The sequence below is a fragment of the Dermochelys coriacea genome, chromosome 1 (genome assembly GCF_009764565.3).
Source record: "Dermochelys coriacea isolate rDerCor1 chromosome 1, rDerCor1.pri.v4, whole genome shotgun sequence".
NCBI lineage: Eukaryota > Metazoa > Chordata > Testudines > Dermochelyidae > Dermochelys > Dermochelys coriacea.
In genome coordinates, this window is record NC_050068.2 from 144,914,236 (window position 1) to 145,202,593 (window position 288,358).

Below are 288,358 nucleotides of genomic sequence, written 5' to 3' on the forward strand. Positions count from 1 at the left end.
AATTTCACTGAGCTTGAGCTTATTGAAAATGATTTCTTCATTCTGCTTCTCTTCCCACACAATATCTCGTCCACCTACTCACTTGTCTATTTAAAGAGACACAGTGAGCTTACAATTTGCATTTCTCTCCAAAAAAATTTAACCTACTATTGTTATAAGTGAAACCTAAGATTACTATAACTGAAAATGAGATTAGGGTGTATATATACTCTTATATATACACACTTTTTGTTCAGGTTGTCTGCCTAGTACATTTGACAGCACTTTGTGAATAGTCAATTTCACTTTCTCCTGTACAGCCTGTTTCAAACCTGTTGTTTATATGTATTTTTGCACAGCAACAGAGAAGCAGAATATTTTAAAAATAAGAAAGTAATTATAGATCCACAGAAAGTGACAAGCAGACTTAGGGCAGGCATAATATCTGGAATTATTTCAAACATATTTTGATTTAGACTAAATTTTAAGATGTTAGTGTTTCTATACACAATGCAGGACCTTGTTTATGCTCAAAAAAGCCTAATCCTGTATTTTAATGATCACAGATGAATTCTATGGAGCTGGGGCAGCCAGAAATGAGAGTGGCAGAGTTCAGGGACCAGAACAAGGCTGAAGCCAGGATCTGGGAACAGATCCGGATCAAATACAGGAATGGAAGACAAGGCCAGAATTCAGTTGGCGAGGTATGTAACAGCAACAAGCCAAAATCCACCATATTGCACAAACATCGCTGTGTCTCTTTCTAGCTTAATTAGTGTACCTATCCCAATCAGGCACTATACAGCTCATCCATTCAGGCCCTTGTGGGAAGTACTTTGAGTAGAGTCTAAGGCCTTAGGGATCCCTATTCTCTAGTCACTAGTAGAGTTGTCAAGTGGTGTTGCAGCAGCAGCTGGTGGGCCTGGGCTCAGGAGCTGTGGATCTTCATAATACCTGAACCCCTCCCATAAATATATGCATTAATATTAGAGGTGAATACAATCTGGAATTTCCATCTTTCAAGATATTACATTCTTTTTTACCCAAAATTAGATAAGTTAACATTTTTCATGTAAAAAAATTCAAAAAAATATTCAATTTGGAAATGCTGAAATGTTTCATATTGACATTTTTGCTCAAAATGAAACACTTGGACATTCGTGAAACTGAAATGTTTAATTCTGTTTGTTGAATTGACCTGAAAGGCTCCCTTTCAAGTAAGATCAACATTAAACTGTATTTATCTTGCCTTATGGGAGTTGTTATTTGGACCTCCATTGGCCCCTATGGGCCCGGCTCCCTGGAGGACAATATTTCCTACAGTGCAATCTGCTCAGCTGACTGATCATTGTACTCCATGCAGCTCAGTCAGCTGAGTCTGCTGCACTGCATTGTGGAGATGCAGTCCTCCAGGGAATTCAGCCCACAGGAGACAATGGAGCCATAAAGCAATGTGTTCGGGAAGTATAGTTCAGGATTGTTGTTTAATTGATTCAGAACAAAAGTGTCATAAATATAAAGGGAAGGGTAAACCCCTTAAAAATCCTTCCTGGCCAGAGGAAAAACCTTTTCACCTGTAAAGAGTTAAGAAGCTAGGATAATCTCGCTGGCATCTGACCAAAATGACCAATGAGGAGACAAGATACTTTCAAAAGCTGGCAGGAGAAGGAAAAAGAGGGGAAGCATGTGGAGGAGGAGAAGGAAAAAGAGAGGAAGCATGCACTGGAGATGGAGAAGGCAAAGGTGCAGCAGAATATACCAACAAACACTAGCAATCCTTCTCCAGGTACCACTTCCCATCCCAGAAAGTTCCCCACCTACAAGGCAGGCAATGATACCGAGGCCTTCTTAGAAAACTTCAAAAGGGCCTGCCTTGGATACAGCATCTCTACAGACCAATACATGGTAGAGCTGAGGCTGCTGCTCAGTTGACCCTTAGCTGAGGTGGCGGCTGAAATGCCTAAGGAACACATGAACCAGTATGAACTATTTAAAACCAAGGCAAGAGTCAGAATGGGGCTAACACCCGAGCATTCCAGTTGGCGGTTCAGAGCCCTAAGGTGGAAACCAGATGTGTCATTTACGACATGCCTACCACATTGTGAAACATTGGGATGCCTGGATATCGGAAGCAAGTGTTAAATCTCCAGAAGATTTGCCCTTTCTAATGCAAATGGAGCAGTTCTTAGAGGGGGTTCCTGAGGAAATAGAAAGATACATTCTAGATGGGAAGCCCAAAACTGTAATCGAGGCGGGGGAGATTGGAGCCAAGTGGGTGGAGGTGGCAGAAAAGAAAAAAACTGGTTGCAGTTGGAGCGGATACCAGAAGGGACAACCTCAGACTACCCCTACTACCAGGGGGTAACCCAAGGCCCTAACTAACCCCCAAAGAACCCTCCAGACATCTTATTGTCCCGCCACAACGTTCTCCAGCAACCCACCTCACCCCAGTGACCCGTCAGCTAGACGATGTTTTAAATGTAATGAACTGGGGCATGTAAAGGCCAACTGTCCCAAGAACCCCAACAGATTACAGTTCATTGCACCGGAATCACACCAGAGGTCCTCAGGCCCAGATACCTCCCAGATACCCTTGCAGCAGAGAGAAACTGTTAGTGTGGGTGGGAAAAAGGTCACCACATGGAGGGACACCGGAGCACAAGTGTCAGCTATCCATGCTTCTTTAGTGGACCCCAATTTAATCAACCCAGAGATCCAAGTGATGATTCAACCCTTCAAGTCCAACTCTTTCAGTTTACAGCCAAGTTGCCTGTCCAGTACAAGGACTGGTCAGGAACATGGACTTTTGCAGTCTATGATGATTATCCCATCCACATGCTGTTGCGGGAAGACTTGGCCAAATGTGTGAAGTCAGCCAAGAGGGTGAGAATGGTCACCCGCAGCCAGGCTAAACAAACTGTCACTCCTAGCTCTGTTCTGGAAACTTCTACCAGAGGTCAGAGGTGATGGACCCGGACCCCAGGCCAATGTCTGCAACAGCAGTAGTGGATCCAGTCCAGAGACCCAGACAGAGCCAATCCCAAAACCAGAACCATCAGAACAGCTAGCACCAGACCCATTGCCAGCACTGAACCCAGTACTTGCAACCCCAACACCAGAGGGCGCAATGAACCTGAACCAGCAGCATCCGATAACCCTACACAAGAAGCTCAGCCAGAGCCTGAACCCCAACATAGTGCACGAGTGGAGAGCGGTTCACTGTCAACGGAAACAGCCCCATCCCCTACATTGCTTCCAGAGGGACCAAGTATAGGTCCAAAATCCAATGAGGAACTGATGTCTCCAGCATCAGGGGAACAGTTCCAGACCGAACAGGAAGCAGATGAAAGCATCCAGAAAGCTTGGACGGTGACATGGAGCAACCCACCACCTCTCAGCTCTTCTAATCAATCCAGGCTTGTTGTAGAAAGAGGACTTTTATACAAGGAAACTCTTTCTGGCGGACACCAGGAAAACTGGCATCCTCAGAGACAGTTGGTAGTTCCAGCTAAGTACCGGGCCAAGCTCTTGAACTTAGCTTACGATCGTCCTAGTGGCCGTGCTGGGGTGAACAAGACCAAAGACAGTTTGGGGAGGTCATTCCAGTGGGACGGAATGGGCAAGGATGTTTCTACCTATGTCCAGTCTTATGAGGTGTGCCAAAGAGTGGGAAAACCCCAAGACCAGGTCAAAGCCCATCTCCAGCCACTCCCCATCATTGAAGTTCCATTTCAGCGAGTAGCTGTGGATATTCTGGGTCCTTTTCTGAAAAAGACAGCCAGAGGAAAGCAGTACTTACTGACTTTCATGGATTTTGCCACCTATTGGCCGGAAGCAGTAGCTCTTAGCAACACCAGGGCTAAAAGTGTGTGCCCGGCACTAACAGACATTTTTGCCAGGGTAGGTTGGCCCTCCGACATCCTCACAGATACAGGAACTAATTTCCTGGCAGGAACTATGGAAAGCCTTTTTGAAGCTCATGGGGCAAATCATTTGGTTGCCATTCCTTACCACCATCAAACAAGAGCATGGTGGAGAAGTTTAATGGAACTTTGGGGGCCATGATACGTAAATTCATAAATGAGCACTCCAATGACTGGGACCTAGTGTTGCAGCAGTTGCTTTTTGCCTACAGAGCTGTACCACACCCAAGTTTAGGGTTTTCACCATTTGAACTTGTATATGGCCGCGAGGTTAAGGGGCCTTTACAGTTGGTGAAGCAGCAATGGGAGAGATTTACACCTTCTCCAGAAACTAACATTCTGGACTTTGTAACCAACCTACAAAACACCCTCCAAACCTCTCTAGCCCTTGCTAAAGAAAACCTATAGGATGCTCAAAAAGAGCAAAAAGCCTGGTATTATAAACATGCCAGAGAGCATTCCTTCAAAGTAGGAAACCAGATCATGGTCTTAAAGGTGCTCCAGGCCCATAAAATGCAAGTGTCATGGGAAGGGCCATTCACGGTCCAGGAGCACCTGGGAGCTGTTAATTATCTCATAGCATTCCCCACCTCAAACTGAAAGCCTAAGGTATACCATATTAATTCTCTAAAGCCCTTTTATTCCAGAGAATTAAAGGTTTGTCAGTTTACAGCCCAGGGAGGAGATGATGCTGAGTGGCCTGAAGATGGCTACTACAAAGGGAAAAGTGCTGGTGGCATGGAAGAGGTGAACCTTTCCATGACCCTTGGGCATATGCAACGACAGCAGATCAAAGACCTGTGCACTAGCTATGCGCTGACGTTCTCAGCCACCCCAGGACTGACTGAAAGGGCATACCACTCCATTGACACAGGTAATGCTCACCCAATTAAAGTCCAACCTTACTGTGTGTCTCCTCAAACTAAACCTGCTATAGAATGGGAGATCCAGGATATGATACAGATGGGGGTAATCCGCCCCTCTGGCAGTGTATGGGCATCTCCAGTGGTTCTAGTTCCAAAACCAGATGGGGAGATACGTTTTTGCATGGACTACCGTAAGCTAAATGCAGTAACTCACCCCAACAACTATCCAATGCCACGCACAGATGAACTATTAGAGAAACTGGGACGGGCCCAGTTCATCTCTACCTTGGACTTAACCAAGGGGTACTGGCAGGTACCGCTAGTTGAATCTGCTAAGGAAAGGTCAGCCTTCACCACACATGTCGGGTTGTATGAATTTAATATACTCCCTTTCGGGCTGTGGAATGCACCCGCCACCTTCCAAAGACTTGTAGATGGTCTCCTAGTGGGATTAGGAGAATATGCAATCGCCTACCTTGACGATGTGGCCATATTTTTGGATTCCTGGGTAGAACAGCTGGAACATCTACAAAAAGTCTTTGAGCACATAAGAGAGGCAGGACTAACTGTTAAGGCTAAGAAGTGTCAAATAGGCCTACACAGAGTGACTTACCTTGGACACCAGGTCGGTAAAGGAACTATCAACCCCCTACAGGCCAAAGTGGATGCTATCCAAAAGCCTGTCCCAAAGTCAAAGAAACAGGTTCAATCCTTCTTAGGTTTGGCCGGTTATTACAGACGATTTGTATCGCAATACAGCCAAATCGCCGCACCGCTGACAGACCTAACAAAAAAGAAATAGCCAAATGCCGTTCAGTGGACCAAAGAGGTCAGAAGGTCTTTAACCAGCTTAAAGCGACACTCATGTCTGACCCTGTACTAAGGGCCCCAGACTTTGACAAACCGTTCCTAATAACCACAGATGCGTCCGAGTGTGCTGTGGGAGCAGTTTTAATGCAGGAAGGACCGGATCAAGAATTCCATCTCTGTAGTGTTTCTCAGCAAGAAGCTATCTGAGAGGGAAAGCAACTGGTCAGTCAGTGAAAAAGAATGTTATGCCATTGTCTATGCTCTGGAAAAGCTATGCCCATATGTTTTCGGACGGCGTTTCCACCTGCAAACCGACCATGCTGCACTACAGTGGCTTCATACCACCATGGGAAATAACAAAAAACTTATTCAGTGGAGTTTAGCTCTCCAAGATTCTGATTTCGACATACAACACATCTCAGGAACTTCTAATAAAGTGGCTGATGCACTCTCCCATGAAAGTTTCCCAGAATCAACTGGTTAAAATTGTCTTTAAGATGTGGAAAATATTGTTACTCTTTATATACTTGGTAGTATATTTAGAGGTGCATGTGTCTTATTAACTCTGTTTTTTCCCTAGAGCTCCGGGAAGAAATCCCAGCCAGCATTTCACCATATTTGTGATTTGGGGGGCATGTCATAAATATAAAGAGAAGGGTAAACCCCTTTAAAATCTCTCCTGGCCAGAGGAAAAACCCTTTCACCTGAAAAGTGATAACAAGCTAGGATAACCTCGCTGCACCTGACCAAAGTGACCAATGAGGAGACAAGATGCTTTCAAATGGGGAGGGGGGGGATACAAAGGGTCTGTCTGTCTGTGTGATGCTTTTGCTGGGAACAGATCAGGAATGCAGCTTTATAACTCCTTAAGTTATTAAGTAATCTAGCTAGAAATGCACTAGATTTCCTTTTGTTTAATGGCTTGTAAAATAAGTTGTGCTGAATGGAATGTATATTCCTGTTTTTGTGTCTTTTTGTAACTTAAGGTTTTGCCTAGAGGGATTCCCTATGTTTTTTGAATCTGATTACCCTGTAAGGTATTTACCATCCTGATTTTACAGAGGTGATTCTTTTATCTTTTCTTTAATTAAAATTCTTCTTTGAAGAACCTGATTGATTTTTCATTGTTCTTAAGATCCAAGGGTATGGGTCTGTGTTCACCTGTACAAATTGGTGAGGATTTTTATCAAGCCTTCCCCAGGAAAGGGGGTGTAGGGTTTGGGGGGATATTTTGGGGGGAAGATGTGTCCAAATGGGCTCTTTCCTTGTTCTTTATTTAAAATATTTGGTGGTGGCAGCATAGGGTCCAAGGACAAGGCAAAGTTTGTACCTTTGGGGAAGCTGGTAAGAATAATCTTAGGGGGTCTTTCATGCAGGTCCCCACATCTGTACCCTAGAGTTCAGAGTGGGGAAAGAATCTTGACAGTGCTAAATAAAATTCAAATAAAGGGAATAAGGAAACAGTGCTTGCAGAAAGCCACAAATGAACATGTATTAGTCTCTATCATGTTCCATATGTCAGTGAAGTTACCAGCAGGAAGATTACATTTGCAGAAGATACAGAACCAGAGATGGTGGAATCAGTCATTTCAAAGTAAGAAGGCAACTCAATTCTGAATAACTTGAAGAGACTAATACTATCCCAAACATAAAATAAGTACAGACAGAAAATGAGCAATCTATTGGATCTTTTAACAGTCATTTGTATTGCTGAGAAACAACTGCACTTTTATTTATAAAAGGTTTATTTGATAAGAGTACTTCATTGAAACAAAAATCCCTTTACAAAAAATTAATCAGTTTCCACAAGTTCTATTACAACAGCTTCACACTGAGCCCCAGTAGACAAAATATACTGACAAAAAATCCAATAATAATACCAAACACCCCACCAAATTAAAAATAAAGGAAAGTTTCTGAGATCTATTTTATGATGGTGGTTAAAAAAAAGTTTCTGTAGCTTATCTTCATGAATGTATCACAAAAATGCAAAAAACATTTGTGTAAGATAGCCTTTGAAGCTTTTATTTTTTCATTATCTTTCTTCTGGAGAATTATATATGTGTCATCAGTCTCAGCAGCTGCTTTCAGAATGATAATGTGGGTATGATAGGTAGAGAGGCAGAGATGCTATTCTATGCAAGCCACTCTAAGCAAAATGTTATCATCATTATGATGGCCTTGAAGGATGTTCAGCAACAATCCCATAGCTTAATCGTCTGAAGTAAGGAGGGGAACTTTGGGGTAAAAGGCAGAACATTCATATTCCTTATATGGCTACAACTGGGATATTAGATAGCCAACATTTTGTGATTTTTGAGTTGTAACAGTAATAGGTATTACAATAGTGACTGGGTATCCAAAGCAAGGCATAGAATCACATTGTGCTACACACTGTGCAAAAAGACATTTCCTTGCTCCAGAGAGTTGATAATGTAGGGCCTCAATTCTACCAAAACTTACAAATGAGCTCTATTTTAAGTGTAGAAGTGGTTGTACCACTGAATCAGAATTGGGACCTAGGTTTGTGACAAGACGTAATAGACAAGCTGGGGGTGGGGGAATGGGGAGGTTTGAAAACAACGATAAAACATGAATGTTTTTACATAATAGTTAGTAGCCTAGGTTCATCACTTACTTAAACATTGTCAAATTAAAAATGTTGATTATATAGAAGAAACATACTGAATATGTATAACATAAATTAAAACAATGCATCATTTCTGTTAGCTGCGATTAGCAGGAACATTTGTTTGATTTTACTAAGAAATGTTTTTTTTTAAAACATGCTATTTTTACAGGGTTACTCAAACTGCATGCGCAAAGATTGGTCTAGTTTATCATTATTTTAACCTTAACATTTAAAATTGTTTTGTCCTTAAAATCCAAAGAAAACAAAAAGGTCTGTATGAAGTTCAGATGTTTGTGAAAATTTATCAGCATATAGGAATATGCCTGGGTTGCATGTTATTTTTTCTTGAGTGATGACACCTTGGAGGCTGATGTAAACCCTATGAAAGTTAATGGGAGTCTTTCTATTGGCTTCAATAGTTTGGATTAGAAAAAAATAAAATAAAATAATTTGCAATGACAAGGCTTTATTGGTAGCATATGGAATGGAGAAATGAAATTACATTCTCTCAGACCAGAAAGGCAGTATTATGATGACTTATAAGGAACTTTTATTGAGCCTACAGAAAGATGTTGTAAGAAATGCTCATCCTCACTTTCCAGGCAATACATAAGTACCAAACCCTATCCCAAAATATTATTATTAATTTTGAAGGAGCATAAGTTTAAAAAAAGATATGAGACTCTTTGGTATCATTGCAGCTTTACAGTGGGATGGAATTGCTGTCTACTGCATTCAATATAAAGGTATAGAACATATATACTGTCAGAAGCACCAGTCCTGTGAAAACATATGCCCATGTTCAGCTCTAAGTGCAGTTACATTGGATGGGACTTTCAAAGCACTTAGTCCAGTTTTCCTTCCACTGAAGTCAGTGACTTCAATTGACTTATCATTGACTTCAATTGAATAAAAAATCCTACCCATTGACTTCAGTGAACCTACTCCTGTAAGATAAAGATAGCCACATGTATAAGTATTTACAGGACAGCTGGGTATGAGAGAACACGGCATTTTCAAATCCAAATGAAAAAACAGTCACACAATCTGCCCACTACCATCATCATTTTTTGGACCTAGCATCTCTTCTAAAATCTAAACTTTGCTGTTTGGTCAAAGAGAAATAAAATTATTTTCTCTCCTTCCCCTATCCCAAGACCTATAACATTCTCAAAATACTTGCACAGAGCATATGATCAAACACAGTAGTATAAATTTTCACTTGAATTTGTGTAGAACTAGGCAGATATTCCATTAAAAATTGAAGGAGCCTTGTAAGAAATTCCCTTGAAAAATATCCTGAAGTTTTACCCCTGTTAGTATACTTTCTAAGAGTTACAATTGTTATAAAGTCCAAAACTCCTCTCAGTATGCCAAAAGGAGCCCGTTCCCACAATTTCAAGCTTTGGGGTTCAGAAGTGGGAAGGGTTGCCTCTGTGGCAATCTACAGCTCTTTCTTGTAGGTTTTCACCATTCTAACAATTTGCATTTGAAAGTGACAGAGATAAAATGAGAACATCCAATGGAACACTTACTGTATTAAACATTTCAATAACTGTAAGGCCAACAATCCCAGCCAAGTGTTCTTCTTATTAGATATGTCAAGTTTAATAAAGTTCACTTGTTTGCATTAGCCCTGTAGATGCCAATCAGGATGACACCATATTCAGTTGCTGTCACTGTCCTTTGTCACTGCAGGCTGAAGGTCTGGCAGAGTTGGATGGCATGGCGTGTTTAAATATTCCTTCCATCCAGCAATATGAGAAGGACAGCCAATACATTATCAGCAACACTGAAGACAAGTTTTCAATAAATAATTTACAATAATCAATGGAATAATTGTTTTGCAGAGTATGTTAAGAGGTATGTCATATTGCACAGTGCTCTCTGATAATGGATATTCTTTCAGCTCTCAAATGACTGCGCTGAAAGGATAACTCACCTATGATTCTGTTATGATTAGATTTTCAGTGAAACACCTGAGGGTGTTTAAGTACCATTCGGCTCTGAATGGGTTGTGAAATTTGGCAGTACAACTACCTAATAAGTTAATGAAAGGTCAAGAAATTTACTGTCTAATCTTATTTTTGCTTGTAGAAAAGGAATGAATCTGAATTTCCTTTAAAGAGATGCACTTGGGAAACTAGATGATGGCAAAACAAGTAGTGGCACTCTTTGCCTTTTGATACCCTGTAGAGATGCAGGCTGGGACTACCAAAAGAGCCTGAAGGAATTAGATGCCCAACTCCCATTAACATTCAAAGGTAGCTGGGGCTCTAATTGTCCTTTGATGCAGGATGCAATATTAAGAGGAAATTTTCAGAAGATCCAGAGGCAAATGTATATATATTCAGTAATTTCTCTCTCTCTTTCTCTCTCTCTTGCTCACTGTATCATGGCTGGGCACACCACACAGGGAGAAATAAATGACTGACAGCTCTCAATTTTAAGCTCTTGTGTTTGGCAGCATTGGTAATGTGACTGACTACAGATGTGCCAAATGTTAGCACTTACCCCATATTCCTTATGCACACAAAATTCAGTGTATCTTCAACCGGGCTGTGGGAAGTAGGACACTATAACCAACCTGTCCAATGTTAGATTTTACTTTATGTGCTTAAATGGATGATTTTTACAGCACCTTGTATTCTGTATGATGCAAATACTGTGCAATTGAACTAGGTTTTGTAGAAATAATCTTCCAAGGGGGAGACATGGTCATCTTTCTTCACACACAGTATTAATGATATTTTATCAACAGCATAGGGATCATTACAAAAGTTTAGGAATCTTTAGGCATGGTGAGGAAAATGACTAGCTTGAGGATATGTGCTGCACTTTTTCTTTAGCTCTGTAGAAGAGAACAAGGAAGGAAGATGGGAGAAGCTTAAAGAAGGTTTGCCATAGAGACAGTAGCCTATTATCAGTTGTAATACACAAAATAAAAAAAATGTTAATGGAAATTTTTGCTGAGCTTTCTTTTTTGTTTGGTTATTTAAAAGAAATGTATTCATAATACTCTATGCTAGCCTGAATTAATGGAGCTGTATGTTTAAAGGAGTCATATGTTAATACATGTCCACTCTTAGAAAGAAGGAAATTATAACTTTGTGTAACTGCAGCATAGGGGATGTTTAATGAGGAATGTAACGGGTACCTTGACAATCTTAATGAAATAACACCTGCTTGTACATTGAACCCACTTCAAAACACAGGAAAGCTTAAGTGCTTGTTAATGTGTTGTAAAGTAAATATGGCACACCAGTAGAGATCAAAACAACAGTAGACTATAATTAACTGGGTAATGAGAGAAATGGAAAATTATCTCAAGAGCCTGCCTTGAAGATGTATCTCTGACAGACTAGTGGGCTCAGGCTGTAATAGGGCTTAAACATGGTAGAAGATGGTGAGGCTGGGCTGTAGGACCAGTCTAGGTGGAGGGTGGTGACTGGCCCCAGCCCCCAACTGCACATTCATACTCGAGGTTGGGATGGTGGGAATAGGGAGGAAAAGGAAGTTACCTTGGACTATGGAGGAATAGAAGCAGGGGATGAGGAATGGGTTCAGATCAGGAAAAAGGGAGGAAATGATTAGATATATCAGGATTTGAAGAAGGAATGCATAGAAATAATTAAAAAAACAGGATAAAAGCCAGAATTTTATAGTTGTGAAATCAGTGACAAAAGATGTGAAAATACAAGATGTTAACCCCTGAAAATGGTGGAATGGATAAAGGTAAGTGTTGATGATGTACAAAGAGCTGAAACATGCCGAGTAGACATATATAGATAGAACATATACGTAAAGGAAGAAGTTGAAAAACTTCTTAAAACCGTAACCTTAGGGGGAATGAAAGTTACTTGTCAACTGCCCAAATTCCTGATCGAAGCAAGATGGCTTATGTATGTCATGCTACTCTGACTGTCTGAGGATGATATCAAAAAGAGAATAGGTGAAGATAAAGTATTATTTCTTAAGTGGCTACTTAATAGGAGAAAGGAAGAAAACTGGCCATGTTGGCAATATGCATAACACTTACAGGTAGGACAGTTCTGGATAGGCTCCAAATGCGGTATCAACTTGACTGAATTAAACCATTTATAAGGTGATATAATTGTTAAATGTCTAGATATGTGACAGCCATGTGTAAGGGAACAATGAGGTACAGTAAATGTGGAGAAAATCACTCAAATGTAAGAGGAATAGAACCTAACTGGAGGGAAAAGTGCCCTGCAGCATATGAAGGGTGTGCAATAGCAGAACTGCTGGAGAAAAAAAAAGATTATTCAAAAAATGATGATCTGTGGATGGTACCAAAAGGTATCTACTGCATAAAATAGGAAAAAGAAAAATGACACAAATAAAAGAAAAGATGTACATGGACAGCAGAACACATCTCTGGTCAGGCAGGAATATATGAGAGGAATAGGAGATGATATAGTGCCTAAAAATAAGTAAAATACGTTGATAGCATTTGTTATAGAAGCAATTAACTGCATCTTGCAGATAGGGGAAAATTGAAAATCAAAATCATAGCAAAAGCAGTAGAGAAAAAATCAAAAATCGTGACCCTCTTGACCGGCCATATTCATGTGATTTTCAATGAAGGCAATAGTACACTTTAAGTGACATGGTCTTAATAAACCTTAGCTGGAATGTGCATAGATTAGTAGGTTTCAGAGTAGCAGCCGTGTTAGTCTGTATTCACAAAAAAGAAAAGGAGTACTTGTGGCACCTTAGATTAGTAATTCATGGACAGGAATTAACAAATAAATAGGGAAAAAGCTTTATATAATGTGTGTGCAAGAAATCTGGCTAACAAGTAGACTTGTGTTCAATATACTGGGAAATTATACACTATCGAAGGATAAAGAGGGTACCAGAGGAGGGTACCTGTATATTTATAAAAAGAAAAGGAGTACTTGTGGCACCTTAGAGACTAACAAATTTATTTGAGCATAAGCTTTCGTGAGCTACAGCTCACTTCAGCTGTAGCTCATGAAAGCTTATTCTCAAATAAATTTGTTAGTCTCTAAGGTGCCACAAGTACTTCTTTTCTTTTTGCGAATACAGACTAACACGGCTGCTACTCTGAAACCTATATATTTATAAAAGAGGAATTTAGGAAATGTATATACAGAAACTAAAGTTTTGAACACAATGCTATTGAGATTCCCATTGAGAACAACAACAAAAAAAACCACTTAGGTCTGAATATATAATATTTACAGTCCATGTATAAATTAGTTATTTTAGAATTAGAAAAAATAGAAAAAAATCATAATTTGTGGAGACTTTAATAGCCATAATGAGCTATGAAGAAGTAAGAAAACATATTTAAATTATAAATACTTAGAATAATTTATCAATATGCATAACCTGATAATATTGTATAGAGGAGCAGCCAATAGATTTAATTCAGTGGATGGATCATTTTCAAGTTTGGATCTGGGAATTCCCACAAATAATAAAGGTTTAAAATGCAGCTGGGAAATTCATAATGAAGATGGAATAGAAGTGATTACGGACCTACATTTATTGAGTACCAATGCTGAGGAAATGTCTAGACACACAAAAAGTTCCTAGCTGGATTTTTCCAAAACCTGATTGGGGCCTGTGATGAATATTTTATACAGGAACAGAACAAGTGATAACCTTGAAGAATTCTACAACAATGTAATAAAAAGAATCATGGCAACAGCTGACCTCGCTGTCCATAAAATATCAAAATTGCCCCGATTTAGAAACCTAGTTCCCTGGTGGAACGGCGTATGCAAATTAGCAATGTAAGCAAGCACCAACACACAACAAATAGTAAAGATGTAATTAATTATAAGAGATGTAAGATGGTGGCACAAAGGAATATCAAAAAAAAGTTGGACAATTTTGTAGGAAATTGAATAAAAAAGAATCAAAGCTTTCAGAAATATATAAGCGAATTCAAAGAATGAATGGAATTCAGAGTAAATGTATATCTGGTCTTACTGTAAACAATGAAATTAAGGATTTCAATATAGGAAGTACAGGCATTTTAGCAAATGAATTCCAAAAGGTCTGTGGTGATATGAATCAAAACAATGAGTTTCATGAAGAAAAATGGAGGTTTGCTCAGGATAACAGAATTATTAAAAGGATAGCGAGAACGTGATGACCTGTTAAACAAAAAAGATGTTAGTATGCAGGAGCTTATTGCCGGAAAAATAAAGGTAAAGATAGTATAAGTAATTAAATGTTTCAACACTTCTCAGAAGGGAGTCTAAAGATGCTATTGTGGTTATATAATGATATACAGGAAAAGAACTGCTGCCAATAGAATAGAAACAAGCATTGGTGATACCAATTAGGAAACCAAGCAAATCATATACAAGGCCTGATGCTTACAGGCCTATTGCCCTCATATCATCAGTGGCGAAAATCATGAAAAAATTATAAATGTAAGACTAACTGAATATTGGGAGAAAAAATAATGTTATAACTGAGATACAAAGTGGTTTTAGCAAAGGAAAATGCACTGTTGACCAAATACTGAGACTAGAAACAGAGGTACAAAAAAGCATTAGGACTAAGAACTTTATGATAAGTCTTTCTGGACATTGAAAAATCATATGATGTTATGGAGGGAAGGCCTATATAAACTAGCCACAATTAGAATGAAGAGGAGAATGTTTTGGTGGATAAGGGACTTTAAGTGATAGAACTATACATGTCAAAGTGGGAACAGCTTTATCAAAAAGCTACAAATGGAACTCCATAAGGGAATATTATCAGTCCTATTTTGGTTTTCCATTACGATAAATAACCTCCCAAAAAGTGTGCAGACAGGAACAGGTATCTCCCTTTTTGCAGAGTACTATGATATATGAACTAAGCATAAAAGACTTATAGTAGCCAGGGAGAAAAAAACAAATGAGATATTTCAGAGAATTTCCAAGTAGGGAAATGATTGGGGATTTACATTCTCACTTGCAAAAACAAAGAAAAAGCTTTTAACCAAGCAGGAATTTAGTGAAGAATGGGACTTATTTCTGTATGGTGAAAAAATTTATAGTTGAAAAGTTTGTTCCTAGAAGTAATATTTGACAATAAATTAACTTAGAAAGATCATAGATAACATCATACAGAAGTATAAAAGTAGGATGAACTTACTTAAAAGTGTAGCTGGAAAAAATGGAGTACAGAAAAGAGGGCTCTGATGATGATGTATAGAGTATTGGAAAGACCAGTTTTTGACTATGGATGCCAAGCTTCTGGTTCAACCTCAGAAACAACTCTGAGGAACTTTGAACTACTCCATGCCCAAGCTCTGTGACTGGCATGTGGCACAATGATTACACCAGCATGTGTGGTGCAAATAGCCACTGGAGAAACCTCTATAAATATAAATCTAAGGAGCTAACTGCTACTACTAGATCTAACTTTTTGGGCAAAGGTAAAAGGGAATCATTAAAACAGAAGTAAACAGCTGATTTGAGGATTAATGGGAGCTTAGTAGACAAAGTGATATGGATTTCCACAGTCTTCCTCATAATATTGGGGTCAAAAATGGGTAAAGGAAATATATAAGAAAGAAAAATTGACAGAAGTAAAAAAAATATTCATAGAAGAATCAAATGAAAGCTGGCAGCTATCCCCCCATTTGTGGATTTGGAACTGTATACAAAATGAGGGAAGGAAAAATACATACATTATGACCAAAGACATTTCTGAATTTGTTTATGAAAAATGGAGCCAGCTTTGCCAACTCTGTGTAAATGGATCAAAAGATGACAGCACAGGTAGGGTGGAAACAGCCTAGTCTTGGAATCCAGATATCTAAAAGGTTATTGAATTATGTGACCCTTCTGACAGCTAAATTAATGGGAATAACGTTGGCACTAACCTGGGTAAGAGATATGCTACCGGCTGCCGCTGCAATTTTATCTGATTCCTTGTCAGGCACAAAGACAATCAGAAGAAGCAGAAAATGACATAAGTGAAATTATCTTCCTGATTACGGAAGTAATGCAAGCAGGTATCCGTGTAACAATAGCATAGATTCCAGGGCATATTGGAATACCCGGAAATAAAAAGGCTGACAAAGCAGCAAAACATGCACCAAAAAATGAGGTGGTGGATCTTATTATATCCTTAGGTAGACAAAACTTTAAAAGTTTGGTCGTGAAAGAGCTCATGAAGGAATGGTGAGAATTACGGACAAAGTAAACAAAAGGACAAAGATTCTATGCTCAAAAATCAAAGATAATACTATACTCCATAGTCATGATAGAAAAATGAAGGAGTCATTATTATCACTGTGCCTTATATAAGTTAAACTTTTAAAATCGACAAAGATGGGCTGTGTAATGTGTACAAAACCCAAGAAACTGTTGATCATTCCATGGCATTATGGGTACAGAAAGAGTTTCTTTACAAAGCATGGCACAAACCCCAAACTGGTTGTGAGTTCTATACTTAAATTTCACCAAGCAAGTATCAAGTGTGAACTCCTCGAGCACTGTAGCAGCCTTGACATGGAGTCACAGACAGTCTTCTTGGGTACTCTGATCTATCTTGCCACCTAGGCAAACTTGTCTTTGTTATAGATGGTCCCTTACACCAAAAATCACAACGATATTCAGGTTGCTCCCAGTCCCAAAGGACTAGTCATTTACCCCAGGTCAAGTGCACCAGAGATCTCTCACCAAAGAGAGCCAATCCTATAATAAAATAATTAAAGATTTATTAACTAGGAAAAAGAAATAAGAGTTATTTACATTTTTAGCAAAGGTAAACCTAAGCACAAATATGGTGGGTTCCAAAAGGTAAAAGGAGCTGCTGTAATAGGCAAGCTCAATAAGTCCTTTATGGCTAACCTAGGCCAAACAGCTAGGGATCCCTTGCTTATGCTTAGAAATCTTCACCTGGCAGAGTTCAAGCAGCATACAGATACAGTTTCTTCTCATCAGGGATTTTTATTCCTTTCTGACAGAGTTCAAGCTGATGGGACTAATCCACTTGCATGTCTCTTTGTCATGGGTGTGAGCAATCCAACTCTTTTGTACACTGATATTCCACAATGCCTTGTCTGGTGTCTATGGGCCTTCTTTTGTTGGAGAGGAGATGGCATTTCTTGTGGTAATTAGTATTTTAAACTCGGTGATGCTTCTCTCCTGACTGTGGGGTTTACAATTTTAGAGCAAAAACTATTTATAGTTACTTATAAAGTGAAAAACAGATATTATAAACAAAATTAATACATGCAGAAACTCACAAGCATTTAATAAGGTCTAAACATATTTTATACATCTAATAACTAAGGCATAGAAATTACATGACTTAGGGTACGTCTACACTATGAAATTTTATAGACTAATAGATTTAAAGGTCAGAAGGGCCCATCGTGATGATTTAGTCTGACCTCCTGCACATTTCAGGCCACAGCACCTCACTCACCCACTCCTGTAATAATAGACCCCTAACTTCTGGCTGAGTTACTGACATGCTCAAATCATGGTTTAAAGACTTTAATGTTATAAATTCATCATTTACAGTAGTTAAACCTGCAAGTGACCCATGCCCCATGCTGCAGAGGAAGACAAATAAAACAAACAACAACAATAACAAAGCCCAGGGTAATCAGCTAATCTGACCTGGGGGAAAATTCCTTTCCAACCCCAAATATGGTGAGCAGTTAGACCCTGGGCATATGGACAAGACCCAACAGGCAAATACGTGGGGAATAATTATCTGTAGTAACTCAGAGCCAACCCCATTTAGTGTCCCATCTCCAGCAGTTGGGGATTTTTGCTACTGGCAGTCTTTGATAGGCCACATGCCATTGTAGATGGTCTCATCATACCATCCCCTCCATAAACTTATCAAGCTCAGTATTCAAGCCAGTTAGGTTTTTTGCCCCTATTGCTCCTCTTGGAAGTCTGTTCCAGAACTTCATTCCTCTGATGGTCAGAAACCTGACCATCTAATTGCAATATCTCAGATTGTTGATGGCCAGTTTATAGCCATTTGTTCTTGTGTCCACAGTGATGCTTAACTTAAATAACTGCTTTCCCTCCCTGGTATTTATACCTCTTTGAATTCATCTTTCTTAAACATGCGAGACCAGAACTGCACACAGTATTCCAGATGAGGTCTCTCCAGTGCCTTGTATAATGGTACTAACACTTCCCTGTTTCTAGTGGAAATACCTACCCTGATGCATACTAGGACTGTGTTAACCTTTTTCATGGCCCCATCACATTGGTGGCTCATAGTCATCCTGTGATCAACCAATATACTCAGGTCTTTTTCCTCCTCTGTCACTTACAACTGATAAATCCCCATTTTATAGCAAAAATTCTTGTTGTCAGTCCCTAAATGCATGACCTTGCACTTTGGATTATTAAATTTCATCCCATTTCTATTACTCCAGTTTACAAGGTCAGTCAGATCTTTTTGTATGGCATTCTGGTCCTCCTCCGTATTGACCTCCCAACTTTGTGTCATCCACAATTTTTATTAACACACTCTCACTCTCAAGGTCAGTAATAAAAATGTTAAATAAGATTGGTCCCCAGACCAATCCCTGAGGAAGTCTACTAATAACCTCACTCAAGCCTGATAGTTCACCTTTCAGTATGACCCACTGTAGCCACCCCTTTAACCAGTTCCTTATGAACCTTTCAGTTATCAAATTAATCCCCATCTTCTCCAATTTAACTAATAATTTCCCATTTGGAACTATATCAGTTGCATTACTGAAATCCTTGTAGATTAGATCTACTGCATTTCTTTTGTCTAAAATGTCAGTTATCTTCTCAAAGAAGGAGATCCAGATTGGTTTTGCATGATCTACCATTTGTAAATCCATATTGTATTTTATCCCAATTTCTATTCACCTCTATGTCCTTAACTACTTTCTCTTTCACAATTTGTTCTAAGACTTTTCATACAATTGAGGTCAAACTAACAGACCTGTAGTTTACTGGATCACTTTTTTCTCCTTTCTTAAAAACAGGAAATGTAATAGCAATTCTCCATTCATAGGGTACGACCACCAAGTTTACAGATTCATTAAAAATCCTTGCCATTGAGCTTGCAATTTCATGTGTCAGTTCCTTTAATATTTTTGGATGGAGAGTATCTGGGTGCCAAATTTAGTCCCATTAAGCTGTTTGAGTTTGACTTCCACCTAGGATATGGTAATTTCTGCCTCCATATTCTTGTTACCCATAGACACCCTACCACTACCCCTAAGCTCTTCATTGCCTAAAGTAATAGCAGGAGTCAATGGCACTTCCAGTGGGACCAGAATTTAGAAATTTATGGTTTTGAATCATGTACTTAACCATGCCTAACTTTCATATATGTGGAAACCTCTTGTCTCTCCCAGGCTTTGCTTCTCCCATTCATATTTTCCTTCCATATTCCCACAGGCCTCTGCTCACTGGATAACTTGATTTTTGACTAGTGTTTACAAATGTTTGTATTGGTGCCCAATTTTCCTTGAGGTTTGGCACAAAATCCCTCCATTCTTTACCCCAAGCAAGTTCCTGAGGCTATGAAAGTGAGCATTTCTGATCAGTGATCATAAAGGGCAAGAATTGTATGTAGGTTCAAAGGATGCAGCAAGCTGAATTTGAACTTTGAATTTCAGATCTTCTATGACCTGCAGTGTTGGGTTTCAATAATATGGAAATCACTGAATAAACAGCAGAATTTCTGGCTCTTTCATTGAATTAGCAGTAAGTAAATGTCACTAGTTGCATTTTAAGTACACATTTTTTTCCCACACAGCTGTAGCTGTCAGTAGAGATTTGTTCCTCTGAGTCTCTTATGCCATTTACTCAATGTTCCTCAGTGCAATTGCACTATCCTTCAACAATTAGCATTCCTTTTTGCTGTGGTATTTGTAATTCATCAAAAGAAAAGTTTGTACTTATTAAAAATCCATTAGATTGATCAAGATATAAATTGGTTTAATTGACTCCTGTATGTTACACATATCTGAGTCATTGGCTCTTTTCTGAGATGGAAAAACTGTTGACAACGTTGTCACAGAGGTGATTATCCTATCTAAAGTGTACTTTTTTTAAAAATGCACATTTCAGAGTCTCATCACGTGAATGTAAAGTTGTATAATGAAGAAGAAATTATCACAGTTAATTATGGAAGGGTAAGAATGTTGAATTGCTGGAATTAGATAACTGAGAACTACTTAACTACTGTACATTTCATTTACAATGAACGACTACATAGAAGTGCATATTTAATGTAAACCATATAAACAATGTCTTTTGGAGTTACTAAGACTTACCACTTTTAGAGCTACATGAGAAAGGATCTACAACAATTCTTCATTCATTAGTTTGAAATGACTGTTTAATTGAGAGCAGAGTAAATATAGAAAATATTACTGGCTCAATTTACTTTTTTAAAATAATTTCTTTTTAGCTCTGTGTCTCTGAAAACAGTGAATATGGCAGTCCTTTGGGAAAAGGATGATTCCAATGAAAGCTCTATTAGATGACCATAAAGTGTGTTGCATGTTTAAATTCAACAATGATTAGAGTTTGTCAAATAACAGGCTCAAATGGAATGATTTAATCAAAGATTATCAGAGATTAGTACAGAAAATAATAGATATATTACCCCCTTTGGTGTAAGGTAAAGAGCTGGCCTCTGTGTCTCTGACCTCTCTAACTAGTGGAATGTTCACAGTTTTGTACTCCCCACCTAATTTCCAAAAGCTCTGTCTTTTTTATAAGGTCTGAGACAAAAAAAACCCCCTTTTTGAAGGGAAAAATACTTTCCCATGATTAATGTCACCATATGTTATGTTTTAACATTTTTGTTTTGCCTATCTATGTATGCAATGTTCTTTATGGTATCTTTAGGTATTACTAAAGGGAATTCTAATCCAATCATTATTACTGACAGCTGTGACAACCAGCAGTTGTTATCAAGTTAACATAAACATTTTCAAGAGATCCATATTTTATCTATTACAGACAAAATCTGCAACAACAAGTACCTCTTATCAGTTAAAAAGCATAATTAAATCTTAGGCAGCCTTTTCCACCTAGACTTGTTTATACCATGTTTCTGTAGTTCGAGAGGTCTTTCCCAGCCATAATAAAGTACAGCCTGAACACAGGTCACTCAGGTTAAAAATAAACACTCTGGCCTTAGAATTCAAACACATTCTTTATTAATACTGTAAAGATTTAGGAAGAATAGTTAATATGTGAATGAATTTTATATACAAAAAAGGAAAAGAGGACTAAAAGGGTTAATATTTACTAACAGATTGTGACACATAGCCAGAAAGGGTTAAGCAGCTCACAGGCAAAATGACCCAGAGACAAGTTTAAAGTTTAGAGACTTTAGAAAAGTATGTAGATGGTAATTAGGGCCATTCAATGTTAGGTAAGCTAGAACTTTGAAATGCAAACCTATATTGTTAGAGAATTAGAAGTGACACAAATTGTATGTGTTTACTTATAACTTGTTAGATGTTAGCCATGTAAACAGATAGTTCCTGTCTGTTACTATAGCTATTGATTCAGAGATCAAAAGGGAACATTAACATTTCGATGAATCTTGGGTGAAATAGTGTCATTGTCCATATGCCTCTAAAGTTTTTGGTAAACTGTATATGAACTGCTTAATAGATAAATTACATCATGTTAATACACATAGTTAATTACCAGTGATGTTTGGGTAACAGAAGTCTATTGTTTACCCAAGACTGTATGGTCAAGAGGTTGCTAGAAAACTATATAAAAGTCTCTTGGGACCTGAGTCTTTCATCTCAGATCAGCTTGATTCTTTATGCAGGGGAAGCTTGAATTTTAAGACTGAGATCTCCAGTCCCATCTGGATCACCCTGAATATGAACACTGGACTAAAATCTATGGACTAATTCTGAAAGAACTCTTTGCAACTACAAAGCTCACCATCGCTACTATAAAACTGATCTCAGAACTTCACTCATATCTGCATGTATACTGATCTTTTAACCAATACACTCTCTCTCTCTTTAATTTTTTAATAAATTTTAGTTTAGTTAATAACTGGCTGTAAGCATATATTTGGGTAAGATCTGAAATATTCATTAACTTTGGAGATAATGTGTCCGATCCTTTGGAATTGGTAGAACTTTTTTATATGATTAATAAGATTTTCAGTAATGCTCATCATATTTGACTTGGCTGCCTGGGTCAAAGCCCAAGGCTGGGTTGCTATAAGGGAACTGTGTTTTCACTTCTGTGCTACCAGTAAGGTATTGTAGAAGCTGTTTTGTGCTGGCTTGGTAAATCTAAGTATTGGAATATCCACCAGCTTTGGGGACTGTCAGCCCTATACTTTGCAGTTTGCCCTAATTGAGTAACTTCAGTGTGGTTCCCCCTGGAACCCTATTTACACAGATGCATATCCAAAACTGGATGAGAGGAAAGGACAGAGCTTAAGATGATGTCACAATTAGTTAGAAGTAAATGAAGGATAAGAAGAATCCAATACATTCCCTATTCAAGTTGATGTGCAGAGCCATCTTGAAATATACCAACCTAGATATACCCCTTTGGATGGAGTAGCCCCCAAAGGTAATCCATAGCATATGGGAGTAATACTAGAGGCAGTATTTTCTGGAGTGATATGGAAATTTTCATCATATGAAGTATCAGCAAGTATTTTTGGTGAAATATCCATAGGCAGAAGGATGGAGCAAATATTTCAACACTACCCCTCCTGTCAATTCTTTTTTAAAAAATGTAATAGGGTGGAGACAGTGTTTGGGTATTCAAATCAGGGTGATCTCATTTTAGTAAACCCACTAAACACCCAACAACTTTATATTTCAGGGGCAAATTCATCCCTGGGATAAGTCCATCTGAATCAATTGAGTAAGACCAGGGACTGATTTGGCCACACATCTGGGTTTGATGTGTGCTTGATGACTGGGTCTCTCCACATTATCAGCAGATTGTTATTACACATTATTTCACAATAAGTATAGGATCAGAAGGGACTAACACTATTTAGTAGTGACAGCACTGCAGTCAAGCAAAAGCTGTCTATACCAGACTTGTTTCAACAAGATAAATCAAAGGCAGAATCTGACTCAGATCAGTCACTTTCTAATTAGCCTCATATAAACTGCAAAGTTTGGCACTAGTATGTACTGTAATTATGTTCCATTTTATACTGCCTGCAAGGTCAGATTGACCGCTTCCCTTGGAGATGCTGCAGGCCATAGGCCAGCATGGGTTTCATACACCTGTCAAGGGGCAAATGTACATCTTTCAGAGAGTCTCTTATAATTTTCCTGTGAAGAAGAACACTTCCATGAGTCTCTCCGGCAGTGCTAACAGCATGTTTTGAGTTATCAAGGTTTCTGCTATTGACATACTGCTTTTGCTGCTGTAGGGTTCTTATTAGAGAAAAGAGAAGAGATAAAAATCCACTTGCATTCACTATATCATACCTGCTTGGTGCCAAGAGTCCATTTAACTGGACCATTCAGCCAAATATTAATTTGGAATGGACTGGCTAAAGAATATATGACATACATAAAATATAGCTATGTACTTAAGCTAGCATTGAACATAGTAACATTGGAATGTGCCCAAAGAGATCATTTAGGTCCATTCCTTCCTTTGAGTTGAGATTTCAGTTCAGATGCAGAATGAGTAAATCACTAGTTCTTCCTCTCATGGAAATCTTATGTTCTTTCTTGTTTTCCTTCATAGGAGGCATGTCAGGCTAAAAAAATACGATTTCCTCTTTGTGTATAAACAAAACATAACACTGACTTCTGCCAAGCCATGTGATCTGATGGAATGCAATTACATATATCATTAGCCTCTTTATTACTTTTGATGCCTTTTGGAAGAGAATTGTTAATCACATGCAGGTGGAGAGAGCCCTTGATGAAGACTAATTGTTATATAACATCACTTACAGACCACGGTAATAAGTTATTGAACACAGAGTATTTTATTTGCTGTAGCGAGTTTATCTCTGATGGCAAGTCACTATTCATCACTGACCTGCACCTCCAAAGATATCCCCTAATGGAGCAGGGACTAAAAGTCTGTCATAGTTCCTGGGTAAACTGCCTCTTCTAAGATCTTGTTCCAGTCCCCTAATTGCACCCCTTTTAAGTGGCAGGCCTGTGACTCCACTTCTTTAAATTGGGATCTCTCAATACAACCACTCTCTGACTGGGTCTCTTGGTTGCCAACCATGATATCTAATAGGGACAATGGGATTAGCAGCTGCAAGAGTTTCCATTCGGGAGCCTGTAGACAGCAGTAGTTTGCAATGACATAGATGTCACTTCTTGAAAACAAAGTGTGATTTATTTTGACAAATGGTGCACAGCAATCAGAGAAAAAGATTTAAAGCAGAGACCTATCTGCATACTGTCTTACCTATGCTTGGCATTCCCCTCAAGCCTAGGGTGACCATACGTCCTGTTTTGGCTGGAACAGTCCCTTTTTTAAGCCCTTTCCAGGCCATCCCAACTTTTTTTTTCCCAAAAGGAGGCATTTGTCCCAGTTGCTCTTGCTGACTTGATCAGATGGCAAAAGCAAGTGGGACAAATGCCCACTTTTGTCAAAAAAATGGGCTGCAGTGTAGAGGAATGCGCGGTGGGGGGGGGAAGAGAGATGCCAGCCCCCTGCAGGAGGGGAGGCAGAGCTGGGGAGAGGCAGTGTTCCAGCACGTAGGGAGTCCCTCACATGGTTCCAGCCCCTAAGATGACATGACTTTTGGGGTCCTTCACTCTGCTTTCTGCAGACCCCTGATTCACCATCAATGTGTGTCTGCAGTAGCTGACAACTTCACCCCCACTCCTCCCTTTCTGCAGGGTGGATGTTTTAACAGATCAGTATCTTTTAATCCCCAAGTCCTCGGCCTGGACAAAACAGCTATGTGACCAACTTTGGATCTGATGAGACACTGTTTCATGATTATGAAAACTTGCTGTTGTGACAGAATGTTTGCCAGGGTGCTCTTTGCATAGAGCACTGTTTTACCTTTCTTGCCTGTTTCCTCTGATAAGCCCTTTTGATTTAACTCCATAGCAAGTAACCCATTGTGAACAAACACACCGAGGCATGCATAATATTCATACAAAATAATAGATAACAGGTCTCTTCTGTATATGGCTCTGGAACTGAGACATTACTTTCAGTGTGGGGCACCACATAACTAGAATGAGACTGAGAAGTGAGTTCAGAGACGAGCAGTAAAGTGTGCTGGAGGTATTTTAAATGAGGGGAAAATAGCATTTAAATAAACATAGCTTGGTTTGGCAATGACCATGGAATTGTGAAAAAGACCAGCTGTATTGTAAGATGTTTGCCTAGTGAGAGAGTGGAATTACTGAATTAGGCACCAGTTTAGGAAAGCAATCCTATTCTGGACAGCACTCCCTCTTGCTTATCTTTAAGTTCATGCTTAAATCACATTGTCTTCATGCTTAAATTCTTTCTGGAATTAGGACCTAGAGAGTGGTTTTAATTTAACGGTGACTCTCTGGAGTGCTGATACGAGATTACTTTTTATTTTTGGCACCTGTCATAGAACATTGGTAAAGGTTCCAAAAGAAGCACTGTCATGAGGGTAGCTGATCAGTGTTCACCAACTCCAGTGATTACTGTTACAGTCACATAATGAAGAGTAATGGGGTGAAATGAAGAAGAAAAAATATCTCTGTTTCAAGACAGATATTCTGACAATGAGATGTTACGTTCTACAGTCTTATGCTATAGAACAGTCTAAGGAAGTGCTGCAAACCTGTCACCTTTAGAGGTGGAAAGGTAGTGTGTGAAACAATAATAAGTTTATATGGAGTTTCACTGGATGATCTAATAAGTCTCTTACACCACTGACTTTTATGTTTCTCTGGTAATAAAGAAATACTTGTGAATTGTTTCAAATTATTGAGAACATCATTAAGTTTCAAACCACAAATATAGTTTGGTCCAGTATATTTATATTACACTAAGATTGAGAATACAATATTTGTTGTTTGAAAAGTAATGGCTTTCTGAGTAATCTGAAATACTTTCAAAAAGTTTGTTTCAAAAATATGTCACATTAAAGGCAGAATGCACCATCTGGAATCCTTGCATTTAACTCTCATTTTTGGCAGCTCTTTGTGATTAGGACAGTTCAAGCTTTTCCTGACTTATTCCTTATCACACATGGGTGTATGCCTAGGTGTGGGGGAATTTGCAGATCCATACTATAATACTCTCACCCTTACTTTACTTGGTACTACTCAGTGTGAGTAAGCAGGTACTATGCAGTGTGAGTAAGCATAGCCCAATTGGGCCCATTATGAGTATATAGTTATCAACCAAGAGTTCTGGGGAGAGGTTTAAGCCAATGTTGTTCATCTAAACTGCCTCATTCTTACTTTCAAACACTGTGGATTCTAGGTTGTGTTCAGATTCTGCTGACTGCAATGGACAAGGCAGATTTTCAGTTATTGTTCCCTTAGTCTCTACCTCAATTCTACCCACAGAGCAGATTAGAGCAGCCTGGAGGGCTGCTCTAATTTGCAACAGCTGGCAACAATCCTTAAGGAAACAACTGGCAGCTGGAGATAACCAGAGCCTATTGGACTCTGGCTACTTTTCTTCCCTACTTATTTTGTAGTGGTGGTAGAAAGAGAGGCACAGGAGCTGACTCTGTTAGCTCGGTGCCTACTGGACACTTGCCAAGTTAGTGCTATCCTCAGCAAGAGATTTATGGAAAGTGTCCGTTCTCTTTTTACCACTCAGGTAACACAAATAGAACAGGACAGGACTGTTAATATAGCCCTGAACCCCCATTCCTCAAAAGGATACTGAACATCTGGGACTGACATTAGCGAAAACACTTTTTTCCCCCTCTGCTAAAAGTGCAGAAACCCAACAAATAATCTGATTTCTTTCCAAACTGGATTATCTTTTGGTAATATTTACTACAAACATTACACATTGCAAACATGCAAAATATCATGCAATACCTGTACTGGACTCTTCAATATGTTTAGTCTTCACAAGTGGCCACATTCCAAAGTGGTAGAAGTTGAATTGTTTTATAGCACATGGCAGCAGTGTCAATGAAGCAAAAGCCTTGTGACTTATTTGAATGTTGGCTATATCTTGCCAAACAAGTTAATATATTTTAGGGACAGAAGCAACCACTGTGACACAGGTCATAGAACCTCACCCAGTGATTTCTCCATCCAGTACATAACTTCCATTTGAGCTATAGCACATCTTTTAGAAAGACATTCAGTCTTGATTTAAAGAGTTCAACTGATGGAGAACCCACCACCCACTTAGGGAAGGTGCATTTGATACATTATCTAACCCTTAGCCCTGGTGCTGCATGTAAGATATATTGAATGGCTTTTCTACCATCAATATTCTATGTCACGGGAAATTTTCAAATAATTATTATTCTAAATCCAAGATTTATCCTATTTAAAAGAAATCAGGAAAAAAAAAGAATGTTTGGGAGGATCAAAATGATTCATAAATATTTCATGTATTTTCTGTTCAAGTAAATATGGGTTAGGAAAGTTTGAAAGTAAAGTGCTTTAGCCTCATCAAAATAATTAAACACATAACTTACAATTACATGCACAGGATCTGTAGTCATTTCCAATATAATATTTCATATGACTCCATGTGAGTCCACTGCACACTTTCCAAAATTAAAAAAAATAATTTAAAAACTTTGTAAATAACATCATTAAGTGTTTTCAGTTCTTAAAGTCTGCATATGTATGTAGTTCTCAGAGAGACTGGTACAGTATGTTTGGAATCTACAGTGAGTTCTCATGAATCCTGATCTTTCCCTGATGGGAGTCCTTCCATTGATTTCAATGGGCATTGGATTAGACCTTTAAGTACATTTACCTAAAAAAAAGAAAGGAAACACTGCATCATAAAACAATTCTACTGATAAATTTGCTAGATATGCCTGGTTTGGTAAATATGGGCAGAGACAGAATTCTTTTCCAGTTTAATAAAAATGCAAGAAATACTGAGTCCCAGATGGTGCAAGAAGGTTAGCCATATAACACGGTAATATCCTGTCAAACCAGAATAAAATACCTCCAAAAGATTATAACATGGAACAATGTTTCTCTAAACAAAAAAGCAATCAGTTCATTTTTCATAATGATTAATATCCTATTTCAGATGCCTGTGTGGTAATGATTTGTAAACATATTAAAATCTCCTAAATTGTTATAAAATATCTCTGTAACACTTTACTGTTCAGTAAAATATATAAAGTATGATTGATATTCTGAAGTATAAGTATAGGAATATGGGGCATACCTTTCCAAATGGTAAAAGGAATTTTTTAAGAACACCGTTGTATAATTTATCTTTATTATGGGTTTAGGATAGGTATGCAATGTGCTTCACTTCAAGACTATGTATCTTAGAAAAATATACTTCCATTTGGGCCTTATGCCTGGTCTACACTTGGGGAGGTGGGGAATCGATCTAAGTTACGCAACTTCAGCTCCATGAATAATGTAGCTGAAGTCGACGTACTTAGACCTACTCACCGCGATGTCTTCACTACAGTGAGTCGACTGCTGCTGATTCCCCATCGAATCTGCCTGCATCTCTGATGGTGGTGGAGTACAGAAGTCAACGGGAGAGCGCTCGGGGGTCGATTTATCACGTCTAGACTAGATGCGATAAATCGACCCCCGCTAGATTGATCCCTGCCCACTGTTCCGGCATGTAGTATAGATATACCCTTAGTGTTTTTACAGTATACACAACAGACACTATGTTCTGATAGTCTACTAGTTGTACTGTGCATGTGTATTGTACTGTGTACTTGTTTAGCTTGTTTTTGCCATGGAGGGAAAGTGGGGGTCATTTGCTCTTTTGTGTGCAGCCACCCATGAACATGCTAGCTATCGTTTTACGGGACTAATTAGCAATGAATGCTTTCCTAGACATTGTGTGATGGACCAAATTTAAAGCCCTGGACCAAGGGCAACATTTACTCCTAACATATGTCTCTAAGAAAGGTTTAAACCAACTACATTGTCATTAAATTAAAATGAAGAGGTAAATGCCAGGACTCTAATTGTATTTGCCTCAGAAAGAATGGAACAGTGTTTTCTACTGTGAATATTAATTGTCCTACTCTTGAAATTAATAATTTTTCACTCCTCCTTACCTTCCTACATATTCTCTCATAGCACTTTAAGTGGTGTGACTTTACCTGGTATCTATTGTTAACATACAATTCTGTTTGAATGAGCTTGGGAGGAGAATTTGGGGTCAGATTAGCATCACAAATTCAGAGAAGATGAAATGCTGTTGGTTTAGCAAAAGGTGTTGTTTGGCAAACAGCTTGCCCTTGAGATCTCCCTTTTAGCTATTCTACAATATGCATGCAGAAGGCAGGGATCTGTGAAGTATGTTGGCTTTATCCCCTGACCCATGCAGGGAGGGAAAAAAAGAGAAGGAAATGAAGCAGAAAGAAATTCTTGAGGTATTGCACTTTTTCAATTAAATATGGATTAAGGTGGCCTCATTTGGTTAAATCAACTGATTTTTAAATTTCCTGTGACTTTTCTTCTAGATAAGTGGTTTGTTCAAGTTTTTGCTTTGTGCAATTGCATTCAGGAGATTGCATAAGAGATGCCTTTAAAAGTTAACTCTTCAGGAGGCCAGTTTGCCAATAGTCATAGCAAAAAATTTCATGTGGAGAAATGTCGCCAGAACATTATGCTTCAATAATCCCCACAGTTCCTAATCAAACATTAACATTAAATGTAGATTTATATTGTTAAACCACTTTCCCTCAGTCTTTTGCATTTGGAAAGCACCATAATATTTAGGGGTCTGATATTATTTTCCATTTGAAGCCAATTTGGCTTGCATGGGAGCAGGATCAGTCCACTCAGGTCCAAAATGTCATTTACAATTGAAATAATCAGGGCCTAGTCTTGCACATCTTACTCACAGGAGCAGAAACAAAGAAGTCAATTGGGCTGTTAATGTGATTAGGTGCTGTGAGTTTAAGAAGATCTATTGTAGGTTTTTGATATTGACTAATCACCAAAGCCCCAGTAAAACACAACTCCTTTTAGAACTGAAACTAGTACTGTCTATTCCATGTAGGCTGCTGAATAACTGACAATACAAGCACTTTATATGTATGTAAAAAATATTTCCTGAGTCTTCTGGTTGGATCTAGAGACCTAAGCTTAGGTCCTTCCATTTACATGTTGCAGGTCTGCTCACTTGACCAAGCTCCAACTCTTTTGGAGTGCTTTTTACAGCTGCCTCTGAATAGCCATAGATGGACTCAGTGAATCCTTTATGAAAAGGCTGCAGGCTTTAACAGGGTTGAAATAAATATGGTTGCTCAAAAGAACCTATCAGATTGAATAATGATGTCCTTTTCATAGGTCTATTTTTAATGATTTATAGAATTATAGAGCAACAACAGTGATATAATTCTCTATTAAATTTAATAGGATAGTTCAAATATTTCCAGAAGATGGATCTTTTTTTTTACTAATTTTTATAGGACATTTCCAATAGGAGGGTAAGTGGCTCCTGATAATGCCACAATATCAGCTGGGAGAGGTCGAGAGTAGAGGCACATCAAAGCTGGATTTTGCCTCCATTCATGTGGCTATTTGATTCCCTGATATCTCTTGAGTTGGGGACACTCAAATTATTTTCATCTGAAGGGCAGTGAGAGACTTAGCTCCTTCTAATTGATTTATTCATGGAGGAGGCAATATTGCCCTTGAAATTCATATAATCAGAGATAAATATTTTCTTTCCCTTTACTTGTACTGGTAGCCTAGCCATTATTTGATATTACTCTGTGACATTTTCTTTCACATTTCTTTCAAATAGTGTTATACACAGCATTACTTGTACAGCCTTCTAAGCATCTCACAGACCATATCATACTATCCCTTGAGAAAAACAGTAGTGACTTGAAAGGCATGTGATCTTGACTAGGCACAGAAGAGTTTGTGGTAGTTTTTGATTATTTCCCACTATGCAAGCATTGCCTTATTACTTTAGTTTCTCCCTTCCCCCTTTCCCCAATCACCCATATGGCAGTGCTAGCAAAACACATGTAAAAGTTAGATAATATGGAAATACCCCTAAAAGATAATACTAGTAATTCGATTTCATATGCAAACTATTAAACTATTAAATGAAAGCACAGATACCGCTCTATTGTGAAATCTAAAATACTGTGTTTTCTCATTTTAATTATACTGTGATTCATGTAGTTTAAAGTCTTTCTTTTGTTGTCTTTTCTGTTCTGCACAAAGTGGAGAATTATTTCTTAATGTGATCTAATCAGTCACTAAGTGAAATTGATAGAATGGCCCTTTTTCTGACATAGCTGAGCTCTTGATTTGTCCTTGTTGGTTTGTTTCAGTTGGAGATTTGCTATCTTCATCTGGAAGCTTCAAGGAAGATAAGAAGCAACAATGATGGAGGACAAGTCAGTGATACAGAGCAATCTGGATTAATTAAAACATTGAATGTATTTAGTACACTGGGTAAATTTAATGTGTTTTAATACAGCCACATGCAAGATCTTACATTTAGGAGCAAAGAACAGGGACTATACTTTAGTCTATGGGACTGTATCTTGGAAAGTATTGACACTGAAAAGGACTTAGGGGGCATTGTAGACCACCAGATCCGCATGAATTCCCAGTGTGGGGCAAGGACTAACATGAGCCTTGGATAGATAGATAGGGATATTGAACAGGAATAGAGAGGGGGTTTTCCCTCTGTTCTAGAATAATGGTGAGACCAATACTGCTGATTTCTAGTATCCACGCTTTAAAGTTTTATTGAAAAAATGGTTCAGATATTAGCTATAATATTATTCAGGAACAAGGAAACAAGACTTAAAATCAGATACTTGAAGACCAGAAATCCATTCAGCTTCTTTAAGAGTAGCTAAAATATGACTTGACTGTGGTTTTTAAGTATCCACGTAGGGAGAAGATATCTGACACAAAAAATGCCTTTAATCTAGCAAGTAAAGACATAAGACACAGTTAATGACATTAGAAGATAAATATAACTTTTTAAAGAATGGGTGTTGTTTATAACTAGAAAAAAATATAAAGAGAGATGACAAAATCATCATTATATGCAGAATTTAGATTGACTGGATGTCCTTCTAAAATACATGTTCTTGTTCCACCACAAGTTATTGAGCTCAGTACTGTTCACTTATGTACAGGGAAAAATAGTTCCTTGCATTGAAGAAGTTTCTGAGTAAAATTGAAATGACCTGTGTTACACAGGAGATCAGGCTAGATGATCATAGTAATCTTTCATGATGTCACAGGACTCATTCCGGGGAGCCTCTTCCTGGCTGCTCTGGAGATTAGCTCCTTCCATGTACAGTGCCCCCATCTGTCACTTGTTCGCATGCTCCGTGCCCTGCCTTTCTCATAACTTGAGGTACTCTCTCTTTGTGGCTTGGTCCTCCAGCCAGATCACTATGTGTTTTCCCCCTTCTAGGGGTATCAAAGTCCCACAGGATAAACCATCCTAGGCAGTCTTCAAATCCACTTCTCCCTTTGTGCTACTTCCCCAGTGGCTGGTAGGGGAACACGGGTTGACTCTCTACCTTGGGTTGCAGCTCAGGGACTCTCTAATCAGCAGACAAGGTCTGCAATGTCCCAATTTGCTGCCATTTCATGCTTCTCTTCCTACGCTGCCTCTCTCAGGCTTTTGTTCCACCACCATCATTCTGGGAAAACCCTTCATTCAGGGCCTGGATCCCCTGGGTTTCTACTCATCCCTTGCGGTTTCCTCTTTTCCCTTTCTAATGCCCAGAGAGCGACTGCAGACTTCCTTGCTATAGCTACTTTCTGCTCCCAACTTCCTGCCTTTAAACTAGTCCCACTTATTCCTTCTCAGGTAGGCTTCATCATCAAGTAGGGGTTTCTTAGCTAACTTAACTCCCCTGTCATGTGGCCTATCAGGTTCATTGGCCCCTTCTCCACCTCATTAACCCAGTCTGGGCTTGTGCGGTGAACACCCCATCACATATGGTTTTAAAATTTATGAATCTCTGAAATGCTAAAATATTGAACACATTTCTTCTCTTCCGTTTTGTTACATGTACTGTTAGCGTTTGGGTTTTATTCTCTTATTTACCATTGTTAGACTTAAAAAAAAAGTTGTGCACTGATTTCTACTAGTAAAATATTTCCAGTATTGTCCAAAGCTGAGGAGTCTTCCATTAGTCCAAACAGAGTGAGATGCTTCTTCTAGCTACTCTAAAAGCAACCTGCATCTTTTCTGTCTTCCTGCTAGTGATTAACTGTTTTCCATGATAATGCTGTATTTATGCACAACGTGCTTTTGCATTCAGGTTGGGGATTTTCGGGGAGGGGGGCCACTTAAATGGCTAACTTTTTTGTACTACCATCAGCATCACTCCATTGAAATCAATGCTGCTTTACCGATTTACATCAAGTGTGGATTTGGCCTCTAATGTGTTTTTTAGTAGCAGTAGTACATGGAAGCTAATTAGATGTACAGACACTAAATAAGGGGAAAAAAGGTTAAAAATCCATATCTAGTAACTGTTTTGGAAAGAGATGTGTTAAATAAATTACATACGCCTGCCATTCATTTCCTTAGGACCAGCTTTTACATATTTAAAACTATTTTATACTATTTGTTTCATAACTCTCTCACCTGCTTTTTGCTCTAATCCTTTTGAAATATAGCTCTCAATGGCATGTGCTAGATTTCAGCACAGGCCTTTTCTAATTTCTCTCAATAAATTCAATGTTTCCTTACCTGAAGTCCAACTTAAAAATACATGATTTAGCATGATTGAATTTGTCCAGCCATAATTCTTTACATTTTGTAATCTGGTAGGGCAGTGGGTCCCAACCTTGTTCCACCGCTTGTGCAGGGAAAGCCCCTGGCGGGCCGCACCGGTTTGTTTACCTGCCATGTCCGCAGGTTCAGCCGATCACAGCTTCCAGTGCCGTGGTTCGCTGCTCCAGCCCAATGGGAGCTGCTGGAAGTTGCACGGACCAAGAGACGTACTGGCCACTGCTTCCAGCAGCTCCCATTGGCCTGGAGCAGCGAACCGTGGCAACTGGGAGCTGCGATTGACTGAACCTGCAGATGCGGCAGATAAACAAACCTGCCCAGCCCGCTAGGGGCTTTCCCTGCACAAGCAGCGGAACAAGTTTGCGAATCACTGTTTTAGAGAAAAGAAATATACAAGACAGAGAACATTCAAATGTGTTTTTGGATTAAGTTGTACGTATATTGCCCACCCTATCATAGTTTCAAAAAATTAAACACAGATTTATCTTTAATATATGTTTATTTTACTGGAAAGATTTTACTAATGATAATGAATCTTGTCAGTTGTTGCTGTTCGAATTACAGCTGCACTATTCTTGACACAATAGTAAAGCTTATGTCATTTTTACAATATTAAAAACTATTTAATGGGTTTATGTCTACATAACAAAATATTGCTGTGGACTAGACAGTGTCCATATTAAGACATCATCCATAATCCTCAAGTTAAGCATCAGTTATACTTTTGGGTTATTATTTTCTAGCACTTGAAATTGTGCTAGGAACATCCCAGAAGACAAAAACAGACATGGCCCCTACCGCAAAGAGTTTATAACCAAAGGCCCCAGTCCCTCAAAGAGCAGACCCTCTGTCCATGTGGAGCCCTACTAAAGTAACTGGGGCTCTGCAAAAATGCAGGGGTCTGCATGCACGGAGCTCATTGAAGGATTTCAGCCAGTTTAGATGAGACTCAATGAGGATTGTTGATGAAGAGTAGGAAATAGCGGGGAAGAAGACTGAGATGTATAGTGATAGTAGCACATAATTGTTAAGTTTTGGTATGTGCATCCCAGGGTGGTTCAATTACCCTTTTTTATTTCTAAAAAAAAAAAGGAGGATAAAGTATAAGGAAGGGAAATTGCATGTCTGGGAGTGCTCAAGGAAATCTGATTTAGCATGCATATTGAATATTTTAAATTCTGTGGTATCCAGGTCCTTATGTGGATGATGGGTTTTTTTCCTACAGAAAAAAATCAAAATGAGTATATATATTTTTTGACTCAGTTATTGTAGGTGTAAGGGAAGAAATGAGTTTTCTGGAGGGATTTAAATGAGGAGAGAGTTGATGTTTGGATATCCAGTGTAAAGAATATGTTCCATGAATTATGTAGGGAGTTAAAAAAGGGGAAAGATCTAGAAGAAAGAAAAATGGGTATTCAGGCTGGTCTGAGTTCACTAGCCCAGTACAGAGAGCAATGGACAATGCAACAATTTTTTTCTTTCCTAAAACAGAATAATAGTTCCTCATGTTCCCTATCTACTGTCTGACAATTTACATCAAGGCAGGAGTCAAGCAAAAGGGGCCAGCAGTTCAAGAGTCTTTTACAAAGGGAAACATTAAAACCTGCAGCAGTTGCATTCACCATGGTATTTGCAGTATTTCCCATTCTAAGTATAGGGAATAAAGAGTAAAAGGGAAGGACTGCAGTGCAGTGAAAATCCATTTTTAATGACATCCAACCACTCACTGTGTGAGGAGACCCAGTCTTCTTTCAGACATCAAAACCTAGTAAGTATGTAGCAGGACTTAGGAGTCAGCATCAAGAAACAGATGTGCTAATATCATTTGACATTAACTTGGCTTATTTTGTATGTATTATAAAATTATTTGCAGATTTTCCTTGGCTAATTATTCCTCTTCTTTAGATAGAAGAACATGATGTAATTGATAAGAAGAATCTGTGGCAGGTCCAGGATCTCTGCAGTGGGAAAGAAACTTCTCAGGAGACCCAGGTTAAGCAACAATCTCTTCAGTATTTCAGGTTTATTCATTTATAGGCCCTTTTCACACCCCCCAAAATTCCTGAACATATCAGTTGCTTGCTACATTGCCAGGCTGTGGCTTGTATTCCTAAATATGATGCGGGGGGGAGAGGTGTACACAACACAATATAAACAAGACAGCTCTTCTGTCTTCAGAACTCCCTGATTTGGTTTTAAGGCAGAAACCCACTTTTCCTCACTAAAAGTAGCCTGGCCTCTTTTTGAAATGTTCTGAGTCTATGTAAGTTCATGGACCCGATCACTTCCCACCTAGGAGTGACTCCTTAAGAAAAATCCTGCTGAAATTTAAATCAAAACCAACTATCATAGCCCCACAAAGCAAGGCATTCTCCTAGGGATTGTACAGGGGTATTATGATAGGGCCCCACCCAAAGTTTCTGGAAGACCTGCTCACCCTATCACAAATGAAATACACACATCCTGTTCAGTGAGTACATGTGACATGTTGCTATCTGATACTGAATTATAGAATACTGCAAGAGCAGTCGTTGCACAGTTTGGCTCAATGCACTCTAGTAATCATGGTTACTGTCCGTGTATCCCTAATAATCATATACAAAAGCCATGTGTAAAGTTCAATTCACATTCAATTATTTTTAGCCTAACACAAGTCAAGCAAAACACACCTCCATTGCTACCACAAATACTATTTGCCACTGCACAAAAGATACAAAAGTAGGCAGTGGTGATGGTTTTATCACAGCATGCAATCTATGCTTTTCTTGTATTGATGTCAATACCCAACCCTGGCTAAAGCTTAACAGGAACTTTTGCATAACATACAGCTTAAAGGAGCTGTCAAGGTTCCTTCCCCACTCTGATCTCTAGGTTACAGATGTGGGGACCTGCATGAAAAATCCCCTAAGTTTATTCTTACCAGGTTAGGTTAAAAGCTTCCCCAAGGTACAAACTTTGCCTTTTCCTTGAACAGTATGCTGCCACCACCAAGTGTTTTAAACAAAGAACAGGGAAAGAGACCACTTGGAGATGTCTTCCCCCAAAATATCCCCCCAAACCCTACACCCCCTTTCCTGGGGAAGGCTTGATAATAACTCTCACCAATTGGTACAGGTGAACACAGACCCAAACCCTTGGCACTTGAGAACAATGAAAAAGCAAATCAGGTTCTTCAAAGAAGAATTGTAACTAAAGAAAAGGTAAAAGAATCACCTCTGTAAACTCAGGATGGTAAATACCTTACAGGGTAATCAGATTCAAAACAGAGAATGCCTCTAGGCAAAACCTTAAGTTACAAAAAGACACAAAAACAGGAATACACATTCCCTCCAGCACAGCTTATTTTACAAGCCATTAAACAAAAGAAAATCTAACATTTTCTAGCTAGATTACTTACTAACTTTACAGGAGTTGTAAGGCTTGCATTCCTGATCTGTTCCTGGTAAAAGCATCACACAGACAGCCCAAACCCTTTGTTCCCCCCATTCCAGATTTGAAAGTATCTTGTCTCCTCATTGGCCATTTTGGGTCAGGCGCCAGTGGGTTTACCTTAGTTTCTTAACCCTTTACAAGTGAAAGGATTGTGCTTCTGGCCAGGAGGAATTTTATAGCACTGTATACAGAAAGGTGATTACCCTTCCCTTTATATTTACAACAGGAGCTTCAAAGGATCATAATTTGGTCCATTTTAGAATCAATATATATTTCATGGTGGGTGAAATTCATGGAGTTTTCAGGTCTTGAAAATGTCTAAAAAACACTGAGTTAAACAAATATTAAGACTGTGTTACCCAATTTTCTTGTAAAAAATTTTCTTACTAAACAAACAACCATTTGCTTTTCTATGACCGGAAGCCTCTGCTATGTAATAGAGATAGAAGGGTGCATGTTTAAATGGGTGCATGTATCCTATATATAATAAATCTGGGCAACTAAGGGTGTTCCCATCTGATGAAACTTTGAGATTTTTAATGTTTTCCTGTTCAGCATCAGGATGATACAGAGGCCTTTTGACACCATTTGTGCTAAAACAAGAGCGAAATAGAATAGAATAACCAATAACCAACCATTTAATGAACTTACCTGGGATGTGGGAGAGCCAGATTCAAGTCCATCCTCTGCCTCATTTGGAGCACAAACTTGAAACAGTCTCTCCCACATCCCTAGCCATCACATTAATTGGCTGTTCTGGGACTAGTCTCTCAGTCTCTCCCAATGAAGCTGTTCCACTTTGTGTGAGTCATTAAATTATGCTTTAGGCTAGACAGACTAACTTTATAATGGTGGTTAGGGAATTCACCTGGGAGATGAGAAACTCAGGTTCAAGTCTGCTCTGAATCATACAGAGCAGGGACTTGATCCTGGCTCTCTCACATCCCTGGGGAGACAACCACTATGCAATTAGCTCCTGGGGTCTCTCTCTAACCTGAAATTCCATCCTGGAACTGGGAAATATTCCCAACTAAAGTTTCATCAAAATTGACCTGTAGCAGACCACGGACTCACCAGCGCAGCGTCTCCTGCTGGTTGTCCAGGGAATTAGCTCAACTCCAGCTTTGGAGTGTCCTCTGCTGGCCAGTGTCTCGCCTGCCTCAGGCCTTGTGTCCCTCTTGGACCGTGGTGCCCCTTTACCTCAGGGTTCTGCCCTAGCAGTACCCCCATACTTTGGGCCTCCCCACCCAGGGAACCCCCAACACTCTATCCCCACCTTGCCTCAGTGGCTACTAGTCATCATCTAGCCCCCTTCCACTGGGGCAGACTGCAGTCTGTAATGGCTGCTCATCATTGGCAAGGGGGTTGGACTGGCTGCCTCTGCCTAACCCTGGGCTACACCTCTGCAGTCCCCTTTCCACTTTAGGTCTTAACCAGCTCCTCTTCCCAGCTCCTCTTGCCCTTTTCCTCTGCTCTGCTCTGCTCTGCTTCAGGTAACTTGTGCCCAGGCAGCTAGCCCTTCCCACTCCAGGGCTAGGGTGAGATTCTTCATGTCTCCTGGCCCCACAGCCCTTTTATCCAGGTCAGCTGTGGCCTGATTAAGCCAGCCACACCTGGGGCCAACTACTTCACCAGCCTCCCTTATCTGCTCTTTATCCCTTTTACCTTGGAGTGGGGCAGCTGCCCCACTACATGACCCTTTTCTGCAAAAAGTTTCAGTTTTGGCAAAAAGGAATTTTCCAATGGGAAAAGAAAATGTAACTGAAAAATTCCCAACCAGCTCTCTCTGTATACATAGAGGGCCAAAATGAACTCATATTTAAATTAGTGTATATATGTAGTAATTACTTTTATAACTACTAATATTGCCCTGCCATAACCAGTACAGATAGAGGATTATGTTCTCACCAATGTAGAAACATTCACAAAGTTGGACAGCACCATCAGCCGGGACGGTGGAACAAGCCAGGACGTCCAGAACAAAATCAATAAAGCCAGGAACACATTCAGGAGCTTAAATACAGTCTGGAAATCATCAAAATACAACACCAAAACCAAACTCAAGATTTATCAGAGCTGCGTGCTTTCAACACTACTTTATAGTGCAGAATGTTGGGGAATGAGAAAGAATGACATGTCATTACATTACATGTCATACATACAACCTGCCTCAGAAAAATTCTCCATATCTTTTGGCCCAGAACAATCTCAAACCAAGATCTGTTGACACAGTGCAGTCAAGAGGATCTGAGCACCATCATTGCCAGGAGGCGTTGGAGATGGATTGGTCATGTGCTTCAGATGGAAACTGATTTCATCACCAGAGTAGCAATAAGACGGACACCTGACGGCAAGCGAAAATGAGGCTCCCTGAAAACAACATGGTGAAGAGCTGTGGAAGCTGAGCTGAAAACACCTGGGACACAGCTGGAGAACCAATGTAAGTCTTGCCAGAAACAGACAGGAGTGGAGGAGCTTCATCACTGCCCTAAACACAGAAGCATAATAGGAACATGATGATGGTGATGAATTTTTTATAGGGACATGACTGAGCAGACGTTGGACCACTGTGGGTGGGTGGTGTTCCCTAAAGTAGTTTTTGTTCTGTTTTCCCTCCATCATTTTGTCTCCCATTTTCAAATGGAATCAAAACTAAGTGGATTAGATCCTCCACTCTGCTATTATGGGTTTATGTAAAATTCTATAGAAGACACTGACACAAAGCCCTACACTTATGAAAAGTGAAGTGGGATTTTTGTAGGTCCATACAGAACAGACAAGACTCCAGTTTTAATGATCTCATCCAAAAATATCCTTGCACAGTAAAATAAATGGAGCCAATGTATCTCTTAAAGGTATTGAATCAAGGATTCAATTCACACAGGATAGGAATCTCTGATCCCAAGAAAGCAAGGTATTTTACACCTGCCTACACCATCTCTCAGACTTCGGTCATGATGACCATTCTAATCAATTTACATGAACTTTCTTTTCAAGAGTGGTGTCATCGTGTTTTTTTGCCAGGAGGAAAATCTGCAATGTCAAAACATTTTCTTTTAATACTAAGAGCTGCCAAATGTCTAGTGAACTGAAAGTAGTGTATGTGGAAGCAATAACTGCTGAATCATCAGTGGCTCATGCTCAGATCTGTCCTTTCTGTCTTTTATTTACCTGAAAATCTCAGATTACAAGGGGAATTCTGTTTGCTTCCAATGAGGCTTGAATTAAATGGATCTGAAAGCCAGACATCTTTTTTTTGGAAAACAAAAGTAAATATGAAGTGGTAATTAGGTCCTACTGATAAACGTTATGGTAGGGAAACCTTAAGCTAAGTACATGCTTTCTTTACATAAGAGATTGAAGGTAGGTTCAAGTCAACAGAATAATTATAAATAGCTTGTTCTAAAAAAACAGAATTTAATTGTTCACCACAGGTAAATTTATTTCAGTAAAACCTAAAATAATGGCCTAATTACTGCTATCACCCCTTTGGTGTACCTTTTTTGATACTGAAACAGAATCCTCTCAGACAGTCAGAGAATACAGCAATGCTGTACAGATATTTAATGTACAACGATCCAGTTTTTCCTCACATTATGCATTTCTCTGCATTCTGACTGTGGAGCTCTGATTTGCATAGTCAATTGATAATGAAAATCTTTGTGTTATATTTGGTGGATAATCATTATTAAAGCATGGATTCTCAATCGGGGGTGGGGGAGGGAGGAGTAGCTTATGATGGCCAAACAAGTGTTAAGAAGTCATGATCCTATTCCTCCCTCTCCATATTGCTCAATGGAAGGAAGTTCATGACTTGATGGGAAATGAATCCTGGTGTGGAAAAGGTTGAGATTCACTGTAGTAGACAATGAGGGATTTAGGTATGGACTGTATGATTATTTTTCAATATATACATCTCCTTACATTGATGGGCTACAGTAAATCTGGTTACAGTGTTCTGGGGAGGAACACTTCCTGTTCAGTATGGAGCCACAGCTTCTTGGTATAGTGGAATGCCAGCAAAGGGCCAGGGTAGGAACTGGATATCCACTGTTGTCCTTTCCCTACTTCTTCCTACGTCACATACTAAAGTGTTGTAACAAGGTATACAATTATCAGTAAAAGAGGTAAGGAAGTATTTTAAAATATGAAATTTAGGGTGACTGTTTTCCTTTAATGAAGGTGGCTGTCTTTACATCTTCCTGATGTACAATATCGGCTACTGAGTTATCAAGCTGCTTTTCATTTATGTTGTTAGATTCCTATGTTTTGATTTTATATAATCTCTGGCAATTATCAGTATGTTCCAAGCAGAGCAGTCAACTACTTCAGAAGGAAAATAACATATACTTCTTTGTGGGGGAAAACACATTTCTTCAGAGGCATAGTTTAATCTAGTGATGTATGTTTCAAATTGATAGACATTGTTTTATTACAGTGTGTGCTCTGTCCCTCTGGGCATGTCTACACTAGCAGAGTTACAGTGCCAGGAGTTAAGGTGCCATTCAGAAAGCGCTGAAGGGAAACCATTTTGTGTCCACACTGTCATCTGCCTGCGCAATAGCAGCGGTATTCGGAGCGGTACACTCTGGGCAGTTATCCCACAGAGCACCTCTTTCTCTTCTGTCGCTAAGAGTTGTGGGAAGGCGGAGTGGGTCATGGGGCATCCAGGGTCCTTCCCAGTGCCCTGTGATGCATTGCTTCATATCCCAGCAATAAGAACATAAGAAGGCCATACTGGGTCAGACCAAAGGTCTATTCAGCCCAGTATCCTGTCTACTGACAGTGGCCAATGCCAGGTGCCCCAGGGGGAGTGAACCTAACAGGTAATGATCAATTGACCTCTCTCCTGCCATCCATCTCTACCCCTCTGACAAACAGAGACTAGGGACACCATTCCTTACCCATCCTGGCTAATAGCCGTTAATGAACTTAACCTCCATGAATTTATCCAGTTCTCTTTTATAGTCCTAGCCTTCACAACCTCCTCAGGCAAGGAGTTCCACAGGTTGACTGTGCACTGTGTGAAAAAGAACTTCCTTTTATTTGTTTTAAACATGCTGGTGGTCCCTAGTTCTTATATTTTGAGAACAAGTAAATAACTTTTCCTTATTCACTTTCTCCATACCACTCATGATTTTCCCTGTGCTTCCATCCACATTTGGTGCCAGCTTTCAAAGGTTTGTGTATTGTGCACCCTGCCTCTTCAGGTTGCAGGAATGGATCCTGAACTGATGACCAATATGCTGCTCATGCTGACAAACATGTCACATGTGGCAGTGGAGTTATTCCTTAAACTACAAAGGCAAGAGGACACAACACGAGCTATGACCCGAGATTGCTTGTGGCATTCAGTGAGGTGCTGACCACAGTAGGATACCGCTTTTGGCTTGGGAAACAAGCACTGAGTGGTGGGATCATGTTGTCATGCATGTCTGGGATGACAAACAGTGGCTGCAAAACTTTTGGATGAGGAAAGCCATATTCATGGGACTGCGTGCTGAGCTCGCCCCAGCCCTGCGGCACAAGGACATGAGAATGAGAGCTGACCGGTCGGAGAAGTGGGTGGTGATTGCACTGTGGAAGCTGGCTACTCCAGACTGCTACCAATCAATCGCTAACCAGTTTGAAGTGGGAAAGTCGACCGTTGGTCTCATGTTGATGGAAGTGTGCAGGGCCATTAACCGCGTCCTGCTCTGAAAGACCGTGACTCTGGGCAACGCGTGTGACATTGTGGATGGCTTTGCAGAAATGGGCTTCCCTAACTGCAGAGGGGTGACAGATGGCACACATATTCCAATTCTGGCACCAGCCCACCTAACCACTGAGTACATTAATCACAAGGGGTATTTCTCAATGGTTTTCCAGGTGCTTGTGGATCAACGTGGGTGTTTTACAGACATTAATGCAGGCTGGAAAGGTGCATGACGCACGCATCTTTTGGAACACTGGCCTGTTCAGGAAGCTGCAAGCAAGAACTTTCTTCCCGGACCAGAAGATCACAGTAGGGGAAGTCAAAATGCCTATTGTGATCCTTGGAGACCCCACCTACCCCTTAATGCCGTGGCTTATGAAGCCATACACGGGACAACTTCACAGCAGCAAGGAGCAGTTCAATAACAGGCTGAGCAAGTGCAGAATGAGTATTGAGTGTGCTTTAGCTATTTAAAAGCCCGCTGTGCTGCCTTTGTGGGAAGCTAGACCTGGCATATCACAATGTTCCTATGCTTATAGCCGCATGCTATACACTCCATAACATTTGTGAAGGGAAGGGTGAAAGCTTCACTCAGGGCTGGACCACTGAGGATCTGTGCCTGGAGGCTGAGTTTGAACAGCCAGAAACCAGGGCTATTATAGGGGCACAGTGTGGGACCATAAGGATGAGGATGCTTTGAAGTTGAAAGCCACTCATATTTATCCACATGCTCAGGAGTGCAGTGTTTGTAATGCTAAAAGGTGGTTGGTGCACATGATGCAATATGTGGATTTAACATAATTGTATGTTGCTTTGCAGGGTTCTTTTTGCTTTCAATTAATAGAATAAAGATTGCTTTCAAACCAACACAATTTTTTTACTAAAAGACAACAACCAGAGGAGAGTCAAAAAACTCCCAAACCACCAGAAGTGAGGGGGATGGGGGAAGGGAAGGTCCCAAGAGGAGGAGGAGTCTCAGGACAGCTAAAGATTCATGTATATCCAGGGATCATATCCAACCTTCTCCTTGGACTACAATGTAGTGGGTAGTGTACTTTAGCAGGGCCAAACTGCAGAGGGATGTGTGTTGAATATAGTGGGTAGTGGGAGTCCACAGTGATGGAGGGAGGAGTGGAATGCTACGGATAGAGACTAGAGTGAGGAGATTGATAAGAGTGTGTTGGCAGTGTCTGTGGGGCGCATGGGAAAGATTTTTGTGACAGCGGCTGCAAGGGAGGGTGGGCGCGTAGCTGCTCAGTTTGAAGAGCTAGTATCACCTGGAGCGTGTCTGCTTGGCGCTCCATAATCTTTAAGAGACACTCCATGGCTTCATTCTGGCATGCTGTGTTCTCCTTTCGGTCCTTCTTCTCACTGTCCTGCCACTCCTTCAATTCCTGTTTCTCGGCGGTGGAGTGCATCATAACATCATGCAGAAAGTCCTCCTTGTTCTTCTTGACCACTTTCTAAATCTGTGCAGCCGTTCAGCTGCCGATAAAAAAGAGGGAGGCTGGGCTTACAAGGTAATCTCTGTGAAGTGTAAACACAACATTTTACAGAATCAGTATTGTTTGCAACAGAGAGAACACTGATTCAATGACTTAAAACAGCCAGTACTCACAAACCTGTCACTAACTGGCTGACCCCAGGCAAGCACACATGAGCCACAAGACCCCCAAAATGGTAGCTGCAAGAGCAGGGGAAATCACTCTTCCTGGAGCCTGCTGTACAATGGGCATGTGGCTCTTGGGGAGAGCCATCACTGTAGGGGAGGCCTGATAATCATTGCTGTCCCCACACTTTCCACAGGATGTGATCATTATGGAAGATATCTTGCTGCTGAGGGTGAGCAGGGAATCAAGGGAGGGTCTTCTCCAAGACTGAAGCTTCCACCCTGGCTCCTATGCAGCTTGCCTGTGTGCAGCGATGGTCCCCCCCAACCCGTGATGGCACAGTGGCTCAGGAAAGTTACCATTAATGGGACAAGAAACAAAGCAGCTCGGCCGAAGAACCTGCGGCAGCAGATTGCCCAGTATCTCCACAAGAGTTTCCTGGAGATCTCTGAAAGAGATTCCAGTGAAATGAGGTAATTAATCAACAACCTGTTCCGCTGCTCAGACTAGGCATATGGTGGGAGACAAGCCTGCTTTCTGCAACCCTCCTGCCCACAACAACTTTCTTCAGCGATTCCCAAAATCAGATTTACTTACAAGGGGCCTTCTCTCCTATTTCTGCTTCGCCAAGCTCCGACAGATGTGACTGGCTAGCCTCCTCCGGGGTAGAAAAGAGCTCCTGGCTGCATACATCTTTGACCTCTGAGTCATTCCCTGACTCTGGTTCCCCCTTCCCCTCCACATCCTCATCCAAGATTTCCTCCTCCTGGCTTGGTCCACTCTCGACTGGCATGCGAGCCACCAAAGTATCCAGAGTGGTCTTTGCAGTGGAGGTGGGGTCACTGCTCTTTGTAGAACTGGCAGCTCATGGGTGCAGCAGCGCAGCCGCAGTTTACCTCCTGCGCCTTGTGCTAGGCATTCCGCAGCTCCTTCACTTTGACCCCTGCACTGCAGTGTGTCCCGGTCATGGCCACTTTCTGTCATGCATAGTGAAATCTGTCCGTAGGTATCATAATTCCTACTGCCTGAGCGCAGTTGGAACTGGACAGCGTCCTCTCCCTGAATGCTGATGAGGTCCAGCAGCTCAGCATTGCTCCAAGCCAGGGATCACCTCGTGCATGAAGCATGCATGACCACCTGGAAAGATGTGCTGAGACCACTGCATGCATCACCAAGCAAACAGGAAGGGGATGTTCAAAATTCAAAAGGAATTTACAGGGTGTGGATGATGGTTGATCACTTGAGGACAGGGCACTAGAGTTCAATGATGATCAGAGAGGTGAGAACAGCCACTGTGGGACACCTTGTCAAGGTTCCTTCCCCACTCTGAACTCTAGGGTACAGATGTGGGGACCTGCATGAAAAACCCCCTAAGCTTATTTTTACCAGCTTAGGTTAAAACTTCCCCAAGATACAAACCTTTTGCCCTTGGACTTTATTGATGCCACCACCAAGTGTCTAACAAATATATAACAGGGAAAGAGCCCACTTGGAAACGTCTTTCCCCCACAAATCCCCCCAAGCCCTACATCCACTTTTCTGGGGAAGGCTTGATAAAAATCCTCAGCAATTTTCATAGGTGAACACAGACCCAAACCCTTGGATTTTAAGAAAAATGAAAAAGCAATCAGGTTCTTCAAAGAAGAATTTTAATTGAAGAAAAAGTAAAAGAATCACCTCTGTAAAATCAGGATAGTAAATACCTTACAGGATAATCAGATTCAAAACATAGAGAATCCCTCTAGGCAAAACCTTAAGTTACAAAAAGATTCAAAAACAGGAATCTACATTCCATTCAGCACAGCTTATTTTCTCAGCCATTTAAACAAAACAGAATCTAACGCATATCTAGCTAGATTACTTACTAAGTTCTAAGACTCCATTCCTTTTCTATTCCCGGCAAAAGCATCACACAGATAAAGAGAAACTTTGTCCCCCCCCCCCTCCAGCTTTGAAAGTATCTTGTCTCCTCATTGGTCATTTTGGTCAGGTGCCAGTGAGGTTATCCTAACTTCTTAACCCTTTACAGGTGAAAGGGGTTTTCCTCTGGCCAGGAGGGATTTTAAAGGTGTTTACCCTTCCCTTTATATTTATGACACACCTCCTGGAGGTGACGCAGAAAGCTCTATGCCTCTTGTCGAGGTGTTTTTTTTAAAGCGCTCCAACTGCACAGTTTCTGCACCCTAAGTGACTTGGCAGTGGGTATACTTCAGGGGTTACAGAACAGAAAGCTGCTTTACTGCACAGAAACTTGCCAGTGTAGACAGGGCCTCTGTCTCATGTGTGTGTCCATGTGTGTGTTGTTATAAAACAAAAGCATTTTCAATATTTTTCCCCTTTGCAAAGCAAGAGCTGCCTATTTATAAAACATGAGCCATAGAGCTTAAATGCCTCACAGAAAATCATCACCTTGAGGAGAGCAAACTGTCCAACTATTACTTTGGCAAAATTAAATGTCGTGACTAATGCTGGCAATTATCCTCCTTTATTAATAACTATAAAGGGCCTATTTGTTTCCATGTTGGTGCTTACTAAATTGATCTCAGTTATAGTGAATGTCGAAGTGTGGATTTATTAGTGTCTCTTTCAATATTAAAGGAGTACGTGTGGCACCTTAGAGACTAACAAATTTATTAGAGCATAAGCTTTCGTGAGCTACAGCTCACTTCATCGGATGCATTTGGTGGAAAAAGCAGAGGAGAGATTTATATACACACACACACAGAGAACATGAAACAATGGGTTTATCATACACACTTTCATGTTTCATGTTCTCTGTGTGTGTGTGTATATAAATCTCTCCTCTGCTTTTTCCACCAAATGCATCCGATGAAGTGAGCTGTAGCTCACGAAAGCTTATGCTCTAATAAATTTGTTAGTCTCTAAGGTGCCACACGTACTCCTTTTCTTTTTGCGAATACAGACTAACACGGCTGCTACTCTGAAACCTCTTTCAATATTGGAGCATAAGAGACCAGGAACAGCAGGGCTAGTTCTGCCAGAGAAAAGTTAAATGGAGTCTTTACACAAGTGTACATTTATGATAGTAAATTGACATGAAGAAGGGGTTGCAGTTAGGACTATTCGGAGTGTGGTCACAGTGATAAAAGGGTCCCAGGCAAAACATCACTGGTACAAGGCCATCTCTTTAATGCCTGATTCAACTGAAACTACTTGAAGATTAAACTGAAGGACACCACACAAGAAACATCACAATGTAGCTGTTTAATGTTTTATAAACTGAGAGTTGCATAAATTGAATCAGAGCCATGTAAAAGGGACAGATCAACACTAACAGTGCAGATGCAGTCAAGCCTTTTATTTAGCTCTAACATTAGATGTTGTCAAGCAAATCTGCTCCTTTCATTTAAAATGCAAATTTCAACAGAAGGCACCATATTAATACTAAATTAATGAAGAAGATGTTAGTAAGTTTATTTCTTTATTTATTTGCTGGTGGCACAAGTACTTGTGTGATCTGCTAGAGCTAAGTACCAGGACAGTCACCTTTTCCTTTGAGAAGATTTAATTACCATAATTATCATTCATTTAGCACTGATTAACATGTCTCAAAAGGAATGTTTCAAGGTAACATGCTAAAGGTCCAGGCTGTATATGCAAATTAAACAGATGTGATTAGGTGTCTTGTGAAGTTTGCTGCTTATCACAATAATTAAGATGCCTTCCTGAAAGGCAAACTAAACCAACAATAGATTTGAGTCTGAACTGATAGAACAAGTTGTAAGTCTTCCTCCAATAAAAACTTGTACTATTAGCTCAAAGCATAAGAGAGTTAGCATGTAAGTCCAACTGCAACCATAGACTTTACTTTTAACACAATCATCCATACATTCCTATATCAGGCTGTCCATTTTTATTTGTAGTACAGTGGTGCCCAAAGCCCTAGCTGAGATGCAGGCCCCTTTGTACTAGGCACTGTGAAACACATAAAGATAAACAATCCCTCCCCAAAAGAAATAGATGAACAGCATTATCATCTCTATTTTACAGATGAGGAAATGAGGCACAGAGAGATTCAGAGACTTGCTGAAGATCACACACACACAAACACACACACGCACAGAGTTTATGATATAGTAAGCAATTGAACCCAGGTCTCCCAAGTCCCAGCCCCACGCTTTGGCCACAAGACCATCCTTCTACTCAAGTCCAATAAGAATGGTATTGCATTTAAAACAACTCTTATGCTACAAAATAGACATATTTCCAATACAAACAGGCTGGCATATCCATGCATGATGCACAGAATCTGCCTTCCCATTCTCACATGCAAATATTTTCCACAGAGGCAAAAAAGAGAAGGAACTCATAACAATCAAAATATATCTGTTGTAATCAGTATGCTAGAGTAGGCTACCTAATCACTTGGCAGTTGGGGCCATATTTTCAAAGATGCAGATGGACACCTAGTGAAATTTTCAAAATAGCCTAGGCACCTAACTCCCATTGATGGACATTTTTATATTGATATCAATGGGAATTAGGTACCTAACCTTATTGAAAATCCCACAAGGTGCCCATCTGCGTCTTTAAGTGCCTACATGCATTTGAAAATTTGGCTCCTGTGTCCTGCTCCCATTCAAGTTATTAACAAAAGTCCCATTGACAATAATGGTGCAGGATCAGACTCTTGCCAAAATGCATCTTGAAATAGTATCAGTTTTTATGTCTTAGTAGGAACTCAAGCCACCATGTCCTGATTTGCATAGGAACTGAGCACCAACAACTCCATCTGAAGTCAACAGAAGCAACAGATGCTCAGAAGCTCTGAATATTGTAATGGTTATATTGTACTGGCAGAAATAATTGTGCACCAAACACAGCCAAAACTCAAGTGAATCTCTTCCATCTTTGGAATTGTTAGGTCAATAGACAACTCAACATCATCTGGAATGGGATATCACTTTCCCACTGCTGGAATACTATCTATATTGGGGTGACACTAGACTGCACTCTATACTTCAAGGCACACATGGAGAAGACAAAAGGCAAAGTTAGCATCCAGAACACAACACTGAGGAAGCTTGCAAATTCAAAATAGGTAACTAACCCAGAAACACTAAGAGCTGCCACTTGAACTTTGCTATTCAACAGCCAAATATGCATGTCTGGTGTGGGAAAGATCATTTTGCTCAAGGAAGCTGGACCCTGTGCTAAGTTACTGCTGCTCCTACATCACAAAATGTCTAAAACCAACAAAAATGAACAACCTTCACATGTTTGCTGGAATTGCTCCACCAGATATTAGGAGACCATCCAAGGAGACCAGTCATAAGCAAAATGGAATGGTTATAACAGGTCAAAGATACCATACATCCACACCAAGCTGTTAGTCAACTGCAGATGAACCTTTTAAAAATTACCCATGTATACATGACTGGAAATGTGATGCACACAGCTCAAACTACTCAACAAGGATGTCAAAATGCACGTAGATGTCTGAATGCCTTCCTGCAGGCATGGAGAAGGATTGGTATACTTGGAGATATTTAAATTGCCTCCACACAAGACTTGGCATGTCAAAAGTCAATATGCAGAAGTGTGACTTTTCCAATGACCCAGACACATATGACTGTGGTGAAACAGAAATCCTGGTCTGCTGGTTTCTGGAGGAACTGTACACTGTGTAAGATTTCTCCACTGCTACAGATGAGGCCATATCATGCGCCCAACACTGGAAAAACCTATGATTGTGGTGAAAGGGCACCAGAAGAAGAAGAAGATCTGAAAATCACCTCCCAGATGGATTTCATTATTGAGGAGTGATAGAAGAATGTAGCTGGTGTTAAATGAGTAACAAAAGAGTTTGTGAATGAGTTATGAGTCAGTGAAAGTACATCTTTCTTCTGTTCCAAAGAGAAAAAGAGAGAGTTCTGAGCTCTTAAAAACTAAGCACAATTAGGGTGAAATCATGGTCCCAATGAAGTCAACAGGATTTTTGCCACTTGTAGATTCTAAGGCCAGAAGGGACCATTGTGATCATCTAGTCTGACCTTCTGCATAACACAGACCATAGAACCTTCCCACAATAATTCCTAGAGCATATCTTTTAGGCAAAAATATTAATGTAAATGTCATTGATGGAGAATCCACCATGACCCTTGGTTAATTGTTCCAATGGCTAATTATCCTCACTGTTAAAATTTACACCTTATTTCAAATTTGAATTTATCTAGCTTCAACTTCCAGCAATTGGATTGGGCTTTGCTTTTCTCTGCTTGTAGAGATTGTAGAGCCCACCATTAAATATTGGTTACCCATGTAGGTACTTATAGACTATAATACCTTTAATTTTCTCTTTGATAAACTAAATAGATTAAACTCCTTGAGTCTATCACAATAATGCATGTTTTCTAATCTTTTAATCATTCTCATGGCTCTTCTCTGAACCATCTCCAATTTGTCAACATGTTTCTTGAACTGTGGGTACCAGACCAGGACTCAGCATTCAAGCAGCAGTCATACTAATGTAACATGAAATTTTGCTTTTAGCTGCTCTGAAAAACCTTGCAGCACCTGGATGGAGATTGCAGAGAAAAACTGAAAATGGGGTTTAAACATCATAAAATTGACCTCTCCCAATTGGCATAATAATGGTGGTGACAGTATCATAATGCTTTGGCTTGCATAAAACAGTGGTTAGTTTTAGGATTAAGGCTTTAGATAAACAGGACTTAATGATAGTTTAGATTCAGAAATCCAAAATGGCAGTCACAGTGATTCTCTACGAAGGACAAAGGGTTAGATAGAGTTCAATTGGGAATGACTTAGTATGTCTCCCAAGACCTGGAGGGAAAGATCTATGGTAATGATGACCTCAAGGGGAAGATTTATGCAGGAAGGGGAGGATCTAGGCAGGATGAGAGTCTATGCTAATAACTGGAAGCTGATTGGCTGAGCCGGTCTAACTGAGTGGAGAAAACCTATGCTAATGAGCTGGTCTTGAAAGAGCAATCAGTATATAAGGCTGACAACCAGCAGGTTTAAGTGTGTGTGGATGTGTTTGATATCTGAGCTGCAGAAGATAAAGCTGAAGAAAAGCAGAAGATTCTGGAAGCAGCTGTCTGAGGAAAGGACACCAGAAGCTTCTGAGCTGCAAGGAGCTTCCAGAGACAGCAGCTTTTGGACACAGTGACAAAGGAAGCCTTTGAGAAAATGGACCAAGGTAGCTACCACAGCAGCCCCAGCAGCAGGATCTGAGGCAGCAATAGTGGTGAGCCCAACAATATCAGGACCAGCTTCTTTTTAGACTGAACAGAAGGACCAAAAAGATGGAATAGAGGGATTGCAGAAGGAGTGTAAGTTTGAATTTTTGTCTAATTTTAAGGAATGAATGGGTGTTTCTGTCAATGAAGTTGGACACCTGTGTGTGTGTGAGACCCACCACATACCTCCTGTGACTGTTTGGCCCATGCTCACAGGATGATAGTGTTAAGTAGACTGTTTTTCTTTTATTGTAATGCTCTTTTCTATGTATGTACAAAGGCTTGCTTTATTGCATTGTAACAAGCATAGAACTGCTTTATAATATCAAGTTAACATTGTGACAGCCATATGATCTGTATTTGTTTTACTAAGCTGCTTTAATGTCTGATCTCTAAGTGTAATGTAATTGTGCCTTACTACATATTATATACTGCAATGCTTTCTTGCTTTATTAAATGTATTGTCACTGCATATTTCCTTTAAATAAATAATAATTTGTTTTCAAAGAAATTACTGCTTGAATGTCAGTCCTATGAGTGGAGGGCTGTATCTGTGTCCTTCCCAGGGTTAGAAGGATTAGCTTGCTCTGGGGAGCCCCTTGTAGTTGGAGATAAACCCCTGGTAATACCCTGGCAATTCCTCTAGAGGGGGCCACCACCTTTCTCTCCATTTGGGCAGAGTAAATTGAGGATCAACTTATGGTTACAGGTAAGCCAATATTGGAGTGCCATAGGTCCAAACTGTGGGGTAATACCAGTGCCAATATAGAGGTCAAATAACTACTCTACTCCTACTTGAGACTCCCCTTTTTATGTATACCAGAATTGCATTAGCTCTTTGGCCACAGTATCACACTGGAAGCTCATGTTCAACTAATTATCTGCCATGAACCCCAAATCTTTTTCAGTCACTACTTCCCAAGATAGAGTTTCCCAAAGTGTAAATATGGCCTACATTCCATCTTGACTTTAGCAAAGCTTTTGATACCGTCTCACATGACCTTCTCAGAAACTAGGGAAATGCAACCTAGAAACCTAGATGGAGCTTCTCTAAGCTTGGTGCATAACTGGTTGGAAAATCATTCCCAGAGAGTACTTATCAGTGGTTCACAGTCATGCTGGAGGGGTATAACACTTGGGGTCCCGCAGGGATCAGTTCTGGGTCTGATTCTGTTCAATATATTCATCCATGATTTAGATAATGGGATAGAGAGTATATTTATAAAGTTTGAAGATGATACCAAGATGGGAGGGTTGCAAGTGCTTTGGAGGATAGGATTATAATTCAAAATGATCTGTACAAGCTGGAGAAATGGTCTGAAGTACATATTATGAAATTCAATAAGGACAAATGCAAAGTACTCCAAGTAGGAAGGAACAATCAGTTGCACACATACAAAATGGGAAATGACTGCGTAGGAAGGAGTACTGCAGAAAGGGATCTGGAGGTCATAGTGGATGAAAACTTAAATATGAGTCAACATCTCATTGCAAACACCATTGCAAAAAAGCAAACATAATTCTGGGATATATTAACAGGAGTGTTGTAAGCAAGACACGAGAAGTAATTCTTCCACTCTACTCCGCACTGATTAGGCCTCAACTGGAGTATTGAGACCAGTTCTAGGCGCCACGTTTCAGGAAAGATGTGGACAAATTGGAGAAAGTCCACAGAAGAGCAACAAAAATTATTAAAGGTTTAGAAAACATGACCTCTGAGGGAAGATTGAAAAAATTGGGTTTGGTTAGTCTGAAAAAGAGAAGACTGAGAGGGGACATGCTGACAGTTTTCAAGTACATAAAATGTTGTTACAAGGAAGAGAGAGAAGAATTGTTCTTCTTAACCTCTGAGAATAGGACAAGAAGCAATGGGCTTAAATTACAGCAAGGGAGGTTTAGACTGGACATCAGGAAAACTTCCTAACTGTCAGGGTGATTAAGCACGGGAATACATTGCCTAGGAAGGTTATGGAATATCCATCATTTGAGATTTTTAAGAATAGGTTAGACAAACACCTGCGAGGGATGATTTAAATAATACTTAATCCTGCCGTGAGTACAGGGTACTGCACTAGATGACCTCTCGAGGTCCCTTACAGTTCTATGATTCTTTGTTCCTAAGTGTATATATTTACATGTAGCCATATTAAAATGTATACTGTTTGCTTGTGACCAGTTTTCCAAACGATCCAGACCACGTTGTATCAGTGACCATTTCTCTTAGTTATTTACCACTCCCCACAATGTTTGTGTCATCTGCAAACTTTATCAGTTTTAGATTTTATGGTTTCTTCTAGATCATTGATAAAATGTTAAATAGTGTAGGGCCAAGAACCAGTCCTTGTGGGGCCACACTGGAATCAAACCACTTTGATGATTCCACATTTACAGTTACAGGTATAGACCTATTAGTTAGCCAGTATTTAATTTATTTAATATGTGCCATGTTCATTTTATATCATTCTAGTTTTTTAATCACAATGTCATATGATACTAAGTCAAACACCTTACAGATGTCTAAGTATATTATATCAACACCATTACCTTTGTCAACCAAACTTGTAAGCTCATAAAGATATCAAGTTAGTTTGACAGGATCTATTTTCTAAAAAAATTATTTGTATTAATTACATTACTGTCCTTAAGATCTTTATTAATCAAGTGCCTATCAGTCACTCCATTATCTTGCCCAGGAGCAATGTCTGACAATCAGGCTGATAGGTCTCTGATTACCCAGGTCATCTTGTTTATACTTTTTAAAAAACTGGCACAACATTAGCTTTCTTCCAGTAATTGGGAACTTCCCTTGTGCTCCAAATATTATTGAAAATCAACATTAACTGTCTAGCAAGCTCTTTTAAACTCCTGAATGCAAGTTATCTGGACCTGGTAATTAACAAAAAAATCTACTTTTAGTAGCTACTGTGTAATGGAAAGAGTGTTATCATTGACTTATGATGAGACTGTAGAATCTGTTTATTCCCCAAATAGAGAACAGAATCATCTGTTACACACTACTGCCTTTTCTGCACTATTATTGATAATTCTATCATTTGCATCTAGAAATGGACCTATACCATTGTGAAGTTTCTCTTTGTTCTTGATATATTTAAAAAGCTCATTCTTATTGTCCTTACTTCTTCTTGCCATAGCTTTCTCCTTGTGTCCCTTGGGTTCCTTATGTATTAATTATATTATTATTTTATTATGTACAGCTCCCTTTACTTCCCCTCTACACTGGGTTGGTTTTTTAAGCAGAACAGCCCTCATCTTTAACTGTGGGATTTTGGCTTTTTTAACATCTACTAAGTTATTCTTAAATAAACCTCAGTTATCACTCACAGTTTTCTGATTATTTTTTCCTCCCAGCTGATTTGGCTCTTAATTGTTTTTGGCTTTCTAAAATTAGCCCTGTAGACATATATATATATATATATATATATATATATATATATATATATTACTGGTGTGGACTTTATTCCACTTGAACATTATAAATGTGACCAAGTCACAATCAATTGTACCTAAGCTACCATTATTTTTTTACTTCTGTGATTAATTCCTGTTTATTCATTAGGCCAAAGTCTAATATTAAACTCCTCCATGTTGGCTGAAACTGTGACTTGCACTCTATATGATTTTATAAAAATATGCTAATGAGTGTGAATGTAATGTAACTGGAATGTGCTTCATGCAAAAGGTCTCTTGCAAGGTATCATTACAAAGCTTATAACCTACTCAGTGTGGTCATCCTAATTGTATGAATGCATCACTCTTGTATCTGAAACTAGAAATATGAAATATAACTCTGAGGGCCTATTGTAGTTATGCAAAGTGTGAGCCATTAATAGTGGTTTGGAATCTTAATGGCTCCCACTAACTAGGAGAGTTACCTGTAGATGGTTCTGTTTTACTTGTAAGTCTTCCTGTATACCTGTGGGCTGGCAAGTGGGTAATGAAGTCTTACAGTGACATGTGATCATGTCCCCTTAACTGGAAACCATCTTTAACCTGGTGCGTCTCCATTGAGAAGGACGGGTGGGAACCCAGAGGGACAAAGGATTCCCACCTTATGCAAAAGATATATAAGTGGGTGGAACAGAACAAAGAGCGTGACCATCATGAGAAATCCCCTAGTTACCACCTGAGCTGGAACAAAGGCTGTACCGGGGAATGGATTGTGCCCGGACTAGGAAGGCATCCAGTCTGTGAAAGAAACTTATTGAAACATCTCTGAAGGTGAGATTTTATCTGTATTCAGCTTTATTACAGTGCTAGTCTTAGACTTGTGTGTTTTATTTTATTTTGCTTGGTATTTCACTTTGTTCTGTCTGCCCTTACTTGGAACCACTTAAATCCTACTTTCTGTATTTAATAAAATCACTTTTTACTTATCAATTAACCCAGAGTATGTATTAATACCTGGGGGGGAGGGGGGCAAACAGCTGTGCATATCTCTTTATCAGTGTTATAGAGGGTGAACAATTTATGAGTTTACCCTGTATAAGTTTTATACAGGGTAAAACGGATTTATTTGGGGTTTGAACCTCATTGGGAGTTGAGCATCAGAGTGTTAAAGACAGGAACACTTCTTAAGTTGTTTTCAGTTATATCTGCAGCTTTCGGGGATGTGGTTCAGACGCTGGGTCTGTGTTGGAGCACCCTGGCAAAACAGGGTGCTGGAGTCCCAAGCTAGCAGGGAAAGCAGAGGCAGAAGTAGTCTTGGCACATCAGTTGGCAGCTCCAAGGGGTTTCTGTGATCCAACACTTTAGGTTTGGAAATTGTCATCTGTTAACTTTAGAAACTCCAAGGATGTTTTAATACTGGCAGCATGAGACCTCTACCATGTGCTACTCAAATTGAAGTCCCCCATGATCACACAGCATTTTTCCCTACACATTGTAGAAAGGTGCATCAGGAAGCAGACATCCTGTTCCGCAGTGTTATTTGGTAGTCTGTAGCAGACACCAATTAGTACCCCATCTTGTGCTTTACCTGCTGGGACATTGATCCATAAGCATTTATGATCATTTTCTTCCAAGTTGTCAGTGACATGGAAACAGGTAATGCCATTTTTTACATATCTTGCCACTACCCCTCTCCTTTTGCCCACTTGATCCTTCCTAAATAGGTTATAACCATTGATTTTAACATTCCAATTGTGTGAATCATTCCACCAGGTTTAAGTTATGGACACTATATTGAATTTATATTCATAAATGAGCAATTCCCATTCCTAATTGGTTTCAGTGGAATCAGGATCCCATTCCCAGTTTTTAAATAGCTGAGTGTCTTTAGCTTTTTTTATAACTGGGATATATTAATAAAAGTAGAATAATTTTCACTGAACATTGGTTTCTGTCTGTTCTAGATAGAAATTAGAGTGATGAAGTCAAGACAAATTTATGGTAGAAAAATAAACCAAAAATTGGTATACTTCTACAGACTTTGAAGTGTTTTGAATGTATTTTTAATATTTACAAAATCTCAACAATCAACACGAATTTATATTCTGATGCTGCAAAAATCTGAAATAAGTTACTCGTGTGCATTGTGGGATCAGAGTTTGCACAAGCAACTTAGGCTAGTTACAACTGTAAACAAAATGAAAAATATAAATTGATGTTTGCCACTACTATCAGTGATAAAATAATGAGCACTTCAATTACCTGCTATTATTAATCCCACAGGTTAGAGCAATGGAGTTGTTATCATGATGAATACACATTATCATCATCTCGAAAACTATTCAGATAATAGAAAGATTGACTTTAATCGAATCAGTGAACACATGGAAAAAATACAAACTGTTTCATAACATTCAGTTATTTGACTGCTTTGTTCCCAGATGGTGTTCAGACGCCTGGGTCCTATATCCTTTCCAAGATGTAAAATGAAAACAACAAACATCTAGAAAAATGTTGTTTTTATCTACAGAAAACTGGTGTCAGGAGTTTTAAATGAATAAAAATCTATTTTTCAAGCCACTAACCTTTCCTCTCACTATCCTACATTCTGAAATCACAAAAATATTACAGGTTTCAGAGTAGCAGCCGTGTTAGTCTGTATTCGCAAAAAGAAAAGGAGTATTTGTGGCACCTTAGAGACTAACAAATTTATTAGAGCATAAGCTTTCGTGAGCTACAGCTCACTTCATCGGATGCATTTGGTGGAAAAAACAGAGGGGAGATTTATATACACACACAGAGAACATGAAACAATGGGTTTATCAGACACACTGTAAGGAGAGTGATCACTTAAGATAAGCCATCACCAGCCTGGGGGGGCGGGGAGAAGGAGGAAAACCTTTCATGGTGACAAGCAAGGTAGGCTATTTCCAGCAGTTAACAAGAATATCTGAGGAACAGTGGGGGGTGGGGTGGGGGGGGAAAGAAATAACATGGGGAAATATTTTTACTTTGTGTAATGACTCATCCATTCCCAGTCTCTATTCAAGCCTAAATTAATTGTATCCAGTTTGCAAATTAATTCCAATTCAGCAGTCTCTCGTTGGAGTCTGTTTTTGAAGCTTTTTTGTTGAAGGATAGCCACTCTTAGGTCTGTAATCGAGTGACCAGAGAGATTGAAGTGTTCTCCAACTGGTTTAAATATTACATATTTTTCAGAGAAAGCTATTACACAATATTTTTTCAGTTTCTCCCAGTTTATGAGACTTAATGCTTGGCATCCTATCTTGGACACTGGTTATTGCAAATAAAGAGGAAAAATCCCATGACAGTTATTCATTAGTTCATACATGAGGAAACTGGGGACTGGGTGGCTTGGAGGACTCAGCAGAAAACAAAGCAGTTTATCTCTAGTTCACTGGTTTGAGTTTGTTCCAGGCCAAGAATATCATTGCTGCCTATGGGTGATTCAGTGACTAATATAAAACTCAGATGTTAGTCACCTTTATAACTGGAAGTGGACTATTACCCAGGGGAAAAAAATACAATAGATATGGATTGAAACACTTATGGTAATATTGTCAGTGACCAAAGGTTAAAGTTGACATGGAGAAGTATATCAATTTGGGGAAACTTGCACCATGAATGCCCTCTCGTACTTATTTTGTGAGGGGAAAATAAGGTTTTCAGTGCATAAAACTGGCACCTTTCATTACATTTGGTTTGCTTCTATGCACCAGGAACAGAATTAGCAGCAAACTGGATGTTAGAGAAGGAGCAGAAATACTGTGCGGGGAAAAAATTCACATCAAAAATTTTTGTTTGTGATACTGCAATGAAGCGGCTGCTTTGCATACAAGGGATATCCATCCCGTGGTCCTCATTTATAGTCCCTGAGGTTCTAAACCCTGGTCCTCAAGGAGAGAATCCATATAGGTTTATGAATTAAAAATATTTCCATGAGCCAAACTCAGAAGTATCTGAATCTGCATTCTTATTAGAGGGGATGCAGACAGTGGCACTACCCTCCCCGATTGTCTCCCACTGCTCCCTTTTATAGTCCAGTAACTGCTCTCATATGAGCTTGAAATGTTCTGAGCAGCTGGTCTCCCTTCTCTGCTGCAGCTACTAAGCAACTCCCCCATAGGTTGCCTGTTATACTGCAAGGGAAGGATAGTGCTGGCTGCCCCATGGCCTGCTTCCCTAACAGTCAGTGGAAGCCTCATGGACAGCAGGATATGAGCTATACAGACTCTTTCTGACCCCAGAGAGCATGCTTAGCCCATGGAGTTATCCTGAGACACCTAGATAGAGTGGAAAATAAAGGAAGCTGAGAACCAACAACCTGTTACATCTCCCTGATTCTCTGCCCCAATATGTATTACAGCAGCCTAGGTGCTGCTTTAACTTGTGCCAGCAGGCTGTAGTTTCCAAGAGACATTGTACCAGCTTTGACAGGCAGAGAATGATGTACACCTGCCATTTGCTTCCCCTGTCCTCAACATGCCCCTTCACAGCTGAGGATGCAGGGAGGTATGTATATGAAATAATATACAGTTATTCTGTACCCTTTGTGGTTTTCCACCATACCAGGAGAATTCACTGCAAAACTTGCGAGTGGTTTCTAATTCCTTTGTGTTTGCTGGGTGGTACAAATGGAATGGATATGGACAAAGAATTTGCCAGAGTCATGCCTTTTGGGCACCTTGAAATAATATGTATGGCCTTCAGGCTGGCATTTTTTTTTGTATGTACTACTGCACTGATGGATGGAGTCAAATCCATCAGAAGCTTTGTATCACTAACAAATACAGTTGTACACTGATGGATGGAATCAAATCTGTCAGAGGCTTTATACCTCTAACAACAAATAAAGATGCTCCTTTAATAAATGGAAAGATCATGTACGGGTGGACTAGAAGGAGCTGGATTTTATTCCCACTCAAGGTCCATAGTCAAGTTCTTTGATGACCCTAGATTTCTTACCAATTTTACTATTTGAGCTTAATAAATTACAAACACAGCACAAGGAAATAGGGCATTAGCAAGTTACAGAGCAAAAACACAGGGATATGTAGAAGTGGAATGTCAGGCTGCCCTTCATGAAGGAAATGTGCTAGTGAAGTCTGTTTCAGATGATATCGATAACTCATGCCATTGCTTTTCTAGTATACAGTTGCCATAAATTTATTCGGATTTTGAAGGGTGAAATTTTCAGTGCACTGTAGTAACTAACACTCCAAAATTATAAGTTGTTATTATTTATCAATTGCCAGGGCATCAGTGCTTTTTAGAAGAGAGAGAATGGAGGTATAGAGAATAAACTCATGGTCTAATGACTAGATATCTTCAATTGTCAGATGCAACTCACACTTGCTGCAGCCTCCTGCATGAGCATACCGCTGGTGCTCCTAAAGAGCCTTCCACTTTTTTACAGGTCTGTAGATACATTAATGAATTAAAAACCCATACTAAATTATTATCAAACATTATTATTATTTGATGTGCCAGATGTAGTAACAATATTGGGAAATTGATGGAATCTAATATTATCATTCAAATGTGTATAAAAGGAAAGTAAAACCATAAGAGGTACAGCTTTGGGAAAAATATTGAAAGACTTTAATGACTGGGTTTACCTCTCGGGCAATCCAGTTAGTAAAGAAAGAGTTGTATTCATATTGATTTCTTTTAGTTTCAGTGATAAAGTGAAGAAGTAAGGCTAACATTTGCAATCAAGCACTCGTATGCTATCAAGTTAGTGAAATACACCTGTGCAGAACAAGGAAGAAAATAAAAAAACCAAACCCAAACAGTGTGTTTATAAGGACACTTGACCATAAAGAGGAACAATCAGAAATGTAATAAATTGTTTGGTTAATAATCCACAGACTCAGCTCAGCCACACATACCACTGTCCCATTGTTGTTACTGAAACAAAGAGAACAGAAATGGAAGATTCATACAGCTGTTCTGGCCCACTGGAGAATAGTTCTTGAAATCATAGAACATTAGGGTTGGAAGAGACCTCAGGAGGTCATCTAGTCCAACCCCCTGCACAAAGCAGGACCAATCCCAACTAAATCATCCCAGCCAGGGCTTTGTCAAGCTGGGATTTAAAAACTTTTAAGGATGGAGATTTCACCACTTCCCTAGGTAACCCATTCCAGTGCTTCACGACCCTCCTAGTGAAATACTGTTTCCAATATCCAACCTAGACTTCCCCTACTGCAATTTGAGACCATTGTTCCTTGTTCTGTCATCTGCCACCACTGAGAACAACCTAGCTCCATCCCCTTTGGAACCCCACTTCAGGTAGCTGAAGGCTGTTATCAAATCCCCCCTCACTCTTCTCTTCTGCAGACTAAACAAGCCCAGTTCCCTCACCCTCTCCTCATAAGTCATGTGCCCCAGCCCCTTGATAATTTTCATTGCCCTCCACTGGATTCTCTCCAATTTGTCCACATCCTTTCTGGACACAACACTCCAATGCAATGACTTTGCATTATATAATGGACTGTTAAAAACAAGTTTAAAAGGCATAAAAGAATGTGAAGTGACTTTGTATGAACTATATGGACTTTAACCTGCACGTTTCAGCAACTAGCAGAGTGTTAATGAAGAATCGGTAACTTCAGCAAGTATATCTGCAAAATTACACCATAGAGGGGGCCCATGGAAAGTGATTTCAGAAGGTAAGTTGCTAACTGGAGCAAGCCAGCCAGTGTTCAATGTATGTCCCATGATAGTTGCAAAAGCAGCTATGGCCTAACTTTACACAAGTTGGTGTGACAAGATATGTTGCATAAAGAGACTGGAAAATTCCAGTCCTTGTTGCAAGAACTCAAAAGCTGATGTCTCATTCCCTGCTTGGATGGTGAACGAGGTCACCTCTCTTTATGGCTAGTCATTCTGAATCTTTGGAAGAAGTAGGGATCATCTTCTGATTCATCCAAGCCAGCACCTCCAAGAAAAGGAAAAAAGTTGGACAATCCAGTAGAAATAGGATAAAACAGCCTGTCCTATTCAGCACGTTACTTTCTGAAAGCTGAAGACACCTGGAAGGAAGAAGACTTAGGTCCTGAGCTGACCACCTGGGAATCCTCTTGGTGACATCAAGTACCTATCTCAGACAAGCACTTTTAACTGTCTCTTTCTATTGTCCATAAATCCAGGTGACTGACTAATGAACTATAGTTGTGTACACTGTGTCAACTCCTGCTCTGAACAATAACTGAGCTGAAAGCTGACAACTGAACAAAGATGTGGTGATAAATAACACACAATTTTTCTCTTAGGTGATGACCCAAATCCATCAGTTGACCACTTCCTAAAACAGAATACCTAATTAGTAAGGAAGTTTACGGGCTTCTATAAGGTTTTTTTTAAAGATACTCACAGAGTTACAATGTGTATCTTTGTTTTGTAACAGGTTTCAATCTAGATTGCTGTAAAGTAGGTTTAAAACTGAGTAAATTACTGTTGTTCACTAAGATTATAGAACACTGTACATGTGCCTATCATAGTTAGTGGTTTCATACTGCCTTTCAAGCTTTAGGAGTATACAGACAACTTAAGACAAAGTGTACATGCTTTTGGAACTGCACTGAGTCTGTACACACTGTCATAAATAGAAAAGGAGTAGTTGTGGCACCTTAGAGACTAACAAATTTATTTGAGCATAAGCTTTCGTGAGCTACAGCATCTGATGAAGTGAGCTGTAGCTCATGAAAGCTTATGCTCAAATAAATTTGTTAGTCTCTAAGGTGCCACAACTACTACTTTTCTTTTTGCGAATTTCAGACTAACATGGCTGCTACTCTGAAAACTGTCATAAATGTAGAAGTTTATGTTAGATTGTTAGGAGTGCCAGTCAGATCTTGAGGCTAATATCATTCATTAGGAAAAAAGGTAACAAGGGTTGACTATGACTACTATCAGTCCATTGGGAAAAAAATCTTGGTGAATTGGCATGTAACTAATTGACCAGATTGTCTTGTGATCTAGTTTTGGTTAGCAACACCACAGCTGATAGCCAGTTAGCACAAGTAAAGCCCTATTGTGAGAAATGTAATAAAAAATCTATACAAAGTCATGTTCCCAGATAGTTACTTAATATAAATGGTATTTTCTATTGTGGTTTTGTGATTTAATTCTGAAAACCTGAACGGCTATATAGAGCAATGTTCTGGTTTATGTTAGCCAAATCATAGTCCAATACTATTGTTGCCCTCTTATATTCTACACTTTTACTTGTTGTTGTTAAGGATATTTAATAAAACTCTATACATTCAATTATTGAGTCCTTTTCTTTAGTTAAGCAATCAACATTAATATAACCCTAAGAAAGATGGTACAGGTAATCAGTTAAGTAGTTGCCGAACTACGGTTTGTCCTGTACATTATCTTAACTACAACAGTATCCTTTCTGATGGATGGGGTGTCTCTGCCTTAAAAAAGTGTTCAAAATTCCCCCATCTCCCCTTATCATTTAGCTCCCTGTTTTGAACTATTTTTTAGAACAAACAATAAAATGTTGCTATATATTTCTTTTATAGGCATTCTATTATAGCACCTCACCAGTCAAAAGCTAAAAAACCAGAAGAGTTCCTCACATTTCCTTTACAGTTCCCTAACTTGTCCATTAGTGGCACATATTTTAAAACAATTCACACAATGAACATACATAGGTCATGAAATGTCCATGAAACTTTTTCAAATGTCCAATTGTAACATTCTTATGGGACCCTGCAGCATAGCATACATGTAGAGTTAAACAAGATATCACCTAGTATTAATGACCCAATTTGTCCTGGATCGTAAAAATAGTTTCATAGAGTTTTCTGTACTTACTTTTTTAGAATGCTGAATGCAGGATTTCCAATACTCAAGCATTAATAAAATTGTGGGCTGTAAGACTTTCATCTAATATCTATTGTTGGGTTTAGTGTGAGGTGCTGGGTGGTGTTGGTTGCCTAGGATATACAGGAAGTCATTAGTCCCTTCTGGCCTTAAACCTTATGACTCTAAAGATTTTTGCAATTTGCCACTTTCTTTCCTTACCCCTTCATTTGGAAGTCCGACAGAGTCATTCAAAACAGTTATGCTGTTATATAAAATATGAATATTAAAAATAATTAAAGGTACAAATAATATTAGGGGGGCTAAGTTAAACCCACCTAAAACCCAAGAAATTCTGGATGTTGGATGAAACTCAATTCTTAGCCATCCTTAGCTATCACAAGAAATATTGGGATATATTCTTCTTTTGTCTCCACTGCATCTATAATTACATCTTGTTCTTTAAATAGAGCACTTATCTAGTTCTTTACTCAGCGTTCACTGTTTGACAAGTTTTGGATGATTTAAAACTTACATATTAAATAACCCTACTGAGATAATGAGATGAATACCAATAATTAATTACTAGTAGTAAGCAGATAATTTTGATTTTTTATTCAAAGGTTTGAATATTAACAATCAGTTAACATGATTTATTGAAATATTATGCTTATACATTACACTGTCTTACACAATTAAATGCTTTAAGTATAGATAATTGTATGATCTTATGGGGAATAGACTACATATGAAGTGGGGACATTTATTTGGCTTTTGTTCCTCTTTGATCGTTTCTCTTTTTCTTTATTATGTTTTTATCATAGAAACATAGGGTCAGATTCTGAACCCTCTAGTCACATAGACAAGCAGTTAATCTTGTGTATTACCAGTGAAATCTAAAGCTAAATTAATAACTAAACTGCAGAGAAGTCAAAGAATTATGAGCCCCGAGATGTGGCCTTTATCAATTAACTTTTAGCATCATTGGGGTGGTCCCCATATTCTGCACCTATCTGGTGCTTTATTTCAGTGCATCAGGGAGTCTGGCCAGAGTTACAGAGTTGATCAATTTTTTTCCAGTATGATAACCATTCAAACAGATTTGATGAAATGGAAATATTTCATGGGAACATATTGATTTCATCAAAATTTTCACAAGAAATTATCAAAATGTTTCATTTCAACAAGATCAAAACATTTTGTTTCTACTTTATTGTTTTGACTTCTGTTATACTCATATAAAATAAACTATATAGTCAAAACAAAACATTTGATAAGATTGAAAATATATTTTGTTTCACAAAAAATTATAAGATTTTGAATTTTTGTCCTGATTTTAGATAAAACCAGACTTTGAAATCTTGGTGTGATGGGTTGGACCCGCCTTTCCGGGTGCCACCTAATGTACTTGGGTTCCACTGAGCTTGCCTGTTCCATCACTCTGGGCTCCCTCACCCTGTCCTGCTGCGTGCGCGCGCGCACGCACGCACGCACACACACACACACACACACGTAGGGACACATCTAGCTGCAGAATGACACTGATACTGAAATCAGTGCTACATGGGAAGGCTTTCAGTTAGGGAATACTCAGCACTTAAGTGCACACCTCCTTTGGCATGCAAACCCAAAATTGTATTGTCTTGCTCTGTACAGGGATCTATACAGCGTAAGCTCATGAAATTCGCTCCCTCCCTCAACGTGGAGGAAGATATGCACAGCTTTCTTGCCCCCCCATTATGAATTACACAAATTGGTTATAGAATACACAAAAAACATGTTTATTAACTACAAAAGGTAGATTTTAAGTGATTATAAGGGATAGCAAACAGATTACCGAGCATATAAAATAAAACACAAAACCTAAGCTTAATACACTAAATTAACTGGTTAATAGGAGCAAATTTTCACCCTAAATGTTGTTTTGTGCAGGTTGCAGAGTTTCTTGAAGGTAAACTGCACTGGTTGCAACTTAAATCTCCAGGTAGTCCTTTCACGGCTAGACCTTTCTCGCCAGGGCTCAGCCCTTCCCTCCTCCCCCCCCCACTTAGTTCTTTTGTCTCTTTGAGTGTTTTCAGCAGTCTTCCTTCTTGGATGGAGAGGCAGTGGAGAAGAACCCATATTAACTCACTCCTCAGCCTTAAATAGGAATTACATATGGTGGGTACCATTTGTTTCTCAGTTTGACCCCCACCCCCTCTTAATGGAAAAACACTAGAAGTTCCAAGATAGTGTCCAGTACCAGCTGACATGATCACCTGATCCTGCAGTGTCAAAGCAGCATCCCAGGAAACTTCTCAGAAAGAGGGAGATTAGCATCTGCAAAGGCATATGGTCCTTCCTAATGGCCCATCCAAGCTAACTGCATACTGTCTGGTGGGCAATAGGGATTCAAAAGGAAGCTAGATAGATTCATGGAAGATAGGTCCATCAATGGCTATTAGCCAGGATGGGCAGGAATGGTGCCCCTAGCCTCTGTTTGCCAGAAGCTGGGATTGGGTGACAGGGCATGGATCACTTGATGATAACCTGTCTGTACATTCCCTTTGGGGCACCTGCCATTGGCCATTATCAGAGGACAGGATACTGGGCGTGATGGACTTTTGGTCTGACCCAGTATGGCTGTTCTTATGGGAGTTTCCCATGTGTAAACACTTGTTACATAGTCACTATTCCTAACTTCAGATACATAAGTGCTACCTGCATACAAACAGGATAATCACATTCAGTAAATCATAACTTTCCAATGATACCTCACATGACCCATCTTTCATAAGACATATCTTAGTTATGGCATATGCATATCAAAAGCATATCTCTATGAAGGATATGGGCTGTAGGGTCACACTTGGAATTTCCAACAGCATAGAAATTCTGAATTTTGGCCAACTGTAGTTACAAATAACTTGGATGTCATTATTTTCTCACCATTTTTTCCCTAGGAATAGGAGATTGGAGAGAGGTTGATCGTCCAAACAGTCTACTGTACAGAGTGTTGCTTTTTGAGGACTGGGAGGACTATTACATTTTTCCTATATGTTGACAGTTTTGCTTGTCTGACAAAGCAATGATAATTCCAGTTAGCAATCAGTAACTTTCACCAGCAAAGAGTGATCAACAGTGTTGTCAACTTGTGATTTTTATCACTAGTCTTGTGATATTTAGTGGTTTTGTTAAAGGCTCAGCTGTTGGAACCAGATTGTTAACTGAGAATCTCAGGTTTTTTGGTAAAAAAAAAAAATAACGAGGAGTCTGGTGGGACCTTAAAGACAAATAGATTTATTTGGGCATTAGCTTTCATGTGTAAAAAACCCCACTTCTTCAGATGCATCTCTCTCACAGTGCCGACCTGAATGTCTCCTTGTAACTAAGAGGCCATTAATAAACCCAGGAGTGTACCAGTAGACACACCAGAGGTGAGACATATTGAGACTAAACACATAGGATGAAAAAGACATGATTTATTTCACTGTCCTGGAATAGCTGGCTAATCTACTCTTCTTTTATTTGTTATTCCCTCTATAACTTGTTTCATTCTGTTTCTTCTTACAAAAATTCTTGGCTTTTCATTCTTTTTCACTTAGAGTTTAAAATATCGGGTCCTCCCCCCCGTCCCCCGGAAACTACCTACTTCATAACTGTATCTATTAAGATTCCTCTTGGTTGCTATGTGAACATTGTCTGCTTCTATTTTTCTCTGCCTCTTTGTGCTATTTAACACTTTCATGCCTAAAAAGAGATTACTTTAAAATTTCCAATTAATACTTTGAGATTTGATCAGTGCTCAGCCCAAGATCTGGCCCAGTATTATTAGAATTCCTGTTTAATTGGGAACCCTGACATGAACGGTTGCAACGTTCACACTTAGGAAAAACCTTCTGTATTTATAATAGTTTATTAATACAGTTGCCAAAGTTACAAACACTCCAACCCTGCGAGTCAGGTAGAGATAATACAGAATGAGCTGAGCATCCATAAACTCACACCATCCCTTGCAGAACAACCTTAAGTGTTAGTTATCTCCCCCCTCCATCATCATCACAAGTGGTAGTCATCCTGGCATCTTCAAAGGCATGGTGGATAGGATACAGCTTTCATAGTGTATTGCACTGACACCACTATGGCTAATGCATGTTCAGTAGAGGTCAGCACCTTTTTATTTGTAGTTCCTCATACTACCAATGTTTGGGTGCCCTTCTCCCATAGATTATTAATGTTTTTACCTCAAGTTCATCATCATATATGTCTATTAGTTACCATGGCATTCTTGAGGTCAGACATTTGCTGATCTCCCTAACTTAAAATATCCCAAGCTGGTATAAACTAGCATCTTGCAGTTACCTGTCAGCAGGTTAGTCATTACAACATTCTATCTTATGATCTATGGTTACTCTTAGTTAGCTACTTATGCTAAGGCTTTTGGAGCCCTATGTCTTGATTAGTTTGGTTAAACTATTGTCTTACAAGCATTGAGGCCTGTAGGCTCATTGTATCACTGCCTTAACTTACACCTATGACTATACCTATGCACCGATACCTATAAGCTACACCTTTAACAGAGGAAGTTTCAAGAAAATATTTAGTAATTATTAAGAACACTTGGATTAGTTTAAATCTACATAGTTTAAAGTTTAACTTTCTTAATAATGTGTATTATCTTTCAATGTGAGAACTTATCTCCTATTAAATGAAGAGCAGGAACTACCTTGTGCAAGAGACATTTTTTCTCCTTTAGTTGCTGCATACAATATCAATCATACACAGCCACATTTTCAGACATGTTCACTAATCAGAGGTGCCTCATTTTTGGGTGCTCAGCTTCATTTGTTGCTTTTATCTGTGCATCAAATGACCAAAGGGCAGTTGCGATTCATTTATGAGGAAATACTTAAAAACAGCAAAGTATGTATATAACCTGCCAGTGATGACTAAGCAGTGGGATATGAAAACAATCTACAAATATCTGAAGATCATAAATGCAAATGATGGACAGGAATTATGTAATATATAATGCCTGATTTTCAATATGTGGTTATAATAGAGAGTGATGAAATTAAATTAAGAAAAGGATTAGATAGGGTAAAAGTCAGAGGGAGGAAAATAAACAAACCAATCTCACTATTCTTGACACTGTGATACATTAGGCTATTGAATAATCTTCTCTCGATGCAAGTCACAGTAACCCCCCTTCTGGAGATGTTTAGATTGGACAAAACAGTCAAACATATCATCCTAGAAACAATCCTGTACTGACATGGAGCTGGACTGTATTACCCAATATATCATTTACATTTCTATTCATAATGACAGGTTTCAGAGTAGCAGCTGTGTTAGTCTGTATTCGCAAAAAGAAAAGCAGTACTTGTGGCTCCTTAGAGACTAACAAATTTATTAGAGCATGCCACAAGTACTGCTTTTATTTCTATTCATGTAAGAGCCAGACAGATAATCTCTCATTTATTCATCTATATTTCTTTTTAAAAAAAAGGATATCTAGACGTTTAGGTTTTGATAATATACTAAACACTAAAAAGATACTTATACTTGAACTATAAGAACTAAAGACCCAATCCAAATTATGTTGCAATCCATGAAAGGACTTCCTTTGATTTCAATAGGAATTTGATCAGACCAAAGTGTTCTACATCTAAGGTCAAATAGTCTTCCCAATAACTTATTATCCAAAACTACTGTGGCTGTAATTTGTGGACTTGGAAGTTCTAAATTCAACAGTATTCATAATGCTTTACTTTTACTTTCAATATAATCTACAGATTGTTACACTGTAGAGCTGGGTGAGAAATGGTTTTTCCATGCCATGAGAATTTGAAATTTTGAATGTTCTTTTCCCATCCAAAATTGGATCAAAAATATGAAATGTTGAACCAAAGATCCAGAAAAAAAATCACTGTATGTCAATCTAAGTGTTTCATTTTGATTTTGACCTTTGCTAATTTTTTAAAATGTAAATTGAATTTAAATTTGAAATGGAAAGTCGTTTCAAACTGAACAGAATTTTTCATTTCACTGCAAAAATGTCCAAAATGGGACATTTTGATAATTTCTAAACTTTCTTTTTCATTTTTTTAAATGAGCAATTTACTGAAACTAATCCTTTCCCTCACCATGTTTCAGTTTTGACAAACTGGCATGAAAAAATTTAGTCAAAAAATTCCCCAACCAGCTTTATAAATAGCATATAAACAACATATCCTTGGCAACAGAACTTATGACAACTTCAGTGAACCTCTCACTGTTCAGATAAAGATGGATTGGATCCAGTTTGAACTGCTTACTTTGCCTTTGTCTCCAGAAGAATTTTTCCCTCTATTTTCTTGTCATAGATACTCCAGGTCCAGTACTACCAGTGGTAGCAATAACAGGATGGCTACAGTAAACAAGGCACTGTCATTTTAACTACTGTGCCTTCACTGATGCATTTTAAAACACATCATCTAGACATTGTCTGAGCAGGGTTAGACAACATGGCAGTTAAAATGCCTGTAGTCCCCAGGAGCATTCTATACGCTGAAGCTCCCATGGATGCTATCACCAATGGAGTTGAATCTTTCCATCAGCAAAGCCATGCAGCACTCTACATATTATCTTCACTTTATGAGAAGCAGTGATGGCTTCCACTAGGGAAACAGTGCATTATACTGTAGTGAGGGGATGGAAACGCTGATTTTATTGCTTTCATTTTCAGAAGAACATACAGTTAGAACTGGTTAAATGAAGTTCCATGCTCTTTTGAATTGAAAGATTTCATTCATACACACCAGATAATAAAATGCATATTGTATGATTGTTTACCACTTCATATTTTTAGGTACACAGACATATGGATTAACCAAGCACATAGTAAGTGAAATTAATCATAGTACTTTATATTATTTATGTCACTAAGTGTACTTACCCACTAACTTCATTGCTGTTACATTTACAAATCCAATAAATTACATTGGGTCCTGAAAAGCTACCTTGTAATTAATGTCAAACAATTACCATAATTAAAATCTATAAATCAAGAGGGGGAAAAATAATGAAGCAAAAATGGTTGGGACTAAATTAAATAGGTTACATAATAGAAATACTAAAAGCCTGCTGGGATTTGAAATCTACTTTTGCTGTATACATTTGGTCAGGAAAGTCTCAAAAATTTGCCATGCCAAACTTTCCTGTGGAATCACTTGAAATGAGGAATCAGCCTTAGCTAATTTAAAATGCTGTAATTCCAATGATTTGAAGATCTGATCCATAAGCTCTGATCATAAGATCTGATCCATAAGGCCATAATAAGTATGATATTGAAGGACATGTTATCAGACACTGGCTTCTAGTTCTGTAGACGTGGATTTGCACCTGTAATTATTTGCCTCAGAAATGTAGACACATTATATATATATATATATATATATATATATATATATATATATATATATATATATATATATATATATATATATATATATATATGTTAGGCAAGTGGGATGAGGGACATAAAAATCAAAATGACCTTAGTTGTGGACAGAAGCAATTAAAGGTGAAAAACTGCACCTACATTTATTTGCTCCCACCAGAAATAGAGATTTACTTAAAGCTGGGCTAAAACTGTGGCTCTTCAACTAGATTTTATTAGACACACCATTCAAAACAATCACATATGGTTCGATTGTAGCTTTATACTCAGGCCTTAGTAAGGGGGAGACAATAGCCAGAAGCAAACTCTGAGAATCACAACTCCTACCCTACTTCCCCTTGGTTTGGGAAGGGTCTAAGACATTTCATCCCTTTTCAGCATCAGCTCACTCTCCCCTTGCACCTGGCCTGTACTCTGACAGGTGAACAAGAAGAAACTAAGGCTCTTCCCTCTGCCTATCATAGATCTGATCAGACTCCCCCTACTGGCAGCCAAACTGATTGCTTTGGGGAGAGCCAACAGCTGGATCCTGGGAAGTCACAACTTCCAGAGTCTAAACAAAGTCTTGCCACTGTCCCTATTCTTGAACCTAGAGTCACACTCTAGAAGTGCAGATCCTCTGTCTAACACTCTACCCTGTCAACCATCTACCACTAACATTCCTCGGCCCGTGCTGCTTCCCACAGCCCCCATTGGCTGGAAGAGGCGAACTGCGGCCAGTGGGAGCTGTGATCGACCGAACCTGCAGACATGGCAGGTAAACAAATCGTCCCGGCCTGTCATGGGGCTTACCCTGGTGGGCCGCATGCCAAAGGTTACTGATCCCTGATCCAAACAATCATAGACCCATTAAAAAGAAAGAGGAGTACTTGTGGCATCTTAGAGACTAACAAATTTATTTGAGCATAAGCTTTTGTGGGCTAAAACCCACTTCATCGATGCATGCAGTGGAAAATACAGTAGGAAGATATAGATATATAGATATATATAGATACACACACACACAAAACATGGAAAAAATGGGTGTTGCCATACCCACTATAACAAGAGTGAACAGTTAAGGTGAGCTATTATCAGCAGGAGAAAAAAAAACTTTAGTAATGATAATCAGGATGGCTGATTTCCAACAGTTGACAAGAAGGCGTGAGTAACAGTAGGGGGGAAAATAAGCATGGAAAATAGTTTTACTTTGTGTAATGATACATTCACTCCCAGTCTTTATTCAAGCTTAATTTCATGGTGTCCTGTTTGCAAATTATTTCCAATTCAGCAATTTCTCGTTGGAGTCTGGTTTTAAGTTTTTTTTGTTGAAGAATTGCCACTTTTAGATCTGTAATCGAGTGACCAGGGAGATTGAAGTGTTCTCCAACTGATTTTTGAATGTTATAATTCTTGATGTCTAATTTGTGTCCATTTATTCTTTTATGCAGATACTGTCCAGTTTGGCCAATGTACATGGCAGAGGGGCGTTGCTGGCACATGATGGCATATATCAAATTGGTAGACTTGCAGGTGAATGAGCCTCTGATAGTGTGGCTGCTGTGATTAGGTTTTGTGATGGTGTCCCTTGAATAGACATGTGGACAGAGTTGGCAATGGGCATTGTTGCAAGCATAGGTTCCTGGTTAGTGTTTTTGTCATGTGGTGTGTGGCTGCTGGTGAGTATTTGCTTCAGGTTGTGGGGCTGTCTGTAAGCGAGGACTGGCCTGTCTCCCAAGATCTGTGAGAGTGAGGGATCATCCTTCAGGATAGGTTGTAGATCCTTGATGATGCACTGGAGAGGTTTTAGTTGGGAGCTGAAGGTGATGGCTAGTGGCATTCTGTTACTTTCTTTGTTGGGCCTGTCCTGTAGTAGGTGACTTCTGGGTACTCTTCTCACTCTGTCAGTCTGTTTCTTCACTTAAGCAGGTGGGTACTGTAGTTGTAAGAATAGTTGATAAAGATCTTGTAGGTGTTTGTCTCTGTCTGAGGGGTTGGAACAAATGCAGTTGTATCTTAGAGCTTGGCTGTAGACAATGGTTCGTGTGGTGTGGTCTGGATGAAAGCTGGAGGCATGTAAGTAAGTATAGTGGTCAGTAGGTTTCCAGTATAGGGTGGTGTTTATATGCTTATTAGCATCCTGATTATCACTACAATAGCTCACCTTAATTGATCACTCTTGTTATAGTGGGTATGGCAACACCCATATTTTCATGTTTGCTTTGTGTATATATCTTCCTATTGTATTTTCCGCTGCATGCATCCAATGAAGTGGGTTTTAGCCCATGAAACCTTATGCTCAGATAAATGTGTTAGTCTAAGGTGCCACAAGTACTCCTCATCCTTTTTGCCGATACAGACTAACATGGCTATCACTCTGAAACAGACCCATTAGTCTGCCTCAATAGCATGCAAGGCTTTAAATTATTTTTTTCTTCAGAATTTATTCTAAAGACATCTGGATAAATGAAAATAGGATACAATCGAAAGGTAGATCGTACTGCATTAACCCGATTTTATATTTTTGATAAGCTAATCAATTTCTTAGAAACCTTATCTGGACTTCAGTAAAATATTTGAAATGGTACCACATGGGAAATATTACTTACATTGGAGAAGATTGTGATTAGTACAAGAATTGAAAGGTTGGATAAGGAACTGGGTAAAGGGGAGGCAACAATGGGTTGTGCTGAAAGGACAACTATCTGGCTAATAAATAGTCCATGGTAACTTGGCCTTCCTTCTAATTGTAGTGGAGTTAATCAGAGACCCATATTTAAGTAGAATTATGCTAAAGAAACTTAGTTGTGACAAAGTTGAGAGGAGGATAAGAATATTATACTGGAAGAACAGGATGTTCCATGGGGACTGAAGCCACAGAAATAGGATTAAATGTAATAGTACAAAGTGCAAGGGACTAATAAGCATTTTTGCTATAAACTGAGGGCTTATCTGTTGGAAATGACAGAGGAGTAGAAAGAAATGAGTGAATTAGTCAGTAAATCACAGGTTCACGATGACTCACCAATGTAACATGGCCATAAAAAAAAAAACCAACTGTGTACCTAGGATGTATGAGGAGAGAGTTCCAGTAGAGATAGGGAATTATTAATGCTGCTGTACAAGGCATGGTAAGATCTCATCTGGAATACTGTGCACAATGCTGGTCACTCAGGTTCAGGAGGATGAATTCAAAATAAAAGAGGTGCAAACAAGGTTTGCTAGAATGATCAGCAGAATAGAGTTTATTTTACATTAGGAGAATAAAAGAACTTGGCTTATTTAACTTAGGAAAATGAAGGCTGAAAGTGCATATGATTGCTTTATAAATATCAGGGAGGGAGAAGAGCCATTTAAGCTAAAGTACAATGTTGGCACAAAAACAAATGGGTAAAAATAAAGTTAGGATGGAAACTAGAAGAAGGTTTCTAACCCTCAGAGGGGTGAGGATTCCAACAGGACTAGAGGGGACAAACAACCTACCTAGTTTTAAGATGAAGCTTGATAAATTCTGAATGTGATTATATAGTATGAGTGCTAACAGGGGATTAGATTTGATGACCTAAGAGACCCCTTCCACTCTAGGTAACACCAAAGAACGTCAATTCTTTTTCTTACCTTCTTAAAAACGGTGCTCTCTCTTTTTGTACTAATCAATGCATAACTGCTGAAGGTCACCGATGTCTTATGGTCAGTGTAAATGCACTGAGAATTAGAGTCTATTTAGAGCAATATAAATTAACTTCAATCAATTTTGTGATAAGTGAGAGCATCTTTCCAGAATGATTTGCAAATGAAATGAAAAAGTAGTTTCATATAAATGCAAGGTTCTGTATTTTTAAATATAAATACACACACACTATCTATCTATCGAGAGATTAATAAATACTGCTTTGAGATTGAGATGGTTGTTTTTATGGTAACCAGTTATTTGTGCTGCTTGCATCATCATATTTATTTTGGGAACTGGAATGCAGGAGAGGGGGTGGCAAAATGAACAGGTACTACAGTGAATTAATTCTAAAAACATGTTGGTATTAAAATGCTTGACCCTTTTAGATGAGGGCAAAACACCTTTATGTGATTTCAGGAGCCTGAGATTTGAAAGTACAGTTATGATCAGATAAGGAACTAAATAAAATTGGCACTCTTACTCATCTGTACTGCTTCTGTGTGTGTCATGAATCACCACTCTGTAATTCATTGTCAAATAAAAGTTTTACTCCTCTTAGATCTGAAGATCTGATGCAGCTAGGAGAGAAAGAGCTGGGTTCTTTTCTGGATCACATATGCCAGCAGACTGAGGAATGAAGCAGATAGCCAGTTGCAGCATGGCTGCTGGTCCTTCTTTGATACCATAAATCAAGGAGATGCAGTGCCAGCATGGAGGGTGTTAATCTGCACACCCACCAAGATTCATGAGATTGGGACTAACCCATATTTCCAGATCCCCATACACTCACTTGATTTAATGTCCCTCACCCTATCTAGTCCTGGAGACCAGGTGAAAAAGGTGCCCTCTTGGTGCTCCAAACTTTTGCATCAATTTGTTCCCAGTCCATGTGTTTTGGTCCCTATATTCTAATTGCTGAATTGACTATTAATGCCACTCAAACCAGAAAGATGCAACCTTGCCTTTCAGATCCCAGGCTAAGCATGCAAAGCTGGCATCCTTTCACTTGTAATATGAAAACATTTTATTTGGTGTCACTAAGAGACAAACATAAAACTCTACAATGCTATTTTAGAGATACTATTCAATGTACATTCACTCTTGAAAAAAAGATGGTTAACTGTTAGATAACTTTGTGATTAAATTGCAATTAAGCATATGTGGAGATACATATAGGTGGATAATTTAGAGATGGCAAGGGCTGGGAGAGAAAAAGTCATACTAAAGTAAAATAGCGTCTTGTCTATTAATGTTCTTTTGAAATATTCACTACTATCAATGGGTTGAGTGTTTGCTGATTTTATAGAAAACTACCAAAGTTCTCAGAACACCCATTTTTCATCTACTTTCTTATTTTTCCAGAAAGCTACCAGTATCTTAAAATATTCTAAAGATGATCCTCAGTTTAAACCCTCCATTTCCTCCCAAATAAGATAGCATATAAAAACTTATATTACTTTTTAGCATACAAACATTTTGCACATGCACACCTTCCCTATCCAAACTACAAGAAATGCATTTATGGTATCAATATTTTGAACAGGGAATAAAGTTTAATCAAAATTTACGTGTTTGCAATCTAAAGATTTCAAGAACCAGCATTTTAGCTATTAATATCTTTGTCAGGATTGCAAAAGTCCATTTTTCAGCATGCTCAAGAGTTATATCTAGGTGGGGTGAGTGTTGGAGAGGGTGTAGTTTGTGATCCCATTACTCAAACTGGTGAGCAGTTACTCATAAGTAGTTTTATTTAAGTCTGTGTGTAAAGTGTTTACAATCTAACCTTTTAAAAAAATTGGGGACTTGACATACTCCCAGATTGAGGGCTAGATAGTCTGTGGCTTTCTCAGATCCACTCAACATTCTGCCTTCTGAACAGACAAGCATTCTTCTACTGCAGCCAGGTGTGGTCAAAAAGTGTATCATTCCTGTCAGCTATTATACTTATTTCCCATCCACTGGAGCTGACATATCTCTGACTGCCTTGACCATATTGGGATTGATCTCCAGTCCCTCTGCCGTGAACAGATGTCCAGTGTATGTCACATCACTCTATTTGTCAATTTTTTTCTGGGTTGAGTTTAGTGTTCTTTTCCCTGCATGGCTATCGACAACCTTGTAGTTTTCTGCCATGTTACTGTTCTCCTTCTATATCAGAGCTTCCTTCACCTACAATGAAGAAATCTGCAATTATTTTCACCCCAGGAAGACCTTAAATATCATAGAATATCAGGGTTGGAAGGGACCTCACGAGGTCATCTAGTCCAACCTCCTGCTCAAAGCAGAATCAATCCCCAAATAAGCCATCCCAGCCAGGGCTTTGTCAAGCCTGACCTTGAAAACTTCTAAAGAAGGAGATTCCACCACCTCCCTAGGTAACCCATTCCAGTGCTTCACCACCCTCCTAGTGAAAATGTTTTTCCTAATATCCAACCTAAACCTCCCCCACTGCAACTTGAGATCATTACTCCTCACTCTGTCATCTGGTACCACTGAGAACAGTCTAGATCCATCATCTTTGGAACCCCCTTTCAGGTAGTTGAAAGCAGCTATCAAATCCCCCCTCGTTCTTCTCTTCTGCAGACTAAACAATCCCAGTTCTCAGCCTCTCCTCGTAAATAATGTGCTCCAGCCCCCTAATCATTTTTGTTGCCCTCCATTGGACTCTCTCCATTTTTTCCACATCCTTCTTGTAGCGTGGGGCCAAAAATTGGATACAGTACTCCAGGTGAGGCCTCACCAATGGCAAATGGAGGGGAATGATCACGTCCCTCGATCTGCTGGCAATGCCCCTACTTATATAACCCAAAATGCTATTAGCCTTCTTGGCAACAAGGGCACACTGTTGACTCATATCCAGCTTCTCATCCACTGTAACCCCTAGGTCCTTTTCTGTATAACTTCTGCCTAGCCATTCGGTCCCTAGTCTGTAGCAGTGCATGGGATTCTTCCGTCCTAAGCGCAGGAATCTGCACTTGTCCTTGTTGAACCTCATCAGATTTTTTTGGCCCAATCCTCTAATATTTCTAGGTCCCTCTGTATCCTATCCCTACCCTCCAGCATATCTATCACTCCTCCCAGTTTAGTGTCATCTGGAAACTTGCTGAGGGTGCAGTCCACGCCATCCTCCAGATCATTAATGAAGATATTGAACAAAACCAGCCTCAGGACCAACTCTAGGGGTACTTCGATTGATACCAGCTGCCAGCTAGATATGGAGCCATTGATCACAACCATACTTCTTTAACTTACTGGGAAGAATACTGTGGGAGACTGTATCAAATGCTTTGCTAAAGTCAAGGAATAACACATCCACTGCTTTCCCCTCATCCACAGAGCCGGTTTTCTCATCAAAGAAAGCAAGTAGGTCAGTCAGGCAGGACTTGCCCTTGGTGAATCCATGCTAACTGTTCCTGATCATTTCCCTCCCCTCTAAGTGCTTCAGAATTGATTCCTTGAGGACCTGCTCCATGATTTTTCCAGGGACTGAACTGACGCTGACTGGCCTGTAGTTCCCCGGATCCTCCTTCTTCCTTTTTTTAAAGATGGGCACTACATTAACCTTTTTCCAGTCTTCCTGGACCTCCCCGATCTCCATGAGTTTTCAGAGCTAATGGCCAATGGCTCTGCAATCACATCCGCCAACTCCTTTAGCACCCTCAGATGCAGCGCATCCGGCCACATGGACTTGTGCTCGTCCAGCTTTTCTAAATAGTCCTGAACCACTTTTCCCTATAGAGGACTGGTCACCTCTTCCCCATGGTCTGCTGCCCAGTGCAGCAGCCTGGGAGCTGACCTTGTTCATGAAGACGGAGGCAAAAGAAGGATTAAGTACATTAGCTTTTTCCACATCCACTGTCACTAGGTTGCCTCCCTCATTCAGTAAGGGGCCCGCACTTTCCTTGACTTTCTTCTTTTTGCTAGCATACTTGAAGAAACCCTTCTTGTTGCAGCTAACAAGTATGTTAAGAATAACTCCAAGTGTCATTTAGCCTTCCTGATTTCACTCCTGCATGCCTGAGCAATATTTTTAATACTCCTCCCTGGTCATTTGTCCAATCTTCCATTTCTTGTAAGCTACTTTGTGTTTAAGATCAGCAAGGATTTTCACTGTTAAGCCAAGCTGGTTGCCTGCCATATTTACTATTCTTTCTACACATCAGGATGGTTTGTTCCTGCAACCTCAATATGAATTCTTTAAAATACAGCCAGGTCTCCTGAACTCCTTTCTCCCTCATCTTATTCTCCCAGGGCATCCTGGCCATCAGTTCCCTGAGGGAGTCAAAGTCTGCTTTTCTTAAGTCCAGGGGCCATATTCATAGATAAAGGTCAGAAGGGACCATGATGATCTAGTCCGACCTCCTGCACAATGCAGGCCATAGAGTCTCACCCACCCACCCCTGCGAAAAACCACTCACCTATGTCTGAGCTATTGAAGTTCTCAAATCGTGGTTTAAAGACTTCAAGGAGCAGAGAATCCTCCAGCAAGTGACCTGTGCCCCATACTACAGAAGAAGGCAAAAAACCTCCAAAGCCTCTTCCAATCTGCCCTGGAAGAAAATTCCTTCCTGACCCCAAATATGGCAATCAGCTAAACCCTGAGCGTATGGGCAAGATTCACCAGCCAGATACTACAGAAAATTCTTTCCTGGGTAACTCAGATCTCACCCCATCTAACATCCCATCACAGGCCTTTGGGCCTATTTACCATAAATATTTAAAGATAAGTTGATTACCAAAATCATGTTATCCCATTATACCATCTCTTCCATAAACTTATCAAATTTAATCTTAAAGCCAGACAGGTCTTTTGCCCCCACTGCTTCCCTTGGAAGGCTATTCCAAAACTTCACTCCTCTGATGGTTAGAAACCTTCATCTAATTTTAAGTCTAAACTTCCCAAAGACCAATTTATATCCATTTGTTCTTGTGTCCACATTGGTACTGAGCTTAAATAATTCCTCTCCCTCTCTGGTATTTATCCCTCTGATATATTTATAGAGAGCAATCATATCTCCCCTCAACCTTCTTTTAGTTAGGCTAAACAAGCCAAGCTCCTTAAGTCTCCTTTCATAAGACAGGTTTTCCATTCCTCAGATCATCCTAGTATCCCTTCTCTGTACCTGTTCCAGTTTGAATTCATCCTTCTTAAATATGGGAGACCAGAAGTGCACACAGTATTCCATATGAGATCTCACCAATGCCTTGTATAATGGTACTAACATCTCCCTATCTCTACTGGAAATAACTCGCTTGATGCATCCCAAGACCGCATTAGCTTTTTTCACGGCCTATCACATTGGCAGCTAATAATCCTCCTATGAGGAACCGGTACTCCAAGGTCCTTCTCCTCCGTTATTTCTAATTGATGAGTCCTCTGCTTATAACTAAAATTCTTGTTATTAATCCCTAAATGCATAACCTTACACTTCTCGCTATTAAATTTCATCCTATAACTATTACTCCAGTTTACAAGGTCATCCAGATCCTCCTGTATGATATCCCGGTCTCTCTCTAAATTGGCAATACCTCCCAGCTTTGTATCATCCGCAAACTCTATTAGCACACTCCCACTTTTTGTGCCGAGGTCAGTTATAAAAAGATTAAAGAAGATTGGTCCCAAAACCGATCCCTGAGGAACTCCACTGGTAACCTCCTTCCAGCCTGACAGTTCACCTTTCAGGAGGACCTGCTGTAGTCTCCCCTTTAACCAATTCCTTATCCACCTTTCAATTTTCATATTGATCCCCATCTTTTCCAATTTAATTAATTCCCCATGTGGATATCAAACGTCTTACTGAAATCTAGGTGAATTAGATCCACTGCGTTTCCTTTGTCTAAAAAAATCTGTCACTTTATCAAAGGAGGAGATCAGGTTGGTTTGGCACAATCTACCTTTTTTAAAACCATGTTGTATTTTGTCCCATTTACCATTGACTTCAATGTCCTTAACTACTTTCTCCTTCAAAATTTTTTCCAAGATCTTGCATACTACTGATGTCAAACTAATAGGCCTAGTTACCAGTAGTTACCGAGATTCTGCTGCTCTCCTTTCTTCCTTGTGTCAGGATCCTGAATTCAACCATCTCATGGTCACTGCCTCCCAGGTTCCCATCCACCTTGGCTTCCTCTACTAATTCTTCCTGGTTTGTGAGCAGGTCAAGAAGAGCTCTGTCCCTAGTTGGTTCCTCCAGCATTTATACCAGGAAATTGTCCCCTACACTTTCCAAAAACTTCCTGGATTGTCTGTGCACTGCTGAATTGCTCTCCCAGCAGATATCAGGGTGATTGAAGTCTTCCAGGAGAACCAGGGCCTGCGACCTAGTAACTTCTGTTAGTTGCCAGAAGAAAGCCTCATCCATCTCATCCCCCTGGTCCGGTGGTCTATAGCAGACTCCCACCATGACATCACCCTTGTTGCTCACACTTCTAAACTTAATCCAGAGACTCTCAGGTTTTTCTGCAGTTTCATACCAGAGCTCTGAGCAGTCATACTGCTCTCTTACATACAATGCAACTCCCCCACCTATTCTGCCCAGCCTGTCCTTCCTGAACAGTTTATATTGTTCCATGACAGTACTCCAGTCATGTGAGTTATCCCACTAAGTCTCTTTTATTCCAATCACATCATAATTCCTTGACTGTGCCAGGACTTCCAGTTCTCCCTGCTTGTTTCCCAGGCTTCTTGCATTTGTGTATAGGCACTTGAGATAACTTGCTGATTTTCCCTCTCTCTCAGTATGAGGCAGGAGCCCTCCCCTCTTGCACTCTCCTGCTTGTGCTTCCTCCCGGTATCCCAATTCCCCACTTACCTCAGGTCTTTGGTCTCCTTCCCCTGGTGAACCTAGTTTAAAGCCCTCCTCACTAGGTTAGCCAACCTGCTTGTGAAGATGCTCTTCCCTCTCTTTGTTAGGTGGAGCCTGGCTCTGCCTAGCACTCCTTCTCGGAACACCATCCCCTGGTCAAAGAATTCAAAGGCTTCTTGTACTGCATCTATAAAATTTTGACACTGCATCCTAATCATAGCCATGGCTGTATTCCTGAAGAGGGGTCTGTGCTGTTTACCATCTTCCACCACAAGCTTCAGTTGGTACCATCTGTTATTTTTTTGAGTTAGTTACTACATGATTAGGTTGTGTCTTCTTTTTTGTAATGGGCATGTTCAAGTCCAATTCACCTTGAGGAATCATATTGCAGGAGGACTCACTATCCAGTTGAAATTTCACAGGGCAGTTCCCTATTGTCACTGTTGCATGCACAGAAGCTTGTATTGTGTCTTGTTGCTTTTCTGTCCCAACAACCTGAACCTGTTAAAGTCATTATGTCACTGCTATCTGATGTGCCATGCCCTTCTTGTACAAGTCTGACTAAATCTGTCAAAGACCTTGCTCTGCTCTTGCAAACACTGATAAAATGGTTCAACTTGCCACATTCTTTGCAATCCTGTTCTAGTGTGGGACCCTTCTCCTTTATCCCTTCATGCTGTCTTCCTCAGTAAAATGCATCTCACTATGGGTGTGGAATCCTGGCCACCTCCTCTTCTTTGCTGTTTCACTGTGTGTACTTCTGGGGATGTTGTGTGCCCTTGGGTTTTTAATCCTTTCATGCCTCATGTCTGAACATCTGCCAAATGTGAGATTGCTTTCCTGGAGCCACTCCTGTAGGCAGTGGAGGATTAGCCACTGGGCCTATGGGGTCCATGCAACAGTGGGGTCCTGGAGCCCCAGTCACTGGGCATGCATGGTAGGGGAAGCCTCCACATCTTGACCCTGTTCCCCAGCAAAAACTGGGGGTGGCACAGTTAACCCCCTATGCCCCTGACCCTGTCCACAACAGAAGCTAAAAGTGGCAGGGGAAGCCCCCCGTTCCTGACCCCACTCTCTGTAAGAAACGCCGTGCAGGGCAGGAGAAGCCGTAACACCCCGAGCCTGATTCCCTTGCAGAAGTGGTGGGCGGAGCCCCAGCACTGGGACCCCCACTGTGGACCTGGGACTGGAGGAGCTCTTGCTATCTCCTGTGGCCTCAGGGCTTGACCAGGCTGCAGCGGAGGGACAGAGCTTCTCCAGTGTAAGGGATGGGGAGGGTCCCTGCATTTGCTCTGGCTCAGGACCCCAGGAAACCTTAATCCACCTTTCCCTTTAGGTGGTAATCCCAAATGCCACAGACTATCCTGTCCTGAATCAGGGCATGTGTCAAGTCCCCAATATTACATGTAACAGTCATGGAGTATAAGGCTAACATGTAACATGGGGGTTTTAACCCCTCCCCTTTGGACTGATCTCTAGTGAGGAACCTGTGTTTCTCCATAGTTTAATTCTGCTTTTCATTCAGTAGGTCCCTAGGGATCCTAGGATTACTGTGAGGCTTGAGGCAGTGGTGAGCTTCAGAGCGATGTAGGCTTCTCTGCCTTGTTCCTCAATAAGATAAAATAATAATTGTATTTTTCTGCTTCTGTCATCCTCTTGAATGACCAGGTCTGTGCAAAGCTCAAACTCCTCTTTCCATTGTGTTGATTGCTAAGCTATATTTGTGTCTACAAAATCCAGTGCTCTGAAGGGTTTCAGACTGAATTCCATAACACACATTGTCAGCTTGCAGAGATCTCACAGCTTAGATGGTGCCACCATATTTCGTTCACAAAGCGTGAAGCTGAATGTAGGTTAAGTTGAACAAGTAGAACTTTATTAAACCACGTGCACTGCTCTGTCCTTTTGGCTGAGTTGCTTCCAGCGTACCACCACATGATTCCTGTTCCACTGGTGTCCCCTCCATAACAGTCTCTCCAGGGAACATGGGTCCAGTTCCACTGATCATCAATATCTGAGGGGAGGCATGTGGTGGTGGAATAAGAAGCAGATGGTTAAGGTGGCTGGATGGAATCTGGGACCTGTCAGAAGTGATGCTGGATGGATAGAAATGCCTGGAGATGACAGGTTGCTGGGGGAGATTATACTGTTGCCAGTATTAGAACCCCATTACCTTCTGTCCCTGCTCCTGCCTCCTTTTCTTTCCTGATCCTTGTGGTTGCTCATTCCCTGCTTATATCCAACAGAGAGCAGCCTCTTGGCAGCTTGTACAGCAGATGCCACTGCAGCCTCTGGCAGCAGTGAGACACAATTGCAGGCTATTCCTGCAGTCCCTTTGAATGAGTGAAAGGCAAGGTGTGTGTACGAATGTCATGAGGGAGGAGTAACCAGCATCAGATCTGCAGAACACTTACACACATGTAGTCAATGGGGCTACTCACATGCTTAAGTACTTCTCTGGATAAGCACAAGACAGTGTGTTCCAAGAGCTAGAGCAAGAATCTGGTCATCCGGGCTCTGGGTTTTGTTATTCCCAATTCTGCTTTTTTACTTATTGCAAGATATTCAGCATTTCACAGAATGTCAGTGCCTGACAAGACATCTACACAGTACAACAAAAAACCTGCAGCAGTGAGTCTCAGACACCAGGTCAACTGACTCGGGCTTGTGGGGCTCACCTGTAAGGCTAAAATTTGCAGCGTAGACATTCGTGTTTGGGCTGGAGTCCTCGCTCTGAGAGCTTTCCCCCTCGCTGGGTTTCAAAGACTGCTATTTTTAGTCTCCCAGCACCACCTTAAGTCAGTTGATCCAGGTTCTGAGACTCGCTGCCATAGGTCTTTGTTTGCTGTGTAACCATACCCAGTTTTCCCCATAGTAAACTGGGTAAAATGCAAGCTTGCCCACTGATATCCATTCAGAAAACTGCTAGAAAGATCATTTTATTTGCCCATCACTTTGACCATGTCATCCCATCTTTGCCCCCCTTCACTAGCATCCTCTTTATCATATCTCTTGATTTCACTTTCAAGATCCTTCACAACCTAACCCCATCCAACTGATCATCTCTTATTCTATATCCAAAAGCTGATTCCCACCTCCAAATAGACCATGTCAGCCTCTACCACCCTCTTGTTAATTATTTTTAAATAAAGCATGTTCATGCTTTCTCCCATGCTGCCCCTCACACTTCTCACTGATTATCCTCCTTAAGAGTCTATTTTGCTGTGAGGCCTACAAAAGTACTCAACAATGGGTAAGCTGAGACCATTGCCTATCATGCTGACCAATATGGTCTCATAGTTTTTGTATTCCCTGTTTCTCTATATCCAACTATTGCCTTTATCTTACACTTTGTCTTACACTTGCAAGCTCTTTGGGAGAGGGACTACTTTTTTGTTTGGTTTAGTGCCTAGTACGTAATTGTGCTAGTCCATCTCAGGGTTTCCCTAAGTATTATGGTAAGATAAATAATTATAAATATTAATAATGTAGTCTTAAAATTAACATGTCTTTGTTCCATTTTTTTCCTTTTTAAACTTTTGCAATGTGATAGAAAGATTTGTCACTGTACATCTACTAGAAGCCTGTTCTTACTACCTGAACTTTACTTCTCATTTCTGGAGTCGGATCTCTATCACACCCCCCCCTTCTACATTACATTCAGTGTGACTACTGGAGAAGCAAGGTATTACTTAATCACAGGTCCTGATCTAAAGTCTGAGTGGGCTATAGATAAGGCTCCTTGTGAGTAAGGGGGACAGAATCTTGCTATAAAAAGAAAATAAGACCCTGTATCATAGCGACAACTCACCGGCATGGTGCCTCCTTCTGTCATCTTCGGACATCATCATTTCAAAGCTCTTTCCAGCCTTTGGAGTGCCCTCTGCAGGCCAGTGTCTCACCTGCCACTGGCATCTGTGTCCCTCCCAGACCCCAATGTGCTTTACCTCAGGGTTCTGCCCCAGGAGGATCCCCACACTCAGGGTCTCCCCTCCCTGGGGAGCCCCCAATCCCCTAAACCCACTTTGCCTCAGTGGCTACTGTCAGTCATCATCTAACACCCTCTCACTGGGGCAGACTGCAGTCTGTAATGGCCACTCACCACTGGCAAGGGGGTAGGAGCAGCTGCCTCTGCCTGTCCCTGGGCTGCACCTCTGCAGCCCCCATACCATTCTGAGCCTTTACCAGGCTGGAGCTCCCTTTGCCCTTTCCCAGCACTGCTCTAGGTACCTTGCTCCCAATCAGCTAGCCCTTGCCACTCCAGGGCTAGAGTGAGACTCCTCCAGCTTCAGGCCCACAGCCCTCTTATAAGGGCCAGCTGTGGCCTGATTGAGGCGTGGCCCCAGCTGTGGCTGCTTCCCCTAATCAGCCTGGCTGTTCCCAGCCCCAGCCCTCTCCAAAGCTTCTTTAACCCCTTCAGGGCTGGAGCGGGGTGACCACCCCGCTACAGACCCATTATATCTCTTTTATATGGATTTTCTATTTAAATGCAGAAACAATGAAATATACACAAATCTATTTAAAATATTTTATTTTGGGATAGAATAATTATGATTCTTACAAATTATGGAGTACTATAGGACCACCAGCCCTCACAGGAAAAAGTGTAAGTTTGAAACACTGAATATTGGGGGTCAATTTTCAGACAGCCTTGAGTTGCAGTGACGAAATATATATACACATGGAAAAAAAGGAAATTGGTCAAAAAAACTTATTTACACATGAAAAATGGGCAATTTTTTGTTCAAGTGGACACTTCTTCACGCAAATTCTTGTTTGCAAAGCTCATCTTTTGCAGGCTCAGTTTAGGCATATATGTTAGATAGTTGGGCCTTACTGTATTAATGTACCAACCACAGAAATATAAGTCCTAAGTAAATGTTTAAAAGCAGCTCTCTGAATTTCTCATTTTTAGTTACATAGGGGCTTTAGCTCAAAGCAACTTAAACACATATATTTCCTTTTCAGTATCATGGAACCTCTGGGTTTTTCCACTACCTGAAATGAGTCTGTTTCTGAAATTATACCATGCAAATATCCTGGCTTTCAATTGCTTTGAAGAAATTGCTGATCAAATTATAAAAATAAGTAAATATCAATGTAAAGTAAGGGAGAAAAATGCAAAGTATTTGCAGGAGCAAACAGAGATGCATGCCCTCCTCTTCCCTCATTCATTCATCCTCTCCATTCATTTCAATGGATGAGTTTTGATATTACATTAGGGAAGTAAATTTCAAACTTGGTGCTAGGAGCCAAATCCATAGGTAGATTTGGGTGTAAACTGTACTTTTGATCAGTAAATGTGACTCTAAGTAGATCTAAGGAAGTCTAAATGGGTCAAACATATTGAGGAAGCTAGGGATAAAAAGTAAATTACAATAGCTTAGACACCCTGTAGACTTTTTTAAGATCCACCTCCAAATTTCACAGGAGGGGTTTGGTGCAAATGTAGAAAATGCTCACTCAGACTGGTTGTGGATATTCATGTATACTCATGTCTGAACATACTCACATTTTTTTCTGAATGAATTTGGCCAAACTTCAATTACATTTTACTTTCGCAGACTAATGAGTAGCACACCTACATATACCAAGGGAAATCAGCTACTTAGCACTATTGGAATTGATTTTTCATTTAAAAAACCCTACAAAAACATTATATATACTAAAAGCACATCAAGCAATTTGTTTCCTATCATTTGTTAATAATGAAAAATCTAGATAAGCCACTTAAAAATGTAAACTCAATTTTTACACCTCTTTTAAATTTGCAATGCAGCTTTTCTAGTGCTGACACCACTGTAGTTTAGTGTGGGGTTCATTGTGAAGCAACAACTTCATTCTGCTTTAAGGTTGACACATTTTTGTTTTGTTCATTTAAAACATACACTAGATGCACTTTGACTTGTAAAATAGTTTACATTTATTAAAATCTTTTGCACATTGTTCCCCCCCCACACACTAATGTGTTTCACCTTCCAATTTCACTGTCGAGTTCAACTTACTCCTTTGTTTACAATACATTGGATTTTCTTTAAATCTTTTCATCTCCTGCTCTACTGATGAAATCATATGTCTGCCTTTTCACCACTGACTAAGAAACAAGTCAATAGAAAGCTGTACATCTTTTGAAAAAGTTAATAATGAGAGCAAAATGATCTTGTAGTCTGAAGTTCGGCAGTATGGCAAATAAAAGGACTTCCAGCAGAGCTTTCCCATATTACCTCTTAAGAAAAAGTTTTTCTTCAGAGATTTAAATTGTTAGAAATTTTGTAATTACTGGTCTAATAGAGATATTGTAGAGTGGGATTCTCAATATATATATTTTATGTGAAAAGAACATGTTCATTTATTTCAGTTTGCATAGAACTTTATCACACAACAGAATTTGTTAGGCAAAGATTTTATAAACGATTTTTCATTGGATCAGCGCTTGAGAAAGGCAAAATGAGTTTTGTAGCTCAAGGGATTGATCTAACTCTGTTAAAGTCAATAGAAAGAGTCCAATTGAGATCAGAGGGAGCTGGATCAGACTCTAAAAACATTGCAATGCCTGGACAGTATTAGTGAATGCTTTCTGCACTACCCAACTACTATGCTTCAGCACTAACCTAAAAGGAAATGTCTTTCTTATGCAAAAAGAAAAGGAATACTTGTGGCATCTTATAGACTAACAAATTTATTTGAGCATAAGCTTTCGTGAGCTACAGCTCACTTCACTCTGAAATCTTCATATGCAGAGAGAAGTCCTGGCTCCACATCATATGAAATCCTTAACCTCTCTGTTCAGGCTTCCAATTAATGTCAATAGTGCGGTTATGTGATGTGAACAGTTGTTCTCTAGAAAGGGAATTGAGACCACAAGATTATTTTATACTGGTCTTGAGAGGATATTCCCATCTGTCACTACTGATCCGAGCTCTGGCTGAACCAGTGACACAGATTTCCATTACTAATCCTGACAGCTGGTCAAACAGTAGATGGTTATGTAAAACATATAATTTGAGGCACAAACAAAATGGCAAGATGAGCTGAGTAGCAACTTACTAACTATACTCATCTGCTGAGTCACTGAGCTCCTCCATTTATAGGAAGCTTAATGTTGTGTATATATATAAGTAAGCACTAGATACAACTTTTGTTTTCTGAAAAGTGACCAGTTTTCTTAGAAATTTTTCATCTGAGTACCTGAAATAGAGTACAACTGACCAAAATGTTGTACAACAAATTTGTTTTTTCCCGTATCAGAAAACTAATCCAGCACTGAACTCCTTGGGACTGTAACATGGTATGAAATTCTAAGCATACAATATATTGTGAAATTCTGTCATCAAATGCAAAACTAATCATCACTTAAATCCCATTAACAAACATATACAATGATGACACACAACTATCGAAAATTAGACCTGTCTAAACTTCTAAAGAATATAGCAGAAAGATTAGAGTCCAACAAAGGGCAATTAAAGAGACTAGACCAAGGACCTGTTAAGATTCAAAAAAGGATTAGACATTTATATAGATAATGATAACATCCCAGTTACAATAGATGAGATAAAATATTTATAAGGTCTATTAAACCTAATTCTTTAGGGCATAAGCCAACTATTAACTACCTGGGGTTTAGGAAGATATTTCCTCTGTGGGCAGTTGTTCCATAACCATGCACTATGGCCTTTCATATTTATGTATTTAGATTTATAAGACCATTAAAAATGTCTCTCTGCAGCAGGTCCAGGCCATTGTCTGAAACAGGATAACTGGCTAAATAGAGCACTCGCTGTGATTTGGCATAGAAATTCTTGTGTTCATTTTGTGTATAATTGTTCTTTCATCACTTTAGTATCATTCACCACCTCTTTCTGTTTTATTGCAGCTTTGCCAATGAATTAAGAAGGTAGGTCTTAATTCAATAATTATGAGTAGACACACTGTCCATATCGCTGTTTTGTGGAGCCACTCCTCCAATGATCCTTGCCTCCCTCTGCTCAGACACACTATTGAATGCTCAAGACTAGAAGTTTAATTCTGGGCCCTGTGCTCACACTGTGCTACTAAAAACTGGAAAATAAAATTTGTGTTTTTATGCAAGTTGTACTATAGAACATTTTCCTGAAGACCATTACATTTAGGGAAGAACAAATGAGATTTTTTGTGGGGTGGGACAACACATAACTTTTGCCACTTTTAGAACCAATTAATATCTGAATCTCTTGTAAGATTCTAAAATGGCAGCACAGTGTATTTGTAGAAGATTGTACCCACAAAAACAAACAAAACAAACAAAAAAACCCACTAAAAATACTCCTCAAAGCCAGAAGAAGGAGTAGGCCCATTGACAAACCCAGTCTTTGGTCGTTCCTTAAAGATTTTGTACAGCTAGTGACCCCCAGAAAAGATACCTGAGGGAAACAAACTTATTGAACAATGAAGTAAAAATACAAGAGGGGGCATATACTGTCTGGCTGCTCCCCTGAAGAAGAAATGGGATCCCAGAGGATTCTATTGATACTAAGTCCAGAAGGAACCATTGTGATATCCAGTCTGACCTCCTGCATAACACAGGCTATAGAACTTCCCTGAAATAATTCCTGTTTGAACTAGAGCATATATTTTAATAAAACATGTTCCTGTAGCCGCCCCCACCCCCCGCAAAAAAAGAACTGCCATGAGGTAGAACTATTGGGGAAGTTTGGGGGCAAAAAAAAGAAAGTCTTAGATCCTGCTATGTTGAATAGATTGTGTGGGAATTTAGGGGCGTCGACATGTGGCTGCAAGGGAAATTAAAATTTGGACAAGCGTTCAAAATTTAAATAGCTAATACAAACTAAGCTTTTCAAGTTTTAGGCCCTGATTATCATATATACTTAGATCCTTTTACTCTACTCTGAGCATAAATTAAATTTACATTAAATTAAATGAAGTTATATTTACTATTTTTAAAGTATTGTCTGAGCAACATAAAGAGGTGTTAGTGTTAATTAGAATCTTCCCTGCCTAATCAAAATTCCACAAGATTATATGACATATATGTAAAGGTGGACATTTTGTACTGATTTTAAAAGCTTGAAAATCTTTCTAGTTTTGACCAGTTCACTTCACTTAGACCTTGGTTTGGTATTATCCCTTCATACAACCAAACACACCTAAAGGCAAAATGTTCAAAACATTCTATGGAAATAAGCACTGAACCTCATTTTTTTCTCATGGTATTTCTGCACATAGTAAGTTGTTTTGTCTTAATATCTCTTTCTAATGGTGGCTGTTAGAAGTGAGAATTCTTTACAAACTCTTTCCTCATTAACGTTTTCTCCAGTGTTTGAAACAAAGATTATACAAAAAGAAAAGGAGTACTTGTGGCACCTTAGAGACTAACAAATTTATTAGAGCATAAGCTTTCGTGAGCTACAGCTCACTTCATCGGATGCATTTGGTGGAAAAAACAGAGGAGAGATTTATATACACACACACAGAGAACATGAAACAATGGGTTTATCATACACACTGTAAGGAGAGTGATCACTTAAGATAAGCCATCACCAGCAGCAGGGGGGGGAAAGGAGGAAAACCTTTCATGGTGACAAGCAAGGTAGGCTAATTCCAGCAGTTAACAAGAATATCAGAGGAACAGTGGGGGGTGGGGTGGTAGGGAGAAATACCATGGGGAAATAGTTTTACTTTGTGTAATGACTCATCCATTCCCAGTCTCTATTCAAGCCTAAGTTAATTGTATCCAGTTTGCAAATTAATTCCAATTCAGCAGTCTCTCGTTGGAGTCTGTTTTTGAAGCTTTTTTGTTGAAGTATAGCCACTCTTAGGTCTGTGATCGAGTGACCAGAGAGATTGAAGTGTTCTCCAACTGGTTTCTGAATGTTATAATTCTTGACGTCTGATTTGTGTCCATTCATTCTTTTACGTAGAGACTGTCCAGTTTGGCCAATGTACATGGCAGAGGGGCATTGCTGGCACATGATGGCATATATCACATTGGTAGATGCGCAGGTGAACGAGCCTCTGATAGTGTGGCTGATGTGATTAGGCCCTATGATGGTATCCCCTGAATAGATATGTGGACAGAGTTGGCAACGGGCTTTGTTGCAAGGATAGGTTCCTGGGTTAGTGGTTCTGTTGTGTGGTGTGTGGTTGCTGGTGAGTATTTGCTTCAGATTGGGGGGCTGTCTGTAAGCAAGGACTGGTCTGTCTCCCAAGATCTGAGAGAGTGATGGCTCGTCCTTCAGGATAGGTTGTAGATCCTTGATGATGCGTTGGAGAGGTTTTAGTTGGGGGCCGAAGGTGATGGCTAGTGGCGTTCTGTTGTTTTCTTTGTTGGGCCTGTCCTGTAGTAGGTGACTTCTGGGTACTCTTCTGACTCTTTCAATCTGTTTCTTCACTTCAGCAGGTGCGTATTGTAGTTATAGGAATGCATGATAGAGATCTTGTAGGTGTTTGTCTCTGTCTGAGGGGTTGGAGCAAATGCGGATATATATCGTAGCGCTTGGCTGTAGACAATGGATCGAGTGGTATGATCTGGATGAAAGCTAGAGGCATGTAGGTAGGAATAGCGGTCAGTAGGTTTCCGATATAGGGTGGTGTTTATGTGACCATCGCTTATTAGCACCGTAGTGTCCAGGAAGTGGATCTCTTGTGTGGACTGGTCCAGGCTGAGGTTGATGGTGGGATGGAAATTGTTGAAATCATGGTGGAATTCCTCAAGAGCTTCTTTTCCATGGGTCCAGATGATGAAGATGTCATCAATGTAGCGCAAGTAGAGTAGGGGCATTAGGGGACGAGAGCTGAGGAAGCGTTGTTCTAAGTCAGCCATAAAAATGTTGGCATACTGTGGGGCCATGCGGGTACCCATCGCAGTGCCGCTGATTTGAAGGTATACATTGTCACCAAATGTGAAATAGTTATGGGTCAGGACAAAGTCACAAAGTTCTGCCACCAGGTTAGCGGTGACAGTATCGGGGATACTGTTCCTGTCGGCTTGTAGTCCATCTTTGTGTGGAATGTTGGTGTAGAGGGCTTCTACATCCATAGTGGCTAGGATGGTGTTTTTAGGAAGATCACCAATGGACTGTAGTTTCCTCAGGAAATCGGTGGTGTCTCGAAGATAGCTGGGAGTGCTGGTAACGAAGGGCCTGAGGAGGGAGTCTATATAGCTAGACAATCCTGCTGTCAGGGTGCCAATGCCTGAGATGATGGGGCGTCCAGGATTTCCAGGTTTATGGATCTTGGGTAGCAGATAGAATACCCCAGGTCGGGGCTCCAGGGGTGTGTCTGTGCGGATTTGTTCTTGTGCTTTTTCAGGGAGTTTCTTGAGCAAATGCTGTAGTTTCTTTTGGTAACTCTCAGTGGGATCAGAGGGTAATGGCTTGTAGAAAGTGGTGTTGGAGAGCTGCCTAGTAGCCTCTTGTTCATACTCCGACCTATTCATGATGACGACAGCACCTCCTTTGTCAGCCTTTTTGATTATGATGTCAGAGTTGTTTCTGAGGCTGTGGATGGCACTGTGTTCTGCATGGCTGAGGTTATGGGGTAAGCGATGCTGCTTTTCCACAATTTCAGCTCGTGCACGTCGGCGGAAGCAGTCTATGTAGAAATCCAGGCTGCTGTTTCGACCTTCAGGAGGAGTCCACCCAGAATCCTTCTTTTTGTAGTGTTGGCAGGAAGGTCTCTGTGGCTTAATATGTTGGTCAGAGGTGTGTTGGAAATATTCCTTGAGTCTGAGACGTCGAAAATAGGATTCTAGGTCACCACAGAACTGTATCATGTTCGTGGGGGTGGAGGGGCAAAAGGAGAGGCCCCCAGATAGGACAGATTCTTCCGCTCACTAGCCATCACCTTCAGCCCCCAACTAAAACCTCTCCAACGCATCATCAAGGATCTACAACCTATCCTGAAGGACGAGCCATCGCTCTCTCAGATCTTGGGAGACAGACCAGTCCTTGCTTACAGACAGCCCCCCAATCTGAAGCAAATACTCACCAGCAACCACACACCACACAACAGAACCACTAACCCAGGAACCTATCCTTGCAACAAACCCCATTGCCAACTCTGTCCACATATCTATTCAGGGGATATGGTTTTGGTCTGTCTGTCTGGTCTGTGTACTTGCCAGGCACAGATCAAGGAAGCAAGCAATCCAACTCCATTAGAATTAGTAAGTACTAGCAAGGGAATGCGTTAGCTTATTTTTGTTTTGGCTTGTGATTTTCTCTGTGCTGAGAGGAAGGTGTATTCCTTTTTTATTCTTTTTGTAACTTTAAAGTTTGGCCCAGAGGGAAATCCTCTGTGTTTTTGAATCTGTTTGCCCTGTAAGATTATCTTCCATTCTAATTTCTCAGAGGTGCTTCTTTTACCTTTTTTCTTTCTAATAAAGTTCTGTTTCTTTTAGAATCTGATTGGGGTTATTTTTGTGTCCTAAAAAACCCCGAGGTTGGTCTGTGCTCATCTTGTTTATCCTCAAGCCTGCCCAGGAAAGGGGGTTCAGGGGCTTGGGGGGATATTAGTGAGGAGTAGGAACTCCAAGTGTCCTTTCCCTGAGTTTGTCTAAATCACTTGGTGTTTTAGACAACTAGGCAGTGTTACCTAATCCAAGGTACAAGGGAGAATTTGTGCCTTGGGGAGTTTTTAACCTAAGCTGGTAGAAATAAGCTTAGGTGGTCTTTCATGCGGGTCCCCACATCTGTACCCTAGAGTTCAGAGTAGGGAGGAAACCTTTGCAACACCAAACTCAGTACCATTCTGGCACTGTTTTAATTTTAAGAAAGTGAAATGGAAGAGCTTCACCAATGATCTTAATGCCGCTGTAAGAAAAATCAAAGTACAGCAGAAAATTACAATCAATTTGTCAATGCGGTGCACACTGTCTTAATGAAGTAGATTCCACAAGGCTGCAGAACAAACTATATGCCAGGACTAACACCAAGTTATCAGATCAATATGCAAAATACAAGCAGACCCATTTCTTGAGGATACCATCACAACTGGCGAAGAACTGGTCTCTGCACTAAAGAGAGAAAAAATAGAAATCATAGCAGAATCTCATGGAGAGCGTGAACATGACCTATAACAGCAAGAAAGTATGGATAATCATCCAGGAATATAGTAATGTCACAAGGAAGGCAGACCAAAACTACAATGTTACTGCAGACCAGGTCTCACACCAATTCCAAGAAAATGCCAGGAACAAACAACCCAAGACATGGATTAAGCAGCAAGAAGACCTGGATACTTATAATTTTAGTACACAAATGACCAAATTAACCTCTGGAATTAATTCCCTCAAGGATGGGGAAAAAACCACTGGTCTCTAGATGACATTTGCAGTGAACAAATCAAACGCTTCAGACCAGCAACAAAATACTAATTAATCAAGATGTTTAATGCATGCTCAGTCACATACAAATATCCAAGAGCTGGTGATGAGCACATGTTGTGTCATTCCTAAAGCCAGGGAAGGATGCAACAGATCTGAAGAACTTCAGGACTATATCACTACTATGTCACTTCTACAAACTGGATGAATATCTCACTTTAAACTGCCTATCACTGCAGTTTGAAAAGCACCTAATCCCAGAATAAGATGGATTTTGCCCAGGCAAGTCATGCACTAATCAAGTCCTAAACATCAGTCAATACATCAACATTGCTTTGAAAAGGGTATAGTAATGGCAACATTTGTGTTGACCTACCAGCAACAGATGACATAGTGAATCACCAAAGGATCCTCACTAAAATATAGAACATGACAAAAGATCACCACCTCATATGACCAATTTAATTTCTAATAGAGAATTGATGTTTCAACTCAGAGAGGTAGATTAACTACATTGATGGAAAAATCCTCCTAGTAGCATAGGAAGTGTCTACACTTAGGCGCAACAGCTGTAAATAGACATAACTTTATATTTTAAGTAAACTGATCTAGAATCCTTGAGATTGAATCAGGCAAACTATCCAGGTACAGACATGGAGCCACCATGAAAAATTAAAACCAAGATATAATGCCCAAAATAAGAGAAATCACACAATTAAATAGAAAAAGAAATTAAGAGATGTGTGAAGAATGTTGTAATATTGGTTAGACAATAGTATTTGCATACATATTCAAGCTGTAAGTCATTTACTATTTTGTATTTAAAATCACAAACAAAACAATACACACAATTTTACCGGGGGGGAGCGGGAGGGAGGGGAAGGAGCTTGATGCAAAAAAGAACAAATCACATATGACAGATGTTAGCCATGTTGCTTAATTCGCAACTGGAAGACGCTTAGATATCATGCTGATGAGGGTGTTATAAGAACTAAAATAAAATATGAAATATCCTGTAATAAAGTTTACTCCTGTAATCATTGGTGGGTAGGAGAGTAACATAATAAAGAACACACAATCCATATATGTAGAATATACCAAGGTCATAGAATCATACAATATTAGATTATCAGGGTTGGAAGGGACCTCAGGAGGTCTTCTAGTCCAACCCCCTGCTCAAAGCAGGACCAATCCCCAACTAAATCACCCAGCCAGGGCTGTCAAGCCTGATCTTAAAAACCTCGAAGGAAGGAGATTCCACCAACTCCCTAGGTAACGCATTCCAGTGCTTCATCACCCTCCTAGTGAAAAAGTTTTTCCTAATATCCAATCTAAACCTCCCCCAGTGCAATTTGAGACCATTACTCCTTGTTCTGTCATCTGGTACCACTGAGAACAGTCTAGATCCATCCTCTTTGGAACCCCCTTTCAGGTAGCTCTCAAATCCCTCCTCATTCTTCTTTTCTGCAGATTAAATAATCCCAGTTCTCAGCCTCTCCTCATAAATCATGTGCTCCAGCCCCCTAATCATTTTTGTTGCCCTCCGCTGGATGCTTTCCAATTTTTTCACATCCTTCTTTTAGTGTGGGGCCCAAAACTGGACACAGTTTTCCAGATGAGGCCTCCCCAATGTCGAATAGAGAGAAACAATCACATCCCTCAATCTGCTGGCAATACCCCTACTTATACTACCCAAGATGCCATTGGCCTTCTTGGCAACAAGGGCACACTGTTGACTCATATCTAGCTTCTCATCCACTGTAACCCCTAGGTCCTTTTCTGTATAACTTCTGCCTAGCCATTCGATCCCTAGTCTGTAGCAGTGCATGAGATTCTTCCGTCCTAAGTGCAGGACTCTGCACTTGTCCTTGCTCAATCTCATCAGATTTCTTTTGGCCCAAACCTCTAATTTGTCAAGGTTCCTCTGTATCCTATCCCTACCCTCCAGCATATCTACCTCTCCTCCCAGTTTAGTGTCATCTGCAAACATGCTGAGGGTGCAATCCACACCATCCTCCAGATCATTAATGAAGATATTGAACAAAACCGGCCCAGGACCGACCTTTGGGGAACTCCGATTGATATCGGCTGCCAGCTAGACATGGAGCCATTGATCACTACCCATTGAGCTCAACAATCTAGCCAGATTTCTATCCACCTTAAAGTCCATTCATCCAGCCCATACTACTTTAACTTGCTGGCAAGAATACTGTGGGAGACCGTGTCAAAAGCTTTGCTTAAAGTCAAGGAACAACATGTCCACTGCTTTCCCCTCATCCACAGAGCCAGTTATCTCGTCATAGAAGGCAATTAGGTTAGTCAGGCATGACTTGCCCTTGGTGAATCCATGCTGACTGTTCCTGATCACTTTCCTCTCCTCTAAGTGCTTCAGAATTGATTCCTTAAGGACCTGCTCCATGATTTTTCCAGGGACTGAGATGAGGCTGACTGACCTGTAGTTCTCCAGATCCTCTTTCTTCCCTTTTTAAAAGATGGGCATTACATTAGCCTTTTTCCAGTCATCTGGGACCTCCTCCAATTGCCATGAGTTTTCAAAGCTAATGCCAATGGCTCTGCAATCACATCCACCAACACCTTTAGCACTCTCGGGTGCAGCACATCCGGCCCCATGGACTTGTGCTCGTCCAGCTTTTCTAAATAGTCCCGAACCACTTCTTTCTCCACAGAGGGCTAGTCACCTCCTCCCCGTGCTCTGCTGGCCAGTGCAAAAGTCTGGTAGCTGGCCTTGTTCGTGAAGACAGAGGCAAAAAAAACATTGACTACATTAGCTTTTTCCATATCCACTGTCACTAGGTTGCCTCCGTCATTCAGTAAAGGGCCCACACTTTCCTTGACTTCCTTCTTCTTGCTAATATACCTGAAGAATCCCTTCTTGTTACTCTTAACATCTCTAGCTAGCTGCAACTCCAAGTGTGATTTGGCCTTCCTGATTTCACTCCTGCATGCCTGAGCAATATTTTTATACTCCTCCCTGGTCATTTGTCCAATCTTCCACTTCTTCTAAGCTTCTTTTTTGTGTTTAAGATCAGCAAGGATTTCACTGTTAAGCCAAGCTGGTCACCTGACATATATACTATTCTTTCTACACATCAGGATGGTTTGTCCCTGTAATCTCAATAAGTACTCTTTAAAATACAGGTTTCAGAGTAGCAGCCGTGTTAGTCTGTATTCGCAAAAAGAAAAGGAGTACTTGTGGCACCTTAGAGACTAACAAATTTACTTGAGCATAAGCTTTCGTGAGCTACAGCTCACTTCATCGGATGCATTCAGTGGAAAATACACTGAATGCATCCGATGAAGTGAGCTGTAGCTCTCAAAAGCTTATGCTCAAATAAATTTGTTAGTCTCTAAGGTGCCACAAGTACTCCTTTTTTTAAAATACAGCCAGCTCTCCTGGACTCCTTTCTCCCTCATGTTATTCTCCCAGGGGATCCTGACCATAAGTTCCCTGAGGGAGTCAAAGTCTGCTTTTCTTAAGTCTAGGGTCCGTATTCTGCTGCTCTCCTTTCTTCCTTATGTCAGGATCCTGAATTCAACCATCTCATGGTCACTGCCTCCCAGGTTCCCATCCACCTTGGCTTCCTCTACTAATTCTTCCTGGTTTGTGAGCAGGTCAAGAAGAGCTCTGTCCCTAGTTGGTTCCTCCAGCATTTATACCAGGAAATTGTCCCCTACACTTTCCAAAAACTTCCTGGATTGTCTGTGCACTGCTGAATTGCTCTCCCAGCAGATATCAGGGTGATTGAAGTCTCCCATGAGAACCAGGGCCTGCAACCTAGTAACTTCTGTTAGTTGCCAGAAGAAAGCCTCATCCATCTCATCCCCCTGGTCCGGTGGTCTATAGCAGACTCCCACCATGACATCACCCTTGTTGCTCACACTTCTAAACTTAATCCAGAGACTCTCAGGTTTTTCTGCAATTTCATCCTGGAGCTCTGAGCAGTCATATTGCTCTCTTACATACAATTCAACTCCCCCACCTTTTCTGCCTGGCCTGTCCTTCCTGAATAGTTTATATCGATCCATGACAGTACTCCAGGCATGTGAGTTATCCCACCAAGTCTCTGTTATTCCAATCATATCATAATTCCTTGACTGTGCCAGAACTCCCAGTTCTCCCTGCTTGTTTCCCAGGCTTCTTGCATTTGAGTATAGGCACTTGAGATAACTCGCTGATCGTTCCTCTTTCTCAGTATGAGGCAGGAGACCTCCCCTCTTGAACTCTCCTGTTTGTGCTTCCTCCCGATATCCCACTTTCCGACTTACCTCAGGTCTTTGGTCTCCTTCCCCCGGTGAACCTAGTTTAAAGCCCTCCTCACTAGGTTAGCCAGCCTGCTTGTGAAGATGCTCTTCCCTTTCTTCGTTAGGTGGAGCCCATCTCTGCCTAGCACTCCTCCTTCTCAGAACACCATCCCATGGTCAAAGAATCCAAAGCCTTCTTTCTGACATCACCTGCGTAGTCATTCATTGACTTCCACGATTCGACGGTCTCTACCCGGTCCTTTTCCTTCCACGGGGAGGATGGACGAAAACACTACTTGCACCTCAAACTCCTTTATCCTTCTTCCCAGAGCCACATAGTTTGCAGTGATCCGCTCAAGGTCATTCTTGGCAGTATCATCGGTGACAATGTGGAGAAGCAGGAAGGGGTAGGAATCCGAGGGCTTGATGAGTCTCGGCAGTCTCTCCATCACATTGTGAATCCTAGCTCCTGGCAAGCAGCAGACTTCTCGGTTTTCTCGGTTGGGGCAGCAGATAGATGACTCAGTCCCCCTGAGGAAAGAGTCCCTGACCACCACCACTCGCCTCCTTCTCTTGGGAGCGGTGGTTGTGGAACCCCCATCCCTAGGACAGTGCATCTTATGCTTTCCAATCAGCGGAGTCTCCTTCTTTTCCATTCCCTCAGATGCATCATCTAGTCCACTCTCTGTAATAGTACCTGTGGAGAGAACATGAAAATGGTTGCTCACCTGTATCTGCATTGCTGGCACATGGATGCTCCCCTTTCTTCTTCTGGAGGTCACATGCTGCCAAAGGTCTCTCTCTGACAGAATGGGATATGTCTGTATCAAATTATGGACTCCGTTTTATATTGTGTTAAGCACTTATCTAAACTTTCCTGTCTATTGTACTGAATTCCAGAAGCAGCCTTGCCCAGGAAAGGTACTCATATTGGAGGGTTACATGTTCTAGGAATACTTTTAGGGAAGTTCTATGCCCTGTCTTTTACAAAAGATAAAACTAGGAGGATCACAATGATGTCTTCTGGCCTTGGACTCTATGAAATACTTTAAAACAACATTCTGTTCTTTGCAGACGACTCAACCGTCAATCACAACATGTAAGGAGGACTTTCAGGAGAGAGAGAGAGAGGTCAGGAAGGACTATGCTCAACCTGAAACATGAATGCACCTTGGACACAGAGGGGCGTGAAAACAGACATGGGAAAGGTACACCACAGGACTTTTGTTATTTTCAATATCTTTTACTCTTAAAGGACTCAGGAGTTAAGTCATTGCAGTCAAGAAATTCCTTTGCTAAGCCTGTGTTCCCTGCTTACATGCCACATTGTCCTCAAAGGGCTTGAACTAGAAGCCAGAGAGCCCACAAAAACTAACCACAGCGCTGGGGATGTGTGTATTAATGACTGGGGTGGCTCAGGTTTGAAGATCCAGGGTGGCTGAGCATGGTACTCCATACCTCAAGGAAGAACTTGGGTAAGAAATTTGAGCCCAGGAGTGTATTCAAAGGTCCTAGAGTTAGAAATAGTGACTAGAGTCTACTTAGTGGGTGTGGAAACCCATGAAATCCAGTGATTGGATCCACATACAACAGACTGGTCACTATACAGACATCAGGCCACATTGTAACACTCAACACAAGTACTATATATACTTTAAGGAGTGTCTTCGGCCCATCCATGACACTAGTGTTAAGCAGTAGTATCATGAGTCTAGTCATTACAGTGAACTCTAGTTCTATTTCATGTAATTCACACTATTGACTTCTTGAAATGGTAATTAATGGACTAAAAACTATGTTGTTCAAACTACTATTTGGAACATCAGGACATCCCATTAACCCACAAGGGCTGGCTTTGAATGTAATTTGAACTGGATGTTTGACTTTCACTAACCTTTTACTGCAGTTAAATATAAAAGAAAAATATCACTAGGCTTTCACATGAGTTATGGATATGGGTACTTTTGGTCTCCATTGAATATTCATAAAAATAGATATATCTTTAGCATTGCATTAACTTGATACTGATATGATTATGCATTTCATTTTTCATCTATATAGGCCATAGAAAAGACCCTGTTTTGTCTCTCCTCCGACTATCATGAGTATTTACTTTGAATGGCTTTTATTTCATTAAACAAGAAATAGATGATTAAGGTGTTAAATCATAGAAAAGTGTGTGTAGGAGTTAAATACATACTGTTCGGTTTTCTTTCACAGTTAAGCAGATGGAGGTGCTGTATGAATACCTACTCTTACTGATGTAACCCCAGCCCTGAAGAGTGACTGCAGCCTTCTCCTTTTGGTCCTCAGGGTTCTGGTTTCATTTATAAGGGCTCCTGATGCCTCCACCCAATGGAACCTCTCCTAGTGCAGAGAACACAGCGGTCTTGTACCTTGGAAAAATACTCAACACCCAATCTCATACAGAGGAATATCAGTGAGAGCACATGAAAATAGACTAGCTATCACGATTCCCAAAATACTAAACCAATAACTAGGGCTTTCTGAGATATGTGGAATTCAGTATGAGAGACGGCTGAAAAGTGGATTAAAGTAATAAAAGACAAAAACAATGCTAAATAAATTCTCCCCTTCCCAACATTTACAGCCAGTACCAACCATTCTGTGCTTCTTCTCATCACCTGCCTAGGCAAATAGCAAGTTTAGCCTCAGTCTTTTATGGGTAGTGCAGTGCTGAAGTTGGTGGTCCACTTAAAACAAAATAGAAAAATAAATAAACTAGGATCTTCTTATCAAGTATCCACAGCAGGGATGGTAAAACCATCCTTGTGGTTCTCTAATCTGGATTCCAATGTGCAGTTAGGCTGTCCCTTGGTAGCCTGACTGTAACTCTCCTCAGTTTCCAGGGTTTTTGATCTCTGCTGAGATGACACTTTTCAATGTCCCAGAAATCCACAAAGGGCTTAAGTCTTTCATTGGGTAGGAATGTGGAGGGTAGAAGGGTCCTCCCTGTTGAATAGCTTCTCTTTCTGCTCCACTCCAAAGTCCAAACTCAGCCAAAACCCAGAGTAAAAATCAAACCCTTTGTCTCTGAATTCCGGTTTATGATTAGTTCTGGTAGTGGTTCTAGCCAGTTCTAGACAGTTCTCTCTCTGCCCTGGACCCTAGGTAATCTGGGAAGCAGAGTACTGAACCACTGCCACAATTACTGTTACAGTCTAGGGCAAATTCACTAGACGCTCAATATGGTAGTTCAGGAAAATCCCCTCCATGTAAGAGTAAGATGTAAGAGTGTGTGCAGTACCAGACTTTTTGATCTTAGATTATACAGCAAACCGGATATTGTTCAATAACCTGCTTTTTAAGTGTTTGCAAATTTTGATAGTACAAATATCATCCATTGCCCATTTACTTTAAATAATCAACTATGTTTGGTCAAACAAATTTGTAAGAAAATCAACTGCTGCTTCAGTTGTTGGAGAGTATAGATTCTTTCTGGCTATTTGGAATAATAATTCAGCAGCACAGTGGCATACCAATTGTTGACAAGGTGGTAGTTATAGGCACCCGTAAAATCCAAAACTATCTTTTCTCATGTCTTTCAGGTGATGGCACTGGGTTCAAATGTGTATCAGGAGTTTTGGTTTATGTGAAATAGTGTCCATCTTCCTCATATGCTTATATAATAAATTCTCCTGACTCATTACCTTTTAATCCCTGATTGCATAAGCAAATCATCATCTGCAGGCTCAACAATAATTCTAACAACAGTTGCTCCCAAGTATGTTAGAAGGTTTTTTTGGCCATATTACCTTTCATCCTGCACAGTACCAGATGCCTATGTTCTTCGAAAGAAGTCATAGACCTGCCAATGGGCCTTGCGCTTTACCTCTGAATTTGTAATATTATGTAACGGCATTGACAGTTGGTTGAGATTGCTGGTGTCATGTTTTCAGTGAAATTATTTTTTTCTGTGTGAATGCTGAAGCTAGAGCTGTGGTGACTGTGCCATAAATTCTGTCTTTCTTTTTCCCCTTGGATTTATTGCCAAATGTACAGAACTCAAACTAAATCCCAGTTTCCGCATTGGCTTTTATTAGTGAGGAACTTCCCTCATGCTACAATATTTTACTCAGAGAATTAGTGCACATTGTGAAAACACAACAAAATTTACCCTGTTTTCCTGCTTCTCACACCTTTACATAGGAAGTAGAACCACAGGCTATTTAACCATTCACTTCAGAAGTACATCATGGGCTAAACTACACCACCAGTTGGGAAAGTTCTTGATGAGAATAGCCACAGAGGAAAAATAGCTGCTAAATAAAGGTGACAATTCTATTATTGCTTCTTGAATAATGATGGAGAAAGTAGGTTGGGAGAAACAATCACTGAATGTGGAATTGCAAAAGACCTATTAGGGTCATATTATCCATCCTCTGATCTTGCAGGTTTGTTGCCTACAACATGCTTTTAAGTGTATTGTCCTAGTAAGCTGATAAGAGGTGGCTCTGAAGTTCTGCTTGCTTTTGCTAATTTGTTCTTATCTGTCCCCACTAAGAAAACAGTTAGAATTTAATGTCTCTTACGGTCTCTATTTATTTGGCAGTCGATCTCAGGGACTACGTATTGGTTAATTTGTTCTTTCCAAATGCTCTCTCTAGCTGCAAGCAGTAGAGTTCCCACTCTATTTCATCTTAATAGCTCTATTGTTTCCTACACCCTTTATACTGCTGAAATTGACTGGAGCACAGCTCACTCACTCCCAGCAGTTGTCCCAATGTTTAGTGCTCTAGATTTGGTTTCCTGTAGTTTTTCACTATTGCTTCACAGTTTATATCACTTGATCAGGATGATCAAAACTTGCTGATACTGTTCTGCTATCCACAGTTATCAGCAGACTGCTGGGCAACAGGCCAAGGTACAGCTCAACTCGGTGTATTCTCTGGGTCTACTTCACTCTTGTTTTCATGGCTATGCTGAGTAAGATCATGACCCTGCTGTCAAGCTGCTGCTGCTTACACACTTTTGAGATATAATGTCATGGAACCAACTGCTCTCTTCCCATTAATTTTTGTCATATTTAATTGGATCCATTTGTGTTAGGCGTGGACTGGATCCAGCAACTTCCTAATTTATTGCCAATCTAAGGTCTCTCACATATATATGTAAATAGAAACTTAAAATTAAGTAGACCAAAAATTAGAAACTAGGAATTTCAATAAAAATTGAAACTAATAGTCCTTATTCATGTGACTAGTTTTTATTTATTTTAGGAGTCCAATTGACAATATTTATTACAGTTATACCCCTCCAACGTCAGAACTGAAACACTACCATGTGGCTAAACTGACTGATTACACAATGAAAGTAAGAAATAGTACATAGTGAATATAAACAGGGCTCAATTCCAACTCCCATTGAAATCAATGGGAATTTTTCCATTGACTTCAACAAGAGCTGAATTGGAGAACATAAATTGCAAGATATCCATAGGCTCACACTTGTTTACATTCATCAGATAGATTCAAATAATGGATCAAGTTTCAAACTCAGGATCTGTTCATATACAACTTGCAAATATATATAAATGCAAATCATTAAATAAGTTGTTTGTCATAAGTAGTCACACCCCACTTGATTATTCAACAAACATATTAAACCTATGGGAGACTGCAATTGCATGGACTCCAGGACCAGGAGTATAGACTGATACCCATCTCCATTTTTCCCTCATGAGATGTAGAAAGCACCCTGTCTTGATTTTCACAGTGTCAAGGCAAGATTAATGCCCGGATGAAGAGCAGAAACTGAATCCATGCAAGATAGAGGCAACATTGGATAGAGACAGAAATATCTGAAGAACCAGCCAATACAACACAAAAGCATTTGTCCTCTTTTAGTCAGTGGTATGGAGTCTCAGGTTCCTTCTGGACTCTTCTCTGATCCTGAATACCTAATGATTTCAGTAGCCAGAAATGCCTGCTACAATCTTTGTCTTCTGCAGCTTTGTCTAACATACCCTTATTGATTGCTTGTCCTGATTAAACTCAGCCCTTCTCCCCACTTGGAGTATAAATTACACTGTTTACGCCACCTGATGTTGATTTACTGACATGTCAATATCACCACAGTTTATGTCATTTCTACATTTGGCTGAATACTTCAGCATTCCCATGTCACAAATATGAAAAAGTCCTGGACAGTTATATAGATAACAGGATTGTGCTGATTTACAACAGTAAGGTTTAAAAAACCCCCCCACACATACACACACCTCAGGAGTTTTGGAAGAGATTGTAAATATAGCTATGCAGAAAAGGGTAATTCCAATTTGTAGAGGATTTCAGGATTTTGAAATTTGGTTGCATTCCAGTTTGGAACAAAATCTGAAAGTTTTGTAATTCTCCTTGAAAGGGAAAACTCTGTGGTCTGCAGCCCCAGAATGACTGCCTGGCTGCAGCCCTGGACCTGCAGATCCTGGCTGGTAGGGAGATGGGAACCTGAAAGACCTGGGATCCTCAGAGCATGGGATCCAGTGCTTTCAAGTGCTTGGCTCCCCATCAGCCCACCAGACAGGCTGCCAAGGAGCTGGGTGGGTAAGCGGGAAGGTAATCAGACAGGTTCCCAATGGAAACTTGTGGAACACTGCCTGATTTCCATCAGCCCTTTGTCAAAATCAAACCATCTCCACAAAATATTTTGATTTTGATGAATTGGCATTCCCCAGTGGAAAAACTTTCTGTCGGAGAATTTCCGACCAGGGCTAGATCTAAACACTTATGATTCAGAGCATATGCTAATCTAACAAAAGGTCTAGGAAGAAATTTTCATGAGGGTAGGTTATTCCAGAAGTATTTACTGCAGGGTTACTGGCACCTTTCTTTGAAGCATCTGGTACTGATCACTGTCAGAGATTAGATGGACCTCTGGATTAAAATCCTGGCCCTACTGAAGTCAATGACAAAACTCCCACTGATTTCAATGAACCATTGTTTCACCCTAGTCTGATTTAGTTGGCAATTCCTGTTGTGTTGTGTTTCTGTGATGTAATTCTGCAGTTTAATTTACCATACTTTCCAGAGTCAAACAAAAAAAGGGAACAGTAATATGGCAAAGTAGTATACAGAATACTACTCAAATCTGCTAGGCAATTTCCAGGAAGTTCAGTGGAATTAATGATTTACCACTAGCAGATTCATGTAATAAACAAGCTGCTGGAAGATTCTCAAAGTGTTTTGTTTTGCTTCTTTACAGTACAGCCAAGCACAAAATGTTAAAGTAACTTTCTCCCAAGCATGTGGAGTCTTTTAATACTTGATTTAATCATTTTGGTCCTTAGTGCATCATACCTTGTCTAATAAACTTATTTGAACTTGTATGTCAGTTTTGTGCTGTGCATATTGTAATCTAAGCAAAATTTGACTCTCATATACAAAAAGAGAGCTAGGAGGAAGTGAAATTTTCAACTTTGTGTCTTACCACAGAAGAAAAAATCTCCCACCATTCTAAACAAATTAACTGAGTTCAAGCTAGAGCCAAGAGTTGATTAGTTTGAAAAAAAATGTGAACTTTGACTTGCAGACTTTTTACCTGCATAAAAAAGCTGAAAGTGGGATGCTTTTCCCCCAATATTACAGATACTATCTATGATGAATTTCTGTGGTTGTATCTATCTTAAGATACAGCATAATATTTCTCTGTAATTTTTATATAGTGGATCATATTTTGATCTCAGTTGCAGCAGTGTAAATCTATGGACCTCACTGGAGTTCCTATAGATTTACGTGAGCATAACAGAGTGAAGAATTTGGCCCAATATCTTCTAAGAGCAATGTGGATATCTAAAGTTAGACATCTAGGTCCATATCTAAGCAGATAAAGTAGTAGCCTGATATACTTTTTACCCACAGCTCCTTTGAATCAGCAAGAGTGCTCTGGGCCACTGAAAAAAGAACTACTTATTTTAGATGCCTAAATATGGATTTAGTTGTCTAACTTCAAACAATCAACTTAGAATATTTTTGCCACAGTGTCCAATTATCTAAAGCTCCTGCAGTGGACTATAATGAAATTTCAACAAGTCAAATGAAAACAACATTTCAAAGAAAATATCATCTGATTGTCCATGACCTCTTTCTCTCTGTCTGCTGCATGTTGCCCTTTGTCATAAATATAAAGGGAAGAGTAACCACCTTTCTGTATACAGAACTATAAAATCCCTCCTGGCCAGAGGGAAACCCTTTCTCTTGTAAAGGGTTAAGAAGCTAAGAAAACCTCTCTGGCACCTGACCAAAATGACCAATGAGGAGACAAGATATTTTCAAAGCTGGAGGCGGGGGGAAACAAAGGGTCTGTCTGTCTGGGTGATGCTTTTGCTGGGAACAGATCAGGAATGCTCTTCATAATTCCTTAAATTAGTAAATAATCTAGCATTAGATTTCCTTTTGTTTAATGGCTGGTAAAATAGGCCGTGCTGAATGGAATGTATATTCCTGTTTTTGTGTCTTTTTGTAACTTAAGGTTTTGCCTAGAGGGATCCTCTATGTTTTGAATCTGATTACCCTGTAAGGTATTTACCACCCTGATTTTACAGAGGTGATTCTTTTACTTGTTCTTTAATTAAAATTCTTCTTTTAAGAACTTGATTACTTTTTCATTGTTCTTAAGATCCAAGGGTTTGGGTCTGTGTTGGTGAGGATTTTTATCAAGCCTTCCCCAGGAAAGGGGGTGTAGTGCTTGGGGGGATATTTTGGGGGGAAGACGTCTCCAGGTGGGCTCTTTCCCTGTTCTTTAACACGCTTGGTGGTGGCAGCAGCATAGTTTCAAGGACAAGGCAAAGTTTGTACCTTGAGGAAGTTTTTAACCTAAACTGGTAAGAAGAAGCTTAGGGGTCTTTCATGCAGGACCCCACATCTGTACCCTAGAGTTCAGAGTGGGGAAGGAACCTTGACACCCTTTATTTACAATTCTCTCCTGTCTTGGCCCAGCTGGCCTATAGGTAAATAGAACACTTCCCAGACATTCGTATTTTGTAGAAGTGTTTCAAGACATGAATATGCACCCAAAAGCTGGCTATGAATCTAATGCTGTGGTTGTTTGCTGATGTAAACTCAGTCTCCTCCTCCCTCATTTCCTCTTTTGAAAAGAATTTGCACAATCTCCAAACTGGAAATCCTTTCCCACCCCCATGCCCCATTTTCTTTAGCAATTTCTGAACCTTCTGATAAGGATATCTATGCTTCCTTGCCAATTACTGAAGTTGAGACTGCACCCCAGGTGTAGGCCTTGGATGGTAATTGCTGGCTGAATGCTTAGTGCTCCATTCCATTATTCTGACGAGGTGAAGTATAAAGCTTGTACAGGTTAATTTTGCCATATGTTTCTTAAGGGATTGTGAAAGAGGATCAACAGCTTAAAAATAGGCAGTAAAACAGTTCTACATTTTTGAGGGTAACATAAGGAAGGTCATGCTTTGCATTTTCTGAAATTCTGTTTAAAATATGCCTGAATCCAGTCCAAACAAATCCAGACTTATTGATCCCAGAAGTAAGCTTGTATTAATAATTAGAAGGACTACTGTATAAGACATGCATTATATTTAAAAAAAATCCCCTGATTTTTACTGTGAGGAGACTTTTTAGGAACACAAGAGAGTTAATTTTCATTTAGCAAAACCAAACCACAGGAGATTAAGCTTTCTTTGGTTTCAGCTATAAATGTGCTGGCACTACAATTGAAAATACTAATAAAACCACAAGTTATCTAAGAGTATTATGCTAATGTTTAATATTAAAGGTTTAGATTTTAGATGGACTATTATTAGTCCTCCCACTACTCTATTCTAATCATCCTAAAACCGGGCAGACAAGCTCTCAGCCTAGCACTCCCTTTTCTTGCTAAAAATTGGCTTTAAATTATCATTGTGTACTGTTTCTGCATTGAAACGAAAGTTCTCATTTGCATGTGTTACTGGATTGAAGCCTGAATGTTCAGTGCTTTACAGGCTCACAAAAAGAGGAAGGATGATCTAGTGTTTGGGGTGCTAGCCTGGGTTGCAAGAGACCTGGGTTCTCCACTCTGCCACAGATTTCCTATATAGACTTTATGCAAGTCACTTAGGGTATAGCTACACTGAAATCAAACGTGTGACTGCAGCACGTGTAGTCATAGCCAAACTAGCTTTGACCTAGCTAGCTCGAATAACAGTAGCTGTTAATATGCAGCCGCATGGGCTAACCACTCAAATACATACCCAGGATTGCAGCTGGGATTGTATAACACATGGTGCCATGGCTACACTACTATAGTTCTTGAGCTAGCCGCATGATAGCTATCTTGGGGGTGTCTAAACAGACTGCAGTCACACCTCTGATTGCAGTGAAGACATCATCTTAGGCCTTGTCTATGCTACAGGGTAAATTTGATCTAAGAAACACAATTTGAGTTATGTGAATAGCTTAACTCAAATCAAAGTAGCTTAGATCTACTTACCATGGGGTTCACACAACACAATGTCGATGGGAGACACTCTCCTGTTGACTCCCCCTACTCTTCTTGATCTGGTGGAGTACAGGAGTCAATGGGAGAGCAATCTGTGATCAATTTAGCGGGTCTTCACTAGACCCACTAAATCAACCGCCAATACATTGATCACTGCTCATCGATACCCTGGTAAGTGTAGACAAGCCCCGAGTCTCCCTGTGCTTCAATTACCCAACTGTAAACTGGAAATAATACTACTTCCCTACTCACAGGGGTGTTGTCAAGATACCATGGTAAAGGAGGCCTGTAGTGGGGGTACTGCTGGGGCAGAACCCCAGGGTAAAGGGCACTGGGGTCCAGGAGGGACACAGGGCCAGCGGCAGGTGAGACACTGGCCTGCAGAGGGTGCTCCAGGCTGGAAGAGCTAATTCCCAGGACAACCAGCAGGAGGCTCCGCAGCAGTGAGTCATCGCCTCGCTACAAGGCCAGATAAGCAACTAAAATAGACAAGCAGTATTCAGCCTTAAGAGCTTGATCCAAAAGCCCTTTGAAGTCAATGAAAAGACTCCCACTGATTGGAATGGGGTTTGGATCAGATCCAATATTCATAAACGGGATAAAAGTGTCTATGTAAATAATGGCTTTGGATTGATTTATCAAAGAGTAGGAATTGAGTTTAGTGCCTCCCCACCCCCGCCGCAGTTCTGATAGTGTTTTTTTTCCAGTTTTGAACACATGTTATGTTGTCACTCCTTATCTAGAAAAGGAGATTGCTTTTTAAGAGCAAAGTTTGTACTCATGTATATTGCTTTTTGCTCAGATTTAAAGAGGCTAAACCATATGGTACCAAATCCTGAGGTCCTGACAGTTTTTGTTCCATTCTTATCTGGGCAAACCTTCCGCTAAATAGGATTCTGCCAGAGTAGGGACTGAATAAAAATGGAGACAAATATTTTACACTTACTTTTAGATGGAACTATTGATTTCAATTGGGGATTTCTAATTAAACATTGATGTACAATATACCCTTTGTAGGGCCTCAGGATTTGGCACATGAATAGTAGCTATTTTGACAGCAATAATTTCAAAAGAGAAGGTGATCATATATGTACACACACACACACACACACACAACCCTTCATGTCCGTTAGGAAGGCAAAGATTAAGTGGTTTTTAGCACCGCAAAATATGAGTTACACTATGACAATTAGAAGCTCAGATCCTCGCCTCAGTCATTCTGCAGTTAAACTGGTGGAAATGAGATCAAAATCTGACCCTAACTCAACTAGGAGACTCCTAAAGAAGAATTTTACATTTTAAAAAAATCAGCATTTAAATAAACTTTTGATCAAAGCCACGCTCTTGAAAATAACACAAGAAGCCTAACCTATGAAAACATTGAAACTCATGCTTATGTTTTAATATTGTTAATATTTTTACTTCCATTTCTTGTTAGCATATTTAAATACAGACATTAGCCATCAGATACCCAGAAACCTGTAGCAGTTTTCCTATTCATACCATACCAGAAAGGTTTAGCTTCTCCAGCTTTCTGTCTGGTAAATGAGTGCCTTTTAAACTGTCCCAGCAGCTGTACCCTCAAGAAGGGAGAGAAACTGTCAATACACACTAGTTACTGTGCATTAGTAGGCATCGACTCCATTTAGTAAATAATCCTTTCTTTTAAAAAAGGAATTTTTGTGTTGTTTTTAAGAGTTTCCATTGTTTGTATTACACTTCTGGAAGCTTATAAAAATGCTGGGCCAGATCCCCGGCATTACATTTCTGAGCAATTATTTTTAGCTTTCTGCAAAGTTTAATTGCTTTTACTGTGTTTGTACTGAAAATAATATTCTCTGCATATTAGATCCAACCTTGGAAACTACCTAGTGCACAAGTCCATGCTAGATCTGTCCTTGAGGGTGGCCACAAAGATAAAAGGATTGGGGTGAAGATGTTGGAGCCTGTTGGGTGCTCACAATAGGGCTGTGATGTCCTCCCTTCAGGGAAAGTCCAAGTAATGTACTGAACTAAAGCTCTTACTACATAAACTGCAACAGCAGGGGAATAAGGAATGGATTCTATCCACTCTAATCTAGTCTAATCTGTGATCCATTCTTTCCCACAAAACCTACAGGGAATCTACACTACAGGCTATCTGCTCAGGAGCCTTTGAGGGATGATATGCGACAGCACTTAGAAGTCACTAGGAATGGTACATATTTTTTTACATATGTATGCCTTCGACTTGGTAAATGCTCTCATCTACACATTCCCATGGTCAGATTATCCCTTTTCCTACAGTAGGAGAAATAATCTATACAGGAGATGGATTGTGCATGGAGCTGCTGCTGGCTGCTGCTGACCAGAATGTGGGTGCATATTAATGCTGCTATTGTTGCTCATTGCATACATTTACCCATTTAGAAATGACTAAGGTTTGGTCTTAGATAGAGTACATAATCACATTTCTGATGCTCATAATAGAGCACTGTTATTCACCGTAAATCATAGGATAGGTTTATAAATCATGCATGTTTAAGAGTCAGTTAACTGTCTTACAAATTGCATATCTGAATTATGGGCTGTTACTGATTTATAAATTGTTTGATGGCTTCTCTAAATCATATTACTCATTTGTGTGAGTTAGTGGACATGATTAGTAATGCCACTACATATACTGTATATCTATTAGAAATGATATAAGTAACTTTGCACTCATGTAATAGATAATATTGTTATAAGTCTTGTTATGAAATAATGTTTCATTTTCTCAAAACTATGGCACTATTGTGTTTTAACCCTAGGTTTTATAGTACAGTCTGATTTATAGTCCAGTTTGTCAAGTCCAGTTCTTCTTTATTGTATATCCTGATCTGGAATGAGTCTGCATGTTTCGCACACTCCATGACATTTTAATAGTGTGAGAAAGAAACAGAAAGAAGTGTAAACAACCATTAACCAAGATGAATTAAGAAACCTGAACATCTGATGAAATTGTTTCTGCCTGAAGTTAGTGTCATATCTTATCACATCTTGCCACTTCAACTACTGCCCATATGACACCTTACACTGTACGTATGCATTAATTTTATTTCCCATTCCTTTTGTAGTCTCCTTTCCTTATATTGGCTATGTGGCTGTTTATCTGCAGGCATCTTTTAAAGGCAAATGGAAGCCTCTTTACATTTTTCTTGCCTATAGGGTCTCTCTATAATCACCTAAATGTTGAACAGCCTGCTATTGGAGTAGATCGTGAATCTGAACAGTCTAGATGAATTTAAGAACCACATTGTGAGCTAAATTTACCCTGGGCTGCATTATTATAATTCCATCATCTTTAAATTCTGCCTTTAGTTATATATTTGTGCCACATCAGGGGCCCACAACTGGAGATACAAAACAAAACATTCCTGCATTGACACTGGGCATCACAGCCACCTACATCACAAGCTGCAGGAGATCAATTTCTAACTACATGGCAGCGGCATGAGTCTGTGCTCTGTTTTCCCCCTGAGAAACAGAGGTTCTGGTGCATTTCCCTGTCCTCAGTGCAGAATGAGAGCTGTCCAGCTGTGGCTGTATTATGGTATGTTATAACCTTGCTTGTGGTCAGGGCACTCACCCAGGATGTGCCCTAACCAAACTATAAGACAGTCTGATGTGGGTCTCTCTCTCTTTCATTGTGTATAGATAAATATGCATTGGGCTTGAGAAAGGCAGAATGACTCTATAGTCCAATAGTTATGGCACTCATCTGAGAGGTGGAAAACCCATATTCAGATCCCTGCTTCCTACCAGGCAGAGGGGGGAAACTGATCCAGGGTCTCCAAAATCCCAGGTGAGTGCCTAACCATTGTGTTAAAGATTATATCAGCTGCCACTTGCTATCTCTCCCAGCCATTTTGAGGATGTAGGTACGCACTGCTGCTATTATTCCAAGAGACATGGACACAGACATTCCTGCAAGCACAGGCTGTGGCAACTGGGACATCATGGCGGCAGTGGGGCTAGTTGATATAGTGGAACGCCAATTCTGGGCCAGGCAAACAAGCACAGACTCATGGGACTGCATAGTGTTGCAGGTATGGGATGATTCACAGTGGCTGCAAAACTTTTGAATATATAAGGCCACTTTTCTGGAACTCTGTGAGTTGCTTTCCCCCACCCTGAAGCGCAGGAATACCGAGATGAGAGCTGCCCTGACAGTTGAGAAGTGAGTGGTGATAGCCCTGTGGAAGCTCGCAATGCCTGATGGCTACCAGGCAGTTGGAAATCAATTTGGAGTTGGCAAGTCTACGGTGGGGGCTGCTGTGATCCAAATAACCACTGACATTTTGCTATCAAGGGTAGTGACTCCGGGAAATGTGCAGGTCATAGTGGATGGCTTTGCTGCAATGGGATTCCCTAACCGTGGTAGGGCAATAGACGGTACGCATATACGCACATCATGGCACCGGACCACCTTGCCAACCAGTGCATAAACCGCAAGGGGTACTTCTCAATGGTGCTTCCAGCACTGGTGGATCACAAGGGACATTTAACCAACATCAGTGTGGGATGGCTGGGAAAGGTGCATGACACTCGCATATTTAGGAACTCCAGGCTGTTCGAGCAGCTGCAAGAAGGGACTTACTTCCCAGACAACAAAATTACCGTTGGGGATGTTGAAATGCCAATAGTTATCCTTGGGGACCCAGCCCACCTCTTTCTCCCATGGCTCGTGAAGCCTTACACAGGCAGCCTGAACAGTAGTAAGGAGCAGTTCAGCTATAGGCTGAGCAAGTGCAGAATGGTGGTAGAATGTGCCTTTGGATGTTTAAAAGCTCGCTGGTGCAGTTTGCTGACTAGGTCAGACATTAGCACAACCAACATTCCCATTGTTATTGCTGCTTGCTGTGTGCTCTATAATATCTGTAAGAGTGAGGGGGAAGACATTTATGGTGGGGTGGGAGGTTGAGGCAAATCGCCTGGTGTCCGATTTTGAGCAGCCCAACATCAGGGCAATTAGAAGAGCACAGCTAGGCATGTTGTTCATGAGGGAGGCTTTGAAAACCAGTTTCATGGCTACAGTGTGATTATTGTGTGTTTCTCCTTGATGCAAACCTGCGCCCCTTGGTTGATTTTAATTTCATGTAACCAAACCACCCTCCCTCCCCCCTTCAAAATAAAATAAGTATCGTTTTGAAACCATGCATTCTTTCTTTATTAATTAAAAAAAAAAAGAGTGAGAACTGACAAGGTAGACCAGGTGGGGTGGGGGAGGAGAAAAGGACAAGGCCACATTGCTTTTTGTAGCCACACTACAAATCAAACTGTTTGAATGACAGCCTTCTGTTGCTTGGGCCATCCTCTGGAGTGCAATGGCTGGATGCCCAGAGCCTTCCCCCTTCTCCCCCCGTATTCTTGGGCATCTGGGTGAGAAGGATATGGAACTATACAATGGATTCAGCGGGGGATCTGTGCTCTTGTTGGCTTTCCTGCATCTCCACCAGATGCTTCATCATGTCCATTGCTCCCCCATTAGGCTCCACTCTTCACGCTCCTGCCTCTCCTCTTCGTGCTCACTTAATGCTTTCCTGGCCTCTAACACCAAATACCTCCATGCATTAAGCTATGCCCTATCAGTGTGGGAGGACTGCATGAGCTCAGAAAACATGTCATTGTGAGTGCGGTTTTTTTTTCGCCTGCAAATGTGCGATAACCTCAGGGACGGCGATGATAGGGGGAGTGTAGAAACATTTGCACCTAGGGGGAAGATAAAAAAGGGAGAGTAAAATTTAATAGGATACATTTCTGAGAACAAAAGAGATATTCTTTCACAGTGAATGAAGCAATTCACAGCAGACAGCACATATGCTTTAGGTACAAAGTCACATTTTGCCTTTTATATTGAGCGCCTGCTGATATGGTGACACATCACACACAGCTGGGCAACAGAATTTGGTTTCCAGGCAGCCATAGTAAGGCACAGGGTACGCGGGGTTGGCTTCTTATGCATAACATGTGGGAATGGTTTTAAACTGCAGCACCATCCTTTCCCATAGCAAGCAATGGTTTGGGTTTCACATTTAAAAGGAGGGACTGTGGTTTTCGGGTGGATGTGCAGCACATACCTCCCCACCGTGTAAAGCTAACACAGAAAGATATAGACCAAACATTGCTTGAATGCGACCAAAACCCAGGACAATTCACTGCCATGCTTTGTGCTGCAATGATTCCAGAATACTTGCTACTGGCTTGCCGTGGTAAAATGTCCTACCGTGGAGGACGAAATAAGGCAGCCCTAACCAGAAACCTTCTGCAAAGGCTTTCAAGTACCTCCAGGAGAGCTTCATGGAGTGGAAATCCTCCACGGATATCTCCATCGCCAGACATGTGAACAGACTTTTCCAGTAGCTGTACTGGCCGCGAATGCATCCCAATTCTTCAGGGCAAATCAAACATTAAACACTATTGCTTTTAAACTCTGTACTGTAGTTACAAATGCGCACTCATCAGAGCTGCTTTCTCTGGCTTCAGGGTCGGGGATCCCGCCTTCAGAGGGTATTGGGTCCAGGGTGATGAAAAGGTCTTGCCTGCCGGGGAGAATGGATTCAGTGCTTGCCTGCTGCGCATTCTTCTCCTCCTCCTCATCCACAAAAATCCTCCTCCCTGTTGCGTGAGACTCCCCCCTTGCAGGTGTCCACAGACAGTGGTGGGGTAGTGGTAGGGTCCCCGCCTAGAATGCCATGCAGCTGATCATAGACGTGGCATGTACGGGGGTCTGACCGGAGCACCCATTTGCCTCCTTTGTCTTTTGGTAGGCTTGCCTGAGCTCCTTAACTTTCACATGGCACTGCTGTGTGTCCCTGTTCCATCATGCCCTGTGAGATTTTGGCAAATATATTCACATTTCTTCTTTTTGCTTGGAGTTCTGCCTGCACAGATGCTTCTCCCCATTCAGCAATCAGATCCAGTGTCTCCCTTTTGGTCTATGCTGAAGCTCGTCTGTGATTCTGAGGGGACTGCACGGTCACCTGTGCTGCTGAGCTCTCCATGCTGACCAAACAGGAAATGAAATTCAAAAGTTCCCGGGGCTTTTCCTGAGTACCTAGCTAGTGCATCAGAGTTCAAAGTGCTGTCCAGAGCGGTCACATTGGAGCACTCTGGAATAGCTCGCAGAGGCCAATACTGTCGATTTGCATCCGCAGTACTCCAAATTTGACCCAGCAAGGTCGATTTTTAGCGCTACTCCCCTTGCCAGGGAGGAGTACAGAAGTTGATTTTAAGAGCCCTTTAAGTAGACAGAACGGGGTTGGTTGTGTGGATGCATCCATTTTAAAATCGACCTAACACGGCTAAATTTGACCTAACCCCGTAGTGTAGACCAGGGCTCAGAGAGCAAGAGTATAGATTAAGCAGTAAAACACTCAGCAGCATAATCTGAAGAGTTCAGAGCATATTGCTTACTTACTATTTTGAATTTCAGTATCAGAAGAGACCCATACTCACCCAAATGGAAAAGACCTATTAAATGTTATAGGTATTAAACCAATAAGGTTGCACAGACATTACTGTAAAATGTATGCAATTTAATAGATAACATTGATTCCTCTGCTTTAGCTTTAAAAAAACACTCCCAATTTATTATTAAAATTAGTAGTAGTAATAAATATTTATATTATGCTGGCACTCAGAGGCCCCAATGAAGATTGGAAAATACCTAGCACAATGGGGCCCCAAACATAGAAAAGAGACAATCCCTGCACTCAAGTATTTACAGTCTAAAGACAGAAAGAGATAAAAGGATGGAGAGTAAAATATATATTCCCGCTCCATCCCCAGACATGTGAACAGACTTTTCCAGTAGCTGTACTGGCTGCGAATGCATCCCAGTTCTGTTCCATCCACTGTCTCTCATTCCCAACTGATGATAAACAGAGGCTAGGGACACCATCCCTGCCCATCCTGGCTAATAGCCATTGATGGACCTATCCTCCATGAACTTATCTAGTTCTTTTTTGAACCCTGTGATAGCCTGGGCCTTCACAACAGCCTCTGGCAAGGAATTCCACAGGTTGACTGTACATTGTGTGAAGAAATACTTCCTTTTGTTTGTTTTAAATCCGCTGTCTATTAACTTCATTTGCTGCCCCTTAGTTCTTGTGTTATGAGAAGGAGTAAATAACACTTCCATATTTACTTTCTCCACATCAGTCATGATTTTGTAGACCTCAATCATATCCCACCTTAGTCATCTCTTTTCCAAGCTGAAAAATCCCAGTTTTATTAATCTCTCCTCAGATGGAAGCCATTCCAAACCTCTAATCATTGTTGTTGTCCTTTTCTGAACCTTTTCCAATTCCAATATATCTTTTTTGAGATGGGGCAACCAAATCTGCATGCAGTATTCAAGATGAGAGTGTACCATGGATTTATATAGAGGCAATAGGATATTTTTTGTCTTATTATCTATCCCTTTCTTAATGATTCACAACATTCTGTTCGCTTTTTTGACTGCCACAGCACATGGAGTGGATGTTTTCAGAGAACTATCCACAATGACTCCAAGATTTCTTTCTTGAGTAGTAACAGCTAATTCAGACCCCTATCATTTTATAGGTATAGTTGGGATGTTTTCTAGTGTGCATTACTTTGCATTTATCAACATTATTTCATCTGCCATTTTGTTGCCCAGTCACTCAGTTTTGTGGGATCCTTTTGTAGCTCTTCGCAGCCTGCCTAGAACTTAACTATCTTCTGTAGTTTTGTATCATCTGAAAATTTTGCCACCTCACTGTTTACCCCTTTTTCCAGATCATTTATGAATATGTTGAATATGATTGGTCCCAGTACAGACGCCTGGGGGACACCACTATTTACCTCTCACCATTCTGCAAACTGACCATTTCTTCCAACCCTTTGTTTCCCATCTATGAGTGAACTTTCCCTCTTATCTCATGACAGCTTATTGTGGGTGTATTTTTGCTCATGTTGTGAGAAATACCTGGGGGTGGAGGTAGGGACCAGGGAAAGGAAAGAAGGGACATCATTTTCTATTAAATTCTGTAGAATGACCCCAATTCTTATTGAAAATAATTTTCAGTGGACAGTTTTTCAATGATCACAGGTTTCAGAGTAGCAGCTGTGTTAGTCTGTATTCGCAAAAAGAAAAGGAGTACTTGTGGCACCTTAGAGACTAAAATTTATTAGAGCAGAATGCATCCAATGAAGTGAGCTGTAGCTCACGAAAGCTTATGCTCTAATAAATTTGTTAGTCTCTAAGGTGCCACAAGTACTCCTTTAGTTTTTCAATGGACACAGAGACACCTTTTTTTCCTAAATCTGAATGGGAGCTTTACCTGAAAGGGAGTTCAGGATTGGGATCTAAGACAAAGCATGCACACACTAGCACAAGTTCTTATCTTTGTGCACGTGAATAGTCCCACTGAGTTCAGAGAGACTACTCATTTGTAGAGCCAAGCACACGCAGTTTTCAGGATCAGGGCCAAAATCCATAGTTTTTTTCTTCACGCTGGTAGCAATTACAGTTTCTCTTGAGTCTGAAGAATCTGCAACCTTTAAAAACAAGCAAACAAAAAAGCCATGAAAATGTCACTAAGTAGATTTCCCCAACTCCTATCCGCTCTAGAGCATATTGTTGCAACAATCTTAACAGGACTCCTTATCAATCACTGTTTGTTTGTTTTTCTAGACAATAAGTTAATTGCTTGTTTGTTAGCTATTCTTGCGAATAATTAAAAAAGGCAAAATACAAGGTGATTGCCAGTGTAAAAAAGCTTCCAAACAGAAAAACCATGGCTTGGTCATTTGTGCCAGCTTGAGAAACAGCGCTGTGAGGCCCATTAGAAATAGGTCACAGCTGCGCATAACGAAGTACAGTTATAAAATGATTGCTTTTAAACCCTCAAGGTGAAGTAAATGCTAACTTGTAACCTGAACTGCAGTGTAATGAATTGCATTGGTCTTTAAGGGCAATAGGGACTTAGCTACCCTGATTTGTCTTCATTTAAGTTCCTCATTACATTAGCATTTCCACTGATCTGAAATTCATTATTAAAAAGCATATATTATAGGCTTTATCCTCCTCCCACTGAAGTGAATGACAAAATTTCCATTGGTTATTTCAGTGAGAGAAGGATAAACCCTATAAGTATGTTTGGTAAGAGGAGAGTTTCTTTCATGAAAAGGAGGGCCTTCGGGAATTTCTTCCAAAATAATTACCTCAATTTTCAAGAGTCACTAGTTTTGAGTGCCTCAGTTTATTGGCATCCAACTTGAAACACCTTTTTTCTGAAAGTGCCAAACAGCTACCCTCTGAAATCACATCCCTTAAGGAGTCTCTAGTTGGGCACCCACAAATGGAGGGTTCCAAAGAGGAGACTGCTGCTGGGAGGCACAGAAGCAGGGAACGCTGCATAGGAGAAGGGGGTAAAATGATCCCAGTCAGGGCCAGCTCTCCCTCAAGCAGTCCCCTGGACCCAGAAATGTGCAGGGGAGACTTTTCCACTCTGGGGGCATTTGGACCAGGTGATGTTTCCCCCATTATTCAACCCTGGGTAAGCCTGCAGAGGGGAATGAGCCAGAAACTACAAATAGTCAGAGGAGAAGCAGCCAAAGCAGAGATCTCTGGACATTCAGAGAACTTTCTACACGCTTGACTGGACTTTATTTGTCCTGTGCTGATTGGCTGTTTGCTCCAACCCTCTACCTCACAAACCCTTCTTCTCAGCTTCACTTCACACCTGCCACCTTCTTCTCCACTGGTCTTTCCCTCTCATTCCCTTTTCCTTCCCATTTCTTTTCATTCTTACCTCCATTGTTTATTTATTATTGGGGGTGGTACTTAACATAACATTTGCTGCCATCACATTGTTCATTTGGCTTTTATGTCATGTCCCTGTCTCTGTCTAGTCTAATTAGATTGTAAACTCTTCCAGGTGCAGATCCTTTGCTATTCTGTGTTTGTACAGTGTATCTGTTTACACAATGGGATCCCCACTCTTGGTGGCCCTGAGGCACTATTGTAAAAAAGATGATTAATGATGTCACTTTTGACAACTTATCCCAAGTTTAGTGATTCACATAACTGATGCATGCTTCTGGGAGAGCACCATACTGATCACTTATTTTGACATATGAGACTTTTTGGATTAAAACTTCACAGATGTATGCACTTTTATCCATATGGCTGACTTTGAAGGTGATAAAACCTTTTGGTCCTGATCCTGAAAACACTTATGCACATGCTTACATTTATGGCTGTGAGTAGTCCCAATGAATTCAGTACGGCCACTCACGTGAGCAAAGTTATGCATGTAAGTTGTTCGTAGGTCTGGAGCCATATATTGGTGGTGATTTCTTTAAAAGGTACACACATATAACAGTGGACAGCTTTGAAATACACAATTTGAGTTAGAGGTTGTAGGATTGCAGTTTACCATACTGTTTTATGCAGTGTGAATGCAAGTGAAAGCTAAAGAAATCCAGGGCAATAAAATATCCCACGGAACATTATCAAGACAGAGGAACACTTAATCAGAATCCAGGCCATTTAGTCAGGCAAGCATAGATATATATAGTCACATTAATGAAAAAAAAAAAAGAAGGAACAAAATTGTGTATGGCATTAAATTTAATACAAGGAAAAAAAATGATGAAGTTGAAGAGAGTATCTTTCATTCTCCCAAATATTTAGTGCAATTAGGCTCACTGGCTGTAAACTTCATATAACCTTTAAAAGCTGGGGGTGGGGAAGAGAAATGAAATCAATCTAAATTTTGTTTCTGTTCAATGAATCTTTAAATAGTGGATTATATTTCACAGCATGGAATTTTTAAGACTGAACGTTCATTTAGTTGGCAGTTGCAATAAATACAGGTGGGTACATAATGATATGACATTGTTAAATCAAAATATATTGCTTTAATTGCTAAATCTCCAAGCATTCATCACAAAAATGAATGGAGAAATAATGGATTTAAATCAATGGCCTAGCAACCAGGTTTACTAAACTAGTTACTGAGTGTACCAGGAGCCAGGCACCTAACTGAAGAAGTACTACAAATGGAATAGGATAAGGATTTTGGAATGGTTATTTAAACATATAGCATTAGATTAGATTAAAAAATGGGTTTTGATAGATTTATATAGTAACTTTATTTGGAAATCTTTACATTGAGATTAGTGTGTAAAATTCATGTAACTAGATAAAAGTTAATTACAATGTAATTACTAGAGCTGTATGATAACTAATTTTTGGATTCCTTGGCCAATCTGGAAACAAAAATTTTTAAGAAAGGTTTGTTTGGGGTCAAACAAATCATTTCATTTTCAGGGATGGAGGGTTGTTTGTTTTTTACATTTTTAAATGTTGTTTTAAAAATCAACTAGAGGAAAATTCCAAAAGGAAATGCGTTTCCAAAACTAAAAATCTTTTTATTTTATTTTTTTCAACTGAAACAATTTGCCACAATTGAACCAAATTAGCAAATTGTTTTGGTTAACCCCAATCTGCATTTTTTTCACTGTAAAAAGGTTTCACACACAAAAATTTACCCAAAGCTAGTACTTGTATTTCTTCTTATTGTTACATAGAAGCAACTAACACTACCTGGCTCCAGGCTGTGGAGCTCCTTTGAGTGACGAGAATGATGATATTATTTACAAGAGGGCCATACCACTCCTGTGCAGCTCTGCATTTCATTCCTACAAGGTAGGACAATTTGTGTGTTCCTATCCCCCATACTAGGCTGACAGCACTCAAGATCAGCCACTCCACTGCACACCCAGAGACTCAGGGTCAGATTATTCTACCCTTACTTACCTTGAGTAGTACTATTCCAGGAACAGGGTACTATTGAAATAAATGGGTCTCTTATAGTAAACAATCAACCGTGAGCCAGCTTATTCATTAGCACAGGGAAGTTAGGGGTGTAAAGACATCCCCTCTCTCCCTGCGTATGGGCTATTCATATTGTGAGTCACAAGGCCAGAAGAAGAGAAGCCTGTTGCTGCTATCCCTCCTATCATGCTGTAGAGTCTGCATTCCTCAAAGTGCTGGCCTGTGTGGCTGAGCTGACATGAAGAGGGAAATCAAGCTATGTCTGGAAAATTGGTTTGTGTATCTTCCTTCCTCCACAGAGCAACTGAGAAGAAGTCTTGAATTGACTCCATTGCTTTGCTCCTGGGCTATGCACTACTTCTTAATGAAGGCAGACTGGCAACTTGCAATCAAGACCAAGATGAGTAAGGCTGGTAGAATTACGCTCTGATTTACTTAAGTTTTTTTGCTCATAAGGGACTATAAACAAAAGCACAGTGTTTGACCCATAGTTACAGCATTCTATTTGTACACAAATACCAGGGCGTCTCTTTATATTTCATTTTTTCTTGTTGTTTCTCATAATATTAAAAGGCTCATAGGTGCCAAAAATGGACCATTCACTCCCAGTATCTGTTCTCTGTACAGACTAAAAATGCTTTTGGGTTGGGTCTTTGGGCCTGCTAATAAGAATTCAGAAATCCTCAAGATACTTCCTCTCAATACGTTTCAAAAATTTTCAAGGAATTCCCTCCTTGATTAATTTAAAAATGCCTTTGGAGGAATCTCAGAACTTGCATAATCTCTCTGATGGCAGTGTAATTTTTGGGTGAATGGATAAAAATAAAGTTCCTCATAAGAGAGTATGTTCTTAGAGGACTTCCTACGTACAAGGAATTTTCATTCCATTCATGTTATTATTTCTATTAGTTGTGCAAATGTGTATCCCGGTAATTAGCAATGAAAGTGATGTACAGTAAAAAAAAAATAAAGATTGAAATAAACCACAGCTTTAAATCAAAATTGAATTAAATTAAATTGCATACTGTTTGAGCTTGAAGGTATTCTGAAACAAAACTGATCTGAAGGATATGAAGCACATATCAGTGAAGAAAAGTTTGTTCTTTCTTGCCAGAGAGGGCAGGACAAGAGGCAATGGGTTTAAACTACAACACAGCAGATTTAGATTAAATCTCAGGAAAAACTTCTTAGCTATCAGAACAGTAGGACAATGGAACAGACTGCTTAGGGAGGTTGTGGAATCTCCTTCACTGGAGATTTTCAAAAGGAGGATGGATAGCCACCTGTCTTGGATAGTTTAGACACAACAAATTCTGCATCATGGCAGGAGGTTAGGGTCATTTAGTCTTTCAGTGCCCTGTAATCCTATGATAATTGGGCAGAACATACACTGATTGTATATGCTTATTCAGAGGAAGAATTTGGAAAAAATGAGGATATAAGTGTGGGGGCTTGAAACAAAGCTCTGAATCTACATCTATCTTATAATCATAGTTTTTTCCAAAATTATTAGACTTCTAGGTACAGTATCTTACCACATTATTAAATGATCTATAAATGGTATAAAAAGGCTGTGAGTTGAACTTTTATCCCATCCTGAGCCAACTAAAATGCACATGGAGGAAAAGTGAAGAAGGAGCAAAGCCTCTACCTGTTCTCCGCATACTACCCAACTGCTATTCCTGGATACCTGAACTCAAGCTCCAGATAGCTCATGCAGTGGCTTAAGGGACAAGCAATACTTTCTCTTGCACCCGCACACTGAGAACCATGGGACAATTATGCCCCAAATTTGGGTCCAGGGTAGAGGGTTGACCTCGAGTAGCTATCTGTACCTCCTCTTCACTACGATTTTATAGTGAGATAGCTAAGTCAAGTTAGCCACCTTTGTAAGAAAAAACAAACACACACACACACACACACACACTTTTTGATGTGAAGATAGATCAGAGTTAGGATTCCAAACTTGAACAAATCTTTCAGCTGATCAAATTTGCGGTTTTGATTTGTTCTCATCTCTAGGGTTGATATTTTGGTGCAAAGATTTTTACCTCTCTTTCCAAGGTAATGATTTGTACATCAATTTTTCTTCTACCTACTTACATTAAATTACTTCATTTGGAAAAAACAAAAACAAAATTAAATATTAAACCCCCCCAACCGCCTAAACATTCTCTCTCCTTTTATAGGATTAGTAGTTGCTTTCCTCTGATGTTGTTTTAAAATGGGGAACCATTTTAATGTGGGACTCTGCCAATTTCTGCAATTGCATTAACATCAGCTGCTCAAATCGGCTGCCTATTGGCCCAGCTAGCCAAGTGTTAACTTGGCACGGTTTCACTAGAGAGGAATGGACCCAGGTACAGCTTCAGCAAAGTTCTAGCCTAAGTTATGATAACATAGGCTAATTATTCAGGTAGAGTTTTGTATGATGTGATCAAAAAAGAAGAAGACAGGGAAACCTTCATATTGACCTTTGAAAATTAGTTACAAGAAGAACAATTAAACCCAGGGATCCAGTTCCTGAGGGCTGGACAGACCTATTATTCCTGTCACAGGGAGCTCTGTACCAGCCTCGCCAATCCTATAGATGGTTATGACAGCATGATAGGGATAACAACAAAGACTAAGATTCAGCTGTGATTTTTCTGTGACTCCAACACTTCTCTGTGTGGGGGCTAAGAAGCTACTGCAGCCCTGGGCTCCAAGCCCATACCTAGAAAGATAGTCAGTATTTGATACATAATACATTTCCATAGCAACAATTGTTTTAATACAGTACACCTAGTTTTCTAGACCATGTGATACTCAGGTTCCCAGGCTCAAGTGAAAAACCACCACCTGCTGGCTGTGGACATCTTAAATCCTGGTGTATTAAGTAAAGTGTGTCTCTCCACTTTATAGCTGGGAAAAATTAGTCAGAGAGGGACAGGTTCTAATATCCATACCATGTTAATTTGCACTTTCCTCCACAAGTAATCCCCCAAAAAGTCAATGGGATATTTAATAGAATAAAGTACTGTTCCAAATGAGGAAGGGTACCAGAATCAGTCCCAGAGAAATCTTTAAGCACAGTCATGAACAAGTGCTGTACACTGCATTGTCACAGGAATAGTACCAGATGTCGTTTTGATTCAGAGGCATTTATCTCAGGCACAATTCCTCTCCTGCACCCCTCCTGATTTGGGAAAGGGGTGTCAAGGTGCCTTCCCCACTCTGAACTCTAGGGTACAGATGTGGGGACCTTCATGAAAGACCCCCTAAGCTTATTCTTACCAGCTTAGGTTAAAGACTTCAAGGTACAAACTCTGCCTTGTCCTTGAACCATATGCTGCCGCCACCAAGCGTTTTAAACAAAGAACAGGTAAACAGACCACTTTGAGACGTCTTCCCCCAAAATATCCCCCCAAGCTCTACTACCCCTTTCCTGGAGAAGGCTTGATAAGAATCCTCACCAATTTGTACAGGTGAACACAGATCCAAACCCTTGGATCTTAAGAACAATGAAAAATCAATCCAGTTCTTAAAAGAAGAATTTTAATTAAAGAAAAGGTAAATGAATCACCTCTGTAAAATCAGGATGGTAAACACCTTACAGGGTGATCAGATTCAAAAACATAGAGAATCCCTTTAGGCAAAACCTTAAGTTACAAAAAGACAGAAAAACAGGAATATACCTCTAGCACAGCTTATTTTACCAGCCATTAAACAAAAGGAAATCTAATGCATTTCTAGCTAGATTACTTACTAATTTAACAGGAGTTGTAAGTCTGCGTTCCTGATCTGTTCCTGGCAAAAGCATCAAACAAATAGACTAACCCTTTGTCCGTCTCCCCCCCACCCCTCCAGCTTTGAAAGCATCTTGTCCTCTCATTGGTCATTTTGGGTCACAGGCTAGGTTATCTTAGCTTCTTAACCCTTTACCGGTGAAAGGGTTTTTCTTCTGGCCAGGAGGGATATTATAGCACTGTATACAGAAAGGTGGTTACCCTTCCAGTTATGTTTATGAGAGGGTGGAACCAAGTTACTTTCACAGAATGCAGTTTACTTCTCTCCTCCATGCTGACTAGCTGTTAGTCAATGTCCAGGGTAGGCAGAACTACGTTTCACCCACTCTCCACCTGTCTCTGCTCCCTTCTCACACCTTTTCTTGCAGTCTGGAGCATAGGGGCTGCATTCTGTCCCAGCCTCTAATCACATGTACCTCTGAATTTACTTATACAGGGATATGAACTATGACTTGAATTATGCCCCACACAGGTGAATAAGGAGTTGAGCAGAAGAGTATGGGGGGAATAACTCCCATATTCATGCTACCTAAACCTGGTGAATACAAATATTGGCTTTTAGAGAAGGTACGTGGGGTATAGATAAGGAATAGAAGGATCCATGGCTTCATCCCCAGCTTGCTGGCCACACTGCATAATTATTGCATCTAGTGTTGTAGACAGAGCGGGTCTAAACCCAGAATTTCCATGTCATTGGAAAACTGATGTTCATTTTAGGCGCTGTCTATGCTACCACTTTTGTCAGTCAGGGGTGTGAAAAAACACTCCCCTCCCCCCGACCAACATAATTTTGACCAAGAAAAGTGCCACTGTGGACAGTGCTATTTTGGCAGGAGATGCTCTCCCATCCCTCATTGGGGGTGATTTAATTATTTCGGCAGGAGAGCTCTCTCCTGCAGGCATAGAGCTGTTACACAGGAGACCTTACAGCTATGATGCCATAAAGTCTGTAGTGTGGACATAGCCTTAGTTAAAAATCAGAATGAAAAATATTTTCAATCTTTCCTGGAAAGATGGAAATTACAAAAAAAGTTTTGTTTGGAAATTTTCATTTAGAAATTTATTAAACATTTTTTGATATTATTTTATGACATCTCAGTAGTGGGAGTGCATAATATGTTATGTTTTGTCAATTTACAACATAATAGTCATATAGCCTTGTCATAAATATAAAGGCATGGAAGGCTGTTATGCTGTGGTGTGTTGCAATGCATTACTACTGCTGAGATGTCATGAAATAATCTAAACAATATAAAAGTGAACCAATAAACATCAAAGCAAATGTCATTTCTAAATTAAATGAACCTCCCCCCCATTCTGAAAAAAATATTTTCTAAAACATTTCAGTGTTGGGAAAATTAGTTTTCCTGAGAATTTTCATTGAAATTGATACAATGGGCGGGGGGGAGGGAGGGGAGGGAGGGAGTTTAATTGAAATGGCAGTTGGTAAAAGGAAAAAAAAAACCTGTTTCAGCCATAGTTTTCCAACCAACTCCTTATAAGTTGTTGCTGACATATTCCAGCAGTAAATTAGTATCCCCTTCTCCTTCTACCCAAGAGAAAAAGGGAGGAAGGAATTTTGACTCAAAGAGGTATCTCAAAGATACATTAGCAGCTAGTACTACTCATTGTGGTATTATGCACCAATCCTTTTATAGCCCATTCCTAAAATTAAAATCTAGCTCTTACATTTATTAGAATTTCTATGGAGCTCATCATCATAGTATCTGTGCCAGACCTAAAGAAGAGCTATGTATAAGCTCTAAAGCTTCTCTCTGACCAACAAAAGATGAAAATGAATGAAAGAGATTACCTTACCCATCTTGTCTCTCTAATATCCTGGGACCAACACAGCTAAAACACCACTGAATACACTTTCCTTCTGACATTTAGCTGTTTAGCTATTTCAAAGGGAAGAATAACACTAATTCAGCTCTAGGATATTTGCTGCCTTAGGTAAAATAAATAACCTCTCCTCAAAGGCTATAGTCATTCACACAATAAATATTTTGCTGGCCTAGAAGACCTAGATGCTCTAGTTACAAGAAGCCGGGGTGACAAATATCTCAGTAAGTCAAAATGTAACCCCTAGCATTCAAACATAATGCTTAGTCTAAGAAAGAGAAGACATACCACCATTCAGTCACTCATCCTCCAATATATAATCATCATCATAACCAAAATTATACTTGAATTTATCTGTCTTTATTTTGTGGAGCACAAAACTGAGATTCAAATGGCCTATAGTAAAGATAGAAAACAATTGAGAGACCAGAGTATACCCAAACCAACAAAGCTTTGTAATTAAGATTCCCTTGATTCTCTAAAAGAAAAGGAGTACTTGTGGCACCTTAGAGACTAACAAATTTATTTGAGCATAAGCTTTTGTGAGCTACAGCTCACTTCATCGGATGCTCCTCTGTTTTTTCCACCAAATGCATCCGATGAAGTGAGCTGTAGCTCACGAAAGCTTATGCTCTAATAAATTTGTTAGTCTCTAAGGTGCCACAAGTACTCCTTTTCTTTTTGCGAATACAGACTAACATGGCTGCTACTCTGAAACCTTGATTCTCTGTGAGCCTAATTTTTAACCAGAAAGTAGGTGGGCATTCTGATGCCTTAATAGGTGCACAGCCCTACCTTTCCATATAAACATAGGATTGCTGTACATATGCCTACTTAGATGTGTGTGTTTGCAAAAAGGATTTGCATATAATTTTATAGTTGTAAGTGTCAGTAGGCACAAAATCATGTCTGCTTCTAGCTGAAAATGAAGTTCAAGACCCTATAAGGAAATTATTCATTCTCAGAATCTGGTTTAACGCACACTTTTACACAACAGCTTAAAACAAATTATGTAAATAAAAATCCATTAAAGCCTTAAGATAGAATGTGAAAAATGTTATCAAACTAATGATGCAGAGTTTTAAAGCATCTCTCCACACTGCCTTCCTCCCTGAAATTAAAGACATTTTTATTGCTGTTAATTTATTCTAAATTCTCAGATTCCTATTGATCAATAGACTAGAGTTTGTTGGGAAGCAATGGAAAAGACTTCTTCCTGTTTCAGTAACTGAATTTTGCGATGAATAATTCTCCAGGGGAAATCTAAGGACCAATAACAGGAGCAGTTTCTGTGAACACATACCTAGTGACTTTCCCTGCTGACATCTATATTAAAGGTCCTCGCAGAGTCAGGAGATAGATTGGATTCCTAGTGCAATAGCAAGAAGAATTCGTTTTGATGCTTTTATGTACTAAAGCCGCTGAAATACTGTATGGGCACATGTAAATCCTAATGTGTTAAATTGAAAAACCTAAGGATCTTAGCAGATGATGGGAAGCTTTTAGATGCTCATTACAATTAACAAAAAAAAAAAAAATAAACACGCAAAAAAGTTCATGTTCTATTTCTGTATATTCTGACCTTCATGCATGCTTTTGACTTTTTGTTTAGTGAGTAGTAAGCATAGTAAATCTGTGAGTTCATATACCAAATAGCACTTTACTCTAGAGTAATAAGAAAATGCAAGTGGAAAATACTTAAAACACTGTGGATCCAGTGGGTATTTTGAGATTTTTGCTAGCAAACGTGGATTTCTCACTTCAGAATTTTATTTATTTTTTTCTGTGAATTGTTATGTGCTATTAAACAAGAGCTATTTCCCTATGCTAAAATTCTACTTTTACTGTAAAATATGTTTATAACTGCTAAATACAAGCACCAATCCCTCTGACATATCACCTATACAAACTAAACCATTCTGGACTTTACAAATCATTTTTGTGAGTTTCCATGTTGGTTCCCATTCCCCTTCCCTCTGCGTTTTCAATCCCTGCAATATATTTTCTTGAAATGTGATGGTCAAAACTGGAACAGTGCCTTTGACCACAGAGGACTAAAAAAAAAGTCCTACCAAAGTTGCATTGGGCCAGGTTAGCAGCTGGTGTGAACTGCTACAGTTTTATTTAAGTCAATACAGGATGCAAATTAGCCCAGCTTCACTGACTTCAATTATGTTATGTCAGCTGAGAATTTAGCCCACTGACAATACAGCTTTGTCGTTTTTATATGCCTTCTCATTCGTGTTATTTGTTTTAACAAGTTTCATTGCCAATACCTTATTCATCTATCCTGACTGATTCCTGTATTTTTCTTTAGAAGGCCCCCAAAGCTCAGAGCCTATTGTCATGGAGTGAAGAGTTTTGATTATGTTCACCAGCATGCAGCATCTTACAGTGAATATGTTCCTATGGTTAATACACATGCATTTAGATACGACACATTTCATGCAGTTACCTTTTTTGAGCCAAGCGGCTAGCCAAAATTTCAGGATCTTGGAGGATGAGCCAGTTAGGAGAAGAAAGTGATATCAGTATTTCTTTGATGCAATTTAGTTCATTTATAAAGAATACCTAAAAGTCCTTTTTCCTTTAACACACCAGAAATCAAACAGCAGGAGATACTTCCTTTGTTTATTGTTCCAAATCTCCCTTTCCACTCTTTACTCAGTATCCAAAAAGCTTTTTCTCTTAGCTTTCTCTCAGGGCCACATTATTAGCCTTCTGTTACTGTCTGCTTGGTATTCTCTCACTGCTTCAGCTTGTACTCTCTCTGTTTCACACAAAACAGGTCCATCAATCAAAGCTCTAGCCCCTATATTTGATCCCACCCCACCCCCGCCGGGCTATGGGATTTAGGTTTTCCACATGTCTGTCTTTTGGGTGCTACTTCTGTTGTTTCAGGCTTCTTTACATTTATCCTCAGTATAAGGGAGTGGACACAATTGACCCAAAACATGGTTTAAAAACAGCCAATAACAATAAAATCCCATTTATCCGAAACCCTATTATCTGAACCTGCATTACCCAAATCCCTTCCTTGTCCCCCAGCATGAGATACAGGTGGCAGAGCATATGTATGTCAGTCTGGGGATACACTGGCTGGCACTGGGGAAGTGAAAATGTGAGGCACAGCGAAGGTATCCACATGCATGTATGCCCTCCTAAAGCAAGAATAAGCTGGGGTCGCCTATACCCTTCAGCTGTCTATGACTCATGGCAGATACATGAAACCACCCAGGTGCTCTATGATGTGTGACCTGATGGAAGGAGATTTCAGAGTAGCAGCCGTGTTAGTCTGTATTCGCAAAAAGAAAAGGAGTACTTGTGGCACCTTAGAGACTAACAAATTTATTAGAGCATAAGCTTTCGTGAGCTACAGCTCACTTCATCGGATGCATTTGGTGGAAAAAACAGAGGAGAGATTTATATACACACACACACACACACAGAGAACATGAAACAATGGGTTTATCATACACACTGTAAGGAGAGTGATCACTTAAGATAAGCCATCACCAACAGCAGGGGGGGGGGAAGGAGGAAAACCTTTCATGGTGACAAGCAGGTAGGCTAATTCCAGCAGTTAACAAGAATATCAGAGGAACAGTGGGGGGTGGGGTGGGAGGGAGAAATACCATGGGGAAATAGTTTTACTTTGTGTAATGACTCATCCATTCCCAGTCTCTATTCAAGTCTAAGTTAATTGTATCCAGTTTGCAAATTAATTCCAATTCAGCAGTCTCTCGTTGGAGTCTGTTTTTGAAGCTTTTTTGTTGAAGTATAGCCACTCTTAGGTCTGTGATCGAGTGACCAGAGAGATTGAAGTGTTCTCCAACTGGTTTTTGAATGTTATAATTCTTGACGTCTGATTTGTGTCCATTCATTCTTTTACGTAGAGACTGTCCAGTTTGGCCAATGTACATGGCAGAGGGGCATTGCTGGCACATGATGGCATATATCACATTGGTAGATGCGCAGGTGAACGAGCCTCTGATAGTGTGGCTGATGTGATTAGGCCCTATGATGGTATCCCCTGAATAGATATGTGGACAGAGTTGGCAACGGGCTTTGTTGCAAGGATAGGTTCCTGGGTTAGTGGTTCTGTTGTGTGGTGTGTGGTTGCTGGTGAGTATTTGCTTCAGATTGGGGGGCTGTCTGTAAGCAAGGACTGGTCTGTCTCCCAAGATCTGAGAGAGTGATGGCTCGTCCTTCAGGATAGGTTGTAGATCCTTGATGATGCGTTGGAGAGGTTTTAGTTGGGGGCTGAAGGTGAAGGTGATGGCTAGTGGCGTTCTGTTGTTTTCTTTGTTGGGCCTGTCCTGTAGTAGGTGACTTCTGGGTACTCTTCTGGCTCTGTCAATCTGTTTCTTCACTTCAGCAGGTGGGTATTGTAGTTGTAGGAATGCATGATAGAGATCTTGTAGGTGTTTGTCTCTGTCTGAGGGGTTGGAGCAAATGCGGTTATATCGTAGCGCTTGGCTGTAGACAATGGATCGAGTGGTATGATCTGGATGAAAGCTAGAGGCATGTAGGTAGGAATAGCGGTCAGTAGGTTTCCGATATAGGGTGGTGTTTATGTGACCATCGCTTATTAGCACCGTAGTGTCCAGGAAGTGGATCTCTTGTGTGGACTGGTCCAGGCTGAGGTTGATGGTGGGATGGAAATTGTTGAAATCATGGTGGAATTCCTCAAGAGCTTCTTTTCCATGGGTCCAGATGATGAAGATGTCATCAATGTAGCGCAAGTAGAGTAGGGGCATTAGGGGACGAGAGCTGAGGAAGCGTTGTTCTAAGTCAGCCATAAAAATGTTGGCATACTGTGGGGCCATGTGGGTACCCATCGCAGTGCCGCTGATTTGAAGGTATACATTGTCACCAAATGTGAAATAGTTATGGGTCAGGACAAAGTCACAAAGTTCTGCCACCAGGTTAGCGGTGACAGTATCGGGGATACTGTTCCTGACGGCTTGTAGTCCATCTTTGTGTGGAATGTTGGTGTAGAGGGCTTCTACATCCATAGTGGCTAGGATGGTGTTTTTAGGAAGATCACCAATGGACTGTAGTTTCCTCAGGAAATCGGTGGTATCTCGAAGATAGCTGGGAGTGCTGGTAACGAAGGGCCTGAGGAGGGAGTCTATATAGCCAGACAATCCTGCTGTCAGGGTGCCAATGCCTGAGATGATGGGGCGTCCAGGATTTCCAGGTTTATGGATCTTGGGTAGCAGATAGAATACCCCAGGTCGGGGCTCCAGGGGTGTGTCTGTGCGGATTTGTTCTTGTGCTTTTTCAGGGAGTTTCTTGAGCAAATGCTGTAGTTTCTTTTGGTAACTCTCAGTGGGATCAGAGGGTAATGGCTTGTAGAAAGTGGTGTTGGAGAGCTGCCTAGTAGCCTCTTGTTCATACTCCGACCTATTCATGATGACGACAGCACCTCCTTTGTCAGCCTTTTCGATTATGATGTCAGAGTTGTTTCTGAGGCTGTGGATGGCACTGTGTTCTGCATGGCTGAGGTTATGGGGTAAGCGATGCTGCTTTTCCACAATTTCAGCTCGTGCACGTCGGCGGAAGCAGTCTATGTAGAAATCCAGGCTGCTGTTTCGACCTTCAGGAGGAGTCCACCCAGAATCCTTCTTTTTGTAGTGTTGGCAGGAAGGTCTCTGTGGCTTAATATGTTGGTCAGAGGTGTGTTGGAAATATTCCTTGAGTCTGAGACGTCGAAAATAGGATTCTAGGTCACCACAGAACTGTATCATGTTCGTGGGGGTGGAGGGGCAAAAGGAGAGGCCCCCAGATAGGACAGATTCTTCCGCTGACTAGCCATCGCCTTCAGCCCCCAACTAAAACCCCTCCAACGCATCATCAAGGATCTACAACCTATCCTGAAGGACGAGCCATCGCTCTCTCAGATCTTGGGAGACAGACCAGTCCTTGCTTACAGACAGCCCCCCAATCTGAAGCAAATACTCACCAGCAACAACACACCACACAACAGAACCACTAACCCAGGAACCTATCCTTGCAACAAAGCCCGTTGCCAACTCTGTCCACATATCTATTCAGGGGATACCATCATAGGGCCTAATCACATCAGCCACACTATCAGAGGCTCGTTCACCTGCGCATCTACCAATGTGATATATGCCATCATGTGCCAGCAATGCCCCTCTGCCATGTACATTGGCCAAACTGGACAGTCTCTACGTAAAAGAATGAATGGACACAAATCAGACGTCAAGAATTATAACATTCAAAAACCAGTTGGAGAACACTTCAATCTCTCTGGTCACTCGATCACAGACCTAAGAGTGGCTATACTTCAACAAAAAAGCTTCAAAAACAGACTCCAACGAGAGACTGCTGAATTGGAATTAATTTGCAAACTGGATACAATTAACTTAGACTTGAATAGAGACTGGAAATGGATGAGTCATTACACAAAGTAAAGCTATTTCCCCATGGTATTTCTCCCTCCCACCCCACCCCCCACCGTTCCTCTGGTATTCTTGTTAACTGCTGGAATTAGCCTACCTGCTTGTCACCATGAAAGGTTTTCCTCCTTCCCCCCCCTGCTGTTGGTGATGGCTTGTCTTAAGTGATCACTCTCCTTACAGTGCGTATGATAAACCCATTGTTTCAAGTTCTCTGTGTGTGTGTGTGTGTATATAAATCTCTCCTCTGTTTTTTCCACCAAATGCATCCGATGAAGTGAGCTGTAGCTCACGAAAGCTTATGCTCTAATAAATTTGTTAGTCTCTAAGGTGCCACAAGTACTCCTTTTCTTTTTTCTGATGGAAGGAGAGTACCTTTTCTTCTGTGTGGCAGAGCATTGTCAGGGGGTGAAATCACACACACACACACACACACACACAGCATCAAACCTCAGGTCTACATCCCCATGCACTTACCCCCAGATGTAGGGATGCCAGTGGATGCAGCCCAGCATGTGTCTGAGCACTGGCAGCCAATAAACATGTCCCTCCGTAACTAGCATGGCCATTCTCGTGCTTTTTGAGGCACTTCATAACAGTGTTTTGGAGTCAAGGAACCGGCTAGTTTTGCCAGATGAAGAACTAACTGGTCAAAGCCTGGGACTTGTCAAGTGACAAGGAAGTGCAGCACTCATTTTCACCAAAGCCAGTTGTAGATAATGGGTTATCAGTGGAATATTAGTTTCCTGAGGTAACCCACCGAGCTCTTAAAGTCCTTGTTCCTTTTTCATCAACACACTCGTGTGAGTCAGGCTTCCCAGCACTGGCCACAATTAAAATTAAATATTGCTCCCATGCTTCAAAGGAAGTTGCAAGTGTACAACCCTCCTGAACTCCCCTATCCTCCTGCAGTGGTCAACTAGTTGCATTGCCCCCTCTAATTTCCTGGGGAAAACACTGGTGGAAGATGACTTACATCTTTACCTTGTACACTGAAACCACAAATTCCACTGTTTTGTACTGTACAACTTAGAGACAAACTCACTCCTCCCACTAATAAGGTAGGACTGATGGATACTGACACAATCTAGAATTGTTTGTTTTTTTTATTTCCTAAAATATTTGTGCAGTTTTATTTTAGTTGCTGTGATTTGTGCTCTTTTTAAACAGAATTGTGAGACAACATGAAAGGTGATTTATGAAATAAAATTGGTGCTTTTGACACTAATACTCTTATTATAAATATATTGATTAAAGCCCTTCTACTTAATTACTCCCATTCTTGCAAAGTATAGGCCTTTCAATTCTTTGTGTTATCTTGGTAAACTATAGGGAGGCAGAATTGTTTTTTCTTACCATAGGGAGGCTCACTATGACAAAGTTTGAAAACCCCTTCTTTAGATTCCCAAATAAACTGACAGGCTGAGGAATTGTATTTAGAATCCTATTCTTGGTAGGGAGACCATGAGCATACACACAAGCCCTAATTTGTGATAGGTTTCTGTGCTGTTGCATATCTTGACATTGTGCTTCCCTCTAACACACTCTCCCCTCCTTCTCTTGGTGTCTCCCCAAACTTTCACTCGTAGTTACATCAGACATTGCAGTCATTAGTAAAACTACTAAGAGACAGAGGATTACTGTACATAACATTAATAGCTACTTTGAAGGACGTGGGTAGAGCTGGTCCAATTTTTTGTGTTAAAACTTTTTTCAACAGAACATGTCTTTTCCTCCCCTCAAAATCAAAAGATTTCAAAAAGTGTGATTTTGACAAAAAATCCCATGGAAAACTATATTTTCATATTACAATATTTTATTTTATATTTCAGAATTTCAAATTTTCCATTTTGAGAGAGAGAGAAGGTAGGTAAGGAAATATCTGTAATAAAAGATATTACCTCACCTTTCTTGTCTCTCATATCCTGGGACCAACACCACTCCAAAAGTAAATTCACTTTGTTGTTTCTTTCATCTGTATATTATTTTTACATTATTTCAGTACTTATGTGAACTACTATTACTGACATGTCATAATAGGACAGTGAAATAGGGGTAATTTTATTTTATATTTTATTTTTAAAATCATTAGGATCAGCTACTATTAGCACTGTATAACACATTTTATCTTCTGTTTAGATCAAAGTATCTCTGGTTTGTGCTGTAATAAAACAGTTTGACGTTTAGCGCACATTATGTATTATCATTACTGATGACAGGTGCTGAAATAATTAAAAATATAAAAATGGAGAAATCTAAAAAATAAAATTTGAAATGAAAAATTGAAATTCCAAAACAAAAATTTGAAAATTACAAAATAATGCAAGTTGGAAATCTGTAATAGAATTCTTCAATGAAAGTTTCAATGAAACTGAAGTATCTCAGAATTTCCAGTTTGTGGGAAATTTTGAAAATATTTGGTTCTGTTTCATTAATTTGCCAGATCTCCAGAAATAACTAATTGACAGAAATATATAAATGATTCAGTGTTGCGCCTTTGGAAAGATCCAGAGGATACAGCAAAGGATAGAGTCAAGAAAACTGGATTTTATTCCTGGTTCAGCATTTGATGAGCTGTGTGACTTCTGGTAAATTATGGACCTTACATCCTTTGTGTCTCATGTTCCCCACCTGTAAAATGGGAATAATAATACTCACTCACCTGTGTAAAGTAATTTGAGATCTGTAGATGAGAAGTTATATAAATGCTAAGTATTATTACTGCCATCTAAACTAGGCAAATGTGCAAAGTTTGTTGCCAGATATATATTATGTGCCATCTGATTTTGCTCACAGACACAAACATGGGCAAAGAAAAATGAAAGCCTATATGAAGAATGAAATAATCCATGCATCTTGCTGGAAGTAATTTTAGGATGATAGGTAAGAGAAAATTATTCCCCCCCCCAGCAAAATAGGCCATACTTGATATCTATGACAGTTGCCTCATAAGCTTCGAAAGAAGTTGTGCTATTGTCAATATTGGCTGGATGTTACGCTGTAAATCTGACACCATCACAAACTGAGTTACTAACAACATTAAACCCATGGTAGCATATTGCTCAGTTTCCATTATAGGCAATGCTGATCTCATCTTAAGTATTCCCTTAGGAAACAGTACAAAATTCACGAGTGAGGTCCCGCAGGGATCAGTTCTGGGTCCGGATCTGTTCAATAACTTCTTTAATGATTTAGAGAATGGCACAGAGAGTACACTTATAAAATTTGTGGATGATACTAAGATGGGAGGGGTTGCAAATGCTTTGGAGGATAGGATTAGAATTCAAAATGATCTGGACAGACTAGAGAAATGGTCTGAAGTAAAACAGGTTGAAATTCAATAAGGACAAATACAAAGTATTCTACTTAGGAAGGAACAATCAGTTGCACACATTCAAAATGGAAAATTACTGCCAGGAAGGAGTACTGCGGAAAGAAATCTAGGGGTCACTGTGGATCACAAGCTAAATATGAGTCAACAGCGTAACACTTGTTGCAAAAAAAGTGAACATCATTCTGGGATGTTTTAGCAGAACAAGACATGAGAAGCAATTCTTCCGCTCTACTCTGCGCTGATTAGGCCTCAACTGGAGCATTATGTCCACTTCTGGGTGCCATATTTCAGGAAAGATGTGGACAAATTGGAGAAAGTCCAGAGAAGAGCAACAAAAATGATTAAAGGTTTAGAAAACCTTTCAAACGATTGAAAAAAATGTGTTTGTTTAGTCTGAAAGAGAGAAGACTGAGAAGGGACATGCTGACAGTTTTCAAGTACATAAAATGTTGTTACAGGAGGAAGGAGAAGGATTGTTCTTGTCCCCTGAGGATAGGACAAGAAGCAATGGGGTTAAATCGCAGCAAGGGAGGTTTAGGTTGGAAATTAGGAAAAAATTCCTAACTGTAAGAATGGTTAAGCATTGGAATACATTGCTTAGGGAGGTTGTAAAATCTTCATCATTAGAGATTTTTAAGAGTAGTTTAGACGAACACCTGTCAGGGATGGTCTAGAATAATACTTAGTCCTGCCATGAGTGCAGGGGACTGGACCTGATGACCTCTCAAGGTTCCTTCCAGTCCTTTGATTCTATGAAGGTGGGGATGAGAGTCCATTTATCAATGAAGTCATCCTGCATGATGCATCTCTGGGTTGGAGTTTCCCCTTCTCCTTTGTCCTGTAAACTGGTTTCTATCGACTGTATTGAGAATTGAAGCATTTTCTCTGGACATGTTGCTTTTTAATGGGTATGAAATGACCATGCTCTCCCCTAAAGGTGTAGCCATTTTTATGGAAGAATCTCAACAATGATCATGAGGTCTGTCCCAATCACGTGAGAGAGTTATGTAACACACATGTACAGATCTTAGTCTTAACATGAGAAATAAAAAGATTAGCATATGAGTATCGCAGTCATCTGGTTACCAGCATTTAGGAAAGTCCAAACACTACATATTTTACTGCAAATTTTAACAACTTAATTTTAATAACGTTCCACCAGCATTAAGCCGGACAGACTTTTAGTTGATACGTAGGCTAAGATTTTGCCTAAGTCTAAGTCTCCAGCTTGATACAAAGTACCTTTGAAAAGCAGTCAACTCCTGGAGTGTGAAATTATGCATTAAATAGCTCTTTGTAAAATAAGTTTTAGAGTATAATTTGGTTATATCCTGTGTCATAGTCATGGAGGCATTGGTTTATAATTGATGAAACAGTCTAATTCCACTTCCAAAGTAGGGATTTTGGGGCATTGCACTATGTGGGAGTACAAGAGACATGTTTTGTTATATCAGTGTTCTAGTGTTGTATTTCTTTAATTATATAGGTGTATGAGAGACTGGAGAAAACTTAAAGAGCCAGAATTCCTCAACAGTGTAACTCCATGAGCAGAGTTAGAGCAGCTATTAATTGAATTTCTTGAACAAACATGTCAGCTAAGAAGGCCTGTTCTCCTGCCTCTTCTCATTAAAATAAGCCGAGGTGAAGATTATTTTCTCCAAAGCAATACCTTAGTTCTTTGCTGCTGCCCATACAGGTTTTTAAACTGGAAATCTGTGGGACCAGAAGGGAGGGTGATGTGCCTCACCCCCCAACCCTTCCTCTGTTCACTCTTGCCCCTATCTTTCCATTCTTCACCTCTTCTCCCCCAGCGCAGCCTCCTTCCAGGGTCCATCAGGGAGGACTGATGCTGTAAAGGAGAATGAACTGCCTCACTTCCACACAAGAGGAGTGGAGGTATATGCTTTGGAGGGTCCTGTCCCTGAGTGGGACAGTTCAACCACATGAAAGGTAGAGGACATTTGGCAGGTTCCAGTGAGGATTCCCTTGCCACATTCTAAGCAGAATAACTGGGTTTCATGAGCTTCTTTCTGTAAAGGTTTGTATTGCAGAATTTATTTATTAGTAGTAAAGAAACAATATTTAATAAGGAAATTTAATTACTAGAATATTGCTTTACTTTTTTGTGGAAAACGAGAGACTGTTTCTTGCTTTCAAATATATTGAAAATGCCGCTTTTAAATCTTTCTCTCTCTTGAAGTCTTTACAGCAAGTGTCTTCTCAGAGACAGTTTTACTGTTCTGTGAGAAAGGTGGCACACACTTCCAGAATAGATACATGTTTCATGGCAGGTTTGTAGAACTAATCACTGTGCCAAATAGGATGTGCAACAGCACTAGAACGTGCTTTAAAAGTTCCAGAAGCTCACACATAGGCCAGGTCTGCATTTTAGGTGCTACAGTAGTACAGCTACAGCACTGAAGCTGAGTCACTGTCGTGCCATACTGTTGACACTTCCTACAGCAACAGAAAGGATTTTTCCAGCACTCTAATTAATCCACCTTTCTGAGTCACGGTAACTTAGGTCAGTGGAAGAATTCTTTTGTCATCCTAGCCTCTTCTGTTCTTCCTTATTACCACTTAAGTCTCTGTTGTGTGTTAATAAACTTATTTTATTACAAAATCATCTCAGTGCTTTGTGTTAAAAGGGTAAAATCCTCAGCCAAACTAGCAGGCTGATGTGTGTATTCTCTGAGTTTGGAGGTAAAGAACTTGATAACTTCTGTGAGAGCCTGGTATGAAGGACACTCCAGGGAGAAAGTTTTGGAGAGACTCAGGACTGGAAGGATGGTTGATGTCACACTGCAAGAAGTAATCAGTCTGGTGGAAGCCAGAGTGAAGCTACTGTGTGCATTGCAAAAAGCTGGCTGCTGGTGTCAGGGCTCTGGGATTTGTCTACCCTTAAAACACTACAGTGGCACAGCTGGGCTGCTGCAACTGCGGTGCTGTAGCGTTTCACTTGTTCATTTGCTTTAAATGGTGCTTGTTTAGCTCTGTGTGATTTTTTTGCAAAATTCACATCACAAAATATATAAAAAATGGAAGACATTTATTGTTAGACAACCCATTAGCCCTTGCTCTCACACATTTAGATTTGAGATTATAGACTCAATATTAATCTATAATAAATAGAGCTGGGGAAGAAATGCATTTCTCATCCCAGGTATGTGCCCTAAGCACCAGGCTATAGGTTATTCTGGGGGGTCTTTTCCCCAATTCATATTCATAATCATGGGAGCAGAAACTTGATCCTGAGTCTCCCACATACTGGCTAAGTATCCTAACCACTGGTCGATAGAGTCAGTATCTCTTGTTCTCTGGCCCAATATTTAAATTATTTATACAAAGAGGAGCGGCTCCAACAATAGGAATTGAAAGAGACCCATCCTCAAGCTGAGAAACCTTTCCTGATTAAAGTTTTGTTAACTCTGGTACAAGCCCGTGAATTATTTGGTTTCTCCAAATCAACATTTTCTGACAAAATACATTGTTGTCAAAAAAAATTCCCAACCAGCTCTAATGAAAAGTACAATTTTGGCTTCAACCAGTTTTGTCAAGAGGAAGAAGATGGGAGGATTATAACAAAAGCCAAAAACATTTGTCAAAGAGCAAAATAGCAATGAGAGTTTTCAATTATAGCAGTAGAAATGAGGGCACACAAACAGAAGGCAATAAAGCAGCAAGAAATGTGTTGATTTGATACAGGGATGCTTCCATTATGCATACGAGTGACATAGAAGGAGTAATTTGTCTTAATTGTAAAGTAGCACAGTTGATAATAGTTATTTTAAATACAGTAGACTAGCTTAGCAATAATGACTACAAAAGTAGAACAAAAGAGGGGTAAATTAGATTGTGTGATCTCAGCAAAGCAATTTCTGGCAGCATATTTGACACAGGTTAACAATGAAAGCAATGGAGAGAAAAGAGAAAGTGTTCAAAGAAACAAAGTCTGTCTCACTCCAGCAAGTGAAAGCATCCATATGGGTAAAAGTGAAGATGTAAAAGTTGATTGAAACAGCTGCACAATGATTAATTGTATAAAAGTAAAGAAATATTAGGGGAAAAAAAATCACAAATAGCAACAATTCAGAGTCTCTTATTAAGGCCCCAGTTCTGATGGGTGCTGATCACCAAGTGTAAGCGCCTCAGTGTTTTCTTCTTTCACTGTAGGACCAGGCAAAAACAGAAGCAGTGGCGAAAGGGAAATCCTCAGTGCTCTCCCCCACTTCTACACCATTGCTACTTTGGTTGACCTGTTCCATGGTCTCAGTCCCAGTCTATCTGCTTGTCATACTGGTTAGAGACATTTGGGAATTTTTCCCATTGAAAAATGTTGATTCGTCAGAACAAAAACATTTTATGGGAAAGGGTCAGTTTCAGTTCATTTCTCAACTTGAAAAAAAAAAAGAAATCATCAATGTCCCATTTTGGCACTTTTTAAACAAAAACAAACTCCACTTTCCTGGTTCAAAATGATTTTTTTTTTTTTTTTACAAAAAAATGTGGATTAATTATCATTTCAAAAAGTTTTAAAAGTTGAAATAAAAAAAATGTTTAGACTGATAAAAGCCCAAATTCTTTTTGATTCGTCAGCTGTTGAAGATTTTCGAGACTCATTTTTCATCTTAACTCAAAGGATTTTTTTCTTCCAAAATCTCAAATACTTCCTACGTGGGAAAACCATTTTCTACCAGCTCTAATACTGGGCTCCAGGCCAGCACATTACTTAAGTTGTGGCCTTCTCCCTCAATATTGCTCTAACACTTGGTGTAATAAGCAGTGCCTCAGGAAACAAGTCTTGTCCAGTGCGGGTTTTGACCACACACTTAATAGAACAAATATGGATGCAAGCCTTTGATAAGTATTAAGATATTACTTTCTTTGAAAATAATGGGCCACATGCTCAGCTGATGTAAATTGGTATATCTCCTCTAAATTCAGTGGTGCTATTCTCATTTGCACCAGCTGAGAACCTGGCTCATATCAATTCAGTAACACAAGAATACTTTAACAATCATATTCCCCAATATGTTAATGCCTAGGACTAAATACTATCTTGTAGCAAGTGGGTGAAACTCCCTCAAGGTTAATGGTGTTTCACCCATTTACTCATAGGTTTAATTTGTCCACTTGCATTCCATGGTGTAGAAATGAAAGTTTTGAACTAAAGGTGATAAATTGTTAGTTTTAATTAAGGTTAAATTATGACATTTTCTTACAAAACAATTAATAAAGCAAACAAAAGAAATCATGATAATGACAGTGATTCTAATTATGTGTTTCATATTGTGGCACAATCAGTGAAAAGCGTATACATAAAGACAGTATTCAGTAAAATATTCATTAATGTATGAGTATCTGTCTCTGCATGTTGATATCCCGGTACTTAGGCCTGTCTCTAGCTTGGTTAGTGAGAATAACTCCAGCAAATCTCATTTACATCTAAGTCTATTTTTTCTCATATGTATCTAGGGAAATATTCTTAAAACAACTTCAATATCTTTTTAATGAGTTACTGAAAAGGGAATCTGCATTTTTGCATCAACTTTCAGCATATCTTCAAAGCTCACTTGTTCATTTAGCTTTATAGAACCTAGCAGCACAACTTTTGAAACTCTTAAAAGTTAAGAATAATTGCCAGATGCTCCTGATGGCTAATTATCACCACCTTAAACATTCCAGTCCTCATCTCACCTTTCTCCTGCTGTGAAAAATTTCCCAAGACAGTTTCATTGAGTAGAACCTGAGCTGCTGCTTGAATAAGCTAAGTGGAGAGTATGTTACAGTGATGATTTCAATATACTCTTGAGTTAAAAGGATTATCTTAATTCTGGTTTGCTTATAAAGATGCTTCAAGGTTCCTTCCCCACTCTGAACTCTAGGGTACAGATGTGGGGACCTGCATGAAAGACCCCCTAAGCTTATTCTTACCAGGTTAGGTTCAAAACTTCCTCAAGGTACAAACTTTGTCTTGTCCTTGAACCTTGTGCTACCAACACCAAGTGTGTTAAACAAAGAACAGGGGAAGAGCCCACTTGGAGATGTCTTCCCTCCAAAATATCTCCCCAAGCCCTACACCCCATTTCCTTGACAAAAATCCGCACCAATTTGCATAGGTGAACACAGACCCAAACCCTTGGATCTGAAGAACAATGAAAAAGCAATCAGGTTCTTAAAAGAAGAATTTTAATTAAAGAAAAACTAAAAGAATCACATCTGTAAAATCAGGATGGTAAATACCTTAAAGGGTAATCAGATTCAAAACACTGAAAATCCCTCTAAGCAAAACCTTAAGTTACAAAAAGACACAAAAACAGGAATATACATTCCCTCCAACACAGCTTATTTTACCAGCCATTAAACAAAAGGAAATCTAATGCATTTCTAGCTAGATTACTTACTAACTTAATAGGAGTTGGAAGGCTGCATTCCTTATCTGTTCCCAGCAAAAGCATCACACAGACAGACAAAATCCTTTCCCCCCTCCAAATTTGAAAGAATCTTATCCTCTCATTGGCCATTTTGGGTCAGGTGACAGCGAGGTTATCTTAGCTTCTTAACCCTTTACAGGTGAAAGCATTTTTCCTCTGGCCAGAAGGGATTTTATAGCACTGTATGCAGAAAGGTGGTTACCCTTCCCTTTATACTTATGACAAATGTCCAAAATATTTACCTCAGTCACTTAAAAACAAATCACAAACAAAAAGGTAATGTGCTAAAATTAAATGTGCTAAATTTATGATTCTTTCATATCTATTACTATGATTTTAGTAATGTGCTAAATTTAAGATTCTTTTCTCATGTTCTTGGGTAACTGTGCATCATTTTGATGGCTCAAAAATGTTCAACTCTACAAAATAATGTACTGTGTATGTCCTACAACTTCCAATATTATTTTAGGCTGCTAGCAATAACAGCTCTTAAACAACAGCTCTTGCCATTGAAAGACGAAACAAACATTCTCAAGTGATGAGGGATAGGACTAACTAAAAATCACAGTTCCGGCAGTTAATAAAAGAGCTGGAGAACATGATGATGATTAAAATGGCTGTCCAAGAAACCAAAGGCAGTAATTAAATTTATTTGTTCTCTGAACTCTTTTGGCAGAGTGAGTGCGTGGGCCTTGTAATGGAAAGAGAAGGTGAGTTAAATACCACAGAGAAGAAGCATAAACAGTGAAGTGCACCAGTGATTCTGCAACAGAACAAACACATTTACCTAGCAGCATAGAATATTACATATAGTTCACATTTGGCTAAATAACGAAAAGTGTTTAATATCACAACCACATGTTGAATCAATCAATCTCTAGTTGCCATATTAATCTCTAGACAGCTTCTTCATATAACTATGGCAGTCTGAAATGTAACTGCAAACACTACAAGAAAGCATGGAGACTCACGGATAGGTTCAGACTGCTACAACTTAAAGGAAATTCCAAACCCCTGTTATTAGTATGCAGTTACTAAAAGTAAACAATGCATCCGATGAAGTGAGCTGTAGCTCACGAAAGCTTATGCTCTAATAAATTTGTTAGTCTCTAAGGTGCCACGGGTACTCCTTTTCTTTTTGCGAATACAGACTAACACGGCTGCTACTCTGAAACCTGTCATTCTGAGAACAATGGCAATCACAGTACTAATGTCCTGAAATGGTTCCTCAGGAAAGGCCACCAATTAATCCCAAAGGAAGGATCCAAACTACTGACCTTACCTTAAGATTGCAAGGAGCATAGCAGGAGGGGATGATGACACACATAGGAAAACAGTGACTACTCGGCTAGTGCAGCAATTGTTGTTCATTAATGACCTCTCCCTCCTTAACATGCTAAGCAGTTGTGAGTGACTAATGCTCTTTTCAAGCTACAGGCAAATGCCAGCAAAGCAATTCATGCTGAACAAAGGGAAAAGGTTGTTGTTAGTCTTTTGAGACTTCACACCAGGGCTGAAAGAGCAGCTGAAAAAGGTACTGTGCTAAGAACCTACCTGGGCGTTGATCTCACTCTATTTCCAGGATTTAGGGATCTACATGTAGATCCAGCATAGGGGAACTTGTTTTCTTAGTCATATGAAATATGCTGCTGGTTAGAGTACTTTATGTGTTTGGTACAGATATCTGTTCCTGAGAAGATGTTCTCCAAGCCTGCTTTTCTTCTGCTGCATACTGAGGACTAGATCTGCAAAGGGGACTAAGAGTCAGTTTTGCAATGCCTAACTTGAAGCACCTTATCACCTAATGGAATTTACAACCCCAAGTTAGGTGCACAGGCTCCCTGTACAGTGCATGAGGAGAGTTAGGTGAGTAAGAATGAGACTGTCAAAAGCCAGCGTGCTGAATAGAGAGTTGCCTAAGATAACAAAGAGGAGAAGGGTGTGGCCAAGTCTCACTCCACTTGAGATTTGCAGCTATGAACCCTCTCCTGGAGCTAGGTGCTTAAGCAGATCAGCCCTTTTTCCCATATGCACAAATGAGGAGAGAGGAGACAACTTTATAACATGTAGCTTAATGGTTACAGCACTGGCCCAGAATGTGGGAGATGTGGGGTGAAATCCTCACTCTGCCTGAGAGAAGCTAGTATTTAAACCCAAGTGACTGCTGTGACCACTGGACTACGGGGTATGCTTGGATGGGTCTCTCGCACTCCCTCATGTTGAAACTGTTCCACTTTGTATAATGACTTAAATATTCACTGGGTCAGAGAGCAACTGAGGAAGACTCTATAGCCAGGTTGTTAGCACACCCTGGGAGTATCATGTTCAAGTCCCTGCTCCAATTAGTATCTATATCCTAAATGAGGGTTCTAACCACTGGGCTGCAGGGGAATCACTGTAGCCTGATCTAGGGTGTGTTAGTACTATTGATTTAATTTCTTAATTTAATTGTAATTATTTAATTAATCAATTATATTAATAATAATTACTCATTAATATTAATTACTGTGGGTTTAGGTTTGCCAATCTGTTTGATCAGAAGATAAAAGTTCTTGTCCCGAATCAGGCTCCACAGAATTTACAAAAAGGACCCTCGGGGGTATGACAGGAAGCTCACACTAAGATATAGTCATAAAGACTTTTTATTAAACTCAATGAAATAGTAAGTAAATGCTAAAATAATTAGAGTTACAAAGTTACAATTGCATTACTGCTATTCGAAAGATCCATATGATAATATAGTATTATATGCATCAAAGCTTTGGTTAATATACTCACACCCTTCCTTGATAACCTGGTGGTAAGAGACACAGGACCAGCCTTGTGGTTCAGGTTTCTCAATTCTTGAATGAGGGATGGAGTGCTTAGAAAAAGCTAATGCTACTTAAACTTAAAATCAAAACCTAATAAACAATACTAAGAATATAACTTAGGGAAACCAAGCTTAGCCTAGTTCCCTTGAAACTTAAAGTTTAAGAAGAACAAGTATAGCCTACTAATAGTAGCAGCCATTGTAGATAGATAGAAGTAAGAAAGAATAGAAATGGTGTCCGGAGTACTCTCTCAAGGTAGGTCACCTCTTCTATAGGGCAAAGTGATGGAAATCCTTCCTCCTATGCCCAAATTTCATTCCTCACCCACAAAATGTTAGGGTACGCTTACCCCATAGGCTAATATGTATATGTGTATTGATGACAGGTATGTACACACATCAGTCTCGTGTGGTGTACTGGTTAAGTCTGTGGGTACAACATTGAAAAAAAACCCTATGCCATTCTTCATTGTCTATTGTTCTAGATAAAAGGTCATAGACATAGGTGTGGGTACTTATCTATTTAGGTGACAAGATATAGGTCAACTTTACTTTTCTGGGTAAAAGGTCTTAATATAGAAATGCTAACTTTGCCTTAGCTTAACATACAGGATATGGCCTGTAGATCTCTTGCATTACAGCCAAACTTATTTTTAATATAAATCTATAAACCTATACATCAAATACTAAAACTATAAGAAAAGTATATATATATATATATATATATATATATATATATATATATATATATATATATGCACGAGTAAGCAGGTTAGTCCTATAGGTTACACCACCTTGCCATTTTTCATGGGGACTAATCCAGTAGACATGCTCTAAAGCAGCTGCATAGCATGTCTACCAGATCAGCCCTGTAGGCAACACAGGCAGGGGAGCACCTGGTTTGCGAATCCTGCTGGAGCATAAGTGTGAACTAGGGTCCAGGCATCAAGTTTTAAGTGAGCTTGTACATGACCAGCAGCAGTAATTTAGGCACCTTCTGGGTTAGGCAGCAGCTAAACAGGGGGGTTTAATATCCAAATTTTGGCACCTGAAATGTCAGTTAGTCACCTACATGAATCCCTTCATGGATCTAGTTTCTGCATTCTCCCTCATTATCCTCATGTATCCTGACACACACCTGTTTTACCATTCCAGGCACTGATTATTCTCCTTTTTGCCTCCATAAACTCACCCTGTGTACCACCAATCATTCCTCAAACACTGCAGAAATCCACTCCCATTTCTTGTGCTAACAATCCTAGATAGCAAGTATAGCTATAGAGTGGTACTTACAAACACTACAAGAGCATTGGCCTCAGCTCTTGCAAGGGAGCATCTATCACTATACATTTACCATCTATTACCAAGAGGACAGTCAGAGGGCTAGAAAGACAGTAAAGTCAGTTGAAAAATCCATTGCTTTTGCAATTACATTAGATATAGCTTTAATATAAAATTCCTTTGTGATAAACCACCATGCTTAACAGGTGTTCAAAATACATAGTGGATGAAAGCATTTTAAAATCCTACCAAGAATTATGATAATCAGACAGAAAATCCAGTGCAATTAGCACAAATATTTATAGTAAAAGTGGACATTTTGAAGACATCAGGAATGATAGACTAGTCTAATAACTCACCATCAAATGAGCGATTATAAGGCAAACACAAATGAATGACATCCTGGATTTTTTTAAAGACTTCTGATTTTGCCACTTTCTTGCTGACGTTTGAAAAGCCTTAAGCTGCTCAGTGGTGACTGGAAGAATTCTTTCTTAAGACAGGTGTTTATTCTTCAATTGTTGTTTATTTCAGAGTCATATGATTAAAAAGTTCTTCTGCAAGCCCGTAGGTTTATGTCAGCCTCGCTTATATCCCCTGGGAAACCATTTAGAAATGAATAGATCTAGAGTAGGCTTTCACTGTTAAAAATTCAGAAAAAACTGCAAGATGAAATAATCTACTTTGCACACTATGGTATTTCAGGAATCATTGTTTTAGCTGTATTGTTTGTAAATATGAAAAGCAGACTGAATTCCTGCAGCTCAGTCAACATCTTTCGATATCTACAGATTTAATCATTTTGGTCCAACCAGGAAAGGGCTCTATTTTCAGATATATGCTTGCAGCATAATGAAATCCCATGCTCCAACTCTCTCTAGAGTTCTCTTGGTCCGCAGGACTTCTACCTTGGCTCCTGTCAGACCTTGCAACACCTGCAATAATATTGCCTGAGGCTCTGTTGAACCTTACAAATCTGAGGAAGCATTGCCTCAGACCTTCCTGGACTTTCCAGTGGTGGAGGTTTACTTCCTTTCTGTACTGCAACCTTAACTAGAAACAACCATTAGTCTTGTTTCCAGGAAAAGGTGTACTTCATTAGATTCAAATGACTGTTCCCCACTCACTGTTGCTACATGCAGTGATTTCTAATAGCTTAAATTGCAAAGCAAAGAGGCAGGTGTATTAACCAGTGAAGATGATCATGAATTAGTAGAAAAATAATTATATTGCCTAGGAAAGTGCATTGTGTAATAAAACTTCAATGTGATACCTCTTCCATGCCTATATAGAAAACTGTATAACTCAGAAAAATGCATAGATTAGACCAATGTTGCTGTTTATTTAGTTCTTACTATATATTAAACTCTGACTAGATACAGGATTGATTTTTTAAAGTGATGTATACCTCAGAGTCCATTAATTTCTACATGCTTTCACAGATGATAAAGTGATGGAGAACACTCAAAGTCAGCACCCAGGTGAACTAAAAATGTGAAGGAAATATGCTTTTCAGTGGGTTTCTCCTCCAGATGCACATACATATTTCAGTTTGTGTTATCTTGCAGAAAAAGAATGGTTGACCCTTATAATACAGAATACAAGACAATACATCTGTTGGTAACTATATTGGCATTAATGGCAGAAAGGCATTAAAAGCCCAATCCAATGCCCATTGTGGTCCTAGTCCTAAACTAGTTAGGAATACTGTGTACTCACTGGAATTAGAGCATGATTGCTACCCCCCTTTGTTTTTTGGTTTCCAGTGAGATTCCAAAACGAACATCATGGAAAATGCTTGGTGCTAATGCTAGACAACTCTTCAAAAGCTGAGTTCGTTGTCAGTCTTGTCATTGGCCCTTCTCCCCACATGTACAATTAGATAAAAGACTTATTCTGCACAAAAAAAGTAATAAATACAGGACAGGATAGTTGAGGTACATTCTCAGCATTTTGATACACGTCTGATTGGTAAAAGCCTATGAGGCAACATTGCAATTTACAGAGAAAACTGAGGTTAATTAGGTGAAGATTAAGGATATGTGCTCAATGTCTGTAGAAAAGTATGCTGACATAAAAAAGTAAATAGTATGGAAAGAAAAGAGACACTTCATTGATTTTTGAGAAAAGCTGCTGAAAGAATAAAAATAGAGATGTCACGTAAGAAAGGTAGAAATGAAGGAGAGTTGTCCCATGCATTGCTTATGGTAATACAAAGAAGCCATGTAACTTGTGACAAAAAAAGTATGTATAATCTTCCTATAATACTATTGTGCCAAAAGTTACATCATTAAAGACAACAACATCAGCAGAGCATTGTGTCTGCTCACTTGAACACAGAGAATTATATCTATGGAGTAATTTGCATCTTTGTACTCACTGGAGCATATGATACTTTAGCTATTTAAATATGCTGCTACTGAGTGTCAGTTGACAGATTCATTGTTGGTTATTTTAAAGAACCACCACTGCACTGCAGCAAATGTTTAAAATTTAGATTTTTGTAAAAAAATCTATAATCTCTACTACACTGATATTTCTGCGTATTTCCCCCATACTTCCTGCCATCATGTACCAAAATATTTTTTGTAAAAAATATTTTTCTATATACAAACAGATGATTCCTCCTGGCTGATTCATTTAGTGATGTCAGACATCACTATTTGGAGTATCACAGTTATTTCCATAGTTATGAACTATGGTGCCATAAACATAATGAATCAGGCATAAAGGGGAGAATGACTAAAAAAGATTTGATGTGAATGTATCTTAGGGGATACCTGATTATCGCTGTAGCAGATGTCAGTTCTAAGGAGCGGATAGAAAAGTTTCACTTGCTACATGAAAGGTGGGATTAAAAAAAAAATCAGTGCTCATCTAACTCTGCCCCAGCTGCAGTCAATTTACATTGATTTCAGAAGGAGCACATATAAGCCATTGCTGAACACTATTGAAAATCTCACCCGAAGTCATCACTGTGATATCTTTGCATGGTCTTAAAGAAATATTTCTACCAGTACTATAGTATGAGAGCACCACCCAGTCCCTAGTGCATTTATGCTCACAATACCCCATGTAGTACTATTACCTGCATTCTATTAATGCAGAATTGAGCCAAAGATGCATGATAGTCCAGATCCTCAAAAGTATTTAGGTGCCTCATTCCCAATGGGAGTTAGGTACTTAAAGGTCTTTTGAGTCAGGTTCAAGTCCCTACGCCAATGATTATTTAATTATTTATACAAAATGGTACAGCTCCAATAGGAGAGACTAAGGCCACCCTACCCCAGAATACCCAATAATCCCATGGTTATGGCACTGATGGGGGAGATGGGGGACCTATTTTCAATTCCCTATTAAAATTAGTCTGAGAAGGAATTTTAATCTCAGTTTCCCTCCATTCTATATGAGTGCCCTAATCTCTCTCTCACACACAAAATTCCTCACCTGCTCATCCTCAGATATCCTTTGTGTGGGATAGGCATCCTCTGAGTTTTCCTGCCAGATTGGATTGTGCTAGTGAAATACATGGGGAGTGCCTTGTTCCAGAATCCTGCTACAAATTTCCCCTTATTGTGAGAATTGGAAAAGTAGAGTAAGACACATGACATGTGCTAATTATACAGTTTGATGCATTTCTGGAAGGTGCTAAGAGGCCATCCTCCCCTTGAAGTGAGTGTAGTATAAGAGTCTTACTCGAATGGAACCAGATAGAATAGAATACAAGAGAACTCTCTGAATATGTCACAAACTTACCACCACCCCTGATACAGAGGATTTTTCAGAGGCTCTCTGTGTGCTGAAAACGCTGTTCAGCACTGGACACTGTCCAGCATCTATGGTGCTGATCTATCACCACTAGCTGAAGCAGGGAAAGATCAAGATTTTGGTTTATGTAAATTAGTGAAATTGAAGTGGTGACAGTGAAACACAATGCTAAATTGTATATAAATATGTAATTTGTTTGGCTCTAAATAGTTATTAAAGATAGTTTTAAGTGGTCATAGTGAGGGAAAACAAAATGGCGGCTGCAAGGAATCAGAGCTGTGAAAACCAAACTTGTGGCTTTAGGATGATCTAGCCAATGGCAAGCAGGCAAACTAGGATGAAACAAAGATCACTTCAACACTTTAAGGGTGTGGTCAGTTAGGTAGAACACCGGTCTTCAAACAGGTCCATCTCTACAGGAAAGGTCTTCAAATAGGTTCACGTTCTAGAGGGCTTGAACTTGATTGGTGGATGCAAATCATATGATGTAAAAAAGCCAACCAGAATAGGTCAAGATCTATATATAAGATGGAGAGCTGACAGGCTTTAGTCAGTCCATCAGCACGAGTAGATGGCACCTGTGTGTGTGTAAGAAGTGGCAGAAGAGAAGAAAATCAAGGGTGAGGAAAATCATCTAAAAGAGCTGAAAAATCAAAAATCAGAGGAAGGCAGAGTAGTGAGGGTGGAGAGGCAACATCAGGATAGAGCAGAAGGACCATAACAGAGGAAGTGAAGACATCAGAGAAAGTAAGGATGATGATTTTCCAACTGAAGCATGTATGTGTTTGACTAAGTTAATAAAGCTCGAAGTCTGTGTATTGTGTGTTCATTGTTTATTATTGTGATCAGGTGGGGAGACTCCATCCAGTGTGAGGTGAGTTCACCCCATCCTCAAGATGGCCTCTGTCTCCAGGCCATGAGACCTAAGGGCAGGAGTCTATAGAGAGGCCCTGATGCACAGGGCTTTAAAGCCCAATTGCCAGTGTCTATGGAATCACCTTGCACCACAGGGTAGTAGGGTCATGGAACCCACATCTGGGGGGTAGCCCTTCTCTACTGGACAGTAAGGCCTAGCAGCCAGAGTCCATAGGGGTACCCCAGAGTTTGCAAGGCAGTAAGGCCCGATGGCCAAAGTCAATAGAGATACCCTGGGTCTACAGGGCATTAAGATGTCTAGTAGCCAGAGTCATTAATGATACTCTGGGTTCACTGGCAGCCAGGTCTAGTGGCCAGAGTCAATAGAGATACCCCTCCAAGCATGGCTGTATGGTCTAGCAGCTGGAGCCAATAGGGTCACCTTCCAGGAGGGACTGTATGGCCTGGTGGCCAGAGTCAATAGAGTAGCCCTCTGGGCAGGGCTGTATGACATAGCGGCCAGAGTCACTAAAGTCTCACTTTGGGCAGGGATGTACTGCCTGGTGGCCATAGTCACTAAAGTTGCCCTCCAGTCAGGACTGCATGGTCAAGTGGCCACTTGAAAGAGGAGATGTGAGCCGCCTCCCATTGGGGAGTGTGGCAGCCAGGTAGGGGGATCCAGGCCCTCCCTGCTCCACTGGGTCCCAGCCCAGGGCCCTTGCAGTGGCAAGTGTGTCCGCCACCTAGTCTGTGGGGATCCATTTGCAATACACTGACCAGCTGCGGGACAATGATTTGTCCCCCTTGGGCTACTTCTGACTTTGTGACTCCAGTCAATGATCTGTGACTCTTCGGGATCTCCGGGTTCTTTGTCCAATGCAACTCCCTGAAGCTACGACCTCCCTGGGGTGTCCAGAGGTAGCTGGGTAGCTGAGCATCTGTTTAGGTCTCAGTACCTCTCACTTCCAGGGCTCTAGTGGTTCCTGGCCAGGAGCCAGCAAGGAGCATCCTTCCTCTCCAGTGGTCAGCCCAGACTAAGCCAGGCTGCTCCCTCTTATACTGTTGCTGGAGCATGCCTGGTAGGGACATGGGGGCATGTTTTCCTCTGCCCACAGTGAGGAATTAACCCTTCCCCATCCAGTGCAGGGTGAGTTCACCCCATCATAATTATGTTTTAATGTTTTAAGAAGCCTTGCTGTCAGCATTCTGCATGTGACTGCATGTGGTATGTAACCACTTAAACTGTTTAATTGTATAATATCATATGCACTACTAGATTTTGTTTGTATTCTAATATATACCTGTTATATTAAAAGGTTTATGGGGGGTTTTCTTTGGTATTTTATTAAGGAATATTTTGTGTTAAATAAAAGTTATTTTGTTTCAAAGAAATTACTGCCTGAGTGTTAATCCTTTGAGCGGAAGGCTTTATCTGTGTCCTCCCAAGGGTTAACAGAACTAATCTGCTCTGGGGAGTCCTCTGATGGTCAAAGACAAACTCCCCGGTAAATTCGTCTCGGGTGGGCCACATCTTGTTATGTCCTGAAATGACCAAACTGATAAATGGGGTTGTCAAGGTTCCTTCCCCACTCTGAACTCTAGGGTACAGACATAGGGACCTGCATGAAAACCTCCTAAGCTTACTTTTACCAGCTTAGGTAAAAACTTCCCCAAGGTACAAACTATTTTACCTTTTGCCCTTGGACTTTCGCTGGACCACCAAATATCTAACCGGTTTTATTTTATTAGGAAAGAGTCCATTTGGAAACATCTTTCCCCCCAAAATCCTCACCAAAACCTTGCACCCCCCTTCCTGGTTTGATAAAAAGGTTTGAAAAAAGGTTTGATAAAAATCCTCACCAATTTGCATAGGTGACCACAGACCAAAACCCTTGGATCTTAAGAACAATGAAAAAGCATTCAGTTTTTTAAAAGAAGAATTTTAATAGACGAAAAAGTAAAAAGAATCACCTCTGTAAAATCAGGGTGGTAAATACCTTACAGAGTAATTAGATTCAAAACATAGAGAATCCATCTAGGCAAAACCTTAAATGACAAAAAGACGCAAAAACAGGAATATCCATTCCATTCAGCACAGCTTATTTTCTCAGTCATTTAAACAAACAGAATCTAATGCATATCTAGCTAGATTACTTACTAAGTTCTAAGACTCCATTCCTGTTCTGTCCCTAGCAAAAGCATCACACAGACTGAGAGAGAGTCTTTGTTTCTCCCTCCTCCCAGCTTTTGAAAGTATCTTGTCTCCTCATTGGTCATTTTGGTCAGGTGCCACCGAGATTATCCTAGCTTCTTAACCCTTTACAGGTGTTTTTTCTCTGGCCAGGAGGGATTTTAAAGGGTTTTACCCTTCCCTTTATATTTATGACACGCCCCCCAAATCACAGATAGGGTGAAACGCTGGCTGGGATTTCTTCCTGGAGCTCTAGAAAAAAACAGAGTTAAATAGACACGTGCACCTCTAAATATACTACCAAGTATAAAAAGACTAAAAATATTTTCCACATCTCAAGGATGATTTTAATCAGTTGATTCTGGGAAACTTTCACAGGAGAGTGCATCAGCCACTCTGTTAGAAGCTCCTGAGATGTGTTGTATGTCGAAATCAAAATCTTGGAGAGCTAAACTCCACCGAATAAGTTTTTTGTTATTTCCTGTGGCGGTATGAAGCCACTGTAGCACAGCATGGTTGGTTTGCATGTGGAAATGCCATCCCCAAACATATGGACATAGCTTTTCCAGAGAGTATACATTGGCATAACATTCTTTTTCACTGACTGAAGAGTTGCTTTCCCTCTCAGATAGCTTCTTGCTGAGAAACACTACAGGGGTGGAATTCTTGATCCGGTCCTTCCTGCATTAAAACTGCTCCCACACCATGCTCAGATGCATCAGTGGTTACTAGGAACTGTTTGTCAAAGTCTGGGGCCCTTAGTATAGGCTCAGACATGAGTGTCGCTTTAAGCTGGTTAAAGGCCTTCTGACACTCTTCGGTCCACTAATCGGCATTTGGCTGTTTCTTTTTGGTTAGGTCTGTCAGTGGGGCTGCGATTTGGCTATATTGCAGTACAAATCACCTGTAATAACCGGCCAAGCCTAAGAAGGATTGAACCTGTTTCTTTGACGTTGGAACAGGCCACTTTTGGATAGCATCCAACCCTGAAGGGGGTTGATAGTTCCTTTACCGACCTGGTGTCCAAGGTAAGTCACTCTGTTTAGGCCTATTTAACACTTCTTAGCCTTAACAGTTAGTCCTGCGTTCCTTAAGCATTCAAAGACTTTTTGTAGATGTTCCAGGTGTTCTCCTCAGGAATCTGAAAATATGGCCACATCGTCAAGGTAGCTGACTTCATCTTCTCCTAATCCCTCTAGGAAACCGTCTACAAGTCTTTGGAAGGTGGCAGGTGCATTCCGCAGCCTGAAAGGGAGTACATTAAATTCATACAGCCCGACATGTGTGGTGAAGGCTGACCTTTTCTTGGCGGACTCATCTAGTGGTACCTGCCAGTACTCCTTGATTAAGTCCAAGGTAGAGATGAACTGGGCCCGTCCCAGTTTCTCTAATAGTTCATCTGTGCATGGCATTGGATAGTTGTCTGTGTGAGTTACAGCATTTAGCTTACGGTAGTCCATGCAAAAACGTATATCCCCATCTGTTTTTGGAACTAGAATCACTGGAGATGCCCATGCACTGCCAGAGGGGTGGATTACCCCCATCTGTATCATATCCTGGATCTCCCATTCTATAGCAGGTTTAGTTTGAGGAGACACACAGTAAGGTTGGACTTTAATTGGGTGAGCATTACCTGTGTCAATGGAGTGGTATGCCCATTCAATCAGTCCTGGGGTGGCTGAGAACAATGGCACGTAGCTAGTGTATAGCTCCTTGATCTGCTGTCACTGCATGCACCCAAGGGTCATGGAGAGGTTCACCTCTTACACGCCACCAGCACTTTTCCCTTTGTAGTAGACTCCTTCAGGCCACTCAGCGTCGTCTCCTCCCTGGGCTGTAAAATGACAAACCTTTAATTCTCTCGAATAAAAGGGCTTTACAGAATTAATATGGTACACCTTAGGTTTTTGGTTTGAGGTGGGGAATGCTATCAGGTAATTTACAGCTCCCAGGTGCTCCTGGACCATGAATAACCCTTCCCACAATGCTTCCATTTTATAGGCCTGGAGCACCATAAAGACCATGACCTGGTCCTCTACTTTAAAGGAACGCTCTCTGGAATGTTTATCATACCAGGCTTTTGCTTTTTTTGAGCATCCTGTAGGTTTTCTTTAGCAAGGACTAGAAAGGTTCGGAGAGTGTTTTGTAGGTTGGTTACAAAGTCCAGAAAGTTAGTTCCTGGAGAAGGTGTAGACTCCTCCCATTGCCATTTCACCAACTGTAATGGCCCCTTGTCCTCATGGCCATATACAAGTTCAAATAGTGAAAACCCTAAACTGGGATGTGGTACAGCTCTGTGGGCAAAGAACAACTGCTGAAACACTAGGTCCCAATCACTGCAGTGCTCATTTATAAAATTACATATCATGGCCCCCAAATTTCCATGAAACTTCTCCACCATGCCATTTGTTTGATGGTAGTAAGGAATGGCAACCAAGTGATTTACCCCATGCGCTTCCCAAAGGCTTTCCATAGTTCCTACCAGGAAATTAGTTCCTGCATCTGTGAGGATATTGGAGGGCCAACCTACCCTGGCAAAAATGTCTGCTAGTGCCTGGTACACACTTTTAGCCCTGGTGTTGCTTAGAGCTGCTGCTTCCGGCCATCAGGTGGCAAAATCCATGAAAGTCAGTACGTACTGCTTTCCTCTGGGTGTCTTTTTTGGAAAAGGACCCAGAATATCCACAGCTCCTCACTCAAATAGAACTTCAATGATGGGGAGTGGCTGGAGAGGGGCTTTGACCAGTTCTTTGGGTTTTCCCTCATTTTGGCATACCTCACAAGATCGGACATAGGTAGAAACATCCTTGCCCATTCCCTCCCACTGGAATGACTTCCCTAAATGGTCTTTGTTCCAGTTCACCCCAGCATTGCAACTAGGATGATCATGGGCTAAGCTCAAGAGCTTGACCCACTACTTAGTTGGAACTACCAACTGTCTCTGAGGATGCCAGTCTTCCTGGTGTCCACCAGAAAGAGTTTCCTCGTATAAAAGTCCTCTTTCTACAACAAACCTGGATCGATTAGAAGAGCTGAGAGGTAGTGGGTTATTCTGTGCCAACGTCCAAGCTCTCTGGAGGCTTTCATCTGCTTCCTGTTCGGTCTGGAACTGTTCTCTTGATGCTGGAGGCATCAGTTCCTCATTGGATTGTGGACCTAGGCTTGATCCCTCTGGAAGCAATGTAGGGTATGGGGCTGTTTCCATTGACTGTGAATCGCTCTCCACTGGTGCACTATGTTGGAGTTCAGGCTCTGGCTGAGCCTCTGGTGTAGGATTATCGGCTGCTGCTGGTTCAGGTTTGGTGGGGCCCTCTGGTGTTGGGGTAGCAAGTACTGGATTCAGTGCTGGCAATGGGTCTGGTGCTGGTTGTTCCGCTTGTTCCGGTTCTGGGACTGGCTCTGTCTGGGTCTCTGGAACTGGATCCACTACTGCTGTTGCAGCATTGGCCTGGGGTCCGGGTCCATCATCTCTGACTGGGTCCTGGCAGAAGTTTCTGGAACAGAGCTCTGTGTGAGTTCTTGCTTAGCCTGGCTGCGGTTGACCATTCCCACCCTCTTGTCTAGTTTCACATGATTGGCGAAGTCTTCCCCCAAAGCATGGGGACGGGATAATCATCATAGACTGCAAAAGGCCATGTTCCTGATGAGCCCTTGTACTGGACAGGCAACTTGTCTGTAGGCTAATTGAAAGTGTTGGACTTGAAGGGTTGAATCGTCACTTGGATTTCCAGGTCGATTACATTGAGATCCACTGAGGAAGCATGGATAGCCGACACTTGTGCTCCAGTGTCCCTACGCACGGTGACCTTCTTCCCGCCCACACTCACAGTTTCCCTCCACTCTGAGGGTATCTGGGAGGTATCTGGGCCTGAGGACCTCTGGTGTGATTCCGGTGCAATAAACTGTAATGTGTTGGGGGTTTTGGGGCAGTTGGCCTTTAGATGCCCCAGCTCATTACATTTAAAATGTCATCCAGCTGACGGGTCACTGGGGTGAGGTGGGTTGCTGGAGAACACTGTGGTGGGATAATAAGTGTCTGGAGTGTTCCTTGGGAGGTAGCTGGGGCCTTGGGCTGTTCCTGGTAGTAAGGTGTGGTCTGAGGTTGTCCCTTTTGGTATCTGCTCCAACTACAACCAGGGTTGTTTCTCTCTCCTCCTGCCACCCGTTTTGTTCCGGTTTGCCCCACCTCTCTGGCAGTCTGGGATTGCTTGTATTGATCAGCATAAGAAGCAAGACTTTCTGCTGAGTCCATTTTTTTTATCCCAAATACACTGTTTTAAATCTTTCTTGGACATATTCAGGACTTGCTCCTGAGTCATCAAATCACACATTCCTTCAAAATTAGTTACACCTCTTCCTTTGATCCATTTATCTAAAGTCTTGTCTACACTACAAAATCAGGTCGAATTTATAGAAGTCGGTTTCGTAGAAAGCGTTTTTATGCAGTCGATTGTGTGTGTCCCCACACAAATGCTCTAAGTGCATGTAGTCGGTGGAGTGTGTCCACAGTACCGAGGTAACCGTCGACTTCCAGAGCATTGCACTGTGGGTAGCTATCCCACAGTTCCTGCAGTCACTGCTGCACATTTGAATTCTAGGTAGACATCCCAATGCCTGATGGGGCTAAAACATTGTTGCGGGTGGTTCTGGGTACATATTGTCAGGCCCCCGTTCCCTCCCTCCCTCCATGAAAGCAAAAGCAGACAATCGTTTTGCTCCTTTTTTCCTGGGTTACCCGTGGAAACGCCATACCACGGTAAGCATGGAGCCTGCTCAGCTAACCGTCACTGTATGTCTCCTGTGTGCTGGCAGACGTGGTACTGCATTGCTACACAGCTGCTTTTGGCAGCAGCCAGTGAAGTATGACTGGTAGCCAACATCGACATAGTCCAGGGTGCTCTTTTAACTGACCTCGATGAGGTCGGGGTGCCTGGGCAAACATGGGAGTGACTCAGCCAGGTCATTTCCCTTTTAATTTTCGTCTCATGGCGATTCAATCCTACCGGCAGTCCTAGTGTACTGTCTTTTATTCAGCAGCCAGGAGAAGATGATTGCCAGCAGTCATACTGCACCTTCTTCTGCCGAGCACCCGAGAGATGACGAGAGCTAGCAGATGTACTGCACAGTCTGCTGCCAGCAAGGTGTATAAAGATAGATGAAGTGGATCAAAACAAGAAATAGACCAGATTTGTTTTGTATTCATTTTCTCCTTCCTCCCTCTGTGAAATCAACGGCCTACTAAACCCAGTTTTAAGTTCTATCCTTGAGGTTTTGAGTTCTATCCTTGAGGGGGCCATTCTGTTTCTCACAAAGCCTCCCCCTTTGTTGATTTTAATTCCCTGTAAGCCATGTTGTCAGTCACCCTTCCCTCCATCAGAGCAACAGCAAACAATCATTTTGTGCCCTTTTCCCTGGTTGCCCGAGCAGGAGCAGACAACATAGCACAGCAAGCATGGAGCCCGTTCAGCTCAACGCAGCAGTTATGACCATTGTAAACACCTCACGCATTATCGTGCAGTATATGCAGAACCAGCACCTGAAAAACCAGACGAGGAGGCAATGGAAGTGTGGTGATGAGGACATGAACACACTTTTCTCTAAAACTGCGTTCCCCCGCAATTTGGAGCTCATGGTGTTAATGGGGCAGGCTCATGCTGTGGAACACTGATTCTGGGCCCAGAAAACAAGCACAGAGTGGTGGGACCACATAGTGTTGCAGGTCTGGGATGATTCCCAGTGGCTCCAAAACTTTTTCATGCGTAAGCATACTCTCATTGAACTTTGTGACTTGCTTTCCCCTGCCCTGAAGCACAAGAATACCAAGCAGCCCTCACAGTTCACAAGCGAGTGGCAATAGCCCTGTGGAAACTTGCAATGCCAGACAGCTACTGGTCAGACGGTAATCAATTTGGAGTGGGCAAATCTACTGTGGGGGTTGCTGTGCTGCAAGTAGCCAACACAATCATTGAGCTGCCGCTATCAAAGGTAGTGACTCTGGGAAATGTGTAGGTCATACTAGATGGCTTTGCTGCAATGGGATTCCCTGTCTTTGCTGGGGCTATAGATGGAATGCATATCTCTATCTTGGGACCAGACCACCAGGGCAGCCAGTACACAAATCGCAAGGGGTACTTTTCAATGGTGCTGCAAGCACTAGTGGATCACAAGGGACATTTCACCAACATCAACGTGGGATGGCCTGGAAAGGTACATGATGCTCGCATCTTCAAGAACTCTGGCCTGTTTCAAAAGCTGCAGGAAGGGACTTTATTCCCAGACTGGAAAATAACTGTTGGGGATGTTGAAATGCCTATAGTTATCCTTGGGGACCCAGCCTTCCCCTTAATGCCCTGGCTCATGAAGCCGTACACAGGAACCCTGGACAGTAGTAAGGAGCTATTCAACTATAGGCTGAGCAAGTGCAGAACGTGGTAGAGTCACACAGAATGGTGGTAGAGTGTGCATTTGGACGTTTAAAGGGTTGCTGGTGCAGTTTACTGACTTGCTCAGACCTCAGTGAAACCAATATTCCCACTGTTATTGCTGCTTGCTGTGTGCTCCACAATCTCTGTGAGAGTAAGGGGGAGACATTTATGGCCGGGTGGGAAGTTGATGCAAATTGCATGGCCACTGAATACACACAGCCAGACACCAGGATGGCTAGAAGAGCACATCAGAGAAGCTTTGAAAACCAGTTTCATGACTGGCCAGGGTACTGTGTGACACTTCTGTTTGTTTCTCCTTGATGAAAACCTGTCCCCTTGGTTTCCTCTAAATTCCCTGTAAGTCACCCGCCCTCCCCATTTTGATCACAGCTTGCTTGCAAAGGAAATAAAGTCTCTATCATTTAACAAACATTTATTCTTTATTAATTGATTATAAAAATAGAGAGATAACTCACAAGGTAGCCCAGGTGGGTTTGGGAGGAGGGAAGGAAAAGGCCACTTTAAAACGTGTTGAATGGCAGTCTTCTGTTGCTTGGGCTGTCCACTGGGGTGGAGAGATTGGGTGCCCGGAGCCTCCCAAGCTCTTGGGCATCTGGTGAGAAGGCTATGGAACGTGGGGAGGACGGAGGACGGTTAAGCAAGGGCTGCAGCGGAAGTCTGTGACTCTGCTGCCGTTCGTGAACCTCCACCAGACACTGGAGCACGTCTGTTTGATCCCGCAGTAGCCCCAGCTTTGCCTCATGCCTCCTCTGATCTTCCTGCCACCACCTCTCCTCACATTCATCAGCCACCATCCTGTACTCTGCTATTGTGTCCCTCGACACAGCTCTGTCAATGCCGGACGACTGCATGAGCTCAGAGAACATGTCATTGCGCATGTATTTGGTTTTTTTGCCGCCTTATCTGAGATAGCCTTTGGGATGGAGGAGGGAGGCTTGAAACATTTGCAGCTGCTGCAGGAAAAGAAGGGAGTTAAGTACTTAAAAAGATACATTTTACAGAACAATGGCTATACTCTTTCACAGTGAACACTATTCACATTACATAGCACATGTAACTTTGGTACAAGGTCACATTTTGCATCTTATATTGAGTGCTTGTGGCTTTGGTGTTCGAGATCACACACGCAGGGCCAGGCAACAGAATTCGGCTTGCAGGCGACCATGGCAAGCCATAGTCTTTCGGCTTCTGCAACCTTCATAACAGCAGCGCCCTCCTTTCCCATACCAAGCAAAGCAGGTTGAGGTGGCCATTTAGTGCTGCAGTTTTCCTGTTAATGTGCAGCAGCAGAAACCAAACTAACACCCTCCCCCCATCCAATTCTTTGGGATGATCGCTTTTCCCCTCCCCCCACCACCTGGCTGGTATCAGGGAAGATCCCTGCTAGCCAAACACGAGCAGCTCAGCACCAAACCCCCCCACAAAAGAAAAGGATTTCTTTTCAGCCACAGGCAAACAGCCCAGTAGGAATGGGAACCTCTGAATGTCCCCTTAATAAAATTCCCCTATTTCAACCAGGTTACCATGAACGATATCACTCTCCGGAGGATAACACAGAGAGATAAAGAACGGATGTTGCTTAAATGCCAGCAAACACCAGGACCATACACTGCCAGGGTTTGTCATGCAATGATACCAGGTTACTTGCTACTAGCATGGCGTGGTAAAGTATCCTACCATGGAGGATGGAATAAGGCTGCTCTCCCCAGAAACCTTCTGCAAAGGCTTTTAGAGTATCTCCAGGAGAGCTTCATGGACATGTCCCTGGAGGATTTCCGTTCCATCCCCAGACACGTTAACAGACTTTTCCAGTAGCAGTACTGGCCACGAATGCATCCCAAGTCCTCAGGGCTACTTAATCATTAAAAATGCTTGCTTTTATAACATGTATTATATTTTAAAAGGTACACTCACCAGAGGTCCCTTCTCCGTCTTCGTTGTGTTGGGAGGGTATTTCAGTCAGGATAATAAAAAGATCCTGGCTGTCAGGGAGAATGGTGTACTGTGTGCTCTCCCCAAGCTTGTCCTCCTCATCATCATCTTCCCTGTGTGCAAAATCCTCAGCCATGGCATAGAGTATCCCAACATCGGAGTCCACAGACAAGGATGGGGTAGGGGTGGCATCCCCCCCCCCCCGAATTGCATGCAGCTCATCATAGAAGCGGCATGTTTGGGGCTCTGTCCCAGAGCGTCCGTTTGATTTTTTGGTTTTCTGGTATGCTTCTGTCTGAGCTCCTTAAGTTTCACGCGGCACTGTGTTGCGTACCTGACGTAGCCTCTGTCCCTCATGGCCTCTGAGATTTGTTGAAAAGTTTTGGCATTTCATCTTTTGGAACGTAGTTCTGATAGCATGGATTCCTCTCCCCATATAGCAATCAGATCCTGTACCTCCTGTTCGGTCCATGCTGGAGCTCTTTTTCGATTCTGGGACTGCATGGTCACCTGTGCTGATGAGCTCGCCTGGCCCAATAGAAAATGAGATTCAAAAGTTCCCCGGGCTTTTCCTGTACACCTGCCCAGTGCATCCGAGTTCAGAGTGCTGTCCGGAGCGGTCACAATAGTGCACTGTGGGTTTAGCTCCCCAAGGCCAATACCTTTGAATTGCATTCACACTAACCCTAATTCGAAATGGCGATGCTGATTTCAGCGCTAATCCCCTCTTTGGGGAGGAGTACAGAAATCAGTTTTAAGAGCCTTTATGTCGAAAAAATGGCTTCATTGTGTGGATGGGTGCAGGGTTAATTCAGATTTAACGCTATTAAAACCAACATAAACTTGTAGTGTAGACCAGGCCTAATACATCCTTCACCTGGTTTATATAAGCCACATTACTTAGTCCAGATCCTCTCTTAAGGGCTCTAAATTTTACTCTGTAAGTTTCAGGTGTAACTTGAAATTACTTTAAAACAAATCTTTGAATTCATCATAGTTAGAAGCCTCATCAATAGGCATGTTATTGAATATGTCTAGAGCCCTTCCAGTCAATTTTGCAACCAATGTGGTCATCTTGTGAGCTTCAGGAACTTTATGGAGTGTGCACAGTCTCTCAAAGGTGAGAAAATATTCAGCAATATCACTGCATTCATTATACGGTGGACATAGTCGCTCCCATTTGTGGATTGTTGGGTAAGAATTGTTAGGGTTATCCGGTATATTCTGCTGAGCCTTTGCCTTCTTCATCTCCAGTGCTTGTTTCCTCTCTTTTTCCTTCTCCTCCAGTTCTTTTCCCCTTGCCTCCATAGCTCTCCGGTGGGCAACCTTTTGGGCTTTTTCTACCTCCATAGCTCTCCTGTGGGCAGCCTCTTGGGCTTTTTCACTACCTCCAGTCTGGTTAACTCCAGTTTGAGCTTGACCTAGCCTCTCTGTTTTTAACTAACTTTACACCCAAGAGTTAGAAAGAAAATCACAAAATAAAACCAAAAGACCTGGCTTGTAAAATTTTGCTGTGCTGTAATGTGATACCTATGTTCTCTGATAGCTATTCTCAGCCTACAGAAAATCGTTTAAAAAACAAACAAACAAACAAAAAACTAACACCTCTGTCTCCAGGCAAATAGACAGAAAACCCTCTAGCTGCTCTTAGCTAAAAAAACCCTCTTCAGATCTGTGAAAAACCTGTGAATTTCCCTGCAGGAGGTTAACTACCCTGCCTTTAGGTAGAGAAAACTCCAGCTCAAAAAAGAAGAATCCTTTTGTTATGCCTGCTGCTCTGTCCCCCCGGGCAGAAACACAGAATTTACAGCTGCAATCCTCTATTACAAAACCTTTTAAAATACTGCTGTGCTTCTGGTTCAAAATGAACTCAAAAAAATCTCAAAATGATCTCAAAATGATCCCACCGCTCTTCCATTATGGCAAGGTTCCTTCCCCACTCTGAACTCTAGGGTACAGATGTGGGGATCTACATGAAAGACCCCCTAAGCTTATTCTTACCAGCTTAGGTTAAAAACTTCCCCAAGGTACAAACTTTGCCCTTTCCTTGAACCCTATGCTGCCACCATGAAGCATGTTAAACAAAGAACAGGGAAAGAGTTCACTTGGGCACGTCTTCCCACAAAATATCCCCCCAAGCCCTACACTCCCTTTCCTGGGGAAGGCTTGATAAAAATCCTCACCAATTTGTACAGGTGAACACAGACCCAAACCTTGGATATTAAGAACAATGAAAAATCAATCAGGTTCTTCAAATAAGAATTTTTAATTAAAGAAAAGAAAAAAGAATCACCTCTGTAAAATCAGGATGGTAAATACCTTGCAAGTAATCAGATTCAAAATATAGAGAATCCCTCTAGGCAAAACCAAGGGTTTGGGTCTGTGTTCACCTATTCAAATTGGTGAGGATTTTTATCAAGACTTCCCCAGGAAAGGGGGTATAGGGTTTGGGGAGGATTTTGGGGGAAAGATGTTTCCAAGCGGGCTCTTTCCTGGTGATATACCTGTTAGACGCTTGGTGGTGGCAGCAATAAAGTCCAAGGGAAAAAGGAAAATAATTGGGGAAGTTTTAGCCTAAGCTGGTAAAAATAAGCTTAGGAGGTTTTCATGCATGTCCCCACATCTGTACCCTAGAGTTCAGAGTGGGGAAGGAACCTTGACATGGTGGCAGAGTGGTGGGATTAACTTGAAATCATTTTAAAATCAAATTGAGATTTTTTGAACCAGAAGCACAGATTTTAAAAGGAAATATTTTCCCCTTTAGGCTGCTGGAAAGCAGGTTTTAAGCTGAAAGCAGTTAGAAGGGTTTTTTTTTGTCTCTGCTTGGGGGCCAGAGCAGAGACAAAAGGGAATTGTCTTTTGTGAGCTGGAGTTTTCTCTACCTAAAGGCAGGGTAGTTAACCTCCTGCAGGGAAATTCACAAGTCTTCACAGACCTGAAGTTTTTTTTTTTTTACCTAAGAGCAACTAGAGGGGTTTTCTGTCTATTTGCCTGGAGACAAAGGTGTTTGGTTTTGGGTTTTTTTAAGCATTTTGATTTTTTTGAACAAGAAGCACAGATCTTAAAAAGGAATTTATTTTTCCTTTGGCCTGCTGAAAAGCAGGTTTTTGGCTGAAAGCAGTTGGAGTTTTTTTTTTCTCTGCAGGGAAATTCACAAGTCTTCACAGATCTGAAGAAGGTTTTTTTGTTTTGTTTTGTTTTTTTTTTTAACCTAAGAGCAACTAGAGGGGTTTTCTGCCTATTTGCCTGGAGACAATCACTATCAGAGAACATGGGTATCTGGACAGCACAGCAAAATTTTACAAGCCAAGTATTTTTTTGGTTTTATTTCTAACTCTTGGGTGTAAAGTTAGTTAAAAACAGAAAGGTAAACATGACAGAGCCCAAAACAGAAACAGCCAAAGAGACTGCCCACAGGAGAGCTATGGGGGCAAAGGAAAAAGAAATGGAGGAACAGGAAAAAGCTCAAGAGGCTACCCACAGGAGAGCTATGGAGACAAAGGAAAAAGAAAGAAAGCATGTTGAGGAGGAGAGGGAGGCTCCCCAGAGGAGAGCTATGGAGGCAAAGGACAAAGAACTGGAGGAGAAAGAAAAAGAGAGGAAGCATGCACTGGAGATGGAGAAGGCAAAGGCTCAGCAGAATATACCAACAAACCCTAGCAATCCTTCTCCAGGTACCACTTCCCATCCCAGAAAGTTCCCCACCTACAAGGCAGGCGATGATACCGAGGCTTTCTTAGAAAACTTCAAAAGGGTCTGCCTTGTGTATAGCATCTCTACAGACCAATACATGGTAGAGCTGAGGCTGCAGCTCAGGGACCCTTAGCTGAGGTGGTGGCTGAAATGCCTAAGGAACACATGAACCAGTATGAACTGTTTAAAACCAAGGTGAGAGTCAGAATGAGGCTAACCCCCGAGCATTCCCATCAGCAGTTCAGAGCCCTAAGGTGGAAACCAGACATGTCATTTACCCGACATGCCTACCACATTGTGAAACATTGGGATGCCTGGATATCAGGAACAAGTGTTAAATCTCCAGAAGATTTGCCTTTCCTAATGCAAATGGAGCAGTTCTTAGAGGGCATTTCTGAGGAAATAGATAGATACATCCTAAATGGGAAGCTCAAAACTGTAATCGAGGCAGGGGAGATTGGAGCCAAATGGGAGGAGGTGGCAGAAAAGAAAAAAAACTGGTCACAGTTGGAGCGGATACCAGAAGGGACAACCTCAGACCACACCCTACTACTGGGAACAGTCCAAGGCCCCAACTACCCCCCAAGGAACCCTCCAGACACCTCATCATCCCGTCACACCATTCTCCAACAACCCACCTTGCCACAGTGACCCGTCAGCTGGACGAAGTTTTAAATGTAACGAGCCGGGGCATGTAAAGGCCCACTTCCCCAAGAATCCCAACAGATTACAGTTCATTGCACCGGAATCACACCAGAGGTCCTCAGGCCCAGATACCTCCCAGATACCCTCAGAGAAGAGGGAAACTGTTAGTGTGGGCGGGAAGGTCACCGCATGGAGGGACACCGGAGCACAAGTGTCAGCTATCCATGCTTCCTTAGTGGACCCCAATTTAATCGACCCAGAGATCCAAGTGACAATTCAACCCTTCAAGTCCAACTCTTTCAATTTGCCTTCACCCAAGTTGCCTGTCCAGTACAAGGGCTGGTCAGAAACGTGGACTTTTGCAGTCTATGATGATTATCCCATCCACATGCTGTTGGGGGAAGACTTGGCCAATCATGTGAAGCTAGACAAGAGGGTGGGAATGGTCACCCACAGCCAGGCTAAACAAGCCATCACGCCTAGCTCTGTTCCGGAAACTTCTACCAGGACCTGGTCAGAGGTGATGGACCCGAACCCCAGGCCAATGTCTGCAACAGCAGTAGTGGATCCAGTTCCAGAGACCCAGACAGAGCCAGTCCCAGGACAGAAACCGGCGGAACAACTAGCACCAGACCCATTGCCAGCACTGAATCCAGTACTTACAACCCCAACACCAGAGGGCCCCACCGAACCTGCACCAGTACCAACAGATAACCCTAAATAAAAGGCTCAGGCGGAGCCTGAACCCCAACATAGTGCACCAGTGGAGAGCGATTCACAGTCAATGGAAACATCCCCATCCCCTATTCCAGAGGGATCAAGCCTAAGTCCACAATCCAATGAGGAACTGATGTCTCCAGCATCAAGGAAACAGTTCCAGACCGAACAGGAAGCAGATGAAAGCCTCCAAAGAGCTTGGATGGCGGCATGGAGCAACCCACTGCCTCTCAACTCTTCTAATCGATCCAGGTTTGTTGTAGAAAAAGGACTTTTATACAAGGAAACTCTTTCTGGTGGACACCAGGAAGACTGGCATCCTCAGAGACAGTTGGTAGTTCCAACTAAGTAGTGAGTCAAGCTCTTGAGCTTAGCCCATGATCATCCTAGTTGCAATGCTGGGGTGAACTGGAACAAAGACCATTTAGGGAGGTCATTCCAGTGGGAGGGAATGGGCAAGGATGTTTCTACCTATGTCTGGTCTTGTGAGGTATGCCAAAATGAGGGAAAACCCAAAGAACTGGTCAAAGCCCCTCTCCAGCCACTCCCCATCATTGAAGTTCCATTTGAGTGAGGAGCTGTGGATATTCTGGGTCCTTTTCCAAAAAAGACACCCAGAGGAAAGCAGTATGTACTGACTTTCATGGATTTTGCCACCTGATGGCCGGAAGCAGTAGCTCTAAGCAACACCAGGGCTAAAAGTGTGTACCAGGCACTAGCAGACATTTTTGCCAGGGTAGGTTGACCCTCCGACATCCTCACAGATGCAGGAACTAATTTCCTGGCAGGAGCTATGGAAAGCCTTTGGGAAGCTCATGGGGTAAATAACTTGGTTGCCATCCTTACCACCATTAAACAAATGGCATGTTGGAGAAGTTTAATGGAACTTTGGGGGCTGTAAATTTGTAAATGAGCACTGCAGTGATTGGGACCTAGTGTTTCAGCAGTTGTTCTTTGCCTACAGAGCTGTACAACATCCCAGTTTAGGATTTTCACCATTTGAACTTGTATATGGCCGTGAGGGTAAGGGGCCATTACAGTTGGTGAAATGGCAATGGGAGGGGTTTATACCTTCTCCAAGAACTAACTTTCTGGACTTTGTAACCAACCTACAAAACACCCTCTGAACTCTTTAGCCCTTGCTAAAGAAAACCTACAGGATGTTCAAAAAAAGCAAAAAGCCTGGTATGATAAACATGTCAGAGAGCGTTCCGTAACGGGGCAAGACCAGAAGGATATAGAAAAGTAGTGAGAGATAGATATGTTAGCTCCAGGCTAAACAAATCCCTGGTACCAGCATACGTGAAATGGCAGTGCTTCAGGTCAATAAAGACAACTGGGACCAATTAAGAACTTTCCAGAAGGCAGGGAGAAGGCTACGTTGATTGGGACACCTGAGGCCAATCAGGGGCTGGCTGAAACTAGTTAAAAGCCTCCCACTTAGTCAGGTGGGTGTGCATGTCAGGAGCTGTGGGAGGAGGTTGCGCGGTTGAAGAGGCTGAATAGTACACACCATATCAGGCACAAGGAAGGAGGCCCTGAGGTAAGGGTGAAGTGGAGCTTGAGGAAGTGAGGGCTGCTGTGGGGGAAGTAGCCCATGGAAATTGTACATGTCATGTTTCTAAAAGGTCAGCTACCATAGCTGATACTATTAGGGTCCCTGGGCTGGAGCTCGGAGTAGAGGGTGGGCCCAGGCTCCCCCTCCCCCCAGCTTTGCCCCCTGATTAATCACTGAGACTGGGAGACAACAGAGACTGTGCAAGGAAGGATAACTTCTCCTCACCTCCCTCACGGGCTTATGATGAAAATGGCTCAGTAGACTGTGACCCTTGTCTCTAGAGAAAGAAGGGTTATGTGGAGGGTCACAGTGAGCCTGTCAGGCTTGCAAAATCCACCATGAAATGTGGGACCCACAGAGGTAAGGACAGAGCTTTGTTACAACTGCTGTCAGGAGTGGGACTTCATTCACAGCATGGCAGAAGAAAGAGGTTAAAAAAAAGTGCACTGGGGTTTTGGATTTTTGTTTGTTTTGGTTTGTTTGTTTGCTTTGTACCACAATGGAGGAGGTGGTAAGAGCTCTGGTACAAGCCATGGAAGCCCAGCAGGAGGCCACCCGGGTTCAGGCAATGGCACAACAGGAGTCTATGCGGCTACAGCAGGAAACCAATCAATTATTGATGAGCAGGCGACCCAAGATCATGCCCTCTTGAGAGAGGTGGTGGACTAGCTGAAGATCCTCATCACCATGGCCTGGGGGTCCGATGGGAAGCGAACCCTGAGGGCCACTGGTTGTCTGCCAAAGATGACTTCAGGAGATGACATAGAGGCATATCTCCTCTCATTCGAAAGGACTGCTTAGCATGAGGTGTGGCCTCAGGAGCATTCTCGCCCCTTTTTTTGTGTGGAGAGGCCCAGAAGACCTTCTTTGACTTGCCTGCCACGGATGCCACTGACTATACCCATCTGAAGGCAGAGATCCTAGCACGATTGGGGTAACAGCAGTGGTAAGGGCCCAGAGGTTCCATGAATGGAAATACCAGGAGAACAAACCCCCAAGGTCCCAGCTATTTGACCTCATACACTTCGCGCGGAAGTGGTTACAGCCCGAGGTGTGCAGGCCAGAGGAGATTTTGGAGACCCTGGTCATAGACCATTACATGCGGGGACTGCCGCCAGATCTCCACAAATGGGTAGGCCAGAATGATCCGTCCAGTACGACGAGATGATCACAGTGGTAGAAAGACGGATGACAGCCAGGGAACTGACCCAACTACCAAGGAAGGCCCCTATCGAAGCAAGCACCCGACCCCAACCCTGGAAGGTTGGGCAGCCAAACCCCTGGGGAGTCCTAGGTGGAAGAAGAGGGGCCCAAAAACAAGTGGGGACCCCAGAAGAAAGAGATTGGCCTGAGTAGGGGGAACCCTGGGACTAAACCCCATAACCCCCAGGATAGGGGAGTGATTAAAAGCAATTATAGATGTTATGCATGTGGGGAGAGGGGACACATAACACCACAGTGTTCCAGCACTGAGGAGCCTATGCAATGTAACTTGGGGGACTGGGAGGTCCCATGCTCTCTTATCCACCTTGCGGGGGTCGCATTAGCCCCGCATAATTACACCAGACCAGTGAGGATAAACAGAGCAGAGACTACAGTGCTTGTGGACTCTGGGAGTGCTATCACCCTCATATTGGGTAAGCTGGTAAAAAGTAGTCAGATGCTATGAGCCAAATGCGTAGCAGTGACGTACATGCATGGGGCAGTGAGCCATTATCCCACCATAGAGGGTGGAGATAGAGGTTCAGGGAAACCCCACTGAGGTGACAGTGGGTGTAGTTCCTAAACTCCATATCCTGTAGTCATTGGGAGGGACTATCCAGGGTTTGATAATTTATTCTCACCGGAGAGGCTGGAGGGAGCTGGGGACCTGAGGACAGTGACTTGTCACCGGGGGAATGTCAACTCCCGATGTTCACTGAGATTTCTCAGGATCTGTTCTCAGCCCCCAGAAAGACCTGGATGACAAAAAAAGAGAGGAAGGCCGCAAAGGCCTTGGGAACCTGGATCCTGACCCAGGGCCAGAAGACCTCCCTAGTAGGCAGATGGACGCGAGCAGCCAACAGAGAAACTTCCACCACAGAAGGTGAGCCAGAAGCTGCACCCAGCCATGATGGCGGCGAGACGTGGAAGAAGCAGAAGCTGGCCCCTGGGATCTTGGGCATGTTAGTCCCGGGAGAAAGACTTTTGGGAAGGACCAGGAGGAGGACCCCAGATATGATAATGCCAGGAAAGAGGTGGCCAAGATTGATGGGATACCCATGGAAGGGAAGGTCTGGGGTCCTGGACCTTACTTTATAGTGAAGAAAGATCTCCTGTGCCATGTGATGCAAATGCAGGAGCAAGAGATACAACAACTTCTGGTGCCATGAAAATATCAAAACGCCATAGTGAGTCTCATCCACAGTCACCTGTTTGGAGGACACCTAGGGGTAGAGAAAACCCAGGCACGGATCCTGCAGAGGTTCTTCTGGCCAAGAGTACATGAAGATGTCCAGCGATACTGCACCTCTTGTCTGGAGTGTCAGTTACACAGCCCTCACCTGCACTTGCAGGCTCCTTTGATACCTCTTCCAATAATAGAGGTTCCTTTCCAATGGACAGCCATGGATTTGGTAGGACCCCTAGAGAAGACAGCTCGGGGCCACTAACATGTGCTTGTTGTACCGGACTATGCAACTCGGTACCCGGAAGCTGTTCCCCTGTGCAACACAGCTTCCAAGACAATAGCTAAGGAGCTAGTACAGATCTTTGCCCAGGTTGGGCTACCCAAGGAGGTATTGAGAGATCAAGGGACATCTTTCATGTCCAAGTTGATGAAAGCTCTCTGTTCATTGCTCCACGTACAAGCCCTACAGACCCCTGTATACCACCCCCAAACAGATGGCCTTGTGGAAAGGTTCAATAGGACCCTCAAGGCCATGATCAGGAAAGTGGTGAGCTGGGATGGAAAAGATTGGGATACCCTAATGCCTTATCTCATGTTCACCATCCAGGAGATTCCGCAAGCCTCCACGGGTTTCTCTCCATTTGAACTACTATATGGGCGCCACCCTCGGTGCATATTGGATATAGAGAAGCCTGGGAAGAGGAGCCAAATTCCAGAAGGAACATAATTGAGCATGTACTGCAGATGAGAGATCGGATAGCCCGAGTTATGCCCATTGTACGGGAACACTTGGAGAGAGCACAGGAGACCCAATGAACCCATTATAACCACCAAGCGAAGCTTCGACGGTTCCAACCAGGGGATCGGGTGATGGTACTGGTTCCCACAGCAGAAAGTAAACTGTTGGCCCAGTGGCAAGGACCCTATGAAATAATCGAAGCTGTGGGAGAGGTGAACCATAAGAGTTTAGCTCTCCAAGATTTTAATTTTGACATCCAACACATCTCAGGAGCTTCTTACAAAGGGGCTGATGCACTCTCCCATGAAAGTTTCTGAGAATCAACTGGTTAAAATCATCCTTGAGATGTAGAAAATATTTTTACTCTTTATATACTTGGTAGTATATTTAGAGGTGCATGTGCCTTTTTAACTCCAGGAAGAAATCCCAGCCAGCGTTTCACCCTATCTGTGATTTGGGGAGCGTGTTATAAATATAAAGGGAAGGGTAAACCCCTTTAAAATCCCTCTTGGCCAGCGGAAAAACCCTTTCACCTGTAAAGGGTTAAAAAGCTAGGATAACCTCGGTGGCACCTGACCAAAATGACCAATGAGGAGACAAGATACTTTCAAAGCTGGAGGGGGGCAGTAGAAACAAAGGCTCTCTCTGTCTGTGTGATGCTTTTGCCGGGAACAGAACAGGAATGGAGTCTTAGAACTTAGTAAGTAATCTAGCTAGATATGCATTAGATTCTGTTTTGTTTAAATGGCTGAGAAAATAAGCTGTGCTGAATGGAATGGATATTTCTGTTTTTGTGTCTTTTTGTAACTTAAGGTTTTGCCTAGATGGATTCTCTATGTTTTGAATCTGATTACCCTGTAAGGTATTTACCACCCTGATTTTACAGAGGTGATTATTTTACTTTATCTTCAATTAAAATTCTTCTTTTAAGAACCTGATTGCTTTTTCATTTTTCTTAAGATCCAAGGGTTCGGGTCTGTGTTCACCTATGCAAACTGGTGAGGATTTTTATCAAGCCTTCTCCAGGAAAGGGGGTGTAGGGTTTGGGGAGGATTTGGGGGAGAAAGATGTTTCCAAGAGGGCTCTTTCCCGGTGATATATCTGTTAGTTGCTTGATGGTGGCAGCAATGAAGTCCAAGGTAAAAGAAAAATAGTTTGTACCTTGGGGAAGTTTTAACCTAAGCTGGTAAAAATAAGCTTAGGAGGTTTTCATGCAGGTCCCCATGTCTGTACCCTAGAGTTCAGAGTGGGGAAGGAACCTTGACACCAGCCATTTAAAAAAAGGAAATCTAATGCATTTCTAGCTAGATTACTTACTAACTTAAGGAGTTATGAAGCTGCATTCCTGATCTGTTCCCAACAAAAGCATCACACAGACAGACAGACCCTTTGTTTCCCCCCAACACCCCTTCCGATTTGAAAGTATCTTGTCTCCTTATTGGTCATTTTGGTCAGCGAGGTTATCTTAACTTCTTAACCTTTTACAAGTGAAAGGGTTTTGCCTCTGGCCAGGAGGAATTTTATAGCACTGTATACAGAAAAGTGATTACTCTTCCCTTTATTTTTATGACAAGCACTCTATTAATAATGAGTATTAAATTTCACTTATATTTTTTAACATTTTATGTTTTTTTTCAAGTCTTCAAGTGTACAGACTCTGTACACAGATTCCAAACATATTTTATTTGTTTTAATTTCTAACTGAAGCAGGGAGTTGACTCTTGGCGCAAGTATTTAGGCCTCAGTCCAGCAAAGCACTTCAGCATGTGCCTGACTTAAGAACATGAAGCGCCCCATGTTAATAGAGACTTGCCTAGAGTTACAAATGTGCTGAAGTGCTATACTGAATCAGGGCTTAATTCTTTAAAGAACAGCGAACATCAGATGTCACCTCTAATTTCTTTGTGAGAAATAAATACAGATTGTCTTACTCACAAAGAGCTAGGAATGTATTATTTCACCTTTTTAGCATGGTAGATATGTAATTCAGAAGCAAGTGAGTTTATGAATGGTTTCAGAGTACCAGCTGTGTTAGTCTGTATTCGCAAAAAGAAAAGGAGTACTTGTGGCACCTTAGAGACTAACAAATTTATTTGAGCATAAGCTTTCATGAGCTACAGCTCACTTCATCGGATGCATTCCGATGAAGTGACCTGTAGCTCACGAAAGCTTATGTTCAAATAAATTTATTAGTCTCTAAGGTGCCACAAGTACTCCTTTTCTTTTTATGAATGGTTTGTAACAAGCAAAGGAATATTATCATTCTCATGGGTAAGATATTCCAACTGTGCTTTGGTGACTCATTCAGGTTTATTTTATAAAAAACTTTTTAATGTAATCCTTTCTTTTAATTTTCTATCAGAAGAGGAAGGTAGGAGGCAGGAGATACTAGTTGAGGATTCAGAACCACTTTTATATTCCAGTACTATAAGTTACCATTTTTATTTTCAATGTAACAATGAATTTTGCTCTGCTGTATCCTGCATATTTAAAATAATAAAAGAAAAATAATGCCCAGTGTTATTTTGACTCAGATGTCCATGCCATCTAATGCTTTGTGTACACTGTTGAAGTAGTGGATTGTTTTACCAGTACACTTTCATCCAAAATGCTCGTATCGAGCCAGATATTTTATCAAACTATACTTCTCAGTCATATACAATTAATCGAGTGCATATTCTTCCTTCACTTACACCCAGGCAGTCAAGTGAAATATATGTACTACAGGTTGTGACTATTTGGGAATATGTCTGTATAATACAACTTATCATCTGTGCCCACATGTATATGGATGCACCATTGCTGACATGCCCTGTAGCAGAGATGCACAAGACAGATGCAGTAGAAGTGCTCAAGACTTAATGACCCTATTCCCAAACAGCTGGGAACAAAGGGTGAGTTGAATCCCAGAAAACCAGGTTAGCTGATTCTTCTGGAGGGAGCAGGAAAGGTGAGAACGGAGGCAACTTACCATGAGAAGAACAAAAGAGACCAGGTGAACCAGGAAGAGTTAAAATAAAGATGCACACAGGACCCGGGGCCAGACAGGAACTGTGGGGCAAGACAGAGCAAGGTCACAGAAGCCAAGTAAGGAGTTCCAGAAGGAAGAGGTCACTCAGCATGCCTCATGAGGTTGGGGAGGTAGGACTTCCCACTTTCCTGAGCCCAGATGGCCCTAAGCATTCTGACAACCCAAAGGGCTTGGATTACAGCCTAAAGAATGTCCAGCAGTGGTGAGGAAACTGAGGCAGGGAAATGTGTTTAGTGTTTATTATTTTAGTATGATATGCATTTGCCTGTGCTTAACATCATTAGATATAAAAGAGCACTAAGGTGTTAACACACATACACTTTGCACAGTTTGACAGCTTCAAACTACTATGTTCCCCTGAGAAAGCTTAACTATAAACCAGAAGCTTCACACCTTTAGAGTGGAGATCTGGGAAGGGGGTACATTTAAGTAACTGGAGTATCTCAAGGGTCAGTGCTGGTCCTGGGGCTGAGGGCAGCTGGGCAGAGGACCCCATTTCAAAGAAGGGCTAGCAGACTGAGAGTCACTGCTCAGGAAATGTGCCAGAGAAGCCAAGGGAGGAACCAGTGCTGCATCCTGCTGAGTCATCAGAAGTTTAGCAGCCGCCAGAAGATCCAGAGCACAGAAGCTTGGGTCCCCTCACAGCAGTCCTAGTGGGTGGCCATCAAGGAACACTCATTAGGATCTGAGATCCAGATATCACTCACAAAGGATATTTGCGGAGGGATGGAATATAACTGAACTTCATTAACTAAATTACCCACAGATTTCAAATAACTACTTTCCAGTCATCAGTAGCAACTGGTCAATACTAAGAGATTCCATAGTTTGTTTTACTTCAGATAAGCAACAAATAGCTTGGATGTCATCCAAAGTTTATTTGACTTTATTGAAAACTTTTCTGTGTGGGGAAGAGAGTGAAGCATGATGCTCTAGTCTGGTGGTTGAGGCACTGACTTGGGAGGTGGGAGACTCAGAGTTCTGTCTCCCTGTTTCAGTGACTCCTTCTAACTATTTAGCCATAGCCCTGGTCTACACTAGGAGTTGAGGTCAAATTTAGCAGCATTAAATCGATTTAACCCTGTACCTGTCCACACGATGAAGCCCTTTTTTTCAACTTAAAGGGCTCTTAAAATCGATTTCCTTACTCTACCCCCCACAAGGGAATTAGTTTCGAAATCGGCCTTGCCGGGTCAAATTTGGGGTACTGTGGATGCAATTGGCCTCCGGGAGCTATCCCAGAGTGCTCCATTGTGACCGCTCTGGACAGCACTCTCAGCTCAGATGCACTAGACAGGAAAAGGCCCGTGAACATTTGAATTTCAATTTCCTGTTTGGCCAGTGTGGCAAGCTGCAGGTGAGTGCAGAGCTCATCAGCAGAGGTGACCATGCAGAGCTCATCAACACAGGTGACCATGATGGAGTCCCAGAATCACAAAAGACCTCCAGCATGGACCAATCGGGAGGTTTGGGATCTGATCTCTGTATGGGGAAAGGAATCTGTGTTATCAGAACTCCGTTCCAGTTTTCGAAATGCCAAAACATTTGTCAAAATCTCCCAGGGCGTGAAGGACAGAGGCCATAACAGGGACCCGAAGCAGTGCCATGTGAAACTTAAGGAGCTGAGGCAAGCCTACCAGAAAACTAGAGGGGCGAACGGCCGCTCCAGGTCAGAGCCCCAAACATGCCGCTTCTATGATGAGCGGCATGCCATTTAAGGGGTTCAGCCACCACTACCCCATCCGTGTTGTTTGACTCCTTCAATGGAGATGGAGGCAACATGGAAGCAAGTTTTGGGGACGAGGAATATGATGATGATGAAGTTGTCGATAGCTCAAAGCAAGCAAGCAGAGAAACTGGTTTTCCCAACAGCGAGGAACTTTTTCTCACCCTGGACCTGGGGCCAGTACCCCCTGAACCCACCCAAGGCTGCCTCCTGGACCCATCAGGTGGAGAAGGGACCTCTGGTGAGTGTACCTTTTAAAATAGTATACATGGTTTAAAAGCAAGCATGATTAATGATTAATTTGCCCTGGCATTTGTGGCCCTCCTAGATGTAATCCCAAAGCCCTCCTAGATGTAATCCCAAATGGTTTCTGGGGAGGGCAGCCTTATTCTGTCCACCATGGTAGATGCTTTACCACTCCAGGCTAGTAGCACATACTCAGGAATCATTGTAGAACAAAGCATTGTAGTGTATGTTTGCTGGTGTTCAAACAACATCCATTCTTTATCTCTCTGTGTTATCCTCAGAAAAGTGATATCATTCATGGTCATCTGGTTGAAATAGGGTGCTTTTCTTAAGGGGCATTCAGAGGTGCCCATTCCTGCTGGGCTGTTTGCCTGTGGCTGAACAGAAATGTTCCCTGTTGTTAGCCACAGGGAGGGGTGAGGGGCTAGCCACGTGGTGGGGGAAGGCAAAATGCGATCTTGGAATGAAAGCACATGTGCTATGTATGTAATGTTAACAGCAAAGTTTACCATGAAAGAGTGTACCCATTGTTCTATAAAATGTGTCTTTAAATACCACTGTCCCTTTTTTTTCTCCACCAGCTGCATGTGTTTCAAGGATCACAGGATCTTCTCCTTCCCAGAGGCTAGTGAAGATTAGAAGGCAAAAAAAAATGCACTCACGATGAAATGTTCTCTGAGCTCATGCTGTCCTCCCAAACTGATAAAGCACAGATGAATGACTGGAGGCAGACAACGTCAGAGTGCAGGAAAGCACAAAATGACCAGGAGGAGAGGTGGCGGGCTGAAGAGAGGGCTGAAGCTGAAAAGTGACGGCAGCGTGATGAGAGGAGGCAGCATTCAATGCTGGGGCTGCCTGATGATCAAACTAATATGCTCCAGCATATGGTTGAGCCTCAGGAAAGGCAGCTGGAGCACAGACCGCTGCTACAGCCCTTGTGTAACCAACTGCCATCCTCATCAAGTTCCATAGCCTCCTCACCCAGACGCCCAAGAACAAGGTGGGGGGGCCTCCAGCCACTCAGCCACTCAAGGCTGGCATTCAATAAGTTTTTTAAAATTTTAAACTTTTAAAGTGCTGCACGTAACCAGAGGCCAGGCGATTTGCCTCAACCTCCCACCCCGCCATAAATGTCTCCCCCTTAATCTCACAGATATTGTGGAGCGCACAGCAAACAGTAATAACAGTGGGAATATTGGTTTCACTGAGGTCTAACCGAGTCAGTAAACTGCGCCAGTGCGCTTTTAAACATCCAAATGCACATTCTACCACCATTTTGCACTTGCCCAGCCTGTAGTTGAACAGCTCCTGACAACTGTCCAGGCTACCTGTGTATGGCTTCATGAGCCATGGCATTAAGGGGTAGGCTGGGTCCCCAAGGATAACTATAGGCATTTCAACATCCCCAATGGTTATTTTCTGGTCTGGGAAGAAAGTCCCTTCCTGCAGCTTTTGAAACAGATCAGAGTTCCTGAAGATGCGAGCATCATGTACCTTTCCCAGCCATCCCACATTGATGTTGGTGAAACATCCTTGTGATCCACCAGTGCTTGCAGCACTATTGAAAAGTACCCCTTGTGGTTTATGTACTCACCAGCTTGGTGCTCCGGTGCCAAGATAGGGATATGGGTTCTGTCTATGGCCCCACCACAGTTAGGGAATTCCATTGCAGCAAAGCCATCCACTATGTCCTGCCTATTTCCCAGGGTCACTATGCTTGATATCAGAAGATCTTTGATTGCGTTGGTTACTTGCATCACAGCAGCCCCCACAGTAGATTTGCCCACTCCAAATTGATTCCCGACTGACCGACAGCTGTCTGGCATTGCAAACTTCCAAAGGGCTATTGCCACTCGCTTCTCAGCTGTGAGGGCTGCTCTCATCTTGGTATTCATGCACTTCAGGGCAGGGGAAAGCAAGTCACAAATTTCCATGAAAGTGCCCTTAGGCATGCAAAACTTTTGCAGCCACTGGCAATCGTCCCAGACCTGCAACACTATGTGGTCCCACCAGTCTGTGCTTGTTTCCCGGGCCCAGAATCGGCGTTCCACCACATGAACCTGCCCCATTAGCACCATGATGTCTGCATTGGCAGGGCCCGTGCTTTGATAGAAGTCTGTGTCCATGTCCTCATCACTCTCATCATCACGCTGACATCACCTACTCGCCTGGTTTTGCTTTGCCAGGGTTGGTGCTGCATATACTGCTGGATAATGTGTGTGGTGTTTAATGTGCTCCTAATTGCCAAAGTGATCTGAGCAGGCTCCATGCTTGCCATGGTATGGCGTCTTCACAGAAAAATGGCGTGAAACAATTGTCTGCCATTGCTCTGACGGAAGGAGGGGCGACTGACAACATGGCTTACAGGATTGGCTTACAGGGAATTAAAATCAACAAAGGGGGTGGCTTTACGTCAGGGAGAAACAAAAACAACTGTCACGTCACACAGAATGGCCCCCTCAAGATTAAACTCAAAACCCTGGGTTTAGCAGGCCAATGCTCAACCCACTAAGATATCCTTCCCTCTGGTATTTCAGGCAGGACTGAATCTCCATTAAAGTTTTCAAGGTGCCCCTGACAGACCTCACCAAAACGATTGTCGGCCGTTGATTTCACAGAGGGAAGGAGGGAGGGAGGGGGGAGCAAATGAATAAAAAACAAATCTGGTCTATTTCTTGTTTTGATCCACTCCACCTATCTTTTACTTCTTTGGCTGACAGCTGATGGTGCAGTAGGACTGCAAGCCATCCATATCTCCTGGCTGTTCAGTAGAAGATGGTACAATAGGACTGCCTGCAGGACTAAAGAGATTGACCTGGTCGAGTCACTCCTAATTTAGTCCCTGCGCCCATGTCTGCCCAGGCGCTCCTGACCGACCTTACCGAGGTGGCCAGGAGCACCTCAGACAGGATGAGGATGGTTTTCAGGCCTATTTCACCTCTGCTGCCACAAGGCAATGGGTTGTTACTGCTGTGTAGCAATGCAGTACTGCGTCTGCCAGCACCCAGGAGACATACTGTGACAGTGAGCTGAGCGGGCTCCATGCTTGCTGTGGTATGGCGTCTGCACAGGTAATCCAGGAAAAAAGATGTGAAACGATTGTCTGTCATTGCTTTCACAGAGGGAGGGAGGGAGGGCCTGATGACATGTACCCAGAACCACCCACGACAATGTTTTTTGCCCTATCAGGCATTGGGATCTCAACGCAGAATTCCAATGGGCAGCGGAGACTGCGGGAACTGTGGGATAGCTACCCATGGTGCAACACTCCAGAAGTCGACGCTAGCATTGGTACTGTGGAAGCACTCCGCCAAGTTAATGCACTTAATGCACTTAGAGCATTTTGTGTGGGGACACACACAATCGACTATCTAAAAACAATTTCTAAAAAACCGACTTCTATAAATTCGACCTAATTTTGTAGTGTAGACATACCCATAGAAAGTGGAACGGTTTCAGCAAGAAAGACTGAGGAGTTCCACATCTGAATATACCAAAGCCCAGTGATTAGAGCACTCACCTGAAAGTTGGGAGACCCCTGTCCTAATCCCTGCTTCTTCTTCCTCAACAAGTGGGAATTGAACCTGGGTCCCCCATCTCCCAAGTGTGTTCTAACCCTTTGACTAGAAGTTATAAGGTGGGCAGCGCCATCATTATCACTTCCTCCTTCTCCGGCTGGTTTGTGTGGAATAAGGCAGGCACCTAAATTCTCACAAGAAATGCTTTAGGCACCCAGCCTGCCTGACTCCGGGAAAGGGGTTCCCAGCCTGTGGATTGCTAACAGAGGTAGGTGCCTCCCTGCAGTCAGGATTTGGGCTCCTAGATGTGTGAGAGGGGAATGTTTAGCACACGACTCTCTTGTCAGTATCTCCCACTGGCCAGGCTACGAGGCTCCCCACCTAACAAACTGGATTTTGTAGGTACCATTTTAGACATCTCTCTCTCCCCATCCATTGCATAGGGAACCTGAGCACTTAATGCAGGGTTTATGGATTGTGATATTGCTCCTGTGATTTTCTTGGTGCCTAAAAGTTAGGCATTGCAACACTCAGTGTCACAACATCTTAATCCCTTTATGTATCTGGGCCTTAGAAAGTAAAATCTGGGCTTTACTGAACTCAGTGGCAAAACTCTCAATGACTTCAATGGGGATTTCACCCCACAGCATTTATCCTTTTGAGAATAAATTATATAGATTGAAAGTACATGTTTTTTTCTCTTCCTTTTTTTTTAAATAAAAGAGCCCTCTTTGCAGTTTTCTTTATGCATACATTTTCCTGTAGAAAATAAATACAGCTCAGTCCAATAAGGTTGTTGCAGAGCCATATTTCATGGCTGTTTTACTATGACCTGCCTCAAGACAAATTAACTTTAAAATAAGTATATTATATCTTAAAGACAGACAAATGAATTATGCCATGTACTGATACATATGATGGGTTCAATCCACCGAGAACCACAGCCAGAATTCTTTCATTTCGTAAGAAAAGTGAATTTCATGGCTGGCAATGGCAGTATAGGACTTTTGTTGCCAGCCTTTTATTTATTTCAATACAGTGGGTGGGTGGCTTCCATTATGGCTCTGTATATTTATTTAGTGCATTTTTTTTCAGTACGTTCCATGTGTGTCACATTTTGACTGCAATCCAACAGCTATCTCCAAGGCAACTGGTCAGTAATCTGGATTTATGTGTGTTCTTGGGTTGAAGAATAAAGGCATACAAATTTATCTTTCATGGTATTCTTCGTGTTGTGTATAGCACAGGCTTCCCTTCTCAAAGAAGAAAAAAAAAACATGTTTTTTTTCAACTGACTTTCCATGGTAAACAACATGGGTATTCTTTATGAAAAAGTAATGTTTGAATTTGAATACATTTTGTAATTTCACATAATTTCAGAATACCATCAGGCTCACACAGCCTCAAACTTCCACAGGGCACCATTCCTACCTATTAACAATGCGTATTTTAAACTTCTATATTTATTATGCAGCTATCAAGGCACCTTACAAATAATTGTCTCACTCAGGTGAATTAAGTTAATAACATTGCACTGATTTAAGCCATGAATAAACTGACAACCAAATCTCCTAACAATCCAGGGCTCTCTCACTGTCCTCCAGTGTTGCAATATAGAACAGCTTCAAAGTGACAACAGACAACTCTCAAATTGGCACCACCCTCAGCTTGTACATGGCAGATGCCATTTGCCTTGTGACCACTGACATTTGAGTAGTTCAGATTGTGCCTGACGAAACCATAGGGTGCATAGTTTTGGCAATCCAGAATTTGGGACAGACCCTGCTTCAGCTTTCAGCTTCATAGGTGGAACCAGCACAAATGCATCTCTAGGAACTTCAATTCCTGCCTAATTTAGTGTGTCTCTGTATATATAATAAACTGCATTATAAAAGTGTGTCTGCACAAATCAAGACTGTCATGGGATTTTTTTAAAGAGAATGTTGGGTTATTTTTATATGCTTTCTACTTTGAGTTTTTACAGTTCCCATTTTCGAGCTTTTCTCTGCAACCCTAAGGGCTGGAAACTGATTTTTTTTTAAAAGAAAGATATAATTATTCAAGAATCTAAACACCAGGATCTGGAACTTTAAGAAAAAAAATCAAATGCCATCAGACACAATAAAGTAATGAGACTTGCTCACACTGCCAAAATATTCGCTGTACTTCCAGTGGTTCACTTTGTCTCCACACAACCTAACAGTAGCAAAAGGGATATCAAGTTTTGTTTTAATCTGTGGATAGCCAAAGACTAGATCAGATACTGGCACTAGAACTATGCAAAAAAAAAAAAACTAGTTCACTCAGGCTGCAACTTATTCATTAAAAAGCCTCCTATATTCCTGTTATTAACATTCTTTGCACTCCCTTTTATGACAAGTAAAGCTCAGGTCAAACACTGATGTCTCATTACCAGGAGAATTCCACTCTAGTTGAATGATTGCCTCTCTTCTTCTATGTTTGATGCAAACTTGTATGCCCCAAATGGTTCCAAATTGCTTGGGCTTATCTGTATTCCATTTTATTTTTCATTTAATGGTGACATTAAACTTCAAGCAACTATCACCTGAAAGCTGACAGCTGCATTTACACAGCTTTTTTCAAGCATCAAAGAGGTGACACATGTATCTTTCATTGTTTCACCTTAAACATTACAACAGATTACAAAATCATTTTAAATGTAAACTTTCATTTCACTGTATTGTGCAAGTAGGATACAGTGATAGATATAATGAAACAAGATTTGGAAATAAAACTGCAGATACTTGTAAATATAGCAAGGGTAGACAAGGGGTGGTCAAAATATTTATCAAAGCATTTTTGGAAGAACACACACACCTAATAACTCAGAGGATCAACCTGGTAGATCCAGAAGCAATTATTCCAAGAGCAGAGCATTTCAGTCACCTATGCTGGCATAGGGGTTCAGTTTAGAGCCCTCTCTAATGTAGGGAAAGCTATGCCCATGACAGCATATATCCTGTGGTCACATGCTCTACACTATTGTAATAATCTTTGTACAAAGTATGCTTTGTAAGGCACCATTTTAAAACTTATAATTTGCTGATCAATAATATCATGGCAAAATGCACATAGCATTATATGAGACGCTATAAACATGAACTGAAATCATGACTAAAAATACATTCTCCAGATAAGTGTGGGGTGTGGCCAATCAGGTCCTCAGAGACAAGGATAAACAGACTTCTCAACCAGGTGTAAGCAAGGCCGATGGACCGTTACATGTAAAGGTCCATTCTCTGGCAGGAAATGGGGCAGGGGCAAAACATTTTCCACCTTAGCAAAGAAACAACATGGTGTTTGGTTCCACACAGACTGCCTGTTTTCTTATTCCCACATGGAAATATTTTTCAAGAGGGGGGACTGAAACTATAAAAAGCAGGGACAAGTAACCCAAGACACCCCTCTCTTTCTTTGTGCCAAAAAGACAAAGGAAGCAGTGGTTGGACTCTGGGGAAGGAGTCCTGACCTAAACAGTTTCGTCAGGAAGACTGCTGAAGGTATGGGGTGTGAAAACTTTGCTTTTACTCTAGTATACTTTGTTAAACTAGGCACTATTTCTGACTTTCATGCCTCATTACTTGTGCTCACTTAGGATCTCTTTGCAGTTAATACATTTGTTGTATTGTTTTGTCTATGGGCTCACATTGAAGTCTGGGTAACTCCATTTGGAGTAACAAATTGTGTGCATAATATTCCCTTAAGGAATAACAAACAGTATATTTGTCTTGTCCAGGAGAGGGCTGGGAAGTACAGGACATACATTTCCAAAAGAAAATGTGGTACTGGCAGTATGATGGGGTCACCATGTGGTAATCTTGAAGGCTGGTAAGAGCCAAGTGTGACTGGATGGCTGCAGCGCACACAGACGGGGAGTGACTTACATGTTGGATGCTGTTTGTGAGCAGGTCAGGTTGGAGACTACAGCAACAAGGATTTGTAAATGGCACCCAATGTTACAGGGCAGGGGTGACACAGCTACTCATTGGGCTGGATTGTACCATGGTATGTCACTGTGCTCTAGTAGTATTCATCTGTGCACAGGCACTGTTTTTATTCCCACACTATACAAGAGGAAGGCAGTTTAATTTACAATTGGGATTCCAGAACAGACATGCCAGTAGTTTATCCTTCATGCCTTTTTCCCCAGAGAGTGCTACCCATTGTTCTTACATGAGAAGAAAAACAAGATGCAAGGGATGTGGTTAACTTAGGCTGCAACTTTATTAATTCATCTGGGAACTATTCAACAAAAAAAATCATACAGTGCAGATTATGATTCCTTCCTTCATGATTTTCACCTGGTGGAGGGTTGCTATCAGTCCCCCAAAGCTGGTCCCAGCCCACTGCTGGGACTCTATTGCTGTGTCCCTATACAGGGTTAAGGGGCTGGGGAAAGGAGGTTATGAAAGGGAGAGACAATAGGACAGAAAATATCATGTTACCTCTATATAAATCCATGGTACGCCCACATCTTGAATACTGTGTGCAGATGTGGTCACCCCATCTCAAAAAAAATATATTGGAATCGGAAAAGGTTCAGAAAAGGGCAACAAAAATTATTAGGGGTATGGAATGGCTTTCGTATGAGGAGAGATTAATAAGACTGGGACTTTTCAGCTTGGAAAAGAGACGGCTAAGTGGAGATAAGATTGAGATCTATAAAATCTTGACTGATGTAGAGAAAGTAGATAAGGAAGTGTTGTTTACTACTTCTCATAACACAAGAACTATGGGTCACCAAATGAAATTAATAGGTAGCGGGTTTAAAACAAATAAAAGAAAGTATTTCTCCACACAACACACAGTCAACCTGTGGAACTGCTTGCCAGAGGATGTTGTGAAGGTCAAGACCATAACAGGGTTCAAAAAAGAATTAGGTACATTCATGGAGGATAGGTCTATCAATGGCTATTAGCCAGGGTGGGCAGGAATGGTGCCCCTAGCCTCTGTTTGCCAGAAGCTGGGAATAAGCGACAGGGGATGGATCACTTGATGATCACCTATTCTGTTCATTCCCTCTGGGGCACCTGGCACTGGCCAGTGTTGGAAGACAGGATACTGGGCTAGATGAACCTTTGGTCCGTTCCAGTAAGGCCATTCTTATGTCTCCTTATGGTGCCAGACTTCATGAGCCACAAAGCTTTTTTAGGGGATGCCTTCCCTGTAAATCCACTTCCAGTTGATCAGGGTACTGGAGCCCCACATGGAATGAGTGCCTGCACTGGACAACTGCCACCTGCTAAATTGCAACCACTTGAACCTTACTTCCTGACCTACCCTACCAGGTCCCTAAGATGGAGAAGCCAAATCTCCCCTCTTCCCCCAGCCAGGCTGGTAGTGAGGGGAAAATTCCTTCACAGTCCCCTAAAAGGCAGCCAGTACACTGACCTGAGCAGGTCAAAAACCCCACTCCTATGCTAATCCCAGTGGAAGGGGTGGGTGGGACCAGCTAATCCAGGTGAGAGTGGGTGTTCAGCGTGGAGGAAGAGTTTATATACCTTTCCCCACATGAATAGAAATCAATGGCTTACCTGAGCCCCATCAGCCCATCCACCCACTAAGGTGATGCCTCCCCCATTCCTAGAAAACCTTCTCCCAAACCTTGAAAGACCCACCCCCACTGTTTGCTCCCCCCCCACCCAATTCCATCCGGACAAAGGCTCCCACTCAGGAGGGTGCATGCATTGCATTTTGGGGCTGCCCTGACATGGAGATAACTTGCTTTCCTACACTCCTAGCAGCCTGAATATTCTGTTGCTGGGGGTCCCAACTCTGAAGAAATTAAAAAGGCCACAAGAACTTGAGAGTGGATCAAAACTATTGTCATTACAGTTTAGCTTGTTTTACAACACTGCAGATTTTCCAGCAAGTGACAAAGTTCCTGCTCTACCTTGGTGGGTCTTGCACTTATTGGCAGATTTGCTCACCTTGGAGCTTCATGGCAGCCCTCAGCTTGGCCATTTTTCTGAGCCCACAGTCCAGGTAGATTCCTCCTGTGTCTGACTAGGAATTGGGAGGATTTGGGGGGAACCAGGGCCCATCCTCTACTCCTAGTTCCAGCCCAGGGCCCTGTGGAATGCACCTGTCTAGAGTGCCCCCTGAAACAGCTGTGCGACAGCTACAACTCCCTGGGCTACTTCCCCATGGCCTCCTCCCAACACCTTCTTTAGCCTCACCATAGAACCTTCCTCCTGGTGTCTGATAATGCTTATACACCTTAGTCCTCCAACAGTCTATATTCTTGCTCCTAGTGCCTCTTGCTCCCAGTTCCACACACACACACAAACTGAAGTGAACTCCTTTTTAAAATCCAGGTGCCCTGATTAGCCTGCCTTAATTGATTCTAGCAGCTTCTTGATTGGCTGCAGGTGTTCTAATCAGCCCATCTTAATTGTCTTCAGAAGGTTCTTGATTGTTCTGGAACCTTTCCTGTTCCCTTACCCAGGGAAAAGGAACCTGGTTAATTGGGGACCCATAACTTTCTCTTTGATTGCTCTCCTATAGCTCTCTCACCTAGAGAAAGAAGGAGAGAGAGAGGGCTCCTTCTCCTGCTAAGCCCTGAGCTCTCCCTGCTGCTCCCCTGGCTGGGCCAGACACCACCCCCCTTCTCTGCTACCTGGTTGCTGGCCAGCTGCTGCCCCCCCTCTTGGGTACTGCTACTGCTTCAACTGCAGCCCCGGGGGGGGCTGCTGACCCACTCCCCAGAAGGGGGGAGTGAGGGACCCCAGCCCCAGCTGTTGCTGCTGTGGACACCACCACCACCACCTGAGAGGGGTCCTTTCTGCCTGCTTGGATCACCACCTGGAGTTCCTGGAGTTGCTGCTGTGGAGCTTGCTGCTTGGGGCTGCTGAAGCCCTGAGGAGGAGAAGAAGAGGATGAACTACCAGTGGGGGATCACCTCAAGATTTTGCAGACCACCATGGAGGGGGCCTTAAGATTGAGTAACTTTCAAACTGTGCTCTTGTGGTGGGGGTCTTGACCATGTTTCCAGGGACACGGGGTGTGGTGTGGAGTTGATCCCCAATCCATCTGTGTATCCCCCCAACCCCCACCATTACTACCACCACCGCTGCCCCCTCCACGACCCCCACTGGCTGTATACTATCTGCTTCAGCTCCTGCCTCTGGACTCAGCTGCTTGCTTGGCTTGCCATGCCCTGATTCCACCCTTTGAGCCAGAAGCAGTAACTAGACCAAATTGACTTTGTGCAAACGCATGTGGGAGCACATGCCCCCTGCCTCCCCGGACTGCCTACCTCACAGGTTTGCCCTTGCAACTGCCCCATTTGCCCTTTGCAGCTTTTGCCCCCCCCCCCCGTATGCCCCAGCCCCCGGTTACTAGCTTCTGTTTGTTTGCCTGTCCTGCCAATTTCCCTCTACAGCCTTTGTTTGTTTGCCCCACCCCAGCCTCTGATGCTAGCCCTTTGGTTTCCCTGCCCTACCTCCAGCCAGCTTAGCGCCTTGCTCTGTGTGCCCATGCCCCCTCCCATGCGCTTGTTCAACTCCCCATTTTAGTTTCAACCCTCTTCACTGCACCCCCAATGTTGTTGTATCCCCCCCTCCCCTAGTACAGCTAGAGGAGCCGGAATTCCACTCCGTGTTGACGACTGACCCCTAACCCCTGATTGCCCCCCGTCCAGCCCACCCTTTTGGCACCCTTCTCCCCTGCCTGCAGCCTAGGGGGAGGAGTGATCGACCTGCTTCCCCTCTCCCCTCCTTCTTCTGGTGTCTACCCTTCCCTCCCTGCTCACAATGAGATGAGTGGAGCCCCTGCAGCAGCCCCAACTACACCTCCCCCGCCTGCCCCTCCATCACCCGCCCAAGCCTTTATCTCCACTGCTGAACCATCTGCCACCACCCCCGCTGGGGCACCAGCAGCGATGGGGATGACCTCCACTGCTGCCACATCCTTCCCCTACTCAGATTCTGGGGGAGCCCCCGCAGCTGGTGGGAAGGGCCAGGGTAAGAAGAAGGGGAAGGGCCCTGCTAAAAAGACAAGGCCCTCCATGGTAGGGGCTGCCCCCAATGCCCCAGCCCCACAACCAGCTGGGGCGTCCCACCCTGCTGTTCCCTCCACCAGCTTTGCGGGTGTCCCTCTCCCGGCCCCCAGTGCGTACGCCCAGGGGGCGGCAGACCACCCACCTGCTGCTATGTCATCTCTCCCGCCCACCACCTCCGCTACCATCTATAGCGGCCGGGGCCCCTTTCCCACCGTGACCAGGAAGCACGGCATCCGTTGTCTCCTGGTGTCCGCCTCACCTCACATGAAGACCTACATGCGGGCGTTGGCGAGGGTGGTGGGGCCCACGGCCATTGTGGCAGCCTCCAAAATGTATGGCAAGGTCTTCTTCTTAGTATCAGAGGCCGCTGCCCAGGAGGCGGTGGAGAAGGGCCTGGAAGTAGGGGGCGTGTTCATCCCCCGGGAGCCACTAGAGGACCTGGGCATTCGCCTGGTCCTGACCTCCGTCCCTCCCTTTCTTCCCAATGTCGCCCTGTTACCCGCCCTCTCTACCCTGGGGAAACCCATCTCTGTCATCTGCCCTCTCCCGTTGGGCTGCAAAGACCCCATCCTCTATCACGTCCTCTCATTCTGCCGGCAAGTGCAGCTTCAACTGCCGCCGGCGGCGTGTGACGGAGAGGCACTGGAGGGGTCCTTCCTAGTCCCCTACCAGGGGGCCCGTTACTGGGTGCATTACTCCATGGGGGAGGCCCAGTGCTACCTCTGCTTGGCGATGGGGCACGTCCGGAGGGACTGCCCCTTGGCCCGGCAAGGAGGGGCATCCGGGACCCCTGAGCCCCGGCAGGGCACCGGCCCTGTCATTGCCGGCACCCCTGGCTGCCCAGCGCCTGAAACCACTCCTCCTCCTTCCCAGTCCACCATTGCTTCCGCTCGGGCCCAAGGGGCACCTCCTCAACTATGCCCAGACGAGCGGGAGAGCCCCACCTCTGCAGTTTGCAATCTGGCGGGGTCTGTGGAGGAGGGTGTGGCAGGGACACCGCCGGGCATGGGAGAGGGCCCGCCCCAAGGGGAATCTTCCCTCCCTTGTGCTACCCCACCATTACCCCCTCGACTCCCTGAGCCATCGCCTCTGCCCCCTGACATGACCCCTGCTAGCCAGCCCCCAGATGATGCCATGGAGGGCTGGGCCCTAGTCCAGGGGAAGCGGGGCAAGCGGAAGGCTCGAGCTCCGCTCCTCCCATCTGACGTGGAGGCCCCCCGGAAGACCAGGAAGGGGGGCACCGATGCCGAGCCTTCCGCTCTACCCACGGGTGTGTTCCACCCACCAGAGCCGGCTGGGGAAGATGTGGCAGTACTGGAAGGCAGTATCTCCCCTCCATGGGAGTCCCTCCCCTCTGAGGCCCCCAAGGGAGCCCTCCCTGCCCTGGTGCTATCTGAAACCTCAGCGTACTCCGAGGCGACCGGCGCATCAGGTGCCGGCGGGGAGAATCCTGGGATGGCGGAAAATCATTTCCTGTCCATATATGAGGAGATCGAGGCCCTGGGTCTGACCCCGGTCACCCAGGAGTAGGACGACCCTATGCCAGTGGGACTCGATCTGGGCGACTTCACTCCAGCCCCCCTTTCCCCATGTTCCCTCCTGCCAACTGTTTCTTCCGCTCCCACCTCTGAGGAGCCCCTGGACTCCTCCATCAACCTGGCTGCAGATGGCACCTCGCTGAGGGCCGCCGAGCCTGTTGAGGTGACGGCTAGTGCCATGCGGACCTGAGCCACTAGGGGCACCCCTCATTGGTGAGGAGCATTCGACCTCCATCCCGGGAGGAGGCCCTACAGAAGAGAGTCCACCTCCTGATGCCGTGGCTGCCAGATCCACCATAGAGCCTGCACCCGGCATCACTGAGAGCCCTCTCCCCACACAGAATCTCACCTCTAACCCTGTCCCTATCTTGTCCACCTCCCGAGATGTTATTGCCGTCCTTGGGGCTGTCCCCTTCCCTTTTCCAATAGATGACCCCCAGGAAGCGGCCTTTGTGTTTACCCGTCCCAACCCACCAGGGGCTGTTATCCTTCCTCCACTGCCCCCTATTGCCCCAAGGTTCCAGGCGGGCCTAGTGGCGCCAACTCATCAGGAGCCCTGTTGGGGGTCTGCACCCTGTCTGCCCATCTCAGTGGGCCATGGGGATGTACCAAGGGCCCCATCAGGGAGTAACCAGGAGATCGTAACCCCAGCCCCCCATGCGATGTGAGAGGAGTTTCAGGAGTTTTTAGAAGACGTCCATGGCTCCCGCAACAAAGTACAACTTGCTCTCCGGCGATGGGGGGACTTTAATCAAATCCTCTCGGCCGCAAGGGCCCTCATGGGGGAGGGTAAAAGGACGGGGAGGCAGGGCGCCGCGGTCTACCAGTGGGTCCGCCTCTTCCATGACTCCTTACTCACCTACGGGGTATGTCATGGACTGCTGTGCAGCCCGTCGGGAGCCGCGAGGGTCCCTGCGGCGAGGATCCCCCCCAGCCCTCCTCATGGCACCTCTTACCATTGCAACATTGAACACCTGTGGCTGTAGGATGGGTCTCCGCAGGTCCCAGGTGCTCTCCTTCCTTCGGGAGGGGAGGTACTCTGTGGTTTTCCTGCAGGAGACCCATGCGGATCCAACCGCCGAAGACAGCTGGCGGCTGGATTGTGGGGACAGGGTCTACTTTAGCCATCTCACAGTTCATACAGCTGGAGTGGCGACCCTGTTCTCCCCCGACCTACAGCCCGAGGTGCTGGGGGTCGCCGAAGCTGTGCCAGGCTCCCTGCTGCACCTCCGGGTCCACATGGAGGGGCTCGTAGTCAACCTCGTCAACATCTATGCTCCGGCAGCGAGTCCAGAGCGGCTGCAATTCTGTCAGCAGGCGTCCGCCTTCCTCTGCACCTTGGATCCTCACGAGTGCCTGGTCCTGGGAAGGGACTTTAACATCACCCTCAAGAAGCGGGACCGCTCGGGGATCGAGCAGAGCCCAGCCACCACTGCCGTCCTCCAGGAGATAGTCGAACACCACTCCCTGGTGGATGTCTGGCATGACCACCACCCGGATGACACTTACACGTTCATCTTTGTCACGGTGGAAGCCCATCGGTTGAGCCACTCCCAGTTGAACTGCATTTATTTTTCACGCTTCCATCTTTCACGAGCCCACGCCTCCAGCATCTGGCAGGCCCCATTTTCTATTTGGCATCTATTCAGCAGCCTCCTCCGCGTGGGTCAACAGGGTCAAGAGTTCTGGCTTGGTGGTAGGGGACTGGTGGCAGGTGAACTCCCTCCCACCCGCGCTTCAGGCCATCTGGTGGAGCACGGGTCCGCTGCTCTATCTCAGCATTTACCTTTCTGCCACGCATCCCTCTCCGCCGGAGAACTGGCAGAATTTAGAGGGAGGGGTGACAGAGAGGCTCCAGAAATGGACAGGACTACTCTGGTGCCTCTCCCTTCGAGGGAGAGCACTGGTGCTTAATCAATTAGTCCTGTCCATGCTCTGGTACTGGCTCAACACTCTGATCCTGGCCCCCGGTTTCCTGGACAACCTCCGGACATCGATTCTGGAGTTCTTTTGGTCAGGACTGCACTGGGTCCCTGTAGGGGTTCTCAGTCTACCCCTGGAGGAGGGAGGGCAGGGCCTGAAATGTCCGCTTACTCAGGTCCATGTCTTCTGCCTCCAGGCCCTGCAGAGGCTCCTTTATGGTGCAGGTAGTCCGGCGTGGAGCATACTGGCGCACGCCTTCCTGCGCCGCTTCCGAGGGCTCCGATACGACCGGCAGCTCCTTTATCTCCATCCGAGTGGTCTTCCGCGAAACCTCTCTGGGCTGCCGGTCTTCTACCAGGACCTCCTCCGGACCGGGAAACTGTTTTCAACAACCATGTCCGTGGCGGCCACTGATGGGGGCAGATCTCCTCGCGGATCCCCTGCTACACAACCCCCAGCTCCGTTTGCAGGTGGCGGAGTCCCTCTTGGTGCGCCAGAGGTTGGTCCTGGCAGAAATCACAAGAGTCGGAGACCTCCTGGGCTATGACCGGGGAGACTGGCTGGATCCTCTGACGCTCGCTCAGCACATGGGGCTCTCCAGACCTTGTACTCCCTGGTGCATACTTCAGGAGGTGAAGGCCGCTTTGCTGCCCACTGCTCGGGTTTATGTCGACTGGGTCCTGCACGAGGGCACGCCCCGCCCACCCTCTACCCCAGGCCCTCCAGACCTTTTAATTGGACCCCTGCCCCGTGGACCCAATCGAGCCCTTCACCGTAAGCCGGCTGCATGAAATGCAGCCGGTTTGCTTTCAAACCGTGCCAAGGAAACATCTATACATGCTTGTGCTCCTTCACACCCTCACCCTCGTGTCCTGTCCCGATACAAAATGGCGGGACCTCATGCCACCTTTGGAGGGTGAGGAACCCCGGTGGGCCAGCCTATATTCCACCTTTGTCCAGAGGCCCTCCAGGGATGTCTGTTGGTGGCTCCTTCATGGAGCTGTGAGCACGGGTGTGTTCTTGGCACAGTTCACCTCAATCCCAGACACCTGCCCCTTTTGCGGCATGAGGGAAACCCTGGCACACACATACCTGGAGTGTGCCAGGCATTAGCTCCTATTCCGGCTCCTCCCCAATATTTTATTACGTTTCTGGTTGCACTTTTCCCCTCACCTTCTTATTTACGCATTCCCTATCCGTGGCCCCAAAAAGTTACAGAATCTCCTGGTCAGCCTCCTCCTGGCCCTAGCTAAAATGGCCATCTATAAAACCAGAGTGAGGAGGTTGGCCGATGGAGTCTCCTGTGACTGTGGGGCCTATTTCCGATCCTCGGTCCGTTCATGTATCCGAGCAGAGTTCCGCTGGGCGGCGTCCTCTGACTCCCTTGATGCTTTTGAGGAGCAGTGGGTGCTGTCTGGGGTTCTCTGCTCGGTGTCCCCATCCGGTTGCCTTCATTTGACCCTTTGACCACACTCCTGTCCCTGTTATTTCATTAGTTGTCCCCCAGAATTATTTTGTATCTAGGTCCTGTGGATCCCCCTTTTAGGCTGGGGGGGATCCTTTAGCAGTGGACAGGCTTCGCCCGCCCGCTTCCCGGATCCCAATAGGATCACATAGGAACTCTGTGGCCCAGGCAGGTTTATAATACAACTCCAAGGCAGTGGTCAACTCCCTCAAGAATTCATCCAGTCTTCATCTTCCTGCTATCTCCTTCTCATAACCTACACACCTTCAAAACTTCTGCAAAAATGGGACAGGGAGCCTTCAAAAGGCCTCCTTCACTACACAGCCCTGATACATCCCCAGAGCATGGTGCAGACTGTGCACTGAATGAGGCAGGGGTCCTGTGGAAAAAATAATGTAATCGTGTAATTAAAGACCATTCTGTAATGCTTAAGCACAAAAGGGCTAAATTAATGTCATACATGCAATCTTAATATTGGAATTTCTGAAATATTGGCATTTCCTAACTTTTGAGTGTTTAACTTTGCTACCATAATATTTTAAACATAGTTTTGGTGTGTTTCTACCTCTTCTGGGTGAAATCCAGACCCCACTGGAGACCTTGGGAAAAATCCCATTGAGTTAAATGGGATCAGCATATTCCTTTATTTTGCAATAAAGGAATGCATTTTATCATATCACCTAATCATATATTAATGATAGAAACTGGTGCAAATAGAGAGAGAAAATTTCACTTATTGACATTCATGTTTCTAATATATGACTGTCATATACTCCATATGAAATATATAGCATATATGGTATTCCAGATGTAATTCATTTCATTAGTCCTTTAATTTAATAAAATATTGTGAATTTCATGATGCCACTATCAATTTCTGAAACTATTAAAAAGCTTCAAGTGTGCACAAATACATTAAAGCTGACATGCCTATTGGATTAATCAATTTGTTTTCCTGAGGAAGATCCTCAGCCTGTATATATCACCATAGCTCCATTGAAGTCATGGAGTTACACACTTTTAAACAGCTGAGGAATTTATACCTGTATGGCTACAGAAATCACACAATCAATAGTCTATTGTCATATGAATTCAGTAGAAAAAAAGGATTAGTCATTTAATGAAACCAAATATGGCGATCCACTGAACCCTGAGCATGTGGGCAAGATTTACAAGCCAGATACCCAGGAAAGAATTCTCTGTAGTAACTCAGATCCCATCCCATCGAACATCCCATCACAGGCCATTGGTCCTATTTACCATGAATAGTTAAAGATCAATGAATTGCCAAAATCATGTTATCCATCATACCATCTCCTCCATAAATTTATCGAGTTTAATCTTGAAGCCAGATAAGTCTTTTGCCCCCACTGCGTCCCTTGGAAGGCTGTTCCAGAACTTTATTCCTCTGATGGTTTGAAACCTTCATCTAATTTCAAGTCTAAACTTCCTGGTGGCCAGTTTATATCCATTTGTTCTTGTGTCCACATTGGTACTGAGCTTAAATAATTCCTTTTTCTCTCCCTGTATTTATCCCTCTGATATATTTATAGAGAGCAATGATATCTTCCCTCAGCCTTCTTTTGGTTAGGCTAAACAAGCCAAGCTCCTTGAGACTCCTTTCATAAGACAGGTAATTGTCAGTTCATCTCTAGTTGAAAAATGGGAACTGTTTTACAAAAAGATTCAAGAGAAATGCCCCTTTTTTGTCAAAAACATTCAAAATTGACCTACCAGCTCTAGACGGTATACCCCTTGGATTACCATCATTTATATTCTCTACAGTATTTTGGCCTTTCTACTTTTCAGGTCTGGCCAATGAAAAGAGAGGAAAAAACATCTAAAACATATGGGAGGAAGAACAATATAAGATCAGGTGACACAAATAACTGGGGAATAACTAGACAGATGGAACATTGTAGTCTTCCTGCTCAGGCTTGGAATAAACCACATGCCCTGCTGCTTTGGTAAGTAGCATACCTGGGTCACCCTCTCAAAGGTACTTCCTGTAGGCATCAAAAGTATTGTATGATATCACCACTTTTAGTTCTCTCCATAAGGGAAATTGATGGTGTTCAGCTTCTTCAAAGGCTTTCTGCAAGTCTTCCCACTCACTGTCATAATCCTTTTTGTGTATCTCCCCTTGCAGTTTACTTGTCGGAGCTGTTCTTCCCATAGCCATTCCTCCTCTTTCCACTGCTCTGCTCTAAGTTCCATTATTGTCATTTTCCATCCTTTTTTTAAGTCTGTCTCTTTTCTGTCACAGGCTACTGAAGCTGGAACTACTTGGACTTCATGATCATCTATGGTATTGCATCAAGCTCTTCAGCTCTGACACCCGTTATCTGCCTTCTTATTTACCAGAAGTTTCTACTAGAGGACACACATTGATTTATTCTGAACAAGCATGTTTCTTCTTTGGGGTGAATAGGAGTCTTGACTCAATTTTTTCAGTACTACCCTTACTGCTAGTGCTGAACTGTATGAGTCACAGGAAATTCTTTTCATGATAGCTGAGTGACTGAGGCAGTGGGAAGGCTGTAAAAGAAGTCACTCAGGATGGCAAACTGTTATGAGTCAATTTGAGGGTCAGCTTGGACCTCTTTTGAAGTGTTCATTCCCAATTTACTGTGTAACCTCTTTGCCTTGATTTGTATTTCAGGCCTGTGCTGAAGCATTTCATGGGTTTCCTTACATTTGTCTTCCTGCTCTGAGTACTCTCCCTATGTAGAAGGCAAACTAGCTAGGCAAGTAAGGACATTCAAGAGGTAAATTCCATTATAATTACCCTTGGTCATGGTGTGAAACATTTATATAATTTAAAAAAAAAAACCAACAACCTCTCTCATAGCAACATTATAAAGTCATGTCCTCCCCTCTCCAATTTCTTAGATAAGAGTGCCGTATTAGGTTTGTATAAAGAATACATCTGATATCAGCTCCTTTAATTCACATGTTTATGTACTAGCATGGAAGCAGAACATTAATCTAATAGGTTACCTATGAGAAGAGGACTAAAAAATGAGCTATTGTAGTGTAATTTTCCATACAATATTCCAGTGATTGAAATTATTTTAAAGTATAGTTGCTCCTCAACAAAGCTGTGTGATTAATGGCAGGCTTGCCTGGGTGTTTGAAAATCCTTGAGAATGGATATTGGAAATTAAAGGCCCTATTCATCTGTGATTTCACTCATTTTGCTGGGTCACGTAGGCTCTGCAGTCTTCTGATTGTCAGAAGGACTGACAGAATCCTAATTAAGGACATGAACAAAAATCCCTCCCCTCCATTCTCTGCTACTGTCTTGGTCTGAACCCCACTGAAGTGTTGCAGAATATGAAAGTGCACTGTGGAAACACATTCACCTGGCCAAGGTGTTGAGGTCTATGTTGGCTCCAAGAGAATAGCAAGTGTGAAGGTAGAGGGCTGAGTGATCATGCAGTGACTGATAAGCACTATACATTGGATTATTTAAAGTTTCATATTACTTTTTCATGGCTGACTCAGTGTGCTGTGACAACGACCGTGTAGTCAGATTTCCTGTTCGCTGAGTAAGATGCTTCCATACTTGCATTGCCATTGATTCGATACAATGGAAAACTTCTAGTTACTTTAGGCATCATCTAGCTGAGACATGGTCAGACATCTAGATCACTGCTATTTAGTGTTGAAAAGAAACACTACTGTTTAGAATTATTTCCCTTTTGATGGAAATATACTTGTTCTGTGTTTAGATTTAGAGTCCCCTTCCTTAACGGCCTTTCACATATCTGCTAAGGCTCTGAGGATGTCTTCAGTTACCTTTAACTCTATTCTCCAAACACCTCAGTGTTGCTAGTAACCCTCTTTCTAAAGCTTAATGGCAATTGCTTTTCAGCCTTCCATCCCTGTTGTAAACTGTAAAGATGGGCTAGTATCTGTAGCAACCTAAGTGAAAGGTGGACTAATTTCATACATAACAAACAGCTTTAATTAATGCCTAAGATGAGTTTTTTTGGCTTTGTTGAAACTCGTCATGTTCCATGAAAAATGATAGAATTACTGTATTGAACTTTCATTCCATGTAAATTCTCAGTGGGATGCAGTCATGGAGCTTGGATAAAAAGCTTTTGCATCCCAGATGTTTTTCTGTTGGATACTTTGGCTTAGTAAACGGAGCAAATCCATAGCTTTATGTGAACTTCTGTAGTGCCAAAAATTCACGTGTAATTTTCGATAAGCAGAGATCTACAACAAATTCTCACTTATTACTTTTCTTAAAACCTCTATTATTGATAACTAATTTTATAAGGTTTTGGGATGAAGGAGGTATATACAAAAGAGAGTTTGCTTATAACTTTAGATCTGAAAGATTTTAAATTATTTTCCTATAAGCCCTCAATATTTCCTGTCTGATGCAGTAAGAGTAGCAATTAAACCTTGTTATACTGTAGCTTTAAACATTAACCACTTAAATTATTTTAAAAGGGAATCACTTCACTTGGTATTAAGTATAATGGAACAATTACAGCTGGGATTCCAAATAAGATGAAGATGACACTTTTAATGTTTTTGTGACACAGCATGCAGTTTTAAATTAAATCTAAGAAGCATTTATTTAACTCCATTAACCCCTAATAAGATATACGCTTTTGCTTGCATTCATTCTTTTCTCTGTTGTCGTCAAATGCTTAGTGTTGATCTTCAAAGTGCTGGGGTAAACCCTGGATTACCATTTAATATGATGCTAAACCATTTTAATTAGCATGAGCACAAGACGGTGGTGCCCTCAACAACAAAGTTAGTAAGTGCAGACTCTGCAAAACCAAGTTACAGCTTGAGCTGACTTCATAGGGAAATTATATAAAAAGGGAGAAAATGTAATATTGTAATTCCAAATGAGGTGACTGTGCCATTGTATTTTATTATTGTTTGCTTCCTGCATACCTTTGTTTCCTCTTGCCTCCTAATTTCATCTTCACTTTCAGGCACATATTCTTGTCTGGAAAAGAATAATCTTATCTGAATCAAGTCTTTAATATTTCTATTCATGATCCTACAGGAGGAAAAATAAGTACCAATCAACCCCAAAACATAAAAGATAGAAAAGCAGGAAGATACATGGTAGATTTCTGGCATCAAAGGACATCAGAGTTCAATATTTTGTATGTGCAGATGTAACCCGCACACCTTCTGGGTCTGGTGTTCTGTCCCATTTAGTGGCACTGAGATCACTTAGAGAGAGAAAAAATGAATCTGCTCTACAGCCTTAGCTACAAGGCAATTGGTTTTTAGCTCATGCAGTAGAGGCTGATGCACTAAACTCCAGACGTCCCAGATTTGATCCCGCGTGCTGACAACCTGAGTCTGTTGTCATTACACAGACACAAAGTATTCAAAAGGGAAAGTGTCCATGTCTGTCACCACTGTTTTTGAAGACTTCATTTTTAAGGGCACAAGAATGTCATGTTATCCTTGGTAGTGAATTTTACTGAGAGAGTTTTTCTTTCACAAAATAATCTATGTGCACAATCCTCTAAAACTCAAAACAAAACAAAACAAAAACAACAAACTCTGATGTTATATTTCATATTGTGGAAGTGATATTATTTACCAATAATTTATCTTGCCTTTAGACATAGTCACACATTACTAACCAGAATACTGTAACAGAAGTAGATATATTGCTCAAAGATTTAAAACAATTTTATAATTCTGTAGTCCTGTTTATTATACCCATTCTGTTCCGAATTCAAATGTATATATTTATACACAATTAATTTTGAGACAATGTACAATTAAGCAAAGAAAAAGCTATTACAGGTATTGTGCAGTATAATTAAAACATAAAAATGTAAGTATTTAAAATGTCAAGATTACCAAAGCAGGAGGGATGGCTACCAGTAAGCAATAATCTCTCACAGAGAAAATAGTGTTTCAAGGTAAAATCTAGAAGAAAAACATATTCCATCCTTTTGTGAGAGCATGCTCTGATAATGCATATACTTAAGAGCCAGAAATAATTCAAGAACTAACACGGAATAAACAAACTATCATTTATATGATTTTAAATTACCAGAGGTGACTGAAAATATGTAGGTTTCAGAGTAGCAGCCGTGTTAGGCTGTATTCACAAAAAGAAAAGGAGTATTTGTGGCACTTTACAGACTAACAAATTTATTTGAGCATAAGCTTTTGTGAGCTACAGCTCACTTCATAGTTGTTTAGATAAGTCAATATTCAATGTGAAGAAAAAAATAAGAATGTCATTTTATATAGTGCCTAATCCAGGGCTGGATAATCAAAGGCTCTAGATACATAAAACAGATCCCTCCATGATTCTGTGCCCATGTGTGCCACCATTTCATAGACTATCAGGGTTGGAAGGGAACTCAGGAGGTCACCTAGTTCGACCCCCAAGGTCATCTAGTCCAATTTCCCACTTTTGCCTCCACGAACAGCAGTTGGAGTGTATCTACTTCTGTGGGCTAGGCCCTCTGCACACTCCTCTTTCTGCCAGGCTGAGTCCTCTCTTGGGGTACAGTTGGCAGGGCACCCTGAGCAGAGTTTTGTAGTTAATACCCCCATTCAAATGAATGGGGTAGTTAATGGCTTAAAGCCATTGTCTCTGGTGGTATGCAGGCTTAGAGAGACCCCATTATTTTGTTATACTGAGTTATGGAGAAATACATAAAAATGTGAACTATGAGTGGCAGTAATTTACTTGTTTTTGTCAATGAAAACTGAAGTTCTGATGTAACCACATGACTCCAAGGGCTGAGGATACAGTCCCACACATATAATGCCTATTCCTTAATTCAGCCCTGGCCAAACCCAAAGCTCATTTAAATTCATAGACAGGCTTTGGTTCAGGTCCGTATAGAGGCCAGGGTATATATATATGGACCAGAGTATGACCCTTTCATCCCATCTATGGCTTGCTGTAACCTTTAAATTCTGAACATTTAAAATGTATATCCTCTTCCTACATAAGTATAATAATTAAAAACCCTAACAAATCTGTTGCAACCCTAATCTTCACCACTGTACCTGGGGGTAGAGCTCAAATCCTTCTCCAAAGGTTCAGGCCTTTAATACTCAAATGTGTGTCACGTAATCAGGCCTGATAATCCACCCATGGGAAGGCAGTTGTATGCATCTACTCCACCTAATCTGTGGATTTTACAGCATGCCCGTAGCCAAGTTATCTGAGTATTTTACAAGTGTTAAATAAAAGATTATATTTTCACTCCCTTCATTCACATTGGTTAAGAATAGGTTGAAATTCCTGCTGTGAATCACAAGCTAAATTAATTTTCCTACCTCTACACTAGGAAAAAGGTATAATTTAAGTTAGACATAAGTATATCTACACTGTTCACTCCTTATGGCAGTGTGCAGAGTGCATGGACTTGAAGGCCCCCCCTAACATGGGTCTATATAGCAGTATAAACGGTGAAGCACTGCTTGAACAAGTAGAGTAAAGACTGAGACTTTAAGACCAGGAGGGACTATCATCATCTAGTCTGACCTCTGCATCTGGCATTGGCCACTGTTGGAAGACAGCATGCTGGGCTAGATGGACTATTGGTCTGACCCACTATGGCCATTCTTTTGTTCACCTGAACATTGCAGGCCACAGAACCTCACCCACCCCCTCATGTAGTAGGCCTATAACCTCTGACTTAGTTACTGAAGCCCTCAAATCATGATTTAAAGACTTCAAATTACAGAGAATTCACTATTTACTCTAGTTCAAACCAGTACATGACCCATGCAGCAGAAGAAGGTGAATCACCCCGTTCCCCCCTAGTTTTGCCAATTCAACCTTGGGGAAAATTCCTTCCCAACACCAAATATGGCAATCAGTTAGACACTGAGCATGTGGATGAGTCCCACCAGCCAGACACTCCTGAGAAAGAATTCTCTGTAATAACTCAGAGCCCTCCTCCTTTAGTGCCCTATCTCCAGGATTGGAGATATTTACTAATAGCAGTTGTGGATGGACTATATGCCATTGTAGGCAATCTTGTCATGCCATCCTCTCCATAAATTTATCAAGCTCAATCTTAAAACAAGTTAGGTTTTTTGCCCTCACTGCTCCCCTTGGAAGGCTGTTCCAGAACTTCACTCCTCAGCTGGTTAAAAACCTTTGTCTAATTTCAAGCTTAAACTCAATGGTCAGTTTATATCTATTTATTTTTGTGCCAACACTGGCTCTTAACTTAAATAACTCCTCTCCCTCCTTTATGTTTATCCTTCTGATGTATTTATATAGAGCAACCCTATCTCCCCTCAGCCTTCATTTGGTTAGGCTAAACAAGCCAAGCTCCTTCGGTCTCCTCTCCTAAGTTATATTCTCCTTCATTCTGATCATCCTAGTAGTCCTTCTCTGTACCTGTTCCAGTGTGATTTATCTTTCTTAATGATAAGATCAGAATTGCACACAATATTCCAGATGAAGTCTCACCAGTGTCTTGTACATTGCTAATACTACATACCTCTCTCTACTGGAAATACCTCACCTGATGCATCCTAGGATTGCATTAGCCAGAAAGTTAGGGACTGTGCCCTACACAGATCTCTACAAGCCCAAGCAGTACCTCCAACTCCATCTACACCGGTATTTTTAGCAGTGTAGTGTCCTGCTGCCTCTCTACTACCAGAGCCTTTCCTAGCCACAGGAAAAGAAAAGCCTCAAGAAGGGGGAAACAGTAGAGAAAGTGTCTGGCAGCTCCTACACTGCAATGTGTAGTTACACACACAGCTGTGGACACAGCTTTCTTTTCACTGTGGCATGTAGATACACGTTTAGTGTCCTGTACACTACTTACTGCTGCCAGTGTAGACGAGGACACAGTAGCTAAGCCTAAACTAAATTTAACTTTTTGTTCCTTGTCTTCACAAAGCCCAAAAGGCTATAGCTGATAAATAAGGCCACGATTCTCTCACAGAGGTCATGGAACTCACGGATTCTGTGACTTTCCATAACCTCTGTGACTTCCAGAGTGGCTGGTGTGGCTGACTACAGGGCACTCCAGGGCCGGCCGCACCAACTGCTATTAGAACGACCCAGGGCCAGCTGCTCAGGCGGTCCCTGGGGCCAGCCGCACTGGCCACTGCTTGGGAGGCCCCAGGCAGCTGGCTCCGGGGACTGCCTGAGCAGCCGCAGGTGTGGCTGGCTCTGGGGAGCGCCCAAGAAGCGGTACTCGGGGCGCCATGGAGACCATCCAAGTAGCAGTGGTCCCAGGGCAGCTAGAGCAGCAGCCCCAGGTGCCTGGAGGCCATCCAAAGACTGGTCCCTGGGGAGCAGCAGCCGGAGGCAGTCAACTCCCAGCACTGGAGCAGAGCCCCCCTGGAGCAGTGGCACCCCAGAAGCAGAGATTTGGTCAGGGTTATTTTTGGTAAAAGTCATGGGCCATGCACTTTAATTTATTGCCCATGACTTTTACCAAAAATACCCCTGGCTAAATGTTAACCTTACCCATAACTCAGCTGGGTGTGTAACTGATTTCAGTGTAGAGGTAGTTACAAATAACTGGGAGGAAAGTTGGTTTAGGCTGAATCAAGCCTGAATATTTTTAGAATTTTCAGTGAATCAAAAAAATCTGTTGAGGAGTGGAAATGTGACCCTGAGACTGCCACATTCCATATGAGTGCACTTATTACTGCATTAAAAGTTACACAGAAGGGTGGCAGCTGCAGCAGCAGCACCTCTTCCTCCTCCACTCATTTTGTGAATGGCTGAAGCTGTGTGTGTCAAATTTGCAACTCGTTCTGGGTTATTTTTGTTGAATAAACTATTAATAAAAAATTTCACCAGCACGACTCATGACCTGTACTATCCCAGCTCTGCTGTATTCCCTTACCTTTTGTATATGTCACCATCTCTCTTAATGTTTATGTAAGAAAATAATTGGTATCAACAAATCTGTTTAATAAAAAGCTAGCAACTAAATAAGCTATTAATATGGTTCATTTCTTTTAATCACCAAAATATTGTTTATTACTGACTTCAAATAATAATTGCACCATAGTCAGAATGATATTCTAGTCCAGACATTGATGGAATACTGAATAAATTATGTTACTATATTGCCACACTGAAAACACTCATTGTGGCCTCCGAGAGAAAAAAAGTTGAAGGCTTTAGTCCTGGGCTGCATTCAGTTCTTACACGCTGCTCATAAATAAAATAAGTAGGTTGGGATTCCTGCAGCAGAATGGGGTCAGCAAATAGTTGGGTCCTCTACGAAGGAATTCCTCTGGCACAGGGAGGTTCCCTGAGCAGTATAGGGCTAATGTAAAAGCACTAACATGCCCTCCTGGAGTGGGAGGGAAAATGTATAGAGGGGAGTACTATTTTGTGTAGCCATCACGTTCTTGGGAGATCATTGCTGGCCAGGCATATGTTAGAGCAGTCCCAGGGATACTCTAGATTACACTTGGGGTAAACCAGCCCTTGTCAGGCCCAGAATCCCAGAGATGCAAAGGCTGCATAAAGTAATCTTTGCCCTCCTCCCTCCTGAGCTGCAAATCAAAAAGTTGTAACTGAGTTAGGGCCAGAGTGTGGAACAGATGTGACAAAGTCAGTTAAACTAAGTTGCTGTGATTCCCTTTGTATGGACTGGATCTGAATTATGTTTTGATAATTTATGCATCAGTGAAGCTACGTATGTTTTATCTAATTCTCAAGATGCACTGCATACTGTATCTTATGAAACAATTAGAAGGGTTAAACCTAACTCTGTCAAGATTTGTTTGGTATATACAGTTTTACTTTCCATTAGAGGCTGAAGAAAAGGAACTGAAAATTGAGCTGTGAATAATCATAATGACAATAACAGCAGCCATTCTTATATTGCTTCTCACCAGGCTTATGAGGTACATTAAGAGCAGCTGTGCCACAAAAATACTTACAATCCATGAGTGTGAAGAGAATATATAGTTTCTATATTCATTAATCATAATTCTCTTCTCCAACGGTTCATATACAGACAAAACAAGGGCAGAGGCAGAAATTAAGGATATTGTGCTGGTGAGGCAGCCAGTTCGGAAAGTCTGTACTGATAAGAAATGGACGATGTGTTACCTTGCAGAGATCCAACATACCAAAGAAAGTTATGATCATGCTTTGAGTGCCTTACTGTTGTATGCTGGTAAGGTATTAGTATACAATAAATCCAGCAGGAAACATAAAAATCAATGGGAGAGGAAGAACAGGACTGGATATGTACCTATAAAAGGTGATCAATAGAATATGGGACCTGACTGACAGAGCTATTGCAGGACATGGCTGCATTTCTACCCTATTTTCCATTTTCTTTTTACTGTCTTATCATTTGATTCTGATTGTTGTTGACACCCCCATACCCCTGCAACTTGTGCTGAAGTCAATAGCGTTTTGAGGGGGCTCAACACCTGACAGAATTGAGGCTCAAAACAGTAATATCAACACGCACTAAGGAACTTTTAGTGTACACTGACTGGGTCCATACAGCCAGTTAGAGTGTGAAATGCTGGTGCACTTTAGAGTCCCCCCCCCCCCCAAGCTGGTACACACTAATATGCCTTGTAGACAAGCCCTAAGTCAGCTCCGCTATACCTTTATTCACCGTGGAGGCTAAAACACAAAATCCAAACTCAGGATTTCGATGGGAAAGTGAGGATGAAATTTTTATTATTTTATAATTCCCTAGCACTTCCCAGGCAAGGCCCTTTAAAACATTAGGATGAAATATCCTAATGAAATATCCTTAGAAAGGGCTGCTGAGCAGAAGGGCCAATGAACTACTTAAATCTCCTTTCAACGTTCCCTTGAGGGTTGACGTGGTAATGGGCCTTGTGCCCAGTGGTCAATTTTGCCAATTAATTAACCCCAAACACCCTGTTAAGGCAGGTCACCATTTTATATATGTCATTTTCCTACTATTACTTGTATGATGGTAGTGCCTAGAGGGCCCAACTCAAATGAAAGTTCCAGTGTGCTTTGCCCTATATAAAGACACAATCAGGAGAAAGTCCCTGCCCTGAAGAACTTGTAGGAAATATAGAAACAGTAGGGGGCAAATGGAAATATATTTGTGGGGGGAAAACAAATTAAGACCCTCCACACTCACGTTGACAGTTACCTTTAAGGCCCTGATCCTGCACCTCCTGGTGCTTATTCTGCCCATGTGCCTTCAGTCAGAAACCTGGGATCGTGCTTGTTATCTGAGTTCCATTTCTGCACATCTCTTTAGAATGACGGACCTGATGGATTAAACAAGCAATCTGAATGAGAGAAGGGGATTACATGGTAACGTGAATGAATAATAAATTTAAATTAGAGGAATACTTTGTTTTTATCTTGCAGACTCCCTTTCAGTAGATGAAAACGTTAAAGTTTGGTTTCTGCAATATACAGATGGGGAAAATTGAAATCCCAGCTCTCTACAGGATATCAGAACAAAACCAAAAATATTCACAAGGGCTGAATACTAATTATGCCACTCAGTTCACAGATGAAATTGTGGTGTTGGAAATTTAAACTTTAATAAATTAAATCTTTAATAAAGACAAAAAGCAATTTAAAAGAGTTTTTTAAAGGAATCCAGTTGAATTGTTTGCTTCATTATGAAGCAAGTAACAGAAAAACAAAAATAAAACATCCATCCCCCACCCAAGATTGTGCTAAAACCTCTTGTGGAAGAAAGATAGGAATATGTAATTAAATGACACTTCATTGGCATGGCGAGCAATGCAAATATTGCTAAAGCATGAGAGACACAGGAGGTATCTATCGGGACAGGTATGACCCACTCATTGATACAGTACATGGTGTATAGGGGAACTGAGCCATTGTCCATTTCTCATTACTTTCCATTCCTTCTGGATTGATAGATACACTAAGATACATCAACTTAGCCACATACAATGCAAAGGCATTAGAAGTGCCTCACAATAGATGATTCTTAATTACTTTGGTGTCTGTTAGAAAGAGTGCTCTCATTCCTACAATAGTTAAGGCTGAGGGAAAAAAGGGAAAAAATCCATTATAATGCCTTGATTTTCCAGAGCTCACAAACTTGTGGAACAACTGCCTTTAGGGCTGAATGTTTTGCTGTTTGTTCTTTGTCCTAATAGGATGTGGGCATGTGTGCATATTATGCACATTTTTTTAAATTAACTCCCTTCAAGTGTTTTTAGATATGGGACTGTTTAAAATAAAATGATGCTCCTACTGTGGGTTGCCAGATTACAGCAGTGTATTGGGAGAGTGAGGATATTGCTAATTGCTGGGGTGGGGGAGATAGAAGGGGAAGGAGAATAGCAGAAAGGGCCCCAAATTGCTCTATTCGCCAGCTACACTCATAGTTCAGCTCTTAAAAGCCTCTCATCCACCAGCTTCTCTCCTCCACCTGGCTCCTTCAATACTTCTGGGGCAAAGAAAGGGGGCAGGGAGAGAGAATCTATTCCATTCTATATAGGCTTTTATACCATGTTCCTCACTGTAGTATCTGAGCATTTCCAAGTAGTGCATTAAGCAATGTGACTATGCATCTGTCACATGTTGCTTGTTGTCTCATCCTTTCCCCAGAAGGATGTGCAGCGGGTATCTTGTTTTGATAGGGGTGTGTTTTTATTAATGTACACACACACACACACACACACACCCCTACCTGTTGCTAAATGTTTATTTAGAGAAGGCCAGGTCAAGAAATGAGCTTTGCACTTGGAGCAGCAAGTGTGGAGGTTTGTGATTGTCCTAAATTCCTGGGATAGAAGTTCATGGATCTGATAGTTAAAGGCTGTGAGGAGTGCTCAGGAATACCAATCTAACCATCCCATCCTCCTCCAAGAATCTGTAATCATGTCTTCCTTACTAGCTGCCATTTAACTTTTTTTTTTATTTTTAAGATCACATGCAAAAGCCCTTGGTGTTCAAGTTGCCAGTGTTCAGCAATTCCTTGTACTCTTCATACCACTGAGGGGGAAAAGTAGATTTGTAAAAGTGACCTGTGAAAGTTTCAAGAGAAGTGAAAAGAAGTCAGCTGACAGAATGTAAAGGTTAATTGGAGACCATGGTTCTTTTTCCAGACTCTGCATTAACTAGAATAAATATGATTCTTTTTTTATCATCCTTTGTGAGAATGTACAATCCCTATTGGCAAAGAATCTTTAGTGCTCACTTCATTTGCAAACTTAGAACAGCACATATCCAAATATCACACAGTTTAAATTATGATATTGGATATTCTAGACAGATCTAACCAATTTACAAATACAGATTGATCAGCTTCTGACTCTAATAGGTTGATGTAGAGTAATATAGATGGTTGATCACCCTAAACTATTATTTTCTCAAGAGGTCTCCACTAAAGAAAATTACTAGTTATTTCAATATAGAGAAGTTTGCATTATGTTTTTATTGAAGTTAGCCTTAGAACTCTGGAGATGCTTGATGAAACCAGAAGCTTTAGCCTGATTTTTTTTTAATATTATACAGTCAAGCTCAACATTTTATAATTAATTCACTGATGGTAAAATTCACCCATGGTAAAAATCCACTACTGATCAGAGGTCCCTCACCTAATATATGGGGCAATTAAAGTCCAGTTTAAGCCTTACTTATAGTGGCTGCTCTAGCCTAGCATTATCACCATATATAAAGTTTGTGTAGGAATTAAAAAAAGGCCTTCATGGAATAGTCTTTAGCTATGCAGTGGTGGGGGGAAAATAACCTAGAAGTCTTTATTCCAAGAAACTTTGAGTTACAAACCAACAATTCAAAAATATAAAAAATAAAATACCCCCCAATATTTTCTGAAAAATGTTGCCCCCAAATTCTCCTCTAGCATAATAATAAAGAAAAACTCTTGCCTGTTTTTTGTTTGTGGGCAGGGGGGAAAAGGCATAGGTAACCTTCTCCTACCCTAATACCTCGCACAAGACACAGTCTTAATGTTCCCAGGAGAACTTGGCTAGACTCTGGCTAATACATCTGTTGACACTTCATGGCCCCATAGAGGCGCAGTGTGATGGCTTGGGGCAGATACTAAGAACCCCACATTGCACCTTTTCAAAGCTATGTTGAGGAGTGATACATGATGTATTGCATTAAGGGCCACTGAGATAGCCTGCCAGGCAGACAGCATGTGAAATCCTGGCCCTATAAATGTCGTCAGTGGGATTTTAGTCATTGACTTCAATGGGCCAGAACGTCACCGAGAATGTTTCATAATCCCCCAGACTTGGCCATTAATGTTTCACACCCATATCTCTAGCAGATCCACAATTCATAAAGGTACAACTTTGACTTAGCATGAAAAGCATCAGACTGTAAAGGATAGATTTGTGGAATGGAAATTGCCTTATGACCTTAATTATGGAGTAATCATCATCACTGTTTAACAACAAAAGGATTTTGAAAATTTATTTTATTCTTTTCAAATGTTTGTTCATTACATTGGTTAAAATGGAGTAATTACTAAAGCTTAGTGTAAATTTTTCAGTCACATCTGATAATTTCCAAGAAATTGTATTGATTGGAATTCAGTAAATCCACCATCTTGCACAGAAATTAGTTATATGAATTGAAGAAACTAGCGTGTTTAGAGAAATACAGTAAATAGAATATGCATGTCAGAACATGTTAAACTTATTTTATAATTACATCGTCAGTGGAATTTCAAACACTGATACCTGTGTAGAAAAAGCATTATGAAAAAGTCATTGCTAGAATGCTTGATACCAGATATCATTTTGCTTTACTTAATATGCTGATACCCCACAGCATCTCTTCGTGTTTGGAGGAGGCTGGAGGAATGCTAGCTATTTAAATGGTTATTTATAGTCTTAAACCAGTTTTCCTGGGATTGATAGATATTTATTGTGATTTCCTGTGATGCAAATTCAAGACAATATATTACAGAAATAGCCTGTTTATAAGAACCCTGTGTTTCACTAAGAAAGGAAATAGAACAAAAGTGAAGACTTAGGGATTTTTTTTCACATCTTTGTTAATATTTCATACTGTGATTTGTTTATAGATCAGTCACAGTTCACTCACCTCTGGAGCACCCCTGCTGGCTGCATCTGGGGATTAACTCTGGGAGTTCACTGTCCCTTCCTGCAGTTGCACTCCCTCTCTCACTCTTACTCTCTCCAGAATCTTTTACTCCCACTTCATGGCTTGGCTCTCCAGCCAGCTCACTGTGATTTTCTCCTTCCAGGAAAACCACATACATCTAAGTCTCTCCAGACCCACGGCCAGAGGTAGTCTTTTCTTTCACTGCACCCCTTAATGGTGCCACTTATCCAATGGCTGAAAGGGGAACTCAGGCCCACCTTCTATAGGGAGTTCTAGCCCAGTAACCCTACAACAAGCAGTCGAGGTCTGCAAAGTTCTATAGCTTACTGCTATATGCCTGGGCTATTTTCTACCTTAGCTTCTTACCCTGATAGTGACCACAGCCCTTAGCCCTTCCATCCACAGGCCCCTTCTAGTGTCCCCTACTGGGCTTTATACAGGACCTTCCTGTTCCTGTCCAGCTGAGCTTCCTCTTTAATTAATCCTCATTACACCCTGGCTCCACCTCCGGGTGCACCCTATGCGGTTAATTGGCCCATCTAGCACCTTAACCCCTTCAGGCCTTGTGGGGGGGACACCCAATCACATACTGATATTAGAATACTTGTTTAACTCTGGAAGTGTCTCAGTCTTTATATTTCTGATTGGACAACACATTCTTTTCCCCTGGCAGAAATGACACAATACCCACCTCCTTTTTATAAAATAAATAAATAAAGTTTATTAAGACTACAACAGCAGGATTCAGGTAATAATAGAGCAGCTTGTTTTCTACAAGATGCCCTTAAGCACGTTAAAGAAATGTGAGTGCTTTCATATTTGGCCAATAACTGAAAGGAATCAGAAATGCCACGCAAGTCCTTTGTATTCTCTGTAGGCCGATACCTCAGAATTGACTGCCACGAACTTTACTTCAGTGTTGTCAGCTCTCAAGAGTCTCCTGATTTTGGTCTTTTTCTTAAAGCCCCAGCTCCTTGTGCTCCAGCTCATCTCATTATGTGAAAATCTCAGCTTTCATTTAAAAAAAAAAAGGTTGTATCCTTCATGGTTGTGGTAAAGCATTTGAAAAAGTGATCTTAATAGCTTCAAAAGCAGAAGGGGGCAAATGAAAAGAACCATTATTTTTAAAATCTCATGATTTTTAAGAAAAGCACATGATTTTTTGTATCTCTAATTTCTTTCAAGAAGTGGCTTATTTCCACAATTCTCTCTTTTTCTCCCCTTACCCTTCCATCCTGAAGGAATTAATATTAAATAAGGCATTTTTAAATAAGTTGTAGTCTCTTATTGAAGCATATTTATAACTCTCCATATTTCTGGAGAGTTACTTATGCATGTCAGGAGTATGGTGTTGCACTGATTATACACATGGTGAAAACCTGTCCTCAAGCCAATGGCAAAGCTCCCATGGACTTTGAGGAGACCAGAATTCCACCCTTATTTTTCCCATTAGGGTCTACAGGAATTTTGTCTCTGGGCTTGGCTACACTTGAGAGTTACAGCGCAATAAAGGGTGCACTAGCTCACTACCCGTCCACACTAGCAAGGCACGTAGAACACTCTGACTCCGTGGCTACAGCACTGCTGGTACTCCACCTCAGTGAGTGGAATAACTTTTGCTGCGCCCCCACTGGAGCGCCATTGCGCCAGTGTGAATTAGGTGTTGCTTTAGTGCGCTCTGATCAGCCTCCAAAAACGTCCCATAATCCCTTTATCAAGTGGCCACTCCTGTCATTGTTTGGAATCGGCTGTAGGAACGTGGAAATGCCCTTTGAAAGCTCTGTTTCTGACAGCCGGCTGCTTATCTGCTCTGAGACAAAGCAACCATTAGCGTGGAATGCTGTGTGTGAGAGAGAGGCGGGAGGGCGAGGGGGGTCTGCTGCTGTCTGAACTTACAAGACAGCATGCTGACATGCTCTCAGCACCCTAATAACCCACTCTCTCTCCCCCCACATTCACACAACACACTCCCTGTCACACTCCACCCCACCCCACCATTTGAAAAGCACATTGCAGCACTTGCATGCTGGGATAGCTGCCCATAATGCACCGCTCCCAATGCCCCTGCAAGTGCTGAAAATGTGGCCATGCCAGTGCGCTTGAAGCTGTCAGTGTGGACAGACTGCAGAGCTTTCCCTACTGCGCTCTATGAAGGCTGGTTTAACTCAAAGTGCTCTACATCTGCAAGTGTAGCCATGCCCTAAGTAAGACAAAAAAGCACAGGCTCTAACACTTATTTACCAGTTATACTTCAGTAGAGTCTGGAGGCCTCAGCCAAGGTGGGACCTTGGGCATGTCACTTTACCTCTCTCTGCCATTGTCTTCCATCCCACCCTTTTTCTGTCTTGAGTGTTTAGACTGTAGGTCCCTTGGGGCAAGGGCTATCTCTCACTACGTGTTTGTACAGTGCCCTGCACAATGTGTACTGTTCTCATTTGGGATCCCCACGTGCTGCTGTAATTCAAATAATAAATATATAATAAAATTCAGAATTAAATCTATTCTTTCCATTTACTCAATGAGTGATGGCTTGGGTGCCAGTTGTCTAATATTGTTCTACTGAGTCAATGGGAGTTTTGCCATTGACTTTAATAGAGAATGACTGGGCCCTAAGTTACCACCCACTAATGTTAATCACAGTAAAAAAAAGTGTCATAAAGAAGTGAGGAGTTTCTATGACTTGATTTTCCCATTTATATAGTAACTAGGTCTAGTCCTATTCTGTTCAATACATAATTAAAAAAGAAACAGACCTATACAAATATCAAAATCAAATAACTTGCTATCCAAAAGAGAACATATGCATAATACAACATATGCTATGGAACTTCACATTTTGAAACAAATGGTTGATAACCTAGTTCATTACAAAAATTCTTTCTTTTCTCCCTTTTTTTGCTTAAAGAACTTTCCTTCCCTTGCTACTTTGCCTTTTTGACTGCTGTGTTTAAAGACTTTAAAACTGCTGGCATGGTATATCTCATTAGCATTTGGAAACTTTGCTGCAGGATTAATAGGACTAATATTTTGATATTTCAGACTGAATTTGTATCTTTAAAGAAGGGTGACCTCATACAGGTTTATGAGCCTGATCTTTTTATTTTGTTTATTTATTTATTTTTACCTTGGAGGAACTTAATCCTTTGCTGGAGCTTTAAAAAGCTCTTCAAACAGTGAACAAGCAGTTCTTGAAACACATTTCTTATAATTGAAAATGAGGTGAAGCAAGTATTAAGGATGCCTAGCAACAGTGGCCAATTAGCAACTGACAAACCAACTTGCAGCCCTTTGGGCCAGGCAGTGTCAATTAGAACTAGTCAGAAAATTTAAAATTTCAGCTTCAAATGGAAAGACAAGCACTTGTGTGTTTGCAGGATCAGGGCCTTAGTTAAGAGCTAAACTCTTAAAAGTTGTCTAAGTAACCCAGTTTAAAAATCCATTTCTTTTGCAGTTTCTGCTGGAGAGTGATGGATTTTGGTTGCTCTAATAACTCATGAGGTCATTCCTAATCAGACTCTTCTAGAGACCAGATCCAGTGGTCAGCATCCCTGTAACACAGGACTTCATACAGGAGGGTATGCTGCAAACCAGTCCTGGTAAAGAGATACATTAAAGAAAAAAAATATATAAGATAAAAATTGCCAGCACTCTGTCAGCCATTGCACTGTGTACATGATAATCAGAGACATCTGCAGTTGCCTAAGAGAATACAGATTCAAATGAAAACAGGCACTGAAATGAGGATATAGTGTATCATCATCATGAAACTTTCTCTTTCCCCCCTCTCTCTCTCTCTGTTTGTGATTCAACAGATGTGTTTCCTAGGGGGAAACAAGAACACTACTGCTTTAATTACCATTCTGAAACACAGATGGGACCTACAGTGATTCGCAGGAGTCCAAGCAGGTGAATGTATCAGATGTACTGCATCTGCAATCTCCACTGAAGTGAACCCATACAGCATCCTATCAGTAAACTTTGACTGGATATGTTTAATGGAGGCTATGGTTCAAACCTTAATAAAACAGGAGTTCTTCACATCTCTTTAATCCCCTCTGGGAAGCCCAGTTTATTAAAGCTGTTTATTACAACTTGATCAAAACCTCTAAATTCTATGTGTCCTACATCTAGCTACTACAATATTCTCTGTCATTGAGCCTCATGAGGCCTGGAAGACTTTGACTTGGTAATGCAGCCATCAAAGAAACAGGCTAACTAACTCTTTAGTTAAGCTGTTTGTTCCAAGGTGCAGTGCAAAATGTGCCCTAGGCTTCCCAAGGCTGCAGTCCCCCCTCCACCCCCCCCCGTCCCCTTAACTTTAATCTAAAACCTTCTTGCCATACTTAATTTAACATTTGAATCAAATTAATTATTTTTTAACGAGATTGGTCTGTAGGATGTAAATTCCTTATTTAACATGCAACATTAATTGATGCAGTGGAGTGTTCTTTTTGAGCAGCTGTTGTTATTCTTTACATGTTCTCGATGAAATAATATAATTTATACATACATGTGGACAAACATGATAGTCTCTTCCCATTGTTTTTGGAGGTGGAGGGAGTAGGAGAATTCATTGATAAATACAGTCAATGGGAATAGAAGTTTTTTTGGAAAAATAGGGGAAAACTGATGGGTTGTTTTAATAGCTGCATTTGAGTTTTAGTGTGATTTTCTCCACCTTACATTATAATAAGGACAGCTCTATTATCCCTTGTTTAACCATGAACAAATGTGTACAAAAGAAACTACTGATGAATCCTCCCCTAACTGTGCTTGTTACCTCTGAGCTGCAAAAAAATAAAAAACATAATTGTTGTCAGATAAAGCTGAACTATGTGAGAAAATGAAATCCATGTGCCCAGATTTTCATTGGCCCCGCTGACAACTCACACTGGGAACTGTATAATTCAGGATCTGATGCTTATGGAGAAAAGTAAAAAGAAAAGGAGTACTTGTGGCACCTTAGAGACTAACACATTTATTTGAGCATAAGCTTTTGTGAGCTACAGCTCATTTCATCGGAGAAAAGTAAGTTACTCAAAATGAAACAAAGTTTTTGAGTAACTTCTTTCTAGACTGTGAGCAAAATCCAGTAAGGAACAGTAAACCGGGACATATAGTACCCACAAATGATGTTCTAGAGAGGGACAACAAATTTCCCTATGTGATCAACCATTCCCTCTCCCCCAAAACATCCCTCCTGGACCTACCTTCTTAGGGTTAAGAAGGTGCAGCCACTTTATAAATGAGAAGCTTTAACTAGTTACAGATAGCTGAAAAAATGTGCAAGCTATTCCTTCAATTTAAGCTTCTCTTGACTTCTCCCTGTCTCAATCAGGATATTGTATCAGACAGTTTTGAAATGTCAATTGCTGCCATTTTACATTAAAGTTAAACTTTGCAAATGAAATCTTAATGTCTTTGTTGTTGACAACCACTGAAAAAGCTGGGTGATTTAAGCCACCTTAAATATCTTCCATATTAGTTTCCTTTTACAAAGGTAAATGGATTTAATTTCCTCATCTTCAGAGCAGACCAAAACTGCATTGGTTACACAACAAGACATATACACATCTTTATGGCGGTATTACTTTATTTATTTATTTTACAGGCATTTCTCCCCAGACACAAGCTCCATTAACAAATAACCTGCCAGCTGACAACATAGAATAATTGTATTTGTATATCATGATTTTTAAAAATGTAAAGCAACCTCAAAGTTTCCAACAGACAAACAGAACACTAATTCCATAAATAGCTAATTTTTGGCCCGTCAGATAGCCATCTTCATCTCAGTAGCTTTTCTCACGGTCCAAGAGCTCGTCTTTGTGAAGAAAAATACACATATATATAGCCCCAGGCCCTCAGTGAAATGTTATCATACTATAAATGCACACACACAAAAAAACAGTCCTGATTCACATTCCTTATTCTTTTCTTTGCTGATGTGTAAGCTTTCTGCCTCTTAAATAGAAACAGGTTGTAATCAGCGATAAACTCCTGCTATTGTTTCTTTCTTGCTGCATTGTCTTGAAACTCGCATTGCAAAAAATACATCATCACACTTAGCACTTATATAGAACTATACATTTTCTAAGGACGGTACAATCATTCACTAACTTACTACTCCCAAGTGCTTCTCATGAGAATCCCTTACCCCATCATTTAATTTGTACTAATATTTCCTCTCTGGTTCTTTGATACAACCCTGACGATATCCTCCTTTTTCCCGCTTTAACTACACACCCATGAGGCTCTGCTTTGCAGCCATCATCCTGCCAGTGGAGCAAGACTAGCTGAAGGAGGGAAGGGGTTCCTTTAGAATCTGTTAGTGGCATTCCATGATTAGCGAGATGGTGTATTGAGGGGGATGAGAGGCATTTCCTTCCTCCCTGGAGATAATTCCACCGTCTACCAAATCTCTACCAGTGCAGGGACCAGAAAACAAGATCATGGCAGCTCAAAAGGCTAGCAATAAGTCCTCTGTGTGGCTCTTTCACTTTAACAGTCACTTTTAAAAACATGTAATTTTCCCATGAGCAGCCGACATTGCTTGGTATATTTTTGTAATGTGATCAGCTAAAGCAGAGCCCGCACCCTTGTAATTTTTGCAAGAAGCTTCTCTGTGTTTAAGGTTCACTCCTTTCTTCCCTCTCTCAAACCACAGTTAGTTAAATACACAGCAACCAACTATTTAGTGCAATCACATAATCCCTGGGAGAACATCAATGTCTTGTTCTATCCCTGAAGGGCATCCAACAGATAAACTGATTTACTAATACCTCTGCAGACCAAAGATCAGTTCAGTTTAAGAGCTGTTTATGTTGCTGCACACTTCTCTATCTCTTTCAGTCTCTTTCTCTCATCATAGCTTATATACTATAGTGAGACAGCTAAATATAAATCTTTATAAATCACTTCAGCAGAGGATAAAAGCATGAAACATCAGGGAGTTGCACATTAAATTATGGTGAACACAATGAAATATTTGCAGTGCATAATTCCACCATTATGAAAATGCATTATGTGTTAAGTCAATCACCTAGTGTTTTCAGAATTGCTATCTCGATATGATGGTTCTTGGAATGATTAAAAATGTTTTCATTCAAATATCTCTGGAAAAGCTCACTGTGGATGATTTGCAAGTGCATACAGTGCTTGGTTAAGGGAGTTTGTCCTGCACTCAGAAGGTGGACATTTGGCTTTTTATTTCAAGATGATGAATCAGTTATTCATAGTTAGTAAAGTATGATATATTTAAAAGAGCGGAAGATGGGAATTCAAAGTTGAAGAAACATTGATGGCTGCTGGGATGGATAGCAGATCAGGATAGATTGTTCTGATCTTCTAGCTTTTCCCAGCAATCAAAGTCAAACATTGTGTTCAGTGAGGCATCCGATGAAGTGAGCTGTAGCTCACGAAAGCTTATGCGCTAATAAATTTGTTAGTCTCTAAGGTGCCACCGGTACTCCTTTTCTTTTTGCGAATACAGACTAACACGGCTGCTACTCTGAAACTCAGTATAATGGTAATCAGAGGCAGAATTCCACACTTTCTATATTTTGGTCTTTGTAACTCAAGTTACCAAAGTGACTTCAATACATAACATTAGTGAGTATGATTTAAGCAAAAGAAGAAGAAGATATTAAAAGAAAATGTTATAATAAATACTCACATGTTCAGTCTGGTACCAGCCCACTGGAACAAACTATCTGCTCACTCAGCCCCTTTTCTCCTTGCCTTACCACTCTACAATTGTTGTTGTCTAATAACATGAACTTCACCTGGGCCCTAATACCCTGAGATGCTGCCAGTACCCCTCTGGGGTGCTTCCTCTTCTGAGGCTGATAGGCATGCATATACAAATTGAACTTTTTAACTGTGATTTTTGGGGTGGGGGTCAGGGAAGAAAAGACTTTTTATTCTGACCAAGTTTTCACCCAGATTTTGTGTGGCAAAAAATTCTGTTCAAAGTTGAGCTACTGAGTTCTAAAATAGACGGGAAATAATGAGTATCTGTAAAGAGGAATTGTCCCTCTCCAGGCATAGTGATTTTTGTAATTAATTTTTTTATTGACTTTTTTGTAAAGAAACAGAAAATGAAAAGTAAAAAAAAAAGTTAATGATTTTCAGCTTGTATATGTTTCCACATGCTGCACACTTCCTGGGATTGCCAACAGTATTAAAGAATGATGCAGTTATAAAACTTGTCAAAGTTGTGAGACCAGAGAGTACAAAACCAGAGAGTACTACATAGACATAACATATTGGAATGGGGATAACAGCAATAAAACAGGAGAAAGTGAAAATTGTATCCTATGTTATTTACCTGCTAATCTGGGTTTAACTCCAGCATAAAGACTTTGGTTATTGAGGTCGGCAATGATCACCAAGCACCTAATTTTACAAAAAATGAAAGAATAGGCCTATGCCAAAAATAAGGCTGTGTGAGTCAGCAGCCAAAGAAAGGACAGTTTATTGTCACAGAGAATGACTATATGAATCTGAAGAAATTTGGACACCATTTCTCGATCCATTTGGAAAGAAAAGGTTAAGATGGAGCAAAGTAAGGCAGACCCTCATTCCACTTAACCTCTCTGCTTCTTTCCTTCCCCTCTGTCCCTGTCACCTCCTGTCATAAATATAAAGAGAAGGGTAAACACCTTTAAATCCCTCCTGGCCAGAGGAAAAACCCTTTCACCTGTAAAGGGTTAAGAAGCTAAGACAACCTTGCTGGCACCTGACCAAAATGACCAATGAGGAGACAAGATACTTTCAAAGCTGGAGGGCGGGAAAACAAAGGGTCTCTCTGTCTTTGTGATGCTTTTGCTGGGACCAGAGCAGGAATGCAGGTCAGAACTCCTGTAAAGGGCTAATGAGCAATCTAGTTAGATATGTGTTAGATTCTGTTTTGTTTAAATGGCTGATAAAATAAGTTGTGCTGAATGGAATGTATATTCCTGTTTTTGTGTCTTTTTGTAACTTAATGTTTTGCCTAGAGGGATTCTCTATGTTTTGATTACCCTGTAAGGTATTTACCATCCTGATTTTACAGAGGTGATTCTTTTACTTTTTCTTTACTTAAAATTCTTCTTTTAAGAACCTGATTGCTTGTTTCATTGTTCTTAAGATCCAAGGGTTTGGGTCTGTGTTCACCTATGCAAATTGGTGAAGATTTTTATCAAGCCTTCCCCAGGAAAGAGGGTGTAATGCTTGGGGGGATATTTTGGGGAGGAGACGTTTCGAAGTGGGCACTTCCCCTGTTATTCTTTGTGTAACAGTTTGGTGGTGGCAGATTTTAACCTGAGCTGGTAAGAATAAGTTTAGGGGGTCTTTCACACACGTCCCCACATCTGTAACCTAGAGTTCAGAGTGGGCAAGGATCCTTGACACCTCCATAGTCACCTCTTTCCCTCCTCTACCTATTCTTTCTGTGCAAGGATGAGTAAATGTATGATTGGTGTCTTCATATTATATCATTTCCTGCTTTTTGCTAGCTTTCCATTTTTGAAATTATTTTGGAGTTAGACTTTTTAGCATAGTTAAGATAACACCTAGCAGGGGCGGCTCTACCAATTGTGCCGCCCCAAGCAGTCACCGCCGAATTGCCGCCACGCCCCGAAGAGTGGTGGAGTTGCCGCCAAATTGCTGCTGTGGGACATGGACTGCCGTCCCATTCTCAATGCCGCCACAAGCACCTGCTTGGAAAGCTGGTGCTTGGAGCCAGTCCTGTATACCAGCTTCCTGAAGCACAGTGAAGCCACAAGAATTGCAAAACTGTTTTCTATTAAGTCTTAATCTATTGGGTTTTTGTTTTGTTTTCCAGTCTTTATTAGCAGAGGGATGCCTCTACCTCAGCATTATTGCACATGTTCTTAACTCTAGCAGCTGGCTGGTTGTGTGTATCTAGAATCTTTGAGATTGAAAATGCCCTGTTACTTAGATTTTATAAGGAAATGTTGGTTTATTTGTTATAATTTAATTAATATGATAATTTTAATGTAGTGATTTAATATTAACAGCCTTTCTTTTAATTTGATTTGCTAATATGTGTTTTATGATTTTGCTTTGTTATTTAGTTTAGTTAATAAAATGTATAAAATTGGAAACCTGTGTGCTTTGGTTCTGAAATGGAACACTGTCAGTTTTGACTAATGTCTTGATCATACTTTTTATATAGATATAAGCAATGTGGGTTCCAGAGCCTTTGAGGTCCTGGTGTGCTGAAAATGAGCCAATCAACCTAAAGACTCACCTGTTCTTCTAATAAGTCTGTACTTCTCCCATTTCAACTCACACCTCCCTTCTGGTTGATTCTCTTGTTTCCAATGGGGCTTTCTCCAGCTCCTCTTCCCCATATCTCCTACTGTCCCACCCTGTCTATCTCTTTCCTCTTGTCCCACCAAACCTATCTGTCTTTGTCTCTCTCCATATCTCATCCTTCTTCACCCACTTCACCCTGTCCTTTCATCCCCTTGTCTCTAACCCTTCCCCCATCAACACAGTTTTAATAATAAGCCCAGCCCCTCACAGGTTCAGGGGAAGTTGATAATGGGGGGTGGTACCAACAAGTGGGACAGCAGGAGTCCCTGAATGTTCCTTAGCCCATCCTGCTGCAAAAGTTCTCTCTGTCTCAACTGTAGCTAACTCCACAAATGTGTTGAAGCTTGTGGAGGCTTATAGAAAATATGTATTCAATGAGTTTTCGGAAGCATACCGAGTGGCATGAAAAGCCTCTCTCAACACCTAGCACAAAATGGACTAAGAAGGGCTTAAAGAATAAGATTTTTTACTTGCACAGTCCTGACTGCTCTGACATTTGACACCTGCAACTCCAAGTTAAAAAGTTATGCGCTCCAGCATTTTACTGGACATGCTGGGTCCAGTCCAGATAGTATTCCAACCTAGACCTTAGAGCTAGTCTATCTCCTTCTAACTATAGCAGTTATATACTGTAGTTTTCCCTAAACCTATCAACAGTCCTTCTTTGATGTCAGGGCTCAGGTTTTCCCTACACAAAAATTCTAATGCATCCTGTATTATAACACAAGAATGTCAGAACTGCTGTCATACTCTGTCCCAGAGGCTTAAAGAGGCAGGCCTCTATTGATTAGCTTGAGCATTATCCGCCTTCCCTACATTGTGAAGTGAAAATAAAATAAAAATGGAAAAAAATGGTATTCTACAGCACCTTAATCCACCCTGGTAGTTTAACAAAATGAAAATCAAAAGCATCTTCTCCTTTTCCCCACACCTTGACTGAGTGCTGCATCATAGCTGTGCTATAGATTGTTTTCTCTTCCAAATAATAGCCCCTTTGAAAATCCTGCTACTTGCAAAATTTTAAACATTTCATATTATGGCACACGTATTCTGTGGAGAGAAATCAATGTATTTTTAAGGAACTGTGCTTTGAAGACTGAGAATGTTTTTGCAGAGCATTTGAAGAAGAGAAATTGCAGCACTAGCAACAGCTTATGAGAATCACAACAGGCAGTAATATTAGGTTGGTTAGAACTCTCTCTTGTTGCTAGGTAAAGCATAACCATCTCTGTGATTTCCAAGGAACACTGACTTTAGCTTATGTTATTCTAGGTTGTATTTTCCTTTAGTTAATTATGTTTTAAGAGTAGAAAATGGCTAAAAAGAAGTCAAAAACTAAATTGCTGTAGTAAATCATTTACATAACATTTAGTTTTATAGCCAACAGGATGGAATTTTAGTTTTTTAGCCAATAGAAAAGGATGCAAGTATAAAACCACTAATATATCAGCTGGTTGGAAACTTTACTTAGACATCACAGGTTCATTTAAAATGTGTATGACATAGCTGGATATGTTTGCAGTTTAAAAAAAAATCTTATTCCATCAGACATATATTCATTATAGTGGAGATACTGACAGCAAACCATTTTAAAACAGCAGCATGAAAATATTAAAACATTATTCAATGCCAAGAAATAATATACAACCTGTCAATATTGTATGCAGCTTTTGTTCTTGCAAGCCTCTTTATGTCTGGAAAACTAACCAAACAAATCCACATATTTCCCTTTGTGAACTGTTACCAGCCCCATACAATCCGAACGGAATTAAATCTGCATGTGAAATACAGAGAGCACATCTGGGAAGTCATCACATATTTACAATAGGTTTGTTTTTTTCTTATTACATTTACTGAGGATGAAAAGAGCTTTTCTGACATAAATGCATGTGTCTGTAGGTGGCATAGCTGCACAATTCACATTGCATTGCCGATGCTACATATCTTGGCACACAGTGACTTATCTACAGAAAATGGGTGCCAGAAAATGAAACATTTAAAAATGCAGGAGACCATGTTTTCTGAATTACCTCAATAAGCCCTGGCCCAGCTAGCAGAGGACTAGTCTTGTGGTTTCTAAGTAGCATGGCAGAGGCATCATTCTGAGCATCATCACTGCCTGGTCATCTGGGGTTAATCCTGCTAATTTTACTTGTGCAAGTAGCCCTAGTGAAGGCAGCAACAATGCTATTAGCTGCATGAAAAGAGCAGATGTTTTCTTACCCTCTCGCTCTCTCCAAAGCTACTTCCGTTCCTAAAACACAGGTTGTGCATATACTTCACATGAAAAGAAGAATCAAGAAGAGATAACAAATACTCTTTTATTCTAATCTGTATGTTTGGGGGTTGTTGGGTTTTTTTGCGGGGGAGTATCATTCAGTTTTATCTGATAATATTTAGATTTGGAAACAGAATACTATAATAAGGTTAAACTATGAAGGGCACAGGAGTGAGGGAAGAATCTCAAGGACAGGAAGAGCTGACAGGAGAACTACTTTTTACAGATGTGTTTATTTTTCATAATTATTGGACGAAAGACTTTGTGCAAACTCATTTTAGCCTATATATTGCTCATCAACTGAGTGTTATGAGTATTTACTACTTGTGATTCATACACATTCCAGCTACATAAGCTATATGATATTTGACCTGTTTCCTGATGGACCAATTCAAACTTTATAAACAGAAAGATTTCTTTATTTCTGCTGAGAAGTTTATTTGTAATGTTCAAAAAACCTGTGTGGATAAAAAAATAATGTCTCAAAATGGATGCTTGAACTCTTCCTGTACATAGGTTTTATGCTATTATTCGCTATCTTGAGCTTTCCATTAATATTGTTGTTTACCCAAACTTTTGCTTTGAAGAGTATAAGGGATAACAATTATCAGTGAGATACATGATGAGGTTTTTATTTGTAAAATGATTCATAAATACTCTTTCTACTGTATTCAACCAGTTCTACTTGCAGCATCTGCATTGTTCAACAATGCAGTGTATTTCTTACACTCCCAATCTGCCACTTGAACACCACTAGCCAAGGTTTTTCAAAAGTGGGAGTTTAAAGTCAGGCATTTGAGGCCCTAAATAAATGGCCAGAATTTCAAAACTGCGGAGGATCCAGCCGATCCTACTGGAGTCAAATTTTCACTGTTCTCTCTCTCTCCTCTCTCAGTATAATCAGTTTCTCTGATGAAGTAAGGAAAATACAGGGTGTACACTACATGTGCCATATCTTCCCTTCCATATTGTGATGCAGGTATGAAATTGAATTTCTGTGGAATGAAATGAGATTTTGGGGGTGAAGAATGCAGAGGGAAATAGCAACTATGTATTATGTTCCCCACCAGCAACTCTCCTCATAATGTCTGGCATCCCCAGCTATGCCCACAGCCTGCAACCCTCATTCTGTGGAATCACAGGCACTGGGAAACTCACTCAGCTTAGCATTTTCCCCTGAGAACGAGGTAGAAATTGGAACCAGACAAATCCATACGTTGTTGCTATTTGTAGCCACACTAAATGTTAATATGCACTCTGAACCCCATCAGAGTGGTTTACAGGTATGAATCTGGTGTGTAGGTGGCAGCCCTGCCTGCTGTGCTAGCCATTCTGCAAGCTCTGTTGTGACAGGGAACAAAGAGCATCACAGAGAAAAAAAAGAGTAATGGTATAGAGCTTGGGAACCATGGGATCTTCTGTGTCATTTCCTGTGCACAGGAAATGAACGCTTGAAAGGACAATTTTGACTTACTTCAGCTCTCATATGGGCCCTCTGAATATTGCTAACAGGAATTCCTAATACACTGCACAACTTTGGAGATGATAAGTTTTTTTCTTTCCAGACATGTTTTTTTCTTGTGTAGATAAGAGAACATATAGTCCTTAAGAACATAAGAACCGCTTTACTGGATTAGACCAGTGGTTCTCTAGCCCAGTATCCTGTCTATCACAGTGGCTAATGCCAGATGCTTCAGAGGGAGTGAACATAACAGAGTGATTTCTAGCGATCCATTTCCTGTCGTTCAGTCTGCAATTAAGGCATTTGGAGGTTTAGGGACACAAAGATCATTGGGTTGTGTCCCTCACCATCTTGGCTTAACATTTATGTGCCTGATATATCTGACCTTCAAATACCTTCAAGTACCTTAAATAATTGGTATTAGTGCAAAATTTCAACTCATTTTAAACGTTCTTTAGAACGTTCTTGAGAACTTTAGGTTCTCAACTTGTTCCTGCTATTCAGTACCTGGACAAAGCTCTGTAAAATTGACTCTTTGGATTCAAGTATTTCAACAGCAGTGGTTATGAAAATGTGCAATGCTTCATGCAGAAAAAGGTCCCTCTACACTCATTTGTTCACCCAACCGGCTTTGATATTCTGTACACACACAGTATTCGTTCTGGGCTACTCTTGATATTAATACATATATCAAGTATATGATACAACTATCCTTCACTTCATAATGGATTTTTTGGGCAGCTTTTGCGGAATTATTTTGAGCCACTAGCAGGATAGATATTTTTAACAAGCAGTGATTCTGGAATATATTCATCTTTATTTACAAATGGTTAATGTAAACTAAAGTTATATTTACTCAGAAAAAGAAACAACCTGCATGTAAATTAAAAAGTGTAATTATATTGTGGACCAGACCCTGTTGAATCAAGAAGAAAACTGAATACAAACAAAAAACATACCAGTAAGGATGATTTCCAAACTACTATGAATATTCATGAAGATAACATGAACATACCAGATACGATCATGCTGGAAAAATAAAAACAAACTTTTCTGCTATGAAACTCTCACAAGTTGGTAAATCAAGACATTTGAATGAGGCCCTATGTTTGAATATGTGACAAACAATAAGAAAATGATATATCCAGAAATGAAAAAATTACTCATCAAATATATAAACTTTCAACAATCTGAAGCAGTTTGTATCTATCACAACAGCTGAAAGAAGAGCCAGCCAGAAAGCCAGCATAAGACCCACATGCTACTGTTAGAAAAGAATTCAGAGCAAGTCATCTGTGTCTTGTGTCTGCCAAGCTGAGCTCTCTAAAGGTGACCATCATATTGCTGGAACAGAAAGAATACCATGGAGATTAGTCAGCACTAGAATTTTCAGTCTTACATATAGTTGTGTGTGTATAGATGTTCCAAAGCAATTGATACTGTTTTCATTTTTTGAAGAGTGACAGTGTGGTAGAGGAATCTTAGGTGTGCACTTATTAATTTATGTGTACACACTATGCTGTATTGCAATTACCAGTGGAATAGAAAAAATGTTCAGAGTCTTATCTGCTATGTAGGAGCTCAAGGTTTGAAAGGTTTCAGAGTAGCAGCCGTGTTAGTCTGTATTCGCAAAAAGAAAAGGAGTACTTGTGGCACCTTAGAGACTAACAAATTTATTAGAGCATAAGCTTTCGTGAGCTACAGCTCACTTCATTGGATGCATTTGGTGGAAAAAACAGAGGAGATGTGCTTCATGTTCTGTGCAGAATGCTAACTGCAAACCTCTTCAGCGCCCTTTCTCTTTCTGTTCCAAGCATATTTTTACTGTGAAATCTGAATAAAATCTCAAGAAAAATGCAAAATACACATTATCCAACCTGCTTTCATTGATAAAACATAAGTGATAATTTCCTCTGGCTCATTAATTTCAAATGATTTGCTATGACAGGAGCAGTAGCAACTCAGATACTTAGGGGTGCATAGGTGTCTCCATTCTAATCCCCGGATTTCGGAAGCTCATAATTTTCTATAACTTTCACAATCTGTGCTAAAATATTCTAGATAGTCTTTATGCTTAAAGGAAAATTTTCTTGGAAAGTTCATGCAAATCTGTTCAACCACTTTTTAGACTGTTCTCTCAACACATTAAGTGTTCTCCTAATTGCTTATTTTAAAAATTGAGATTTTGTTTTAAGAATGTTGTAGCAGAAAGAGCTAAGGGATGAGAGTTTACATTTTCCATGGGAAGAGGTCACAATGTGGATTAGTGCTTGTGATTCAACATATTCATAAATGATCTGGGAAAAGAGGTAAACGGTGTCAAAATTTGAAGATGATACAAAACTACTCAAGATAGTTATCTCCCAGGCAGAATGCAAAGAGCTACAAAAGGATTTCACAAAACTGGATGACTGGCAACAAAATGGCAAATGAAACTCAATGTTGATAAATGCAAAGTAATGCACATTGGAAAACATAATCCCAACTATTCATATAAAATGATGGGGTCAAAATTAGCTGTTACCCCTCAAGAAAGATCTTGGAGTCATTGTGGATAGTTCTCTGAAAACATCCACCAATGTGCAGCAGCAGTCAACAAAGCAAACAGAATGCTGGGAATAATTAAGAAAGGGATAACTAATAAGACAGAAAATATCATATTGCATCTATATAAATCCATGGTATGCCCACATCTTGAATACTGTGTGCAGATGTGGTTGCCCCATCTCAAAAAAGATATTTGGAATTGGAAAAGGTTCAGAAAAAGGCAACAATAATGATTAGCGGTATGGAACAGCTTCCATATGAGGAGAGATTAGTAAGATTGGGACTTTTCAGCTTGCAAAAAGATGACTAAAGTGATCATGTGTGGAGAAAATAAAATCATGTGTGGAGAAAGTAAATAAGGAAGCGCTATTTACTCCTTCTCATAACGCAAGAACTAGGGGTCACCAAATGAAATTAATAGGCAGCAGCTTTAAAACAAACAAAAGGAAGTATTTCTTCACACAACACAGTCTGTGGAACTCTTTGCTAGAGGATGTTGTGAAGGCCAAGACTATAACAGGATTAAAAAAAGAACTAGGTAAGTTCATGGAGGATAGGTCCAGCAATGGCTATTAGCCCGAATGGGCAGGGATGGTGTCCTTAGCCTCTCTTGCCAAAAGTGGTATGGGCAACAGGGGAGGGATCCCTTGGTGATTAGGTGTTCTGTTCATTCTCTCTGGGGCACCTGCCATTGGCCACTGTTGGTAGACAGGATACTGGGCTAGATGGACCTTTGCTCTGACCCAATATGGCCATTCTTATGTTCTTATGATGGGATATACCAACCTTGAACTAGACAGGAAGGGGTTAAAGAACAGCTATGGGCTCAGGTGTCCCCACCCAGCTACACCTGTGAACTATGCCAGACTTGGAGGAGGAGCCTTAAAAGGGAGGCCAGCTCAAAGGGAGGGGGGGCAGCACTTTCTCATTTTCACTTTTCAGAGAGGAGCACAGCAGAGAGAATGAAGCTACCTTGAGTTTCAGTATGGTGTGGAGGATATTACAGACGGCTGTAGGATCCTCATAGAACTGATGACCTGGGTGCTGACCTTTATTTCTGTTAGTTTACTTACCTTTCCTTTGCCGTGCTGGGAACTGGGACTTAGGGCATGGCTCGGGACAGATCCTTGCTGAGAAAATGGGTCCCCTCAGGAGAAGGTTGGGTGATGTATGGAGTAGTCCAGAAAAGAAGACAGATGTTTGATGAGACAGACCTTAACCACTTACTGCAGGATCCCTGGGCTGGAACCCAGACAGAGGGAGAGGCTATGTTCTCCTACAACCTCACTAAAGAGTTTGAAGCTAGTTTGAAAACACCAGACATAAAGGCCAAAATGGCTATTGGTCCTGGACCTGATGTGATGTGAGACTGTGGGACTATTTTTGAGTTAAACTGTGGTTTATTCTGAAAGGGGTGAGACTAAATGTAGCCTGGCCAGAGGGCCAAGTAAATAAGACAAAGGGAACCAGCAGTAGACCTGAACAGCCAATCAGAGAGGCTATTGACAGAAAAACCTCTACAATGCCACACCCATTTACAAAGGAGTGCACTAGTCAGTAAGTCACTTTATCACAATGCTGTTGAGTGTAAAAAGGGTTTGATTCAAATCAGTTGTTGTGTGCTTTTGACAATGGCATTTCATAACACCTTATTTGTATATATATTTTTGAAGTCAGACTTCCCTCCAATAACTTTTATAATAAAAACACTATCTAATTAATCCTCCCAATGCACATGGGATATAGACAATTATTGTAATGCTCATTTTACAAATGGGGAAACAGAGGCAGAGAATTTTAGTAATTTTCCCAAGACCATAGAGAGAAACACTGGCTTTGCTTTTTATTCAGCTTGTGCATGAACAAATGGTATGAGAGAAGCATGTACTCAAGGCCCTACTGGGAGTGTTAAAAGATGCATATATGCTTTCTCTAGCAATTGTTTTTTTGTCTTAACTGCTAAAGTATCAACAGCTTTGTTTGCTTATTGCAGTAAACTATGGTGGTATTAACATAGCACTCACAAAAGACAAAGAACAGCAGGTGTCATGTCCTTTTCCATGCCATATGTAAGGACAGCACTCCTCATACTTCAGCTGGTCTTCCTCTTTCTGATAGAGTTTTTCTGGCATTGTATCCCAATAATGCACTCTGCAAAACTCTACAAGGTCTTGGGAGCTGCTGAGGCTGCTTTCTGTATATACTGCCTGTGTTCTGCAGGGCAAAGCAAGTTGTGCAATTTTGCCATATTTTACAGCTAACAGTAAGTGTCACATGTGCAAGGTTCTGTGTACTCCAAAGCACTCTGTATGCTGATTCTTCAGCACAGCTCCTGGAGTCTACAATGCTCTGGTATGTCACATTGCAAATTTTCTGTCAGCTTCATTTAAATTTTAAAAACGGATTTTTTTTAATGAACTCAATAGGAAAATGAATAATTCATTGAGCATTATTATTATTTGTATTACCATAGCACATAGGAGTGCCTGTCATAGACAAGGATCCTGTTGTACTAAGCACTCTGTAAACACAGAACAAAAAGATGGTCCCATCCTCAAAAAACATATAATCTAAGTACAATAGGTCTTGTGTTTATGTATTTTTAAACAAAATTCAACTGTTTTTCATTAGTCCTAGGGCTAGCGAAGAAAGAGAAAAAAAAGTCTGTGGGGCAGTGATTAGTGCATTCATTAGGGGGGTGGGTGACCCAGATTCCAGTCCTGCTGGTGTAAGTTACTTATTTATACAAACTGGAACAGCTTCAAAAGGAGAGACAGAGTAATAGCTCCATGGTTAGGGAGTAATAGGAGGACAAAGGATCCAAGTTCAAATCTTTCATCATGTCAGGGGAATGGAACCTCAGTCTCCCCAATTTTGGATGAGTGCTCCAACTACTAGGCTAAAAGCTACTGGCTCTTCCTCCTCTTTTGTGTAAGGCTAAGCATGCTCTGAGAACACCTCTTGCTCCACACCCTGCAGGTGAGATTGGCAGGGAACCTCTAATCTGAGGATCTTTCTGGGGCTTGGAGGGCTATACTGAGGTAACTGTGCACATACTTACTGGCAGATCTTTAGGTACCTAGGGGACTTTAAAAGTGGAAATTTAGTTGCCTGCGTTCTTCAGGTATTTCCAAGTCATGCAGTCACTGAGCAGTGGTCTTGAGGAGTTTAGCGGTGCCTACAAATTGGACTCAAGTGCCTGACATGTCTGAGTCCCTTTGTGGGTCTAGCCCAATTTAGTTGGCTCCGATGACAGTGAATGTACTTACTCTTCTTTAGACATATTTGAAACATTAGTAATGATTGGTCTGCTTATTACAGAATATAATGGTATTGAATTGCTACTGCAAAAGCTCTATATCCAACACAACCATATGGAAATATTACTCAGTAGAGGTACAAACTAAAATTTTAAGAACAAATATATAGAATCATTGAACTGGAAGAGACCTCGAGAGGTCATCTACTCCAGTCCTCTGCACTCAAGGCAGGACTAAGTACTATCTAGACCATCACTGACAGATGTTTGTCCGACTTGCTTTTACAAATTCCCAATAATGGAGATTCTATAACCTCCCTCGGGAATTTATTCCAGTGCTTAATCACTCTAACAGTTAGGAAGTTTTTCCTAATGTCCAACCTAAACCACCCTTGCTGCAATTTAAGCCCATTGCTTCTTGTCCTATCCTTAGAGGTTCAGAAGAACAATTTTTCTCCCTCCTCCTTGTAACAACCTTTTATGTACTTGAAAACTGTTATCATGTCCCCTCTCAGTCTTCTCTTCTCCAGACTAAACAAACCCAGTTTTTTCAATCTTCCCTCATAGGTCATGTTTTCTAGACCTTTAATCATTTTTGTTGCTCTTCTCTGGACTTTCTCCAATTTGCTCCCATTCTTCCTGAAATGTGGTACCCAGAACTTGACACAATACTCCAGCTGAGGCCTAATCAGTGTGGAGTTGAGCAAAATAATTATTTCTCGTGTCGTGCTTATAATATTCCTGCTAATACATCCCAGAATGATGTTTGCTTTTTTTGCAACACTGTTAAACTGTTGGCTCATATTTAGCTTGTGACCACTATGACCCCAGACCCCTTTCCACAGTACTCCTTCCTAGGCAGTCATTTCCCATTTTGTATACGTGCAGCTGATTGTTCTTTTCTAAGTGGGCATATATTGTGTCCTAGATTTTGAAGTTACTGACTTGGGGTGAATGGTTTTCCATGCATGATCTTTAGAAAGTGCTGAATACTTACCATCTGAAAACCAGGCCCCTTTCAAAGTCTCATTTTGGATACCCCAAATAACTAGTCACTTTTAGAAGCCTTGGCCTGTAAATTTGTTTTTTAAGAAAAGGTATTAAACCTTTCATTGTTAGGAATATAGCCTTGACAAAGCAAATTGTTGTCTGCTTGAGTCTTGCTAGAACAGCCAGAAATCAATAATGCCAAGAGAGGTGTTAACTTCTAGCATTCATCTTAATGGTTTGGTAACTTTTACATTTAAGTATCAAGAACAATGGCCCTTTGTTGCCTCACAAACACACCCAGATCCTAGCTGGCCTGGTAGAACTTGAAGTTTGCACTAAGATGATGGCAGAACTGCCAATTAGGCAGCTGTGAGAATGAACTAATAGCAGGAAAAATAACTGAATCCCAAGTAATTTGATGCTGCTCTCTTGATTTTTTTTTTTAACCTTATGTCCCCTATACCATGTGCTGATCCCTCCGGACCCTAATTTCTGTATTAAATATTCAATATTCAATTACACTCATATTTGAAGATAATTCTCTTCCTCCCCTCAAAATACTCATGCTCTACTTCTCCTACCTGTGGTCTGTTGAAAGAGAAAGATCAAAATTCAGTTTTATGTATTCACTACCTAGCTCTATTCTGCCCCTGCTGTCCTTAGGGCTCTAGACTTGCATAGGTGCTGTGCAGAATGAGGTCTCTTGTTGTATGCATTACTTCCTCTCACTAATTGTTAGGTAGCCTGCATGTAGACAGTAGCAGAATAGGGAGGCTAACACACACAAAATAGGCCCAGCTAACCTGTCACAAACATTTTTCCAAATCTATGGCCTGCATTGGTTTGTCTTGATGAACAAATTAAGTTGTATTACAACATGACCTTGAGGAGTCATGATAATTAACACAAAATTACATATAACTTAATAGTCTGTGTGTAGGTAGGGACTGCTATAGATAGCTTAGTGTCATCTGAGTGTGGTTAACCATCACCAGATGACATGAAGTTAAATATGATAGACAGAATTTGCAGAGTTAGGCACCAAGCTCCTATTCAAATTTAGTGTGGGGAAATATGCATAAAGGTGAGATATTGTCAGTGTATGTCATCTTTGATCCCTAGGTACTTTGCAAATGACACATAGAGCAACCACTGATCGCTGGCAAACTGTGGGATGGAAGGCAGCAGTTTGATGGTTGACTGGTGCGCAGCATGTTACACACTAAGGAAAGGAGAAAAAATTTCTTGAGGCCATCAGAGCTAACCCTCTCTTATGAACAGGTTTCAGAGTAGCAGCCGTGTTAGTCTGTATTCGCAAAAAAGAAAAGGAGTACTTGTGGCACCTTAGAGACTAACAAATTTATTTGAGCATAAGCTTTTGTGAGCTACAGCTCACTTCATACATCTGATGAAGTGAGCTGTAGTTCACGAAAGCTTATGCTCAAATAAATTTGTTAGTCTCTAAGGTACCACAAGTATTCCTCTCTTATGAAGAGTGGGAGGGGATCTTTATCCATACAGAGTAGATAAAACTGTTGTGTCAAGGCCTTCTCTGAAAGACACTCCTACACAGTAAAGTGCATGAATCTATTCAGTTTATCTATATCAAAAGGCTGAATGGGTGAAAGAACATTACCAGGATTCTGTAACTACAGAAAAAACTAGTAATTTCAAACTTGTCATTTATGCCATTAAAGCAAACCCAGGAGCAAAAGCACAAGCACAATTAACATTAGACTTAGCTAAACTGGATACCAAAGTATCCATTTCTTTAGTTCCCGTCATACAAATAAGCTATTTTGTTAGTCCCTGATAACAGATAATAGCTCTTCATTCAGTGTCTCTTGGTACACTCTTTCAGGGAATGCTTAGAAGCAATATTCCCCAATATCATTTGAGGGTTCAGATCCTCATGTGGGATAAGATGATCTAAAGGTATTTGTGGTCCTGACTCAGCATGTGTGGGAGAGTGGACTAGAAGACCTCTTGAGATCCTTCCCAGCTCTACATTTCTGTGATGCTACATGAACCTGAGAAGCATGAGCTGGGGTGAGGGGATCCTACATAGTATTTTTCCATTTTTCCACATCCCTCTGATCATCCGGAGGATATCCTCAGGACTGCTGTGACCTTCTGTGCCAGAAATTGCTCCTCTAGGAATGAATAAAGCAAGTGACAGAGGAGGGTACATAATTAGTAAGCTACTAATGAAATCTCATATACAAAATAATTATTTCAAATCCTGGAAATTGAATCAGCCATTTTATTCACTGTAAATTAGAACAAACCTGCTGATAGCAGGGATTCAGCACGTTGATAGACATGTCAAGTACTGAACTTCCTGCAAAAAGTTAGGTAAGCTACCTAATATATTATTCATAGTGCAGTTTTGATAGGATTTGGAATTCTCAGAATTGTTCTTTGCAAATCAGGACCATGAAGAGATCAGATGGAGTAATAAATAGCTCAAAATTATGCTGACACATTCATCCCTCCTACACCTCCTTGAAATAAGAGGAATTCAAATGTCAAATATCAAGTTAATCTAGGCCCATCTGGCTATATTTTGTAAAAAGATGCAGGAGTTGTGGCATATCTTTCAAATAAAAAATGAATGAATGACTGAATAGTAAACATAAGGTTGGTTTGACGTAGTAGAGTGATCAGTGAAACTGAGTGATCATCGTAATTAGAACTGGCACTGGATTTGTAAAGCCTATTAGGCACCTAATTGGCCAGATGAGTGCCTAATGCGGGAAGAGGCACATAAGTGATTTTCAAAGGAGTATCTTAGGTATGCACATGACCTCTCTGTAAACTCAGAGATAGGAAGATCTAATTTCTGGTTATTATGGGAATGGTCAATGGTAAAAGTGCCCAAGTGGGATATTCAAGCTGGATGTGAAGCCTGAAAAGAGAACTGGGTTTGATTATTGATGTGTCCAGAACATGTCTAAGTCTTCAGGAGAGTGGATCTGGTGGTAGGTCAGAACTGAAGTGGATGTCTATGGACAATAGGCAAGGAAGGTTAGTTAAGGAAAGAGCAGACAAATGAGTGTGATGAAAATGTGAAGTTGGGTAGAGGATTGAAAAGGAGAGACATAACTGGAAAGAACATTATGTATGAGGGGGTGAGAAGGTGCTTTCTTTTCTCCCACCTTTTTACTGCATAACCCTGAGACTGACTAAGATTCTACCCTTCCCAGCTGAGTATTGTGACATGCAATTACTCTACCAGGGGACTGGGTAGAGGCACAGGATGATGCATATTCAGTGGAGGGGTGTGAAGATGTTTGAGGAATGGGGGGTTGTGAGAATTGACCTGGGTGGACAGCTGAATGGGTTAGAGAGGCGGTGCCACTGCCAATGCTGGGGCAGATTTTCTGCGCTCACCATGCATCCCACGAATAGTGTTTTGATTTCAGTTCTGAATGAGCAGCTGTCTCACTGATTCGGCTCAAGAAGTCTGCAATAAGGCAACTTTTTGGTCTCCATTGCATACTGCTGTCTAATTTTGCCTAATTTCCTCCAGAACCTTGCTGTAACTGGAGAGCTGCATTTTTCCTGTCTGGGTTAAGGTCTTGAGTGGTAGAGAATGTGTAAGTAGTAATCAGACACATCATGCAATGTTATGGTCAATGGTGGCTTGGAGAGAATGTGAAAGGGAGCCTGGAGTCACTAAAGGCCTAGGACACTAGGTCATGAATGGATATTAACCACATTGCTTAATGCACTACTGGAAGACACTCATGATGTAAAAGTACCTATGTAGAATAGAATGGAATTGCACATGGTAATTTAGTATATTGTGGCGGCACAGTCCTCTCCACTGGACACTCGCGCTAATATGCTGCACATTTCACTCTTATGGACATCCACACTGCACATGCCTCACAGTGGTGCATAGAGTACATGTATAGCAAGCCCCCATAGCATAGGTCTAAATATCAGTATAGTAGATGAGGCAGTGCTTAGGTGAATAAAGTAAAGACAAGCCTAAACCCTATAGGGCTCTCTACACACCCAAGCAGTGTCCTGACCCCCCATCTACACTGCTATTTTCAGCAATGTAGTGTCCCATTTCCTCCCTGCTGCTGGAGTTTTTTCTCACCAGAAAGGGGGAGGCAGCGGGAAAATGCTCTGGAAGCTCCCCACTGCAGAGCCATTCCCCACTATCTCTCGCCTGCCAGAGCCTTTTACTGACATGTGTAGCTACACATTGCAGTGTGGGCGCAGTCTGTTTTTCACTGAGTTGTGTAGCTATACACACCCTACACCCTTCTGCCAGTGATGTGCAACATAGATATAGCTTTCTTGAGTGGCCTCTGAAACAAACTGAAGTATAGAACAAACAGGGTCTCTCAGTCAGTTACATGTCAAACATAAGGCAGGTTAGTAGAAAGGCATATCCCAAACACACCGCACAGTATTTCTTCATCTGCACCTGCAAGTGTCTTCTAGAAGCAGCCATCTGTGTATTGTTTGGTTATACAGTTCTTGTATCTTGTATCAGTGCTAGGTCTGACTTTACCATTCCATCAGGACTGCTTACTGACAATGGCATCAGAAATAGCTGATCTTGCTGGCAGGCCTCATCAATGACGTTAATTTTGTGATGGTTCTATCAATTGCTCCACTTCCTTTTTATGATCATGGCATGCCCTTTTGGACATTACTCACTGCTGGTTCTGCACTCATCTTATCTTCTTGGACACTTCTGGATGGGATAATCATGTACAACTTTTGCTCAATAACTTGTGAATGCTTGGGGATGCAGTTCATTTCTCTTCAACACTTTGCACCACAGGAGATGATTGTGAAATGATGACTGTCTGCCTATCTGTCTGGCCATCTCCTCTTTTCTTTTCTTTTCTTTTCTTTGCTTTGCTTTGCTTTGCTTTTCTTTGCTTTGCTTTGCTTTGCTTTTCAGTTAAATGAGCAAATATCCCCATGATTGCCCCCAAGAGACTAACACAGTACACAGTATTCAAAGTGCACAGGAAAAAATCAGTACAAGAACAGCACAATTCAATTAAGAAAACCTTTTTAAAAAGCAGTTACATGTAGTATCTAAAGAGTTCATATAGAATATTTAAAATTCTTCATCTCTATTACATATAGTCATAAATAGTTTATACAGTCTGTTTCCTTTGTAATGCAGTATATATAGTGTTTCTGAATTTAGAACTGAGCAACCCTTCATAAACTAAACCCATTCTTTTCTCCTCCTACACATTGAACAATGGCATTAGAAAACCCTGGAATCTGATTGGATAATAGCTATAGTAATAGCCTTTATTTCTGTATTATCTATCCATCTATTTTTAGACCCCCCGTCAATCTAGGAATCAGCAGCCATATTTTTTTCTTCCGTTCTCACTCCTCTCATCTAATTCTTTCCCCCCCCCACTTATTTTTTTCAGCCTTCTCCCATTTTTTCCCCTCTGCCTATTTCCATTTATCCTGATCTTAATTTCTACTCCTTTCCCCCTCCTTTGCTTTCCAGCTTCTTAGTCTATATTTCACTTCTCTTCTCCTCTAACATTTTGCTTTCTTTGCCCTTAACTTCTTCATATTTTATCACTACTTCCATCTCCTTAGTCTCCTTTGAACATGCAAAAGAACATTGTTGGGGGTGGGATTTTTTTATTTATTCATTTATTTTAAACAACAACAACAACCACCATTTTATGGCCATCTGTGCATTGCTACATCATTAGTAGGGAAATTCCTTCCTGAGCATATGTCCTGAAGCATTATGGTAAATTTTCCTTATAACCTTTTGACCTACTTAGTATGCTGCAGATAGTATTTTTCACATAAGCATGCAAGCCCTTTTAATGTATTTGCTGCAAAGATATTGCTATAGATTCTATATGTTGATTAAATGCTGTATTAAGAAGTGTGTCCTTGTATCCATTATAAATGTGTAGTCATTCAATTTCATTGAAAAGCTCTTCACACTTTTAGAAGAAAGGTAACTTGATGAACTGGAGGTAGAGCTGCTATAGATTTTTATTATTATTATTCAGAATAAAAAAGATGAAGACAAACTAAATTCTTTGCACTGAATTTTTTCAGGTTTTTGTCAAGCCCTTCAAACCAATACAATGTTTGGATTTTGGACAAAATACTTTTCCAGGTTCTGTGTTTTCAATTTTTCAATGAAAAGCCAATTATACATCAAAAATAAATATTTCCGAAAGAAACTTCTATTTCCACAAAAAAGCTATTTATAGTTCAAATAAATTCTTCATGAAGGAGATTTGACCCACTATTCATTATTTTGGATACTGCTATTAAATCTACTATGTTTCCCTTTGATAGACTCTCTGATGGGGTGTTCACCCCATACTTGTCCAGAAAGGGTTAATGAAAACCAAGAAGGCGGTTAATTAACTCAACAGGCCACAGCTGAGTGGAATCAGGTGGCTAAGTAATCCCTTAACAGAGTGAAGGAGCCCAGCTGAGAAGGAATAAACTGGGTTGGGGCTATAAAGGCAGGACATTGGCTGCAAAAAGGGGCTGCTGAACATAGTTTACAGTCACTTCCTGAGAGAAGTGAGGCATGTTTGGGCTGGTAAACCCAGAGGGAAGGACAGTAAGGAAAGGGCTCAGAGAAAAGCAACAAGGTCAGGCAGGAACAGGCCTTGACTGCTAGTTAGGGGGTCCCTGAACTGGAACTAGGTAGAGGGTGGGCCCAGGTTCCCCTGCTAGCCCCTGAGGGAGTGGTGCCATGAGGCAATGAATAGGAAGACTGCCTAGGATTTCTGGAGAAACCCTTTTGGTACCCTGGAACGAGAAAAGACGTGCAGTGACTTGGCCAGAGTGCTGAGTCACAAAGAGGCAGGAGCATCAGCTCATGGAGCAAGAGAGGGGCTACAGACTGGCAGAGACAGAGTGACGGCATGCAACTGCAGGAAGAGATATTGACTTGGTGAGTGGAGGGCACCACCACAGTCTTTTACAAATGTATGCCCTAAACATCATAGTGATGTAATGTTGTTTCCACGGAAGCCATTGCAAAATAAAGCGTATTTCTAGAAATTTGATCCTTACGTGAAACTTCTCTTCAATGCCTCTATACAGTTCCCTTGCCTTTCTTTGGGCCCGTTGTGCACATACACAATATCTTTTATGCAGTCTAGTGAGAAAAATATTTGAGATGCAAGAATAGGATTTTTTTAATTGCAAATAATTTTTCATTTTCATTTTCACCTTCACCTTTTTTAGCATGACAGATAACTTCTGCTGGGAAGTAGGTAAAAAGAAGAGACTTTTCTTTACTGACATGCACTTAACTGACAAGTCACTTCCTTTCTCTTGACCCTTAACCAATTAATTCCAAACCCATTAGTGTATATTGACAATTTTAAATGTGGGCATCACAGAATTTTTTATAGGGACCACACATACTCGGTCACCAAGTCCATCTCTCTGCACATGTAGGATTGTTCTCTATTCTATATTGACTATCTATTTAGTCCAGAGTAGATTCTAACTGTGGTTGTTTTTTTCCCTGCTTCCATCTTTTTATAATTCTACTGTATAATACATCCCAGGAAGTTTTTCCTGTTGTCCAGGTCATATTTTTTCCCCTTTCTTAAATTTCATCCCACTACTCCTATTAATGCAAATAACTGTAATAATAAGTCATTTACCAACAGTTACCACAAAATGGTATATAACACACTAGTTTCCCCCCTCCATCGTCCCCCCCCGCGCACACACACCCATAACTTACAACATGGAATAACTGTGGGTACCAAGTCATATCTGTTGGCAAATTCTGACTTTCTAATGGAAACTATTATAGTGCCTATTGTCATTCTAAATAAATTCTCTCCATCCTTGATGTTTACATTCTTCAGATATCTGTGGATTGTTTTCATATCCCTCTCTTATTACTCAGCTAAGTAACAGATATCTAACACTATTTCCTATAGGGTTATAGTTTCTTAATTGCTAGACTTTACATTTAAATTTTTGATTTAACTGAATAATGTGTAAAGGCTCATGTAATCCGAAAGCTTCCTATGGGCTACAAGAAATTCAGGAGATAGGTCAGTAACGTTTCCAAAGCCCATGTAATTAATATTCAATACATTTCTTCAAACTGTCTTCAGACAATGAAAAAGGAATAATTTGTTCATTGCACAACAAAGTACATTTTTCCCACTCCCCACATCATATCTCTAATCAGTGACTTTCCAAACTCTGAGGACTAATGGTCAAAGACCTAGACTTTTTGGAGGCTACCAGAAAACCAACTAAACAAATATTGGCATGGAGATGCTATCAGATCTTCAAATGCATAGCTTATTCTACATCCAAAGAACAGAGACTAATGATCTGAGATGACATTTTGGCATTTAAGATTTGAAATTATAAATTGTCACCTCTGACAATAAATAATGCATAGTGTACAACTAGCTATGGTAAAAGATAAAACAGCCAAGAGAATATGTTTAAATGATACATTTCTATTGTGGAATCTTCACTTTCCTCCAAAAAGTAAACAAACTTGGAAATCTGTTTCTGAAATTTACTAAGGTGTGCTTTGTATACCAAATTATCCATTGGGGATTATACACAAGTGTAATGCAAATCTTCTGTGTCTCAACTGATCCTATTACAAAGTGTTGTGATTCTACCACCTAAGTACTTCTACTAGCACAAAGAACACTTCCTCATCCATACAAATATGTAGATGTTTCCTTAAATCAAAAGTAGGCAAATTACTTATCACATTAACCTTCCCAGACTTCAGTCTTGTAATGGTTTAAGAAGAGCTATACGTGTTCAGATACCCAACTCATTGACCAATTGGGATATACAAGCCTACCTATCTCACGAGTTGGCCTACAGGTCATGAAATTGTGTGTGGTATCCCATATATAGATAGATAGATAGATAGATAGATAGATAGATAGATAGATAGATAGATATAATTTTTATACAGTTTCTAGCTATGCCTTTGAAAAAGGCAAATGTGTTTGAGTGTAGAGAGGGGAAGTAGTAATGGGGGCATCTGAATCACTTGGGCTTGTTTTCCTTCTGAACATAGTGGTTAGACTATTCACTGAAACCAGGTTGTATCATAGGAAAGTGAGGGCCCTGAGGTAGGAAGAAGGAAACTTGACCAAAGTAAGGAGAAGAGGGCCATCTTGGTGTCATGTTAATCTTTCTATAATACAGTAGTGATGTGACACACTCAGTGGTAATTTTAGTCTGATATAAAATACAGATTTTTGTCCATACTGTGAAGCAGATTGAATACCATTGTTTTTGAATACCATATGACATACAATACACTAAACAGCAGATTTAGAATGTCAGAGACTAATCAGGTCGTCAGTAGAATATGTGACATGTTTAACAGTCTTTAACATTTTAAGGGATTCCTTTGAGCTGGTCCTACTTGTTACACAAATAAAGTTAACCATATGGGAGGCTGGAGCACCTGGGGCTAGGGTTCATTGCATCTGTAGTTAACCAAATCTAACTGATTTGTAATTCTACTACCAACAAGAACATTATGATTGAAAATTCAAGCACTGAAACAATAGGATATGTCAAAATTAAAGTTACCTGTGCAACTTTAATTTGGCCCTCTTGTGTGTATCCATTATAATACAATCTTTAATTATATGATCACATACTAGTTTTTCCCCAAGACCCTTGCCTCAGTCAGTGCACATTCAGTGAGTGCTATCAACTCAAGGCAGCTATTATATATTTATCTTTTCCCTCCTCATTCCATATGTGGACCCAGGGCTTACCACACACCAACCAAGCCTTGTGCTGCATAGAGAATTAATTTCTCTGTGGGTTTTTTGTGCAGTGCATTACCATAATGACTGAGTGCTTCACAAACATGAATGAATTTAACTTTACAACAGCCCTCTGAGTTAAGGGCAATATTATCCCCATTGTACACATGAGGAACAGAGATAATTAAGACCATATTGAATCCCATATAGGTTGGAACCATTAGATCCACATCATAGATATAGACATTCACAGTAGTAATAGGTTTCTATATGGGTCAGCCATTGGAGGGCAAAAAAGATATGTTTCCCAAAGATTTGCAAGTCATCAGAAGAATACTAAGACTTTGAAGTCTTAGGTTCAATTCCAGGTACTGAGCAGGAGTGTACTTGTATGGTAACAGAACCTCTTCTCCCTATCTCCAAAGCTTCTCCATGCTGCTCCTATCTCTTGCTGCTCCTGTCCTTCCCAGTCTTTCCCTGTTTCCCCTCTGTTCCTGTTCCACTCCCCCTTGTCCCTCTCCCCTCCTCAACAGATTGTTTCTGCTGCTTCTCCTCTGAGCCACACCATTCTGTTTCCTCCTTCCCTTTCAGGCTTCTGAGGCATCAACAGGTGGAGCACTGAGAAGCACAGGAGAGAGTCTCCCTGAAGTTCTGGGGCCTAGTGCCACAGTAGATAATGAAAGCATGAAGAAAAAATGACAGGGAAATGGGTGAGACACAGATAGAATCTTCAGACAATTTAGTTGCAAAACTCTAACAAATCTCAAGTGAGCTTGTTCAAATAGCAATTTTCAGAGGCAACGGACTCAGGCAAACTTAATTAGATTTTCACTTGGACAAAAAAAGGCATATCTCAGGGTGACCCCTCTGCCAAATGTAAAGCCACTATTCCTAAACATGTTAGCACTAGAGCTTATCAGTTAAACAGTTGTAAGAGCTTAATTGACAAAACAATACATGACAAACAACACATTCAACTCCCCTTCCCCCCCCCACCCCCTCTTCTTTAAAATGGCAACACATTTTTGTTGATACTTTCCAAAAACTTCACCCTGACACAGTCATCCAACGTGGCAAAACTTAGTACTAACAGTTGGGCAAAATGATAGAGGACACACAGCAATGCCTTATCATGAAAGTGTTGGGCATCCTTAAATATAGGAGTTGATACCAGCTCTGTCATTAATGAACAGTGTAATATGAGTTTTATATGGAATTGTGCGTGAGTCATATAGACTATAACATTCTAATCAGCCATGAGTTCTATGTATTTTATGCAGTGGTAGTCTATAATGAGGGCAGTGAATAAAATTAGTGGAATCCACAGCCAAGATCTTATATTAGAGAAGACAGCAAGGACTTTTTAAGTATAGGTAGAGTGTACTGCTAAACACATTTGTTGTAACAGTATTGCTGATTCTTATGGGAAAAAAAATTATTGATAATGATGTCCATAGGCCTCTGACTTTTATTATCTCTGTGGTATTTGTCAGTGTGCATGCTATTATCAGCTGAGGATCTGAAAGTCTAGGTGTCTCTGAAAGCTTTTAGGTTTTAGATGTTCTGTGTTGCAGTTTAAAGGTTTATTTAATTCATTGTGGGCTGTCTGAAAAGGTTTATTTTTGCCTCTGAACTCTGGTTTTAAGAATGCTCTTGAGCAATCTGAGGCAACCATCCACTACCCTCCCTGCACTCACCCTAATTGCTCACAGCTAGAGACTTCGGCAAATTGTTCACTACTGGTTGACAGGCAGTCTTATTGTACTTGATTAAAAGCCTAGTGGATGATAGGATGCATTGTTCCCTTTTTCTTGTATTACCCTTTCATTCACCCCTTCTTTTGTCTTTCTCATCTTCTCCCTTTCACTGTTAATATCTCTGAGTCAGAAGCATGTACACTTTATGATCCCTGGCTACTGTGCTAAGGAATCCCCAGATACCATTTACAACAACAGTGAAATGATCACAGGATATCAGCAAAGTGAAAGGAGGAGAAGAGAGAGTAGGACAGTGGCATCCAGCATACCCAACCTGGCCAATGACTTATCTTGGGTGTGCATAGTCACCCTATGAAGCTCTTTTAGCATCTATAGATGAAAACAAGAGCAGGGAACAGCAATCTTGCCTGTGGACGTTTTAACAAGTAACACATATTTTAAATGTCTATGGAGATAGATGGAGGCCGAGGCAGAATCCTACCTGATGCCCATTTAAAAACAAGTGATATTTTTGGCAGGTAAAATTATGACAAATCCTAATCTGCTGTAAATGGCCATATAGCTCCATCTACTTCATGGAACTGGAGCTATGCTCACTTATACCAGCTGAAGATCTGGCCCAAAGTTCTTACTTGGACAGGAAAAGAGCACCCCACCTTGTAAAATTCATAGATTGCAGAATCCCATTCTCAGATGCCTGCAAAGCTATTAACATATATTTACTCCTGAGTCACAACAGTGACTGTGGTCATGTCCAGTAATAATATCACTGATTATTTTAAAATGTGTTTAATACATTTGGTAAGAGTGTGATCAGTGTACTTTAGATTCTCTGAGGGGTGTTCCACACCACACCAGTCTGAAAGGGTTAAGGAAATTGAGAAAGGGGTGTGATGATCCACATATGAGGGATAGACTAGAGAAACAAATCTGATTGGAAGATGAAGCTCAGTTGAATAGGTGTGGCGGGATAGTATAAAGCCATGAAGCTGGCAACAGAAATGGTGGCAGGGAGGAAGTCTAGAGCCACTATCTGTGCATTAGAGAGGAAAGGAGGGAACCCAAGGAGGATTCCTGGAGCCTAGCTCTGGGGAATGGATGTTCCCAGAAGGATGAAGAAAGCATGTGGGAGGTGAAGTAGGAAGCAGTCCAGGGGAAGAGCAGCAAAGCTGGGGACTGAGTAGACCTTGGCTCTGTGTTGTAGGGTCATTGACCTGGAAGCTAAAGTACTGTGTGGACCCATTTTCCGCTACTAGCCACTGAAGTGTCATTGCCTAGAGAGCATGTCCAATGAGATTCTGTATAGTCCAGAAGGGGGAAACACATAGTGACTCAGCTGGAAGACCAAATCACAAAGAAGAAATTGCAGCTTTTAGATCACGAGGCGGGCTGCAGAATGTGAGAGGATAGGGTTGAGAGACCACAAGGGGATGTGTCATACCTGGAACTAATTCCCAGAACATCCAGGAGAAGCTGTCACCTGGAATGAGTGTACCCCGTGATAGATTCCCTATCTACCAATACCATACATGTGAGAATTAACACATGCTTAATATTGTTAGCGCAAGATGAATCCCGTTACAATTGTCACTTAAGTAGCTGAATCCCCAATAATAGAATAATTATTTCAATTTACAGACAATCTTAAAACAGCAGGATTCAATGGTAACAGCCTCTAACAAGAAGTTAAACTTTAATTACATTTTCTAGTGATTAATGTTATTTTTTGTCACCATTACTCCTGCATTTATCAACATATATGTTCTTATCAGAATACTTTGTATCCTTCTGTCATACTATTAAGTGCATATTAGGAATTCATACACTGAAAGCAAAAAAAAAAGCCTTCATATCCTATGTAGTAGCTAAAGCAAAGAAAATTTATACCTGCCATATTTGTAATCCATACGTATGAACGTGTTAATAGTAGAGCTGGGCAGAGAACTGAAATTCTGTCTCCTGAAAGATTCTGAGATTTGAAAAGAAAATCATTTATATTGGGAAAGAATTCTGAGAACATCAAAATTCTTGGAAACAAACACCAAGAAAGAATTGTTTCAGGTCAACTGATGTGTTTTATTTCAACAAAACAAACTTTGTTGACTATTATAATACAAAATGTGTTTTAAAAAAATCAAAATGAAAAGTCACTTCAAAAAGAAAAATCAAAAGTTAGTTCTGACAATGTCAAAATGGGACATTATCTGTACATATGACCCACTGTTAGTGGCATGTGTGTGATGGTTGTAGAGGGGTCAATATCAAAAACAGCAACAGAGGGCATTAGGAGGCAGCAGTTCTAGCAGCCCTCTGATCCACTAACGCTGCAGATAGTTGTAAGCTGGTGGGTTAACATCCCTGACTAATGCACCAAAGAGCACCCACCCAGCCACAGGATTCAAATCCCTTTCTTCAGGACTTCAATTTTGTTTTCCCCAAAACAACACAAGTCCAATATATCCAATGTGTCTTTTTTCCACACTGTGACAATAGTATTAGCATCTCCCCTACCTCCCATTCCCTCTAGATCAAATGGCTACCACTACACTGATATGTGTGAGGAGGGGAACATCTTATCTTCCTACTAGTATTAGAGAGCCCACAAATGCACACCAAAGGTCAAATCCTTATCACTTAAGCTGATGTCACTTATTTAAGTCAACAGGGTTGCAAAGCTGTGATAAGAAAATTTGTCCCAAAATGGTTAAGATCAAATGGTTCGGTACCTGAATAGATGCATAACTTTAAATGGCACTAGGTCTCTGTTTATCTGAGGAAGGCTTGAATGTAGGATTCTGAAAGAGCAATGATATCTCAAGAGGGAGTGAGATGCTTGTGCTAGCTGTTTAAAGTATAAATTCCTGCAGAAGAAATGCAGCCCTCTGAACTCAGGTTCATATCAGTTAAATGAAAAGAAATTATCTGAAATATTTTGTTTTAAAATGTCCTTACTTGATCTATTCTTACAAAACACTGCATTTTATTAATGACTTAGAGACTTACACATTTCTGTATTTATTAAAGTATTTCAGACCACCTTTAAATAGTACACTAAAACAAATCTTGGTACTGTTCAATGTCTACTTAAACAATGCTCTACTTAATTAATCCTTTGATTTGAAACTGCCCAAAATAAATACATTTGTATATGAAGATTATGCAATTTAAAAGATCTCTGTTGTATTTGCTAACCCTTCAGCATCATTCTAATAAAAACCTCCTCACACTACCCCACTCAAAACTTCTTCTAATTAAGAAGAGATCAGAAGAGAATATTAAATTACAAAGTACCCAACTCTCCTGAAGTCTGTAATGCTTTACGAAAATGAACATCATTTCAACCACTCCAAATCCATCAACATTTTGCAAAAACTGAATAGGGAGAATATTGCATGTGCTCCTAACTTTTAGAACTTGAAGTTGAGTTGAAAATATCACCCTTCAAACAGGTGCTGGAATCCATTAAGCTTTCTGAGATACAGGAGAGACCTTAACATTGATGATATTCTTTGATTCATAGATTATAAAGGCCAAAGAGACCACTGATCATCTAGTCTGACTTCATGTATAACATATCCCATAAGACTTTGATGAATGAATAGAGCATATTATTTTAGGTAGCCTTCAAAATTTAGGGGAATGTGCAAGGTTATTTTCTTAAACCTTTTTCTCCCTTTACAAAACTAATCTGAGATTTCCCATTTTAAGGCAGAGACACAGTGATCAAGTAAATGCCATGCAGGGCAATACACTATTAACTCCTGCTTGATCAGTAAGTTCCCAAATTTTAAATACACAAAGTTGGGGATGTGACATTCCCTTCTGGTGTTATCTGGACTAGTGATCTGCTAGGTCACTCCAATCCTTGACTCTGGGAGCCAGCCTTACCCTGCTCTGTTGTGAGAACTCCCACTCTGGGCTGTTCACGCACAGCCTCTGGTATGTAAGCTGCTCCTTGGATTGTGCAACCAATATCTCCAGTCCCAGACAAAACCCTAGGAACCTCCATTTTGCAGTGCCCAGTTATGCCTGCTGGACTCTGCAGGCTTATATGAGTTTGTCAATTTAACTAAGAAATTCATATGTACCAGGCTTGTTATCCCAAGGGAAGACTCTGACACACTTTAAATCAAACACAGTGTTTTAGGTAGAATAAACAAACAGATTTATTAACTATAAAGATAGATTTTAAGTGATTATAAGTCAAAGCATAACAAGTCAGATTTGATCAAATGAAATAAAAGCAAAACATATTCTAAGCTGATCTTAACACTTTCAATGCCCTTACAAAGTTAGATGCTTCTCACCACAGACTGGCTGGTTGTTCTTCAGCGAGGCTCTTCCCTTTAGAGTCGCTCTTCAGTCGCTTGGTGGTGGTGGTGGTGGTGGTGTCTGTACATGTAGGTGGAATAGAGAGAGAGAGAGAGCATAGCAAATGTCTCTCCCTTTTATCATGTCCTTTCTTCCCTCTTTGCTTTGCCCGCCCCCTTCAGAGTCAGGTGAGCTTTATCTCATTGCAGATCCAAACTGACCAAAGGAAGGGGTGTGACTCACTCGAGAGTCTAACAGATTCTTTTGTTACTTCCTAGGCCAGTGTCCTTTGTTCCTGTAAGGCTGGGCTGGGTTTGTCCCATACCTACCCTGATGAGGTGTGAACTGCCTTTCTGCTCTTGGAGAGTTTTTGCCTTGGCTTATTTTAAGCCATGAGGATACATTTTCAGACTCAGAACTACATACATGAAATTATAACCTATAACATTACTGTAACAATTACTATAATATCACTATAACAACCATGTTCAGTGCATCATGAGCTTTCCAAAGACACCCAACATGAGAAACTTTTCATTGGACATCACACAATCATTTTATTAAGATGAAGATGGGGGTGTAGGGTGTTGCCCTGAGGTACAGAGCATCACAGGATATTCGTTTCTTTTCTTCTCTAGTAAATCTCAACAACCTATTTAACTATGTAGTATTTCTAGAAATATTTACACTGTTCTTATTTACTATCCAGCTTATTGCTGTATTCATTAAATTGGACTAGCAAAATGAAAACAGATGGAAGTGTAATAACTAACATTCTATTGTAATGCAGCTGTTCTAGACTTCTCTACTGTGCTTACATAAAACAAAGCTTTCTTTTGTTAATTTCCCCCTTCAGTTCAGACACCTGACTTCTGTGACCTACCAAGAAATTACAATTGATTTTGTTAGAATTGCTTGGAGTACAGTTGTACACTCAACAGTGACAATGTAGAAATGGCATCCTGAGGTTCCAAATTTATCATCTTTCAATAACTACCATGCCAAATTGGTTCTGATTTTATTAGGTTTGTTTTTGTTTCTCATCCCCCCCGCCACTCCCAAATACCAGTCTTCCAAGCTCCAACTGGTTTTTGAGAGTCAAAGTTGTTTCTTTCCTTCTCAGGCAGCATTACTAGTAATAAAGTTTCTCTGCAGTCTCTCAGTTACACCACTGCAACTCTTCTATCTTCAGATGATGATCCCAAAAAGCAAATCTTTTGAATGAGGTGTTGTTTTCATAAATCACTTTTCAGAGTAAAAGTACATTTTGAGACACACAATATCCTGGATCAAATTCAAACCATCTCTTCTTTGATTTCCCCCCAAAATGATGATGATGATAGGAAAACATGGTAGACAATCCAACTGAATAAACTTCTTACCTAACCCAGTAGACTGCTTGCCAACATTATTCATTATAGCAGAACTTTAGAAACATCTATATACATACTGTACTCCCAGACATCGGTTTTGTTACTGGCCCCGGTTTCAGTAGTTTGTGTCAATTTAGAACTGATATTCAAGCAGCTAGTTATTAGTTAGTTCATACTTAAGGCTCTAGTCTAACCTAAATATCTGAGGGGGTTTCAACTATTTCTTTATTTCTTCTTTCCTAATTCAGTTAGAGTACTTCCAACCATAACATTACCCAACTTGGTCTCTGATTACCCAACTGATAATTCTAATTAAAGGGTTTGGGGTACGTGTCTAAAAACAAACAAACAAACAAACAAACAAACAAACAAACAAACAAACAAACAAACAAACAAACAAACAAACAAACAAAACTCATAGCAAATATTCTGATATGAAGGCTGAGGAAGATAGAGACAGATTCCAACTAAGTGGAAAGCCAGGACCTCAAGGCCCTTTCTTTTTGTGCCATATATATCTTTTCTGGTTGTATAAGAAGCACTTTTTTACCCAACCCATTGTGTCAATATGGTGCCCCCCAACATACAGGTGTCTTCTGTAATACAGCGCTACAAAATTCTCTAATTTTGAGTAGCAAGAAGAGTTTATCCAGCATAAAAAGGGGGTATGATCAGAGTTGTTGCCACCAAGCCATTTGTTACTGTCAAGTACACATGCCCAGTAGGACTAGAAGAGAAGCAAAAGTGGCATCAGGGAGGATTTAGATATTTTGCATGGAGCAATGAATAAACAGCACAAATAGAATTAGGCTAGATCCCAGTTTAGAAGTGAGCCCCCTAACATAGATATTCAGAAGAAAGGCAAAGCACAACCTAGTGAGGGCATTGGGAGATGCAACATTCTTCTGCTTCCAGAGCACAGTCAAGAGAAGATGGTGCCAGTCAAGCATGCACACAGCAGAGCAGATAGAATGCTAGGGGTATATGGGCACTGGGTCCTTGTGAGAAATTATAGTCCCACTCTTCCTTTCTGTGTACGGTGTCTTATTTATCACTTTACCATTCACTGGATGTGTTGTATATCCATTAGCTTCCAGAAGGACGTGAATAGCAAAGGTGGTTGAACATAAGAATGGCCATACTGGGTCAGACCAAAGGTCCATTCAGCCCAGTATCCTGTCTACTGACAGTGGCCAATGCCAGGTGCCCCAGAGGGAATGAACCTAACAGGTAATGATCTAGTGATCTCTCTCCTGCCATCCATCTTTTACAAACAGAGGCTAGGGACACCATTCCTTGCCCATCCTGGCTAATAGCCATGAATGGACTTAACCTCCATGAATTTATCCAGTTCTCTTTTAAACCCTGTTATAGTTCTAGCCTTCTCAACCTCCTCAGGCAAGGAGTTCCGCAGGTTGACTGTGCGCTGAGTGAAGAACTTCCTTTTATTTGTTTTAAACCTGCTACCCATTAATTTCATTTGGTGGCCCCTAGTTCTTATATTATGGGAACAAGTAAATAACTTTTTCTTATTCACTTACTCCACACAACTCATGATTTTATATACTTCTATCATATCCCCCCCTTAGTCTCCTTTTTTCCAAGCTGAAAAGTCCTAGCCTCTTTAATCTGTCCTCTAATGGGACCCGTTCCAAACCCATAATCATTTTAGTTGCCCTTTTCTGAAACTTTTCTAATGCCAGTATATCTTTTTTGAGATGAAGGGACCACATGTGTATGCAGTATTCAAGATGTGGGCATACCAATCATTTATATAAGGGCAATAAGATATTCTCAATCTTATTCTCTATCCCTTTTTTAATGATTCCTAACATCCTGTTTGCTTTTTTGACTGCCACTGCACACTGCGTGAACGTCTCCAGAGAACTATCCACTATGACTCCAAGATCTTTCTCCTGATTAGTTGTAGCTAAATTAGCCCCCATCATATTGTATGTATAGTTGGGGTTATTTTTTCCAATGTGCATTACTTTACATTTATCCACTTTAAATTTCATTTGCCATTTTGTTGCCAAGTCACTTAGTTTTGTGAGATCTTTTTGAAGTTCTTCACAGTCTGCTTTGGTCTTAACTATCTTGAGCAGTTTAGTATTATCTGCAAACTTTGCCACCTCACTGTTTACCCCTTTCTCCAGATCAATTATGAATAAATTGAATTGCTCCTAGGACTGACCCTTGGGGAACACCACTAATTACACTTCTCCAGTCTGAAAATTTACCATTTATTCCACCCCTTTGTTCCCTGTCTCTCTGCTGATCTCTCTTTCCTATTTTAGCAAGAGGTAAGCCCAGTATCAGTATTTTACTCTGCTGTCTGCCTTGACAGACTAGATGCATTGCAACAGTACTGTACTACTGCAACATTGTCATGTCACTCCCTGTTATAACCTTTTCCCAACCCCCTCCAGGCACACATCTGTTTGCAGATACCTGTGCCTGTGTGATGGATCAGTGTGGTAAGGAATTGTGGCTTTACACTAAACCTCCTTGAGCTTACACAGCTCTCTTACCGGGATGGAGAAGGTGGGGAGAAAATGGGCATATGCTGCTTGTCTATCATTGAGCAGGTTACTGTGAATGTAATCAACAATTAACCGAAGGGAGGGTTAGTAGGAATATATGAGCACAAAACCATTTGATGAAAATAGCGTTCCTCCGGATCTATAGATCACTGAAATTGACAAACAAGCAATAAACTAATTTCCACAGCAGATATTCATGTCAAGTAATGTCTTAATTTTTAAAGTCCATAGGACTCCTTTCAGGTATTGAATTCAAACAGTGAAAGTTCTTGTGGTTATATTAATGACTATTTACTTTCCTCTGAGCAGTAGTTTTATCTGCATACCTGTAGGCAGGGAAAGTATAATAGCTACCATACTGACCTCATAATTGTGTTTGTTCCCTCACCATACTAAACTGCCATTTTAAAAGAAAGCTCCCTCTTTTCAGAAACCCTGCTTCTCTAAAGTTTCAGCAAGACAAATAATGTTTTAGCACGGCAGGTCACACAAAACATTGGCTAATCTAAGTACATGGAATGTATCAGGCAAAACTGTTCTGGAATCAGTAATTCAAGTTGCACAAGAGCTAGGGTAGGATTTTTCCACAACCTTTAGGTACATATAGGTAACAGCAGGTAACTTACCACTCAGTTGGCTAGAATGACACCCTATCAAGAAACACACTATGAAAAACTGGCTTCAGAACTGCCCTAAACCATGTACTTAAGCCAGGTGGTAGATGTTAATAGAGGCCATCCACTCCTCTGGCACCAACTCTGCTTCCTCTAGGCACCACTTTTTATCTTTCTCTTAAACATGGAGTCACAGCTGGTCTGTAGAGCAAGTCTGGTTATTGTTTACTGTTTTATTTCTATTGTGGTATCACCTAGGAACCACTTTCATATTCCATTGTGCTAGACACGGTATAAACACAGAACAGAGCTCTTAAAAGCTTACATTAGCAGTCTAAGCCGAGAGACAACAGATGGATTCAGGCAGATGGGAAAATACAAGGAAACAATAAGACAATATTGGTCAGCATGGCAGGCAATGCTCTCAGCACAATGTAATGATTTTGTTAAGTGTTGCTTGGGAGGCTAAGCCATGAGCAATAGGGAATGATCAATTCAGAACAACTTTCTCAGAAAACTGGATGGCTCAACCTGGAGTGCAAGCGCTCGGATGCTTAGAACATCAGCCCTTGCCCACTGCTATTCAAAAGCAGAGTACTGCACTCCTATCTGGTGTCACTCATCTCACATGAGGCTGGTCAATGTAGAGCTTACCAAAGCTATATTCATTGATAATGGGACTTTATGTGCAACTCCGTTGCCATGGCTGCCAATACTTAATAACATAGCACCACCCCATCATGCTCCTGCACAAGATCCATGAGAACAGTGACTCACCTCTGTCCTCAGAGCTCTTCAACCACCCACCAGCTGGCCTGTCTTCTAGACACCCTTTATGATCTCTTAAGCCACTACAGGGCAGGACGGTGGAATCTGCTTGGTATAATGAGTGGTCAGCAACGACACTTGTTATTCACTTTTTCATCACTGACCCAGCCACCAGGTTGTGACCTTCCAAGGCATCTGCAGTCATCCCTGAACTGGTTTTGAACAAGACAGGACAATTGTGCAGCCACTCTCTTCAAATGGGGCTTCTCTAACGACCTGTGATGTAGATGTCAAGGATATGCGAGAGTCTTAGGTTGACCACAAGTGCCCGCTGACTTACTTGGACAGTGGTCTACTGGCTCTTCATTTGGCTGATGACAATGTTATCAAATGGCTGGCACACAGCGCGTACACTGATAATAACTCTTTCTTTTGCAACAATAAACAGCCGTACCTCACCCATATCTCAGACCTGACCACTTTTGAAGCTGCAGAAAGTTCATGTGGTTCTCGCCCTTCAAATCAGCTAGTGCATGGTGGAATTAGTTGTTCCTGGTAATCTTATATGCTCCAGGCCTTAAGTTCACTATGTACTGTGTGGCTGTTCTCTGTAGTAAAGCCCAGTGGTACTGTATTCAAAATAGTCAGGAGAAGGTTTAGTTCTGCCAGCTACTGCTTCTGAGACTTGGAGGCTGTGCAAACCTTCCCCCCTCCCCATCTATCCATCTCCATGGTAGAGTGCTACAGCTCAGGATCAGACTGCAGGGCCTCACAGTGAGTGGTGCTGCTGGTGAAGGAAGGAATGTGGAGTTTTCTCCAGATAACACCCCAGATTATGAAGGCTGTGACACTTCTCCTTGCAGGTTGCTGGTTTCACTCAACAGTAGCACAGGTCAGGGCAGATGCTTAAGGGAAACCTTGTGGAATTGCTGTCAAAGAGCGAGAGAGAGAGAGAGAGAGAGCGTTGCAGGTGGGGAAGTGCACATAGCCTGCCCAAAAATGATTCCTACAGGCATAAGACTATAGATTTGTCTCCCAAAAGCTGCAGCTGTCCCATGAGGGAAGAGGAGGAAGCCTCCTTATTAGAAGAGGTGAGTCATAGAAATAGTCTCTTTCTTTAGGATCCATCAGTTATAAGCATCCATGCTTCCTGGGGGTTGTACAAACCATCCCTCCAAACATTAGAAGATTGAAATTGAAGGGGCTTGATAAGCAGGTGGAGATAGGAGGTTAGGCTCAAATAAGGGGGACTGGTTGGTTTTCAGAGAGCACAGCTGTGTGAGCTCGTAGATTTAGGCATCATATAACAGCTCAAGCAGAAGTGTGTGTGTGTGGGGGGGGGTAGGCACAGGTATGTTGTGATACTCTGGGGAGAGAGTATACAGAGGTGAAATACAAGAGGAGAAGCAAACCCTAAGCATAAGGGCCTGAGCGAGTGTACTAATTTGACTAGAGACATTGAAAGATAATCACAACTGCCAGCTTTGCTAATGTCTGAATAAAGTTTTTAGAAATTAATTATTCTGTTAAATGTGTGTGTGGTTTTGAATTTGATTCAATTGATCAATTTGAATTGCTTTCTAATATTAAATGCTTGCAGTAAATGATTTCTAATATTAAATGCAAAAAACCCAGAAACAAGGAAAAAACAAGAAATAAAATAACTCTAAAAGACTATTGGAGGTAGCAAGAACAGAAGGGGGGTAGTTTGATAATGATGGACAAGTGCATCATAATAAAGTTCAGAGGGTCAGCAGTTTGTTTACATACATGTTCATTTGAAACTTACCTTCTTGTGGTATAATACCCTTAATTTACTCTGTAAAAGTTACTGAGTAGATTCTTACTCTGAGAATAGCACCACTGGAGTAAGGTACCACTTATTGTGAATAAACTTGCCCTATTCTAACATCAAGTGAGTCTAACCTTGCAAAATCATGGAACAAATATTAAGGGAAACATATCTACAAACACCTAGAGACTCATGAAATCGTGGACAATAAACAACATTGCCAAATTCTGCCCTCTGGTTCCATTAACGCCTGTGGGAACTGAATGCACATTTCTGAGGCACAATTCAGCCACATAAATATAAAGGAGTAAATCTTACCTTGTAAACTGACTACCTTTTAATATCAAATTTAATAATTAATAGATGAAGTGAATGCACTAGGTGGAATAGATGTGTATTCCAGCAAACCATCTGAAACAATATCCCTGAAAATGTACTTGGAAAATTAATTCAGAATGGCTTGGATACAAGCACTCTCTTGCACAGACTGAAAAATGGAATGAAAGCTCACAGAGGGTTAACAGTAAACAGCAAAGAATCAAAGAGGAGGCATTTGTGCAGGCGGTGATGCAGGGACTGGGATTACTCCCCATTTTACTTACTTCTGTTAATAAAATGGAAGATGAGAATAAGCAGCATCAATTATTATCCCTAACCCCAAAATGAAAGTAAGAGCAAATGTCAGTCTGAGGGAAAACACAGTAATTTACCTCCATTCTTAACAAGTTGCAGACATTAAGCATACGATGAAGCAACAAAAGGATTATTGAGTAAATTGCAGCTCAAAAAGAACTTAAATCACCTGAAAACATTCACATTGTTGTGGGTTGGGAAAACATTGGAACCAGTGGGTGTAACTACCATCCCTTTTTCAACATATCTTTAAAAAAAGATTAAGCTCCTCTATGAGAGAATCAGTGTCCTTCACCCCTTCACCCCAACAGTCAGGAATTTCAACTATGTAAGAGTGTTCATAACTGGGTATTTTTTTGAGCAGGGATGTGTGTGTGTGTGAGAGAGAGAGAGAGAGGGGAAAAACTGGGGCATTCCAGAAAATTTTTATATGGTGCACACCCATCAATCCCTCTGTAGCCATCCCCACTGAAGCCACTCAACTCAGTGCCTCCCCTGCAAAGTCCACACCATGATCAACCCCCACTATTTAGCCCATCCTGCCCAGGTGCAGTGTCATGCCCCATTCCTGAGAGGGGACACAATTGCTTGCCACCCCACAACTCCTCCTTCATCATGGGGTGGGGAAGGAGCATGGTCCCAAAATGGGGTGAGTGGCTTTGTGACCTGGTGCGTGGGTGCTGCAATGTGAAACCTGAACACCAGGTTGCACTGCCACACGCTCAGTTTTGGACCTCTGCCACACACACCAGCCTCTCTCATGAGAGAAGGATGACAGGGCCAAACGTCAGTGGGCAGGCAGGGAACCAGTGCTGCTCCTCCTCGCCACTACCAATGGCACACATCTTGCATAATGTGTGGGTACCATTGAGAAAAAACATCACAGACAAAGAAAAGAAGAAGACCCAAATACACCACTGAGAGCATGGCCCCAAGGAAAGCCTAGAGGAGAGCTTTTGGGCTGAGTGCTGACTGAAGGGGGATTGGAACTGTGAGCAAAGAAACTCTTTCCCATTATCTGACGTTTCAGGGAACATGGACTTTGCACTTTCTTTATAAATAAACAGGATCACATCGGAGAAATACCTGACTCCATCATCAATTTCTCTCCCTAACAGAAATAACCCGAAGTGGCCTGAATTTTGGCTAGCAGCTTGGGTTAAAAGTGGTAACAATATTTGATAGGCTAAATTAAAAAAAGGGTATCTGTAACATACCCCAGGGTAACATCTGGACTGGATGTTGGATCATCGTGCTCCCTTAATTCTCCAGTCTGATGTATAGTATACCCTACTTTGCTATGTGAGTTGCCCCAAACTCTAGCATGCAAGTTACTTCCAGACATATACCACAGTGCTATGCCTAGCCACTCTTTAATTACATATAGGGTGACATCCACATATCTCTGGTCCCAGTCTTGCACCCCAGAAATGTGCCCTCTTGTACTGTTTGCTAATAAGGTCCATCAATTTAACAAATAAATTGATGATATACCAGCCTTTGTATCCTGACTAGATTCCCCAAACGCTTCAGCCAAAACCACACTGGTTTAGAATAAATATAGAACAGTTTTATTAATTACAGAAAGATACATTTTAAGTGATTAAGTGGTATTGGCACAGAAGATCAGCGTTAGTTACAAAAGGAAATAAAATATAAAATCGCAAGCTAATTCCTAAATTTTACCTTGCTAATAATTCTAGAAGCAAAAGGATCTCTCTCACCACAAAACTTCTCAGCAGTTCTTGCTAACTAGAATGCCTTGTAATTGGGATCAGCCCCTCCCATAGTCTCCACGGAGTTTCTTTGTCTTCCAGAAGATCTTGCTTCTTTGTGTAGAGATGGGGGAGAAGAGGCAGGTGAAGTGATGATATCACTGCTCCTCATTTATACATTCACTGCTTGAAAAATTGACGTGGTGTCATGAGGTTAGGCAGCCCCCATGGCCTATATAAGCTGCCCAGTGTCCTTCACATGAATTGCAAATTCTTGTTCATATTTTTTGTCTATTTGAAGCTTGGGCCATCTCAGAGGGTTACATGTAAGGCTTTTGTTTATAGTCCCTTTGTTATTTCTAAGGGGTTAGTCTGTAGGCATTTCCCAGACTCACAACATGTTTCAATAACAAACATGTAGCGAAATCTCATAACTTGACATACAGTGATGACACACACATTTAAACAGGTTTCAGAGTAGCAGCCGTGTTAGTCTGTATTCGCAAAAAGAAAAGGAGTACTTGTGGCACCTTAGAGACTAACAAATTTATTAGAGCATAAGCTTTCGTGAGCTCCGATGAAGTGAGCTGTAGCTCACGAAAGCTTATGCTCTAATAAATTTGTTAGTCTCTAAGGTGCCACAAGTACTCCTTTACATTTAAACAGGATAATCAGATTAATCAAATTAAGACTTTTCAAATGATACCTCACAGGGCATGCTTTTTACAAAACATATCATAATCAAAGTGGTGAATATGGATACCCTTCCCCTCTCCCCTGCACCCCTCATTAAGGTAAAAGGAGCAGAGCAGGTTGTTTATCAGGATATGATTTGTCCCTGATTTTACTAATTATACTCCCATATAAAAAACAACTTTTTTGTCAATTCTATAACTTACCTGTCACCAAATTCTGCTCTCAGATGTGCATATACCAACCTCTCTCTGAAGGTAATTTGAGACACATACACAAACGCAGAATTTGGCCAGTTGACTGAAAATTGCAAAGTACTGTAAAGCTTCCTATCAGTTACTGTCATAGGAAATGTTAATAATAATATTATTCTTCAGGGGTCAAACCCTGCAATACTTTTTCAATCCTTACTCCGTCTAACTCGCATAGAAGTCCTGACTTCAAAGGGGATCTTGCAGGACTGAAGGCCAAATCTTGTCTGCCCTTTATCATGTCACAGAGATCCCTTGACTACAGCAGAACTCAGATGAGAGAGGATATTAATGACCTTGAGCATGGTGTCCACATAGTTAATGTGCAACATAAAGAGCAACTTAACAACGACTCACGTGCATAGCCATGGAGGACAAATATTGAGGCAAGGCGAGATTGATAGCTTCAAAACTATGTAGATCCAGCAGATGATTGTCAATGACACTGTGTGTGCCTTTGGTATGTTGTTTAGTTACTTTGTGAGTGTGTGCTTGTGTGCATATTTCTGAAGATAATTTTTGTTATCCAAACAAGGAAAATCAAGGAATTTAGTTGCAGTATATGCCAACAAAGTTCATCTTAGAACACCTTGAGTTATAATTTATAAACACTGAACCTTGGAAAAAATCTTTACTAAAATAAAAATATCTTTAATTTAAAGGTATTACCTATGATGCTGCAGTAATTCAGGAACACAGTTATATTTGTGTGGGGACAATGGTACATGCAGCATTTTTAGATTTGTCTTGCTAATCTAAGATCTAAATATTTATGAATCATAGGAGATGTATGCATCCAGTGCTAGTAAATGTAAAACCTTAATGCATTTATATTTTTCAAAATTAGAAAAACAAACTTGGGCAACATGTTTCTGCAGGGGTGGATCCTTTCATTGGTATGCAATACATGAACCACTGTAGGTTTCAGACTAGCAGCCGTGTTAGTCTGTATTCGCAAAAAGAAAAGGAGTACTTGTGGCACCTTAGAGACTAACAAATTTATTAGAGCATAAGCTTTCCTGAGCTACAGCTCACTTCATCGGATGCATTTGGTGGAAAAAACAGAGGAGAGATTTATATACACACACACAGAGAACATGAAACAATGGGTTTATCATACACACTGTAAGGAGAGTGATCAGTTAAGATAAGCCATCACCAGCAGCAGGGGGAAAGGAGGAAAACCGTTCATGGTGACAAGCAAGGTAGGCTAATTCCAGCAGTTAACAAGAATATCAGAGGAACAGTGGGGTGGGAGGGAGAAATACCATGGGGAAATAGTTTTACTTTGTGTAATGACTCATCCATTCCCAGTCTCTCTTCAATCCTAAGTTAATTGTATCCAGTTTGCAAATTAATTCCAATTCAGCAGTCTCTCGTTGGAGTCTGTTTTTGAAGCTTTTTTGTTGAAGTATAGCCACTCTTAGGTCTGTGATCGAGTGACCAGAGAGATTGAAGTGTTCTCCAACTGGTTTTTGAATGTTATAATTCTTGACGTCTGATTTGTGTCCTATCCTGAAGGACGAACCATCACTCTCACAGATCTTGGGAGACAGACCGGTCCTTGCTTACAGACAGCCCCCCAATCTGAAGAAAATACTCACCAGCAACCACACACCACACAACAGAACCACTAACCCAGGAACCTATCCTTGCAACAAAGCCCGTTGCCAACTCTGTCCACATATATATTCAGGGGATACCATCATAGGGCCTAATCACATCAGCCACACTATCAGAGGCTCGTTCACCTGCGCATCTACCAATGTGATATATGCCATCATGTGCCAGCAATGCCCCTCTGCCATGTACATTGGCCAAACTGGACAGTCTCTACGTAAAAGAATGAATGGACACAAATCAGACGTCAAGAATTATAACATTCAAAAACCAGTTGGAGAACACTTCAATCTCTCTGGTCACTCGATCACAGACCTAAGAGTGGCTATACTTCAACAAAAAAGCTTCAAAAACAGACTCCAACGAGAGACTGCTGAATTGGAATTAATTTGCAAACTGGATACAATTAACTTAGGCTTGAATAGAGACTGGGAATGGATGAGTCATTACACAAAGTAAAACTATTTCCCCATGGTATTTCTCCCTCCCACCCCACTGTTACTCAGATATTCTTGTTAACTGCTGGAATTAGCCTACCTTGCTTGTCACCATGAAAGGTTTTCCTCCTTTCCCCCCCCTGCTGCTGGTGATGGCTTATCTTAAGTGATCACTCTCCTTATAGTGTGTATGATAACCCATTGTTTCATGTTCTCTGTGTGTGTGTATATAAATCTGTCCTCTGTTTTTTCCACCAAATGCATCCGATGAAGTGAGCTGTAGCTCACGAAAGCTTATGCTCTAATGAATTTGTTAGTCTCTAAGGTGCCACAAGTACTCCTTTTCTTTTTATGAACCACTGTAGTTATACATCACTCCAAGAACTGAATAGCACTGCAAGGAATGTATGGATTTAAGAAACATGGGGTAACATCAACGAGCATTTTTTATTTTAAAAATGTCCACATGAAGAAAAGATCTAAAATATGTTGCTCTATACTAACAGCAGATGTTAGGAGGCACATTTGGAGCACTGAAGGAAAAAGAAGTCACGAGATAACTTTTTTTAACTCTTGAACTGTTTTCCCACCTCCCAAAGAATTGAAGAATACTTCTGAGTGGAATAGAGAAAGATGACAAAACTGTCCTAAGGTCTTAAACCAGGGTCAAATTGTCTCTGACCTTGTTGTGAGTATATTGAAGTGAATGAGCAGGAAATTATTCTCCCACTTCCTGTGCACGCATCACAATGACCAGCGGCAACTGTAATTCCTGAGCTCAGGGGAGCTCAAGTGTTGTCCCCTCTTAGCATCCCTAGGGTCATAATTTGTCAAAAATCATGACCCCCTACAAGTCTGTAGAACCTTGCACCATCCCCATGAAGCACCATGCCACTACACAACACTACCTCTAGCTTTGGGAGGAACTGTGTCCACTGATGCACAATCCCTTACAGTCCTCCCACTGGGGATGTAAAAGGGCAGGTCCGCACCTTACTCCAGACTGCAGCTACATGGTACATTCTATCCCTCAGACCTTGCTAAGGTCAAATCTTCCATTGGCATTCATGACATTTTTTCTTCCATAAGCACTGCAGAATATGATCCTACAATAAATCACATTGTATGTTTTTAACCAGTGAAGTCTACATGCTTTGTATATGCAGCCTGCAACTAGAGTAATTTTATTTGCATTTCAGATAAAGACACGGAGTCAATTAACCCCTCACCCCCTTGTAACTAAGGGAGCAGCTGCGGGAAGACAGGCAGAATCTCACCAGGAAGTCACCCATTAGCCTAGGGTCTAGAAAGGTCACAAAAACACTCATTTTCCAAGTCACATAATAGATCTTTGCCAGATACTTAATGACAATATTATTGTTCTAACTATAAAAAGAGGGCAGGACTGATTAGGGGTCAAATTCTGCTCACCTCACTTGGCTTTGATGAGGCAACTTGCCTGTATATGGGAAGCAAAATTTGATTGTGTGATATAAGATTCTTTTTTGAAAATATTTCAGTGTTTTAACCTGGAAGGGCTAATCAGTACTCAAGGGGAGGCAAACTTGATTTTTTTTTAAAACAAGTGAGAAAATAATAGAAAACCAAACACTTCATTGAATAGATAGTTCTTAAATATATGATATCATAATAAGTTGAGAAGCAACAATGATATGACATATTAACCTGTAAATCAATCAGTGTAATTGAAAAAAAAAAACGAAGAGGTTTTATTTTCAAAAACCTGATTGAAATCAACCTTTTGGGCTGCTATGAAAAGAATTATTAAACATTTTTCTTCCACTAGCCGAATTCATCTATATGCATGTTATCAGTAGCTGATTGGCTTCAATTATTCCTTCAAACATCTAAGAAAGACAAACCATAGACATAAAAAGCTCCTGCTATTTTGCATATTCATAATACCTCAGTGAATCACTAGAAATGGCAATACTGCTGTCTGAATGCTGATGCGGAGCCAACAGCTGAGCTGAAGGGCAAAGCTGTGTAGAAATAAGCCAGATTTTCCCACTAGAATTCAGCACTTAACTTAATTGTGGATTTTTTTTTTAAAGTTCATATTCTTTTTCACTGTTCCCATTTTCTGTCTTATCCTCTTCTTTAAACAATTCTGTAAGTTCCCCATCTATACAAAATATGTATGGAAACTTAAAACATAAAATTTTAGGTTTCTATGTAAGTAGAGGCCAATAATATAGGTGTGGTTTTCCAGAGAAAACCAAGGAGACTTTTGTAGGCACAAGCCAGCACATCCATAAAACAGCACTGGCTACATATTTACTGCTGGAAATCGGTAAGGATCTTTAGGCATTAATGTAGCAATAAAGGTCCCTTTTTTTTCAACTTCCCCTTTTCAGAAATGCTACAAAAGAAGGGAACTGTCACAAGATGTTTATCCCTTACAACAATTAAAGACTTTCCCATATGTATATAATTGCATACATTTTATTTTTGTTCAGTAAATCGTGATTTTTATTATACTAATTGAAAGCAAAAATACTTACAAAACATTGCTATTGATCAAAACTTTCAAAAAATACTTTAAAAAAAGTTGAACCCATCTTTTCATGATGTCATATGACACACTTGACCTGCCAAGAAAATTCCACTGATGTCAATGGAGTTGATGGAGAGTCATACTGCATATAGCCCTTTGATTGCACTGAAAACACCTAAAGCATTCCTGGAAGATTTTCTTTAACCAGGTACTCAGTACCTGAGAGTGTGGTGGTGTTGTGAATGCTATAATGGGCACTAGTTGTTTCATTGCAGCATAGTAAGTAGCAATCTAAACCCCTTTGTAATCATTAGGACTCTAGGAAACAAATCTGTTTTGAACAGAAAATGCTTTCAAAATATAAGAAATCAGGTGTGCTGAAAACCTGCTAACTGAAAATTGCTTCTCCTGCAGTGCAATGGGGGTTTTCTTAGATTTGTACTTGTTTTTGGTTTTTGTTTGTTTTTAATTTTGTAGATTATTGTGCGGGGAGGGACATATAATACTGACCTCTCCCTAATCTTGCATTTCCAATTGTCATTCCCATGCATCCCCATGGAAATCGCGACACTACCTCCAACATAATATGATGGAACTCAACTTCCTATCTTTGGTCGCAGGCCTGCTCCTCTACTTTCTTACTTTGTCATACTCATAACTTCTCTGGCTCCAAAGCTTTCAGCCTCACTGTCACGGTTGGTTCATCACTATCTCTCACTACCCGGACTTCCCCATGAGTTCCAGACCATTTATCGAGGCTCCTTTTAAGTCCTGCCCTTTTGCCCATTGTGTTATCTCTAAATTCTGTTACTTCCTCTCTGTCCTCATCTCTAAAGAGGTCAAATCTTATTCATCTTTCAGCTACATTACTGTTAGATTAAATATCCACCCATTCTGCCTCCCACATTTTCTCATCTATCTAAAATAATGCAGATTGAATCATTTTTTTCCCTTTATGTTCCTTAAAGGTCAGAATCTTTAACCTTTACTCACACTGAGTATCAATTACTCATGTGGCTTCCACACTTCAATTAGACTATTTACCTGGCTATTACCCAGCACGAATAAGGGTTGCAGAATCTGACCCAAAATTTCTTCACTTGATTCCTTTCCCTATCTACTGAAAATTCAAGCTGTCAGATTTACAAAACTCTTCCCCTTCTGAGATAATCTCAGTCTTTGTTTCATTCCACACTCTATCTTGCCTACTTTCTGACGATTCCTATATTTACTCCCTTTGATGCTCACTCCTTTTTCTTGATTCTATGGTATTTTTATACTTTTCAGCTTCCATCTTTTCATGAAGCAAGACACCTCTCCTTCGTCCTTGAGTTTGCTCTTTCACCTAACTACTTTCCCTTAATTTCCCATTGTTGATCAGCTTGGAAATCACATACCCTCTCCCAAACCCAAGCATTCTATCTTTTTAATTGTATTGTATCCATCTAATGAGCTAGTTTTTATAAAGAGCTGGGTTTAGGTATGCACATTTTAGAAATGATAAGGCCCCCTTTTCAAGCAAAGATTGCTGTGCCTCAAAAACATTATTATGAATTAATATATTTGTATTTAATGCTCATCTGTACAGTGCTGTAACTTACACAGAAAAAACACAATCTATGACCCAGACAGTTATGATATAGCTCAGGGCAGGGAGACAAAAACAAGAGAGGACATGGGACAGCAGTTCAGATAAGGACAGATGTTGAGAGATTAATGGCACACTGTGTGAGTGGGGCAGTATGTTCACTGTTTATCATGGGTTTGCAATTTGGGGCTTTTGTGAGATCTGTGGCTGCTTCTAGATGCTCTGGTAGCTGTGGCAGCAAAAGAAATGCAGCCATTTGCCTTAGATATAGGCCTTGCTCTGATTACCCCTGCCTTTAGCACCTCAACAGTAAGGTCCACATCCACAAAGTACTTATGCACTGCAATGCTCAGTATTTTGACACATAACTTTTAGGTTTCTAGAAAATTACAGAAACAACAATGCAATCCACGAAGTCTGAGTGTGACGTTGCACTCTATATGATTTTATGAAAGTATGCTGATGAGTGTGAATATAATGTAACTAAAATATGCTTCATGCAAAAGGTCTCTTGCAAGGTATCATTACAAAGCTTATAATCTACTGAGTGTGGTCATCCTATTTGTATAAATGTATCACTCTTGTATCTGAAACTAGAAATATGAAATATAACTCTGAGGGCCTATTATAATTATGCAAAGTGTGGGCCATTAATGGTGGTTTGGACCCTTCATGGCTCCAATCAACCAGGACAATTGACTGTGGATGGCTCTGTTTGAAGGCAGGCCTTCCTGTGAGTCAGGCTGGGAGGAATGAAGGCTTGGGGTCTTACAGTGACATGTGATCATGTCACCTGAACTGGAATCCATCTTTAACCTGGTGTTTTTCCATTGAGAAGGAGGGGTGGGAACCCAGATGGACAAAGGATTCCCGCCTTATGCAAAAGATATATAATAGGGTGGAACAGAACAAGGGGAAAGCCATCATGACAAATCCCCTAGCTACCACCTGAACTGGAACAAGGGCTGTATCAGGGGAAAGGATTGTGCCCAGACTAGGAAGGTGTCCAGTCTGTGAAAGAAACTTATTGAAACATCTCTGAGGGTGAGATTTTATCTGTATTCAGTTTTATTACTGTACTAGACTTAGACTTGCGTGTTTTATTTATTTTGCTTGGTAATTCACTTTGTTCTGTCACTACTTGTAACCACTTAAATCCTACTTTCTGTATTTAATAGAATCACTTTTTACTTATTAATTAACCCTGAGTATGTATTGATACCTGGGGGGGTCGAGAGGGATGGTGTCAAACAGCTGTGCATATCTATCAGTGTTATAGAGAGCGAACAATTTATGAGTTTACCCGGCATATGCTTTATACAGGGTAAAATGGACTTATTGGGGGTTTAGACCCCATTGGAAGTTGGGCATCTGAGCGTTAAAGACAGGAACACTTCTGTAAGCTGCTTTCAGGTAAGCCTACAGCTGCTAGGGTATGTGGTTCAGACCTGGGTCTGGGTTTGCAGCAGGCTAGAGGGTCTGGGTCAAACCAGGCAGGGCACTCATGTCCTAAGCTGACAGAGTAGGGAAGCAGGAGCAAAAGTAGTCTTGGCACATCAGGTGGCAGCCTTCAAGGGGGTTTCTGTGATCCAATCTGTCACACTGAGTTAGGTACTTAAGCTTACCAGTGCAATGAATGGGGAGAGATAAATGCCTAAAAATGCCAAAGCCAGCATGCCAAGTGAGGAGCCACCTAGAAAGAGTATGAGAATTTGTCTGTAGCCTGAGGAACAGGACACCAAGGTGGCAGACCCAGGGACCAGTCCCTCTGCTCCACTGGCTCTTTCATTAGTTATCCGGAGTGGAACCATTTCAAGAGGAGAGAAGGAGAGCAGCCCACATCAGACTATCCCATAGATGTGTGGCTAGTGCACTTACATGAGAGGGGGTGACTGCTGTTCAAATCCTTTTTCCCATCTCATTAGAGGGGGGAATGGAATAAACCTGCCCCTCCCGTATTCTGGATGAGTGCTTTAACCATGGGACTAAATGTTATAAGGTGCATGGTGGCAGCAGTTCCTCCTCAGTCATTTTTGAGTGGGGACTGATCCAGTTAGTAGCTGCTGAGCATGCCTCCTGGATCAGGCCCCACAGGTAGATAAATGATCATCTTCCCCCAGTTTGTTGATTGTGCTGGGACTGAGGCACGAGACAGAAGTCTGGATGTCTAGGAACAGCATCAGTGTGCATGCCCAGAGAAAAAAACTTAGGTGTCCAGGGAACCTTGACCCTGAAAATTTAAGAACTGAGTTTAGGCACAGCCAGGTGGGAATTTTGTGAATTGCATTAGATCCTAAAATTGGAATTTAGGCACCTAAACCTGAGATTTTGGCCTTTTTTGTGGATCTGGGTCTTGATGATTATTTATGAAATTTAAATGAGGTTACACCTCAGAAACATTTCAAATTGAAATGTGTTCAGAATGAAGATAAAATTTAAGGCCTGATCCATTTCCTGATTAATGTAATAAGAGTGTGTCCTTTACTTTCAGGGGAGTTGGATCACTTACTAAGTGTGGTTAAAAACATCTGCCGTTATTCACATCCCATGCAGTTCCATTGGCTGAATGGGGTGTAAATTGAGATACAATCTAACCCCTAAAGTGGTTGATATTTGTAAGTTAGTATTATAGATACTAGAACATAAGCTCAATAAACTATAGGATCCTGCTTCTTGGTGATTGGTCTGATCTTTGGCTGTATATTCAAATCACTATTAACATTTTTCCTTCATCTTGTTTTCACAGTGTAATGAAATATGACACTCATCTCTCTGTGTCTTCTTCAGTAATTTTCCAGTTTTGCTCTCATGCCATTTTGGTAAAGCCAAAAATGACTCATTTAATAGTTGTTACTGTCATTGGTTTTAATTATTATTATTATTATTATTATCGTCATCATTATTTTATTACAAGCACTTATTTGGCAATGATCATGATGGATGATTTATAAGGCTGTGCCCAAGCCATTCAAGATGCCAGTAAAAGAGAAGAAACATCATGTTTCTCTGCTGCCTCCATCTTTGCCAGTTAGCTATGGAACTAAGATGTGACCAACTGGGAAGGATTCTGGTGAGGAGGGGAATTCCCCATCATTCTGGAACTGATCAGAAAATAACAAATAGACTCAATCTACATTGATTCTGTCCATCCCTGCCGGTTCATAAACCCATGTCAGCAGCTTTGTGGGGCTGACCATGTAGAAAGCTAGTGACAGGCAGAGGACTATTAGCAAAGGTGTCTGTCCTCTACCCATTGTGCTGAGAAGGTCACTAAATCTCAAAATTAGTGATGTTTTTTCACAATAACTCAGTCTGAAGCTTGCCTGGGTAGGCACCCGGATACTTCAGGCTTATCAAAGTTTGTGGAGAGTGGTGACCAATCTTGTTTTTTTGCTTTGGTGAATCCCCTTTCTCCTACAAGCACACAAGCTTAGCATTGTTCATCGACTAGGTTTACAGTGAAGAAGAACCTCCCTGAAAAACTCCATTTAGTCAGAGGTCAGTGTCACATTTCTATGGTTTTTAGTAAAGCAATACTGCTTAAAAATAAAGAGAGGTAGAACAATGTATTTTAGATAACAAATCTTCATTGCTTCATGTTACAAATATGTAGAATGATATATTCATTGATATTTAGCCGTTTTTTAGTTTGCTAAATATCTGAAGCACAGATGTAGTGAGACAAAAATCCAGAAGAAAATACTCACTGTGACAATGTCAAAGGCTATTTTAGGGTAGGAAATTCACACCTGTTAATTGTGAAAAAGCCTGTTGAATAGGGACAAGGTGGTGATGCCCACCAAAACAACATTGACTAGTACAAGGATTCATAAACTTCTTTGCATTAAAGCCATCACACGGGCCACCTGCCCCCTTACCATTGTCAATCCAAAACCTTCTTCTGCCATGCCATTCCCATTTCCAGACTGGGACTGATTCCTTCTTGGCCAAAATAATTTTTCCATACCATCACATTCAGCATCAGCTTTCCTTATATTGACTTCCCATCATACTCATTATTTCCCTCCCCACACTCCTCCACACATCTTAATGAATCCCCAGCAAAGGTTCAATTTTCACTCCACAATGCAAGTCAATTTTTTCGCCATTTCTCCCCTGCTATCAAAATTATTTCTCCTCATTCCTACCCACACAGTCTTCACCTCATTGGGCACTGTTGGAGTGACTGGCTGAGGGAAAGGAGGGGATACATGGCATATTCCCCTGATGCTTATTGATTTTAATTTGCATTGCATTAGTGCCCAGGACCCAGTCCTGGATGCGGGCTCCATTGTGCTAGGCCATGCACAAGAAGATGTTCCTGTCTGCAAAGAGATTACAGTCTCAGTCATTGTTGTGCAAATGGCGTCTGTGTGCAATTCTTGACTTTAGTTCTTAACACAAAGTTCCCTTTGCGGTAGTTGCTACAGCAATGGGAGGGCACTAGTGCCTCATCCACTGCAGTCACCTTGCCTGAACATTTACACAAGGACATCTGCCCTTACCATTTTGGGGCAGACTCTGTGTGCATTCCTCCCCACATCCAGTCAAAAAAATTTTATTCACCATAATCACACCATCATGGACAGGGCCAGTCTAAGGATTTCTCAGGAGGGTTAGCAAAGAGATTTGGGAAAGAGGGGCAGATACACCCAAAAAGCTTACATCAAAAGTGTGTGTATCTGTGTGTGCTTCTAGTGTAATGGAAGCCAATGGAAACAGAGCCCAGTTGCTTGTTGTCATTCCCCTAGTAATCATCTTGCAGTAGTTTATTTCATTTTATGTTTTCAAGGCTGTCTTCCCGAGGAAAAGGGCTAGGGACTTTCTCTCTTTTTTTGGTCATGAAAGCTAAGATATTCCTTCATGAGACTGTATAGATTGGTTCCTTAACAAGGGACTCGTGATGCACTATGAGATCCCTCCAACTTCTCAGTGGGATCCCTGAAGCTTTAGTGCGCTACTTGGATATTTCTCATTATCCTGACAGCTGCTGATATGCAAGAGACAGAGTTAAGAGAAATGCAGTGCAATCACAGTATTTGTTTGATTCTATGTATCACTTTTTGGAATGCCCATGACACTTTCTGATCAGATTGATGAGATTTTCAGGTACACCAGAATGTCTCCCCATAAAGAGCCCTCTTTAGTTTTTGATCATTATCAGAGTGAAATTATTGTAATGTGTCACATATAAATTAGTTGAGTGTTTTGGATTATTCCAACCTATGGACTGTATTTGTAGCTGCTGCTACTCCATAATCTCTAACTGGGCACCAGTTCTCAGAAAAGCAAATCCTGTGGTCTCATCTCCAAACCCAACCCCTACACTATTTGGGGTCTGTGCCAAGGGTGCAAGAAGAGGCTATGCCCTTCCATTTTTTACCAGCTGTAAGGACAAGCAATGGGAGGAGTGGGTAGAGAGGAGCGAGCGGGGGGCAGGGTCTTGGGGGGGAAGAATGGTGTGAGGGTGGAGGCTCGGGAAGAAGAGGCAGTGTGGGGGCAGAGGCCTTGGAAGGAATGGGTGATGTGAGGGCAGGGTCTCAGGGAGAAGGGGTGGTGTCGGGGCAATGCCTTGGGGGGGGTGCGGAGCAGAGGGGAGGGGCCATGGTTTGGGCACTTGTGCCTCCCACACACACTTTTACAGTGCTTCCTCCAGTCCTGGTCAGTGCATTGTCCACATAGCTACATTCAGGATATGCAGATGTTCTTCTGCAGAAAGGACCAAATCTACAACTTGTATAAACTGTCACAGCTCAAACTAAGCCAATGGAGCTAGGACAACATACACTAGCTGAAGATCTGGCACCAAATCTCCTGTGTAGCTGCTCCATCTGCATTCAGCTGATGGAAAAATTTCTGTCAAAACAACTTCTATTGGGGAATGGTATTGTAACAGAATGGATATTTTCATGACAAAAAGATCTCTTTTCATTGAGAATTTCAGGATTTTCATCCAAACGGAAAAATTAAATGGTTCAGGTTTTTGTTTTTTCAGTGAGCCCCCCTCCCAAAATTGACTTTTTAAAAAAAAACAAAAAGGTTTTGTGGGAAAACAATTTCCCAACCAGCTCTACATCTCTGGCTTATTATGCTGTTTGTCCTTCATACCAGGAGTTTATTTCACCCTATTTGTATGGTTACTATCAATGAACTATAGTTTTCTGTGCTATGATATACATCTTTTTCCACATAAAAGTCAAAGATCTTTGCTGCTGAAAATCTCATTCTCCTAGCCCATAACTTCGGTAATGTCACCACTCTCTATGAATTCCTACACTGGCTCCCCCTTCTCTATTGCATCCAATATAAACTGTTTGTATTCAATTTCAAGGCCCTTCATGGCATATCTCCACCCTTCCTATAATGTCTCATTTGCTAGTGAGCCATCAGTGCTCACCTCTATACCAGCCTCTGTTTCCCACTTGTTAAATTTTCAAATACGAACCTTCATGCTTTTCACCATGCTACCTTTGATGGCAGGAAACTTGACTACAGTTAGGCTCTTGGTGTGATGAGATCACTGCCTATCAAAATGAAACATATTATCTTATTATTTCCTTGTAGTTCCTGTCTATCTGCCTTTATCTGTTTGTCATCTCTTGACTTATACTTAAATTGTAGGCTTTTGGGGCAGAAACTGTCTTTTTGTTCTGTGTTTGTACAATGCCTAGCACAATGGGGTCCTGGTTCATGACTAAAGTCCTAGGTGCGGGAATGATGATGATAATAATTAAGAAAGAGTTCAATATAACAAGGAAACTTATTTTATTAATAGTACAAGCATTTTAAAGCTTTGCCAGAGTCTTTGAATTGAAGAAAGAGGATTGCATTTCACAAGAAATTAAGTGAATCGTGGATTTTATTGAACATTTGTTTAAGAAATTGATTTAACCACTTCTGTTCACGTTATAGGACACAGAATCAAATATATTCAGTAAGGTGATCCTTCATTTGTGTAAACATTGTGTCAGTGTGAATGACTGTCCCATATAAGCACTTGTTGTTTTATTGCAGACTCCATAATTCTGATGTCAGAAAATAGCTGATAGTTAAATATAAAATGAATAAAAGCAATTAAAAGCAATTACAATGCAATTATCTATTTATTGTATTGTTAATGTAGGACTAGATACTGCTATTACATAGTCTTACCCAATGATTTTCTTAGCATACAAGCAATATAAAGTCTTTGAAGAAATCATCTATTATTAGTTTTGTGATGTGGGCCCTTTTTTTGAGAAGGTGTTGCAAACAACAAGAGTTTGCTTTCTGCCTTGATCTCTCTAACTATAATCATTTTTTGGGGCAGAGTTGCTTCCTTGGAAGTGAACACTAGTGCTAGGGTTGAGATTTCTGAAAGTGAGGATTGCCTTCAGGCTGTTTATGACCACTGCTGTTCAAGAAGAGTAAATAAAGCAAGGTACACTTAGAAAATACCCACATTCCATGTAACTAAGTTCTTGTCCAACCATCAGCCAACCTGCAAGGACTTAACATTTGCTACTGCTCAACAGAAAGCAACATTATCTATCTTATTTAGGGTTTTATATAGCAACTCCCACCTAGGTAATTAAATGTTTATGGAAACATGTAGACTTGGGTAGAATTAAAAAAATAAGAAATATAAAAACTGTTTTAGCCTGAGGAACTGATTAAATTAGAGATTATACTATAATTCACAACTGGAATATATTAGAGTTGCAGGTGAGTGAAATGGTTAGGCTAAATCACATAGGGCCAGATGTATGGGTTGTGGTGATGGTTGGGATGGAAAAATGTGTGTCTTTGGCAGGAGGTCACAAGTATCATTCCCATCCTTGTTGACCTCTTCAGGAACCAGACATGGTCCTGATCCTTGTGCTTTCAGGATGTAAGCTGGGGGCAATCCATGACCCATCCCAAGGCTAGACTTCTCAGGGGAAGCCTCTGGCTCAAATTCTACAGCATCCAGCTAACAGAAGCCAGTATAGAGGAGAGTGCACACTGTACGTCATTGAAGGGTGCCACAATAACTTCTTAAATCTGTATTCCTCAGCATTTTCTGAGACTTTCTGCTTGCTACAGGCATGATAGCTCTCTGGGTACTAACACCAATTTGAAACTCATTCTTGTCCTTTTACTATGAGCTCCATGATAACAAACATTAGAATGTAAATTCTTCAGGGACAGATTCTTCCTTGGGGGAGATTTACAAGGCAGATGTGGGAGTTACACACCAAATTCCCATTGTCTTTCAATGGGAATCAGGCAACTAACTGAACTGCACCATTCTCCCTCCTTACTGTCTCATGTTTTAAAGTGCCTTGCACATTCACAACAGCATAAAAAGAGTAAAGAGGAAGAAGAAAGAGAGAAAAGAAGCAATGTGGGAAAGACAAGAACCTGATATACACAAAAATTGTACAGGTTTAACTAATGTGTAATGTTTAATTGATTTAATTAAAGCTGTGAAATACTGTATGTAAACACATGTTGGTTTACATGTGTTTACATACAACATAACATTGATGGAACAACCTAAACCAATGTATGCCACATTAAAAACAAAGTAGAGTGTCCACATACAATGGTCCTGGATTTAGTTAGCTTGTCTTAAAATCACACCTTTAATTAAACTGGCGAATCTTCTGTATGTAGACAAGTCCTAAGGAAAGGAAAAGACAGTAGCTTTTCTGAAGTATCTTTCCCTTTATTTAACCTCAACTGAAATCTTCAGAGCCTAACTTCAAAGAGCTCAGTTAACATTTCTAAAAATTGTTTGCATTTTTGTCCACTGGTAACCATCAGAAAACCTCCATCGACTTCAAATATACTGGCTCAGCCCCAGAACTACACCATTTCAGCTGTGATGAGGACCCCATGGGCACAGGAGTTGAGGTTGGGCAGGATCTACCAATTAGTGAGCACAGATCTTAAAAAAATAATATTCTGGATTTGCATTAAGTTATGCTCTGTTCAGTGTGTATCACAACCCATCCAACTGCAGATTTTACATTACTTTATATTATTAATTATTAATTTTAAAGCCACTTTGGGAAACTAAATCTCCTTGTAGAGAATGCATATTGGAATTTATAACAGGAGTCTATGTCCGACACATGGCTTTTGAACCAAGTGTTATGTTGTTGATGTGCACAAGCGCTAGTAAAAGATACGGTGCATTTTTGTCCACATGCAGGCAAATATCCCAGTTAATAGTGAACATGAATATGTTAGAAAGATTAATTAGTATGAGTGAAGTCCAACTTTTAAAATACTGCTTTGTACAAAATACAAAGGGATAGAATTTGACTGACCCCCTGGCATTTTACTAGGGTAAAGGGAGGCCAAAAGATTGTTTCCCTCTTTTCCATTGTACCATTGAGCAGGTGGCCAACCTTAGGGCCTGAATCCCTACTCCTTGAATCTAATTATGCTGAGCATCTCCTGTGAAGAGATAAGTGACCTCATCACCCATTAACTTGGAGATGAAAGCACTCTGAACTTTGATGGATTCAACCCAATGAGTTTACAGGCTAGGAGATTCTAGAATGGCTGTTTCCATTCATCTCTTCAGAAGGAATACCATGGTGTGAGGTTAAGCTGGACCATGGTCACATCATCTTCCTGCACTGGTCCATAAAGTCCACTGGGGACTTTGCTATTGCTCGTCTGTTTTATGAGGAAGGTTTTCAGCTAGTATGATTATGGATGACAGTATAAAACCCTAAGATATAGATAGGCAGATAGTTCCCCCATTTCCTCTGGCTGAGACAGTTAGAATTCCTCCTTCTTCTCACACACATCTGCTGTGGCTTGTGGCTTAAGGGTGGTAAGATAGCCTAAAGAATGATCTGTTACCATGATAATAAGTAAAACTAGGAACTGAAGTCCTGCTATTCACTATGAATTTTGTATCTATTAGGTAAGTAATAACTGAAACAATACCTGACAAATATATTTTATAGTTAGCAGTATAGAAATAGAAAGTTTTGATATGCTGTTTTTCTAACAAGCGGTCTTCCCCCCCCCCCACCCCCGCAACAACCCCCGCAGGTTGTTGATTTCATACATTCCTAAAAACCTCATCTTATTTTGTGAAACATTTTATGCTTACATTTGCATTTCATCTCCTGTGTCATTGCACATGATTTTCTGCTTATACTGCTTTGATAACATATGTATCATCAAACCGAGTTAAATTGTTTTGCTACCCAGATGTCTGTGTATCCCTTACTACAGTATTTGTAAGATCAATGCAATTTACATTTTAATTCGATGTTTTTAAAGAAACTGATCTGAATGAGTCAAACGTTCTCTTATTGAAGAGACACTTCAATCACTTTTACGGTTTTAAAGAAATAGAAGGGTATTTAGAATAGGGTAAATTGAAGAGACCTTATTTACCAGAAGGTCCATTGGTTTATCCAAAAGAGAGATGGACATTTATTTATTTGTGAAAACTGCAGATTCAGTGACACTGACACATTTTACAAATTCGTTTTGATTTCACCAAATTGTTTCAATTGGAAACAAAATCACCATCTTTTATTCAAAATGATTCATAGTGAAATTTCCTTTCATTTTATTTAAAATATTTAAAATATTAAAAAATACTGAGGATCAAAACAATGTCTTATTTTGTGTCAAACAAATCAGTTTTTTTACCCCAAAGGAATTTGTTTTTACTTTACAATTACCAATTATTTCATTTTCTGTTCAGCCCCCAACTTTTTTTCTCTATCAGTTTTTCATAATTGACAGGCATCCAAAATATCCATTGATTGCCCAATTTTAATCCCAAGCACTCTAAAATGATGGGGGCTACCATGTTTTCACATTATCCTTGATGTATTCAGGAATTATGTCTCAAAATGAAAGTGTGAGCCGCTGATGTAAAAAAATCAGACACGCCATCTCTAATAGCACCAACAGCTTCTGCACATCAACCAAGCATGTACCTATAAGTAGGGATAGGCAAATCGGGTTCCAAGTTTGCCAGATGTAAGAGATATCTTCCATAATTCGTGGGCCAAATAATACAGATTATCAGACAACTGTCTGCTATCAGCTTTCAGATATTCAGGAATGCACATGAGAAATAATGGTTAGAGAGACAGTTCCAAATTTCATGAGAGCATTCTGAGCAATCACTGGCTAGAGTTAGATGCTCCAGTCCCATGTACTCAATAAAAATAACCCAGTTTAAACAAAGTTGTGAAATATGGTTTTGGCCAAAACATGGTATAATGTGTTTGTTCTTGCCCAGTGGACAAAAAAAAAATGTGGTAGAGAACCATTTTCAACCATGGTAGATAACATAGGTCTCTAATATAATTACTTTTTTTTGTCTACGTGGGCAAGAAGAAAACTGTTATATAATGCACTTGTGCTACACCATGTTTCATGACTTGATTTAAATATAACTGTTTATATCCATTGTAGATAGGGACTCAGTTATGTCACCCACTTTTCTTTAGTGATTTATTTGAAAGCCAACCTCAGTCCAGGCAGATATAGCCAATTATCATTGTCCCACTACTATGAGGACAGTCTACCAAATAATGACACACTTGTTAAACACAGTACCTTTTTGTGTTTATCTGGTCCTGTTCACAACTTGCATCTGACAGATTCAGTACTCTGAATGCAGGCTCTCTTGTTCTCCCTGGGACCAGCATTTGCTGAGAATCAGCTCAGCTGCTAAATGTGTTGGCTGCATTTCTTTTCCAATTATATATTTTAAAAAATCTTGCAATTCTGAGGGAGTCTTTTTTAATAGTTCGAGTGTCAAAACAATTAGGAGCTGAAAGTTGAAGTCTGGCCTCATTGAGAAGAAGAGCCTTTGAGTGTTCCAGTGACAATTGATTTTGATTTGATAGAGGTATGAGAGTTTGAAAATTGCACTTCTCAATGAGCACAGGGCTTTGAGGACATTTTTAGTTCTTTTACCCAACATTCTAAATCTCTGCTGTGCATAATGTGCGGCTAATACAGCTGCATAGTAAATAGTTGTATCTCCTTGTGTTCTTTGAGTGGGAAAGTATGCACCCTGGACTATCATGGAAGTCTAATTTGCAATGTCATTCATATTCATAGATTCCAAGGAAAGAAAGGACCTTTTAGTCTGATCCGCCCGTATAACACAGACCATACAACTTCCCCAAAATAATTCTTAGAGTATATCTTTTAGAAAAACATCCAATCTTGATTCCCGATTATGCATCACAGGATCACATGAGCTTCCAGTGTTAAGCTGTGGCCAAAGGAGCTAATGTTCAGCTGATTATCCACCACAATTATCAGATCTTTATTACAGTCACTACTTCACAGGATAGTTTCCCCATCATATAAGTATTTTGCATATACTATATGCTTTGTTCCTAGATGTATACATTTACATTTAGCTGTATTAAAATTAATATTGTTTGACTGCACGTAGTTTACCATACCACCCAAATTGCTCTGAATCACTTACCTGTTCTCTTCATTATTTAGCCCTGCACCAATTTCTGTGTCACCTGCAAAGTTTATCACTGACGATTTTGTGTTTTCACCCAGGTCACTGATAAAAATGTTAAACAGCATAGAGCCAAGGGACAAATCCCTATGGGACCCTACCGGAAACAGATCCACTTGATGCTGATTTCCCATTTACAATTACATTCTGAGACCTATCAGCTAGCCAGATTTTAATCCATTTAGTGTGACATGTTAATGTTATATTCTAATTTTTAATCAGAATGTTGTGCAGTGCCCAGACAAACACCTTAGAAAAATCTAAATATATTACATGAACACTATTATCTTTATCAACCAAACTTGTAACCTCATCCAAAAAAGGTATCCAGTTAGACAGGATCTATTTTTCATAAACCCATATTAATTTTCATTTATTATATTACCTTTCTTTAATTCTTTATTAATCAAGTTCCATTATCAGCCACTCTGTTATCTTGCTCAGGATCAATGTCTGGCTGACAGGCGTACAACTACCAGGTCTTCCTGTTTACTCTTTTAAAGATTTGGCATAACATTAGTCATTGACTTGTTTCTTCTTACCTTTCTACAATCTAGTAGATGTTTGTGCTGTTTACTTATGGCTGAGAGGTAGAATGAGGACAAACTTCTCCTCTCACATCTGTGGTATTCAGTGCATATAGAGAGAGCAAAGTTTTAGAAGTGAGAGCCACCAAGCGAAGCTTCAAAGAGCATTTTGTCCTTACACAGGTACTGAACCATTCAAATTTAATTATATTTATAGTAGTTCAACAACGTTATGTACAAATGTTGGTATCATACTAAACAGTGTTTTTCAGTGTTGCTCCAACCCTGCCTGTGTTAAGTATTGTTTTAATGAGTACCTCTGTGATTATGGAAAAGGCACGTTCTGGTCTCACTTTGACTCACATATGGACAACTCCCCTTACAGCTAGTATTTTAATAAATTGAAGACAGAATAAAGCCCTCCAGCTCTAAACATGAGATAAATACTTATTTTTTCCATACTAAATGTAATAGTGAAAGTTGCTACACAGAGGACATTTATGGAACATTAATCCTATGTTTACAGGTACAGCATGTGCAGCAAAAATGTAAGATTCCGCATATTGCCCTATCAACCCTGATCCTCTCTAGGGGAAACGAGCATAATTATTAAAGCTGGTTGAATTAAAAAAAGAAAACACTGATTGACCAAATATATTACTGGAAGAAAAAAAGGATGCAAAATTTAGTTGAATAAACTATTAAGTAAGCCCCACTAATTAGTTTAGTTTGTTCATCGAATAATTGGCCTTTCTGGGGATACAAGTGATTCCTGAATTTGATGTTGATTTTATTGGGCTATAAACATTGGTCCACCAACTCAGAAGCAGAGGCAAACAGAGGGCTTTTCAATGATGGTGACTTTGTGGTGGATATGAACAGCTGATCTAAAAGTGAAAGCATCAATATTGACTTTCCATTTTCCTGGATGACCCCATCAAAGGTGTTTATGGGCAGAAAGATATTTCTCCTTTATGGATAGTATATGTATGAGTCTGTTTTTATGTTAAGTTTATTTGCATATATTTGTAATATTAAATTGTTCTCTTGTATCTTATTTGAAAGTAGACATTGTTCTAAACAAATTATATACTCTTTTACTAAGTACTTGAATAAAACTACAAAAACACACAAAAAGTAGTCAATTCATTCTTTGAGTTCTGAAATGTAAAATAAAATGGAATTGTGTTTGTGTGTGATTAATGACTGTCAAATAGATTTTACAAGCTTCTGTAATGTTAAAATATATTGAATAATAGCTACAGAAAAATCAGTATTGAAAGTTAAATCAACTAATAATAAAACTGTTGAATTCCATGCATCTGATTAATATTTTGGGACATATTTTCTCATGTATGCATGTATGTAACTTCCATTTGTGTTACTGATGGGGAAATGAGGCATAGACAGGTTAAGTGACTTGCTCAACATCACACAGTAAAAAAGTGATGGGAACAGAACCCAGATATCCTGGGTCCCCTTCTTGTGTTCTAACCATCACAAAAAATTGTGTCCTTCTACAACCCCAATCCTCAATGTCAAAATTGTTGAACACTTACATTCAGATTATGAATGTACAATAGTATTGCATATCACCGGTAAGCATACATGGGTGTAATAGGTGATTTGTCCAGGTGCTGGAGTGTCTGGGGCTAGGCCAGCCCTTGCTAGGCAAGCATGAGCTCCATCAGGGTTGAATCAGGTGATCCCAGGGTAAAAGGAAGTAGGAAGCTGCAGGGAGAAGGCTCCTATAGTGAGAGAAATGCAGAGTGAAGCTGCAGGGAAAGGGGGTCTTCTGCAGTGGTCCTGAGGAAGATACAGTTCCTTAGGAAGGAATGGACATAGTCAGCTTCAGTCTGGGTGGAAGATTGCTTGTTTGATTGATAACATTGCTAATTTACTTTAAGAAAAACAACCATCAAGACCCTAAGAAGGGCTGTTCCTGAAAGAGACTGTGGAGTTTGTTGGAGGAGCCCTGTTGAAGGTCAGGGCACAGAAGAGGCACCCTTAGCCATGAGAGGGTGATTGGGTGGCAGCTGACCTTGTTATATTGGGCCATGAATCTTTTCCTGTATAAAATATGAAATCCGTGGACATAGTACAAAATATAAGTTCAAAAAAGGTGATGAGCCTGCCAACCCTGAATTAAGATTCAGGTTTGTAGAGCTCTTAAACTCAAAAAAAAAACCTGACAGTTATGGTTAAATTTAAAAAAAAAAATTAGAATTGTGTTAACAAATGTGTCTTGACATCACGATGCTCTGGAAAGACTGAATAAAATATATATGTAAATAAATTAATTAACCACAAAACCTATGGATCATTTTGGCAAGTGAGTGCTGCATTGACAAACTCATAATTCTCTGTGCTGGCCACCACCCCACAGCTCCAGGACAAAAAGGCCTCCACAGAATTTATGGAAATAATTAATTAAGAAATGGGCTCACTTCAGTGAAGAGTAAAACAGAATGGCTGTTTACTAAAATGATGAAAATTGAAGACCTCATCAACAAACCTAAAGGTCATCAAAAAGGAAATTTGATGCCATAATGCAGTGACAGAGATGGTAATTACATTAAAGAAAGTTATTGCAAAACAATATCACTTTCACTGAAGCACATCCAAGCTCTTCGGGATCCAGGTTTTACCCAAAAACCTGTGTGACACTGTGGGCAGGAAACAAAAGCTCAGATAAACAGAGGACAGAATGTACACTGATAAAGCCCTGAGAAAAATAAATTGGTGGATCATGATGCTAGTGACATTATAGTTTTAATTAAAAATAGGATAAATTGTAGACAGAAGGAACACTGGATAGATAACAGAAATAAAATAGGTTTCAGAGTAGCAGCCGTGTTAGTCTGTATTCGCAAAAAGAAAAGGAGTACTTGTGGCACCTTAGAGACTAACAAATTTATTAGAGCATAAGCTTTCGTGAGCTACAGCTCACTTCATCGGATGCATTTGGTGGAAAAAACAGAGGGGAGATTGATTTACACAGAGAGAGACAATGAAACAATGGGTTTATCAGACACACTGTAAGGAGAGTGATCACTTAAGATAAGCCATCAGCAGCAGCAGGGGGGGAAAGGAGGAAAACCTTTCATGGTGACAAGCAAGGTAGGCTATTTCCAGCAGTTAACAAGAATATCTGAGTAACAGTGTGGGGTGGGGTGGGGTGGGGGAAGAAATAACATGGGGAAATAGTTTTACTTTGTGTAATGACTCATCCATTCCCAGTCTCTATTCAAGCCTAAATTAATTGTATCCAGTTTGCAAATTAATTCCAATTCAGCAGTCTCTCCTTGGAGTCTGTTTTTGAAGCTTTTTTGTTAAAGGATAGCCACTCTTAGGTCTGTAATCGAGTGACCAGAGAGATTGAAGTGTTCTCCAACTGGTTTTTGAATGTTATAATTCTTGACGTCTGATTTGTGTCCATTCATGCTTTTACGTAGAGACCGTCCAGTTTGACCACATCAGCCACACTATCAGAGGCTCGTTCACCTGTGCATCTACCAATGTGATATATGCCATCATGTGCCAGCAATGCCCCTCTGCCATGTACATTGATCAAAATGGACAGTCTCTACGTAAAAGAATGAATGGCTATATAAACTTGTACATGTGCAACACTTCAGGGGCTGCAAAGCCAGTATTGGAATCTTAAATGAAAGATTTTAAGACAGGAAACTATATCCTTCTTTAAATGTTATATGGATGTTTTAAAACTACTTCTATTGGTGTTTCAACGCTTCTCTTTAGGACACAATTGCCAAACACAGGTATAGTTCATAGAAGATTTTATTACATATCAGCTCTCCAGATTGCTGGAATCCATCAACTGAGCCCCGTTATGGGTATCTCCCATTGCAATCCATTGTGTAGAGATACTGCTACAGTTTTATTAGAACTATCAGAAGAAAACTACAATTGCAAACTAACTCTTTGTTATATGGGAAAGAACAGGACACTATTGATATCCTGTAAGTTTGTTCACACTCTATACGTAAGCTGGACCATGTAATAAAAGCTGCATCTACTTCAAAGCAATAACTTTGAAGTATCAACAATAGAAAATACCTTTAGGTAGTTCAGACTCAGTCCACATAAAACTCTGTGAAGGGCTGTCATAGCAAATCATTATGATAAGGTTAGCAGACCTAGCATTTTGCAATTTACAATAAATTATTGTTCCAATGCACTCTATTTGGCATGGCGGGCTCTCTCTATAGGGCAGGTATTTAAAGATATATTTTCTCATCTTGCCATCTTCCCTGTACCGTTCAACTTTGAAGATGGTCTCAAGTTAAAAACACTGGGGTATATCGAGACTGCCATAGACACCTCCTCAGGAGCAAAATCAATCCATATCAAGGATTTCCATAAAATGTTATTGTTTCTGATCTCGAATAAGATGATGCAAGAAACCTAGAAACCAAGCTAACACTGGGTACTTATGCCCCACTCCCTCCCTGTTGCCCCTTTCTCATCCCTTCCATACTTCCCTTATGTCTGTGTATCACAAAGAAACATGACATGTTACATCAGTTTAACTTCAGTACCTGAAAAGATAATGGAGCAAATAATTAAGCAATCAATTTGCAAATGCCTTGAAGATAAGGTGATAAGTAAGAGTCTGCATGGATTTGTCAAGAACAAATCATGTCAAACCAACCTAATAACTTTCTTTGATAGAGTAACAAGCCTTGTGAATGCGGGGAAGAAACAGATGTGGTATATCTTGACTTGAGTTAGGCTTTTGATACTGTCTTACTAGATCTTCTCCTAAATAAACTAGGGAAATGCAACCTAGATGGAGCTACTATAAGGTGGGTGCATAACTAGTTGGAAAACCATGCCCAGAGAGTAGTTACCAGTGATTCACAGTCAAGGTGGAAGGACATATTAAGTGGGGTCCCACAGGGGGATCAGTTCTGGGTCCGGTTCTATTCAATATCTTCATCAATGATTTAGATAATTGCATAGATAGTACACTTATAAAGTTTGCAGTCGATACAAAGCTGAGAGGAGTTGCAAGTGCTTTGAAAGATACTATTCAAATTCAAAATGATCTGAACAAACTGGACAAATGGTCTGAACTAAACAGGATTAAATTCAATAAGGACAAATGCAAAATACTCCACGTAGGAAGGAACAACTATTTGCAAACATGTAAAATGGGAAATGACTTCCTAGGAAGTACTGTACAAAAGGGATCTGGGGATCATAGGGGATCACAAGCTAAATATGGTGTCAACAGTGTAACCCTAAAAGCAATCATCATTCTGGGATGTATTAGCAGGAGTGTCATAAGCAAGATACTCAAAGTAATTCTTCCGCTCTACTCTAGGTTGATTAGGCTTCAACTAGAGTAGGGTTTCCAGTTCTGGGTGCCACATTTCAGGAAAGATGTTGACAAATAGAAGAAAGTCTAGAGAAGAGCAAGTAAAAGTCTAGAAAACATGACCAATGAGATAAGATTTTAAAAAATGGGTTTGTTTAGTCTGGAGAGGAGAGGACTGAGAGGGGACATGATAACAGTTTTCAAGTACACAAAAGGTTGTTACAAGAAGGTTGTTACAAGAATACAAAATTATTCTTCTTAACTTCTGAGGCTAGGACAAGAAGCGATGGGCTTAAATTGCAGCAAGCGTGGTTAAGGTTGGACATTAGGAAAATAAATTTCCTGTCAAGGTGTTTCGTTAACCACTGGAATGAACTGTGTAGGCGGGTTGTGGAATCTCCATCACTGGAGATTTTTAAGAGCAGGTAAGTCAAACACCTGTCAGGGTTGGTCTAGATAATACTTAGTCCTGCCAGGAGTGCAGGGGTCTGCACTAGATGGCCTCTCAAGGTCCCTTCCAGTCCTACAATTTTATGATTCATCAAGTGATTGCCCTTCTCAGAGACATCTCCTGTTGGTCTTTATTTGTCTCTCTGAGATGTACATTAGCTGCTATATGGTGCTTTTAGCCATGGTGCTCTGAGTCTGACTGATAGGTTTACTCCAAGTTTGTATCAGTAGAATTTGGCCCTTGATCTCGGAAAAGGTCTCAATCTTTCCAAGAAGTACTTTTTGAATTTCAGATCTCCAAACACAACCCCATTATGTCCCTTTTTCTTACAGCTTCTCTCATCTGAATTTTTCCTTCAACTGACAGTAAATGTAAATCCCAGAAGAATTCTATGCTTACATCCTCATGGTTTACTCTGGCATTTTATCAGCAGCCTCTTGTAGACCTCTACTCCATAAAACAGATACAAGAATGTCCCCAGATCAGGAAGACATATTGATTACTTTACCTGCCTCGAAATCAGTCCTTGCCATCATTATCTAAGATACCTACACTTAGTACAAATTTCCTGGAAATCAGTACTGCTAGGAATTGAATACTAGTATCAGAATTCAGGCAGTGTTTCTGATTTGGTTTTAAAATGGTAAAAGCACAGTGTATCTGTATATTGACCTCTATGCATCTGAGTTGTTTGGTCAATCCTGAATTATTTCTCTGTGCCTTTCCCCGTGATTTCTAATGACTGCTCCAGTATGTACCCCAGTAGACTACTAGTTGAAAAATGACAGCATTGAAGAATACTACAATAGCCACAGCAACAGCCACAGAAGCAGCAGCCACTGCCTTTCCATTTAGTGCTCGTCCCATGAATGAAGAATAGTGTGATTGGAAGCTAAATATCATTGGTATGGATGGGATTTTTTTTAGTAGAGTTTGAACAGTTTGCTAGAATTATTTCTTTTTCTCTTTGAAGGAAGCAGCAAGGGAAACTAGAAATTTTTGCACTGCAAGTTACTGGACTTGGACAATACATACATAATAAATTGCAAACCATGGTCTCAGTTCTAATATATATATTATATATATATATATATATATATATATATATATAATTTGGTGCAAAACCACTACAGTTTACATCTTATAGTTCTGTACATGTCTGGCAAACAAGTGCATTCAAATTATGGATATGGTTCTAAGTCTAGTTTTCTTGCACATTTTTACCCTGTCTATATATGTATTTGATTTACACAATTTTGGCCTACAATATGTCTCATTTTGGCTGTCTTAGATCCATGGTAGGCTTTCTTGTTTATTTACTGGACACGGATCTTCATAATTACTGATGCTAAATTAGATATTAAATATATATGCATTTAAAATTCTGGTTTCAGAGTAGCAGCCGTGTTAGTCTGTATTCGCAAAAAGAAAAGGAGTACTTGTGGCACCTTAAAGACTAACAAATTTATTAGAGCATAAGCTTTCGTGAGCTACAGCTCACTTCATCGGATGCATTTGGTGGAAAAAACAGAGGAGAGATTTATATACACACACACAGAGAACATGAAACAATGGGTTTATCATACACACTGTAAGGAGAGTGATCACTTAAGATAAGCCATCACCAACAGCAGGGGGGGGAAGGAGGAAAACCTTTCATGGTGACAAGCAGGTAGGCTAATTCCAGCAGTTAACAAGAATATCAGAGGAACAGTGGGGGGTGGGGTGGGAGGGAGAAATACCATGGGGAAATAGTTTTACTTTGTGTAATGACTCATCCATTCCCAGTCTCTATTCAAGCCTAAGTTAATTGTATCCAGTTTGCAAAAAAGCTTCAAAAACAGACTCCAACGAGAGACTGCTGAATTGGAATTAATTTGCAAACTGGATACAATTAACTTAGGCTTGAATAGAGACTGGGAATGGATGAGTCATTACACAAAGTAAAACTATTTCCCCATGGTATTTCTCCCTCCCACCCCACCCCCCACTGTTCCTCTGATATTCTTGTTAACTGCTGGAATTAGCCTACCTGCTTGTCACCATGAAAGGTTTTCCTCCTTCCCCCCCCTGCTGTTGGTGATGGCTTATCTTAAGTGATCACTCTCCTTACAGTGTGTATGATAAACCCATTGTTTCATGTTCTCTGTGTGTGTGTATATAAATCTCTCCTCTGTTTTTTCCACCAAATGCATCCGATGAAGTGAGCTGTAGCTCACGAAAGCTTATGCTCTAATAAATTTGTTAGTCTTTAAGGTGCCACAAGTACTCCTTTTCTTTTTATTTAAAATTCTGTTTCCCAAAAATCCTGTATATACAGGCTAAGAACAAAAAATACAATGTACCTGTGTAGAGTGTTTATTCACACTGCTTATGTTCTATTTGTAACAGCTGAAATCTTAAATTCTATATAACTACACCATAACATGTACTGTGTTACAATAATGTTAGTAAATTACAGCATTCTTTCACATATGATGTGCCTCTGACTTAAGAAAAAAGGGGATCGCAGGATGTCTTTTTGACTGACATCGCACAGCTTTGGTTGCATGTCTCAGCTGAAAAAAAACCACAGAGTGAGACATGTCTTTCATTTCAGTGACTGGCATGCCACACATCACACAATGCTGCTGCCCCCACTCATATTTTGTATAGGTTATGTCCATTTAGTTGCATTCTGTTATTCATGATATTGTGAATTATTTATGTAAATTGAACAATATTTCTAACATATTTGATAAACCTGTATTGAATTACACTTGGACTACTTATTAAACAAAGAATACTACAAATAACTACCACTGATTTTAAAAAAATGTATTGTGACAAGACTCTGTCCTTGCCTCCGTGGGTCCCACGTTTCCTGGTGGATTTAGCTAGCCTCAGAGGATCACTGTGACCCTGTCACAGTCTACTGAGCCATTTTCAGCGAGGGAGGTGAGAAGAAGTTATCCTTCCTTGCACAGTCTCTGTTGTCTCCCAGTATCAGTGATTAATCAGGGGGCTAAGGTTGGGGGAGCCTGGGCCCACCCTCTACTCCGAGCTCCAGCCCAGGGACCCTAATAGTATCAGCTACGGTAGCTGACCTTTTAGAAACATGACATGTACAATTTCCCTGGGCTACTTCCCCACAGCAGCCCTCACTTCCTCAAGCTCCACTTCACCCTTATCTCAGGGCCTCCTTCCTTTTGTCTGATATGGTGTGTACTACTCAGCCTCTCCAACAGCACAACTTCCTCCCACAGCTCCTGACATGCACACCCACCTGACTAACTGGGAGGCTTTTAACTACTTTCAGCCAGCCCCTGATTGGCTTCAGGTGTCCCAATCAACCTAGCCTTCTCCCTGCCTTCTGGAAAGTTCTTAATTGGCCCCAAGTGTCTTAACTGACCTGGAGCAGCTGCCATTTCACTTATCCTGGTGCCAGGGATTTGTGTAGCCTGGAGCGAATCCCTCTCTCCCTCCCACTGCTCTCCCATAGCCTTCTAGCTTGGAGGGAGGTGGGAAGTTGCTACTCCTGCTGCTAGGCCCTAAGCTCTCCTTGCTGCTCCAGCTGCTCCCCTGGCTGGGACAGACACCCACCCCCCCGTTCTCTGCTACCTGGTTGCTGGACCCCCCACTTTTGGGTGCTGCTACTGCTCCAACTGCAGCCCTCGGGGGGGCTGCTAGCCCACTCCCCAGAGAGGAGGAGTGAGGGACCCCAGCCACTGCTGTTGTGGATACCACCACCAGCACCACCACCTGAGAGGGGTCCTTTCTGCCTGCCTGGATCACCACCTGGAGTTCCTGGAGTTGCTGCTGCTGCTGTGGAGTCTGCTACCTGGAGCTGCTGAAGCCCAAGGAGGAGAAGAAGAGGACCATCTACCAGTGGGGGAGCACCTAGAGACTTTGCAGACCACCGTGGAGGGGGCCTAAGACTGAGTAATTTTCAAACTGTGCTCTTGTGGTGGGGGTCTTGACTGTGTTCCCAGGGACACAGGGGGTGTAGTGTGGATCTGCCCCCCAATCCATCTGTGTGTCCCCCCAACCCCCACCACTACTACCACCACCACTGCTCCCTCCACCACCCCCACTGGCTGTATACCATCTGCCTCAGCTCCTGACTCTGGACTCAGCTGCTTGCTTGGCTTGCCATGCCCTATTTCCACCCTTTGGGCCAAAAGCAGCAGCCAGCTAAAAAAGACTTGTGCAAGTGCACATGGGCACATGTGCCCCCCCCCCGGATTGCCTACCCCCCAGCATTGCCCTTTACTACCTGCCCCATTTGCCACTTGCTTTGCCTCCTCTTTTGCTCCAGCCCCCCTTACTAGCTTCAGTTTGTTTGTCTGCCCCGCCCATTTCCTTCTGCAGCCTTTGTTTGTTAGCCCCGCCCCAGCCTCTGAAGCTAGCCCCTTGGTTTCCCTGTTCTACCCCAAGACCGCTTAGCCCCTCGCTCCGTGTGCCCATGCCCCCTCCCATGCGCTTTGCAATTCCCCATTTTAGTTGCAACCCTCTTCACTGCACCCGCAATGTTGTTGTATCCCCCCGTCCCCTAGTGCACCAAGAGGAGCCGAAATCCTACCTTGTGTCGGTGACTGACCCCTAACCCCTGATTGCCCCCCATCCAGCCCACCCCTCTGGGCGCCCTCCTCCCCTGCCTGCAGCCTAGCGGGGAGGAGTGGTAGACCTGCTTCCCCTCTCCCCTCCTCTTTTTGGTGTCCCCCCTTTCCTCCTTGCTCATGATGGCGGGGGATGAGACGGGTGAGACCCCTCCAGTAGCCCGAGCTCCCCCTCCCCCGCCTGCCCCTCTGTCACCCCTCCAAGCTTCTACCTCCGCTGCCAAACCATCTGCCATCGCCCCCGCTGGGGCACCAGCAACGACTGGCACCGGGGTGACCTCCACTGCTGCCACGTCTCTC